At 48.1% G+C, this 265,401-nt stretch overlaps 3 protein-coding genes across 3 annotated transcripts; 2 read left to right on the forward strand and 1 right to left on the reverse strand.

Moving 5' to 3' along the window:
* Positions 1–18,562: 18,562 nt before the first annotated feature.
* On the forward strand, positions 18,563–19,067 carry LOC149349903 (homeobox protein HMX3-like). The gene has a single exon (XM_089576834.1). The coding sequence runs from the start codon at positions 18,588–18,590 to the stop codon at positions 19,065–19,067; it is 480 nt and encodes a 159-aa protein (XP_089432960.1). The 5' UTR covers positions 18,563–18,587.
* A 101,934-nt stretch (positions 19,068–121,001) lies between these two features.
* Positions 121,002–139,768, forward strand: Roe1 (grpE protein homolog, mitochondrial Roe1). The gene is made up of 3 exons (XM_089578908.1): positions 121,002–121,139; positions 122,453–122,594; positions 138,778–139,768. The coding sequence occupies exons 1-3, from the start codon at positions 121,042–121,044 to the stop codon at positions 139,204–139,206; spliced, it is 669 nt and encodes a 222-aa protein (XP_089435034.1). The 5' UTR covers positions 121,002–121,041; the 3' UTR covers positions 139,207–139,768.
* Positions 139,769–163,579: 23,811 nt separating this feature from the next.
* Positions 163,580–239,379, reverse strand: LOC149349905 (uncharacterized). The gene is made up of 2 exons (XM_089576835.1): positions 239,170–239,379; positions 163,580–164,091 (listed from the first exon to the last, which is right to left on the reverse strand). Exons 1-2 carry the CDS (start codon positions 239,327–239,329, stop codon positions 163,580–163,582), a joined length of 672 nt encoding a protein of 223 aa, XP_089432961.1. The 5' UTR covers positions 239,330–239,379.
* Between the last annotated feature and the right edge of the window lie 26,022 nt (positions 239,380–265,401).

Genomic DNA, 265,401 nt, shown 5'->3' on the forward strand with positions numbered 1-265,401 from the left:
CTAAACACGTACGGCGTGTGTTTGTCGCTTCGCACCAATGCAGGCGCGCACGTACACATCAACAGTACAGCCGCTCTCACTCTTCCGCACAGGCACGCGTCGCCATTGGTAAGACGCGTAGATAGGTTCCAGAATATTCGAGACGCTTTTTTCCGACCCAGCGCCGTCTCTTCCGAGCGAAGTGGAGAGGGCGTCATTCAACACACACGAGGTTACGCGCTCTCCATGGGTAACCAGGGGCTGTCGATCTTCCGATGGCGCACGCAGGCAGATTCCTTTGCGTCGCGCTTACTTTCCAAACGTGCGCCGATTTTTTGTGACACTCAGTATCTGTTAAACAGCGTAACATCACCGAAATAAGTAAGATGACTGTTATTAGTGTCTTATAAACGATGTGACATCAATACAATAGGTTAGGTGACTGCGGGCTAAAGTTCTGCCTCTCCCGACTCTGTGCCGTTAGTACAGCGAAAAAGGTTGCCAAATCATTATTTAATTTTTATGCGAAGCATATTGCTAGAGCTATGCCCCACGCCGTCACCGTGGCTGTACGCGTCCAACCACGTGACACGATGAGGTCACACCACGTGACACGATGGCGTCATGACAGATGAGAAACAGGTCCCCCACCTCGCGCCGTCGCTCGGAGCTGTACGCGACCAACCACGTGACACGATGACGTCACGACAGATCGCCGTCACGCGCTGGGAGAGGGAGAACGATGCCATCGCACAGACGCCGGAATGTCCTCGAGCGGCATTCCCGCGCATTTCGAACGCGCGTTCACACTCGGTGTAGGTGAAACGCTCGCTCCACCGGGCAGGCGGACGCGGCTTCCGTGGCAATCCAGGCGCTCACCCAACGCGCGTCTCGGGGTTAGTCGGCGTTCCGCTGTAGCCATGCCGTTGTCTTCCCCCACGACGAAGGCTTCTAGTGGTTGTATTAAAATGATCAAGTATTCAACCAAGGAAAGCCATGTATTAACAAGCCTAGCCATCAATATGCTTCGCATCTGACAAGGCTTAACCTTAGCTAAGCCTCAGCCATTTTTTGTCTTAAGTTTAAGGGCATTCTTCATGGCTCCATTGCACAAGTCGCAACGAAATGTTTGGGCTGGCTTGTCGACAACTTTTCGTCCATGGTGCCCATGTACTCGCTACCTGCCGCGAGCACTAAGGATAATAAACACAGAGGGCTTTGCGTGCGTACCGTAATGAAGGTTAAAATGTGCAAAAAGAAACCGCTAGGATTTGCTGCCAGCCTGCAAGCAGAAGCAAAAGGTAGAAAATATTTTTTCTTTTCTTTTTCCATAACACGGGTGCGTAACTTGCGCGATACTCTACGTAGATTAAAAACCTGACCGATCCCTTTTCAAGGTTTAAAGGAACTGAGGAAAAACGGCTCGAGAAGGCAGCGCTGCAGCATGAAAGCTTCGTATGTGGAACGGACACTGAGTGAAGTACCAGGAGAGGAAAGGAGACGCCAAGAAAAGGCGGAATAGGCACAGTCAGCCGTAATCACGTCTACGGTGGCAGTCCCGTCCGTCCCTTTGTGCTTCCAAAACTGGCACAGGTCACCGCATTTTAAACCAGGGGCTTACAAAAGCGTCCCTAACAAATCGGTCGCGCATCTATGCGCAGCTTGTGAGGAGGCAGTGTGACGGGGCGCGCGAGGCGCCCACGCGTACTGCCGTCTCTCATTAGCACGGCGTCAGATAAACGACCGCGCCGACAAGACGGAGGATATGGCTGCGGGCGACGCGTTCGTGTTGCCATCTGCAGCGGCCGGCAGAATCTGGCCCGAGAAAACCTCCTCAAAATCCCACGATCCGGGCTGCTACATGCCCTCAGGGCCATAATTGAACAGCTCATAGTTTTCACTGGCCGCGCCACCTAACGAGCGGCGGCGGCGGTAGAAACGGGTCCCTAAAAGCCGCCATAAAAGCGGGCCGCATGCGGCGCGTCTTGGGCGCATTGTGCGGACGCGGCTGGGACACTTGGGAGACGTACTCGCGATGGGGACGAAGGTCGTCGTTAGGGGGCGCTCCTTTGTCGGGGCCATAACGACGCCGCCACCACGTCAAAGGGCCGAAGAAGCCGACGCCGAAGACGGCCGCAAAGTGCTCGCGGCGACGGACGCGTCTGTCTTCTGGTCGCTGCTGCTGCCATTGTCTGACCGCTCGGGCCGAGAGCTGAGTGCTCGCCGAGAGGAGCTGCGGAGGCGCTCATGAGGGGCATTCGAGGGCGCCCTAATGGGGAGAAGCGCGCGCAGAGCAGGCGCGCATAGGGAAAAACAGGCAATGACCGTGTCGATTGGGAGTCGCGAAGCGGCGCACTCAGTCAACGAGCCGCCCCATCGCGCGCGATGTGCACGGCGGCGTTCGCCGCCGAGTCTTTTTTGTGTGCGAGTAGCCGGCAGCAGGTTTTGCATCGGGACGAGAGGACGGCGCCTAAGAAGCAGAATGCACTGCGGTTACTTCGCTTAGCGCCCGCGCTAAGCAACCTGTGGACGAGCAGCGACAAGGTGTTGGAAAGGAAATGCGAATTGGGCGCTTTCGTGCTCTAGACTCGCGGCGTACAGAATGCTCTGGTGTAGTGCCTTTCTCGGGTTTTGACTGAGCGCTACCCCCGTGGGCTACGGGGCGAAACAAACGGAGTATGTACTACAGCATTGAAAAAAAAAAAAAAGCGCGAACAACGCGTCACCTACGCGCTGCGCTGTTCGAATTTCTTTTCTTCGCGCTTTTACCTGGGTAGTACGAAAAATACGTTAGAGTTGTCCTAGAATGCACCACGGACAACTCTAGCGTCTTTTTGCTACCCCCGTAGTAAAATCGTGATGAAAATAAATGCGAACAACGGAGCACCTATAGGCTCCGCTCTGTTCGCGTTTGTTTCCACGGCCCCTGTACAAGTGGGGTACAAATGGAGTGCAGTAGAAACGAGGGGTGCGGCATGTCTATATGGTACACAGTTACATTATCTTGTCTATAGCACATAAAATGCCACGCACAGAACTGGTGCGAAAGCAATTTCTTTTAATTTGTGCAGTTTTGTCGTCTTAACAATGTGCCCCAGAATCCACTCGAAAAGTGTTCGCAATGAGGAGATATTCAGTGCGGTCCGCAATTCTGCGAACGTAATTTTCCACGATATTGCCACGTATCATTGCAGTGTTTGTTCGTTCACGCTCAAGGCAGCAGGAAAGGGTCGTTATCACTTTTGTTCGTGGCGCGAGAAGCGACCAGACTAATCTCGATTGTTCGCAGCCATGAAAGGCTGCATCTAGGTTTTTCCAGATTACCGTAGATGATCTTGACCTGTTATCTGGAAAGTTCCTTGCCGGCTTTAAATTGAGCGATGCCGCGAGCGGCGGACATTCGTAGTTCGACGATTGACGAGCACGCTTGTTGCTTACGCCGCCGCCGAGTGATCCAGTTCTTTTGCGGGCGCAAGTCAGCCCAAATAAAGAGCTTCGTTTTCAAGTCTTTCTGGTGTCTTCCTGACCACTGGACTGCCGTCACTACAACGTGACATCTGGTGGAGGTGCGGGGTAGCCTTTCATGTTCCGGACACCCCCAACAAGTCGTGACGCCAGCCCTCTGAGTCATCTACCGCAGGACCTGAGTCCAGTCCACCGCGCAAGCCGACGCCTGCAAGGGGACGCACCTGAGTTCGGGACCCTGCCGGACCCTACCCGGAAGCGAAAGCAAGTACCAACGTCCATCATGACCTTGCCCCAGACGACCACTCCAATCATTCTGCAGCAGCCCCGGGTGCCACCAACCTTCGACGCTTCGCCTGGCGCCGACCCCGAAGAATGGCTGGAGCAGTTCGACCGAGTGGCTGTCTTTAACAACTGGGACGATGCCATGAAATTTAGGTACGTCTTCTTTGCCCTGGAGGGACCAGCAAGAGTCTGGTTTGAGAATGAGGAAGCCAGCCTCGCGAATTGGGCAACCTTCAAAGAGCAGCTTCTCAAGACTTTCACAAACGTCGTGAGAAAGGAGAGAGCCCAGCAGCTGCTACAGTCTCGCATACAACACCCAAACGAGACCGTTGCAGTGTACACTGAGGAGATGAAGCGTCTCTTCCGGCGTGCCGACTCGAACATGAAGGAAGAAGAAAAGGTCAAGCTGCTTATGCGAGGAGTTAAAGAACAACTCTTTGCCGGTCTCGTACGGAACCCACCGAAAACCGTGGCGGAATTCATAGAAGAGGCCTCCACGATGGAAAAAACACTTGACGCCCGAGCCCGCCAATATGAGCGCCAGCAGCGCGTTTTTTCAGCAAACTGCCTGGACGCCGCTAACAACGATAACCTGCGGGAGGTTATACGCCAAGTAGTACGAGAAGAGCTCCGACGATTGCTGCCAAATGGGACGCAGCCGCAGGTTTCACCACTTACTGACGTAATCCGGGACGAAGTTCAACAGGCCTTGGGTGTGACGCCGACACCCACGCAGCCTCTGCAGCCCCCAGCCATGACTTACGCCGCAGCTGTGCGCCGTCCTGCACCTCGACGACGGGACCCAAGCCCCTATCGCCCTCAGCCAGCTGCGTTGGACCGCCGCCCACTCGCCCCAACCCGCCCATCCTACGAGCGACGCGCGCAGCCGAGGAAATGCGACGAGTGGAGAACTCCCGACCAGCGCCGCCCACTATGCTTCCACTGTGGCGAAGCCGGTCACGTCCTCCGGCACTGCCCATACAGGAGACTGGGCATCCGAGGGTTCTCTTACGACGCTCCACGACCCCGACCCGGCCAGCGACCAGCCGAAATCGAGGAGTTTTTGCGTCGGGAAGAATACTCATCGCCGAGCCGCCTATCACGTTCCCCGTCGCCATCGTCCCCGCGCTTTGTTTCTCCTAGCCGAGGCTACGCCGTGCGTGGACGCTCCCCCAGCCCCCGAAGGTTAAACTAAATAAAGCAGCCTCTGGAGGTGAGGTTGCTTCTAAGCGCAATGACAAAGATCCTCCATCGACGAGTACTCAAGACCATGCCGCCACTACGACGACAACACCGACGACGACAACACCGACGACGACAACACCGACGACGACGACACCGACGACGACGACACCGACGACGACGCGGCCAGACTTGAAACTTTTACCGCTGCCCAGTGAAGTAACGTCGGAGTACGCCCACCGCAGCCTTACTACTCGACGAAGCCGAGATCGGACACCGAAGACAACGTACAATACGAGAACGCGAACAAGTGACCTTGAAGTTACGGTCGACGGTCACGCGGTTACTGCCTTGGTCGACACTGGAGCTGACTACTCTGTCATGAGTGGCCCACTCGCTGTCCGACTCAGGAAGGTAACAACAACTTGGGATGGCCCGCTGATCCGCACCGCAGGTGGCAACCTGATTACGCCGTCTGGACGCTGCACCGCGAGAGTTAGTGTAAACGGGAGAACCTATGCGACAACCTTCCTGATCCTACAGCAATGCTCGCGAGACGTGATTTTGGGAATGGACTTCCTGAATGAACATCGAGCGATCATCGACCTTCGATCTAAGTCGATCAAGCTTTCCACGGACAAAGCCATATCTGCAGCGACGACAGCGACTCATCCCGTTGCCTTGAACGTCCTCGACGAAGCATTGAGCGTGCCGCCCCGATCAAGTGTCGTCGCCTGCATAGGTACTGGAGACATCGAAACTGCCGAAGGCGTCATCGAGGGGAACACCCAGCTACTCCTGGATCGAGGACTGGCCGTCGCAAGGGGAGTCGCCCAAATCCGAAATGGCCAAGCCCAGGTCTTGCTAACCAACTTCACCGAAGAATACCGGCATCTAAACAAAGGTACGACGATCGCTTTCCTCGACGAGCTGGCAGACATCAGAGACATATTTGCCCTACCCGACCAACCCGTAGAACCATCTGACAAACGCCATCAACCAACGTTTGATATCAACCCAGCATTACCACGGAGCAGACAAGACCAAATACGCAGTCTTCTTCAAGAGTACAGCGATTGCTTCTCATCAGCATCGAATGTGCGACGAACGAGGCTTGCCAAGCACCGAATTGTCACAGACGAACACGCCCGACCACTGCGACAGAGCCCCTACCGCGTATCGCCGCTAGAACGCCAAGCTATCCGTAAGCAAGTTGAGGAAATGCTTCGTGACGACGTTATCCAGCCATCAAGGAGCCCCTGGGCAGCACCAGTCGTCCTAGTGAAAAAGAAAGACGGCACCCTTCGCTTTTGCGTCGATTACCGCCGCTTGAACAGAATTACGAAGAAGGATGTCTACCCCCTCCCCCGCATCGACGATACATTGGACCGGCTGTGCAACGCTAAGTACTTCTCATCGATGGACCTGAAGAGCGGCTACTGGCAAATTGAAGTCGACGAAAGAGATCGCGAAAAGACTGCGTTCATCACGCCAGACGGACTCTTCGAGTTCAAGGTGATGCCATTCGGCCTCTGCTCTGCCCCAGCGACGTTCCAGCGAGTAATGGATACGGTGCTCGCAGGCTTGAAGTGGCAGATTTGCCTAGTCTACTTAGATGACGTTGTTGTCTTCTCCTCAAGCTTTGAAGACCACCTCAGAAGGCTTCGGATAGTGCTGGAAACGATCAAGTCTTCAGGCCTGACACTGAAACCAGAGAAGTGCCACTTCGCCTACGAGGAGCTGCTGTTCCTTGGTCACGTCGTAAGCAAGGATGGAGTTCGCCCCGACCCCCAGAAGACGGCTGCGATCGCAGAGTTTCCACAGCCTAATGACAAGAAGGCTATACGCAGATTCCTTGGATTGTGCGCTTACTACCGACGATTCGTCAAGAACTTTTCGCGCATCGCTGAACCTTTGACTCAACTTACCAAGGCTGACGTGCCTTTTAAATGGGAAAGGCCACAAGAGGAAGCTTTCAACGAGCTGAAGCGCCGCTTACAGTCCCCTCCTGTGCTCGGGCACTTTGATGAAAACGCCGAAACCGAAGTTCATACCGATGCAAGCGGGGTGGGCTTAGGAGCGGTCCTCGTTCAGAAAAATGGCAGACAGGAGAAAGTTATCGCGTACGCTAGCCGTTCACTGTCGAGAGCCGAAGCCAACTATTCGACGACAGAGAAAGAATGTCTCGCCATTATTTGGGCCACGTCCAAATTTCGCCCCTACCTATACGGACGACCATTCAAGGTTGTGAGCGATCACCATGCTCTGTGCTGGCTGGCCAATTTGAAAGATCCCTCCGGCCGCCTTGCTCGTTGGAGCCTGCGTCTTCAAGAATTCGACATAACTGTAGTCTACAAATCTGGCCGCAAACATTCCGATGCTGACTGCCTATCGCGAGCCCCCGTAGACGCAGCACCGGAAGAGGAAGACGACGATGCTTTCCTAGGACCGGTAAGCGCCAGCAGTTTCGCGCAGCAGCAGCGCTCGGATCCTGAGTTGCAAAGCCTAGTTGATTATTTGAAAGGCAAGACCGCCTCGCCTCCCCGGGGGTTCAAGCGCCAACTGTCGTCCTTCGTCCTTAACAATAATGTCCTCCTGAAGAAGAACTTCGCTCCCAACAGGACAGTACATCTTCTTGTCGTGCCCAAGAATCTTAGGCAAGAAATTATGCAGGCATGTCATGATGAGCCGACTGCAGGGCATCTCGGGATTGCTCGCACGTTGCACCGCATCCAGGAGAAGTACTATTGGCCACGGCTAGCTACCGACGTTTCCCACTACGTGAAAACGTGCCGTGAGTGTCAGCGACGCAAAACGCCTCCGACCAGACCAGCCGGACTCCTGAACCCCATACCACCGCCAACTAAGCCCTTTCAGCAAATAGGGATGGACCTCCTCGGCCCCTTTCCGACCTCTTCATCAGGAAACAAGTGGATCATCGTGGCCACCGACTACATGACCCGCTACGCCGAAGCAAAAGCGTTGCCTAGTGGTACCGCAACAGAAGTCGCAAAATTTTTTGTCGAACAAATTCTGCTGCGACACGGCGCCCCGGAAGTGCTCATCACAGACAGAGGAACGGCGTTTACAGCGGAGCTGACGCAAGCCATTTTGAACTACAGCCAGACAAGCCATCGGAGGACCACTGCCTATCATCCACAAACCAACGGACTCACAGAGCGTCTGAACAAGACCATCGCAGACATGCTCTCCATGTACATCGACGCCGAACACAAGACGTGGGACTCCATTCTGCCCTACGTGATCTTCGCTTATAATACTGCCGTCCAGGAGACAACCAGGTTTACCCCATTCCAGCTGGTATACGGCAGGAAGCCCACGACAACACTCGACGCAATGCTCCCGCACGTGTCCGACGAAGACAACCACGACGTCACCGCCTACCTTGATCGCGCCGAGGAAGCCCGAAGACTTGCGCGGCTTCGCATTAAAGACCAGCAGCACGCCGACGCCCGACGCTACAATCTGCGCCGACGAGACACGAATTACAAGCCAGGTGATCGTGTTTGGATATGGACGCCAATTCGCCGCCGTGGATTGAGTGAAAAGTTGCTTCGACGCTACTTTGGCCCCTACAGGATTCTCCGTCGCATCGGTGACCTCGACTACGAAGTCATCCCCGACGGCACGACAGCATCTCAGCGACGCCGCACACGCCCGGAAGTCGTACATGTCGTACGCCTGAAGCCATATTATGAACGCTAAAGGACTGGAAGTTTTCATTGTCCGTGTTTATTTTCATTTTAAAGCATCGAGACGATGCTTCTTTGGAAGGGGGGTAATGCCACGTATCATTGCAGTGTTTGTTCGTTCACGCTCAAGGCAGCAGGAAAGGGTCGTTATCACTTTTGTTCGTGGCGCGAGAAGCGACCAGACTAATCTCGATTGTTCGCAGCCATGAAAGGCTGCATCTAGGTTTTTCCAGATTACCGTAGATGATCTTGACCTGTTATCTGGAAAGTTCCTTGCCGGCTTTAAATTGAGCGATGCCGCGAGCGGCGGACATTCGTAGTTCGACGATTGACGAGCACGCTTGTTGCTTACGCCGCCGCCGAGTGATCCAGTTCTTTTGCGGGCGCAAGTCAGCCCAAATAAAGAGCTTCGTTTTCAAGTCTTTCTGGTGTCTTCCTGACCACTGGACTGCCGTCACTACAACGTGACAATATATATAACGGATCCGTATACGAGGTGTTACATATAATAAATGGTCCTACTCATCTTCGAATGTTTGGAATGTTTAAAATCTAATGGTTTCTTGTCTTCGCAAAAAATTTGCGACTTTAGGCCATTTGTCACACAAGAGAGCGGCGGTAGGTGTAGTATTTGAAACACATAAGCGGGGAGGGGCCCTGCACTCTAAGGATTTTACGTCCTTTAGGGAGTAACGATGATCATTGCTCTTCGGAGACGACGTTTGGGCAGCGAAGACTAACTGTCGCACGAAGTAGTCACTGCATATTTCAAGGAATATTATCGCTCGATACCAATGATACAAACATCATTTTTAGACCCCGTTATTTAGTTACTTGCGGCGCCGTGACTCACGAATTTGGATTGCATGTTTTCTGCTAATTAAATTGTGGGCTTTTGTAATGAAGGTCGACGAGAGTACGCAACAAGTGAAAAAAAAAGAAAGAATCACCGGCGATCTCAGGATGCAGGAGCATGGGATGCTACAGGGACACTCAGTAGGGCATGTGAAAGCGTTCGAGCGCTGCTGTCAGTTTACGACACGTTCGTACACTTACTTACGTGCGGGTGTAATAATGATAGTAAAGTACTGATTACTGCGAGAATGTAACGTGGTGACTGCGCGCACGCAAGAGGAGGTTATCCAGGATTGACGGTGCTCGACTGCGTCCAAGTGAAAGAATATGAGTGACGAGTTGAAGACAACGTTGAACAACTCAAACAGCTAACGGTTGGGTGTCGCGACCCTCTCGCCGCCATTTCTAAGAGGCAGTTAACGGAAGCGCCGCCATATATTTTACCTACGCCAGAGCATTGATGGCGTATTTTCCCGAAAAGGGCCACCGCACGAGGAACGGCTTCGGTTACTGCCGAGCCCCGGTACGCTCTCCCGCTTAATTACGCCAGCATAAACGGCGAAGGGAAATAGAGAGAGAGAAAGAGAGAGAGAGAGAGAGGGAGGGAGCTGAAAAAAAAAATGAAAACGCGAGCAGAAGCGGCGAGAGCAGAAACCGGTGTCTCGGTCGCGCCGGGGCATGGTGCGCGGCGCAAACACGTTTGCGCACCGCTCAATAAGAGGAGGCGCGCCAAATGAGACGAACGACGCGCTGATCAGCTCGCGTGCAGGGAATCGATGCCACCGAGGCGCGGCGGCGGGGAGGAGAGGCCGCTGGAGAGTGGGACGCGCCCCCCAGTGCTAATGAGCAGACGCGGCGCAGTGGACCGTCGGCTCACTTGACGCGATCGATGCCAATTAACCGGCGGCGCACTGACGGACGGCCAATAGCTGTCGCCCGGCGAGGGCCAGCCGCTCGGAAGGAGCCGCTCTAACGAGCGCGCACCGGTCCGCGAGGAGGACGAGGCATGGGGCGTCCGCTCCCGAAAGCTGCTTGCGCTGCGTCCGTCGCCAGTCTGCATGGAATATAGGGATACGTCTCCGCGCGTTGCGTGGCGAGCGAGCACGTTTTGCGCAATTCATGGCTGGAGGAAATGAGAGAGCGGTTCGCGGAACGCGTCGGCAGGTGAACTACGTTAACGGATCACGGTGAGCTTGTGACTCGCCGTACCCCCTATGCAACAAAAAAAAAATTAAGAAAAAAAGAAACACCACTCATTTCCGAGGAAATGTCACAAGGGGGGTCAGAGACAATGGTTCAGGATTGATGTAATTCACTTTATAGGTGCTCCGTCCGCTGCACCCCTCATTGCCGCTCAGATGATTAACTACAGCCAACCACCCACAGTGCCGGAGAATATCAAAAACAACCTTACCTGCGTCTTCTGTCGCGGATTCAAATCTAGATATTTTGAGGCGAAACTTGGATATTTTGCGCCGCTGGCATGAACACAGCCTGGTGCTGGTAGCGTCTGCAGTGATGATGATGATAACGTGTTGGCTAGTCCCTTTCCCCGGCTTTAGGCGCGCCCTCTGGGCCACAGACCCCGCCGCGCTCCGACACCGGGGACACCGGCGCGCAGTTACTTGCGACACCCGAAAGCGGGCGCGACCATGCGATCGAGCCGCCGCCGGTGCGTAGATTGGGGGGAGGAGAGAACCGGGGGGAGACGAACTGAAGGAAACGGAGCAGAGAATGAGCGGATTATCACCGGGGGAAGCCCTCTGATCCGTTGTCACGTTCCCAGAAAGCGTGCAGTGCAAATCCTATTATCTCGGTAGTAAATTTATCTGACTCTGGGATTCGACGTACCGGGACTCGTTAGGCAAAATGGGAGCGAGGCTGTAGACAGGATGGATGATGAGCGGCTATTTTACGGCTAGTCGCACAAGCATGCGATGTAGCTACACGAAGCATTGTTTTGCTACGAAAAAATCGTTCTTTTCATGCTACACGGTTCTTTCTATTTTTTGAATATGATTTTTGACGCGGTAGAGTTAAAGCCCCCTTTCCTGAAGGAAATACGGTGTCATCGTGCTGGCGTTGTGAGCAAGAAATTGGCCGGGGTATAGGGCGGCCTAGGTGGCCACCCTACGGCCTAACCGGGGTACAAGGTTCTGTTCAGGCTTGCGCAACTCGCGATGGTCGAAAAATGGGACGGTCACGTCACCCTGTCCCGTCGTCCTAGGTAACGTGACTTTGTGGCGTCACTACAACCTGCCCACCGAATTGTGAGCTAACTGCCCACCAACGGGCAATTTGCAACAACCACAAACCCCGGTGAGATCTGAACCTGGAGGTCGTGGGTTGGGATTCCATCGGCGGCTTGTGGTTGTTTCTTCTTCTGCTTTCTAATCAATTGTCTTTAAATAAAATACCGTATTAATCTCCCATTGATGAAGACCACAAATTAAAAAGAAAAACATTCCATATGCTCCTTGGTTTCGGTGTCTGTTGGCTTCCGTCATATATGTCATAACGAGCTCCTCCTTTCCCTTTCCTATAGTCATGAGTCATGACTTTCATACGTTACGTTTTGTCATTCATGCCTACACATGTTCACTTACACGTGCTGTGACCGCGTACACCGCCTTTCTGACATCATCCGAATTTCGTGCCATGTACAGCGACGGAGGCCGACTTTTGTGCTCGTGCTACATAAAATGTTTTCGCATTGAAAGAACAGACCTGTCGCAGCATATGTAATGTCCCTCGTGCTCCCGGAGTCAGTGGAGACGTTTGCACCGGCACACGTCACTTGGTATTGCATTGTGAAAGAAAGGTGAATGAAAGGGGCGCCATCTTGGAGGGCTCCTGGTTAATATTAAACCATCTGGTGCACTTTAACGAGCTCTGCCAACGCACAGCACTAAGGTTGTTTTTTTTTTCTTAATTTCGCCTACATACAAATGCGGCCGCCGCGGTTGGTGTTCACTTCGGCAACTTCGCGCACAACAGGACCACTGAACCACCGCAGTGGGTTCGGGCGGGACAGGCGGAAGAAAAAAAATATGTCTGTACATGAATGGACTTTTTATGCATGAGCAGGAGCCTATGCTATGTCAGGCTTTAGAATGCCAGGCTGCGTTCAAAAGTGAACACTTCTATGCGCGTGATTCCTTAGACCGGGGACACTAATCACGCTTTAGCTGCGCGCTACAGCTGAGCGAAGGACTAAAGACTGGGCTTTTTTCACAGCCGATGCTTTCGCATTTGATTCCTGCCTGACAGTTCCGCATGCTCGACAACGGCAGGCAGAACTCAGAATTATAATGGAAACGCCCCATTTTGTTCTCGCGCATTCGTATGAAATAATTAAACACACACGCACGGACTCGCGTGTGTGCACGAACGCACACAGGCACGCGCTCTCAAAGATCCTCGAACCGAGATTGAGAAAAGTTCCTCCCCGAAAACCAGTTCGTTTGCTTCAGCTGATAAACAAAATCAGCGAGAATCGGAGACGAGTCGGATTCCAAGGCGCCCCGTATGTAATTTTGTGGCTTATTCAACAACGGGCGAAGGAGATCTGTGTCTGCCTTTACAGACCGTCAGCAGGCAGAGTCAAAGCTCCAAAGACGAGCTCGACCGCGAAACTGTGAGGTCAGCTTGAACACAGGGCGGACAACAATACCACATCTCTCTCTTCTGATTTCCGCGGCGCAGACGCAACCTGAGCTGTGGCACCTAAAAAAAAAGAAAAAAAGGGGTCTTGAAGGTGTTTTGCATGATGACCGTAAAACGCATTCACTGAGGTAGTGTGTCTTGTATGATAAGGGCCGCGCAAGCTGTCTAGCATAGCTTATATTAGGGCACCTCTGGTAAATAAGAGGGTCGTAACATCGAGCCTTTAGTCATATATCTTAATTTATCTTAAGTAGACGATGCAAGACACGATTACTGTCATTAGGGGGTCTGTATTTAGATCGGTGTCTGTCAATGTCCTCCCGTATACGCGCCGTTCCAAACTATGCGAGCTAGCGATTTTGCAGCGGCAAAAACTGTGAAGGCCGAAAGTTTTCCAGTTTACCTTGTCAGCAGCCTCCCTGCCTTTGTCCTTTTCATTTGTGTTGCATAGCCCTCAGTATATCCTCTTGCGCTACAAAAGTTGAGGTGTGGGGTGTTTGTCGGATGCATTAACTTGCCTTGCACAGAACGCGAAAACGGCTTCCCCCTGCACAGCCATGGATCCGCTCGACCGGCTTACGTAATACTACAGCGTAATACTACAGCCGACTGTAACTAGGGGAATGCAATGATGTGACATTTTAAAGGTCAGTTTCGTGATCCGGCCACGATCCGGTGAAGTGATCTCAAATTTTTAAAGGTAGTACATGTTATAAAGCCCTGATATATGCCGCACCGAGAGAGCTCGAATTTTAAGGCGAAAGCCTTTAATGGCTCATTATCCCGTCCATCCGTCCGACGTTACATCCAGCGCCTGGGGTGACTCATCGACGAGCGCAGCTGCCAAATGGTGACGTCATCTTCGTCGACAGGTGGAGCTGTCGGCGCGGCGGCGTCGAGCGCTGCACCGTCGTCAGTCGGTGGGCGGCAGCTAGTGGAGGAGGATGGCTCCCAAGCGGTGCAGCCGTAACAGACAGGGGCAGTCGAAGTAGCGCGACAAAAGGCTTTCGCCTTGCGCACTTTAGGCTGCCAAAGTGCCCCCATAGGTTTTGGGTTCTTGGCATGTTTATATGCAGACGTTTCTGCGGAGCCGAATGACCTACATGATATGTGACTGCAACATGGAAAGAATGAAAGACGAGCTGAACTGCCTTAACGCGAGCACAGACTGAGTCCAGCGTGCAATCCTTTCGCGTGCTGCTTGGCTTACGCAAAAAGCGTATCGCATGTGCTGTGCATGGGCGGGAAACTTTAAAAGGGCAAGGTGTTCTAGCAAAAGCTACAACCAGACTTCGAAAACTGAGCTTCGGATGTAAAGAGAAAGAGCGCTTCGTTCCCACACCGGAGCACTGACAGCGGTGTAGAGCGGTATTAAGAAATCGGAGCACCCTTCAGCTTACGCTTTTTGTAATCGGTAAGGCGGTTCGTCCTATGTGCAAGTTCAAAACGTTATCTGCGTCACCTGACCCATGCATTATACAGCCTTTAAGTCACTTAATGTGAAATTCGCTTCGGGGGAGTGCTCCGATGGCGTCGAAATAACTTGGAGAGATTTCAGCGTACCACAAATGGTTAAGGTTTCTCAAATGCGGTGTCTTAATCGGTGTGGAAACGGGGAAGAGGACTGAATGCGATCGTTTTTTTTTTGTGTTCTCCTCTCCAACCCTGCAATAATGTATGGTTGACATACACTATAAACACAAATACGCCTGTATGAGTGTAAAAAGGGAGTAAGTTGTCCTCTAGTGCATTCCCTTGTATAAAAGGGAGTGCTCTGTAGTGCAGCTCATTCCCTTTTCGCTCCTTTCTTTCTATTTAGAGTGTGGAAAATCAATGGGGGGCGTTTTTGACAACAGTGCAGCAACTGTGGAATAATGTGAGATTCTTTTATTGATATATCGATGGGAATGGTCTAATCTTGCGATGTGCAACGAAATCCTGCTTTTAAAATTTGTCCTGCACTCGCACCGAGTTAAGACTGTCATACAAAACCTATGGGGTGCGTTTTCGAATAGCACAAAACCACAAGCGTCCGAGAAGGGATATGCCATATATTGATTGTTATGGAGCAATCTTACGATATGTGAAAAAATCACCTTCATAAACAACTCCCCGTTGAAAGAATGCGGTTGTCAAGGATTGCCGGGTGTATTTTCTTACCCTTCCCTTCCTCTCCAGAATACAGACTATAGTCTTTATTCCGTATTCTGAGCTAACGCTAGCTTTAGCTCAGAAAGTTAGCTTATGGATATCATGTTTTATTGCAAGCGCGAGAATGTTTCGATTTTTCAATCCTTCGCATACTCTACTTTGCTTTTATACAGAGCCGGATAATGTATTGCATGTATATAAGTCATGGGGTAACACGTACCCTACATATCTCGAACCTGTAATCCGATTACAGAAGAGAGCGGTAAAAATTATTACTTCTTCAAAATTATCTAACTCTAGCAAACCGCTCTTTAAGTCAACCCGTATTCTGCATTTTCCCTCCCTATTCACGTTAAAGGTAGCGCAGACAATTCACCAAATCTTACAAATTAATGACCCACTTCCGCATAGCATATTTATAAGACCTAAAAGGGAAACTAGGGCGGCTAGTGCCAAACATTTCAACTTACCAGTGTGTCGCAATAGTTACGGGCAAAGACTAATAGAGTTCAGTGGATTTTTGATTTGGAATGGTATACCTGACGATATTAAACTGGAAAGAAACTTTGTGCAATCTTTGAAAACGTTCCTGATGAATATGTGAAGTTATGGTGTATTGTTTTTCTTTTTGTGAGGATGTGTGTATTGTGTACGCTTGCTTTTGTTTATCTCTAAATTGTTGAGAATGTGATTTTTACTTGATGAACGCAATGTGTCGTCTTCGCGTGCCGCATTTAAAATGTACAATATTGTGATGGACCAGAAACAAGCCTCTGGCCATGGGTCCTAGTACATTGTGAGTATTGTACCCTTGTAAGTGGATTTTCGTTTGAAAAAAAAATTGCTATCCCCATTACTCGCACTCGTGCAAAGAGGCATACCAGAATCAAACATTGAAACAAGGGCCTCAGGGTGGGGAATGAAATAGGCGCGACAAGTGAAAGGCAGAACGAAAAAAAAAAAAAACCTCCATGGCACACACGTATACGCACGGCACAAACGTGAACGATGCAAATGAGAAATTTCGATCGCGTCGATCAGCGTGAAAACTTAAAGATGCAACGAGGAGAACTCCATCCAATTCTCGTTCTTAGCAAAAACGGATTCTTTGTTTGTGCGGCAGCAAAATAAGCATTCATTGCTGAGAAAATTGGATTTAAAAAATGAACACCGTTCTTATTTTCCCCGCCACTAATTCAAACTCCTGAAGTCAAAACCTAACCTCCGCGTGTAACCTAACCTCCTCGTTCTGGAAGCTGTATTGGCGCCACGGCAGTTTGCTTGCTATCTTATAGTTCCGTTTTTGGGAGAAATGGTTGTCATTAAAACGCGCTTATCTACCGATATAGGGCGACTTTAATTTTTCTCCAGTGTTCCTTTCATATTGCGTTAGGAAGAAAAACAAATCTGCGACAGCGAGGATTTCGCGAAAGCTGAACAGCTCGTATACTGTAAGAAAGGGACGCCTTATCTAAACTTTTTTTGCTTCCTGAAATATTTCGCAGCGCCTTATAAAAGCTACAAACACCCAGGTAGCACCAAACATTAGAATAATGTTTTAAAATTGTTGGATAAGTTGCAGTAATGTTACATGTTTCACTGGAATGTCATGCAAACGTTAAAATTATCAAATTACGTTTATGTCGTATGTTAAGCGCGTTTAACGTTCAAACTAAATATCATGTTCATGTAGTGTTCTAAATGTCATTACAATATTGAAATCGTAACTGTCGGACAAAGTCACAATACATTTCAAACGCTGTCTCTCAGAGCAAGTTCAGCTTTCTTGGACATCACTTTTAATTGTGAATCAACTGTGGAATATTTTAAGATACTGTCCGGAATAGTCTAAACTTCCAATGCGTAACAAAATCTGCATTTTAAAGTTGTCCTGCACTCGCACCGAGTGTTATAAGACTGCCATACAAATGCAGTATGGTGCGTTTTTGAAAATAAATTCCAGAAAACTAGAAGTGTTCCGAAGGGGGATTCGCGGATATATTGATTGTTATGGTGCACTGTTAAGATATGCGCAAAATTTGAGTTCATAAACAACTTCCCTTAAAAAAAAATGCCCCTGTACAAAATTTCTAGATATGGCTTTTGCCACTTTTCGTTCAGTGATGATGTTATCAACTTGCAGAATTTCGCTGTTAAATTACTTGGATTATATGCCTGTTATAGACTGCATACAGAGCATCAAAATTTCATCATAAAATTTTAATTATCGTTCATTCACCATTATAACTTAGGGGGCATCCTTCGTGGCCGGGTGTATGCGTATACGAGCTCGTGGTATTCGCTCGAAGGTGAGTGAATAAGTTGCATGAATTGTTGTGCTGTATTGTAGTCTATAGTGTTGTGCTCATTGCCTCCTGCTCCTTCTAAAATATTCATTGAAGCTGTGTGGCCCTGCAGGGCTGCTCTTCCGTTTTTGGGAAAGTTGCATATATGTTCTTTCAGTGTTCAACTAAGGTTAGGAAAGATTATTGCAACGCTGATTTGCAACTTTCAGAAAGGCTAGAAAAACAAACGACGTTAAGAACAACGTAAATATATTTGTCTAAAGCCAGAAAACAGCATTCCTTTAACGATCTGGCACTCCCTGGGGAGGGCTGAACAGTCGTAACTATTCTTTGACATACTCTTTGGTTCCTTGCTGCGTTCTGCCTACCGCCCAACAGTAGGTCCTGGCCGCCTCGAGCGCTTCGCCACTCCACCGAGTGTTGCCTTTTCCTTCCCTAATGACCCACGGCGGATAAGTGGGGGCACCGGGTCAAGGAACTTCGCCCCTTAGGAGGCAAAGGGGTCGTGGCGTACTCAACGAGAGAATGAAAAAGACGCTTTTCCAAATGACCCGCGCGAGGCGTGCATTCACTCGGCCAACAACAACACAACACTCGGCGGCTTCCTCTTTGCGATCTCGTAATGGAGCCAGCTAATGGGGCTCTCAATTAGCGGCCAGGTAAAGGGGTGCGTTCGACAACGACGCGAAGGTCGCGCGGGGTCGTCGCTCGTCTTTGAACCGCCGCGACTCGGTCAGGTGCGCGCAGCCTCCCTCTCGACAGCGGCGGCGGCGGCGGCTGCTCATTATACCGGGGTGCATGCGGCGGCCGCCATGAGAGGCCCCGCTGGCACCGGCGAGTAGCGGAGGGAGCGCGAGAGCGCCATTGGTCGGGGAAAGCAGGGCCACGTGACCCGCGCGGCGAGGCTCATTGGTTGGCGGCGGAGCCCCGGCGCGGCAGAAAAACGTGCAAGCTGCCAGAGGTGGCCGCAGAGAGAGCAGCAGTAATGCACAGCGAAACACCCGCAACGACCGCCCTACCGCCGGCTCCGTCCGACCAGGGCCCGCTCAGCGCGGGCCTCACTCCCCGCGGGGCGGCCTTCAGCATCGAGGCGCTGCTGGGCCTGGGACCCGCGTCGCCGGACTCCTCCACGCCCGCGCCGTCTTCAAACTCCGAGAGCTGCGGCGGCGCTGAAGGGCGCCGGAGGGCCGACGCCTGCAGCGGCGGCCGCCGACAGGGCTCCTCTGAGCCGAGGCCCAAGCGCGTGCGCACCATCTTCACCGCCGACCAGCTGGAGCGGCTCGAGGCGGAGTTCCAGCAGCAGCAGTACATGGTGGGCCCCGAGCGCCTGTACCTGGCGGCAGCACTGAGGCTCACCGAGGCGCAGGTCAAGGTATGGTTCCAAAACCGGAGGATCAAGTGGAGGAAGCAGCACCTGGACATGCAGCGGCTCGCCCACGCCGCCTCCAAGCTGCCGCCGCTGTGACTTCCCCACGAGAGAGACCTGTACATAAGATGTGCCTATATCTGCAGAGTGCGCGAGAGACGCCAATTTTCTATGAGCGGCCGTCCCCGTCCTTCCCTTCCCGTGTACATACATCCGGCCCAATAAACCACGCTGAGAAAAGCATCCCCCCTCGTGTGCTTGGGGGGTGGTGCTGCGCCCAGCGGGCGGCTGCTGACGGCTCCCTGGGCGCAGCCGCCTCTTCACTCATCCTTCGGCCGGGGCGCCTTCCCTGCAACGCTCGGCTGTGGAGAGGCGCAGAACCCTTCGCGTTGTCTCGAGGAGGCGCCCCGAGCCTGTGCCTGCGTAAGCTGCTTACGCTCTCAGTTCGTGCTTTAATCTGGCCGGTACTGCGCAGACTCACCCGTTTGTCTTATTTCTATGTGTTTATTTTGCTCCGCTCCTTGAAAAATCTCCTCCTTGGTCGTGTACTATCGCGTTGTGTTGGCCGTTTGTTTTTTTTATTAGGTCTTATTTCACTACATTCTCTTTTCAAGTGTCGGCTGCTAAGGATTAACGAAGGTCACTACTATTTTTATTTAAGTTTAGTAGTAGTAGCTGCGGTTTCGGGGCACAGTTGTTATTGAAGACAGCAGCCATAACTGCTGTGGTGCCGCTCCGTGATTAACTATTATGGCCATCGGAGGTGATGTGCGCCGTCTTGGAAAATTTTTGTTTGGAGAAAAATTATGCTCCCTATTGTTATGTCCTAGATATTTTTTTTATCCTCCCTTCCTGTTACATCAGGCGTATGCCTTTTTAGTGTTCACGGCTTATTTTCTAGTTTAAACTCACTATTCATACGACTCTGTGTACTAGTCAATATCGACTTCATTCCCAGAAGTTCTGGGCCAGCGCATTTTTCAAGTGGAATTTGTTTATGAATGCAATTGTTTTTCATACCACGTAAGATTTCACTATAGCAATCAATATATCCGACGATCTTCCCTCGGCAGACCTTTTATTTATTTTTTTTATTTTTGCTATTAACGCTTTTGCTATCGTCAAAAAACTTCCCCATTGGTTTTCTATGACAGTCTGAACTGCTTGATGCGAGCGATGGACAAACTTTAAAAGAAAGATTTTGATACGCACCGGAATATTTCCATAACAATACCTTACAATATTCCTCGTTGCCTCGCAGTTAAAATTCATGTCCAAGAATCCTCGACTTGTTTTTGAACAGAGTAAGTCACAAAGTGTTTGGCGTGCGTACCGGTTCCGCCGTAATTTGTTTGCCCTCCACAGCAATATCCATGAGCGTAGTGGTCGTCAGTGTGTAGGCGCTATCACAATGGAAAGAAACGCGAACAGCGCGGCACCTACGCGCTCCGCTGTTCGAATTTCTTTTGATGGCGCTTTTATCTGGGTGGTAAGAAAAAAGACGTTAGAGTCGTCCTAGAATGCGTCACGGACAACACTAGCATCTTTTTGCTACTACCGAAGTTAAAGCGTGTTTAAAAGAAATGCGAACAGCGGAGCGCCTAGGCTCCGCTCTGTTCGCGTTTCTTTCCATCGTGATAGTACTTCAGTGAGCCTCGGAGATTTTTTGTACTGCCATACGAGAGGCACAAAACTGCTGCTCTTATAGGCTTATCACGAGCCAACAGAAGGCCCTACAGGGAAAAGCCTCTTGTTCCTTGCGTTTAGGTGCGTCTAGTAGGCAGTCTCGTTATTTGCGCGAACTATTGTATTAGTACAGGACTCGGATATTTGCATCAGTTACTCGAAACAACCTAATTTTCTACATTTTTCTGAATAGCTTACATGATCCGCGAAAAAAAAGGTGCCGCGAATTGTTCGCGCCTTGTTAATCACAAATGAAGTCGCATTTCTAAACGCCGTAAGCTTTCTAAATTGTCGGTTTAACTTTGTTAAATTCAGACGTTGTCGCGCTGCGGTAGTGCATTTACCATGGTTATAGTCCGCAAGCAAGAATTGATGGTCATATGCAAGGGTTTATGGCAGAATCATACAATACCCGCCACAGAGAAGCTTGTTGAGTCCTTGATGTCTTCTAGACTTACGTGCATATCAATGAACCACTATTAGGTCATACGTAGGCCTCATCGCATTGTCTGATGATTCCACAAAACAGTTGTAGATGAAATTACCGACGCATGTTCTGCAAGAGTCTATATATATAGTTACAGCAAGCTGCAAAGTCTCATTCTCGTCCGTGAATATTTTTGCTATGCTAATGCAAGATAGATGGAATATGACGTAATAGTAATCGATTACTTTACTCTAATTGTTCATTTACTTTTCATAGACTGCCATTGACCGCTGAAATCGGTTACATTTTACAGGTTACTTTTTTATAGTAACGTATAGGACTGATACCTTCTCCAGGCACATCTTGCGAATATATAGCGTTACAACGGATAAACGGTTCATCAACATCGTCTTCAGTCTGCCGTAATTAATGTTGAGGCGCTTTTTTACAAGAATGGGGAGCTCCTGGTCTGAACGGAGACGTGGTTCCCCTTGGTAGCCACTTCTACACATGTTACGGTTACCTCGCGAGGTTAATTTCAGCCATTCCACAAAATTCAGAGTGCGGAATTATTCCAAAATTTGAGTACGAGATAAGATAATCGAGGTTGGAAAAAATAAATTTCACTTAAATGCGCGAGAACCCCGAGTTGTCTAAAACTGTTCATGATTCTCGCGGTACAAATGGTCCAAGGCAAAAATATGGCACGCACATCGATATACAAGGCGTTTCACCTAAGACTTTGCACTGTTTTTAAAAATAGACTTTTTTGAGTTAGAAAAGCACTTTTTTCGTCGTAGCATTGCCAGTGGTGTAGCACATCAGAATACAGCTAAGACGTGCTAACTACCAGGCTGGTTAACTAATAATGGATAGTTAACTTTATAACTATTACTGTTAGGCTTCTTAATTATCAAGGGATGTGTAGCCCACCGTAAATAATATCTATATCAGTTTTTGGAATTTCGAAAACGCAGTTTCCCTCGGTGCTGGGGCCAAGCAAATTTTACTGGTACACGCACTGGAGGGGTTGCTTTTCCTGCAAGCTTCTCGAAAGCGCATGTATTTTGGCACGATATAGTCAAAATTTGTTGGGCACACAGCGCCGAACGTAGCCGCGCTTTCGAGATTCTAAAACCTGATATGGCTATTACTTAAGTTGGGCTACATGCCTCTCAGTAATTAAGGAGTCTAACAGTCATATAAAAAGCAAACTATTTAATATTACTTAACCAACCTGCTAGTTAGCACGTCGTACGTGTTCTCTAATGTACTACACCGTTGACAATGCTATATGCCAAGAAAAAGCGGTCTTCTGGCTGAAAAAGCCTATTTTTAAAAATTGTGTAGTCTTGGGTGAAACACCCTGTACATAAATAACACACACAAAAAAAAGAGGCGCTTTTTGAAACTGGCTTTGAGCTTGCATTTTTCTTCTTGTTTTTCGAATGATGCCGAACTTAAACACTTCATTTTTGTTCACACCGTCTGGAGCAGCCTTTTCCCACTGGAGCACACTGTGTCGCGGAATGAAGCGATATAAATTGAAAATTGGTGTTTGAGGAAAGGAAATGACGCAGTAACTGTCCCATATATCTCGGTGGACACCCAAACCACGCGACGTAAGAGAAGGGACAAAGGAGGGAGTGAGAGAAGAAAGGAAGAAAGAGGTGCCGTAGTGGAGCTCGTCTCCGGCATAATTTCGACCACCTGGGGATCTTTAACGTGCACTGACATTGCACAGCACATGGGCGCCTTGACATGTGTTGGATTTCGTGACGCAGTGGCTACGAGCGGCAAATTTCTGCGAGGAGGTATATGGAAACGGCTTGCTCTGACCGAATGGTTGTAGTTGCCGCCTTGTTCTGTGTTTTGTGGAAGTACTCTTACTGGCTGAGTGCCAAAATTAGGAGGATTCCGGTTATCCTGCAAACTTGTCGCTGGCATTTGTCTCGCGCTTTTGCGTAAATTTTTGATGCAGTTGTTTTTGTTAAGTGGTTTCGGAAGGGATTGAAAACAGCCAGCGGACAAAAGTCTTGGAAGTTGTCCGGATTCAGCGGAAGTAGGAAATATCCGACTCCCATTTGTCGCCAGTTTGGAGCTTGTCACTTTTTCAGGCTTGTAGCTTTTCACTGGAGCGGACCCTTAAGCTCCGTCTTAGCGGTGCGACGCGATAGCCTTAACGGGTTAACGCCCATCTATGTGCAATTGGTCATTGTCTACTTTACATTCATAGATCCCTGGGAGTATTCATACCACACCTGTCGCAGCGAGCGATTGCGGAAATGCGCCACTGCCCTGCGATGGCAGGTGCTGCTACCAGTGGGGCTTGGGAGACCCACGTTACTCTTCCCGAGCAACCTCTCGTGGCCAGTTATTAATTGAACTGCCACAATGCGTAGTTTGCTCACAATCCGATGGGCAGATTGTGATGACGTCATAAGGTCACGTGACCTATAGGTGGCCCGCCTGCCCCATAGGTTGATTCTCAGGGCATTTTTTGTGGATTTTTCGCTCACTGCCAACGACGTCGGTGCCGGCTTTTCAGGGTCCCTTAGCAGAAAGAAAACTGAAGTGGTGGTATCAGCCAGTTCGCTCACAAAATAGGACGGTTTCAAGTATACGTGTCCGAGGCAGGGACTGCGTGAGGTTGGCTTGAATGTTTGGACAGTCCAGAATGTATGAATATTATCAGCCTGTCCCGCGCCGTATTTGGAGAAGAGGCGACCACGCAGTGGTCGTGAGGAGGGAGAGAGTTGGAGCTCCCGCAAGCACGCGCTGTTCTGGCGCGAGAGGCAAGGGTGAGGTGCGGGTCAGGTGCATCGATCGGGTCGCATCATTAAGCGCTAACCGCATGCGGCGATAATTCGCGGCAGCACTCCGCGCGATGAGCTGGGGGCCGTGGAACCACTATCACTTGTCGCTCTGTTTGTGGGTTTTCAGAAAATTTCTCCCATCGCCAGGAAGCAGCTGGCGAGACTAGCCAATAGCAGAGATAGCAGAGGGCTTTGGGAGTGTATACGTTACTTCCGATCTGGCTATTCTGCGAGTAAAGTTTGTTTTTCTAGCCCGGTTTCAGCGAAGAAGCCGCCGACGCTCGCGACATCAGAGTATTGCCGTAGGCACGCATCGAAGCAGAAAGGCTGTTGTGGCATAGGTGTCATTAATTGTTAATATAAAGGCGTGGGAGAGTAACGCCACTTTTTTTTTTTTCGCAAGTACCAGCACCGCATGATGTAGTTGACACCGCTGCGCTCTGTCCCTTAGAAAGGCATATGTGTATTACCAGAAGAATTTTCATCGGTGCTTTTATCGTACTTTATGTTGTTTAGTCTTAAAAACGTGCTACTGGCACAATTATACCACCCTGGTGACGCGAGGTGAGTGAACAGTGAGGCGGAGAAAACAGAGCAATACTGAAAATCGCCGATCTATCGTCAAGTCCCGTCGCTTCGTGCGGGTGAACCTGCGGCAGCAGTAGGCGACAGCCATCGTTATCATATACGTCGCGTCTCCAGGCACATCGCTTCATGCAGTTATCGCTTTAAGAACACACTTGTGTTGATCCCTATGTAAGAATTTTTCGGTGTGTTTGAGGATCATATTTGGTAGGAAGCGGGAAACGAACCTGGTGTAGCGCCGCAAGTCAAGACATGGTGCAGTTTACTCCTTGAAACTTGACTGCAGGAGGACCACTGATATGTCGATGATTTCGGAAGTGCTCTGTCATGGATATCTCTAGGTGGGAGGAAAGAATGGTGTCAGGTGTGGCTCTGCGGTTAGCTCAGATGTCCGTTCAGTCGAACGAGTAAAATTGGTTTTTGAGGGAAGGAAATGGCGCAGTATCTGGCTCACACATCTCTGTGGACACCTGAACCGCGCCGTAAGGAAAGGGAGGAAGGTGGGAGTGACAGAAGGAAGAGAGAAAGCGAGTACAATGTTGGTTTTGAGCGCAGCAAGGTATACATATTCCAAAATAGGATTGTCAGCAGTTCCGTTTCCAGAGGCGCGGACATGTCTTGCAAACTGCGGAATGAAATGATGCTTTCGCGCACAGCTTCTTTGTTTTGTGTGCGTGTGTGTGTGTGGGAAGGCTGCGTCCGTGTTATATGCAGCACAGCTGAGCCAGGTAAAAGGGCTTTTGAAGTAAGGCGCTTGGCTGTGGCTTACCGGCCTGCTGGCCGTCTTGCCGGGTCGATATACTGAGCGGAGTGGGGAGAACAGGTATCGGCAGAGAGATGTGTCATAATGGAGGCTTTAACGAGGTTTTAGAAACCATGATGGTACTGCAATGAAACATAACGATACACAGCAGGAGGTCCCGAAGACTGTAATGGGACCTCCCGAGAAAGACAGTAGATAGGTAAGCTGTGGAAGATGTCGGGCATTCAGGGAACGCGCTATAACACCTCGCCAGGACGTCTGGAGACTGTGGTTTTTGCACTGCGTGGGCACGTCACAACCTCCCTCCAACGTGTTAAATCGATCCGTGGCCTCCACATTGTACAGACTAAATTTTTGTTGGTGGGTCTTTGCGCAGTGGATGTACAGGAGCAGGTACTATAGGCGGGATAGGATGGGGGCATCTGCGTTACAGCAATGTCGTCGTGTGATTCGGGAGTGCGTTGGTCAGATTTCTCTAATTTTTATTTTTTTGAAGGCTGTGCAGCGCCGTACATCTCGTTTGACACTGTTTGCAACAAAAAAAAAAAGAGAAAATGTTTAAGACAAAGGCACTGAAGAAAAAAAAGTTTCGAGAACGCTGTCAGCATATTGTAGCTTTAAGTAAAAAACAAGCATGCAGCGTCCTCAATTATAACTCACATGATTTGGCACATCCCGGGTCACGCTATAGAGTCACTGACGCGCACTAATGCATGCATCATCTCAACAGCCATGGATTTCTAAAGGATTTTTCTTTCCACAGTGGTACGTACAGTCTGTCGGAAGGGCTCTGTGATGTGAACACACAGAAGAAACGAAAAACAGGGACGCTCATAACTTGATTCATAAAGGTTCATAAAGTGAGGACCGCACACAGCAACGGGGTGGTATACGCTTTCGCTTGGCGAAAACTATGCGTTATTCTGGAGGCCGTGAGTAGCTGAAAGAAAAAAATAAACACAACATGTATTAATAGGGAGTTTTTGCAGTCACCTTGTCTTGTATGCGTTTGCTTCTGCGCATGACCACATCACCGTCGGTGGAAGAGTGGCTGGCTATAAAGAGTTAGTTTATGGGGTTTAACGTCCCAAAGCGATTCATGCTGTGAGGGAAGACGTAGTGAAGGACTCCGGAAATTTCGACCACCTGGGGCTCTTTAACGTGCACTGACATCGCACAGCACACGGGCCTCTAGAATTTGGCCTCCATCGAAATGCGACGCCGCCTCGGACGGGATCGAACCCGCGTCTTTCAGGTCAGCAGCCGAGTGCCAAAACCACTGAGCCACCGCGACGGCGCTGGCTATAGAGAGCGGGGTACAGAGGAGCCTGAGCCTTCTGCGCCCGCAGTCATTACAGCACGCATGCGCAATTCGTAGCAACTTCGTAATTAAACCGCTTTAATAGCAATCCCTGGGCATGCGTACTCGGTAATGCATCTCGCCCTTTTCATTGCGCTATACGAATAGAACTCATGACTCACAATGTGTTTGCGTAAGAAGACGTAATCATTCCTACGGCTTACTCAACGAGAACCTGCGTAAGCGTCTCAGTAGAGGGCGGCCGTATGTTTACTGGGATTAAAGTCCCTATAGCGAACACAAGCCTGAGAGCAATGGGCAGCGCGAAGTTTTGCAACAAAGGAAATGAATTATGTTACGAGGTCTGAAACGGTACAGCTGAATCGACCATACTTAAAGGCAGTGGTGCGTTGGAATTTGGGGCGTAATCGATACGAAATTGGCTGTCGTTGTAACGCAAGCTTCGGTTCCTTTAGATAACAACCGGCTGCCGTTATTCAACACTATAGGCTTCACACTGGAGGGCCTCTCGTAATGTAGGCTTTAGCTGTACTCTTTCGCGCGCCACATTCCTGTCGCATATCTCCATTTCTGCCAAGCATCAAAATACTTATCCCAGCTTTATTGCTGGAGAGCATCAAAATAGGCCATTGTACCGTGGCTTCAAAAGCCGCCAATGAAGGAACAAAGCGAAGGAAATTCCCGGGAGATCCCTATGTGAAACGCTTATTTGTGTATCTGCCTCACCTAAAACGAGCGGAACCTTCAAAGAAGTTAATTTATTCACATAATGACTGCTCGTCATTCACTACAGAAGATGCAAGGCGCGTTATTTCTAGCGCTGGTAGTAAGTTAGGCTGTTTACCTTTTTATGGTTTATGGGGTTTAACGTCCCAAAGCGACTAAGGCTATGAGAGACGCCGTATAGTGGAGGGCTCCGGAAATTTCGACCACCTGGGGTTCTTTAACGTGCACTGACATCGCACAGTACACGGGCCTCTAGAATTTCTCCTCCAAAGAAATTCAACCGCCGCGGCCGTGATCGAACCCGCGTCTTTCGGGTCAGCAGTCGAGCACCTTAACCACTGAGCCACCGCGGCGGCTTGTTTACTTTTTTAATGAAAAAGAAAAAAGCGTAGCAGTTTTCTCACTTTGGATGCACACACACCTGAACCAGGCAACGCAGGAAGGGATAAAGAGGGGAAGAGATAAACAATTAAAGGTACACACCTCGCAAGGCCGGCCGAGGGCAGCATGGATGGGTTTGGGAAGTGCACAGTGGTATACGTACGAGTCAACCGCGTCTCGCTTTACATGATCGGACTCTTAGTGTCTACATTTCGCGTATAGTGAGCTCGCTTCATCGGTCAACTTACTGTAAGACTCAAAGGGGCGTGAGGTCAGAGCAGGAGCGAAGGCTTACTGTACATCGTAGTTGTACTTGGACGTTCTTAGCATACCGGAGACGTATACCGGTTTACCGGAGTCCTCCGCACGCGCTGTGACATGGTGGGGCCAGCCGGGGCCAATGCGCGTGCGCAGCCGGCGTCCGGTAAACCGGTATATGTCCCCGCTAATACGTCTCCGGTAAGCTAAAAGCGTCTATTTATCGACCGATAAGGAAGGGCGACAACGTCGGTCGTCTGAATTTCTGGACGCAGAACCGGAGCGCTTCCTATAGCAGTCTCTCTAAAAACCACCGAGTTAGGAGGGCTGTAGACAAGCCCTAACGGTGCCATCATCTCTTCCGCGTGCACTTGAATGAGAAAAATTACAAAGAAGAAGGAAACAGCAGATTATACGCGTAGAGCAACCACACCGTGGGTGCCGAAGCGAGGACTGCATGCACGCCCGGTACCCGACCCCTCCCTCCAGTGGTGTCATGTATAGAACATGTATATCGATGCACAGTTGTACACACGACGCACAAAAATCATGATCTCATATCTTCAACGATTATGCACGACATCACTTGAGTCTGCCGACAACGAAGGCGCGACCCAGTTTCCGTGCCTTCCGTCCTTTCTTGAGGAAGATGCCTCTGCAGTGACTAAAACGAGCCCACGGCTATTGCGCCATGACATCCTGCGTATAACTTGGGGACGTCCTTTGATTTTTTGCAACCTCACTCTCAACTTTATATCAGTTGGTAAGGCTTGAAACTCTATCCTCCAGAAGCTTCCACCCATCAGGAGTACACGCAGCAGCGCGACAAAAAAGTCTCGGCCAAAATCAAATTCAAAGACGGTACGGGAACGCGACTGACGTAGAGCGAAATGCGAAAGTCCCCTGCTGTCGCAGCCTCGCCGCAGCAGTGCTTGTGATCGTCCGTCAATTCTTTATTTTTTGAAGATATGTGCGTTACACTGAGATCTTCAGTAATTTTACGGGACTTATCTCCACGCATAGAAGCCCATGTATTAGATATGATGCCTGCTAGCTATAATTTAAAATAGCAATAATTTATTAACTAGTGCAAGTAATGAAGTGATGCTTTGCACTGCACCGGGATGCACTGAAAATACTCGTAACCAATTTCGTTAACTTATCCGCTAGAACGTCGTCTAAAAAAAGTTCACTTTGAAAGCACGAGACGGGGGTCACGAAATCGGCTTAAAGAAAGCAGGGCATGAGAGTCGGCTTTCATATTAAATTCGGGAGGACATATCGATTGTTCAAACTAAAAACGCGTGCATGCTGATATTTCTACCTCGCGGAGATTTCTAATTTCGGCACGCTTCAAGAACGGCTCGTGCTCCTGCGTCTCAAGTTGCCGCTTGAAGAGAGCAGATTGACACACAATAGCCTTAGACAATCCGAGAAAATATAGGGCGCGGAGGTTCATGTGCGTCGAGGAGTTGAGAGCACACATGCCACCGACATACATACTGTCTTTTGGGCAGTGATGTAAGGTGTATGCTAAAACACATTTGAGCGCTAGAAAAGCTCCTTCCGCGGTATAGTCGCTTTAGCTGAACGGAACAATTTCCTGAATAGTTTTGCTTTAACAATATTGGCAATGTGCTGGCAAAATTGACCCCACAAAGGACCAGCGTGAGACCATTCCTTTACAAAGTTGGACCAATTACCTGTGCTGCTTGGGTAGCAATAAATAGTGATCTCGAGATAAAAGATCCTGAACATATTGTATTCCTCTGATATATGAACATATGCTTAAAGGCGTTCCCACAGGCAGACGACGAGCGCGAGTATCCTACCTACGTCGACGCATAGCCAGTTCCCCGAACGTGGTTTATGCGCACCTCGCAGCATACCCGGACCATGAGAAGTATTCAGTGGCGGCAGTGGAACACCGCCGTGGCCATTGACATCAGGCATTACGAGTCCCAAGGCCAAAGCGCTCATGTGATACAGACTCACAACACGCGTGTCGAAACTTCCTGAGAGGCCGAGTTCCTAAGGACGTCAGTCGGCTCATGGGAACTACAATCCTGACCACGCACCGCCAAATCACCTGGAACCCAGGCCACAAAGGACTGAAGGGAACCGTGAGGGCACTTGCTCTAGCTCGACGCATCATCATCCGAGCGGGGCCACACCCCGTGCCTGCTTTTACCCCTCTACCTTCCAGGTATAACGAACGCCTCGAGTTTAAGCGTCCTCAAAGAGACACTTCCCCTCACCTCATAGAAAATTAGACACCCCAGATGCCGTCTCTTGGCGGCAGATACACACGAACACACTTCCAAACCTCCATAGACTACATCTCATACAACCAACACTGTACAACGACACATGACCCTGGTGCCAGGCCCTCCCTACACTCTCCCACATTTCGTGGGGATGTGGGGCGAAACCAAACACTCTACTGACGGAAAACGCGTCTTTTGAGCGGTGGGACGCGCTGCTGGCCAGCGACAACCTGGAGGACCAACGGGCCCTCGTCCAATAGGTCCGCAGGGCAGCTCAAGCCAGTGGAGTCCTGGAAAGAGAACCCCACCCATAAGCTCGCACAACTCCCCTTCTCTTTAATAAAGTTTTTCCTCCTCCTTAGAAGGTTTGGTCATGACGAAATCAACGGCACAGTAACTACCTCACTCACGGTTAGGGTGCCTCGATGCGCGCGCGGGCGCATCGAGGCACCCTACTCACGGTGGACACCTCAACTCCACCATGAGGGAAGGGATAAATGAGGGGGTAGAAGAATGAAAGGAGGGTGCGGAAGAAGGAATAACGTGCACTGGCATCGCATGGCACACGAGCAGCCGGGATTTGATTTCCAAAAGGGTGGAAAATTGGGCGAGTTGGTTCTGTTGTGACTCTACCCCCCCCCCCCCCCCCCCCCCCCCAACTCTCTTTGTGTGTTCCCGTCACACCTGTATCCACATAGGCCATTCCCAGAGGCAGTGCGTGGTTCTGCGAAAGTGGTCTTGCTCCGTGCACGCGCTCCCAAGCGACCTCATGAAAAGAAAGGTGGAACCGGACACGAGGGACGGTCCTTGATTCCACGTACTTCCACTTCTGCCTAACTGCCACGACGTGGTTTTCCCGACTTCCCCTTAAACGGCACCCTAGCGCAGCAGTATGGACCCTGCGACCTTGTGTGTACATCCCTCAGGGTGACATGAATCAACGCCTGGTGCCACGTGCGGAGACGAGCGTCCGCCATTTAACCGCGCCTGGCTCTTTTGTCAACTGCGCGGGTGACGCCGCTGCAGGTGTTCGCCTTCGGGCGTTTCCTTGAAGAAGATATGGGATCCCCCTGGCCGGAAAGGACACTTCCAGGAAACTTTATCCAAGTGGTTCAGCCGGGGAAGACGTTGGAGCAGGGAACGCCCTTAAGGTTAAGGAGTACCCGGACCAAGTCCCTACGATTGGTCGAAAAAGGCGGGAAGACCTCCGCTGCAGAAATGAGTGCAGCACTCATTTCTGCAGCGGCTTTAAAAGTAGCTTGCTATACACATATATTTTTGTTTTGGTGCTGTACGCATGGTGTTTCGCTGCGAAAACAGGGGAGTTGCGTAGAGTTAAAGGGTCCCTGAAAGGGGGGTCTGAGGTTGGCAAACAAATACTTGCATTATGTAGAGCGTAGGCCACTGAACGTTCATGCCGCGTACAATACATCAAAGGCGAGTAGATAATTTATAATACATTTTCAAAAACTACCTCTCCCGAGCCTCGCGGCGACCAGCGGCGGTGAACTTCCGCCCGAATCCGTACTCATTACGTCAGTTTGTACTCTTTACGTCACAAGTGCTGGGCTATGATTGGTTCGCGGTGCCAACGTGAAATCACGCATTTAACAAACTAGAAGCTCTAGATACTTCACACTCTTACTCTTTTCGGAAACATTTCGCATTTCAGCAAGCAGAGTTGTCGTTTATATGCATGTTTACGCAGTTATTGTGTGTTCGGTGTCAGAAATTAGTACTGCACTTCCGGTTTACATTGTTGTCGTCTGCTCGTACCGCTTGTGTCACTCCGCCGGCGTCGCCGTCGAATCGAATATCGAGGTGCGGTTCAGTCACCGCGCTACTGATTTCTTTCGTGACCTCCGTCGCATGCTCAATCGAAATGAATCGGCCGTGCTGTGTCATTGATTGCAAAGCCAGGGACCGGCAAGATATTGCCCTTCGGCACTGTCTGCCGAAAGATGGAAGTGAGCGAGCTGTCGTCGTCGTCAGGATTCAGCGCCCGATTTCTGAACGGCGTGTCCTTAAAAACTTGGCCAACGCGCCGCACCGATCGTCGCTTGCGAACTGCCGCCCCACTACAAGCAGGGACACACGGAGCGGTGAGCATCGCTGCGCCACTCTACCCAAGCTTCGCTCACAACCGGTGTCGCAGTCGCACTTCGCCGCCGTGCAGCAATGCCTGAGCGCTGCTTGGGATGGTGTACAAATATCACAAGGCAAGATCACCTTGTTATCAGAACTACTTCTCGAGCAGCGACAAAGCATGCCTGCTTATGTTGCGAGCTTTCGGCAACGGCACCGCTCGCGGGCGCTCCGGGCGACGAGCTCTGCTGCTGCCTGGTTGCCGTGGTCGTCGCTAGGCCTATTGCCTCTTTGGCATCGAAGCTGCAGAGGCCGGCGCTTCGGAAGTCGCCTGAGCTATAATAAAAGGCTTACTCTACACATCGCTTTGCAGTCAACAGCATCATCTCACAATAAAATAATAGTATGGTCACTTTCCGCGACTCCTTCAGCAGCGAAGCGAGCGGGCGCCAGGCGAGCCGGACCCCACGTCGGGCCAGCGGCAGCTGCGAGACGGTTGTGGCAAGAAATTTGCTCGGATCACAGTCGTTACCTTTACCAGCAGCTCAGTATTGGTCAGCGATCCTCAAAAATGACACATTTTTTCACATTTCTTATCCCACGGTTTATTATTTACGTCAAAAACACACTTTAGCTCGTTTTTATGACGCCGGCAGACGGGATCCAGGCTGGCCGGCCGGCCGGCATGCTCGGCGTACATCACGTTCGCACAAGAAAATGCAAAACAGCCATGATACCAGAGAGGATGCTTCCTAGATTCGAGCAACGAAAATATGTCTGTGCAAAAGTGGATCTTTCGGCAACGACACCGCCTGCGGCAACGCCGCGCGACGAACTGCGCGCTGGTCCCAGGCTGCCCTAGTCGTCGCTAGGCCTATCTGGTTTCGCATTGAAACCGCAGCTGACGGCGCTTCGGAAGTCGCCTGCGCTATAATAAAAGGCCTACTATTCACATCGCTTTACTGCGAACTCGTCCCATAATAAAAGATATGTTCGATTTCCACAATGCATTCAGCAACGGAGCTAGCAGACGGTAGGCGAACTGCACCAAGTAGCAGCAGCACCAAAGCGGCTGTGGGGTGAAATTTGCTTGTATCGCAGTCATCACTTTTACCAGCAACTCGGTATTGGCCAACGATTGTCAGAAATTATGCATTTTTGACATGCATCTATCCAAGGGCTTGCTATGGACGAGAACAAACAATACTAGCGCGTTTTTCAGTCGCCGGCGGCCGGCATCAAGGCTGGCAGGCCGGTCCGGCGTGGCTCGGCCCCGAGCGCCCTGAGCAGCGCACTGTACGGCACCATGACGCTGCCGCTCTCCGCGCTCGTATTGGCTCCCGCTTCCCGTCGTTGCGTTTTCAGCGCGCGGCTCGTCGTTGACATCCAGCAGGTTGGACGCAGGAGACGAGCTGCGATCGGTCGTTACGACGTCGTTCACAACGGCGCGCCGCAGCGAATCGCACACACTTTTCGCACATATGTCCCCGCCTTAAGGCTGAAATCCCATTTCGGCACTCATCCGCAAAAGTCGTTCCTTCAGCTCGGGGTCCATTGTAAGAGAGAAGCCGCAGCGACGGTTGCGAGACAGGTGAACACAGCAGACAGCGGGAAAGCGAGCGAGCGAGCGAAAGAGCGCGTCAACCGGAAGTAAACAAACCGATCTCGTCGATGACGTATTTGTGGGCGGAGCATGGTCCCGGCCTGTAATCTTTATTTTTTTATGGTCCGCTCCGGTGTACGAGTTGAGAGGGAAAAGGCTGGTGGTCATTTTTAATAGCCATTATCTCTGGTTCCACACAAGGTAGATCAAAAATTTTTGCGGTAGGATGATGGATCGTTCAATGTCTATCAATACTTCGACTTCTCTTTGCCTGCATGGACCCCGTTTCAGGGACCCTTTAAAGGGACCCTGAAATGGTTTCTTCAATCATATTTTATTGCAACAACTCTGTAGAGGTGGTCTCTGCGAGTATTCTAGTCTGATTCAGAAAGCTGTGCGTGGAACCAATAATTAGGGGTGCGCGAATATCAAATTTATCGAATACGAATCGAATACTTAGATCCGAATATCCAATCGAATATAGAATAATGAAGGAAAGACGCATTTAACCACTACAAAACATTTATTTGAACATCCAAGAACATCATCATCATCAGCCTGACTACGCCCACTGCAGGGAAAAGGCCTCTCCCATGTCTCTCCAATTAACCCTGTCCTTCGCCAGCCGCGGCCACCATATTCCCGCAAATTTCTTAATCTCATCCGCCCACCTAATTTTCTGCCGCCCCTGCTACGCTTGCCTTCTCTTGGAATCCACTCCGTTACCCTTAAGGACCAGCGGTTATCTTGCCTTCGCTTTACATGCCTTGCCCAAGCCCACTTCTTCCTCTTGATTTCAACTAGGATATCATTAACGCGCGTTTGTTCTCTCACCCACTCCGCCCGCTTCCGATCTCTTAACGTTACACCTATCATTTTTCTTTCCATAGCTCGCTGCGTTGTCCTTAACTTAAGGACATCCAATAACATCACAGTTCAACTATGAATGAGTAAAAGTAGACAAAAGGTGTGTGAGGCTGCACACAAAGTATCAAAGTCTAGAACATTATTCTTAGAGAAGTGGAAATATCACAGAAAATGACTAGTACACAGCATTGATTAAGGCTAGCATGCCATAAGCACAAAGCGCGTTGCTGGGATGCAGCAGCTTCGCGGATGGCTTTCCACACCCTTGGTTTGCCATGGCACGAACCAGAGTCGGACCCGCATTGGCAGGTATAGCCACAAAGGAGCTCACCAGCACAGCCAGCTAAAGCATGGCCTAACGTTACGCAAGGCTCTGGGCGCCGCCATGTTTCTATGTCGATAGGACTTGCGGACTGAAATGAACGCCTGTGCTCACAATCGAATATTCGGCCAAATAGGAATATTCGCGGCGGATCGAATATTCGACATAACACGAATACTTCGTTTTCGAATCGAATACGAATACTAAAAATATGTTATTCGAATTATATTCGAAAATTTCGAATAATCGCACACCCCTACCAATAATTTACAAGCAATTTTTCAAACTTGCCGCTCACAGCCGATTAGGGCGACACCTCACCGCGCGTTTTTACCCGCCCCTACCACATGACGTAAACTGGGCAGCCTTGGCCATGGACTGGGCGACCCTTCTCATTGGCTCTGCCATATGACGTCACGCACAATTTTTGCAATATTTCATTTGAAACTGAGCACTGATGCTCCTTGAAATACTATTTTATTGATTGCTTATTATTTTTTAAAACATACGTATACAGAGGTAAGAATCCAGCGCATTTCTTGAAATTAATGGGGTACTTCCGGTAAAGAAGGAAATTCGTCTGCTCACAAAAACATGTGTTCTCGTCAAATCTTGGCGCCCGCCTTTGCGAGTTTCCTAGCTGCGCCGATAAGTCGCTGCTATAGTATACTATAATTATATATATCGCTGCTGTCGTCGTCCTGTGGGTCTCGGTATGGCGTGTACTGAAAGGCTCGAAGCCCATCTCAGCGGTGGCTGCACGCAGCCACCGCTGCGTGCAGCCACCGCTAACCTTGGCAAATAGCTTTTCAGGGTCCTTTTAATAAACTAGCTTCAAACTTTTTCCACTGCTTGCGAGGTCGCATCGTTTTTTTTCTCTCCGATTAGAGCCAAGCGACCCAAACCGCGAGCAGTCGACAGACGACTTTCACCGCTATTTCGGCATGTCCTTCGGATACCGCCGAGCAGCGTTTCTTTTTTCGCGCGGAAGAAAAAAAAAAGGCACGACGTAGAGTCACGTGGGAGCAGCGAGCGCCCGCCCAAACTGGTTTGCGGTGTCCGGCGCCTCTTTCGATTAGAACACAAATCCGTTCCGTTGCGGCCGCGGTTCCCGGCTCCGTCGCCGCCGCGCCGGAGAGGAGACCGGCTGTGAGAATCAGGCCTAATACAGTACGTGCTACGTCCGCCGCTATGGACGAGGGTGGCGCTGGTGAACACTCTCAAGGTTCGGTTGCACGCTTAAATACCCCTGAAAGCAGAAGATTGGGCAGCCTTCGCCGTAGCTCAGTTGGTAGAGCACCCGAAGCGGAATTCGGAAGTCGAAGGTTTTTTTCCACCGGCGGCATATGGTTATTTTTATTCTGCTTTTATTAATCTCCCAATGATGAAAAACCACAATTAAAAAGAAAGACATCCCCTATGATCCTCGGTTTCGGTTACTCTTGGCTTCCGTCATGTAATAGCTAAAAAGGCAGACTAGTGTGGATGTTCAAGTGCAATACATATTCGCCATTTATTGAGATGAAACAATTAAGCTTATAACAAGAAAGGCATTAAAAGAAAGGAGCGCCTTGCCCTATGACTAATATTAACATCTGTTTCGAATATACACGGGACATTCATTAGGAAACTGAAACGTAAGGTCCTCAAAAATGCCAAATTTTAATGTACTAGCGCTTGGATTAATATCTGCGGCGCGAACATTAAATTCGATTGTGCCCAGACCAAATATCCTGGCTTTGAATTAGGTCTCGAAACCTGAACTTTCGATAAGTTGTAGATGCTGACTTTAAATATGGCAAACATTTATTAAAAAATGGGCTTGCATTAATATCACTGCTGCACGCATTACATCAAACTGTTCTCATAGCAAACATTTTGGAGTTTGGATTTTACTGAGGGGGAAGATCGAGGGGAGTAGTCATTCGTCGCTTTTAAGAAACTGGAGGTTTGATTTTGAGGAAAGGAAAGGCACGTCCGTTAACTGTTTTACTCTGGAACCACGACCGGACGAGAACCGGCGTATTCATTTTATGATACATTCTTTCTCTCTCTGTGGAACCAAGAAAAAAAATGGCGGGTGAGAAAGGGAAAGACAAAGAAAAAAAAGGAGGTGCGCAAAAAAAAAAAAAAAACTTCCTCTCACTACCTGTCGCAGTACAGCGCAAGCTGTGAGCGAGTCAGTGCACGTAAAGATCCAAAGGTGGTTGAAATTAATCCGGAGCCCTCAACTGCGGCACCTCTTTCTCTCTTTCTTCTTTCACTCCCTTCCCTTACGACGCGGTTCAGTTGTTCACTAAGAAGTAAGGCAGTAGTACTGTGAGATAAATTTCCTAATAACCAATCAGTCAAGAATCATATGAGCGAGACACACCGTGGTGGCTGAGTAATTAGAGCGTTGCGCTGCTGAGCACGATTACGCGAGATCAAAGCCAAACCCTGGAAACCGCGTTTCGAAGCATGCCCGTATGCTTTCCGATGTCAGTGCGTGCACGCTAAAGAACCCCATGTGGTCGAAATTGTCCCGATCCCCGCCTATGTCTCTGTATTAAGCCTTTAAATTTGTATTAAAGGCGAAAGCCTTTAATGCCTCATACTGTCGTTGGCAGCCGAGTCGGCAGCCGAGTCGGCAGATTTGTCGGCGTTTTGGCGTCACTACTAAAAAAAATTGGCGGGGGCTTAACTTTGGTTAAGCCTGGTAGGTTGCGAAAGCGCACAGCGCCTCCAACTGAAGGAACGCAGTGCGCCGCGTCTACAGGTCACGCGTGGCTACCGGCTTTTTGAGGAAAGGAAATGGCGCAGTAATTCTCTGTCATCTCGGTGGACACCCTAACCGCGCCGTAAAGGAAGGGAGGAACGCCACCACCCGTTCGGCGCGATGCCTTGTTGTTGCGACTGAAAGAAAGAGAACTTGAAGAACGCCGCCGGGCTCGCCATTCTGCGGCATAGGCGCGTTGCTTAGCCAACCGCTCTTGCCTTTCCTCATCTGTCTCCTCTGCACGGCGCCGGCGTTTGCGCGCAGCACGTCGCTCTAGCGACGCCTTGTACAACTCCTCAGACATGACAAGGACATGACTAAGCGGAGCGCGCCTGCGGCGCCCCGTTTATCCTCTCCTAGCGAGCGCCCTCACGAGGCGGGCCGAGGAGGCCGTCACGTGGTAGCCGCCGCGCCGAGCGAAGGAACGACTACGGCCGAAGAGACGAATTGGGGCCCCTGCTCTCCTCTGGACGTGACGTCACGCTGTCACGTGGTCGTGCCACGTGACAGCGAAGGAACGACCTCCGCCGACGACAGAAAAGTGCTAGCAATATTGCTTTCGCAATAAAAAAGAACAGTGGTGAGGCTGGGAATCGAACCAGGGCCTTTGGCATTTGGAGTGGAGGCACGAAGGCTCCGGGTTTGACCATGAATAAAGGCGCATCTAGTGAAAGCATGGTTTTCATAAATAAGATAGAAGGCGCAAAAAAATTAAAAAGAAAAGAAACAAATATAAAAAATAAAAAATGTACGTAACAAACAATAAGAACTGAAATAAAATAAAATATGAAAAAAAATAAATATAACAGTGCGCCAGGAAACTCTTTCGCCTTACAGCACTTTAGAGAGCCAAAGTGCCCCTGAATCTTTTTTAATCGCTTCTTCATGCATCCCTGCCCTCACGGTGCACGTGAGGTGTCCACCGAGAGTGTGACAGTTACTGTGGCCTTCCTTTCCTCCAAACCATTTTCTTTATCTTTTTTCTATTTTTCACAGCGTGTTTCTGGCGTCCACCGAGAAGTGAGGCAGTTGCTGCGCCTTTCCTTTCCTCATAACCAATTATTATCACAAGCGCGAGGCGAGGACTAGCAATCGTGTGCGGTTGGCTCGTGATGCGCGTGAGGATGGAACGGCTGTGAAAGCCGATGTCTCGCGCTATGAATAGAGACAGGGCGTAAGCAAAAAAAAATAAAAACTGGAAAGGCACGCAGTAGTTCTTGCAAACAGCCATGGCCAATTTTTATTTTGTTTCCCTTGCAGGTAGTCTGCCTAAAAGCTAAATTAACAGACTAAGGCGTTGTTGCATTGCGATTCTGTTATGACTGTGAGGTAATACATGTAATTCAACTAAAATGCACAGTTAAGGAGTAGTTACGGTGACAATGTGGTCCACCTTTACGGGTTCTATATCTCGGGATGGAGGAACGGCCACAGCAATAAGCTGAGTTTCGATGGCAGTGGAAATCACAAAGCCCTGGACGTATGCTTTTTGCGCGTTTAAAGCGCCAGTTTTGTACCTGTTAACGCGGAACATGTGCCGCCCTCATTTTTGAAAAAGGAAAAAAAAAGACTCCTGCGATCTTCACACACCTGATTCGGTGGAGACATCTGCTCTGCAGCCGTATTGTGAACTGTGACAGACCACAGTCTCGAGCGGGAGCGGATAGGGTTGTCAGCTATTCCGGATTTGGAGAGAGAGAGAAAACTTTATTACAACAGGAATTCGGGGCACGCCCCAGGGTCCCCGCACGACCCCGCTCCACTCAAGTGTTTATGTTCCTAAGGTCCATAACACTGGCAGCCCGGCCGGTGGCGATGGTTTGCACGGCCGGGTCCTCCGAGCGCAGCAGGGTCTCCCAGTCCTCCCAGGTCTTCAGGTTCTCTAAGTCCCGCGGGGGAGGGTCCGCCGGGCAGAGGGAAAGGATGTGAAGGGAAGAAGCGAAGGGTTCTGGGCATAGGGCGCATGCCGGAGTAGGGAAGGAGGGATGATAGTGGGCTTTTGCTGGGATATCCCGATGTTCAAGCCGTCGGGACGTTATGAATTGGATGCACTTGCACATTGGTTGGTTTCGATGGCGAAAAAAAAATAGAATGTAATTCTCAATCGCGTACTGTAAATATCGATTAATATGTAATTGATAGCACTTGCCTCGGGCCACTCATCGTTCCTGTTCACTAGATAGCGCAGCGCTTTGACGGAGTCGCCGATCGATTCCTTCTCACCCCAGTTTGGCAACTCGCCAGTCGCGAGCACGTTTCCGGACACTCACTCGCAGCGGTGGCCCAGTTGTCGCGGCGTTAGGGTGTTGAGCACGAGGACACAGGCTGGAATGGCGGCCGCGGCGACCGCGTTTCCATGGCGCGCGAAGCGCTTAAAACCCCCGTGTGCTGCGCAGTGTCAGTGCATGCGGTGAAAAACCCCAGTTGCACATGTTCGAAATTAATCCCCAGCCTTCTTCGAAGTTTAAAGTCACTGAGTGAAAACGTGTCCAGTGACTCGAAAGAGAGAGAGAGAGAGAGAGAGAGAGAGAAAAGAAAACTTTATTTACACAGGAATTCGGGGCACGCCCCAGGGTCCCCGCACGACCCCACTGCTGCGCTCGGGTCCACCGAGCGCAGCAGGGTCTCCCAGTCCTCCCAGGTCTTGAGGTTCTCTAGGTCCTGCGGGGGAGGGTCCGCCGGGCAGAGGGAAATGATGTGGAGGGAAGAGGCAAAGGGTTCTGGGCATACAGCGCATGCCGGAGTGGGGAAGGAGGGATGATAGTGTGTGTCTGTAGTCTGCGCCAGAGTGTTGCGTGTTTGTTATCTAGGGAGGGGTGGGGCGGGAGGTAGAGCTGGCGTGAGGCTCTGTATGCCTGGGTCAGCTCACTGAATGAGTGCATGCGCTCCTTCGTGAATCTCCGATCAGAGGCTGCCTGAGCCCGGTTTAAAGAACCTCGGGCTAAAAGGTTGGCGGCCTCGTTTCCGGGATTCCCGGAGTGCGCAGGCACCCATATCAGCTCCACATGGCGGGGCGGGGGTGCATCGGGTGAGTCCATTATGTCAAAAGCAGGGACATGAACTCGGCCTCGAGCAAAATTTTGTATCGCAGTTTTAGTCACTTAAAATATACCGAGCTTCCGTGCGAGTGATAGCAAGTGCAATGGGGGCTTCCTCTGCAGCCTCTGGGGACGTGTCTGGAGGGAGAGGTAGTGTGAGGAGGGTGGATGAAGAGGAGTCCACCACAGCTGCTGTCGCTTCATCACCCATGCAGGCAGCGTCCACCCATACGGCGTCCGGCTCGGAGCCATACGCCCGATGGAGTCCCTTCGCTCGGGCTCTGCGGCGCTGCTCATGGTGGGACGGGTGCATATTCCTCGGGAGCGGCCTGATGAGAAGCTCCCGGTGAAGGGGTCGTGGGATGGCGAGGAGGGTTGGGTCGTTGGCCGGTATTCTGATTCCGAGGGAGTCCAGGATATACCGACCTGTGGAAGTTTGTGTGAGCCTGATGTATTGGACCTGTCGGTGGGCCACCACCAGTTCCCCGATCGTGTTGTGGAGGCCCAGGCCTAGTAATCTGTCTGTGGGTGTGTTGAGGGGAAGATGAAGTGCTACCTTGAATGCCTTGCGAATCAAAGCATCCAAAGCGTTTATGTCATGTTTGGATAGTTGTAAGTATGGGGTAGTTTTCTCTTCGTTCTTTAACTCCCTCCTTTCTATCTTTCCTGACGGCGGGGTTGAGGTGTCCACCAAGAGTCCGACAGTTACTGCTCCTTTCCTTTCCTCATGTGCTGGAAGCCTGAAACAGACGCAAAAAAAGAAAAGAGGACGCGGACTCATAGCTACATGCTTCTACAAAGGCTGGTTCGTAGAAAGGAAACTTCTATTTCGAGTGTCACACGTCTCTCTTATCGAGCTTAGTTTATCCTGGTTCCGTGTAAGAATAGATGGCAAAAATTACTTCTTAAGGGTAGTTAAACTACATTGCCAATTAGAGGAGGGCAGAGCAAAACGTGAGACAAATTTCCGGATCGCCGCCTGCTTTTTATTATTCGCAATTAAAAAAAGCAAACATTACCGGATTATTTCCGACCGCTTTTGCATCATGCTCAGAAAATATATCAGTAGTTCAAAAAGGTGTTTTCTTGGATAAGTCTGTAGATGTCCAAAACAACAGAGGCAACGCTTTATCTGCCTACTTTTTGCGTCCTGTCTCAGTCGCGCTGTGACTTTACTTGATGAATGAGTAGGATAGCTTATGCGACACTGCAACGTTCAAAACGTCGCATTTTGCCGCAGCCAGAGGAGGAAAATGAGACAGTGCACGGAGAAAAATAAAACGCCCTTCCAAAATTAAGACATTAGTCAGTCTAACAACGACTTCTCATAATCCGCATGGTAAACGCTGCCTCCTGATAGCACCCGGCACTGTTTTGCTGTTACGGCTTTTTCAGTAAATACTTACTGAAACTGCGCTGTTTCCTGTTTTTTCCACGGCTTTCGCACGTGCTGCATTCTCACGCGCATCCCGATCCAACTGCTACATGTCTCGCAGCCTTCGCCACGCACCACCAATGTACTGCTTGTTTTTGAAGCAATAGCTTTTGGGACCTGAACAAATTGGCTGTGAGAAAAGTAAGTCAGTCTTTTTATTCAGGCAACAGTAATAGGTGCCTAGGAGGCAGTATTCAAATCAGGGCAGAGAACGTCGACATTGAAATCACCATGAAAACAACCGATGAGCTATATTGTATGCAGCATTCCAACATTTCTTCGAGAAATTCAAGAAACATAGACAGCGTTCGAGATGGGGGTCGGTATACTACCACACATACTGTGCTCTCGCACTTTATTATAACCGTCTCATAATGAGGACTAATTCGGCAATATTTTGAGATAACACTGCAACTCAAATTTTCCTTGACATAAATGGTCACGCCTCCACCTCTTGTATTAGTACGAAAAATTGACGTATGTTTGTACCCGCTAAATTCAATAACATTCATTTCACTGGAAAACCAGGTCTGAGTGAAAGCCAATAAGTCAAACCGATGATTTAAAGAGTCCAGAAGCATATCCCACGCACCCTTTTTTGTTCGTAGGCTTTGAGCGTTTAGGTGGCAGACAGAAAAGGCCTTAGCACAACGTGCCTTATAATCACGGAAAGAAACAGCGTCATGATAGCCGCCTTTAGAAATGCCGTTTGTCATTGGCATAAAGCCTGTAAGCAAGCAACTCTTGGCTCATTGGAATCCTTATCGTATTTTCTCTAGATCATCGATAGAAGCGATCCTGATAATCTTGCTACGAGGAGCCCGACGCACAAACAGCTTTCCGTTCTTAACTCAGGCAAACTCGTATTACTTTTCTTTCGCCTTCGACTTCATTCTCCACAACAAGTCCTTATTTTGTGCTGTAAGGTTCTTGTTTAAGAATATCTTGGACTTTTTGTCCTTCAGTTCATTCTTCTTGCTTAGCCACTTGTCCCTAGTCACACGAGATGAAAAGCGAACTAGCACAGGGGCTATCCTTTCCGAAGCGTCTGTATCACCCCTGAGTGGAAGTCGATGCACTGCTTCAACGTCGGCCTCGGAAAGTCGAGCAATCTGAAGTTCATCGGCCAGAAGGTTAATTTTGTCTAAAACCTTTTCGTCAGCATGCTGAGGCAGTCCATGTATCTCCATATTCTGCTGTCTGCTATACTGCTCGAGATTGTTGATCTCTTGCCTCAGTTTTTTTATTTCTTTGTCATCAACTTTTTCCTCAAGCTTTTTCATGCGTTTTTTTTAAGCCAGTTATGTCTGCACTTTGAGTTTCCATGCGCGTGAGGACTTCATCGTATTTTGTAAGACATTGCTTTTACTGAGCTCTCAATGCAGCCCACGTTGGTCATAATAGCCTCAATGTTGTCTAACTTCGACTTCATTTCCAGTACAGTAGCAAGCTTGCTCTGTATGTCAGCAATTTCTTTTGCCAAGTCTAGGCCGGCCTCTTTCTGCTTTGTTGTGCCCTGAAAACTACTACGGGTTTGTGCAGTTTTGCAAGTAGCGCACTTCCATGTTTTTTTTTTTGCGATCTCCGATTTTTTCTTGTAGTTGGCCTGATTTACTCCTGAGCAGGCGCCTATGTGATAATTATAGTCACACTCCGCGCACGACAAGAACACTTCATCGTCAGAAAGTTTTTCATGACATGCAAGACATTCATCAGACATTTTTAGTCTGATGCACTCAGACTCAGACTTTTTAGACTTATGCACTCAGCACTCAGCAGCAGCGGCGGCCGACACCATACACAACTGACAGAAAACTTAAGCAAGAGCAGTCCAAAAAGGGTCGACCAACCTGCGCAAGTTGTCAAGAGATTAACTTCCAGGCATGAAGGCAATCGGCGTCACCGCTGCCGCTGCTGCTGGATGAGTGTCGCTGTAACTGTCCCACTTCTCTGTTGACACCTGAACCGGTCCCTATGGGAAGGAATGCAGGGGGTAATGAAAAGTAGGGAATGAAAGAGGCGTCGTTGTAGAGGCCCTCAGACAAGTTTTGACAACCTCCTGCACTGGCATCGCATAGCACACGGCCCCTGCGTGCCACATTTACCGTATGCGATTGGATATAGAGATCTAGGTTTGCACAACGGGCGCAGTCAGATGACAGATTTGCGAAGTGAAATTTGTGCAAGGGCTTGCAAATTAAGGACCTATGGATGCCCCGGCAGCTTCAAGTCAGGGAGGTCAGGGCTGTTAAAGCAGCGGGTGGCAGCACTGCCACGCTCTAATACGCTTTTCCACGGCGCGGTGGTATGTATAGCGCTAACCATATGGCTGCACAAGACAGGTGCCTCTGCTCACCCTGCCACGTACAGACTGAGCCCGTAACAGACTTCCTTTTTTTCTTATATATTGATGCCGACAATGTGTGTTTGGCGTTGACAGGTGCGAAACTCACGACTCAGACTGGGCAGAAAAAGCGCCTGTGTGTAGCCAGACCAGTGGCGGTCCCAGAGCGTGGTTTTAGGGGAAGCGGGGGAGGGGGGGGGGGGGGGGGGGGGGGGGGGGCGGGGGAGGGGGGGCAGATTTTCGTATATAAAAAAAATAAAATAATAGAAACAACGATTATTTATTAATTTTTCTTACACAACAAATTTTGTGCCCTTTGTTGTTGAAAAATAACTGGCGAACGATATAGATGTTATACCATTACTCATTCTTTGAATGTTAACGTTTACACGAGGAATATTCATTTCGATACCAGGCGAAACAAGCCGACGGCTGAGATATCCCGCCATGGCATGTCCACGAAGGTCAAAGCACCTGCCCCGACATTTCACCAGTGGGATTAGTGGCCTTCATTACTCAGTTCTGGGAAGTGGCTTTGTTCCGCCCTCAGTACCCTCCTTCAAGGCGGCTGGTCGGCGTTCCTTGTCAAGCCAAAAAGGGGTGATCCCCTCGCTGGCGTCGCTGTGTCCCATGGTGGGATAAAGACATGAATAGGTGGCTCTTTGCCGCCCCGATGAGGTTGCTGGCCACCGCAACCGCAGGTGAATGGCACCGCCGTCGCCGCCGCGCCGGTGGCATGGCAAGACAACGGTGGGGGCGCGGCAGGACCACGATACCTCGACAATCACCACGAATTGTGCTCGTATAACTACCAACGTGTAGAACTTGGAATTGTGTGAAATAAGATAGCCGCTAACGCGGTGAACATACAAAGTAGGGAATTACTTGATGCATCACAGAGGGAAAAGTTTTCTAGTTCTACGTCAAAAATTACATCTCACGCTATGAGAGCCCGAAAACGGACGTCCGAGAAAATATGCAAAGGCTTTTAGCGGAAGGCAACCCCCCCCTAGTGTGACACTCGGAATAGGAGTGTCCTTTCTACGAACCAGCCTTTGTAGCACATGTAGCTATGAGTCCTCGTCCTCTTTTCTTTTTTGCGTCGGTTTCAGGCTTCCAGCACATGAGGAAAGGAAAGGCGCAGCAACTGTCGGACTCTCGGTGGACACCTCAACCCCGCTGTCAGGAAAGCTAGAAAAGAGGGAGTTAAGAACGAAGAGAAATCGAGGCTTCGTCGTGTCACTGGACACGTTTTCACTCAGTGACTTTAAACGTCCAAGAAGGCTCGGGATTAATTTCGAACATGTGCACCTGGGGTTTTTCACCGCATGCACTGACACTGCGCAGCACACGGGGGTTTTAAGCGCTTCGCGCGCCACGGAAACGCGGTCGCCGCTGCCGCCATTCCAACCTGCGTCCTCGTGCTCAACACCCTAACGCTGTGACAACTGGGCCACCGCTGCGAGTGAGTGTCCGGAAACGTGCACGCGACTGGCGAGTTGCCAAACTGGGGTGAGAAGGAATCGATCGGCAGCTCCGTCAGAGCGCTGCGCTATCTAGTGAACAGGAACGATGAGTGGCCCGAGGCAAGTGCTATCAATTACATATTAATCGATATTTACAGTACGCGACTGAGAATTACGATCCATTTTTTTTTTCACCATCAAATGTGCAAGTGCATACAAATCTGGTGCTTCATAACGTCCCAACGGCTTGAACATCGGGATATCCCAGCAAATCCAAATCCGGAATAGCTGGCAACCCTATCCGCTTCCGCTCGAGACTGTGGTGTGTCACAGTTCACAATACGGCTGCAGAGCAGATGTCTCTACCGAATCAGGTGTGTGAAGATCGCAGGAGTCTTTTTTTTTCCTTTTTCAGAAATGAGGGCGGCACATGTTCCGCGTTAACAGGTACAAAACTGGCGCTTTAAACGCGCAAAAAGCATACGTCCAGGGCTTTGTGATTTCCACTGCCATCGAAACTCAGCTTATTGCTGCAGCCGTTCCTCCATCCCGAGATATATAACCCGCAAAGGTGTACCACATTGTCACCGTAACTACTCCTTAACTGTGCATTTTATTTGAATTAGATGTATTACCTCACAGTCATAACACAATCGCAATGCAACAACGCCTTAATCTGTTAATTTAGCTTTTAGGCTGACTACCTACAAAGGAAACAAAATAAAAATTGGCCATGGCTGTTTGCAAGAACTACTGCGTGCCTTTTCACTTTTTATTTTTTTTCTTACGCCCTGTCTCCATTCATAGCGCGAGACATCGGTTTTCACAGCCGTTCCATCCTCACGCGCATCACGAGCCAACCGCACACGATTGCTAGTCCTCGCCTCGCGCTTGTGATAATAATTGGTTATGAGGAAAGGAAAGGCGCAGTAACTGTCTCACTTCTCGGTGGACGCCAGAAACACGCTGTGAAAAATTGAAAAAGATAAAGAAAATGGTTTGGGGGAAAGGAAGGCCACAGTAACTGTCACACTCTCGGTGGACACCTCACGTGCACCGTGAGGGCAGGGATGCATGAAGAAGCGATTAAAAAAGATTCAGGGGCACTTTGGCTCTGTAAAGTGCTGTAAGGCGAAAGAGTTTCCTGGCGCACTGTTATACTTATTTTTTTTATTTTTCGATTTTATATTTTTATTTCAGTTTTTATTTTTGTTTCGTTTTTGATTTCTTCAAATTTTTGTTTCTTTTCTTTTTATTTTTGTTACGTCTTTTATCTTATTTGTGAAACCCATGCATTAAATAGATGCGCCTTTATTCAAGGGCAACCCCGGAGCCTTCGTGGCAGAGTGGTAGCGTCTCCACTTCAAATGCCAAAGCACCTGGTTCGATTCCCAGCCTCGACACAGTTTTTTTCAAGTAATGACGCCGAAACGCGGACACATCTGCCGACACGGCTGCCGACGCGGCTGCTAACGACAGTATGAGGCATTAAAGGCGTTCGCCTTAATACAAAGACATAGGCGCCCTATGTGGAGGGATCAGGAAAATTTCGACCACATGGGGTTCGTTAGCGTGCACTGACATCAGACAGCATACGGGCATATTTTGCATTTCGCCTGCATCTAAACGCGGTTTCCAGGGCTTGGCTTTGGCCTCGCGTAGGATGCATAGAAACAATACCCACACACACACACAAAAAATCTTCCAGGGTGGTCCCCTACTGATCCAGGAGTCCACGGGCTTGGTATTCTTATCACGACCACCTCTCTCGACCGAACGGTTACTCTGTCGTGGGTCCCATGGGCATGCCTGGATCCCCGGTAATGAGCGCGTTCATGCGCTGGCCCGAGAACTCTCCTCCCGGACCCCTGATGATCAGGCACCCAACCCTGCACAAGAAGCCCCATCGGTCCTCTCTACATATCACCAAATCACCACATTTTACAAATTCAGCCGCATGACACTGCCACCACCCCACAGTACCTTGTCGCCCTTATCCAGCGCCACATGGCGACAATTACAGAAAGGCGGCTTTATTTCACCCCACCGTCTCTCATGCTTTCACCCCACCTTTCCTCCTGATTGTAACACGTGTGGCGTGCCCAGACCCACACTTTTTTTACGGACCGCTCAGCCCGCCGGCCAGAAATGGCTGGTGGATCGGGCTTTCCGTGATCTCGCGTAATCGTGCTCAGCTGCGCAACGCTCTAATCACTCAGCCACCACGGTGTGTCTCGCTCATATGATTGGTGACTGATTGGTTACTAGGAAATTTATCTCACAGTACTACTACCTTACTTCTTAGTGGACAACTGAACCGCGTCGTAAGGGAAGGGAATGAAAGAAGAAAGAGAGAAAGAGGTGCCGTAGTGGAGGGCTCCGGATTAATTTCAACCACCTTTGGATCTTTACGTGCACTGACTCGCTCACAGCTTGCGCTGTACTGCGACAGGTAGTGAGAGGAAGTTTTTTTTTTTTTGCGCACCTCCTCTTTTTTCTTTGTCTCTCCCTTTCGATTGCCTTCATGCCTGGAAGTTAATCTCTTGACAACTTGCGCAGGTTGGTCGACCCTTTTTGGACTGCTCTTGCTTAAGTTTTCTGTCAGTTGTGTATGGTGTCGGCCGCCGCTGCTGCTGGGTGAGCGTCGCTGTAACTGTCCCACTTCTCGGTTGACACCTGAACCGGTCCCTATGGGAAGGAATGTAGGAGGTAATGAAAAGTAGGGAATGAAAGAGGCGCCGTTGTAGAGGCCCTCAGACAAGTTTCGACAACCTCCTGCACTGGCATCGCATAGCACACGGCCCCTGCGTGCCACATTTACCGTATGCGATTCGATATAGAAATCTAGGTTTGCACAACGGGCGCAGTCAGATGACAGATTTGTGAAGTGAAATTTGTGCAAGGGCTTGCAAATTAAGGACCTATGGATGCCCCGGCAGCTTCAAGTCAGGGAGGTCAGGGCTGTTACAGCAGCGGGTGGCAGCACTACCACGCTCTAATACGCTTTTGCACGGCGCGGTGGTATGTATAGCGCTAATCATATGGCTGCACAAGCCAGGTGCCTCTGCTCACCTTGCCACGTACAGACTAAGCCCGTAATATATATTGATGCCTTATATATTCTTCTTATATATTGATTTCTTATATATTGATGCCGACAATGTGTTTTCGGCGTTGACAGGTGCGAAACTCACGACTCAGACTGGGCAGAAAAAGCGCCTGTGTGTAGCCAGACCAGTGGCGGTCCCAGAGCGTGGTTTTAGCGGAGGCGGGGGAGGGGGGGGGGCAGATTTTCGTATATAAAAAAAAAAGAAAATAATAGAAACAACGTTTTTTATTTATTTTTCTTACACAACAAATTTTGTGCCCTTTGTTGTTGAAAAATAACTGGCGAACGATATAGATGTTATACCTTTACTCATATTCTTTGAATGTTAACGTTTACACGAGGAATATTCATTTCGATACCAGGGGAAACAAGCCGACGGCTGAGATATCCCGCCACGGCATGTCCACGAAGGTCAAAGCACCTACCCCGACATTTCACCAGTGGGATTAGTGGCCTTCATTACTCAGTTCTGGGAAGTGGCTTTGTTCCGCCCTCAGTACCCTCCTTCAAGGCGGCTGGTCGGCGTTCCTTGTCAAGCCAAAAAGGGGTGATCCCCTCGCTGGCGTCGCTGTGTCCCATGGTGGGATAAAGACATGAATGGGTGGCTCTTTGCCGCCCCGATAAGGTTGCTGGCCACCGCAACCGCAGGTGAATGGCACCGCCGTCGTCGCCGCGCCGGTGGCACGGCAAGACAACGGGGGGGGGGGGGGCACGGCAGGACCACGATACCTCGACAATCACCACGAACTGTGCTCGTATAACTACCAACGTGTAGAACTTTGAATTGTGTGAAATAAGACAGCCTCTAACACGGTGAACATACAAAGTAGGGGATTACTTGATGCATCACGGAGGGAAAAGTTTTCTAGTTCTACGTCAAAAATTACATCTCGCGCTATGAGAGCCCGAAAGCGGACGTCCGGGAAAATATGCAAAGGCTTTTAGGGGAGGAAACACCCCCCCCCCCCCCCCCCCCCCCCTAGTGTGACACTCGAAATAGGAGTGTCCTTTCTACGAACCAGCCTTTGTAGCAGCATGTAGCTATGAGTCCTCGTCCTCTTTTCTTCTTCCAGCACATGAGGAAAGGAAAGGCGCAGTAACTGTCGGACTCTCGGTGGACACCTCAACCCCGCCGCCAGGAAAGCTAGAAAGGAGGGAGTTAAGAACGAAGAGAAATCGAGGCTTCGTCGAGTCACTGGACACGTTTTCACTCAGTGACTTTAAACGTCGAAGAAGGCTCGGGATTGATTTCGAACATGTGCAACTGGGGTTTTTCACCGCATGCACTGACACTGCGCAGCACACGCGGGTTTTAAGCGCTTCGCGCGCCATGGAAACGCGGTCGCCGCTGCCGCCATTCCATCCTGCGTCCTCGTGCTCAACACCCTAACGCCGTCACAACTGGGCCACCGCTGCGAGTGAGTGTCCGGAAACGTGCACGCGACTGGCGAGTTGCCAAACTGGGGTGAGAAGGAATCGATCGGCGACTCCGTCAGAGCGCTGCGCTATCTAGTGAACAGGAACGATGAGTGGCCCGAGGCAAGTGCTATCAATTACATATTAATCGATATTTACAGTACACGATTCATAATTAAAATCTATTTTTTTTCACCATCGAAACCAACCAATGCTCAAGTGCATCCAATTCATAACGTCCCGACAGCTTGAACATCGGGATATCCCAGCAAATCCAAATCCGGAATAGCTGACAACCCTATCCATAGTTCACAATACGGCTGCAGAGCAGATGTCTGTACCGGATCAGGTGTGTAAAGATCGCAAGAGTCTTTTTTTTTCCTTTTTCAGAAATGAGGGCGGCACATGTTCCGCGTTAACAGGTACAAAACTGGCGCTTTAAACGCGCGAAAAGCATACGTCCAGGGCTTTGTGATTTCCACTGCCATCGAAACTCAGCTTATTGCTGCAGCCGTTCCTCCATCCCGAGATATAGAACCCGTAAAGGTGGGCCACATTGTCACCGTAACTACTCCCTAACTGTGCATTTTATTTGAATTACATGTATTACCTCACAGTCATAACACAATCGCAATGCAACAACGCCTTAATCTGTTAATTTAGCTTTTAGGCTGACTACCTACAAAGGAAACAAAATAAAAATTGGCCATGGCTGTTTGCAAGAACTACTGCGTGCCTTTTCAGTTTTTAGTCTTTTGCTTACGCCCTGTCTCCATTCATAGCGCGAGACATCGGCTTTCACAACCGTTCCATCCTCACGCGCATCACGAGCCAACCGCACACGATTGCTAGTCCTCGCCTCGCGCTTGTGATAATAATTGGTTATGAGGAAAGGAAAGGCGCAGTTTGGATTAGATTGGAAAACGTTTATTGTCAGCACTGAGCCCTAGTGGGCATTATGCTAGGTGGCTTCGAGCCCATGGCTCTTGGCGACCTTGTGAGCCCACTCAGTGGCCCGGACTTGCGTCAACGGGTCTGAGCTGGTCAGTATAGCCTCCCACCGCTCTAGAGAAGGGACTGGTAGGAGGTCCGCCGGTGGCGGCGCCTTTTTGCAGCTCCATAAAATGTGGTCATATCCGGCTATCTCGCCGTATTGTTTGCAAGTAGCGTTGTATTGTGTTGGATACATGTGTGCTAGTCTCGACGGGCTAAAGAAGGCTCGCGTCTGGAGCCGACGCCACGTTACCTCCTGGCTTTTGTCGAGCTTTTTGTCTGGTGGCGGATAGATCCTCCTTTCCAGTTTAAACTGATTGGTGTATTCGTGAAATGATATGAATGCATCTCTCGTGAAATTTGGGGACTCAACCCGGCTCACTGCTCGGCTGACATAACCTCGAGGTATACTGTGAGGCAACTCGTTTCCCCTGTTCCCCGAGTGTGCCGGCACCCATATTAGTTCCACCTCTCTTTGGTCCCAGTCTTTATGTCTTAATATTCGTTCTGCCTCCTGGGAGATCATACCCCGCGCAAAATTGTTGATAGCCACCTTGGAGTCGCTAATTATGGTGACTGGTTTGGTGCTGGCCATTGCCATGGCGATAGCCGCCTCCTCCGCTGTCCCTGAGTTTTTTGTTTTGACCGAACCGGCCGTTAATGTTTCACCCGAGTCGTTCACGGCCGCGACCACAAAAGAGTCGCCTCCTTCGTATTCCGCCGCGTCTACATAGGTTGTGTATTCCGAGCCTTCGAGCTTGGCTTCAAGGGCCTTTGCTCTGGCTCTCCTCCTGCCTTCGTGAAAAGCAGGGTGCATGTTTTTTGGAAGTGGTTTAATAGTGAGTAATTTTCTAACTTTGGTCTGTAATTTTGCCTGCGCGTTTCTTTCCGGAATTCTATCATGTAATCCTAGGTTGCTCAGGATCTTTTTCCCCGGGGGTGAGGTCGCAAGCCTCCTTAATTGCGCAAATATATGTGCCTCGCATAGTTCCGTGGTGGTGTTGTAGATCCCCAGTTTAAGAAGTCTTTCCATAGGAGTGCAGTGGGGCAGCCCCAATGCTGCTTTATATGCTAACTGTCTCACTTCTCGGTGGACGCCAGAAAGACGCTGTGAAAAATTGAAAAAAGATAAAGAAAATGGTTTGAAAGAAAGGAAGGCCACAGTAACTGTCACACTCTCGGTGGACACCTCACGTGCACCGAGAGGGCAGGGATGCATGAAGAAGCGATTAAAAAAGATTCAGGGGCACTTTGGCTCTCTATATTGCTGTAAGGCGAAAGAGTTTCCTGGCGCATTGTTATATTTATTTATTTTTTATTTTACATATTCTATATTTATATTTCAGTTTTTATTTTTGTTTCGTTTTTTAATTTTTTTCATTTTGGTTTCTTTTCTTTTTTATTTTTGTTACGGCGTTTAGGGGGGCAACACCCCCACCCCCTAGTTTGACACTCGAAATAGGAGTGTCCTTTCTACGAACCAGCCTTTGTAGCAGCATGTAGCTATGAGTCCTCGTCCTCTTTTCTTCTTCCAGCACATGAGGAAAGGAAAGGCGCAGTAACTGTCGGACTCTCGGTGGACACCTCAACCCCGCCGTCAGGAAAGCTAGAAAGGAGGGAGTTAAGAGCGAAGAGAAATCGAGGCTTCGTCGAGTCACTGGACACGTTTTCACTCAGTGACTTTAAACGTCGAAGAAGGCTCGGGATTGATTTCGAACATGTGCAACTGGGGTTTTTCACCGCATGCACTGACACTGCGCAGCACACGCGGGTTTTAAGCGCTTCGCGCGCCATGGAAACGCGGTCGCCGCTGCCGCCATTCCACCCTGCGTCCTCGTGCTCAACACCCTAACGCCGTGACAACTGGGCCACCGCTGCGAGTGAGTGTCCGGAAACGTGCACGCGACTGGCGAGTTGCCAAACTGGGGTGAGAAGGAATCGATCGGCAGCTCCGTCAGAGCGCTGCGCTATCTAGTGAACAGGAACGATGAGTGGCCCGAGGCAAGTGCTATCAATTACATATTAATCGATATTTACAGTACACGATTCAGAATTGAAATCTATTTTTTTTTCACCATCGAAACCAACCAATGCTCAAGTGCATCCAATTCATAACGTCCCGACGGCTTGAACATCAGGATATCCCAGCAAATCCAAATCCGGAATAGCTTACAACCCTATCCGCTTCCGCTCGAGACTGTGGTGTGTCACAGTTCACAATACGGCTGCAGAGCAGATGTCTGTACCGAATCAGGTGTGTAAAGATCGCAAGAGTCTTTTTTTTTCCTTTTTCAAAAATGAGGGCGGCACATGTTCCGTGTTAACAGGTACAAAACTCGCGCCTTAAACGCGCAAAAAGCATGCGTCCAGGGCTATGTGATTTCCACTGCCAGCAAGACTGCAAAGGCCGCTGGGGCCCTGGAATGAGGGCTCCACCTACTCGTCGATAAAGAACACTTGTTGTACAATAAAGTTTTTCATTCATGTTTAGAAAAAATTTTATTTACATATGTACACATGCCAAGGTTACTAGATACATTCACATTTACAAGAACACATGACACATGTAAGGCGAGCCAATTAAAGAGGTACCATAAACATTTCTAAGTAACTAACAGGAATGGGCGATGTAAAATAGGAATGCATATATACCGATTGTCAGAAGAGCGAAAAGGCAATAACTGGACATTGAAACATTGAAAAGGATACTTTAGCGCCAGTTTGGCCTAAAAACCAAGACAATACGACCGTTATTTACAGAAATAAATGGGCATGACCACTGTCGGAGAAACTCTTCCTCACCCAAGAAAAAGAGTTCCTCGGACAAAAAACTGATCAGCTCCCGTCGGAGACGGCCGAGAATTGGCCACACAGCGCGGCGTCGAAAGCCACTAGCGACCGCGGCGCATCGACTGCGCCATAAACTAAAAAGACCTGCAACTATTAACAGGCGAGCAAAACGGCCGCTGGGGAAGCGGCCGCGGGAGACGAAGCACGAAATGCCCTGCCCACGAAATCCCGCATGAACCGCGCGCCAAAAGACACGCGCTACAACACAGGTGACTGTAGCGTGGCGATTAGATTCCGGGAGCGGGCAATTCGGACAGGTACTGGAGCGTAACACACCCCACCGTTCTAACCGATCACAAGTAGGGAGCACTGCCCAGCCAAGTTTCCAGACAAAGTCACGTAGATGATCTGGGAGAGGTGTCGACGCTAAACGCGCCCACTGAACCCGGCGCATAGGTGAGCGGCGAGGCGCCGGCACAACAGGTAACAATAGCGTGCCCATAATGTCCACCACATGGTCTGCAACGATGTTGACAGCAGGTGCTACTGCTCTAACATGCCTGTAAAAGGCCACTGATGAAGCGTAGAAAGCTGTAGGTTGCTCTGACTGGGGTCCATGATTAACAGGGGCCGCCGGATCCAAAAAGCGTAAAGAAGGGCCCAAAAAGTACCGAGCCAGGATTCGCGCCGGAGACGCGTTTCCTAGCAGGATACGCAAAATACTCTTCAACGCTAACAGCGAGGACGTGACGGACAAATTTGGAAAGGCAAACCCTCCTCTCTCCCGTGGTTGTCCAAGAACAGCACGGGCCACAAGCTCGGTTCCGCCTGACCAAAAGAACGAAAAAACTGTAGTCTGCACTCGCCTTATGACACGGAGGGGTGGTTTAACAGTGTAGCAGAGGTACCAGAAGGCACCGAGCGTGACGGACTGAACCAGGTAGCGCCTCTCAAGCAGAGGCAAATCGAATGTCTGCGCCCTTCGCACACGAGCTGTAATGTCTTCGACGACCGAAGACCACACACCATTCCATATTCCAGCACAGTCGTAGGTCACACCTAAAATGCGCATCTGCGCGCACCACTGCAAAGGTATTGAAGATGTAATACGAGTCTGGGTAGACCCCACAAAAAAGTAACAACTCTTCGAGCAATTAAGAGCAGCCCCAGACAAGGAGGCGTACTCACGGAAAACGTTTAAAGTTTCAAGCAGGCTGCGTTCATCAGCTAAGTACAGAGTGATGTCGTCTGCATAAGCAGTGACGCGTACCGCTTCGCTGCCTGGCAAAGCCAGACCTCTAATAAAGGAGTGGCGATTGACTGCCAAGAGGAAAGGCTCTAATGCTAAGACAAACAAAAGGGGGGAGAGCGGACAACCTTGACGGACGCCGCGGCGAACATCAAATGCGGTACTTTCCCGACCATCGAGGAACAGAGTGCTTGAAATATCTCTGTACATCTCTTCAATGAGAAGCACGAAAGAAGGTGGGAAGCAGAAAGCATCCAGCATCCCGTAAATGTACTCGTGCTCTAAGAAGTCGAACGCCTTTTCCTGATCAAGGGAAACAAGAAGACCCTGTGCGCGCCGTCGTAAAGTATACGCTAGGATGTCTCGCGTTACAGAAGATAAACTGTGTATTTCACGGCCTGGGATGGAGCAAACCTGGTGGCAGGAAATAAGTGACGGGAGGAGAGCTCGTAGACGACGAACGAGTAATTTTGCTAATACTTTGTAATCTGAATTTAGCAGGGTGATAGGGCGCCAATCTGCCGGACATGTCGACATAGGAGACTTTTTAGGAATAAGGACAATGCGGCCTCTTTTGAATGATTCAGGAAATACGTGCTCAGTAAAGCATATTTTTAATACTTCCGAGAAAATAGGGCCCACAATATCCCAAAATTCTAAATAGAACTCCACAGGAAGGCCGTCTGGACCAGGCGCTGAGCCTCGTTTCATGGAGTCCAACGCCTCCTTGATTTCATCTGTTGTTGGCACAGCCGTAAGGCCGTCATGGAGTTCAGTTGAAACCTGCGGCAAGCCTGCTAAAAATGGGGCTGCGGAAACGACATTGCGATCAACTAGAATGACCGACTGAGCAATACCCCTGAAATGGCTAAAAAACGCACTGAAATTCCTGCCACCTGGTTGGGACGTAGCCCCGGCGGAAGATGTAAACGCAGGGGCACCTTGAGTGTACAACAGCTCTTGGCGGGCCAACCGAAGCACCTCAGGATGAGCAGTTGGACTGCGTCGACAACGCCATGCAGCCGCTGTCAAAGAGGAGGCACGTAAAAGACGCTGTAGGCGCTCCGAAAGCTCCTCTTTCCATGCGCACATAAGCGACGAAGGCGACGGGGTGCGTTGAGCAATACGTAGCTTCGCCGTCACCACACGCCCCTCATCTGACACGCGAGCCCTAAGGGCTCGACCAGATGCGGCGCAATGGGGACGCCACTGCTCCTTCAGACGGTCCCAGTCACCAGGCACCGCCCCAACAACCGAAAAACACAAGACCCGTGTGAGCCCCTCTTTAGTGCTGGCGTCGTGAAGTATGCGTACATCCAACCGCCATGGTCTATGGGGTGATACTGCAGGCGCCGGAACCGTGAGTGATAGAAGAAAAGGGCGGTGGTCTGAAATGTGCACCGGCGAGGATGGCAGCTCAGTACATTAGCTACACACACTGACCGCGAAAGGCTCGCCGGAACGTACGCCCTGTCTAGCCTACTCGACGATAACCCGCGACGCCAAGTCCACACAAAGACGTTGCCATAGAGGAGCTCATACGCGTCCGTGAGCATGAAATGGTTCACTAAGCGGCGCAACACACGCGCATTCCAGCCTGGCCTACCCCTACCAGGGCCTTGCACATCGGCGACCGTATCGAGCACGCAGTTGAAATCGCCCAACATCACAACATTGCGCCCTCCAAGAAAATACACATCTAAATCTTTAAAGAATGCGTTTACCAAATTGGAATGCGCAGGCGCATAAATACAAAGAATTCTCAGGTGAAGTGCGTTAAACGTGCAGTCGAACGCCAACACGCGTCCAAGCGCATCGTAGGTAACATGATGATCGCGCAACAGTGAGCGGTTCAAAACAAGAACGCCAACACCGCTAGAACGCGTGCTGGCGTACGAAAAGAAGGCATCGACGCCAAACCTACGCTTGAATTTCAACACGTCACTGAGACGAAAAAAATTAGTTTCTTGCAGGCAGACGATATCGCAACCCGAGGAACGAGCGAATGCGACCACCGTTGCCTGCTTCAAAACACTGCGGAACCCCTGCACGTTAAGAGTAATAATTTGAAGGTTAGTCATTTTGGAAATGAAAAATGAAACCTGAACAGTCGTGATGCTTAGGCAATACAAAGCGCGCCGCGAACGGCGCTAAACCACCTCACTTTTTGCGGAGGGTCGGACCAGAGGAGGCACGAGGCCTCCTTGGCCGACCGGCAGAATTGTCCGAGTCCGTAGTCGACGCATGTGGACGCTTTAAGCTCGAACTTAAAGAGACCATCTCAATATCCGACGACTCTTCGCTAGAAGTGCTAGCGCTGATCCTCGATGTTGAAGAGGACGGCGACTGCACAGGGTCAGCGTCTGGAGATGATCTTGGCTCTCGTACAAGCGATGACGAAGACGACGATGGCGGCGTCGGGTCCTCCTCAGGCGTGATGACAGTCTCGTCAATGACGAGGTTGACTGAAGAGGCCGAGGACGTCAAGCTGCTGTCGTCACCGTCGACCTCAGCTATGTCGGTGTCCCAGCTCAAAACCGCAACGCTGGCCGCGGGCTCTAGCGCGGGCTCCGAGGGTGGCACGTTCTCAGCCTCAGATTTTTCCAGGGACACAGTAGGCTCGGCCCCTGTCTCATCAGGGACGCTCGGAGAGACTGAGGCTGACGCAGCAGGAACCTTTACTGTCTGCTCGCTTGGTGCAGCACTGGACGCATCAACAGCAGACTCCGGCTCTTCCACGCAGCGACGCTGAGACGCAGTGGAAGCACCCGTAACGGCGGCGGTGTTGGATCCGCCAGTCTCCTTGATGGCTTCAACCGCTCCCTGAGCGGCCTGCGGGGGCGCAGGGTGGGCCGCAGCCTCCGAGTACGAGGGCTTGATAGCACACGCCACAGTAGCGTGCGGATCACCACAACGACGACATGGCAGCACGCAACCCTGGCCTTGGTGCCCAAAGACCCCACAGCGGGCGCAGAAAGGAGCCGTGCACTGCGCCCTGAAGTGCGCAGTGGACCCGCAACGCCGGCAAACGCGCTGCATGCCCTTGTAGTCGCACGTCACGCGGTGGCCCGCGACCTTGATGTAGTTGGGTACGGGTGACTCTGGTTTCATTTCAATCCGCACGTAGCGGGTCCCGGTGGTGACAGTGGGACGCGATCCCATGACCCCGCGACTAATGTGCAGCACCTTGCCAAAAGGGGAGAGAGCCTTGGCAAGGGCGTCACTGGGTACACGTGCGGGCAGAAAAAGAACAGTCACCTGGGTCACTTGCGGGCTCAGGGGAACGATGGCGACGCGTTCCTTGCCGATGGTGAGGCAGGAAGCTTCAACGATTTTAGCCATGGCGGCTTCACTTTTCACAGTGACTTGGTAGTTGCGTCCACCGAAGTGCTGGACGCAGTACACTTCCTCCAATCCAACAACGGAGGCTGTCGCATCGACGACATCCTCCGGACTAGCCCCCTCAGGGACGACAACATCAAAGGCCAGAGCCTTTGTAGGTGGCTGGCTCACCATAATGAGGCGCCCGCCAGCCGAAGGACACCTTAACAAAACAGTACGTCGAAAGGTCACACACCGGCCACCGACGCAAGCCGGCGGCCGGAACACACACCGAAGCGTCCACCAGCTACCGATGCAACCGACAAAGATATGCGCGAGCGTCGAGGATTTCAAATGCTCCAATGCCCATTCACCACAGCAATAAACACTAAAAAACCAGAGTGAGATATAGAACCCGCAAAAGTGGACCACATTGTCACCGTAACTACTCCTTAACTGTGCATTTCATTTGAATTACATGTATTACCTCACAGTCATAACACAATCGCAATGCAACAACGCCTTAATCTGTTAATTTAGCTTTTAGGCTGACTACCTAGAAAGGAAACAAAATAAAAATTGGGCATGGCTGTTTGCAAGAACTACTGCGTGCCTTTTCACTTTTTATTTTTTTTCTTACGCCCTGTCTCCATTCATAGCGCGAGACATCGGCTTTCACAGAAGTTCCATCCTCACGCGCATCACGAGCCAACCGCACACGATTGCTAGTCCTCGCCTCGCGTTTGTGATAATTGGTTATGAGGAAAGGAAAGGCGCAGTAACTGTCTCACTTCTCGGTGGACGCCAGAAACACGCTGTGAAAAATTGAAAAAGATAAAGAAAATGGTTTGGGGGAAAGGAAGGCCAGAGTAACTGTCAATTTCTCGGTGGACACCTCACGTGCACCGTGAGGGCAGGGATGCATGAAGAAGCGATTAAAAAAAATTCAGGGGCACTTTGGCTCTGTAAAGTGCTGTAAGGCGAAAGAGTTTCCTGGCGCACTGTTATATTTATTTATTTTTTATTTTTCGTATTTTATATTTTTATTTCACTTTTTATTTTTGTTTCGTTTTTTAATTTCTTCAAATTTTGTTTCTTTTCTTCTTTATTTTTGTTACGTCTTTTGTCTTATTTGTGAAACCCATGCATTCAATAGATACGCCTTTATTCATGGGCAACCCCGGAGCCTTCGTGGCAGAGTGGTAGCGTCTCCACTTCAAATGCCAAAGCACCTGGTTCGATTCCCAGCCTCGACACAGTTTTTTTCAAGTAATGACGCCGAAACGCGGACACATCTGCCGACACGGCTGCCGACGCGGCTGCTAACGACAGTATGAGGCATTAAAGGCGTTCGCCTTAGTACAAAGACATAGGCGCCGTATGTGGAGGGATCAGGAAAATTTCGACCACATGGGGTTCGTTAGCGTGCACTGACATCAGACAGCATACGGGCATATTTTGCATTTTGCCTGCATCTAAACGTGGTTTCCAGGGTTTGGCTTTGGCCTCGCGTAGGATGCATAGAAACAACTTTATTACGCACGCACACAAAAAAAATCTTCCAGGGTGGTCCCCTACTGGTCCAAGAGTCCACGGGCTTGGTATTCTTATCACGGCCACCTCTCACGACCGAACGGTTACTCTGTCGTGGGTACCATGGGCATGCCTGGATCCCCGGTAATGAGCGCGTTCATGCGCTGGCCCGAGAACTCTCCTCCCGGACCCCGGATGATCAGGCACCCAACCCTGCACAAGAATCCCCATCGGTCCTCTCTACATATCACCAAATCACCACATTTTACAAATTCAGCCGCATGACACTGCCACCACCCCACAGTACCTTGTCGCCCTTATCCAGCGCCACATGGCGACAATTACAGACAGGCGGCTTTATTTCACCCCACCGTCTCTCATGCTTTCACCTCACCTTTCCTCCTGATTGTAACACCTGTGGCGTGCCCAGATCCACACTTTTTTTACGGACCGCTCAGCCCGCCGGCCAGAAATGGCTGGTGGATCGGGCTTTCTGTGATCTCGCGTAATCGTGCTCAGCAGCGCAACGCTCTAATCACTCGCTTTACCACGTTACATGGGCCTGTCAGAAAATGCAGGCAGTGCCGATAAACAACACACCAACACCGGAGCAGTGGGAGGCTGCGCTGTCCAGCTCGAAGCCTGAAGAGCAGCTCAAGCTGATCGACAGGGCTTGCAAGACTGCAAAGGCCGCTGGGGCCCTGGACTGAGGGCTCCACCTACTCTTCGATAAAGAACACTTGTTGTACAATAAAGTTTTTCATTCATTCATTCAGCCACCACGGTGTGTCTCGCTCATATGATTGGTGACTGATTGGTTATTAGGAAATTAAACTCACAGTTCTACTGCCTAACTTCTTGGTGACAACTGAACCGCGTCGTAAGGGAATGAAAGAAGAAAGAGAGAAAGAGGTGCCGCAGTGGAGGGCTCCGGATTAATTTCAACCACCTTTGGATCTTTACGTGCACTGACTCGCTCACAGCTTGTGCTGTACTGCGACAGGTAGTGAGAGGAAGTTTTTTTTTTTTTTTGCGCACCTCCTCTTTTTTCTTTGTCTCTCCCTTTCTCACTGCCATTTTTTTCTTGGTTCCACAGGTCTAGATGCCACCTCCACGTTCATAGCCTTATCTCCTAGCTTATCTTCTTGCTTGGGAAGAGCAGGGGAGACCCCACCTGCATCCACTGCGGTGGCACTGCCACCCTCGATCATAGGCTATTGGACTGCCCGGAGGATCCTCCCCCGGAAGCTCTTATAGAAGCTCCCTCACTAGACGCCTGGGAAGAACTGCTGCGCAGCTCGGACCCCGCCGTCCAGGCGGGAGCCATCGAGCGCGCCGAAGAGGTCGCTGCCAGCCATCAGCTAACGGCCACCGGGCCTTGTGCTAAGAATACAGGAACCCTTCTTTTCCGACAATAAAGTTTTCTCTCTCTCTCTCTCTTCTTGGTTCCACAGAGAGAGAAAAATATATCATAAAAGGAATACGCCGGTTCTCGTCCGGTCGTGGTTCCAGAGTAAAACAGTTAACGGACGTGTCTTTCCTTTCCTCAAAATCAGACCTCCAGTTTCTTAAAAGCGAGGAATGACTACGCCCCTCGATCTTCCGCCTCAGTCAAATCCAAACCCCAAAATGTTTGCTATGAGAACAGTTTGATGTAATGCATGCAGCATTGATATTAATGCAAGCCCATTTTTGATAAATGTTCACCATATTGAAAGTCAGCATCTACCACTTATCGAAAGTTCAGGTTTCGAGACCTAATTCAAAACCAGGATATTTGCTCTGGGCGCAATCGAATTTCATGTGCGCTCCGCTTGTTGTCAATCCAAGCGCTACAGCATTAAAGTTCGGAATTTGTGAGGACCTCACGTACCGGTGTCCTAATGAATGTCCCGTGTATATTTGAAACAGATCTTAATATTAGTCATAGGGCAAGGCGCTCCTTTTTTTTTAATGCCTTTCTTGTTCTAAGCTTAATTGTTTCATCTCAATGAATGGCGAATATGTTTGTATTGCGGTTGAACATCCACACTAGTCTGCCTATTTAGCTATTACATGACGGAAGCCAACAGTCACCGAAACCAAGGATCATAAGGGATGGCTTTTTTTCAATTGTGGTTTTTCATCATTGGGAAATTAATAAAAGCGGAATAAAAATAACCATATGCCGCCGGTGGGAACCGAACCTACGACTTCCTAATTCCGCTTCGGGTGCTCTACCAAGTGAGCTACGGTGGAGGCTGCCCAATCTTCTGCTTTCAGGGGTATTTAAGCGTGCAACCGAATCTTGAGAGTGTTCACCAGCGCCACCCTCGTCCATAGCGGCGGACGTCGCACGTAGAGGCGCGGACAAAATAAACGGAGCACGCAGCTGTCTTCGAATATTTTGCACGCGTCAACTAATTGATATTTCCAGCAGTGGTACGCGCATGCTGGTAGAGGAGGCTGGTGGTCTTTCTTGCAGACAAACAACGCTTCTTCATTACCAATGGAGAAAGCGTGATTGCACTTCGCACGCAATAGCGTGCTCCGTTTACTTATGGCCGCGCCTGCACTGTATTACTGCGAGTGCCACGCATTAACGTGATCGAACGGTGAGGGCAGAAGCTGTGAGAAAACCCTCTTATTCTGCTTATAGCATCAAGACTGCCAGATTCGAGGCCCTCGTTAAACTATTCAGCAGACTCAATATGACATGCATGGCGGAAGCCAACAGTCTCCGAAACCAAGGAGTATAGGAGATGTCTTTTTTTTTTAATTGTGGTTTTTCATCAATGGGAGATTAATAAAAGCAGAAGAAAAAACAACCACAAGCCGCTGGTGGGATCCGAACCTACTACCTCCGAATTTTGCGTCTGCAGTTGAAGAGCAAAAAAAAATCATAGCCCATGGTTTCCCTGGTCACCGTGCACTTGATATAAACTGCGGTGTTTGTTCTTCGTTTTACTTTACGCGTGCCCTATCTCCATTCGTTGCGCTATGCACAGAAGTGACATCAATCGTCACGCGCGTCACGAGCCAAACGCACGTGTCTGATAGCCTTCGTATCGCCAGAATCCTTCAATAGTTTCTCTCACTAATACCTTCCACTCTGTTGCACGAAGCAAGTAGATGGAGCATTCTTTTTCATGTGTGCGAAGTCAGTGCACGCTAAAGATCCCCAAGTGGTCGAAATTAATCGGAGCCCTCCACTATACGGCAACTCTTTCTTCTTTCACTCCCTCTTTCTTTCTTTCTTTCTTTCTTTCTTTCTTTCTTTCTTTCTTTCTTTCTTTCTTTCTTTCTTTCTTTCTTTCTTTCTTTCTTTCTTTCTTTCTTTCTTTCTTTCTTTCTTTCTTTCTTCCTTTCTTTCTTTCTTTCTTTCTTTCTTTCTTTCTTTCTTTCTTTCTTTCTTTCTTTCTTTCTTCCTTTCTTTCTTTCTTTCTTTCTTTCTTTCTTTCTTTCTTTCTTTCTTTCTCTCGCGGAGCGATTGAGGTGTCCACTGATACGTGCCAGTTCCTGCGCCTGTCATTTTCTTAAACCAATTTTCTTTTTAGAGCACAGCTCTTTGCCGCCCGTTTCTGCGTTTCGCGGCGTCGCCGTCGCAGTTGTAACCAGCAGTGGACACCTTAGTCGCGCTTTAAGCTGCGAAACCAATGGAGCGGGATCGTGGAAAGCAGAGGATAAAATTGATAAATTGGTTTTTGATTGAAGGAAATCGCAGTATCTGTCTCACACATCTGGGTGGACACCTGAACCAGAGGGAAGGCGCATAACTGCCCTCTTAGAACAGTGGACACCTCAATCGTGCTTTAAGCGACGTGGCGGCAGTGGCAGATGTGCGCTGCATGACAACGTTGTGCCAGAAACGCGGCGCTGAAGCCACAGGACGCTGGAGTTCGTTGTGTTCATTGGCGTTGGCGTTGACAACGTTTTACACTCCGATCATTTTGAGGAAACGAAATGCGCATAACTGGCTCCCTGGGTCAGTGGACGCCTGAATCGCACTTATAGGTACGTGGGGTGATGAGCGAGAGATGTGGGCTGTATGCGTGAGCGCTGATAACGGTGAGCGAACTCTCGCGACCAACCATTAACTGCCACCTGCCAGGGTGGCAAAGTGGGTGGAGTCTTTAATGTAGATATAAAGACAAACAGGAATTTCTTACTACTCATGCGGGAGAACATCCCGTTCCTCTCGCTCGTAAGGCCTCCCACGGCTGTGACAACATCGCGAAATAGACCTCTTCTTTGAGAGCCAGGCATTGGTGCAACAAGTCGAGCATATATTTAACTATTTCTCCGACCACAAAGCTTCCTTCATGACAATCAAGAACTGTTAGCGGAGTGTTTCTTGAAGAAGGAATATGTGTGAAATATAACAAGTTGTCTTTAGTTGTACATATATGTCTTTCTCGAATTCTTTGCCTCAATCTATCGAAAAGCTGAAACAGCTGATAAGCTGCGCTCAAGTTTCGCATTAGGAAGTAACCTAATCGTCGGCAAATTTTTTTGCTTTTTTCTGCAGTGCCGCATGTCTGTCACAACGCTGCCAGCGCTAACGCATGCAGCCCACATCCCTCCCTCACCACCGCCACGTACCTCAAAGCGGGATTGAGGCGTCCACTGACCCAGACAGCCAGTTGTGCGCCTTTGCTTTCCTCAAAATCACCGGAGACTAGAACGTTGTCAACGCCAACGCCAATGAACACATTGAACGTCGATGGCCTATAATAGCTTCAGTGCCGCGTTTCTGCCAGCCATAACGTTGCAAGTGCTAATGCATTCAGAACACAGCTGTCACTACCGCCACTTAGCTTAAAGCGCGACTGAGGTGTCCACTGTCCAAGGGGGCCAGTTATGCTCCCTTCCTTGGTTTTCGAAGCTCCCGCTCTTCATCGGTTTCGGCTGCCCGTTTAGCGCGTTTACACTCCCTATCGATTGTTAAATCACTCGCACGGTTGGCAATGTCGACCGGATGATCAGACTCGGCCCGATATCTGCGAGTATCCACTCTCGAGGACGTCGGCTCCGATTGACTTGTTTCTTCCATAGCGAGACACTGGATAGGCAGCGCGCAGCGGTCCGCGCACTTTCACTTCCACTGCTGTCTAGTACTCCTGAACTTCCCTCCTTAAATCCTTAACTACTCCTTAACTACAAATAAAAAAAAATAATTTATTACCTCATAGACGTAGCAGAATTGCAATTCATCAGCACCATGGTCTGTTAATTCAGCTGTTATGCAGAGCCGCTAAAAGAAAAAACACTGTGAGGGCGCTTATCTAGTCTGCTTACGTGGAGGAATGCGCAAGCATGTCTTCGATCTTGTTTTTTTTTTCTGACTCATAAGGTGGAGTGTGGCATTTCATCATTTCCACTTTGGACACATTACACCACTTCGACATTTTCTTTACGACATGCTACGACACTTCGACGTTTCTAGTTACGACATAGTGCACTTCGTTTCGGTTACGACATACTGCACTACTTTGGCATTTCAGTTACGAGACACTATACCATTTCGTCGTTTCCTTTTACGTCACAATTTTAATGAGAAAATTGGTTTTTGAGGAAAGGAAAGGGCAAAGTAGCTCTCACATCTAATCTCAGTGGACACCTCAACCTCGCCTTAAAGGAAAATGTAAAGTCCCAGGAAGCATGCAGTTGAAGGTGCATATGTCATCGGTCCAAACCCCGGTCGCAAGCTATCCTCTAACTTGACTAAAACCTGTAAGCTATATGCAAAGAGAAATGCTATGACACAACACGGAACGCTGAACGATGAACAGTTGCTCAAAATTTTGGTGAATGTATTTGGGAATACTGCCGCCACATTGAGGTCAACCAGTGATGACATCGCTGGGATTTCGTCTACACTCCCTTGATTAAGAGGGTAAGGACGGGGGTATGTGTTCTTAAACACCGGCGTCGTTGCTTGGACGGATACAGTTTTGCGACGCGCGTCTCTCATCTTTCCTCTCACGTTTCGGTCAACTCTACCCATCGCAGTGGCTCAGTGGTTAAGGCGCTCGTCTACCGAGCCAGAGTACCGGGTTCGAACTCGACCGCGGCGACCGCGTTTCGATGGAGGCGGAACGCAAAAGGCGCCAGAGTGCTGCGCGATGTCAGCGCACGTTAAAAATCTCCAGTCTGTCGAAATTAATCCGGAGACCTCCACTACGGCACCTCTTTCTCTCTTCTTTCACTTCTACCTTCCTCCCTTCCCTTACGGCGCGGTTCGGGTGTCCACCGAGATATGCGGCACAAATACTGCGCCATTTCCTTTCCTCAATAACCAATTTACCAATTTATTTATCTTTGAACTCTCCTTTTTCTCCACGTGGCAGCGATTGTGGCTCAGCTCGAGCCAGCGGGCAGGCCCGTGGAATTTTCTTTCCATTCGAGCTTTCGCACGTGCTGCACACGCGTACTACGCTACACACGCACCCGTCTGGAAGCCTTCACCTCGAGCTCGTAGCTTCAACTCTGTTGCGAGAAATAGTGAAATGGAGCATTCTTTTTCATGTATTTGCTATTCTTTCTCTAAAACTGCGATTCTAAATTTTGCTCGAGGCCGAGTTCATGTCCCTGCTTTTGGCATACTGGACTCGCCCGATGCACCCCCGCCCCGCCAAGTGGAGCTGATATGGGTGCCTGCGCACTCCGGGAATCCCGGAAACGAGGCCGCCAACCTTTTAGCCCGAGGTTCTTTAAACCGGGCTCAGGTGGCCTCGGATCGGGGATTCACGAAGGATCGCATGCACTCATTCAGTGAGCTGACCCAGGCATACAGAGCCTCTCGCCAGCTCTACCCCCCGCCCCACCCCTCCCTAGATAACAGACACGCAACACTCTGGCGCAGATTACAAACACATACTCTCCCCTCGCCCCTTACCCTAACCCACTATCATCCCTCCTTCCCCACTCCTGCTTGCGCCCTATGCCCAGAACCCTTCGCTTCTTCTCTCCACATCCTTTCCCTCTGCCCGGCGGACCCTCCCCCGCGGGACCTAGAGAACCTCAAGACCTGGGAGGACTGGGAGACCCTGCTGCACTCGGAGGACCCGGCCGTGCAGACCATCGCCACCGGCCGTGCTGCCAGTGTTATGGACCTCAGGAACATAAACACTTGAGTGCAGTGGGGTCGTGCGGGGACCCTGGGGCGTGCCCCGAATTCCTTTGTAAATAAAGTTTTCTCTCTCTCTCTCTTCTTTCTCTCTCTTCCCTTTCCACCTACTTCTTTGCTTCCCTATAGGTTGTAGTGTTACCATGCACCCCGTGGTAGCTGAGTGCTAACGGCGTTCGGCTTCGAAAGACACCCGTGTGATGTACTATGTCACTAAACATTCCTCCTAATTTCTCTTCCTCTTTCATCCCTTACGCCCGAAGATAGCTACTGCGCCCTTCCTTCCTCACAAGGAAAGCTCCTGTTTCGCCGAAGCGAGGAAAGCTTGGTCCCTTCTGTTTTTCTTCCAACTCGCCCGCAGCGGCGGCGCTTCGGTGGAGGCGAAACGCAAGAGAGAGAGAGAGAGAAACAACTTTATTGCCATAGAATGTCGGGATTTAGGGCAGATGGTCCTGGTGTGGCCCCCAGGTGGGAGCGACTTCCTGAACCCATGAAATGAGTGCCAGTTGGATGGTCTTGTCCGGTCTTCTGAGGAGTTGGTTCCGTTTAGAGCACTGCACAGGCCTGAATCTGAGGCCCAGGCCCGGCCCGGGCCCGAGACCTGAAGCCCGAGCCCGGTCCAGGCCCGCGGCTTCAAGCCCGGGCCCGGCCCAGGCCCGCTAAATTATCCTTTAGCGAGCCCGGCCCGGCCCGTGAATCCCGGAGTGAAGCCCAGCCCAGGCCCGGCCCGTTTCACAGTAACGCTTGAGGTATACTGCTCACTCTGAGCAAGTAGACTGCTACTAGACCGATAGGAAACTGGCCGACAAAGGTTCTGAAACCACAGTTTGGCTTGCAGAAAGTTGGTTCTTTTTAACCCAGAAGGAAGTGATTAAGAGGAGTGCTCGCCAGGCCCTCTTTTGGACAGTTATCTCGTGTAGGTGCGCAAAGATAAACTGGGAAGTTCCGAAAGCCAAATAAAAAGGGCTGCATACGCGCGTAATAGACTACTTTGCATTCCCCCATGATTTCAATCAGTTATATTTTGCCGCCTGGAAGAATAAACATTAAAGCTGCCCAGCAAGCAGTGGGATGACATTTTTTTAGTGAACGCGATCTCACAGATTGAACTCATAGCCGAACTGGTCTCCTTTCAGCAGAAAAGAAAAGGTAAAGGCTTGAGTATTTCACGGTGTGTGTTTTGAAGACTACAGCGTCCTAAACTAATATGTCCTTCCAGAATGCATTTCTACTAGTGTATAGGTATGTTTGGGATGACAAACGATCAATGGTCAATTATGACCGGTGGAGGAGAAGATAACGTGCGAACCACGTGATACCTTACAGGGCAAAACACTTGTCATGTCAACCAGGCTGAAGAAGCGAGGAGGGATAGATGTGGTTATGAACTGAGATTTACAAACTCTCCCGAGCTTTTGTGGCTATTTCATTTACGAGGCGTTCCGGTATGCTGATCAAAAAGAAAACCAAACACGCATTTGTTTGTGAATTTTGTTTCATGAGAAAAATATAGCTGTAAAATAAAAGCTATGTTTCTGGGGCTTAAGGGCCCAAGGGGAGTCAGGCTGTGAGAGACACCGAAGCTCCGGATAATTTCGACCACCTGAGTTTCTTCAACGAGCAATGATACTACAAAGTACATGGCTGTCATGCTTGCCGCCGAAAAAGGAATGCGGCCGCCGAGGCTAGGAGCATACCCTGGTTCACCGGCTCAGTAATCAAGCGCCTTGACCACTCAGCCCCCGCGGCGTGCAAATAAGGAAATAAATAAGTCAATGAATAAAGCTTAGTTTTTTTCTCAGCGCATACTATAACCCATAGCTCATCCGTGTCGCTGCTCCAATGCCGGAGTTGTGTACTTCACTCTGCAATATTGAATGAATAGTCGGATACCAGCCGTTTCTATATGGACCCAAGCCCAGCTGGGGTCCGCAGCTTCAAGCCCGAGCCCGGCCCGGGCCCGCAACTTCAGGCCCGGGCCCGGCCCAGGCCCGGCATAACAGTTCATTTCCCGGCCCGGCGCGGCCCGCGGGCCGGGCCTGGCCCGGGCTTTCGGGCCGGCCCGAGCCCGTGCAGTGCACTAGTTCCGTTCCTCCTCGGAGGGAGATCGTGGGGCGGGTTTCTCTCGCAACCCCAGAGGACGTGCGCCTGGGTGGCGATTTCTCCCAGGTCACAATTTTGGCACACGGGGTCCTATTCTCCGTCTGTAATGAGTGAAAGTCTAGAGTGGCTAAGGATCGAGTGTGTCTGCAACCTGCTGAGCAAGGTGGCTTGCGCTCGATTCAAGTCGGGGTGTGGAGGCGGGAATTGGCGTCTCGTCTATGTGCGGAGGTTGACGAGTTCGGCAAAGGTCTGGGGAACCTCGGCAAGAGCGTCTGGGTCCGTGGGGCCGGCCGCCCAGATGTTTAGTCCTCGGGCGAGTCGGTCGACCCCTTCGTTTCCAGAGTTTCCCGCGTGGGCGGGTACCCAGACCAGGTTGATCGTATGGTCGGGAGTGCAGCCGCGAAGGATGCTTGCAGCGGGGTGGCAGATGAAACCTGCCGAGTAATTCTGTATCGCTCTTTTGGAGTCGGTTAGGACTATGCACGTACGTGAGTCAGCGATAGCTAGCGCCATGGCGGTTTCTTCCGCCTCTGTGGGAGAGTGGGCTCGTACGGTAGCGGTTGTGACGAGAGTGGGTTGTGGCATGGTTGCACAAGCCACGTATGCGTTTCCATTTGCCGTGCAGCGTTCACGTATATCGCGTGCTCGTCGGCAAGGTATGTTGCATATAGTGATTGGGCTTTCAGCTGGCGGCGCGTATCATGGCGGCCAGGTAGCATGTTTTTGGGGATTGATTTTATGACAAGGCGGCTGTGAACCCCTATCAGAATGAGGCCGTGAGGTGGACGTCGCCTATGGGGTTGATGCAAAATGTGCCCCTGTGCTGTGCGATCTCAGTGCGCATTATATATCTCCAGGTAGTCAAAATTATGCTGGAGCCGTTTACTACGGCATCTATTTTTCTCTTTCTTAATTCAGTTATACCTTCCCTCACAGCGCGGTTAAGGTGTCCACTGATAAGTGGGGCAGTTACTGCTCCATTTCCTTTCCTCAAAAACCACAAATAAAAAAAATATTTTTATACCTCCTCCGTTCCCTCAACGACCGGTTCAGGTGTCTAACGAGAGGTGAGACAATTACTGCGCCTTACTTTCCTCACAGCCAATTTGGTCAAGTTCCAAAAGCTATTGCTTCAAAAACAAACAGTACAATGGTGGTGCGTGGTGAATGCTGTGAGACATGTAGCGGGTGTAAATAAAGTTTTTTTTTTTCTCTCTCTCTCTCTGGACCGGGATGCGCGTGAGGATGCAGCACGTGCGAAAGCCGTGGTCTCGCGCTCTGAATGGCGATCGGGCATGCATAAAAAAAAATAAGTAAAGAAACGGTGCAGCTGAAGTAAGTAGTTATTCAAAAAGTCGTAGCCCGTATTTGTTTTGTTTGCTTTTCAGCTGCTCTGGCCAACAGATAAATTAGCAAACAAAGGTGTAGTTGAACTGCAATTATGTTACGCCTGTCCGCTAAGATACGCCATTTAAGCAGAATGAGTAATTCACCATAAGTTACGTTCACAATGGAGCGCACCAGTGTGCGTTCTCTGGCCTGGCATGAAAGAACGGCTGCGGCAGCAAGATGGATTGCGATTACAGTACGCCGTAGACGCGCCCAGTGATTCATTAAACTGTTATATGCATCGAACACATGTCTAACCATGAGCACTAGATGAACTTATATTCCGCACTGTATAGGATTAGTAAGATAAAACAGGCCTTTAAAATGTCCATAACGCTTTTCTAATCTGTGAAACAGTGCTTGCATATTTCGCACGTGCTATGCCATGTCAAGAAACGTGTTGACCTGTCATCATAGTTTCACAACGTGGCTTATGGTTGCATCTTTCTCTACAAGTTCTCTTTTTTGTACTGCATTCTCGCTTTTTCTGTTAGCATGTGTTCACGGTATCGTATTCCCTATATTTTCAGTATTCAGTGCAATCGTCTCATCTCAAATCTACGAGGGAACTGTTTCTGAACTCACAGATTCATATTGGGCTGTGATATATTCTCATGTTCACAAGTTTGGATGTACATATTGTGCATTACCTTGTCTCTTCACCATTCTGGCTAATCGCCTCTCTTCCAATGTCAATGTCAGTTTTTTTTTTTTTTTGCTAATCAGATTCACTGTGTTCAGTTCACTCACTGCTCGCGTCCAGACTTCCGGACGGGAAACCAGCGCCGAAGTTCGCGTCATCTGCTACATTTCTTGGTTGTGTCGGCTTTGCTTGCATTACGCGTTTTGGTTAGCTAGGGTAGGGTATGGTGCGGTACTGCGGCATGGCACGGTACTATATGGTACCGTGAAATTTATGGTGTGGTACGGTAATGTACTCTCGGTATGATATGGTTTGTTATGGTATAGTACGGTACTGTAAGGTAACGTGTATGGTATGGTGCGGTATTGTAGTGTACTGTATGGTATGGTATATGTGGGGTCCATAACGTCCCAAAGCCGCACAGGCATATGAGACGCATTAGTGAAGGGTTCCGGATTAATTTCGGCTACCTGCTTCTTTAGATAACTGAGCACACGGCCGTTTTTGCACTTTTCTCTCCTCCATCAAAATGCAGCCACCGTGGCCTGGACATAATCCCGCGTCTCTGTGGTCCGGAGCCGGCGCCTGCAGCCACTAAGTCCGTCGTTGAATAGCTATAACTTGTGCATTTGACAGAGAAAGGGTCGCGTAGGCGATAACTCGCCCTATTACATTTTTTTTATTTGTCCAATCGAGGCACAAGCTGTTTCCGTCAGCAGGAATTACCTCTTCTTCATCAAAGATGGCGAGAACTGATGGCGCTTGCAAACGCTGTTAAAGTTCTTTTAAAACTTCGATATGCGGCGCTTCCCGTAGGAACGGAACGCTTGCTTTTGTCAGGTGCGTCAGGGGTTAAGCAATGCGCGAGAAGTCCTTTACAAACAGGCGGTAATATATCAGCACGGTCCCAAAAATCTTTGGCCGGCTTTCTTGTAGCAGGCTGAGGGAAACAGCTGTATTCCCATGGGTCGGATCGCACTCCATCCTTGCTGACAACGTGGCCGAGAAAGAAGAGAGAAGAAGCGAAGCGGCATTTGTAACCATATGGTCCACATCTTTCGAGACCTTTTGTTCCTCCGCGATCGATGTCCGCTTTGAAGCTCACGGTTTGCTTCCGCCATTCTTATCTCTTTTTGTTCCCTTTATTTATTTTGCTTGGTTACTCCTGTCACGTGGGTCCCGGCTGGTCTAGGAATGCTGCTTCTTGCTCGCAATAAATTTGTTGATATAACTTGTGAGTGTACCTGATGGTACTAGTCGTTGATCCATGACAGCTAGGAATACAGTTATACAGTGCAGCTTTAAGACAAGAGCGAAACAAAACTGCGCGAAGACGACGGGACAAAAGAAAGGCACGAATACACACACACAAAGCGCAGACTTCCAACTGACTTTATTTTGTAAAAGCAGGGTGCTTATAAAGGCAATCACAGCAAACTAGGAGACAAGCAGAAGCAACGTGCGAACGGAAATGACAGAGTAAACAAGACCACATGTGAATTACGACGCATGAAAAGTTCGGCTGTGTCCATCTAAGAAATTGATTTCCTGACATGAAAGAGATAAAGTCGCACGTTGCTTCTGCTTGTCTCCTAGTTTGCTGTGATTGCCTTTATAAGCACCCTGCTTTTACAAAATAAAGTCAGTTGGAAGTCTGCGCTTTGTGTGTGTGTATTCGTGCCTTTCTTTTGTCCCGTCGTCTTCGCGCAGTTTTGTTTCGCTCTAACCATGAACCGACTAGCCCAACATCATGTCTTACTTTAAGACAAGGACGTTGATGTTCAGTCTTTTCTTCGTCCTTGCGGGAAAGTTGTGCAGTGTTGTATTTCTAGTTGTTGATGTAGTGTCAGCTCCTCTTCTGTCGGCTCTCTCGTGTTTGTCCCCGTCTATTCGCTCTGCCATTGACCGCTATTCTTGTCTGAATGTTTGCTCGTGTGTGCGAGAACGGCAAATTACACGAGAAGCAACGCACCCTGAACTCAAAGCCAGCGACAATCCGCTAGCGCCAGCTCGCTTTTCGGCGCCATCGTCCGGTGGCGGGGGGCCTGCAGCAAGATCCTCTGAGCGCGTACAGTGCCGTGGGGGAGGGGGGTGCACAAAGCGGCGGCGCGCCGTGACACGTGTCCCCGCAGCACCCTACACGGCCGGGGGGTCGAGTGGGACTTGAACCCGGGTGCTCGCGCAATTACAGCGCAGGAGCCGGGGTTGCCCGCCATGAATCAGGTGGCTCACGCGGCTGGCATGCGCGCGGGAGCCGCATTCCGGCGCGGCCCGTTATTGCAGCCCAGTGCAGGACAGGGACCGCGGACAAAGCGCAGCCCGTCGACATGCGCTAATCCAATAACCGGGGATCATCTGCCGCCGCTGACATCGCCGGGGCCCCTCCCCGCCCCCAACTACCGTTCTGCTCTCTTTTTTTTTTTCTTTTTCTTGCCGTCGTTGATCGTACGGGCTTTCGTGGGGAGCGCGCGACGTGTTTTCGGGTCCCCGCGAGCGGCTCCCTTCCGCCGACAGCACTCGAGTCCGCCTCGTCACGCTCGCCAAGGAGCGGTCGATTATGCGCACGTGCGCTGGTTGTCCGCGCTCGCGTATGCCGACTTTGTGCAAACGGCTAGCCGATCATTCTATGTATAGAGGAAGCGGGATACCGGCCTTTTGTAAACACGAGTTGGTTACGAGGACATGGCCGCTGAAAAATTCAAATTCTACATTGACGGTCCACAGCAGCCATGGCGCTTTCATCAAAAAGGATCGCTATAGTGGAGCAAACCCTGTCCCAGCATCGTAGGCAGTGTTTTTTACACTACTTCGCGAACCGGTCCCGAGCACTGAAGCACACTAAGCAGGAACGTTGGAACCGTGCGAACGTAGAAGTCAAAATGGCATGCACACTGAGTTGTAGACTATACCTTGCACATTGCGTTACTGAAAACATTACGGAGTGCGTTCATTTTCTTCACGCGAAAGTATCACAAAAGAATTCCTATAGGCTTGCTGCCAATAATTTCACTAAAGGCCATAGCAAAAGCCTCGGGCCATTTGCACCGAGTCGCAAAGGCCTCAGCAGCATTTGTCCCGCGTACCTAAAGCCCCGTACCAAAAACCCCGTGACAAAACATCCATGCTATTCCCATTCTCAGTGTGTTCTTTTGATAACCATCCAGTCCTTCAGCTATGATTTTTCCCTAACCTGCTAAAGCCTAACAGCTGAGCGAGACGTGCAGCCACTTGCCACTACTATATTGTATTCTCTAAACCGAAGAACCTCGCAGATGCGTCCAGTGTGCCACTGCCGTCTCTATCCTTTCAGTGCCGGTCACATTACTGGCTTTACAGCGGGGCCACTTTGGGTGGGTTGCCACGGCGTGCAAAACATCCGCCGAAAAAGCGTACTATACGCCCGTTTTCCGTATATTATGAAAAGTGCCACCACGGCAGGTGAAGGTACAACCAGGTTAAAATTTTACCCATCCCAACTCTATGCGGTTGGCATTAGCAACTTGGAATTGACTGCCGCTTCAAATGCTCAGATTCGTGATTTGTGTCCTTAACCTATATTTCAAGCATGTGTGGACCACGCGAAGTGCAAATATTCAAGAATAACCACTGCAGGACCGCGGGGCCCACACAGCTAATCATATAAGACTTAGCACAGACGACCTACTTGAAGCTATTTAATACATCTCATAGAATGCCCATACACACACAAAACAGTTATATGTTTGCTTCCATTTGCAGGAAGAAAATCATATAAGTGGCAGGCACACTCAATTATCTTTGCTCGTGCGGATGAACCACGAGCGGCAGACGGTTAGAAGGAAAGCCAGAGAGAGTCCAAGTCCTGCGAAAAAAAAAAAAACAACAATCTAAAGACCCGGAGGTGAATTTACGTTCACATCGGGGCTTAAGCCGAGCCAGGCAAGTTCATGATAGCTGCGGTCGACAATCAGAAAACGCAGGTTATCAGGGCTTCGATCTACGTCAATGAACCTGTTGAAGCGGAATCACTGGCCATAGCCGTCACCATGAGGACTCAAGACCAACGGGAAAAGTCATCGCTCATAGTGACGGACTCTATCAAGCCTGCAGGGGCTATCTTGCTGGAAAACCTCACGGAAGTACGAACACAGTAGCAAGTGGACTCTCTTATAATGACATAGACACCTGGACACGAAGGCCTAGGAACGGAAACGAGACCTTAGGCTCACCGTCACACAAACTCCTCCTCGGACGCTATAGAGTGGAGGAGAATAAAACTAGCACATTTCCTGAGTAGGGTACAGTAGGGTAGAGAGCTGGGCCAGTTGGTACATAGCTTTAAAGAAAAGACGAGCGGCAGGACGCAGACACCGATAGGGACACAGGGACATTTCCTAATATTCACATTTTAACAAGAGTTTTCTCACATAATACTCAGCTAACCGTCCTTGCTGCAGAGCAAGCCATGTTCTATCGTATCTCTTGAGAATGCAAGGACAAAACCGACCAAAGTTTAGCAGTGCCACACCCGACACACTAGCTGTGGGATGCGGCCCAGACCAGCGACAACGTGGACCAGCAAGCCTGGATCATACAGCTAGTCCACAAGTCAGCTGCCGCCAGCGGATCCCTGGACTATATAGGGCACCGAGCCAGCTACCGCAAAATCCTTCTTTTGGCTTAATGAAAGTTTCCTCTCTCTCTAGAAAGACTGCGCTGCAAATCGGGTGTTGCCTGCTGTGGATTTCAAATGGTGGCCAGGAGCGGGAACGGGCTAAAAGTGCGATAAAAATACAACATGATCTAGGACTCGGCAAACTTGTTGCAGAACGCCCCCTACTTGAATGAATTCATGGAGAAAATACATTTTTTCGGAATATAGCCATACGAGATATCGGTGAGTTGCTTGCTGTAAATAATCAGTTACAATATATATTAAGTTTAATATAGTATTATGGACGAGCCATCGTGGATGAGAAGACCCTACGTTGCAGCGGCATATTGTGTGGCGGGGCGGTTGGCATGGGGCGATCGTGTCGGGGGCTTCTGAATTCGAGGCTTTTGGGGAGGGGGGAAGAAGCAGCGGCGCATTTCACACGCGGGGCTTCTGACATTCGGGTGCTTTCGGGCACCATGCACCCCTTTGGACGCAGTGACATTGGCGAACGAGATGTCAGGATCGAATCCCAGCTGCGGAAGCCGCGTTTAGTTGGAGCCGGAATGCGAAATACGCCGTGTACTGTGCAATGTGAGCGCACGTTAAAGAACCCCAGACGGTCGAAATTAATACGGAGCCATCCGCGTATACTTCTCCTCTCATCACTTGCTCCTTCATGCCTTTCCTTGCGGCGCAGTTCAGGTATCCACCAGGAAATTAGACAGTTCCGGCACCTTTCCTTTCCTTATTCCCAATTTTGATTTTTTGCGGATGAAAAGACCACGGCCTATGCGCCGGCGGCTTGTCGCGTTCGCCTAATCTAAAAAAGCCCGCGCCTATCCGAGGCCTGCGACGCGCATGCGTGATACGAGCGCTGCGTTGCCTGGGCGTTCCCCGGCGGAGCAGCGGCGCTTGGCTAAAAATGGTCATTTGCATGAAGGTGGTACTATTTATAAAACCTAAAAACACCACTGAAGTCAACAACACGCGTTTGCACGCTGTGGCAACGGCAGTTTCACAGCGTGCAAACGCGCGCACGGCAGCTAGTTTTCTTCGCGTGCCACTCCAAATTTTTTTCGGCACATTCCAATTTTCAATCTCAACCTTACCAACTGAACGATGTACCGCGTAGCGGTTATATAATGATTTGACACGGCGAAGACGGCTGAGCCCACTGAATGGCACACACGAGCGTCTCGAGAACGAAACCATTGAGGAGCGGGCGTGAGAAATCACTCGGCGTGGGCGAGCCGGGCGTCTCCTTCGGGGGAAAGAGGCGCTGGGTGCCGAGTGGGCCGCCCGCCGTCGCGCCCGGTGCGGCCGCTGCGGGACTTCAATTTGCCCGCGCCATTGTCTGCCGCCGCTGGACGGCCTTGTTCGACACGACCGACACCCCGCGGCGGTGGTGACTTGGGGGTTGTGCGGTCCCCGCGTCCCGCGCTGCCGCTGCTGGAGTGTCGCCCATAATTGGAGGAAGACGGGCCGTTCGCCCACTAACGCCTCACGATGGCCACACTCCCCTTATTTTTTTTTTCCCTTTCCCTCCCGTTTCCCCGCATGCTGGTTGCGGAGAAAAGCTTGCGAGGAAAAGCGCGCCCAAACGTGGCGTGCTACGAGTGCACGCCAAGTAAACGATCCCCTTCGTCCCCCTGCCCTTCTTCCCGGGTGTCCCATTTTTTTGTCGCAAAGCCCGAGGAGCTGCGTGTGGGACACCGGAGGCCGTGCTCGGAAAGCGGCCCAGCTGAGGACGCGGCCTCCTCTGTTGTGGCCGGCTGCGCGTCCGCGCTGTGATTGCGGGGGCCTGTGCCCGGCGGGAACCCGGCCGCCGCCTTTTTCCGTCGCTTTGTCTGCGTGGGAAAGAGCCTGTAATTGGCGATTGTGGGCTCAGGTCGGAGATAAGCGACACTGAGGCCTTGAGCAGCTCGCTGCTTTTAGGAATCTGTAAAGTTCTCCGTTGCCTCTCTTTCTGCTTTTCCACCCGTATGCCGAAGCTAACGTGGCGTTGATGAGAGGGAACGGGTCTGTGATAATGGCGCTTTCACGAACTTCACTTTTTTTTTTGTTTGCTTCTCTTTCCTTTTTTTTTTCTGTCGCGCATGAGGTGGATGTATTGAGGGGATCACTCAGTTTAACATCGTCGCTGTGGCGTTGAATGCTTTCACATTGTACAAATAAAGGCAGGACAGATCTTGCTCAGACGTGGGAGTGCTGTTTAGGAAATTGACGCGAAGGAGTACTTGCAACAGATTAAGAAAAAATCTTCACTCTTAAACATTCTCTTTAGTGCCACTAGCGATTCCCATGTTGTTTATGAAATAAGGAGCGACGAATGCGGCATTTTATGTCTAGAAGAAAAATAAACTGTTCCAGCAAACTTTCTTGTACTGCAGAAAAAAAAAATGATCCCTAAAAAAACTGAAATAGGGAATTTTTTTTTAATAACACGATTTGCACCCGAATTTGAGCTCGAAAAATATCGCTCGATTTTTACCCCCTTAATTCCGGAAAGAATAAAACCCGAAAACGAAGGGCCCTGCATATATTCCACCGGCCGGGGGCATTTCGTGCCGTTTTACTAGTTTTCTTTTTCTTTTTTGTGCCGCCGCGGTGGCTCAGCGGTTATGGTGTTCGGCTGCTGACCCGAAAGACGCGGGTTCGATCCCGGCCGCGGCGGCTGGAATTTCTTTGGAGGAGAAATTCTAGAGGCCCGTGTACTGTGCGATGTCAGTGCACGTTAAAGAACCCCAGGTGGTCGAAATTTCCGGAGCCCTTCACTACGGCGTCTCTCATAGCCTCAGTCACTTTGGGACGTTAAACCCCATAAACTAAACTAAACTACTTTTCTTTTTTGTTGTGTGTTTGCATGGAGAAGTGCCTGCGGTGGTCCTAGCGCTGTTTCTTAGTAAAAGGTTGCACAGTGCGAGATTACCAAGACAGAAAAGAGGGGCGCAGGTCGACCGCCTTTCTTCAGCTGCGTGCCCTATGGATACATAGCAGAAAAACATCTACCTGTTGGGGTTCGCTGTAGACGCCGTGGACGAAAAAAAAAAAGAAGAAAAACACCTGCAGAGGAGGATGCCCAGCGAACGCGAGCAATGCTGCGAAGAAATTAGAAGCAGGGAAAAAATTTTTACGAGGAAACCATTTCAAATCCCATTTTTTCGATGCAAAAAGTCACTGATAGGCATTACGCATTTCAGACACTTGAAAGCCTTCAGAAGTTTTCATTTTTCTTTTCATTAGACCTTGGCGGTGATAGTGAAGATAATGATGGAGTGGGTTTATTTTTAAAATGCGCGTTCTGTAAAGGAAGCTTTTCACACGCTTATTTATTTATTTATTTATTTATTTATTTATTTATTTATTTATTTATTTATTTCGTGTACCCTCAGGGCCAGAGGCATTATAGAGGAGAGTGGTTACATAAATTTCAAGAAAAAAAATGTACAGTGCAGCAAACTAATTAGTAATACAAAAATGATGGCTCCTAGTTATATATTGTTAGCTGTTGGTCTCTTGGTGCGCTGGTTAATAGTATATAATACACAACATACAGCGCAGCAGTACAGTGAAAAAACAAACAAACAAAATGCTCGTACCAAAAACAAGAACAAAAAAGTAGAAAAATAGATGCTCCTACTTATACAGTGTTTTCTAATGCTGTCTTGAAGCGTTGGTTGTTAAACTCAGCATCTGTGCGCGGAAGGAATGACTGAAACATGGCATTGGTTTTGCAAAATGGAATTCCGACTTTGTTATTGTGATCTAGCCTTGATGAAATGTATTGAGGAGGGGAGATCGGTTCGTCGCGAAGGGAAGGATGGTGAAATATCTTGTGAAAAAGTGAAAGTCTAAGGGCTTTACGGCGAGATGCTAAAGATGGCAGGTTAAGATTTAATTTCATTGGTGAAATGCTGGCAGTTCGGTTATAATTACAAAGAATAAAACGAGCAGAACTGTTCTGGACCATTTCTAATGAGTGAATTAGGTTTTGTTGAAAGGGATCCCAAACTGCTGCAGCATACTCCAGCTTTGAGCGGACCAGTGACTTGTATAACAGTAGTTTTAGGGAAGAAGGTGCCTTAGAGAAATTACGTTTTAGAGGCAAGGGTTCCGCACCTATACTGCCTCCTGCGTTTTTTTTTTGTTCCTGATTGCAGGGGTGCGTTTATTATGTGTCCTCGGAGAGACCGAGCCGCTGTGACTTATCTTGCAGCGCATTCAAGTGTAGCCAGCTCCAAGAGAGCGAGGCGACTTCTTCGTCTTCAGGTAAAGCGTAGTGTCGGCGCATGCCGGTAGCGGAACCCTTGACAGCTGGTACACTACACTGTTTATTGTTTCCTTACAGCTTTTTCAGGTGATAGGCCTTAGGTCCTAGAGACCAGAAAACCAAACATTATTGGTCGAAGGGCTGGAGGATTTAAGTAGAAGATATTGAGGACGAAGCAGCATGTGGAATGTGAGCACAGGTATCCTAGAGGGACCTTTTGGGACACGCAGATTATGGCGCTGGACAAATATGTCCCGGCTGTTATGACGCGATGCTATGATGGCACGTGGCTTTGCGACCTTTTGCATGCGAATTAATCGTTCTGCAACCGGAAGAGGGTCTTCTGTGTCGCGCTGAGTAGCCCACATTCTTTATCGGGCAGCCGTCGTGCTGGCAATATTTATCTGGGCTTAAGGGCGTTTAAACAGTGGTTCAGTATTTTTGGCTAGTCTTGTGCTTCGCGAAATTCCCATCTCACGGCCCTCATATTGGTGAGAGGGCATACAGCATGGAAAATAAGCAGAACTATTGTTTGGAAAAGAAAACCATTTCCCTCTAGCAGCAAAGGTTTACAGACCGAAGGCTTTTAACTATGCTGCCCTTAGACAGTCTTAGAAGCGAATTTCAGTGACGTCGCGATACACTTTGCCTCTTAAACAAGCGCCTTGATGTTTCAAAGTAATGACGTGGTCGTAGTACAGTTGCACGGTCTATGACAAGCGATGCAGACCTTCTTGTTTATTTCACTGCCTTTAATTTTTGCACATTATGAGTAGGATGGCCCAGAGGTTTATTACGCAGTCCACCGAGCTATACGTGGTAAAAAGACCGAATCAGGAGCCGACAAATGGATAGCCTCACTTTTAGAAAACATGAATTTGCCGTTAAACTCGTTCTTTCTCTGTAGTGCAAAAGCACTAACTAAATATTAAGTGTCTGTCCCTATAGACGCCTTTCTTTCGAGCTATGCAAGAGTTTCTCGGAAAGAAAAAAGAAATGGAAAAGGGAATAGGGGGAGTAGCATGCATGTTCAACACGGCGTACTATGTATTCTCGCAGCACAAAATTGCTTTGTGCCGCAGTTGAAAGTTGAATAACGTGCAACGAATCATTGCTACCGCGTATTGTTATTGTTGTGAGGAAGCAAGCTCGTAGAGACGACAACGTAACGGTTGGCGATAATGGCTGGCGGGCCTAGCGCGAGCGTTCTTCTCCGCCCTACACTTCCCGCGATGTCGTCTTCTGTTTTTTTTTTTTAATATTGGTCATCTTTTACACCCCTCTGCTCGTAAAACTTAGTCAAGTACATTACTAACGTCTGTTCTTTACTGCGTGGTGCACAAAACACCCGGTGTCAGAAGCCCCACGTCAGAAGCCCTGTACGCATCAAACAACTCGGAAGTATGAACCAACAAGCCCAAGTTCAAGACGTCACTGTGTCAGAAGCTCCCCACTAAATGCCCCGCTGCATTCGGCCCATTTTCAAAAGCCCCCAATTCAGAAGCCCCCAACACGATTTCCGCCGTCAATTGCCCCGCCATACGACATGTTGTGGCACTGTGCGGCCTTTCATTCATGGTCACCTGTCCATAATAGTATTAGTCGGATAAAACTCAAGAACGCAGCGGCAAAGGCCCTTCAAAGAAGGCTTTCCAGCCAATGGCGGTGGCTGGTTCTCCTAATGTAACGTTTAATCACCTTGCGTAAAATCGCTGATGACTGGTAAGTGCGAATGGGGTTATCTGCGACGTCATGACAGTCGGTCGACTCCAGAGGCTGGACAGCCTTCTTGAAGGAACATTTGCCTCTTCGTTCTTGAGTTGTATCCAACTATAATGCAAATGCTTACATCCATGCAGTATTACGAAACACTCTGATATCACGCATGTCTATATTCCGCAAGAACATCGCATTCTCTCGAATAATTTGTTCAAGAAGAACCGCAGTTGGTTGCACATACCTCACTTTACCTCAGCGCACAAAAACGAACACGGACGGACAGAAAGACACTATGCAAACCTCTTTGTGATGTCATTCTGTCGGCTGGTATTCGCTTTTGGTGCGCTGTGGTGATTTCAATTCGTTCAAGTTGAGGGACCCGTTCTGTATCCGTTCTTCCAGGTCGTGACCATGTCATATTTTTGTTCATTTCTTTATTTACAAATACTGAGGTCTTAAATATAAGACCATGGCTAGTGGGCATACACGCATTTCCACAGTAACGCTATAAGAGAGAGAGAGAAAAAAAAAGAAAGAAACACAGCAGGCAAGGCGTCACCAACAACAAAATTACCACACCATACTACAACGTTGTTAAACCCTTAGAAAACGACAACACAATGGTGTCATCGCGAGCAAGCACAGAATAGAATGTGTTTCAGCAACTGAGTGAACCGGTTCAAATCAACAAGTACATTAACACTCTGGAGAGCACCAGCTATGGCAGACGCGACTCAAACAGTGGCAACGAATGCAGTGTACTGCATGATCGGCAAGGTTTCTCCATTCTTTAATGGTTCTAGGAAAATAGGAATATTTATAGCACTTAGTTCTTGTTGACAGAGGTTTTACTGAAAGAGAATGTCGCATACGTGTAGCATAGCCACTAGAATAACAAATTGTTTGCAACGTGGCAATCTTGTAATGTCCACCATTAATCAAATGTTAAAAGAATTTCAAACGACAGACACGGTTGCTATCAGTGACAGACGGCAGGCCACTTTTTCTGAGAAGGTCAGCACTGGAGATGCGGCCATAGGAATTACAGATAAATCTTACCGCTTTTTTTTTTTCACCTTTTCTAACTTGTTAATATTGGTCTCAGTGTAGTGGTCCCAGATCATTACAGTATATTCTAAGATTGGTAGAAGACATTAGCGTTGTAAGCAAGGAAGCATGTTTCAGGAGTAGAAAACCGCAATGCGCCCCTCAAGAAGCACAGTTTCCAGAGTATTAGCCGAGACAGTATCGACACGTTTTCTCCAGGAAAGCTTATTGGAAATCAAAAGGCCGAGATACTTGAAGCATGTTACCTCAGGAAGCGAAATATTGTTAAAACCATACTCAAAAAAGGAGGGGGTTCTTTTTAAGCGTTCTTCTTATATGCAGTGTCTTATCAAAATTTACCAACATTTCCTACATTACACACCAACATATTTCCTTCTGAAAGTCATTATTTAGCCCGATTTGACCTTCAGTGCAATTAATTTTTTTTTCATGAAGGACATGATCATCAGCGTGTAACTTAACACGCAGAGATATCGCGGATGATATCATTAATAAATATAATAAACAAAAGCGGTCTAAGAACAGATCCTTGGGACACTGCAGACTCAACTGGAATGCTGTGTTGAGCCGGGCATGGTTTATGGCAATAAACTGGCGTCTCTTTGACATGTAAGCCATGATGCAGGCTATTAGCTTACCTTTTCTTATTAGAGAACATAATTATTAAATTTAATTTTTGTGTGAAACCGTGTCGAAAGCCTTGAGAGAATCCAAAAATATCCCCTCAGTTTGTCTCCCCTCGTTGTTTATGAAAAATCATAAATTATCTCTAGTCGCTGTGCATGCATGTCGAATACCCCTTTCAAAAGCCACGTTGAACTTTTGATAATGCGTTATGTTCTTCGAGAAAGGTAGATACATATTTGTGAATAATATGTTCTAAGATCTTGCATGCATGGTGTAGAAGCAAGTGATATGGGGTGATAATTTTGTACAGATTTTTTGCAGTCAGTTTTTTATGAAGATTTAATTGTGGCAGCCCTCCAGTTATCTGATAAAGCGCCTTCCTGTAGAGGTCTTTTAAATATCGCACACAAATACCTGGAACACCATTAATCGTGTTGTTTTTGAAAAACATTTCGTGTGTCATCTGTGCCGGGCGATTTCATGACATCCAGATTTAATAATAAATTAGGCACTCCATTTTCAGACATGGTTCCATTCGAGACAGGGGGTAAGGACCAACTGAATGATTGGAGATGACCATTGTCCGCAGTGCAAACAGTTTTGAAGTGGTTACTAAAGGTAACACAGACTGTATTGCCACGCGCCTAACGCGCCGCGTGGCCTCCGCGCTGAGTCGAAGACGACGACGAAGCGGCGGTGGGCTCTCGTGGCGCGCTGTTCTGTTCTGTGTCGTGGAAGCTGGCTCCATAATTAAAAAAGGGCTCCCAGTCTTGGGTTCTTCTCGACGTCTACCTTCACGGCTCCTCTGGTCGTGACACTGGTGGAGGTGCGGCCGATGCTCCCTACTCCTGAGGACGACTCGACACGCCCGCCTCTTGTGACCACCCCTGTCCATCGTGCCAGCCGGAGGATCCGAGGCTTGTCCCCCGAGGCCCTCCCTTTTGTCGGTGAGCCCTCGACTACCCCTACGCTCATGGCGACGCCAATACCCGCCCTGCCTCCGACTGTTCCTGCAGCCAGCCCTACCTATCTCACTCTTCAGACCCCACGAACGCCTAAGCCCTTTCACGGTGACCTGTTTGAAGATGCAGAAGATTGGTTGGCGCACTACGAACGGGTTGCGACCTTCAACTGCTGGGACGCCGCTACGAAGCTGCGTAACGTGTACTTTAGCCTTGAGGACTCTGCACGTACCTGGTTCGAAAACCGTGAGGCTACTTTCTCGACGTGGCAGGACTTTCGACGTCAGCTCCTGAGTACGTACGCCAACAGCGACCGCCGGGAGAGCGCGGAGCGTACCCTGTCCTCTAGAATTCAGCTTCCGAATGAGGGTGTTGCCATGTACGTCGAGGATGTGACGCGTCTTTGCCATCGCGCCGATCCGGCCATGCCTGAAGAAAAAAAGCTGCGGCACCTCATGCGCGGCGTGAAAGACCAGCTCTTTTCCGGCCTCGTGCGGAACCCGCCCAACACCGTCGCGGAGTTTCTGGCCGAGGCCGTCCACATGGAGAAATTGCTGCAGCAGAGATCGCAACAGTACGCCCGGCAACTGCGTCCGTCGTCGACACTGTCAACGTTGGACCGATTCGACCATGATCCCAGGACGAATCCGGACTCCCTTCGCGAACTCATCCGTTCAGTGGTCCGCGAGGAGCTGCAGCACCTTCAAGGAACCTTTGCCCCTCGCGTCGATTCCGTCACCAGCGTCATCCGCGAGGAAGTCCGGCAGGCCCTCAGAGCACCAGACGCTGCAGTTGTGCCGGCGCCGCAACCGACTCCATACGATCCCGCGCCGTACCCGACTCCGGTCCAGCCAGTCACGTACGCGGACGTCGTGCGCCGCGCGGCCCCATCTCCTGGGCCTTTGCCTTACACCGCACCATTGGTCGCGGTGCACTCTGCTCAGCCTACTCCTTACTGGGCGGATCGGCGCCAGGCACCGCGGAAGACTGACCTCTGGCGCACTCCGGATCAACGCCCGCTCTGCTACCACTGTGGTGAGGCCGGCCATCTCTATCGGCGGTGCCCCTATCGCGCAATGGGACTACGCGGTTTTTCTGTCGACAGCCCCCGTCCACGCCCTGGAGAGCGCCCTCAAGACATCGCCGAGTATGTCACCCGCCAGCGTAGTTCACCATCTCCTCCGCGCCGCGAGTCGCGATCGCCCTCTCCACGCCGGTCTTCGCCCTCTGGGTCACGACCAGAGGAGCCGTGAAGGTAGACGTCGAGAAGAACCCAAGACTGGGAGCCCTTTTTTAGTTATGGAGCCAGCTTCCACGACACAGAACAGAACAGCGCGCCACGAGAGCCCACCGCCGCTTCGTCGTCGTCTTCGACTCAGCGCGGAGGCCACGCGGCGCGTTAGGCGCGTGGCATTATTATCATCCCGTACAGATTTTACATCTATTAAAAACATGTCAGTACAGCGATAATTCGGAGTAATCGTCCTCCAAATACTATGAGGCGACGTTTTAATGAATGATGGAAGTTGTGCAGAAAAATAACTTTTTTTTTTTCGAGTACAATCCGATGTTTTAGTTTTTGCGACACTTCGTCAATAAACTTATATGCGCAAGGGACGGCTGATTTTGCTTGTTTTTTCAGGCGTTTTAGCCTACGTTGCAAATGTAGTGCCTCTTTACTAATCCAAGGATTGCGGCTACACGACTTCTTCGATATATTTGGCTCTAAACGTTGAATACATTCATGGGCAGTGCTCTCGAAGACGAGCCACAAATCATTAATACTGCAAGAATTTTCTTTGAAATCGTCATAACAAAGGTGAAGCATGTCAATAATGGATTCATTATCTGCCCGTGAAAAGTTCGGAAAACATTGGATATCGCCTTGACGGTCCAAGCAAACATCTTCCGATGAGAGCGAGACTGCTTGGTGATCTGAGATCGCACTTCTGGCCCGTTTGCGCACCTGGCCTTCACCTTAAAGCTGCTGCAGGCATACAACCTGCAACTTAACGTTTTTCGGGAGCATCCACGAGAGCAAAAAAATTCGGGTGTACCCGACAATCTTGCGCTTTCCTTCATGCAGACGAAAAAAAAACTTGTTTTTATGTGCAGTTTTTTGAAGCTGTACAAGATGGCCTGCCGCGGCTTGCCTGTGCCGAAGCTTCTTAAGACTGTGAAAACTCGGGCATTACAGTTTTGGCTTTGGTTCGATGGTTGTAAAACCACTTTTCGCTTTATCCGCTCGTGCTTGAAGAAGGATTAGGATGGTAGTTTGTGCCGCTCGCATGCTTGGCCATCCGCCGGGATGGCTCAGTGGCTATAGCTCTATTATATGTGGTATACACTGCATACTGAGCACTAGGTCACGGGATCGAATCCCGGCTGCGGTGACCACCTTTCGATGGAGGAGAAATGCAGAACCTCCCATATACTCAGATTTCAGTGAGTCAAATCGATCCAAAGTTCTCCGCTACGGCCTTCCTCAAAGGGCAAATAGAGCAGTCTCCTTCCCGCAACTTTTTTTTTCCACCCCTCTCATATGCACCACGAGCCGAATCAACTACGCGAGCGAGGATCGGATCGCATACTCGATGGGGGCGCGTAATTCACCAAAGCTGTAACCGTGGAACGCAGGTTATTAGCGTGCGGCGGAAGAGAACGGAAAACGCGATACGGACAGCACGAAAGGCGGTCGTCGTTCACATAAGCGAATAAAAGAAAAAAAAAAAGGGGAGAGAGCCCGCGAATGAAGCACGAATGGAGCTAATCATTATGAACAATGCGCGAAATGGAAGGCAAATAACCTTTACGCGTTTTTTTTTTCGTTCACCGGCGAGGTAGAGTCGAGCTAGAGGTTCTAATAAGTCAGATTCTGCCAGCGCCTCCGGCGAGTCTGGCATCCGCGCTGGGATGCCAGAGTGGCGCGCGCGAGCCCGCGTGTGTTTCTGCGCCAGTGAGCGGCACAACCGCCGGCGCAGTGCATCTCGGGGCGCCTTCATTTCGCATCCTTTCTCGGTCGGTCGAGAATCTGTCCTGGAGGCTGAGGAGCGCGCACGCGGATTGGGCGGACGCCCCCAGCCGCTGCTCGATCGATGCGCGCCGGCGACCGAGGAGGCGGCGGCGGCCATGGCGGCGTGGGAACCACCCGGGCTCCCGGCGGCAGGCAATCAGCGCTGCGGTCGCGGCCTAAACAGCCGGCTTATTGCCCCCCATAAAAAGGGGGACCCTCCCGCGCCAGCTAATTGTCCCGCCGAGGACCCACGTAGGGCCCGCGGCGCACACCGGGGGGCTCGTTACAGACGCGCACCCTGCGGCCGCCCAAGGTGCCGCCTCGCGCCCCGCTGGGGCCCGGCCGAGCATCTCCCTCGTCCTCGCAGACCCCCGCTCGCGCGCTTTGGGAGATGGCTCTCTCTCGTCGCGGCCGGCGCCGGCCCGCCAGCCTCGTTCTCGCGAGCCCCGCTGACCGCGGTCTCCGCATGAGTCCCGGAAAAAGTCCGCGCGCTCACCGCGTTTCGAGAGGCCGAAACGCGATCCTCGGGAATCAATTAACGCGGGTCACTCAATACGCGCGGAAAAATGGGTCTCCGCTGTTTTGTCTCCGAGACTCGATTTTGCCATTTTGCCTCCGCTGAAACGGGCGCCCTGCGTCCGCCGCTGTCAGTCGACTGCGACCCCGCTGCGGTCTTTCTGACGGGCAGCAGCCATCCGGGGAGCAGCGCGCCCCGGCGGCTTGAGTTGCGCTGGGAGCCTGGCTAGCGCTGTCAACCCACCCCGTCGCGGAGGCGGGCAGGAGGGGGTAGAAGTGGGGCTCTGAAAGCGATCGCCAGAGTCGGCCGCGCGGTTAAACCGCCGGCAGTGCGCCGATCCCATTTGTAGCGGGCGTAATTGGCCGTCTAGAGTGCGCACACACAACATCGTGCCGCGGTCAAGTGGCTTTTTAGTCTCGCGGCGGGTGCCTGTCTCCCCGCGCTCAGCAGGCGTCCGCCGAAGCCTGCGGAGGCAGGGTCCGACCTGAGAAAGAGTTGTCGCCGTGCGTCTGCTGGCTGTCATCGCCGTTGTCAGCCGCGCACTTAGCCGCGGCCATTTGGCTCCCTCTAACCTCTCCACTTTGCGTTCTCCCCCTCCAGCACCTTCTACGGACACGTTTAGGCCTCTCGTGCTTGCGACCATTTTTCATTCTTTTTTTTTTCTACCTGCAAGCAAAGGGCTTAAGTGCACTTGAGAATGTTTTGAATGGCGAGGTAAGACGCGTCACGTAGTCTTCTGCTAGTCGGAATGCTAAGCTAGGAAACGCGACCCATGTCAGTACGCATGAAACGGCAACGACGCTTTTTTCAGAGGGTGGTATCACTTGCAGTCTAGGGAGTGCAGACTGCGTCGCAGTGCTTTATTTGTTCCTTGTTTTCATAATCGACTGGTTCTGCCCCTAAGAAACTGCAGCAATATTCGCACTAACTTTTAATTGCCCATGTTGCTGTTCGCCGATTCCTAGTCCGCTGTTCAGCATGCGTAAAGAAGCCCCGAGATTTCGAAGGAAATGCAGGGGAGGGTCATATTATATTCCACCGGGCGCGCCACAGTGGGAGCAGTCAAGGCATGCGAGATGAAGAAGCATGGCTGTATTCACGCACGAAAAACGATGAAAAGCGGGTGCACCTGGAAGCGAAAGAGGGCGAGCGCAGCCCGAAATGAAGCGCTCCCGCAATCGATACAATCCTCCATCGCCGGTGCGTTTGGTAACCGGCGTTACTTCTTTTTTTCCCTCTTCTTTGAGGCATGGCGGATGTATATTGCTAGAAAGCACTGCAGCGTCAGGGTGCAAGCATTTCGTTCGCACTACGTAAGTAAATTATTTAGTAATTATGGTTCTGACAACCAACAAAAAACAAAGCTTTGGTGTAATATCGACGCAGTGAGTAGCATCGACTTTGAAAGAACGACAGCGTTCAGCTTGGTGTAGAGGCAGAGGGTGGAAAGCCGGTCAAGGAAGGTGTCTTTAGCCTGCTACTCCACATTGGAGAAGAGAAGACGTCCTAAAAATTGGAGAGAGGTGATGCAATGTGGCGATGTCGGAAAAGTAAAGAAAACACACTGAATCAAGCCGTTGTTACCCCGCCACAAACACAACAATTGCAGGTACGCTTCGCACTCCCGCAAAAGTATCAAGTAACTATGATGACTGCTTGAAGTAAAGTCTCTTGTAATACGTCTATTCGTAACATAATTGCATTTCAGAACAGGCTTTTCAGGCACATGGAATATGACCTGCAGGGGTCTTGTTATTCGTGAGGAGCGAGCTCCGCTGATGGGGTTGGAAACCCATTTCGGATGTAATACTTTGTGTAATCCAGTATGTGCATAAGAGTGGTGCAATGGAAGCTATCGGATAACAGCACAGCTCTGGAAGCACCGTGTCGTGTAAGTGCTTCTTAAGCAGAGGGAAAGAAATTTGCATAAGCTGCCGTATCGATTGCACGAACGATGGCGAGATGGAAGAGCACGTTAAACAGTGCTACGTAATTTGGAGTGTTGATTTCGTTCCCATTCATTCAGGTCGCACCCTTTAACATGCAGAGCTGATGCTGCATCAAAATGTAGCGGGCTCCAGGCCTTTACTTCGCCCGCAAAAAAGACGAAAAACAAAAACGCCGATTCCATGTAGCTTTACGCATACGCAGGGAATTTCGTCTATCAGCTCATGGTCTGCACTTTTCGAAAAGCGTATTGGTTAAGTTAAAACATCCATCTTTTTAGAGCGCAGCTCTTTGGCGTCCGTTCCTGGGTTTCGCGTCGTCGTCGGCGTCGGCGTTGTCGTCGGCCTCGTAACCAGCTCCGCCCCCCTTTCATCCCCCCAGCGCTATCGGCGTCAGCGGCATCAGTCAGTCGCTGCTATCTCTTCCCTCCTCCCTTTATCGTGTTGTCCGCTTGCTGCGCGCGCTTCTGCCCCCATCGTTTGCCGCTGGGTGTACACGCCGCCCCCTTCCCCCCTCTTCCTGCGAGTCTCCGGTTGTCAAAGCGCCGGCTCTTCGCTCCTCCTCCAATGCAACCCCTGTGCGGTGGCAATCAGAGAGCCAGATCGGTGGCGGCGGATCTGTATATGTGCACCGCCCGAGCCGAAATTGCGAATACGTGTGAAAAATAAAAAAAAAAAAATCTGTGATAGCGCATACATGTGTTGCTCGATTTCTTTGCCTCAATCTATCGAAAAGGTGAAACAGCTTATTTGCTGCGCTCAAATTTCGCATTAGGAAGTAACGTAATCGTCGGTAATTTTTTTTTTTCAATAACTGATTACGCTACCTTTGCGCGTCAGCCGTCTTTTTGTGACATCAGCCGCTAGCCTACATCCGTTGCTTTTACAATGCAGCACTGCGGTTATCTTTTCAATTAATCCATTCTGATAAGGTATCAAAATCGCGTCTGCTGTTGTCTTCGCCTGACGAATACATGTCTACTTTCTGAGATCCCGCACAATTTGAGAGAAAGTGATTGCAGGGCGGGAAACAAAGAAAGAGGAAAATAATTGTGAAAACAAAGACGATAAAGTAGACGTCGGGAAATCTGGAGTTCGCCCATTTCGCACCATTATGAAGGGCCTTGAAGATCCGCAAAATTTTAAAGCTTGGCGCTGCTTTGGACAGCAGTGCAAGGGAGGGCTTTTGTTTTCAAATGTCAGTAGCGCTTGATTATGTATTACCATGTTGACAGGAGATTCTACTCTGAATATTCTAATTAAAATAGGCTGTAATTACTGTTTGGAGCGGTAGAATGGATTGATGACCTGTCTGCCTGTCTTCCTAACGCAGGCATCAAAAGCAGTAATCCCTTGCCGAGGTACTAAGCCCACTTCTTTGGTCACGCTTTGTCATGATTTAGAGACATGAGCAGATTTTGATAGCGTACGGAAGTATACCACACGTCCTAGAGGCAAACTTCCTCGAGGTCACTTTGTTCCTAACCGTACAGAAATCATAAATACTACGGATGCATTTCACCCGGAGGAATCATTATTCCATCTTTTTTATTTGCCCCGAGAAACAACGCTTAAGTGCGTTAGCGTAACAGTGAACGCACCATGTAGGCCTTAGTTGGTTATGAGGAAAGGAAAAACGCAGTCACTGTCTCATTCTGGGTGGATATTTGTTATCGATACTGCGCCAGTAATAAGGCGCGACCGAGCAGTTCGGTGCGTAGGGAACGAAAGCTGCACCATGTCTTCTAGCCACTTATTCAATGTTGTAGGTAACCCTATGTGTTATTACACGATCGCTCTGAGTGCAAAACAACCGTGGTGAATTCCCCGGAAGCATTTGCGCCGTTCCATATAATTCCGCGGGTTCCGAAGGCCACGTACCAGAAACCCCGTACCGAAATCTAAGCGTGCTATTCCTGTTCTCCGTATCTCCTATACCTACTATGCTCCAGCCCTTCAACCAGCATTTTCCAAGTTTCTTAAGGCTTAACACCCGAGGAAGACGCAATAGAAAAAAATACAGAGGAAGAAAGAAAGAAACAGGGGAGTTAACGCTGCCTTCGGCTACCCCGCGCGCAAAACGCGCTCGTTTAATTAAAGCCACTTCATGATAATCACAAATCCCAATGGATATAGCAAAATATAAACAGACCCCGAAGGCATTAAAGTGACCAACCATTAAGGGCTTGCAGGCTGGCCTCAGAGTATTTAAAAGGGATACTAAGAGGGAAAACTAAATCTAGCTATATAGACTGAGAGATTAGTGCCTTGAGACTGTTTAAAAGTGAAAGCGAGCTATCACGCGCAGGTAACCTGGAGTGAAATGGCCTCGCACTGGCGCAGCGCAGCTTGTCGGAGCAATGGACGCGGGGCGATCGTGGCGGAAGCTTCTGAACTCGCTGCTTCTGAAAAGGGGACGGAAGCTACGTGGCATTTTGGCGCTGAGCAATTGACAGAGGGCTTCTGACATCGGGTTCTTTCGTGCAGAACCCACCTTGGTAGGTCTGTGGAGTGTAACATCCCAAAGCGGCATGATGCCACAGCGGAGGGCTCCGGACTAATTTCAACTACCTATACTGTCAGGGGAGTATAGCCAGGGGGTATAGAGGGGAGGCGGGCGGAGTTTCGTTGTAAGAACACCCCCTGAAATTTTCTGCGCACTGCATATCCCCACCTCATTTCGGCCTTTTTTCGCCTTTGCTATTTATACACCGCATCCATATATTAAAATGTAAAAACAAAAATAAGAATAGTGTCGGTTTATTCCCGAGAAGATTGATGTACGTTGTCATGGCTCTATAATAGGAAGCGTTGCAGAAAAGAGTGACTATTCGCCATCGCAAGACGCATAGCACTCCTTTTAACTGCAGGCACAGTTCACGCACCTAAACATACTTTTTCACGTCAACCTTCGCATTATTTATCCTTCGCATTATCCTCTAATGATCATAAACTATCGCGAAAATAAAAAGTGTGTTTTTTGTTTTAAAGACGCATCTGCGGCCGCGTGCAGATTCACATGAATGGGGTAGAAGTTTTGACAAAAGCCGTTCGTTCGCAGTTGCTGACTTCGTTGTAGAGCAGAAGCTCCTGTGTGGCGGTATATTGTGTGAATATATTGCGAATAGGCGCGAGTGTTTTTTGTGAGAAAATAAATGTTCTTTACGAATCATGTCCTCGGAGTCCGGCGTGCGCTCGTATTTTTTTATGTAGATATTACAGTGAGCGGAACAACGGACTCTGTGGCTTTATATTAAAGCAGTAAAATGACTAAGATATTGTTTGGGCGCATGGTCTTTTTAATTTTTTTACCGGTGGCATATAACACCCCCCGAAAAATATTCCTGGCTACGCCACTGCCTACAGTGTTCTTTAAAGCGCGCTGGCATCGTACAGCACAATGGCGCTCTTGCATTTCGCCTACATCAAAATGCGGCCGGTATTCGATCTTGCGTCCTAGACCTCAGCAGCCGAACGCTATAGCCACTAAGCCACCATGGCGTGAAGGTGGCGTAACCTCTTGTATGTATACAAGGTACATTTGGCTTCGTAGAACATTGCACATTGCGCTCCCAATGGCCCATTTCCTGCTCCCGTTCGTTTTTTCGTAGCAGTGTTCCAGCCACTGTCATCGCTGCCAAACGAGGGAGAGCCGCAAACAAAGTTCTGTTCCCGTCATAGTTAAAGCTACTTTTGCAGTTAGCGGGCGCACGTTTCCTGAAGGGGCAAATTGAAGGCACTGCATGACAGTGCATTTAAGTATTCTGCTGTCCTTGTAACTGAAAAGGTGAGAGCTAGGCGCAGGATTATTGATCAGTAAGGATATAGCTGGCAACATCCACGAATTATTTCTCAACAATAATGAAAGGCTGGATGGTATTGTAATTAAACTTCGTACATGTTGAAAGTTATCCATGCCTAGGCACAGGCATCCAGTCACGATAACGAAATGGCGGAAAGGTTCGATGAAAACGTCGAATCGGCAGTGGATCAAGTAAAAACGCAGCACACCGTGCCGAAGTAGGATGCACGGAACTGGTATAACTCTCAGGGTATGAAGAGAAGCTGGCCGATATTCCTCAAGAGAAACGTGTATAATACTTGCACCATGCCAGCAGTATGGAGCAGAAAGGAGGCTAACGAAAAGGCTTCGACTTAAAATGAGGACAAGCAGGGAGGTAGAGAAGGGAAAATGATGAATGCAACGTCAATAGAGGAAAAAAGAGCAGTGTGGTTTAGTTGGTACACTATTAAAAAAAAAAGTTAGAAAAAGGTAGTAAGTGCAGCAGTTACTAACTCTGACTTCGTTTTACTACTTTTTATCAGCTATTTACTACCCTCTTCAAGGTATAGTAAGTAAAAGTAGCCCTTGCAACCTTTATACTAACAATGGTCGCTAGTTACTATCTAGTTAGTAACCGTTCCTTTAACCCTAAAATGAAGTCAAAGAACATAAACTGACACAGATTGTCGAGCTAATAAATTGGTTTTGTAATTAAACATTTCTGCAGGGGCATATAGTTAAGTAGACTAAGCTGTTTCTACAATCTGCACTTCATAATTAACGCTGGTTTCTTAGCTCAACAGGTGAGAGCCACCAGCCCGTAAATGAGAGTCTGATTTACGGAGTATATAGGACTGAGAAAGATTTCCCTACATGTGCACGCGCAGTGCGCGTGTGTGACTCTTTCTGATTTGTGCTTTTCCTGCATTCTGAACCTTTGTGTGCGCTCGGTGAGGTTGTTGATGCCATCAACTCGCATAATTTCTACATGTAATGCGCGATAAGCTTAAACCTAGGAGGGTGATTTCCGCCCAGCACGCTCAGATAGCTCTTGTCTGGATTCCGGAATTAGTCGAATTGGCTGTGAAGATTTTTTTATTTTTCGAGTACGCATAAAAATGATAAGCCACGCTCAGCACACCATATGATGAATCTAGCAACATATGCGAGTTTCTATTCACTTTCATAGTAAATACTACTAGCTTCCCGTTACTAACTGCAGGTAGACGCCGTTACTAACTCACTGGGTTAGTAACTGTTACTAACCTTCCCGTTACTAACTGCAGTTACTAACAGGGTAGTAACATATGTGACAACCAATTACTACCACAAAAGTTAGTAAGTACTACTACCTTTTTGTAAGAGTGTAGAGCTGAACTCACGAAGAGAAAATGAACGTGGACAAATGGGGAGCGCAGATAGATGATGCTCCCTTAGGGTCGCAGATGGTGGTGGTGGAAAACATTTATTTGCTAATACACTGAAGGAGGTGATGCATGATCTGGCCCAGAGGGGGCCAGTCCTTACAAGTAGTACTAGGTGAAGGTCTTTAGTTCGGGACCCCAGTGGTGTCGGCCGCCGTCCTGGCTCGCCCGACCAGGGCCCGTTGGGCCCGTAGGCCAGAACAGCCGAGCAGGGTCGCCTCCCAGTCCTCCCGGGTTGGGTTGGGGTGAGGGGGGATAGCAGCGTTGGTGGGGCAGGCCCACACCATGTGGTACATGTCCGAAGACTTCTCCGCACAGTGCGGACAGCTGCCCGGGAAAGAATGGTCGAAGTGTTTGAGAGCTGCCAGGCACAACAAAGTATTAGTGTACAGGCGAAGCAGAAGCCGCTCTTCCGCCTTTGAGAGACCTTTACACGGGCGGGGATAAACACCGTGACCAGATTGATAAAGTAAAACAATGTCTTTAGAGAAGTAAGCTGGAGAGAAATTGAGTTCCTGATCGTCGGGGTCGGAGGGGAATGTCCGGTGAGAGAGCGCGCGGGCGGCGGCGTCAGCTGCCTAATTTCCATCAAGTCCCATGTGAGCAGGAGCCCAAACGATACGCCGTTGAGCGGGGTCCCCGGTGTAGACGCTGTTTTGGAGAAGGCGGTAGGCTAGGTACGGTACCCAGCCAATTTTTTGTTTATTTTATTTCATTTCTTCAGAGTTTACAATAAAAGGTCCCTCGCAAGTCGGAAGTAATTGTTTTCGAAGTTGGATCAGATGCAGACAACGCAGTGGCGACCTCCTCCGCGTGTGTTATGTCACGGGCTCGGAAAGTAAGGCCGCTCACTGTTTTGGATTGGTGGACGACTGCGGTCGTGTACCATCCCCCATGGTAGGGGCCGGAGGCATCCAAGTAGAGTACGCCAGGTTTCGATCCATAGAGGCTGGCCAGGGCTTCCGCCCGCGCCAGGCGCCGGCCATTATATTCCTCACGGTTCATGTTCGCCGGAAGGGGGCGCACGTGGAGGGCGCATCTCCACTGGAATGGAATACGTACACGCTCTTCCATGAGAGTGGTATGTTGGATGTGTAGTCGGACAAGGAGACGGCGATCCGACGATGTCTTCTAGAGACGTGTGTATTGGTTGGTCAAGTTTGCTTCCCGAAGCTCCCGAAATGTGTTCACCATGCCCAGTCCCAGGAGGAGCTTGTTGGAAGTGTTCACGAGGAGGTCCAGAGCCCGCTTAATAATTTTGCGGAGGATGATTTCGAGTGCATCCTCGTCTTGCTTCCGCAGGTGGAGGCACGGAGTCGAATTTAGAATTCGACTGGTTGCAAATGCATGCGCCAGCCGCAAGGCGTCCTTACATCGTAACCCCCCGCGCTTGTTAGAAACCCGGCGGATCATGCGGTCCACCTGGTCCCCCACCTGACGGAGTTTGGCCAATGTCGTTTCTGACCATCTGTCTTGATGTATAAAGAGCCCCAGTATCCGGGCTTCGATATTTTCAGGGATTAAACCTGTCTCAAGAGACAATGGAATTTTGACTCTGCACTTTGGTGAGGGGCGTATGTGCACAAATTCAGACTATTGGGTGGAGCATTGGAAGCTGCAGCGGCGAGCATAATGGTCCACTATGGTCGCCGCCTCCTGCAGGTTGGCCTCAATGTCTCTGAGGGAATCCTGTGTGGCCCACAGAGTGATGTCACCGGCGACAGCGCTTAGCTGGGCCGGTAGGTACACCATAGCCAGATTGAATAACAGGGGAGAGAGCACCGCGCCCTGTGGTGTACCCCTGGTTCATAAATGAAAAGGGCCATGTTCCTTATTATCCAGGATTCGAATGTAAGATTGTTTGTTGGTCAAAAATTGCCGAATGTATTGAAAGGCGTTTCTGCCGCGGTTAATTTGAGAGAGGTGGGTGAGTATGATCTCGTGGGTAAGGTTGTCGAATGCTCCCTTCAAATCTAAAGCGAGCAACCTTGTCATTAAGGGGGGGGGGGGCATTCGACGGGGTCGTGGACAGCGTGATTTAGTTGTACCAGGACATCTTGTGCAGATCTGTGTGGGCGAAACCCGAACATGGTGTCTGCAAAAAGGTGTTTGGATTCCGTGAACTCGGACAACCTGTCGCGTACTATCGTCTTCACGAGTTTGCCCACACAGGAAGTCAGAGAGATGGGGCGGAGGTTGTCCGTGTTGATGGCCTTGCCAGCTTTAGGAATGAAGGTGACCAGGGTGGTCTTGCAGTCGATGGGGAGTGGCACTTCCCCATGCCAGATTGAGTTAATGTAATCCAGTAAAGACAGGTATGCCGGGTCGGGGAGGTTGGCTAATAATTTGACTAATTTTGTCCCGACCCAGAGCGGTGCCTCGTTTCATTTTTTCCAGGGCCGCCCTCAGGTCCTGGAGCTGGAACGGTTGATTCAGCTAACGTTCTCAGAGCCCGCATAAGAGTACGCCGGCCCACGGAGGTCTTGGGTGGTGCACAAGCACTGGTCCTGGAGCTTGTGCGCCAACTGAGTTGTGTTGGCCTGAAAGCTGTGATTGCTCTCTGGAGGTGTTTTTGAGTTTCCGTGCGTGTTTGCGTAGGGTCAATTAGGGCGCGAAAGGGTCGCCATGTGTTCCGGCTTGACATTTGCAGTGCGGCCGTATTGCATCGGGCCACCCAGTTGGAGTCGGCGAGTTGGTCAGCATCTCAGCCGCTCTTTGAGTGAGGTCGGCGATGCGAGCTTGAAGTTTCCGGTTGTGCTTTTGCCGGCGCCACCGACGGACATGGAAATGCCGCGCCTCCCAGAGGTGGAGCAGGTGGTTGTCTACGTCCGAGACCACCTCTGCGAGCTGAATTTCACTTTCGGAGGAGCGAAGGCCAGAGACCAATTGTTTGGACCAAAACTGATAGCCTTGGTCTGAACAAGAGGGGGTGGGGGGGGGGGGGGGGTTAGTTTTTAAGGCTTCAATTTTTGCGAGTAGCATCTCGTTTTGTGCCCGGAGAAAAGCTACAAGGTTGTGGAGCTCAGCGTCAGCCGCCGAGCGAGGGGGAGGCGAGATGAGGTGTGAGGAGGACGCAACTCTAACCGAACCGCTCACCTGTTTGCCATTTTTGACGGCGTTGGCTCAGTCACCAGCCGCGCCATTCTTGTCTTGGGAGCGGGCTTATTGCGAGAACAGGTGATATACACAAACACTGTTTGGGTAGTATGTCATTTCACATTTCTAATACTCCATTTTATCTTCGCACTTCTCAAGTATATTTTGCAGAACTCCTCGTTTATGCACGTGCTCACTGTTGCGACTGAAATTTCGGTGCAGTTACTCGCAATATATGACCAGTGACAGCTGCTGCTGCGCAGTACACTGGAACAATTAATGGAGAGCATCATTGTGATTTTTCCCTGGTCGTTGCATATGTACAAAAATGTAAAGGTTCTTGAACGACAAATATTCATTAAAATATTTGTCCTCTACTTGCTCATTTCATGGCCTTTACGTTTTTCATATATCAGTGGCATGCACTGCTTTGTTGGTTACGGACTGATATAGTTCTAGACTTCGTGTGATATTTTCTTTACTTACTAAATACGCAAAAAACATGGAAGCATTGGTGTCAGTTATGTCTACAACGATTTTTGAGACATACGAATACATTATTTTAATTAAAATAATGCATATTTCACTTGTCTAGACAGTGCGTAGCGTCATCTAATACACAATGGCATTGTCAATGTCAATGGAGTTATTATTATTGCGTTTGATCCTTCCATAAATTCTATGAAGAGGCCGCGCTGCAACAAGAGCCCCCCCCCCCCCCCCCCCCCCCCCGAACAAAATTTCTGGCTACGCCACTGGTTGCTATGGATGACTTGGGATATGTTGCGCTTAATGCTTCTTGTTTACCACTGCATGCATGTCGTGCATTGTGCCCTGGCATGGTGCGTTTTTGGCTCATTCTTCGCGCTCTATTTAACGGGTGTACTTTCATCTGTACAACATGCAGATATCCTTTTGATTTCATTTGAACAGGTTTCACTACGTCACCTGCGCGTGTTCTTAGCAGTGATTAATGACGCTGGTTTACAACTCAAAAGCAAATGTGCCGAAGCATGAAACTTCATACGTGTATTTTCTTGATACTTTTGGTTGCAGAGGCCTCTTAATGCTCTCAAGAAGTAATAATCTCGTTTTGTTCGTTTTTTGTTCGGTCTTAATTTGTTCAGGTTTAGTAAGTCGGACAGAAGTGGCACGTGAAGTTTAACATCCTGAAGCTGCACATTGGCTGTGAAGGTTGCCATAGTGGAGGGATCTGGATGAAGTTCAACCAACTGTGGTTCTTTACATGCATTGGCATTGCACAGCGCAGGAATATTGTTGAGTTCCGCTCCCGCCGAAGCGAGGTCTTCGCTGTCAGTATTTGAACCCACTACCTTTGGTTCACTACGCAAATGCCAAAGCCATGGCAGGTAATTTTAGCAGGTTGGTTAGGCCCCCTCAGAAACGGTGGCAGTTCTTAAGAGTATAATGAAAAGAGCGAGATCTCCAACTAGCATTTTGCTAATGAGAAGAAACTGATCATAAAGAGCCAACTAAGCACATCGAAAAATTTCAGACCGTGTAGACAAGTGCTCCAAAATTGCAACTGCTTGCAGGTCATAATCAACCTCTCAATGCAGTTGCCACCTTACTTTTAAGCTAAAAAGTGCTAAGTGACAAAGGCTACAGCAAACATTACGCGGACAGTATTACCTGAATTGCAGCAGATGGGAGTTCGAAAAGTTTCATCTAAAACTGTAAATTCTAAAGGTGTGTTCATAACGCGAGTTCGTTTTTTTAACGTTATCGTGTCTTACTGCTACTGCGGCAGTCAGATCAAAACGAACTCTAGCTTATTCGCAAAATGTTGAACAGTGATGCTCTTAGACATCATAGTTTGCTCCGGTGCCACATCGCGGTGCTTCCAAAATAATAATTACAGCGCTGGATTCCTAAATACTGCTTTAAATGTGATCATGGTCTCCTAATCCCCTTTTGTTCAGTCTGCTCAGGCGTCAGTAATAGAGCGAGTTCAGATGATGCCACACAGTATAACTTAATTGAGGCTCCGACCGTTATTTCAAAACTGTTGAGGAACGACGCCCAAAGGTGCGGTTGCTATCAGCAGTGCAGCAGCAGTGCAACATGCGGGTACGCGTATAGCTGGTGTTCCGTGACGCAGGGTTGCTGGACTAGACGGCGGTCAAGTCTTAGACATTGACTTGACATGTTAGGGCTTCGGCACAAGCAGCATACATGCATGCATCGACTCAGCAATGTCGAGAAACAGGTAACTGTAACCAGAGGTGGGCAAACTACCCTAATTTTTTCCTTTCCTCTCTCACCATTAAATTCTTGGCCCTCCCTCATCCTCGCCCTCACAGTCAGCACCTTTATTTTTATTTATTAAACTTATTTATTATTTCATTATTTATTATATTTTATTATTATTATTACTATTCAGTTATTTTTTACGCGACAGCGTATACAGCTCGTTCGGTCGAAAAGCCGTCGGTGTCGTAATAGTAGTAGTTAGTTGTCGGCACAGAGCGCCGGAAAAAATCGTATCATGCCAACCGATTGTCGCAGAATGTTCCGGATGGTGTCATACGATTCAGCGTTTCGTGCGGGATAAACTTAATGGTTATGTTAGAGTCTAGCTTGTGGCAGGAATTCGAACCGGTGACTATATAATCGGGGCTGCGGGTGTCCACCGAGATATGTGAGACAATTACTGCGTCATTTCCTTTCCTCAAAAACCAACTTTTATTTCCTTGATCACGGCACCTCTTTCTCCCTCTCTTTTTTCACTCTCACCTTCCCCCCTTCCCTTACGGTGCGGTTCGGGTGTCCACCGAGATGTGAGAGAATTACTGCGTCGTTCCCTTTCCTCAAAAATGCGTCGCGTTCAAATGTGTTTCCAACGGGCAAGGCGTGATCACGCAAAACGGGCGCTGGCGTTCCATGGACTTCCTGGCAGCGCTGCAACACGCTGTCGCTTTCTACTCCTAAAAGTGAAGCTTAAGAGTTCTCCATTTTTTTTTTCTTATGGTAGACACTTGCCGGTGTTAGAGTGGGACTGGTGAAAACTATTGATCACTGCGTCCGCTTTTGGCTGTGTCGAGCCGCGTAGACTTCGTTTAGCTCTCCGAAGTTTTCAGTTGCCAAGAGTGGCAACAATAAATAACACAGGAACTGCGCTCATGCTGCAGCTGATTACTTCATGGTAAGAGCCTGGTCAGTGTGCTACATACTTATCTCGTCAGCGGCTAAAATTAACTGTGCCGGGAGAGTCGCGGCCGTACAAAGCGCAGAAAAATTCTCACAACGCCCTAAGCTGCCAATTCCTGGAAAATTTCAGCCACGAAATTCTCCCGGCTTCCTGTAGAATAGACACTGCCATAATTAATCGGGCTGACCTACCCACCACTGAACACTCCATAAGTTTGGAGGGGGCGGAGCGCCAAACTACTTACACCTCGTGGACTGCTGATTCAGTCTGCTGACCGGCGACAGGAGCCACGCCCGATTAGCCGCTGAACGAAGGCGTGGAACCTACACGGCAGATTGAAGAACAAAAAAACTCTACTCCGAATCAAGTTGCGCCAAATTACTATCGCGCACGGAGTTTGTAAGTAACACCTTGGTTTTAAAAAGGCAAGGCAATGAAGCGCGCACGACTGAGGAATTACAAAGTTATATTGGTAAGGAAAAATACAGCTAGGTTTGGTGAAATAAATGAAACACGGGTAAGAACGGTGTGATGATAGAAAAAAGACGTGCTCAAACGCACACAGCGTCACACGATTGAGCGAAGAAATACATGAGTACAATATGAGAAATATATAGATACAGCTACACGGACAAAGAAAGAGTTTGAGAGTGCGGGGGGAAGCGGTGGCCTATCTGCTGAGTGGCAAGGTGTGGTCGCAAGGAGCGCCGCCGGGCTGCAGGTGCTCGCTGCGGGTCCGACATGTGCACAGTGTCACAGATGCCGATGAGCTTGGGCCGCTCTTTTTCGAGGCCGCCGTCATCGCACCCGACGCATGAGACCAAGGCCGGAGGCTCGCTTGCCGGCCACATCCCTGGCTGCAGCTTCACAAGCATCGCGCGCTCCCCCAAGCAACCTGTCCGGATCTAGTTTTTGTCGACGCCGCGTCCACGTTGTTAATAAAGGTGATCTAAAATAAAGGTGCGCAAACGCTAAAGCTAGATATCGGAAGGAAAGATGAGAGATCACGGCAGACAGGACAGTGAGAGACACGCTTACGGATGGACGCTGACTTTCAACTGTGCACTTTTTCGTTAAGTTAGGGGCGCAAACAGGTAGGCCGGCAAAGGACATGTCTGCACAGGGAGCGAGAACTAACCGTCGACATCATTCGGTCATCATTTTTTCCAGCCGCTCTCGACTGAAACGCGACTGGACGAGGTTCGATTGTATCGTAAAACTCTTGTTTATCCGCATGCCACCATTCCTTCGCAGAAGCGCTGTGTTCGTTGGAGCCCGCGAGAGTGCTGCATTTTGCGTCTTTGGCTGTGAAGTTTTTCCACGGTGATATGTGGGCATCAGTATTCTTGGCGCAACTTGTGTGGCCTGTCCGTTGTAGCTGGCTTTTTGTTCAGAAACACGGTGTCGCCTGCTAGGTAACCCGGCGGTTTTCTTTGTCGCTTGTTGAAGCTTTTTCTCCGCTTCCTTTTTTCATTATTTATTTGCAATCACCTTCTCTCGTTTCGTGTTTAGTTACTACGCAGCTGACCGCGCGAATCGTGCAGCTCGCCTTTAGACTATAGTTCTTGTTTAGTTGTTTTTCTGTGTACTCCATCTCATAAGTTCCTTGCAGCGCTATGGAAAGTAGACACCTCCTCAGCCAGTCAGTAGAGCGCGTTAAACGTGTCCCCCCGCGACTCGTTGTCTGCTCGCGGCTACGCAGATGTGGTTAGAAAAGAACTTAAATCGGTGCACTACGGCCGCAGTGCACCTTCATCGCGCATTGATCATTGTGCAGTGCGGTCAATGGGATTTCGTGTGCATATCTCCCGATGATGCCTGTCACGACTTAAAGTGAGCTAACTTCATAACGCATGCTACATGCGTATCGTTTTCCGTTTTTTCTGAGGTTTGACGTCCCGTCCCGATAGACGACGGCCTTTTACTATACGTCGTGCCTTTTACCTCCTGAGCTATGCCACATTGGGCTGCTGATTTGCCTCGTCCATCTCGGGGTATTGTATGTGCGCTAGTGGCAGGCAATTTTTCATCTCGTCCTGATCGAAACTAGGTCATCGTGCTAACCACCAGCCGCATAAAGCCTCCCATTTAACGGACGTCAGTGAGAAACGAGCTTTGCGATCGGGCACCGAAGTGCACTCTGTGTTAACGATCACTATAGTGCCGAGGTGTTGTATTTTTTTTAAAGCGAGTTTATTGCGCCCCAGGGCATTAAAGTGTATGTAATGCTGGATTACATATTTACAAAGCTATTGCTACATTCACTGCACGATCTTCCTTATTTATTTCCTCTTTTTGCTGATGGATCACCATACACACATCCGCTGGAAGTCGTCGAATTGGTGGTTAACATAAAGGAGTGGCCAGAAAGTTGCAGTACCCATATTGTGCCCATACTGCTATTACAACGTACAAACCAAGTTCGCATTCGGGGACTTTGCAATCATACCATTTATAACTAGGTCAGATTTAACATAAAAGGGACGTAAATTTACCATTGCTGTTACGGCATGGTCTCAGTAATTTCATGGCAATAAAAAAACTTGCTAAAGAGCGCGAAGCGATAAAAGTAGAAAAATCACTTGCCATGCGCTTGTATCCCTAGGTTCAACATGGGTACCGGATTTTCTTCCATGCTGCTTACATCCGCGAAATGGGTTGAACATATGTCCGAGAGTTCGTAATTGGTGCGAAGATTTCCCGTTTACGCAAGACGTCTATTGGCAGTTCAATTCTAGGTCTGCGGGAATGAGGCGTAGTAGAAACATGTGGCTACTGCATTGGAACTGTCATTGCATACTTCCCCCATGCGCACGAGCTTTCGGTTTCTTTGATTACTTATGCAGACCACGATCACGCAGTGCTGTCCCCACGACCCCAGACAACAGAGATTGCTGGAACGAAGCTTGACAAATCGGCAGTGGCCAAGCTGTCTATCACTGGCACATCATTGGTGACCGGTCTAAGTCTTTGCTTGGGAATGGTGACAAGCCAAGAATTGGCCAAGCAAATGAAGGCAAAGCATGGCCAACGACTGGACCAGCCTTGTACCATGAAAGTGCCAATGATAAAAGCCCTTGCACTGAATTAGTGCCTTTTTGCATTTTGGTCAAGCCCTTTTTCTAATGCCTGTTCTAACACTTTTTCAGTATGCAGCTTAGACAGTTCCTAGGATGCTTTCCTTACAGAGTTTGTTTTGGGTGAATAGTATACGCCTCGAGACAATTTCTTCCCCTGTATACCAGCAATGGCACCTGGCTGAAAACTTGGAAGAAACCCTAAGTGTGAGCAGAGGACAAATGACACATGCAAGAAAGTTTTATTTTTTGCCTCAAATGAAAAGCGAACTGAGGTGCAGAAACATCAAATCAACAAGGACGAAAAGTATGAAGCCTGTTTAGAGCAACGTGTTCCAGGTCCCGGCGATCGTAAGCCTCCTTCTCGCGGGCATCTTCAATGCAGTATTGTGTCGTTTCAAAAAGCCTCCAAGCTCACGATCTAAATTTAGGCTCTAGATGCCAGTTAGAATTGGAAAAATGGACGAGAGAACTGCTTTTAAAAGGGTGGAAATTTGAGCGAGTTTGTAGAGATCTATTATGTTGTAGCATCACAACATAGTGGTTTGCTTGCAGAACAGCTTGCGCTGTCAACAGATATGCGGCAGTAGAATATGCCTGCTAATGGGGCCTGTCATTGAGGGGTGCGTTTGTCATGGTTAAGCCTTTGGCGATTTATTTATTTTAGGGATATTGACAGGGTATACCTAAAAAAATAGCAGCGAACATGTGATTAGAGGAGCACAAGAAAATCGGCACACCAATCTGCGATCCCATCAGCAATCAGTGCATCAAGAAGCATAATAATACCCAATTTGAGCTGCTGAAAGTAAGGCTTCCTCAAAAATATGCTCAGTATTCTTAGACACGCAACAAAGATGCAGATGCTGCGTCGAAAAAAAAAAAATTGGCAGTGATTTAGCTCTGGTTAAACCTGGAGGATTGCGAAACCAACGAGGAAAGAGAGAGAGGCGATGGAGAGCGCGCGGCAGCGGCGGCGGCCCCGACACGCTAGCTATGCGCCGCTACTGCTCATGCGCAACCGGCGAGCGCGGCGGCGGCACCTCTGAGTCACTCGTGCAGCGATGGTGGCGGCGCGCCAGCTGTGCGCCGTGTGACGTCACTGCTACTCGTGCATGCGCAGTATGGCCTTTCGTCAGCTCCGCGAAATGGCTCAGCGACTCGCGTAGTGTTGCTTTCGCAACAAAAATGCAGCAGACGGTAAATAAAGCGGTGAAAGAATATGAAACCCAAGAGTTACCAATACGTTTTTCCTTTCTTTACTTCTCATTGTTTTCTCATCCCAGGCAGTAGAAGGCTGCACTCATAACACAACGCCCATGAAACACTGGACGTGGAGCGAGCCTCTGTATAGCGTTTGACGCAAATAATTGTTTAAATTGCATAGTCGCCTAGTTTTTGGGTGGGTGTTTTCTTCACAATGATACATAAGACATTGACATTGGTATGCGTGGATCTACACGTGGTATTCTCCTACGACCGCTAAGTGATTTATAATCGAATTTATCTTGCACACTGTTTTGGTTTGAGCAGCCGAACGATGGCATTAACATCAAAGGTTCGTATAAGTCACGCGAAGCATGAAAAAACTGCGATATAATCGCTGCTTCGTCGTTTTAGTTCACTACAACGCTAAAGATGGCCTCCCTCAATAGCCGTAATAACAACGAATGAAAAAGCAGTGATTATATATGCACATTTTTCATCCCTCACGTGTCCTTTACGGAACTGTAATGTTATACCCCGTTTGAAACCGAAGCAGCATGAGAGAAAAATTTGCTTATAAAATATTTAGCGGTCGTGGGCGAATACCACGTGCTGATCCATGTTTAGTAACGCCTTATAAATGGATCACCGAAAAAAAGAAAACGTCCAGCCAAAATTAGGTGTCTATATTACTTCAAAAAACTGCAGTTATCAAACTTCGCGCCACAAGTAATTCTCAATATTCTCTAAGGTGGCACATTGGGAAAGCTTCTGACCATCGACGTGTTCAAAACGCTTCGATTTCATCTGGTAGTCCATGCCTGCAGAAAGGTGTGTGTTCAGTTGTAGCACGATCGCGCCGCGTGCAGAGCATCACGTCGCAAAAGTTCCCATACCCAACAAATCGGGAAAAAGCATTTTTGAACCGGAAAGAGTTATGTGCGCAAATTTTTCATATATTGTAAGATTTCATTGTAACAATCAATATGTCTGCAGCTCTCCCTTCGACAGGCTTGCATTTTTGTTGCCATCAACGTTTTTGCTGTCGTCAAAATCGTTCCCCATTGCTTTTCTATGTCAGCCTTAACTTCTCGATGCGAGCGATGGAGACACTATAAAAGAAAGATTTAGCTAAATATCGGAAGAATGGACGATTACCTTCAATATTTCTCTATCAGTACCTTACAGTTTTCTAACATTCAAAATTTTTGCCCATGAATGTTGGACGTGGGCATAGTTGGTCCGTGCAGTAAGTTCCACGTGCTGAATCCCCTGCCGGAATTCTCGTACTGATACCCCCGGTTCTCAGTATCTTGTGAACAGTGCGATGACACCACGTAAGGTGAGGTTACTTCAGGCTAAGATTTTATCCCTTCCAACTTTGTGCGATTAGCATGGAGCAATCTGAAATTGGCCGCTGCTTCACATGGCGAAATTTGCGCCCTAATCCTATATTTGGAGGACGAGTTGATGACGCGAAACTTAAATATTTGAAGAATAGAACCAGTGCCGAAATCGCGGTAACCACTTTGACAAATTTAAGAAGTCTTGGCACGGGCAACCTGCGGCGACCTATTTTAACTAAACCTTCGGAAGCCACGTAGAAAAATAAAGTATTTTCTTGTTTTCATTCGCAGGAAAAAAAACGCATGACTGTCTGGCACACCCGTATATCACTACTTTTGTGAATGCTCGCAAGAAAAACAGATGTTTCAGGTCAAGTGTGCCTGCAGTAGATTTGTAATATTAGCCAGGTGCTGAAACATGCCAGAAGCGCGATAAAAGAGAAAATACAAAAACCTAGGAGAACAACACAAATAGGGAAACTCTAATTGAACGCTTTTTTTTCAGGAAACACGAACTAACATGTTAGTAGGGAATATCCACATGAAATATCAGCGAGTTGCTTATTATACTGTAACTAACCATTTACATTAGTAGTATAAAAAATTGGAGGCTTATCAAGGTTAAGCCCAGTGGATGCGAAACATGTTAAGCAGCTGCCTCAGTGTGGATGGGGCTAAGTAACGGAGACGTGGTTTTAGGTTATTAACGTCCTTAGCGTTTGGAGGCATCTTGACCGCATACACGCCCGGCGCAAAGACGCTGGCGCGGTTGCGGGCACAGAGACTGACGCGACGGCGGGCGCGCGCCGCTTCATCCCTGGCGTGACGTCACATATCACGTGATGCAGCGATGGTGGCGCCGCCGCCGCGTCGCGCGCGACGGCGCGAACCGAAGCGTGGAGGCCTCCGCCGGGCGACGTCCGACGGCGCGATATGAGGCCCCATCTGCAGCCGGTGTGACGTCATCACGTGACGTCACATCATGTGATCTCACTTCAAGGTCAATGGTGGCCACCGCCGGGCGTCGCGCGAAGGCCCGAAACCTACGTTAATATGCTTCGCATAATATATTAGGGGCGGGTCACCGCGAATGAAAGGGCTCCTGATGCGCATGACGTGTGGCGGGGCACTTGACATGGGGTAATCGTGCATGGGGCTTCTGAACTCGAGCTTATTTTAAACCGGCAAAAGCAATAGGGTATTTGGTGCATGGCGTTGACACGGGATTCTGACATTGGGTGCTTTATTCCCGGCTGCATTTGCCCCTATAAAGCCCCAGACACGATTTCCCCGTGTCAGTTGCCCGCCACTCAATACGCATATACTACGGCAGTATGGAGCTTTTCCATTCAGGGTCACCCATCCATAATGAGTGATACTACAGTGTCAATACTTATTCAAAGTAGTAAGCAACACGCTGATATCTCATATGTCTATATTCAGTAGAAACGTTGCACTTTATCGAGACATTCATTCAAGTTGGGGGCCACGTTTTGTAGCGCTTCGTCTGGTTTCGTGACAGTGCACGTTATCTCTTTTATCACATTTTGGGCCATTTGTAGGCCTGCAGCAGCAGACTCACTCCAAATGCGGCTCCCCCACTGCCGCGATTGTGTGGCACTTGGTACAATCGTGTCACGTGCTTCTGCACTCGAGGCTTTTGGAAAATGGCGCGAATGCTGCTAGAATTTTGGTGCGGAGCTTTTGACGCGGGATTTCCGGCAAGGGGTGCATTCGTGCACCACGAGATATATAAGGGCCCTGGTGGGCGATGTAAGCCAAGACAGGCTCAATATATTTCGAATTATATCGCTCAATGCACGGTGAGACGTTTCTGACAGTTAACTAATCATTTTTATTCAAATCGAAGAAGACGTCTCAGTTGCACTACTTACCTTGGGTATATACCGGGTGTTTCAGGGAAGACTAAGTAATTCTCAAAAATAGGTTTTCTGAGGTAACGATATGTCTTTCTCAGCATAGCATTACCAGTGTTGGCAGACTCCAGAAAACTGGTGAATCGTTTTAAGTAATAAGCTGATTACATAATTTTTAATAATTAACTCTTTAACGATTGGAGATAGGCGCCTAGTTGCAATTAGAGATTTGTAGCATGTCGTTAGTAATAGCCATATCAGTTTTTAGAATTTCAAAACGCGATTACCTTTGGAGCTGTGGCTGGCCAAAATTTGGTTTTTCTGACTGGTTACGTGCACTGGAAAGGTTGCTTTGCCTGCATGCTCTTCGAAAGCGCATGTATTTTGTCATGATTTAGCCAGTTTTTGTCTAGCCACAGCGCCGAGGATAATCGCATTTTCTAAATTCTAAAAACTAATATGGCCATTACTAACGACCAGCTGCAAATATCTAATTGCAATCAGGTGCCTATGTCAATATCGGTTTTAGAATTTCGAAGACGTATATAGTTACCCTCGGCGCCTTGGCCAAGCGAATTTTGCCTACACTGCTCCCCAATACATTCGCTTTCGAGAAGCTTGCAGGCAAAGCGACCCCTCCAGTGCACGTAACTCGTCTAAATAGCGAAAATTTGTTGGGCCACAGCGTCGAGGGTAACTGAGTTCTCGAGATTCTAAAGACTGACATGGATATTACTTACGGTGGGCTACACGCCTTTCAATAAATAAGGAGACAAGTTAGACCTTAGTTGAACTCCAGAAGCAACCTCAGAATGGCTGATCCTTCAAATCTTAAATTGCCAGCCTTTATCCTGTATTTCGAAGACATATTGATGTCGGGGAACTTTGACATCTAACAGTGAACTCCAACAGATAAATCGCATGTTTAGAACGGCACATGTACCCGAACATCTATTTACTTGCGGATGCTCTAAAGAAAGGTGAAGAGTCAATTCGAGTGTCCGTGCCGCAGCTTACAAATGATGTCCAGGCGCGCAAACGGGCCAAAAATGGGATGAAAAAGATGGCACCATCAAGGACCAGGAACAATAGCTACAAAACGGTGCTCTAAGTCTGAATGATTTTCTAGAGAATGAAACGTTTCTATGGAATCTATAGCAGTGCAAGGTATCTGCAAGTTGCATACTGCTGTAAATACATCAGTAAATAAATCTGATGGGTTAATAGAAATGACCCTGTTTGCCTAGATCCCGGGACGGCGTGTTCGACCGGGTTGTCCAAGGCGTGATAAGGCCATATGGCATGCGGTTGGCTGCGGTAAGAGCATAGGAAAAAGCGCGGGATTCGGTGCAAGTGGGCGACCGGTGCATGACTACCTGCTCCCACTGGCAAGCAAAATCTTAGTCAGGAGTCACCTCGTTCCTGCTATGACTTCCTACTGTTTACTGTATTAGGAGAGGTATTCTGAACGGGAATCAAAAAGGCCCCACACTGTAGTGGCGGATTTCCCGGAAGAGAGAAATTTTTTCTAAAAAGAAAATCATGCGAAACACCAAAAATGCTGAGCCCCCTTTTTCGAAGAAAAAAGTCGTAGAAATACATTGAAGTACCCTAGCGACACACTAAAACCCACTCACTCCCAACCGCCCCTCCAAGAGTGAGCCCATACTCAACAATTCTGGACGAAAGCATTTTTGAGCAGGAAGGAATTTAGGAGTCATATATTTTAAGATTTCACTATAACAATCACTATATCCGCATATTTCGCGTCGGCAGGCTTCATTTTTTTTTTGCGATTAACATTTTTGCTATCGTCAAAGCGCTCATATAAAACCAATGGGGAGTTCTTTTGACGATAGCAGAAACGTTAATCGCAAAAAAAACGAAGCCTGACGACGCGAAATATGCGGATATATTGATTGCTATAGTGACAGTCTGAACTGCTCGATGTGAGTGGTTGCAATAAAGATTTGGCTACATATCGGAAGAATCTACCATTATCATCAATATTTCTATACCAGTACCTTGCAGTTTTCCAATATTCAAAAATTTTTCTCCAAGAATGTTGGACATGTAGATACGTTTCTGCCACTTTCGCTGTCCCCACTGCCTATACCATGGTGTTTCAGAGAAGGTGATCAATAGTTTTTTAAAATAGGATTTTTTAGTTAAAGAGAAGCTTTTTGTGGCATAGTAATGTCAGTGTTGGAGGACGTCAAAACATGTGAATAATGTTAACTAGTAAATGATTAACTAAATCCTAATCGTTAACTTTTAACTATTACTGATAGTCACCTGATTGCAGTTAGAGAAGTGTAGCCGGCCGCCAGTAAAGCCGTATCAGTTTTTAGAATTTTGAAAACACGATTACCTTCGCCGCTGTGCCTCGACAAAATTCGACTATTTCGACCACTTACGTGGACTGGAGGGGTTGCTTTGCCTGCATATTTACTGAAAGCGTATATATTTTGGCAAAAAAAGGTTAAAATTGGTTTTGGAGGAAAGGAAATGGCGAGTATCTGCCTCACATATCTCGGCGGACACCTGAACCGCGCCGTAAGGGAAGGGAGGAAGGGAGGAGTGAAAGAAGAAAGAGAGAAAGAGGTGCCGTAGTGGAGGTCTCCGGAATAATTTCGACCACCTGCGGATCTTTAACGTGCACTGACATCGCACAGCACACGGGCGCCTTAGCGTTTCGCCTCCATCGAAACGCGGCCGCCGCGGCCGGGTTCGAAGCCAGGAACTCCGGCACATGTAGCCAAATTTTGTCGAGACTTAGCGGCGAGGGTAATGGCGTTTTCAAAATTCTAAAAACTTAAATGGCTATTTCTAAATTCCGGCTACAAATCTATAATTTCAGTCAGGTGCCTATCGGTAATAGCTAAAAAGTTAACTGTTAGAATTTAGTTAATCACGATACCAGTTAACATGATTCGCCTGTTTTAGACGTCCGCCAACACTGGTATTACTATGCCGCAGAAAGCGTCTCTTTACCTCAAAAACCCTCTTTTAAAAATTAGTGATAAACGCCCCTGAAACACCTGGTATATGGGCAATTGACATTGAGTTATCGTGTGGGGGGTTTGAAATCAGGAATTTTGAAAATTAGGCATACGCCGCGAGGCGTTTGGTGCGTTTGATGAAAAAGCATATTTCGCGGGGCATTTGAAACGGGGAATTTGAAACGAATCAATCGCATCAGGGGTTTCTGAAAATGGAGCAAACGCAGGTGGGCATTCGGTCCGAGACATTTAACATGGGGCTTCTGACATCAGGTGGTTTTGTGCACAGCTTTCGTTTTGCAAGCAACACTTCGCACAATCGAAGCTGCCTGCAAGATGGCCTCTGCAACATTATGTGAGCTGTTGACGGCGGTGTTCACAAAAGAGGCACTGCTCACTAGCTTCAATAAATGAGAGAGAGCTAGTCTAAAGTTGCATCGACCCTCCGAACAGCGGCCGTCTCTACACGCTTCTGCAACAATGGCCATCTTGTGTAAGTTACTGCATTTATAGCCTGTTGTGTGATACATTAGTGCCTGCCCTTAAAAACCCCTCACCTTCCTTGATTTCTGCTTGGTTCTAAATAAAGTAAATTTTGCCTTGATAATTTATAATGTACTGAAAAAGACATTTGCATGTTTGCATGCATGAAGTTTTTTATCCCCTCCTCAGTTTGACGATCTAAACATGAATTACGCAACGAGCCATGCGTTGCTATATATGCACGTGTCACGAACAAGAATCTTTTCTTTATCCGAAATGAGCACTTTCAGTGGAATCTATCGTCGTCGAAACATTTCCGACATCTGTACAACCATAGTCGGATAAAGCTCAAGAACGAAGCGGTTGACTGCCCTCGAAGAGGCCCTTCAGCGAATGGCGCCGACAGATTTTCATGGCGTCGTGTAATCTCAGTGTCAACGCCAGGTCCTAGGGATATGTAATCGCAGTGTCTACGCCAGTCACACCCAAGTATCCTAACGTCTTTGAGTACTTGCGAGGCAAGTGCTTGTTTTAGATGTCCTGACACTTTATCAGGTGGGTATCCCGTTCGGGTGATATTACGGGCATTTATGTGAATCACGTCTCATCCCGTTTGCATAATTTTCTGGACAAAGATAGCAGAGTGGCATAATGTTTTTTTTTAATAGAAGATGTCTGCAACGTGTTTCATTCATTTTAATTTCTTGTTTGTGTTATCATAGATACGCAACGGAATGAAATAATATTGCCTAACATGCAAAAGCCACTGACTACAAAAGGACGGTCCTAGATTTGGAGTATACAATCTTGCGGAAATTCTTCGTACTGTGGATCTATGCTGTATGTGTTGGTGCTGCATGACTTCTGCATTGCAGAGCTTCTGTAGCCTAATCCGTGACAGGGTGTGATGCTATGCAGATTTTACCCGTAAAAATGTCAGCACTGGGTTAAGCAGCTACACCACTGTAACCTGCTATAGTCATTTCTTTTTTTAAATCGCAGGAAATGTAAATTAGGATTTCCGAACTTTTTTCACGTAGGCCGAGAAGTTTTTCTCTTGGGCCCATAAAAATCTCCACGAACATTTACCGCTATTTCACCAATAACCAATATGTCCTTGTTAATGCCTATGAAAATCCTCAGGTGTTTCCTACAGACCCCCCTTGGCCACAGAAAGTTCGGCCAAAAGGACATGTCGGGGACGCCCGCAGGAGTTTTCCGCATTTCCTGCGGATATCCGCATGTAATTCAAGATTTCACAGGACATCCTTTGGATTTTAGTGTTGTCACTGGAATCCTGCTAAGTATTGGTTAAGCCCACTCTCCCCAACTCTCTCTCACTCCAAGCGAGAAATTTTACTCTGGAAAACCATGCTGAACCTCATTTTTCAAGGAAAAGCGACCGCTCTCCAACTGCCCCCTCCAAGAGAGACCCATAATAAATAAATAAATCCGCCCCTGTCTATAGCTCGTCTCCTCTTTGCGTCGGTGGCCCATGACACCTTCTTTATCAAGGTCCCGGAAAATCCGTATCAGCAAGATGATACACTTGCCTGCGGCATACGCGAAACCATACCTGGGGAAACCGAACACCCACTTAGGCAGACCGATCACCAGGGAAGAAGTATTCGCTGCCATAAAGGTATGCACGCGCAACACTGCGGCGGGAGCAGACAAGATCCAGAACGCACTCATACGCAACCTCTGCGACGAGGCGGTCGATCAACTGACCACCTTCCTCAACGGGCACTGGGCCGCAGGAACGGTTCCTGAAGAGTGGAAGCATGCAGAGGTCGTAATGATCTCCAAACCGGGTAAGAAACTCCAGATCGAAAATCTCCGACCTATCTCACTCACCTCCTGCCTAGGCAAGCTCTACGAGCGAGTCGTTACTCGGAGGCCCCAAAGCTACATGGAAGACGAAGACCTGTATCCCCACAGTATGTTCGGATTCCGAGCCCACCTCTCCACCCAGGACATCCTCTTACAACTCAGAGAGGAAGTCCTCACCAACGTCCCGAGCTTAGGCGAGAACGCGGTTATGGCCCTCGACATCAAAGGGGCCTTTGACAACGTTAGCCACACGGCTGTAATGGAAGGACTCGACAACCTCCACTGCGGCGAGAAGATTCACAGCTACGTGAAGGCCTTTCTCTCCAACCGAACTGCAACGGTTAGGCTCGGAGACCTTTGCAGCGATAAATTTTCGACCCCCAACAAAGGCACACTTCAAGGGTCCGTCATCTCGCCACTACTTTTCAACGTGGCCATGATCGGACTCGCGGACAACTCGAGAAGATCGAAGGCATACAACACGCAATATACGCTGACGACGTCACGGTCTGGGTTACCACTGGGTCGCTCGGCCAGAAAGAAGAACGACTGCAAGCAGCGGCTACCTGCGTGGAAGAATATGTCAGTGCAGGCAGCTTCTCCAGAGTCGATGCAGGCTGTACGTATGATGTCGAAAGGAATGCTAGCGACACCATGATTAAATATATTTCAATATGAAATCAATGTGGTGTGATGTGAAAACACCTGTTCTTTATGCGTTTTCGAGCACGTGCCGAAAGCTTGCTCTACCACTTGCACCGTTCCTGCGCCAGATACACTTAGGGAATGCCTTTCTGAGAGACATTATTCATAAAATCCATGGCCAGTGTAATACTACAGAGCAAAAAATAAATAATAAATAAAAGGTAACCTGACACGTCCTGATAACCCTTTTACACCCACCATCATCAACCTGGATGCAAATTCGCATTTGTTGTCGAAAGCCGATAACTGGTAGTTTCAATGAAAAATATTTTTGTATGCCGTGTTCCCATCTTAATTCTTTTGGTTCGCGTGTTTGATCATGTACAAATAAACTTCGCAAATGTAGCTTTTGGCAATCACGCGTGTATTCACCATATATGTGTGGATGAGTAATTAGTACTAATTATTGAAGTAAAACAGCGCTAGCAAACTCTCCGAACTGAATGCGTCGTGGTCACGAGCATACTGAGCGAAGAACACGCAGTAAGTATTCATGTAGTTCGTGCCACTGTAAGATTGATTTGAAAACCTCGGTACCTCGGCTACCCCGGTTTGAACCATGCCGCCTATGAGCCATTGACGCCTTCATCAGGAAGACAACAAAGCGAGCACTGGACCTCCCGGTGGCTACCTCCAACGCCAAACTGAAGGCGTTGGGAGTGGTAAACTCCTATCAGGAGTTGCGGGAGGCCCACCTCGTGAACCAATATACGCGGCTATCGCAGACGGTGCCTGGGCGCCGCCTGCTAAACCGCTTACACATCCAACACGCATGCATACCAGAGGGGACGGAGAACATTCCGGTGCTGCGGCGCCACATGCTCTTGGTCGCTCCGCTCCCGCGTAACATGGACATGGCTTCACATGAAGGCAGACGACAAGCGCGGGTTCGCACGCTTGAGAGGCAATGTGGCTATAAAGAGGGCGTCTATTACGTGGACATCACAGGGCCGTCGCCCGCGGGATTCTTCACGGCTGCCGTAGTCCGCCGGGGGATGAATGTCGATGGGCTATCTTTTCGGGCCCCAAATTCAACCCGAGCGGAGGAAGTCGCAATTGCTCTCGCTGCCGCCGATCCAAAATCGAAAACGGTTATCACAGACTCTCGCCGGGCCTGTGAACATTATCTTGCAGGCGAAATATCACCTCTTGCCTCGCAAATTCTAAGACGCGCTCTAGCCGATCCAACTCGCACAAAAGTGATCTGGGCTCCTGGCTACCAGAGTCTACGAGGCAATGAGGCCGCTGATGAGGCCGCCCGAGCGCTCACACACCGGGCTCCTCATCCTAGCTCTCATGGCTCAGAAGCTCATAAACCGCTTCTGCGGTACCGCGAAATCCTAATTTATTATTGCGACAGCCACCGTCTCTACCCTGCACCTGCCGAGGGGCTGAGTAAGGCGGAGGAGCGAACTCTGCGGCGCCTGCAGACAGGAACCCTTCTCTGTCCTGCAATAGCAAAACACTTCGATCCGAATACAGATGGGCGCTGCCCGCACTGTGGAGAGATCTGCGATATCTTTCACATGGTGTGGGCATGTACTCAGAATCCTCACCTTCCCCCCTCCTCCACCCCCACCCGAGAGGCATGGGAGACTGCCCTCCTCAACTGCTCCACACTGGAGTCCCAAAGGGCTCTGGTCAAGCGGGCGCGAGACGGGGCCTCGTCGTGCGGTGTCCCGGACTAAGGATACCGACCATGCAGCAGGGTTTATTTTTACCCTCACGCTCTCTTTGATTAAAGTTTTTCACCACTACCACCAGCGTACTGCAGCGTACCGCCATGGATACGTCTGGATGGATGGATGGATGGATAGGAGCGCCCCCTTTGAAACGGGGTGGTGGCAATTGCCACCATGCTCAGCTTTTCTTTATTTATTATTTTTTTTGTTTACTGTGTTGGCAATTCTCATTAAGATTCTCCATCACCTTTGCCTACGGTTTCCTACTATTCTAACCTTATGCCACATCTCTGCTTTTCAGCCACCAATCCTCCAATCGCTTTTTGCTGACTTCCACTGCAGATTTATTTACATGACCATTGTTATCTTTAAACCCTAGGGCCTCAGAAAGAGTGACTGTGCCTGCATCGACATCCGGATGGATACCATCACATTTGATTATGAGGTGTTCAATTGTTTCCACAGATCTACCACACACTGCACATGTGTCATCTTCTTCGTTAAATTTCTTTTTGTAGCTGCGCGTTCTAAGACACCCTGATCTAGCTTCAAAAAGTAGGGCACTGCCTCTTGAGTTATCATAGAAAAATTCTTTCCTGATCTGCCTTTTCCAGAATCGATATAGTTCTACACTATGTTTCTTTTCCATTGAATTCATCCAATTTTTAACTTCCGCGTTTTTAACCTGTCGTTTAATGCTCTTTCTTTCTCCGTCCTCATGACCGGCATACTTACTGGTTAGTTTTCTAGTTCTTTTCCGCCACTGTGAGTCAACGTTCTTTCTGTATAAATATTTAAATACCTTAGCTGCCCATCTGTTATCGTCCAATTTCCTCAGGCGTTCTTCATATAGTATTTTACTCTTAGCTTCCCGTGCCTCGAACGATGCCCAGCCCATATCCCCTTGTACTGCCTCGTTTGTGGTTTTGCCGTGGGCACCTAGTGCTAATCTTCCAACAGCTCTCTGATTTACGTCTAATCTCGACTGAACTTCTGCCCTTAAGCACAGAACCGCATTGCCGAAAGTAAGTCCCGGCACCATTATTCCTTTCCAAATACCTCTTAGTACTTCATATTTGTTGTACCCCCATAATGCCCTATGTTTCATTATCCCGGCGTCTCTTCGTCCTTTTGCCCTAAGAGCCTGTTCATGCTTTTCCGTGTATATCTGCCCTTCGTTTAGCCATATCCCGAGGTATTTGTATTCGGCCACTTTGGGTATTTCGTGGCCTTGTATTGTAAGCACCTGATCAGTTGTATCGTTAAAAATCATCACACCTGATTTAGTTGCGCTAAAACTGAATCCTAGAGCGTCTCCTTCGTCTCCACAGCAATTAACCAAAGTTTGTAAATCTTCCTGGCTATCTGCTAACAGTACAATATCGTCCGCATACATTAAACCCGGGAGTCGCTGCTCAACTACATTTCCGCCTAATCTGTACGATAGATTATAACCCAGATTACTTTCTTCTAGCCTTCTTTCCATATTTATCACGTAAAGCATGAACAGCAGCGGTGATAGAGGGCAACCTTGCCTTAATCCTTTGTGCACCCCTACAGTTGTGGTACTTTTTTTCCCTTCCCATGTAATTTCAACTTCATTATCTCGGTAGATTTCCTGTAGAAAATCAATTACCTCATCACCAATACCTAAATCTTTCAATATGCTCCACAGGAGTTCCCTGTTCACGTTATCGTATGCACCGCTTATGTCTAGAAAGGCTATAAACAGAGGTCTATTTTCCGCCTTAGCTATTTCTATGCATTGGGTAAGCACGAACAGGCTATCATCTAACCGCCTACCCCTTCTGAACCCATTCTGAAGTTCTCCGAGTATCCTATTCCCTTCTACCCATGACTGCATTTTTAATTTCACCGCCTGCATTGCCAGCCTGTACATAACAGATGTTATCGTAATCGGACGGAAGGATTTTATGTTCATCTTATCTCCTTTCCCTTTATAAATCAAATTCATTTTACTCTGTCTCCAGCTGTGCGGAATTTGCTGATTTGTTATGACTGCCTCCAATGCTTTTATCAGCGCGTCCTTGCTTCTTGGGCCAAGTTCACTAATCAGCTTAATTGGAATTTCGTCTATCCCTGCGGATGTGGTTTTAGGAATATTCGCTTCCGCCTTTTCCCAGTTAAGACTAGTCAGTTCTAAGCTGTTCTCTTTTGTGCTGTCCTGTGTTGCTGCCTCACTTGGGGAGATTACCCCATTGGCGTCGCTAAAAGACGCAGCTATAAATGACGTAATGTAGTCCACAGCATCGTCTCCCTCCAAACATTTTCCCTCAGCATCTATAATCTGTTCCTGCTTTCTTTGATTTGTTTTTCCCAACCAGCTTATATGGTTCCAGAATTTTCTTGGCCCCCCTTTATTTGCCTCGCGAACTTCAGCCAGCCATTTATCAGAGGACTGCTTTATTTTAGCCTGGACTAGGACCTGAACTTGCTGTTTCTTTTGTCGATAAGATTCCCATTTTTTTCCTATTTCCTCTACAGATAACTGCGCCCTCTTTGCTTCTCTGTGTTCCCTTGAAGCCACCCGTCGTTGTTCGATGGCCTCCTTAATTTCCATATTCCACCAGCTTCGTGGCTTCCTCTTTCCTCTCCAGCGGTTAACTCCTTTCACTTGTTTCATTTTTGTAGCGATGAGCAGTTCCAACTGATTATAATCCCAATTTTCCATGTGGCGTTTCTCAATTATTTCTTCTATATCGGCTGATATTAGCGCTATTTGTTCATCATTTAATTTTGCGTTGTCTTTTGGACTTCGTTGCATTTCTCTTTTGACTAGGGCTCCCAACTGTAGACTAATACGTTTATGATCACTTCCTAGGCTGTCCTTCCCCTCTTCGTCTATTTCCATTATTGCGAGCTTGCTATAGATGCCCTGCGACATTAGACAGTAGTCAATGGTTGTTTGCCTGTTACGGGATTCCCACGTGATTTGTCCCTCACATTTAGTTTCTCTATTGACAATAACTAAGTTGTGCCGCTCACACAAGTCTAGCATTAACTTCCCGTTACAATCTGTGTATCCATCCAGATCCTCGATGTGGCCGTTCATGTCTCCAAGCAAAATAATATCGACACCGTCTCCAATCTGCTTTATATCGTCATTGAGGCACTTAACTAGATCCTTGTTTTCTTGCCTGCATTTGTCCCCGGTCCCTAAATAAACTACCCCTAGCCATGTCCTTTTGCCAGCAATTGTACCTGATACCCAGACATGTTCTTTGCAAGTTGATTTTATTCTTTGCCAATTTGTTCCTTGATGTATCAGCATACCTACTCCTCCTCCCTTCTTCTCCGTTGTTGTTCTGTTGCACCCTTCCCAGACATAGCCATCGATGAAAGGTGGATCTTCTAGATCCCTCAGATGTGTCTCGCATAGAGCGTACACACCTACTGCTTCGTCCTTTAACTGCTGTTCTATTTCTAGCCATTTCGCTCTCTTTCTACCCCCTTGCATGTTTATGTAACTGATCCTGGCGTTAAATTTCTTTTTCGTAGTTTTCTTTCTGGGCCTCCTAGTGGCCATTTTGTTGGGATCAGCCGCCATTGTTACATTTACATCGCTTCTACCTACACCTACGTCTGTTCTTTACATGCAGCGCCACCTATGAAGCACTCACAAAGACAACTTTTTAAAGTTTTCTTTTTGTGACGCATGACGTCGCTGTAGTCGTGAGCGATGCTATGCATGGAGGAAGGAAAACTCGAAGGCCTTTCCTTCCTCCATGGTATCCATGCATGGAGGTAAAAAAACTCCATGTATCCATGGCTCTGAGGTTGATACGTGACGTCACTGTCCAGAAAAATGGCGCCTCACGCAGCCATGTGTTCTCCCATGCTTCGACAGATATTTCGATTAAGCTCGTATGTTTCTCCAAAGCAGTACGCTGCCTTCTCGTCAAGGTAAGTGTCGGGGTGGCTGTTCGTACTGCATGCTTTGCGCAGTGTCAGGAAACTGGCAGTTTTGCTTTTCTCAGCATGCGAACACCCGGTGATGCAATGTCTTGTATCACGCCGTTCCAACGCCGGGTCACTTTGTCGAGTGAACGAATATTATCTCTAACTGTGCGATTAGGCTGCGTGTAACAGCATATTATTATATAACACCTAGTGTGCATGGTGGTTTAGCCTGTTCTTGGCGCTGGCCGTCATGTTTGTAAGTTACGTGGATCACGTGTTTCGGATATCGTTCCTGGCTATCTTCGAAAACTTTCCGACCTGCACGCGTTATACTTATTTGCATGTTGTTAAAGAAGAAATACTGAGTTCAACCAGCGACACACGGACGGGAATCAAACTTCGATCAAGTTTTTCCGAACCGAAATGGTTTTCAGGCGTCTCGGGTGCCACTTGATTTGTAATAAAATGATGGAGAGCATAATTTTGCGAGGTCTCTTAATTTTTGCGATCTTAGAAGAAAATGAAACGTTTGTAGTAGAGTATTTTGCAGGTGGTTGTGCTATAAAATTGCACAGGAGTTATTCGTGCTAGCCCGCTCGGGACGTTCTTTTTCGAGGCTTCGGCGTCGACTAAACTTGTGATGCATGAATTGTAGGCGAGCCTGTTTTCAATGCAGAAGAAATGTTTTTCCCTCGTTGCTCATTCCTATTTATGCGTTTTTAACAACATGCATGGGTTTATCGTCATTTGCAGTTTTGCATAGAACGAAACTGGGGAAGAAAGCACAAACGAAGCTCTGAAGTGCGCTGTTTTGTTCATTTGATGGCATGCACTAACTGACCCATATTTACACCTGACTGAAAGGCCTGACGTTTTAAAAAAAAAAAAATTTTTCAATGGACTTCAGCAAAGTACATTTTGTCTTCTATAGCTTTATTGCTGCAGGCAATTAGCATGTTCTATTCGTGATTTTTCGCGGCAACCTGGTCGGCATTCTCGCGGAGAAGTTGCAGGTGCCCACAAAATTTATCAGAACACCGGAACCAACAGAAAGGTGAATTTCTTCTCTGCCTATATAAAAAAAAATATAGAGGCTCGGCCAGGCATTGAGGAGTGCAATGTGCAGGTTGGTCTGGGGAGTCAAAGGAGCAGCTTTTTAGTTGGTGGTCGGATATTTACACTGCTAAGCAGTTAAGCTTTCTTGTGATATCTGTGGTCTCAAAACTTCTGTAGACGTATGAAAATTATTGAACACCACCTTTTCATTTAGCGCCTTTCACACCGGCTACCAACTAAGTCATGATTCTGCATTTCAGACACCTGTTCTCCACGGCCACCACTGCGCCACCAAATGAGCAAGAAGCTGAGCCCAAAGAAGAGAAGCCTGCAGCCGATCCTAGTCTACTTGCTTGCCAAGAAGAAAACCGCAAGTTGCTTGAACAGATTAAGACCGTTGATGTAAGTTTGAGCACAAATTAATCAAAGCAGTTTTTGCTCCTGTGCCGGCAGTTTAAGCAGGACAGTTGCACCAGAGTTAAAAAAAAAATGTGTGGCCACTCATATAACCAGTCTTCCACAGTACTGCTCACTGTGAAACATTGGCTTGTTGTAGGCGTAAATTTTAATCATTCTATGCTTTATGTATTTGCCTTGAGAAACACCAAATTATGTCATACGGAGGAGTGGCTGGATGTTACTCTGTATATGTTGTGAGTATTGGCAGGTATAAGTGTATTATCTGTAGGGGTGTGCGAATATTCGAAATTTTCGAATATATTTCGAATATTATATTTTTAGTATTCGAATTCGATTCGCAATCCAAGTATTCGTGTTGTTTCGAATATTCGACCCGACGCGAATATTCGTATCTAGCCGAATATTCGTATCTAGCCGAATATTCATTGTAAGCACCGGCGTTCATTTCGATCCGCAAGCCCTATCGACAGATACGTAGCAACATGGCGGCGCCTACACGGAAGGAAAATTCTTTCTTACTCCAAGGGCCATGCCGTAGCTGACTGCGCTGGTGAGCTTTTTTTGTGGCTATACCTGCGAAGCTGGTATAGTCAGAGCTGTGCACGAAGTACCTCGCAATACGTGCCAGGTCAGTGCCAAGTGAGAGGGCATTTTCTGAAGCTGGTATAGTCAGAGCTGTGCACGAAGTACCTCGCAATGCGTGCCAGGTCAGTGCCAAGTGAGAGGGCATTTTCTGAAGCTGGTATAGTCAGAGCTGTGCACGAAGTACCTCGCAATACATGCCAGGTCAGTGCCAAGTGAGAGAGCATTTTCTGAAGCTGGTATAGTCAGAGCTGTGCAGGAAGTACCTCGCAATGCGTGCCAGGTCAGTGCCAAGTGAGAGGGCATTTTCTGAAGCTGGTATAGTCAGAGCTGTGCACGAAGTACCTCGCAATACGTGCCAGGTCAGTGCCAAGTGAGAGGGCATTTTCTGAAGCTGGTATAGTCAGAGCTGTGCACGAAGTACCTCCCAATGCGTGCCAGGTCAGTGCCAAGTGAGAGGGCATTTTCTGAAGCTGGTATAGTCAGAGCTGTGCACGAAGTACCTCGCAATACGTGCCAGGTCAGTGCCAAGTGAGAGGGCATTTTCTGAAGCTGGTATAGTCAGAGCTGTGCACGAAGTACCTCGCAATGCGTGCCAGGTCAGTGCCAAGTGAGAGGGCATTTTCTGAAGCTGGTATAGTCAGAGCTGTGCACGAAGTACCTCGCAATACGTGCCAGGTCAGTGCCAAGTGAGAGGGCATTTTCTGAAGCTGGTATAGTCAGAGCTGTGCAGGAAGTACCTCGCAATGCGTGCCAGGTCAGTGCCAAGTGAGAGGGCATTTTCTGAAGCTGGTATAGTCAGAGCTGTGCACTAAGTACCTCGCAATACGTGCCAGGTCAGTGCCAAGTGAGACGGCATTTTCTGTGGCTGGAGGAGTCGTTTCAGTTAGAAGGGAACTACTTCTGCCTGGCCATGTGGTGCAGCTGGTTTTCCTTCACGACAACCTTTTACGTCATCCCAGCAACGCGCTTTTGTGCTGATGGCAAGCTAGCCTTAATCAATGCTGTGTACTAGCCATCTTCTCTGATATTTCCACTCTTCTAAGAATAATGTTCGAGACTTTGATACTTTTTGTGCAGCCACACACACCTTTTGTGTTCATTTAATCATCGATAGTTGAACTGTGATGTCCTTGGGTGCCCAAATAAATGTTTTGTAGTGATTAAATGCGTCTGTCCTTGATTATTCGATATTCGATTCGATATTCGTAACTAAGTATTCATATTCGATTCGTATTCGAAAAATTTGACATTCGCGCACCTCTAATTATCTGGTCTTATTATGAGCAGTTAGAACACTCGTGTTCTTTTTACATGCTCATACTTCCTATGGAGGGACCAAGGGCATCTCTTGAAATTCTTTCATTGAAAAAAATGGATGCCATTGCGGGTTTGTCGTGAATGACTGGGGGCCTCATTTAAGTATGCTCCTGAAATGTGCCAACAACTGACCAAAAAGTTTTAGGGTAGAAGTGGACTGTGAACATGCTATGAGGGACACTGTTGTTTATGGCTGCGGACTAATTTAGACCATCTGGGGTTTTTTTTAACGTCATCGAACAGCACATGGGCGTTTTTGCATTCCGCCTCTCTTAAAACTTGGCTGTTGCAGCCGGGACTCGATCATTTTATTAATAAAATAATTCTTGAGGATATCAGTGAAATGAAGGATTCTAATTTTTGTTTGGGAGTTAAAATTGCATAGGACAAGATGAAGCGACTTTCTGTGATGGCATTTTGTACTTGCGGTTTATGAGGCTTTGTTAGATGTGTTGTGTTCTGTTTTAAAGATGTTTGTCATGTTTTATTACCATTTAAGCTCACTTCAGAGCGTCTAAATTTAGGTGTCTTTGTAAAGCAATGCTGCCTTCGTGTCATCAAGTGAAACAATGGAACAGCAGCAGCCCTTAAGGCATGGTGGGATGCATCAGAGCTTTTGTATGCTTACATGTGTAAAAATGCCCACAAAGGTACATCATTTATTCTGGAAGTAATGCAACAGTCTTGAAGTTATGCTGAAACTAGGGTCGCTGTTGTCAATCTAAAGTTACTTTGTTACGGCTGATGCCACATTTTTCAATTTCTCAGTCGTGCTGACGTCCCATTGCTGTTGTGTTCATTGATCTTTCTTTTCGGCATTGGGACAAACAAAAATACTATGTCCACTAATAAAACAATTTTTTAATTCATTCTATGGCATACCTGATGAAACCATTGCAAGATTTGATACTTTGAACCCTGTGCTATCCTTTGTGCTAAAAAAAAAAAAAGGGAAGTGGGGTCTCTAAAATCATTTGTCAATCCCTCACAGACTTGGTGGCAAATACATTTCTGAACAGGGTCTGTAAGCAGAACAAGCGTTTAAACAGGCAGAATTTTCCTTTCAAGGTGGTGCACCTGTGCACAAGGTGAACACTGCCTCTTAGACAGTGAATTCCAGCAGACTTTATTTGCAAACACCTGTGACCATTGTGTTATCCCAAGTGAGAATACTTGTGTGGCCCTTTGGAGGCTGTGTGTCATCCGCTTCAGATTTAAGACAGGGATGGACAAGGAACCCATTACAGTTGAACCTGGATATATTGAACTCGAAGGTGATTGCGAAATAGTTTGACCTGTCGATAATTTGGTATATAAAAAATGCCAACAGATAAGCGTATCTAGCCTAGAAGCAAGAATACATTGCACCCATGCTGATAACGCTTCTTGCAACGACTTGCCGCCTGCTGATGTGCACAGTTTGCTAACTGTTGCTAGGCTTAACCTGCTTCACATCGAAGCTGCGATGGACAGTTCTTTGGAACTAGCCACCACCTATCATAAGATATCTAAACCTGTTGCCAGTTAACTATAAATAAAATAATCGGTCATTAAAATTAAGATACAGCTGGTTTCCGCAACGCCTTTGGGAGTGAAGCACGCCAGGTGAAAGCCGCTGCCAGTTTTCAGTTAGGCTGGCTTCCTCACATGACAGCGATGTGGTGTGGATGATAATGCGAAGTAGTCGGAGGCCGCCCTCAACCACACTGCATGTTCTCCTCGTCACACGGTTTCATAACGCCAGCAGCTCGCCAAGGGAGCGCAGCTAATCCATTTCTGCTTGCCAAAGTTATCTAACAGCGCCGTTATGAAATGCACTACTTGCTGGGGTGCGGTGCTCAGTTCGAAATATCGAATGGCCAGTGAAATTGTAGTTTGATACACAGCGTGACATTCCTTTCCAAGGGATAATCTGCGTGTTCGATATAGTCATTCATTTGAAATGTCCGAGTTCAATGTAGCCAGGCTTGGTTGTATATTGGTGCAGCCAACAGTTTTTTGTGCTGAATATTAGTACAGGGAAGTACCACTTCAACATATCTTATTGTGATCTCAAAGAGACAATTACAGAGAAAGAAAGACAACTCATATTACAGGAGCATGTGTGCTATCTTTCTCTGTCGTTCTCCTTTAGCGCTCACAGGCATGTGTGGCCTATAGCAGCTCATTACATTCAATGAAAACGTGCTTTAGGGGAAAGAACTTCAGTACCTTGTGACCTTCAACTCAGCAGACATTTATTGAAGCATTAACCTAGTGCTTCCTTATCAAAATGCATAGTTTTGACAAATGTGCAAACGTACGAACACACTAGCAGAAGATTGTGCAGCATGCCACTGGCAGCACAATGTGTGCCCTGCGAAAGGGATGTCCATACCGGCGGCAAGGAGTATGCGGCAAAGCTCCGCTGTGCAAAGCTCTCTTCATGCCAAACCAGTCAAGGTTAGTCAAGGTCTCCGCTTCTGGAGGAGCGCGCGTGGCTCCGCTGCCACCGCTGGAATGTAACTTTGGTAGGAGCCAAGAGGTGGCAACACTGACGCTCCCCACGTGACCAAGTTGGGCACTGCTTAGTGGTCTCCCCGCTCCACAGCACAGCAAGCCGCTGAAAATGGCTCCTCACCCTATTTGTTGGGCAGCAGATCAACCTTTCGCCACAGCAGGTTTCACAGCAGCGCTTGCTGCCGCCGGCACGCCATGCGCAGTTTTTTGCCAATGTATTCATACCTTAACAATTTTCTTCCACAAATCTTTCGGCACTGCGATTCTGAAGCTGTGCACCTTGCAAAATTTCCTTCACTTGCAAAACTTTGGGATCTCATATAGGCTTTAGTTTGTTGTGGCTATGCAACTGCCTAACAGATGAACATATTGGCTTGTGTGTGTCCATGAAGCTGATAGTATGTGGTATCGAGCAGGCATTTGTGTGGCAAAGGTGCATAAAAGCACAGATGAGTTCGTCCAGGTTATGAAGTTGCCAATGGTGAACTCGGAAAGTTACTTTATAGCCTGTGAAGTCATCAAGAGTCAGTGTAAGCAAGAAATACCTTGCAGGGAAGCCATGGCGCATCTATAGTCAGATACAACTCAAGAAGGCAGTGGGAAATGCTGCTCAAAGGAGACCCTCCAGCAAATACCATCGACTGATTGTCGTGATGCCGCGGTGTAATCCCATTTCACGGAGGCATCTGCCAGTCTGCTGCGATTTCATGCTAGAGGATGAATCGCGATGTCACGAGAACCATTCGACCCCATTGTCCAGAGGGCCTTCTTTGAGGCACATTCGCTGCTGCGTTCTTGAGTTGTATCTGCCTATAGGATGGCTCATACATGTTGGCAGCTGCATGTCAATGTAAGCGAGGGCCTCTGATGGCTGAATGTGCTCATTTTTGCCCGCTTATATTCTCCAAGCAGCACAGTGCGCATAGTCCCCTTGACTGCTTTTGTGGCTTCAGGAGTCTCAGGCTTTGGCCATTTGCTTTAGCTGGACATTGCACTCAGCTTCCTTTTGCTGCTTTTGTTGTTTCACATACCACTACAATCAGATGCTTCGGTTGAGCAGCGAACTCAGCATGCCTTGCTGCTTTCACTGTTCGACGTGCCATAGCACTTTGCCTGCTCTTCATCAGCCTCAGAGACGTATTTGGTTCCCTTGTCTGCCTTGTCACTTTTGTGTGCGGCTACATAAAGTTGCTGTTGGCGACATAGGTGAGGCTGATCCGGCTCCATTGCACATTTCCAACTGCAGCGCTACTGGCACGGAGTATTTGGAAGCACTGAAGAAATTAATGAGAGATAAGAGCATTTGAACACATAGTATGAGAAGCTACCATGTAAAACACGCAGGGTTGGCCAAGAGGTCTAAAGCATTGGAACATGAAGCTATTCTGGTTGCATGTTGAATCGAGCTCAGGGCTACAGTGTGGTAAGTTTTTTCTGCTGGCTAACATTCCGACGGAAAAGTTGGGAAGTTTTCGAATATGTTTGGCTTTACACTTGACCTCTGGCTCTCTTCGGTTTCTGGACGGAATTTGCTTGAATTTGCTGAGAACGGAAACTAAAAACATTTGATTGTTAAAGGTGCTGTATTTTATCAGAAGTGCCAAGTGCATAACACATGCATGGAATTTTCAGCATTGTAAAATAAATGCCTTTAGGGACCATTTGAAGTTCTGTTGTGGTTGGGGGATTGGTTTATAATGGCAGGTAGGTAGAAATGGTGACTGAACGACACTGACAAGGTGTTGGTGCGTATTTCAGGTCACTTCAGATCCAGCATTTGACCCTGGTGATGAGTAATTGCATGGTATAGAAAAGGCTTAGTGTGCGCTGACACGTCTAAAGCGGCCATGCGCACAGTGGGACGCATCAGCCTCTTCCTGCTGGCTTCTGTTTAGCTCAAATTCAACATAGTTTTGGTCCCCTATGAATTTGGATTATTGAGATTCAAGTGTATTTCTAGTTGCACCCCTGGCAATGATGGCCATGTTATTTTAAAATATGAGGGTTAGACCTGTGAGAAAGTATGCAAAAATGGGCAGATGGTTACCACACATGTGCAACGCGACATTCTGCGACAGCAGTTTGCGGGATCCTTTCCACTGCATCTCAGCAGTCACTGCACAAATCTGAGGAGCTGTGATCATTGTACAAGCCCCAATTTCTGCTGCTGCGCACAAAGGGAGGTATGGATCTGGACTTGACGCTCGGGCCAACTCTGCCGTGCAATGCCACTCAGCTTTCCTCCTTTCCCTTCCTAGTACTCCTTGGCTTTTCTATGCCACCGCTGCAGAACCAGGAAATATGCCCTTAGGTTCTGTCACACTAAAGTAAGAAAGACTGTGTTTCATCAGACTTGGCGGTCATTTTGGTGAAAGGCTGTTTGCCATTATGATCATGCTGCATTGCTGACGTACTCTCAGCATCAAATGAAATGCGAATAAGACATTTGAAACACGAACTTCAAAATGAGATCATGTTAAAGAAGGAAAGCGCAGAACTAGCGAAAATTAATTGCACATCGAAAACACAATGACTGAGCTCTAGAAATGTTGATCAGCTATGTCTGTATTTTCTCTCTAGCAGCTAATATATTGGTGTTTTTGTGTTGGCATTTCAGTTATCTTGTTCGCATTTTATTTGATGCTGATGGTACATAGGCATGGCTGCTCCTATTAAGCAGCTTTGCTCATTGGTAGTCAAATTTTACACCACGGCAATATCAGACTAAACTGGTGTCATCTCATGGTGGGCTAGCTGCCTGTTGATGCTTCCACTCTTTTCATGCATATGGATGGGCTAATTTATTTCACTTTGTACAAGAACATCAAAATCTAAACTCTGGGGATCTGGCAAGGATAGCTGTCAAACATTGATATAATTAAATATACTTATAACTTCAACATTTTTGTGAAGTTGAGTGGGAATGAACCAGCAGCTTAAGCTTGAAGGATATTTGCAGCTGTTTGTGATAAGAGTACTTGATGTCATCATTTGCATTAAGGGGGACACTGGTCTTGAAAAGAAAATTTTATTAATTTAGTCATAGTTATGAAATTTTCAGGGCACATGTATTTTTGTGCACTCATTCTAGATATGTCATTTAATTTCATGTAAAACAATTCCTTGAGAACGTATGCACCTTTTATGCAAGTATTTTGCAGAGAGTTTTGAAGAAAATTTGCTGCAGGAAACTTGCTGAAATGTATGCCATTGGGTTCTCTTGACACCAAGGAATACAGTAAGGGTAAAATTATCATCCTGGCTATCATAGAACTTGAGTAATATGGTACTGAAGCTGCCACTTCAGAAACAGGAATACACACTTTCCTCATATCTGAAGCAACAACTTCAAAACTCTATAACTTAAGTTCTATGATAGGCAGGAAGACAATTTCACCCTTATTGTATTCCTTGGTGTCAAGAGAACCCAATGGCATACATTTCAGCGAGTTTCCCGAGGCAAATTTTCAAAACTCTCCACAAAATACTAGCATAAAAAGTGCATAAGTGCTCAAGGAATTGTTTTACATGAAATTAAATGACATTTAGAATCAGCACACAAAAATACATATTCCCTGAAGATTTTGTGACTCTGACTTCATTAATAAAAAGTTAAAGGTGTTGTGTGTTGTTCTGAAAATCGGAAGACTTAGTATGCTTGTGCGCTAATGTGGCACTGAAATGAAATTTTTGGCTGGCACACATAGGGGCAGAGTGCCTAAAAAAATTTTGCCAGAGCACTTTGATGTCTGAACTGTCCTGTGCTGCTTGTACAGTCCTGGTCTTGCTTGTTATCTGCTTCCATAGGCTGCAGGGCCTTGAAGGACCCAAGTTGAAATGGAAGCGCATTTGGTCACTATCAAAGTAAGATTATTACATGTAAAGAATGCAGACAAAAAAGTGCTCATAATGTGTACCTCAGATGTCATCTATGCTAAGAACTCCCACACAAGTATCGTGCACGTAAGTAGTGCGCAGCAGAGTCAGAAGAGCTGCGTGTGAGTCTGGCTGAGATTGTGCTTGTGTGCAAGTGCAGCCACATAGACATTAAAGCCACACATGCATGAGCTCCTTGCATTCAACTCAACAGTTCCTCAGTACTTTGAACTGAGTAGCTGCTAAGGTAATAAATTGCAGCGCATATCGGGATGACTTTTGTATATACATGCTCATTCACAGGGGTTTGAAAGCTTCCTGTTGCCTTTAGCTGCTGCGTTTCAAAAAGCACAAAATGAGATGAGTTTGACAGCTGCTGATACATGCAGAGCTTAGTTAAGTATATATGTTGAGTGTAATGTCTGGACTGTTTTTAATTTAGTGGTAAAAGACCTTGAACAGGAAGGGGGAAACAGCATGTCAATAATAAGATCTGAACCCATGGTCTGTGCATATTGCCTATGGTGCGGTCTCAAGAGGCTGACCTCTCTATGTTCACAGTACTAAGTTGATCATGGTTAGTGTGAACATGGGATCATGCAGCCTCATGTACTATCAGCACATTCTTGCAGGGTTGTAAGGAACCAGCATTTATTTGCAGTGTGTATCTGACACGCACTGCACATATAGACTGGTTCCTCACTTCCTGCTAACCTTGATTAAGATGGTATTTGTAGACTGTTTTTGTGAAGACCCAGCTGCCTGTACATGGCCTTACCTATTTAGTTGTCATATTGACAGTCTTGAAACAAATCCTATGCTGTAATTTTTCTTTGTGGATTTTAGCTCATGCCATTCATTGTGTGCATGGTGAGACACCAGGAAGTTAGCAGTTCAAAACATTTCCACATGAAAAGTTTTCAGAGCTCTTGCAGTATTTTAATTTCCACTTCTGTTACAAGTGCATTCATAACTGTGAATAAAATGACATCTGTTGCTGAAATAATTGCAGATTTGATTTATTGCATTTACTGAGGATTGCTGCTGCCACCATCGTCTGTAGCAGGGATAGCATGGTGAAAGTGCTGATTAAATTCTGTTAACTGCAGTATTCAGCTGCAGAACCCAGGGTCACTGAATTGAATCCCAGCTGATGCGGCCACAGTTCGGTCAAGGTGAAGTCTAAAAATGCCGCTGTGCTGTGCGGTCTCAGTGCACGTAAAAGATGCCAGGTGTTCAATATTAACATTAATTACTAACTCTTGAAATGCCCAATAACAAATGACAATGGCTTTTCTCGGTGCTGTTATGATGAGCATCTAACATGTATGAATATTCAACCTATCTTTAAGAGTGATGTCAGGTGTGGAATTATTTAGACTGCAGGTTGAACATGGTGTGAGATTTAAGCTAGCAGCTGGCAATTTGCTGACGCAGCTTGTAATGGATATGTGGTATTTTATTTGACACCTGTCTTCCCATCGACTTGTTTAGATACAGTTTTTCCTGCAGACTATGGAACTGTATAACTCCCTTCCTGGCCATACCCGTGGTCTGCCTTTGAAAAAATTTTTATATTCTCCAATTTGTAGCTGATATAATTTACTCTCCTAATGCAAGGCCTCCTAATGCTCCAATGCAAGTATGTGAGAGTAAGTAAATAAATAAGGACTTGCAGGTACAAACTTTTGGTATGCGATGAAGTGTATGAGGATTTGAGGGAGTGTGCAGTTCACTGAATGTAGGAGTGAAGGTACCAGTGATGATCAACACCATGTAAAGCAGAAAGTGGTAGTGCTATAAATGAAGCAAGAAATCAAGAATTGGTTTTTAATTTGTGTCACTGCACTAAGTAAAGGGGCGCATGGGACTGAGCTTGGTAAGGCTTCTGAGCCACATGGAGTTTGCCAACGTCAAATTTTATCGCCAGCAATCAGTATAGTTGGGTCTGCAAAAAGGCACAGGAGAACAGTGAAGAGGAAACATACAATTAGCCACGAGATCGAGCAGAATTGCCAGCTTTGGGGCGCTGCGGTGAACCCGCCTTATTGGGGATGCATGTGCATATCGTCGCTAGCAAGCAGTGTTTATGTGCATGTGTACAGCACATATTCCTGGCAGTTGTCTGTTTCGCAGTTTGAGTGCGTTCCTCTTTACTTGATTGCCTTTCACGAAAGAAGTGTGAACATGCTATCATCCTAGGCTGCAAAAACAGCAATAATTGTCCATATTGAGTATGTCATGCTGGATCATGATGTCCTCCTTAGGTCTTCGGCACTTCATTATTGTTTGCCGCGCGGTGGCTCAAACGCTGCGACGGTGGCGTTCGGTGCCATGTCAAGGCAATATGAACAGGCCGCTGCCGTCCCTACAGCTGAATGCAGCCGCCCAGTGATTGTATAATCTCGTCAGTTATGTTTTGGGATCTGATAAGTACTGCCACATAAGTCGGCTTGAAGGCTGCTGCCAAACAAAATGCAGTTTGAACGGGCCATTTTGTGGCTTCTAATGCATGATGAAGTTGTTTGAATATTTTCTTCTTGCTACTTTAATCGATTTTGAGAGGTACTATCAGCTGCAAATGAAAAGCGAACAGCAAAATGAGAAGACCTTAGCGGAAGGAAGCTTAGTACTATATAAGCGTGGCAATTTCAACTTTGCTTGTATTTCCTCCCCCCAAGAGCTATTATGTTTGTGCGTCTGTGTTGGCATTTCATTTTTCTTTTTCACGTTTCATTTGTTGCTGATAGTACATGTAGTGCATTTATATTTTTTGCCGTTAAACTTAAACTACTGTGCAACCGCCACACCACAGTAGTGAGAAAATTTTTCCCAACTGCGAAAGCGTTTGACGGTTCACATTATGCCCACCATTAAATGTCTCTGCAAATATTACATGGTCAAACTAGATGAACGTACGATAGGGTTAATAATACAATATTTTCTGGGCTTTGAAAAAATTTTGAGGGTGAAACCGAATTCTCTTCATTCTACTCATCGTGCAATGACATAGAACAATATCAAGTAAATTTAAGAGATCGACCAGCCACCCTTTGAATGATTTTATTTAGAACCACCCAGAATCAATGTGGTAGTATGTAAAAAAGTAACAGACGTAGGCTTCTCCTGGCCTTGTGCCAGCAACAGTATAAAATGCATGCGGCAGGTATCCATTCCTTGTTCTGGGTGTGCCTGACATGAGATGGGATTTTGGGAAAGGGTTTGTTCTTTGTATTTTGCTGGCTTTTCTTTCCCCGAAAACATAAAAGCACTTTACATAGGGCAAACACTTTTGTGCTAAATGTATTTACCCTTCTGAGCAAAAGCTTGTACCTTGGGAGTTGTGTCTTATTGAGGTACAATGTGTTGGTTGCCTATGGCTGTGTGTAGTGCATCTTACATTTCCGTGGTGCTTGCCTAGTTTACGCAAAACAATTTCTTGGTAATACACCTGTGTCTTTGAGTGTTTGACGAGCCCCATGCTACTGAAGATTAGCAGCTGTTCAGAAAGTGATATTAGGACTTTTTATATTTTAAGCCGCTGCGGTGGCTCAGTGGTTTTGGTGCTCAGCTGTTGACCCAAAAGACGCAAGCTCGATCCTGGCTGCGGCGGTCGCATTTTGATGTAGGTAAAATGCTAGAGGTTCGTGTACTGTGCTATGTCAGTTCACATTAAAGAACCCCAAGAACCCCCCTCGAAATTTCCGGAGGCCTTCACTACGGCGTCCCTCATAGCTTTGAGTTGCTTTGAGACGTTAAGCCCCCATAAACCAAACTTTTTAGATTTTAACTTGCTGCTGAGCCGATGCAAATATCTTAGCTTTATGGTTACAGATGAGCTGCGGTTATGTTGTAGGACTTGGGCTGGTATAATATAACGATTCCCAAACCATTTCCATTTCATTTTGGACTTCCCACCATTTTTCATTGTACCATTTTTCATTGTATTTGAAGTAATGCCACATCCTCTGTGCACTCTTCAATATTGGCTCAAGCCCAGTGACAGGAGGAGCATGGTGTTGCCTAAGCCAATGAAAAATAGTGAAAAATACAAAAATGGATTAGCATCTTTATAAATCCCAATTCTCCCCTGGTATTAGCCCTGGCAGAGGGTGATTTGGCAACAGCAGTAGTGGGAAGGCTGCGGCAATTGCGCCAAACTGTGCCATTTCATTAAGCCTGCCACGTGCTGCTATTAATTGGTAATTTTTGATGAAATTGTGACAGCTCTAGCAAAATGTCATTCCAGCAGCCAAGAACCGTGGTGAGTCTGAAGTGACGCAGGTTACTGCTTAATATGCACTTGATGTGTGATGAGAAAGATGACCTACAGAATCTAAATAAAAAAAGTGCTTTTGAAGAACCCTGTATTCCTATGAATTTTAGTCCTGCTAGATTTATAAGGCTTGCACAGCACCATCACTTGTCCCTTGGGATAAAGGTATAACCAGGAGTAAGGTTTCGCACATGTTACAGCTGATAGCTCTATTTCACCGACCTCGTTTGTGCTCACTCCTAACTCTGGACCAGGGCTAATTTTTCTTCAACTTTTCTGTGAAATCTCTTTAGCTTTCCTTCGTAGCCATATGACTGCACTTAGGTGAATGCTAATGAGTAATTATTCCCTTACTGGTGGCGTCAATTCCGAGCTTCCGGTTTGTTTGTGCAGTAGAATTGCGTAATTGGAACTCTCAGGGTATACGGTCTGTATGTATGAATAGGAGTTCAGATTCAAGCACTTGCAGTGTTGGGGGTTGCCATACCATGACTACATTTCACGCGTGATCTTGAGCTTGGGTTCTTGCCGGACATCCTCTGCCACACAAGGTTGTGAATTATAAACCTGCCACAGTGTTTCAGTGGCTAGGGCACTTGGGCTACTGACCCTGGGTACTTGGGTTCAATCCTGGCTGCGGTGGCTGCGTTTCGATGAATGCAAAACGCAAAAGGCGCCTGTGTGGTGTGCAATGTTAGTGCACATTAAGGAACCCGAGGTGATCTAAATTAGTTTGGAGCCCTCCTTTACCGCATCCCTCATAGCATATGTGTCACTTTGAGATGTTAAACCCGACAATTTACGATTTGAATTATAGCCGTAGTGCGAGAAAATCATCCGAACCAAGTTTCTTGGAAACACTTTGACTCGCAGTTGTGATGTCATCAAATGTGCATGTACAGATTCTCATCTCTATTCTCACCACATAGTGTTACGCGTAACTACCCCTTTCTTCTCTTCCTCGCCCCCAGTGCAGAGTAGCAGGCCAGAGGTTCACCTTTCTGGCTTACCTCTTTGCCCTTTCAATCATTAAAGTTTTCTCTTTTGAGACACTGAGGACATGCCCTTGTGATTGTATCCGCGTATTTTTGGCTTGCAATGAAACTCAATTCTCTTTTTGGGTGTGTTGATGCTCATCTGACAGCAGAACACACATTAATTGCTGGAAAAATTGCATTTAAATGTTTTTCTACCACTCCATTCAAACTTGTCACGTCTACACCGAAATAACTTTGTTATCACTGTTTTGAAGGTAATGACAGTGTGGCCTAACCTCTGGGATTCACACCTGAAAAACTGTGTTGACGCATCGTTTACTTGCGAAATGCAGTGGTATGGCTACAACTATTTTTCTTTTTTCTTTTTGGCCTTTTCTAGCTTAGCTTCGTGTTCAAAATGCTAAAGTTAGAGTGTAGAAAATTTAAGTGGGCATTTCTCAACATTCTCTGGAGCTTTTGCAAATGAAATTCTGCACTGAAGAATGATATAAAGGTTTGCTAATTTTGTTTGTTAAACAATTAGCAAATTAAGTGCATTAAAAAATCTTCATACCTGGTCAAGAGCATACAACCCTGCACAAGTAATTCAGATCTGCGCGCAGCCCGTTGTCATTTTTTGAGCACTGGCACCAGTCAGGTGAAACTTCCGATATAATTGCATTTCTACCATATTATTATCAATGTCAGGCTCCTGCTGCAAAACGCGAGGAAGCTGCTCAAAATCTAATTTTCGCCTGCTGCGAAGCGTGCTCCAAAATGCTCGTGACCATTCTCACCACTACAAGAGAGTCATTACTATCGAATTTTTGGTGATGCTTCCATTTCATTTCCTGCAATATGTGCATTACATCATTGTTCATAAAAGCATGCTTAAGTGCATGGTGGCTGATTTGTTGTAATTTAGTTATTTACAACACATCATGACATGCAGACAGGGTTTGTACGGCCTCTTGAGAACCTTGATTACCCTGGATTTCTACAAAACTCTTTCGGGGCCCTTAGACCTCCTTGGAAGTAACAATGCTGTTTGTATTTTTTGAAAACCATGAAATAAATGCCATACTTTTATGAGTCATCATGGTTTGAAAAGCATTGCTCAAGAATGTGCACGGGCCATGGGCGCATGTGTACAACTCGGTAACATTGCAAAAGAATAGATACAGACAGCGATCCATGGAGATGTGCCATTTGCATCACCCTGGCATGCTGCAGACTTCGAGTGAATGGAACTTATTTGGTTGCCAGAGAAAGTGCAGTTTCTTATATTAGCCTGCTGCATGCATGCAAGGCATGAATCACAATTATTGTGGCGCCCACATTGTATCCTAAGGTTTTGATTCTGAATCTGCCTACACCTTTGTCAGTGTGGCCTTCATTAAAACTTCCTGTTGGGAGAGTTGGTAGTTCATCTTGAATTAGAAATGTTATAGCGCAAACAAACACACGGACAAAAGAGAGGAAACACACACACAAGTTGACAGTTAGTGCTTGTGTGTGTGTTTCCTCTCTTTTGTCCGTGTCTTTGTTTGCGCTATAACATTTCTAATTCAAGTGTGGTCTTGTTGCCTTGTGGCCTTTTTTAGACCAAGTGTCGCATGTAGTTGGCATTCTTGTTTTGTGTTAAGCATGTTGCTATTGGTGGCAAGTAATGGCACCATGGGAGCAATATTACTTTGCCAGCCACTGCGGTGGCTCAGTGGTTATGGTGCTCGACTGCTGACCTGAAAGATGTGGGTTCGATCCCGGCCGCGGCGGTCAAATTTCTATGGAGGCAAATTTCTAGAGGCTCGTGTACTGTGTGATGTCAGTGCACGCTAAAGAACCCGAGGTGGTCGAAATTTCCGGAGCCCTTCACTATGGCGTCCCTCATAGCCTGAGTCGCTTTGGGACGTTAAACCCCATAAATCAAACTATTAATTGCCAGCATTAAAGGGCATTTTAAGTGAGCACTTGAATGATAATGGTATCTTTTGGCATTGGCATTTCATCTCTGACAGCTACCAGTGAAAAATTTGGAAGAAAACCATTTAAAATGGAACTTGTGGAAATGCACAAGGAGAAGTTAACTCCAGAAAGTTCTGAAATGGCTCCTTGAGCTGCCAAACTGTTTCCTAGAAGCTGCTTACGTCACTTGATATTTTAGTGGGTACTTTATGCTCAGTAAGCACGGAGAGGAAAGGGACAGCTATAGCTACTACAGTGTGAAAACTTCTTGCCAAAAGGGAGCTCATATTTTTGTCCAAATCTGCCTTAAATTTTGACTTCTGTTGCCTCTGAAATTCTTCAAAAGTCCTTGGCTTTTGCATTAAAAATCATCTGTAAACCCTGGTAGGGTAGGGTTAGTTGGTGATTAGAGGAAGGGGCATTTGTGCTGCAGTGGACATAACTGGGCTGGTCATGATGGTGGTGGTAAACCCTGTTTACAGTACCTGTGGCTATAATAAACTTGTGCAGAATTTTTATTTGACTTTTAAGGTTGGTTTTCCCATAATTGATGGCTGTGTATCTTTTAGGCGCACGAATAAGAATTCATGTTATGGGTTTAAAAGGGCTATTCTTGTTAACAGCTGTTTTATGCTTGCGGTTGATGTGGCTTGCTATTCCTGTGGTGCAGGACAAGTACAAGCGCTCGCTGGCAGAGAATGAGAACTTGCGTGTGCGGATGCAGAAGCAGATTGAAGAGGCTCGAGTATTTGGCATCCAGAAGTTCTGCAAGGACCTGCTGGATGTCGCTGACGTGCTGAGCAGTGCACTGTCAAGTGTTCCTAAGGAAGCTGTTACTGCTGACAACCCTCACCTCCAGAACCTTTACACTGGCCTTGAAATGACACAGGCACAAATGCAGGCAGTGTTTAGGCGCCATGGACTCACACAGCTCAATCCCATTGGAATGAAGTTTGACCCGAATGAGCATCAGGCCGTGTTCGTGCACCATGATGCCACCAAGGAGCCTGGCACTGTAGCTGTGGTGTCCAAAATTGGCTACAAGCTCAAGGATCGTACCATTCGCCCTGCGATGGTTGGTGTGGTTGAGCGAACCTGATGCTCTTGGGCTTCCAGACTTAGTCCCACACCAACAAGTAGCCTGGGTTGCAACCTTCTTGGCCGTTGAGCTCAAGAATATAAAAACAAAAAGCATGAATCACATTCCTAGCAGCTGGGAAAGCTGCTGTGAGGGTGATTTTAGAGCAGTTAGGACTTTTCATCATTCCAAGCACATAAGCTAGCTGTTTGTCTAGTTGCCAACGTAATAAAATAGCTTTCTTAAGTAGTTTATATTCATGGAATTTAGGAGGCTTTTTTTGGAAGACCAACTGGCACGTTGAGCATGCGTTAGTGGAAGATGAATTGTCACTTGTGTAGTTGTATAAAGGGTTGCATTAAAATCCTGCTGTGTCTCACAATGCTATGCCATGGTTTGCAAAAGAGATTGCTGGTTGAGCTTTTTACATGCCTAGAAGTTTGCAACCCTGCTTGTAGCCAGGTGCACGTGCCGGTGTGCCTGTTTTTAGAAATTGGGGTACGATCTTCTGATTGTTGGATGACTGTGGCTGTGAAGTGTGGCTGCAATAAATTTAAGTTTGTTACTACCTTCTCTAATGCAACTTCTCAGAGTTTGTTTGCTCTGCTTCACATTTGTGAATTTTCATTAACAAAGTTTGCACATGCATGCTGCTGTAGAAATGGAGTGCTCATATTTCACATACCTGAACATCTTGCTTTGTTGAAAATTTTCAAGTGTCAGCTATAAGTTTACTGTGCATGCATTGAATGGAGCTTTTTTTTTTCTTTCTAATGGGACACTCAACTTCCTGTCATAATTTCTTGCCTTGTTTAAATCTGTAGAAATACATAGCTATAGTGCCATGGCTTTTAGAGGCTGTAACCATTGTGCGGTGCATAATTTTATGTAGCTTGGATGTAAGCAGGCGTTGGCAGTAGTAAGTGACTTACTGTGAATTATTTTGTTCAGAAAATAATTTTGCAGGCCATGAAAATTCAATATTTTTTTTTGTGTGTCATCGTGTAAGCCTGTGGTCTGTAGCTGTTTTGTAGTGTCTGTAGTGTTGCAGTCGTTTATTCACCATTTTCTTCGACTTAACTATTTTTGGGTGTGTTGCATAATTGTCATTGTTGCTTTCACACAAGATGTATATGTATGCAATGCGCCTAGCATGAATTTTCCGCACGCTAAAACTTGAGCATAGAGCACAATTTCTGCTTTGAAGGTGTGTAGAAATGTTACTGCAGGGCAGTGAACATAAGCTGTTGATGTATCATAGTGCATTATGATTGCCATTTCATCTCGACATGTTGGATCTGTCTGCCCCATTAGAAATAGAAAATGCATATGATGCAAAAACAAGAAAACTGGCCCGTTGCTCTATGGAAAGCTTGCATATTCGCACAGCAGGGTGAGAAGAGTAAAAAAAAATCTAGTCCACGCTTTAAAAAAAACAATTGACAGGCACACACACCACTGGCATCGAGCCACTGTATATGCTTCCTACTGAAGAAGAGTTGTGCAAGGTCTGCCATCTTGCTCTCCAAAGCTCCCAAGTTGTGTGGGGAAACTGCCACTCTTGCAGGCAGGATCTATGCTTCATGTAATGGTTAGTGGAGGGGTTTTGCTCAGTCAGCTTAATTTTGGCTGTCGAACTCGCTTTATTCTGAGAAAAATGCTGTCACAGTGACTTTTTGACAGGTTTATAGTAGTACACCGGGTGGATTGAGACTTGCCTTAACGAATTATCGACAAAATTTGTTGAGTTTCTTAATATAACTAGAGGGAAAGCTTGCAGTGCTACACTTCATCCACCGTGGAGAAGTGCAGGAATGCGGAGATGATGCGGTTTCTTACTTGACTTGGCTATTGTTGGGCACGAAACGTGGATTCAGCCATAAAAATAGGACTCTTCTCGAGGCAAGCCTCGAAGAAATGCTCAGGAAGTTTCCACAGCAGCCTAAAACTGAGCTTTAACTTGCGTTAAATCTATTGAAAAAAATAGCTGGGGTTCAACGTGGTTTTAACCTAGTTGTATAAGCGGAAGCTCTGTTGGGCTTGGTCTCCTCTGTCTCAAATCAAAGGTCAAGGCCAAAGTCAGTTACCCAGTGGCCATATTCATATGATCTCATGGTCATACTACCATAGTTTGAGCCATACCACCACGCAGTAAAGTTCGGTTTGACCTTGCGAGGCATTGAAGGTCATTGTCTCATCCACATCGAAATCGGAAGTTGTGCCCGGAGGAGTAGAGCTCTCGCTATAAAAGTGAATATATATATATATAAGATAAAGCCACCAGAAAATGAAGAACATAAGATTTAATTCACGACGTTTCGGCTGGAGGACCAGCCTTTTTTGAGCCCTCGAAAAAGGCTGGTCCTCCAGCCGAAACGTCGTGAATTAAATCTTATGTTTTTCAAGTTCTGGTGACTATCTTATATTAATCAATCAGCTGCCAAGAAATAATTTGATATATATATATATATATATATATATATATGTGTGTATATTAAAATGACTTAATCTGCGCTCAGAGGATAGCATCGCGGCGCAACTACCTATTTCTAGGTACAATCCACGTTTACAGCCTAACACTAGCCAAGCTAAACACGAAACCTTGTCTTCCCGGTGAAGTGCTCGTTAAGAAACTAGCATAGAGTGGCGCCAGCTTTCCCTCTCGGTATTATTTAAAAACTCTGAACAAAACTCTCATGATATTGATGCCGGTGGTGTGGCTTTTCCTTGGAAACAAGCATAGAGTTAATATAACCAGAAAAAAGCTGGCGCCAGAGCAGTTCCTTCCTAGTGGATCGGTGGTGTCATCTATTGTAAACGCGGAGCGTCGCACGCGCTTCCTTTTCAGTGATACGAGGAAACTTGGGAAATTGTCGTTCTAGATACAGAAGCAAGCAATTCTGTGAAATCTGATCTTGTTCAAAATAAGGTCGCAAACCGCAGAACATGAGCTGAACCAGCGCAGTTCCAGCATGGTGCCAAACGGTGCCGGGGTGTTGGCTTCTCTGCAGTGCATGGATGCTTTAAAGCCACGTGATCGCGTTTGGCTGCAGCCCATGGAGGAAGGAAAGAACCTCCTCCATGGCTGCAGGCGGTGCTTGTAAAGCAAACGCGCAGCAAGCAAAGTGGAGCAACGCCCTCTTCTGTTCCGTTTCTAAAGCTCTGCTGCGTATCGTCTCTCGTCAACATCGCAAGAGGGCAGCACTTGATCTCGGTGGCACTCTAAACCCACTGAAAAAAGCAAGATAAAACTGCGCTAGTAATCCGAAGTGGGCAGGTATGGGCGTGTTTGGTGGCAATTACTGCAGTGAAACAAGCTATTCCGCATGGTCGAAGGAGTTTCTCTGTAGTGGTGTGCTTAATGGATGGGGAGAACTCATTTACGTCCTATACTTGGCTTTTAGCAGCTCGAAATCTTTCTTTTGCCGTCTCCCTCTTCATTTTCACTTCCTCGTTCTTTTCTTTCGTGCTCCTCGATTTCGTGAGCTCTTTCGATCTCGCATTACCATCGTTTTTGTATTTTCAAACCTCCTTTTCATTGCTCGCGCCGTCTATCGCGTGGGGCGTTTGATTTTTCGCACCGCTTTTCGATCAGCGTAATCTGGGCCCTTTGCATGCGCGCGCTCGTGATGGCAAGGGCGACCATCACACGTGCTCTGATGCCCTTTTTCGACGAGCGGCGTGCTCTCTAATGGTACGAATTTTTAATCTCGTTTCTAACCCGAAAGATTGCCATCGGAAGTCGCCTATCGCCGTTGGGGGTATGCTCGCCGGTGCGGAGGGGACGCGAGCCCCGAGGGAACCCGGACGCAACGGCTGGCGGGTGGGCCGTGGGTGTGGGTGCCTTTTCCCTCTTCCTGCGTCGGCGAGGGCTCTCTGCCTGTGAGAGCGGGGCCGTGTTGAGCACTGTAGCCGTGTTTTGCTCGTTGGGCTCGGCGGGGGCTTCTTTTCAGGCCGCCTCCCCCACCGGGCTCTTTCATTCTGCGCTGCCGGGAATATCCCCTCTTGCTTTTGTTTGCTCGGGCCAGGGTCAAGAAAAGTAGGGACGAGACCGCAATATGAGAACGCATTCAGCGGAAAATGGCTCGGTCTGGGGTCCGGTGGGAGCGCGGGCGCCGCTGAATGCGGAGCGAGCGAGGCTCTCCTTTGGCTCGAGATGACTGTATTGACCGCCGCCGATCTCGGAATGGGAGGGGGGTGCGCTGCGCCCGCTTTTAAATGGCCGTAATGGACGTGTAACGCGATGACGAGAGCGTGCCTTGCGCATTTGGGCGGCGCGCTTTAATCACTGCCGTCTTAAATGGATTGGTCGTACTTGGCTCTGCGCAACCCCCCTTTGAAGCTGGCCGGAGTGCGCTTCCGTTCGCCGCCCGGCCAACCGCTTTCTTCGAGGCCGCGGGCGCACTTCGCCCGAGGAAAGCAGCGCTGCCGCTCGCGACTCGGGTGTGCTGCCACCCGCTCTCTTGAGTGCGTTTTTCCTCCCTTTCGCCCTTTTTGCGATTTCGCGCTCAGATCACTCGGATCGCCGAGTGTGGCTTTGTGACCTCGCGTGCGCGCGGTTCGGTGGAAAACGGTATGAACGAGCGAACGACATTATCAGCTCGATTTTTGCTGCGCTGAATCGAGAGGGGCCATTTTCTCTTTTTTTTTTCGTAAATTTAGCCCCGGAAAGTTTCGTAAAATTCTTTTGAAAACGAGAGTGCCTCCTCGGCAGTAGCCACTGCATCTGTCGACAGTGTTCGGGGCGGATATATTCGCGGTTTTCGACTATTGCGTTCTCACTGACTTCGACAAGTCCAATTTCTCGTTATAAGTTATGCGTTGTCAGTGTGCACTAAGTTAGCCTAACCAATTTTCAATGTAATCGATGGGGCATCGCTCGAACCGTCGGGGCTAGCTAGCTGCGCCAAAAAACTGCGGGTCGTGACTTATAAACAGCGTGTAGCACTCTGGTCTAAACTACTAGCATGAAGTGTGAAATGTCCGGATATTTTCTGTCCAACCGCGCAACATTTTTTGTTCGCGTTGAAGTGCATTGATTGTTGGTGTTTATGAGAGCTTTCAAGATATATTATGGCTGCTTCGTTAGATTAAATATTTCGTTATAACAAGGTATACGACAACTCGGGGGCCGGACGCTTTGGGGCGGTGGGAGGTGAGTGAGTAGAGTATGTCCGGCTGCTTGAGATGGTATAGGAAATGGGTGAAGTGCCGCCTACGCGGTGTCGACCGAGCAGGGGCTCACGCCTTGGCCGCTAGCGTGTCCTCATGCGAGGAGGAAGCGTCATCCTCGTCTGCGCACATAACTATAAGTGCTGCGCTGGGCACCGCTTATGGCCGCGCGAGCAAGTTACCCAAGTAACGGGTGCTTGGCGCCCACTGAGCGGCTGAAGCGATGTTGCTTTGCACTCGGGCGTGGATCATTGGTTTAGCCTATCGATGAGAGACGAAAATGCGTACCGACAGAATCCAGTCTTGATGGACCCGTTCGAGTGCATCAAAAAGGGTCATTATGTGATGACTGCCTTGTTGATGCTAATGCCCAGCTGCTGCTTTCGATCAATCCTGCTTTGTCTCGCTTATTTGTTTCTTCTGTTACCTCCCGTTCTATACGTTGTCCCTTTTCCCTAAACTTCCCCTTTCCTTTTCCCCGAAACTTTTCCCCTTTTCCCGACCGCACTATGGCCGTGGGCGCGTTGACCTGGGAGCTTTTGCAGCAGGTGGTTCACGTCGGCTTGTGCTGAGACGGGTTATATAGCTCCTTTTTCAGTGAGACGCTCAGTGTCGTTTTGTTCGCAGCGTCTGAACCAAATTTGGCTCGGAGTGGGATGCCTCGACGTACGCACGCCGCGTAGTGTGCCTCAGTACATCATCGTCGCCGTTCAGGGCGGAGAAACGAACGCCATTTTGGGGGCAATGCCCTGCCGGCGCGGTATTTTGTCGGAAGGCGTCGCTCTTTAGAGCAATATACAGCACAGTATTGCTGGCAGTCGTCGGTGTTATTTAAGCTAGCAATAATCTTCGTGTTCACACCACTGTTCCTGCAGCAAAACCGTTTGACCGAAAATAGCCTCTCTTGAACAAAGATGCGTGTGTTAAGGGGGGGGGGGGGGGGGGGGGGCTGAACAACCGGCGCTGGCGAAACCTAGCATCAAGGCACCCCTGCGCCGCAAACCGCGGTGTCTTTAAAATGTGATATGCTTGGTCCACGATCCCCCGCTTTTTTTTTAGTTCAACCTCCGTGAATGCAGGCACCCTATCGATAAAAAGAAAAGAAATGTGGAGGAGGGCTCCAACGCATGTATAGACACCCTTTGTAGTGACATGCTTGAAGCACGTCGAACATGTTTTTCTTGGGTGGCCCGATAGGATTTCGTTTTGGGACGTGCTGCTAGCTCACATTTTCATTTTCCTGCTTAGATCCACACTGTATCGGGTTAGTTTTAACGCGATAGTGTTAAGGGCCCCGTTCACCAGAAAATCCGGTGCCGGCGTTGTGAGCGAGAAATCCCGGGCATAGCTCAGGAAGGTGGTCCCCGGAGAGAAACCTATATAGGAGGCAGGTGGGCCATCTAGGTCACGTGACCTCGCGGCGTCCTCGCAACCTGCCCACCGGATAGTGAGCAAAGTGCCCACCGTGTCAGGTGGCCGTTAAATTAACGATTGGTCTCTCGGGAAGAGCAACCTGGGTCGCACAAGGTCCACCGCTGTGGGCACCTGCCATCGTAGGGAATGTGGCGGGTCGCATAACCGCTTCGTCATTGCTCCAGGAGGGGCTCCCACGAATATATGAATGTAAAGCAGAGAATGACATTCTGCACATATGGGGATTAAGCTATTACGCTATCACGGCATACCCTTAAGGCAGAGCTTAAGTGTCCCCCGAATTTTCTTGAGAAAGCTGTGTCTCTTTCTGTGTAGCATTTGCAAATAGGTTGGTTTGGTTTGGTTTTATGGGGTTTAAAGTCCCAAAGCGACTAAGGCTATGAGAGACGCCGCAGTGGAGGCCCGCCGGACCAGTTCAGAGCGGCCTTCGAGAATTTAGTCGGCCAGTTGCTCCTCCTATGAAGCAGGTGTAGGAATGGGATTCTGGGAGGATGCCCGGTATATATGCTGGCAAAGCGACATCACGTGGGGCAAGGTGTGGCTGTCGGCACAGAAGGGTTAGTCAGCAACATATTGCTGAGGAGACATACGGTGAGTCATGGCAAAATCAAGGCCTGCACACAGACGTTCCGAGAGAGTTTATTCCCGTACTTTTTTTCATTCATTGAGTCTCGCATGCTAGAAACTGTTCTGGGCTTACAAAATGTCGGGCTGCATCACGTCAGTCAATGATTTGTCTTAAGCGTACAGTGCATACGTATGGGCTGGTCATTCCTTGCGCACACTACTGATTCTCTTTTCTAGTGTATGGGAAAAAAGAAGAAAAACACTGAGTCTGTTTATTAAGCGTTTGTTAAAACATCGAGAGACTACAGTAAGCTGAAATCTGTCTTAGGGGCTCCCATTTTTTTTCTTTTTATTTCCTACGTGTTCTTAAGACCGATCGGTTTTGAGCGATAAACGAGAGGACCTTGGTTTATCGATTGGTGACTGTTATGTGCAGCAACGTGAACGGCGAACGCAGAGTGAAGTACGCCAGGTCGAACTGCATGTGAGCACGCGCGTCGCGGTCGACCGTCAGTGCATCGAGCGTGGAACGTGCTCGCTCATGAGAGGTGGCGTTCGAAAGTAGAACGTTAGAGAAGAATACAGGAAGGCTGGCGTGACATGCGAGCGTGGAGGTAGCGACCGTCGGGTTACGGGTCCGAGTCACCGCGTACTTCCCTCGAACCTGCCATGTCTTGGTGTTCCTCTTGTGGCGTGCCGTCTTCGTGCGCCTGCGAGTGGCGTGCGTTGATTGGGCGCCCATTCCCATCGCAGACTGCTCCTCCCCACGGTGAACTGTTCTCTTTTGTACCTTGTGCTGTGTGAGGTTTTTAACAACTGGCTCGGAGTATAGTTCTATTTGTTTTACTTTCCATAAGGCTTCATCATTGTTTTGTTTTTCTCCTGTGGATTCTCATTCTGAACCTACAGAGGAAAACCATACCGCCCTCTTCTTTCGAAACCATGACCCGGCTTCAAGCGTTGTGTGCTTAGAAGCTTGCTTGGCTGTTTTGGACCCTAAGCACCGATGCGAGTCGAGCACGTCGGCGAGAAGCCGCAGTCAGGTTCATATCGTTGCAGGTTTAGTCAGGGGTCGCCTGCTCTCGGGCAAAATATAAATTGTGCGGTTTTACGTCTAGAAGCGACACATGGGGCGACTTAGGGATCAACAGCCGAATGACAAAGGCACTGAGCGAACGCGACGGGTAGTTTTCCTTTACCGCGCGGCCTAAGATGCGGGTGCTAGCAATCTGCAGCAGCCACATTCCGCGCGATGAGGAGCAGGATGCAAATAGCCCAGTTATTTAAGGGGAGCTGCATGCATGTTTGCGTTTTTTTTTATCTCTAACGTCCATGCACTGTAATCGCATGCCCTGTCCCTTTTTTTTTTTTTCGTGAATCTTGCATGCAAATCTCGATGTCAATACGTTGCGAGTAGCCATCGCTTTCCGAACAAATTGTTTGTTTTGCACCACTGTGGGGAAACAGTGTGAAATAAAAGGAGGCGCGAATGAGCGATTTCCAGCCTGTTTTCAACGACTCCTCGCCTCTCCTTTTGTGTGAACTGTTGCTGGCAGGAAGAAATTTGTTGGGAAAAAATTTGCTCTCCTTGTGCCAGCGACAGCGCGAGTCAAAAAGAGACGCTTGAAATGCTTGTTTTTTTTTGTTTTTTTTTTAGTGTGGTAGCACAACTTAGCGCATTTTTACATACGTACAGTCTTTGCAAAAAATATACATCCCAAGGGGTTCGCTTCCAAGCCGTGTAGCGGGGCTCTTTAGCCCATTTGACAGTCCTAAGCTTTGGAGGGTTGAGGACTGAGTTCCTCTCGCCTTCTTGAGATTAGTTATCCTGAGTATATTCAATAAGAGCCGCGCTGCAGGGCTCAGCAGCAGACTCCTTGGGCTGTATACTTTTGACGAAGACTGCACATACATACGTCCTTGAAGCCTGCTTCGTGGTAGGTGGCCCACCTGCCCACCGGCTTGTGGGCAACCTGCCAGATGTGTATACTCCTGGCAGTCCTACACCTAGGTGAAGGCCTTCAAGGTAAATGACTTCAGGGTAATTGTCTTTAGGTCAAAAGCCTGTAGGGTAAAGGCGTTCATGGTAAGTGCCTTCTGGGTAAAGGGCTTGTCTTCCAAACCAGCATTTGCAGCCACATTTTCTCTTCTGCCAGTTCTCTTCTTTTTGTGTGCGTGTGTGCTTCGGAGCGCGATCGCCTTCTCAACGTTTTCCATTGTCTGGCTGACAGGCCTGCAGTTCCAATCTGTTTCCGTCTCGAAACCCCTCGCCCGATCCTCTGACGACGAGTGGAGCCCCGCTGAGACACACCATTCCGCTCGCCTGAAGCGGCTGTCCGCAGGAGCGCCCTCCTCCACCGCGCTTGTAACGACTTGAGCGCGTCGGCGGTGTGCCCGCGTGCATGCCCCTTCGGCGGTGGACTTGATCCCGCGGCAGCGGCGGAACAGCAGCGCGCTATGGATCGGCCGCTCCGACGCGGCCAAGCGGAACTGTCGGCGCGGCTGCCGGGATTAGAGCGGCGCGCGCGCGGAAGCTCAATTATCGCCCGCGACTGATGAAAGTCCGCGCGGCATTAAGGCGCGCGCTCGTTTATAATGGATCTGCGACGGCTGCGAGCGTGCGCGCTTCTCTAATGGCGGCCGCGCTGCCACAAGTGGGCGCTGATTACGCTAGCCGGGATCGGTGGGTCTCGCCCTAATGGAGCCTAATGCGCCGCTTGGCCGCTGGGCTCCGTCCATGCGTCGGCCGCGTGCAACAGTTCCTTAAAGCGGCCGCCGGATCGAAAGACAACGATCGGGAATAAATAATGGCGGCCGGGATTAGGCGAGCTGGTCCTAATTGGGCGGCTGCCGCCGCCGCCCGAAGACGCGTGCCGCCCGAAATCCCAGAGTAATTTGCACTCCACAAATGGAATTCCGGCGCATTAGCGGCGACAAACGACGTGTCACAACTCGATTTGTCACCGCGCGGCGCAAACAAAGCGGATCGCGCGCGCGGCAAACTCAATTTGCGGTCTGGGCCTCCTCCGGAGCCCGACGGATGGCGGGCGGCATATTTCATCATTTGGCCCCATTTGCATCGTCAGGTGCTCTCTCAGGACCCGCTCGACTTGCCGCCCAAACAAATGGACGCCGCCGCCTGTCTCTCTGAGCGCCCTCCTCCTCTAATGCGCGCGACGCTTTGTCCCGCGCCGCCGCGGCGTCAGCCCCATCCTCCCCGCACGCCCATCTCCGCGCCCGCGCTGACGGCTCGCGTCAATGCCTGGCTGGCGCAAGTGCCGACACCGCCTTCCCGGCGAAGCTGCACGCTCGTAGTACTGCGGGATGACTGCGGAGAGCGCATTTTAGCCGATATTCGATTAAACACGCCCGGTATTAGTGTGTAAACAGGCCGAACGCAGTTTTAGGCAGCAGGGCGGTTTCACGTGTGATTGCGCTGCCATGTTTCGGTACCCGTGAAATTACTTTCGAACAGTGCGTGATGTTTCGCCGCTGTACACGGAGGGAAAACAGCACAACAGCACACATGAACATTTGGTGGGTTCGTGTGTGCGATTGTGGTGCCGCTTCTAAGTGCGTTTTTTTTTTTTTTTTCGAAAGAGGAAGTGGTTAGCGACACGAAAGGCGCAGGTCGCAACCGCCCGACATGATGTGAAACGGACATTTCAACGTTCAAAGTTCATCACGTTGCGACCTCCGAGTTGTGGCACTCGCTTCGGAAGCGACCACTCTGTCATAAAAACCGTCCTGCCTTGTGAACGTCTGCCCTGGGAGCAGGACCAGCTACCTGTTCCTCGTTCAACAAGGGGGCTGCGCCTAACTGCCAAACAAGATTATCCGCGCAAACTAAGTTGTTTTCAAAACCCTGGGCGCCCCTCGCCCCATAAAAGTTTCTCGTTGCTAGCGCGGATCGGGTGTCACCGGACCGCGCACCGCGCCACCCCACGGTCGGGACACAGTTTACGGCTCAGCGGATCGTTTATTCTGTTGAGGTACGTTAGATGAGGCGAAAATGCTTCTTTAAGCGGTCGGGGGGAGGGGGGGGGGGGTTGCTGTAGCTCATGTGCCTTTTCTTAGTCTTCACAGTCGGTCAGCTTTAGAATCCAAAATTGTCAAAATTAAGTTCAATTTCTTGCGCTGTGTCTTTACTCTTTTTTATTTTAAATGGTAACTGTATTATGTCGCACGACTATATATTTAGCCTGTTACAGCAAATTTTGATGTTCTCTATTTTTTTTTTCCAAGATCTCGGTAATGAACGAGTCGATAATAACCGTCGAAAGTTGCGGCTCTCCTCCAGTGCTGGTGCTCGCAGCACCACGGTTACTTGCGCCGGCGTTCGAAGACCGACCACATCGGGCTGGCTTACGCCAGAAAGATTGCGGGTTTGCTCTCGCGCATGTTCCTTTTCGCTCTTTGATGTGGAAACGAATGGTTTGAGGTAATGACCGCTCGTCTTCGTTTGTGGACACTGAATAGGCTTTAGAATTCGACGAGCTTGTGGTATCGTGTGTGTGGAACTAGCAGGTAAAATTTGCGAAGTATTTTGGTCCTAGTATTTGAAATCGTTGAGTAATAGCTTAATAAAGCCGCGGCGGTGTTCAGGCTTCTCCGCAAAGTACGACGTCGGGCGGAGTTTGGGGGGAAGGGGGGGGGGGGGGCAATGATGACGTCTTCCAGGGCGGCGCTTCATTTACAAAAAGGAATTACTTGTTTGGAGGAAGAAAACTAATGCCACCGAAGCAAAGCCCACGAAGCATCGTTTAGGGGCATCAGACGACACACTGCAGGATGTGGGCAAAAGCAGCGCAAATCTGATTTCAGCAATAATAACATCGTCACCGAGCTTTTCCTCACAACGGTGGAGGAGTGCGGAGAAGTCGGAAGATCGACGTGCCTTTAATCGGTGAGTATACGTCGCCAATTTAAGTGTAAAGCACAAAATACTTGGGATGCTCTACCAAGAGCCTTCTTGCACTCGAATCCTTGAATCTCGTTGAATTCTGAAAAAAGAGAAACAAAACATTTCACCTTCCCTTTTTGACTGCACGGGGTCTTTCAGCGAAGCCCGCCGCTTAATTTTTAGAAATTGACTTCTTGAGGTATAAAGATGGTTTCTGCTGCAATGGTGATGGATGTCAGGAAATGAGTGAATCATGTTAGCGGCTCACGTGGTTAACTAAAATCAAACAGTTTACTTTTTAACAATTAGAGTTGGGTGCTTGGTCGAAATTCGAGACTATGAGCTGGCTGTAAGTATAGCAGCCATATCAGTTTCTAGAATGTCAAAAACGCGATTATGTCCGACGCTGTGGTGTAATGGATTCTGGCGATCCCGCGCATTATTCCAAAACCACGAGGCAGTGCAGCGCACGGAGGAACGCCCAGCAGAACAAGTCACCCGGCGGCGCACATGTCACGTGGCCTTCTCTATCCCGCAGCGAGGACGGGCCTGTGCTTCGCCGCAATAGGGCTATGTGTATTTGTATCTATAAGCTGGTGCCAACACACAGGCCACGGTTGGGAAGAAACATAATTTTTTTTTGCTTGTATGTGTGTGTGTGTGTGCGCGCGCGTGCGCACGCGCGCCTGTGTGTATGTGTGCGTGTACAGTCGGGGACAAAAGTCTCCGGACCACGTGTTCCTCAAACGGGGCTTATAGCTCTTCTGTCAGACAGCGGCTGGCGACCGCGCTTCTGGAGATGAAAGAACAAAAATTGAGCTTCTACCTCCACAAGTATGGTCTCCAGCCGCCGACCAATAGCAGAACTATCGGCTTCGTTTGAGGAACACGTGGTCCGGATACTTTTGTCCCCGACTGTACGTGCGTGCGTGTGTGTGTGTGTGCGCGTGCGCACGCGCGCGCGTGTGTGTATGTGTGCGTGTACGTGCGTGCGTGTGTGTGTGCGCGTGCGTGCGTGCGTGTGTGTGTTTGTGTGTGTGTTGGTTGGTTGGTTTATGGGGTTTAACGTCCCAAAGCGACTAAGGCTATGAGAGACGCCGTAGGGGAGGGCTCCGGGAATTTCGACCACCTGGGGTTCTTTAACGTGCACTGACATCGCACAGTACACGGGCTTCTAGTGTGTGTGTGTGTGTGTGTGTGTGTGTGTGTGTGTGTGTGTGTGTGTGTGTGTGTGTGTGTGTGTGTGTGTGTGTGTGTGTGTGTGTGTGTGCGTGCGTGCGTGCGTGCGTGCGTGTGTGTGTGTGTGTGTGTGTGTGTGTGTGTGTGCGTGTGTGTGTGTGTGTGTGTGTTTCATGCCAATCGGTCGACACCATTCCATTCCTCGGTCGAGTGCTTCCTTTTAGGAGCATCTATTTTCTTGAGTTGTATTACTGGTCACTTTCTCCTTACGCGTACCATAATAATAGCGAACTAACTTTCCGTAGGATTTGCATTTGTAATACTGACCCGGTTCTTCGATTGTGGTGGACCTTTGGAGCCGATTATTTTGTGCTTTTGAAAATTATGTATCTCTGCATGCAAAAGCCGGGATTTGTGGCATACTATTGTGGAGGGCTGTGTACCTGTTCTGAACGCCTGTAGTTCTTTAACGTGCGCTAATTCTCAGCACATGCATTCGGACGTATTCCCATTTCGCTTTATCGAAAATCGGCCGCCGTGAACGGCAGTCAAATATGCTCAGAGAATGCACGGTATACTCGCGCATGCTCTCACGGGCGGGGTTAATACTAACTGTATAGCACTTATGGCTTCATATTTAGTGCTTATGAAGTGGCATAAGTAAACATAAAAGGGCAGAATCTAAGCAGCCAGAACTGGTGGAGATATTGCCTGTGACATGAATTCTTAATTGGCGGAGCGGATACTTCGGTTGAAGCAAGGCGTAGAAAAGACTAGTTGGTAGTTTCGGCCAACGTTTTTAGATCCCTTTCAGTTTGAAAGCTGCGGTGCGCGGATTGTCGCCTTTCCGTTTCCTTCCGTGCGGTGGCGCTCGCCACGCTGTTTGCCCGACCAGCGTGGCCCTTCGCGTCTACGCCATGGTCACCGCCGCCTGATTTGTAGCAGCCAGCAGATATCAGCATGGAAGATATCGGCTGTCCTGTGCCAGTTGTTGGCAGTGACGCTTATCTTACAGTATAAAAAAGCTTCAAGCAAGGGTGCTTAAAGCATCCCACCAAAAAGATGCTAGAGTTTACCAACATTGTGAACAAAGCAATCCCGATTTCTTTGAAGGAAGGTCCCGTTTTTGAAAGGGACGTTTTTTGGGAGCTGCTAGATGAGCTTGAATTGCAAAACCTTGTTCGGCTTGGATGTGCAGAGCATATGGCCACTTTTACATGCCAAGTGCTGCATTTTGTCATAGTGACACGCATCCACTTCTAGGCGAGAGACGTGAACCGTCGGCTAGAGAACAGAGAAATATTGTCGTTGCAAATAAAAAAGCTCGCCTTCAAGTAGCCATTCCCTCCGTGCTTCCGACTTAGTGTGCCTGCATTTAATGCTTGTCTGTGTTCAATGAAATTAACATTCTAAAAATGAAAGTGCAGTACGCTGCTCCTGTCTGTGCTATCATTGCAAATAAAAAGCTATTCTATAGTTATTCCCTCCCTGCATCCAGCTAAGTGTGTCTGCATTTATAGTTGTGTTCTCTGAAATTGGAATTCTAAAGAACGTGCAAAATGCTGCTCGCATGTGCGGTGCTTCGTTGATAATATAGCGCAGAATTTCGTGACTGATCTAGAAGCGGAACATCGCTAGTTTTATCCTTTCATTAATGTTTCGTGCATTCTCCCGAAGAAATATTGATAGCTCTACTCCAACATACGCATATCATAAGCGCTAAACGTCGCAAACGTGATGCAATAAAGCGCAATGCAAACGATTGGTTTTTTGCGAACTGGCATCAGCCTGCTCTTTATCTCACCCTTACTAGCCAGGTGAAACATTTCTTTAACCATGAGGCTGAAGTTTCAACGTGACAGCTCCAAAAGTGCAGCAAATTTGAGTTCGACGTGTTCGCTCCCAATGTTATCGCGGATGAGAACAGGCTGTCACAGCAACTGCCAAGCGCGAGCGCTCCGGCGCCTCCGGGCCGACATAGGGTGCCTCGATGGCCAGCGCTGCGCGGCGGCGCTGGTATCGAGGCACCCTAGGCCGACAGCGACAGCAGCGCTGCGTGGTGAGTGGAAGCGGACGGGGGCCGCTTTCTCGGGCGCGGCGCGGGGGAGCTTGCAAACTGAAAGGGATCTAAAAACGTTTGTTTCGGCCGGCGTTTTACTATACTGCCGGCGGGTAGAAGAAATCGTGGTGTGCCACAAGAAAATCGCCGCAGACGCCCTTTGAATTGTAATCACAGGTGTCCACCTTCTACTGCTTTAAAGGAATGCCTGAGCTGTCCTACCTGATGGCGAGAAATATGAGATAAGTGGAGTGGGGCTGATTTAAAGATTGAATTAAAAATCACTGCTGCGTACCTAAGTGCGTTACAATCCAAGAACTCTCTCGCTTGTTGACAGCGGCCGACAGTGAAAGGCATGAGAGCTTTTTATCCCCCAGGCAACAAAGCTCATGAACCTCGTGGAAGACTCTCAGAAATGAAACCTGATGACAAATTTTTGGGGTAAAAAATTAGTCAATCGGAAGTAATAAATCGACGCGTAAATATGTTCTTTATTTACGTCGAATGGCGCTGTTTCTCACCCACGGTATCGCTTACGCATATAATCGGGGAAACTCCGACCTTAAGTTTATAAAATACTGTAGGACTGCCGCACATTCGTCGACTTAGATGGTACCCTCTGGCCACCACAGCTTTCATTTGCCGCTCGCAATAGCGGTGATGGTGGTGGCGTTAATGTACAGGCGGGACTAATCTTACATTCGTGAACACAGCGTACATACATGCATACGTAGGTGCGGGTGGTGGACGGTAACGTGACGTGACGTGAATGTAGTGCCTCGGCCGCGGAATCAGGACAAGTTCTAAAGGCAATTTTAGAAAAAAAAAAGCGATTTTTCTGCATGTAATAAAGGAGAGGTTTCTGTTATACATTTCATATTTTGTTTTGTTCAGTAGGCTGCCTTCTCTGCCATGCATACTTTACGTTTCGGAGTACCGTCCTATCCCGTGCACAATTTTGTGAAGTAGTTACCCGTATGCGTGACCAGAAGTTCTTAGGAAAAACAAGCCTGTTCGTGGCAGTAATTGAATCTGCCGAAGTTAGAGGAACTCTCCTGGCTGTTAACATTCGCTTTTACTCGGAAGCGGACGAAAACTTCGTGTGTTGAATGCCTTGATTGATTAATCTGTGTTATGGATTTCTCTCCGCATGCAAAGGCAACAATCTGTAGCTTGTTGCTTGAGGTAATAAATTGTCGTGGCATTGTGTAGGGCTGGAGCCCACATCATTCAGGCTTCGAGCTCACCCCTTTCATTGTAAAAATTTATGAGGTGCAGCGTGCGGGAATGTGAAAGCTGTGCGCGGTGCGCCGCCTGCCCCATCTGCTGGGCCAGCGCCGTACATTGCAAAGGTTCAGTGGGTACCGCATGATGGCGCCACTACTGCACGCCAAGCACGGAGGAAATTTACCGGAAACAGAGGAAATTTGGTACTCGCTTGACTGCGACATCTGTAATTAGCATGCTCATAATTACTCATGTAGCCCTTAGTACCTATCTCGAAGACACGTTTTTAAGAACTGTTCATTCACTAGACGCGTCTTTATTCAGCTTCAAACATCGAAGTGTCGTGGCGGGGTGGCAGCGTCCCGTCTCACACGCCGGCAGCCCGGATTCGATTCCTACCTAGACCCCAATTTTCTTTTCTTATGATTGACAGTTCGAGCGGACACTTTTGCGAACAGTCTCTGCTGTCTACAACTTCCGTCCACGCCACTCATGAGCCAAGAAAGGCTTTCGCCTCATAAGGCACGTCAGTCTTCCTTTACTTTGTAGCTCATGCCTACTAGACACGCGATAATATTGCAGCTTACTTTATTATTTGTCATGGCTGCTCCAACAAACCGTTATTGAACGTACTTGGTTAATGTTTTTATCTCTGATTTTTGCCGCGCGAATCAGACTGAAAAGTTAAACGGCACTTTTTCTTTCTGCTCGTTGAAAGAAACTATTACACTTTGAAAGGCTTTTTGGAAATGTGGAGGTTTTACCTTACGCTTTTTTTTTTTTAGAAATTATTGATATCTTCTAAGACGCGTTGCCAATTTTGAATGAAAAGATGTACTGAGGTGGAACGTCTAGCTCAGGCTGTACCCCACTTCTGATGCCATGGTTCGAAGAACAAGACGCTGACGCTGTGACCCTAGAAGAACCATCGTTATTGCGTTGCGCTTCCTTTTATACCCCGTGGGCTTGGTCAGTGTAGCCAGACGACCACAGCGTAGCCCGCTACATACCGATACATGGCACAGAAATGCTGACTGCCTTTTTGAGTTTAATATTAACAGCGAAGAAATTGTCTCCTCACGGAACCTATATACTTACTAAAAGTCTTTTGCGGCAACCAGTACGCAGTGAAGCTTTCATCCGAAAACTAGCAGCACAATTTGCTATTGGTTGTTTGCATCTGAGAACAACTTTTATGCGTCCCCAGATGGATTCAACCAGTCAGACAGCGTGTTTTGGAAATGTTTATGGAGGCTGTATCAAGCATCATGTACAACTGCATTTTTTCGTTCTTCGCAACATTCATGGGTCTTTCATTTTGGCCTTTCCTCGCTTGACATGCAGTTCTACAGTTTTTATTGTTGTTATGTGTTCGCTGGTTCTCCGTGGTGAGGGATGGGGTAAAGGGGGTACTGAGGGATGAGTGGGACATTCCCAGGTGCAATGACAAAGGGTTGTGTGTGCGTCAGAAAAAAACTGGAGGGGGCACTTGAGCTCCGCCCTAAGGGTATAACGCGATAGCCAATGGGTTAGTGCCTACATATGCAGTATTGGGCATTCTATATTTAACAATCACAGATCCCTGGGAGTACTCATACCACTCCTGGCGCAGTGGTGCAGTGGTTAAGCGATGCGCCACTGCCCTGCGATGGCAGGTGCTGTCGCCGCCACCGGTGGGACTTTTGCGACCCAGGTTGCTATTCCCAAGCAACCTCTCGCGACCAGTCATTAATTTAACTTCCACCTGCCAGGCTGCGCAGTTCTCTCACAATCCGCTGTGCACTCAGGTTGTGATTATGCCCCAAGGTTATGTGACCTAGGGGGCCCAGCTGCCTCATAGGTTGCTTCTCTGTGGATTTTTCGTGGATTTTTCGCTCACTGTCAATGAAGCAGACGCTGACGTCGACGCCGGATTTTCTGCGACGCGAGCTCCGCGGGGTAGGGTGAGGAGTAAAATGTGTGCCTCAGAGAAAGATGGGGGAAAGTGTTAGCCTTGATTTGGCGCCAGGAGGCCGCCTCCACTCGACGGATATTTTTCTGAGGTGGTGAGTATGTCCTGCGGGAGAGTTGGTAATGTTGGAGTAGGTGCGAATAGGTGAGTGGGGAGGGCTCCGCCTCCACTGGGCTGGGATGGTCTTCCACTGGCACCCGGAGGATAAGTTCTCGGCCGGTCACATGAACGCGCTCGTTGCCTGGGAGAGACGCATGCCCACTCAGGTGTCCAGATAAGGCGGTTTTCGGGATTTTTGTGCGTAGTTGCGTAGTTGCTACTTCCAGTGTGTACTGTGGCTGTGGTGACTGCGTTACCCTTCCAGCCAGCCACCGCCGCTGTCGCAGTCATTGCCGTATAGGGTGTGTTGCGGCGTCCGTGTGTAGAGTTTCTTCATTTTTTTTTCTTTGCGGTACATATGGTACAGGGATCTTACCCTTGCCTTGCGTTTCCCTTGTGGAATTCCGCATGCATATTTCTCGGTAATAGGGAGACGGAGATGCTGACTTTTTATTCCGAGGCGATGCCTTCGGATTCACAGCATCCATGATTGGAGGTCGGCTACCCGAGTTGCTGCAGTACATATCCGCCCGTGGGGGTTCGCTTGAGTCTCTCTATCTGGTTTATTTTATGGGCTTTTATAATCAAGTCAGCTGTATTGCGGATGGCTAATTGTAGCAGTCTGCTGGTTGCGGAGTAGACGCGTATGCCGGCGGCCATTTTCACGACTGTACAGGCGAGAATTATTCAGTTGTTTGGAGTCAGTTTGCGTTAGCCGATGGTGGGGGGCGTGGTATGTAAGACGGCTGATAATAACTACCGGGGACACTTAAGACTGCTTACGTGCTATGAATGCGAAAGCATTGTGCACTACTGCTGTTTCTATTGGTGCATTTGTGGTTTGCATGTCTGTGTAACTTCTGTGTGTAGTTCGCGTTGGTCACCAAACCACACACCATTCGCAGCTCCGTCGGTTAATGCCCACATATGCAGAATTGGTTATTCTCTACTTAACATTCATATATGGCGGCGAGTCCTCATGCCACTACCAGTGCAGTGGCACAGCGGTTAATCGATGCGCCACTGCACCGGCAGATGGCTGTTCCTGTCACAGCCACCCGTAGGGATAGTGCGACCCATCTTGCTCTGCCCGAGCGACTTCGCGCGCAGCTGACGCGATGCTCCTTCGAACGTTCCTCAGCTTCCTCCGCGGTGCTCCTCCGAACTTAGCCGAGCTTACCCGAGTTGCTACCGAGTTACCGAGTTACTCGGCTAAGCTCGGGTAAGTATACACACTTTCTGCTTACACTTTCTGTTCACGCCAGGCATGAGCCTAGTAATGCTTACGCATTAATGAGGGTGTGGATAATTTGATGGACGTCCATTTCTTCAATACCACGGCGGCAGTTAGTTACTCTTCTTATCATGTGAATTATCCGGGTTGTCTGTCGTTTTAGAAGCGATGTGGCGCTCGGGTTCGCCTGCACTTGGGCTCTGAGCAACCGGGGCCTGTTGACGTTGTTAACGGGTTCTCCCTCAATATTGACCTCTATATCTGATGTAGGGCTGGTCCACCTAGTGCACTTTTTCAGGATAAACAATTCAGATTTTTGGACGGCGCATGTTAGGCCTCCACAGTGTGCACAGCTCTCTGCAGTGCGTCTTCAATCTCTCCATCTGAGCCGTGTGCGGCCCAGATAGTGACACCGTCTGCATAAAGTGCATGTCGAATTCCCGGGCTAGCATCTAGCAAAGTGGTACAATTGACGCATGGGGAGGTTCAACAGCGTAGGGGAGAGAACTGTACCTTGTGGTGTTCCCTCCCCTGCGAGGGGAACTGGATCGGATCTGAGGTCTCCTACGCCGATGGTGACTGTTCTCTACTGACGAAGGCTCCAATATAATTGTAGGTTCTTCGGTCGCATTTGGTGATCGCTAGGTTATCTAAAAAAAAAATTCAGGGGGAACTTGGTTGACCTAAAGTGCGGTGAGGCGAAAGCCTTCAGCACGGTGTTGCTGCTTGTGTCACTGATGTGTGGTTAAGATGTTAATTAAGTACACAATTGTTTGTGAATCTTAAATGCCGGAGACACTGGAGAGCGTTTGGGAGGCATCCGTCTGATTCGACGCCCTTCTGCAAACACTCTCCAGCGTCCTAGACAAGGAGAACTACATGTGCGTTGGCAGGAAGTAGCGTAGCCATTAGCACACTCGGCTGCGGAACGGGAGGATGGTGGTTCGAATCCCATCGTGCACAAAGATTCTTTTTCTGGTCTGACTAGAAAAGCATGACACCGCTGCTGACAACCTTCTGCCGACAACGATGAGGCATTAAAGGGTTTCGCCTTAATAAGGTCGTGATTTACCTTATCAAAGGTTCCTTTGAGATCTCAAGCAAGGATTGCCTTTGTGTGCTTCGTGCTAAATATCTCAGTTAATTCTTATTTGATTTGTAGAAGGACGTCGTGTGGCCAGACCTTGCCGGAATCCAAACGTCGTGTGCGGGAACGCTCCCTGCTTCTCTGAGTGAGGTTGCAGTCTGGCTAGGGTGACATCCTCAAACAGCTTCCCTACACACGAGGTGAGGGAGATGGGTCTCAACTGGGTTAACGCTGGTTGTGTGCCCAGTTTTGGTATCAGGGTTATGTCCGTATGTCTCCGCTCTTGTGAGATTGTTCCCTGCAGCCAGAGGTGATTAAATAATGTCCCCAGTTCCTCCAGAGATTTGTCGTCGAGATTTTTAGAGTAGGTGGTATTGGATACCATCTCGTCCCGGTGCAGTGATGCGTTTTATGTTGTGAAGTATTGCGTGGACTGCACCTACTGGGACGTCCTGGTCGACATCCATGTTTTCCTCGTCTTGGTGGTCTTCGTAGGCGGCCGGAGTCCCGTGCCTATATAGTTTTGGCACTTGCTAACTTGGTCTGAACTGGATCAAGGAGTGCCCTAGGCAGCACCCATGTTTTTTACTATACCTAGAGTCCTTGCATACGGTCGCAGAGAGTTTTCGGGTTGTCTCTGGTGAGTTCTGTGGTGTAAGTCTTGGTCTGGGCTATCAAGAGGGTGACACGCTACTGCAGTTTCCTATTTTTTTTATTTATTTTTTTGCTAAGAGGAGGGATCACAGCTTCCGCTCGTTAGAATGCCACAGTTTTCTCGCCAACAGCGAAGGCAAGCGAAGCGATGGACGAGGGGAACGGAGAAATAAGCTTTAGGACGATTTTCTCAGCTTTCACTTTTTCTGCAGTTGCTATCACGCATTCCTTGGGAATATGGTAGCAAATGGCAATAGAATGATTCTCTATCTTTTTTCGAATTAATACTAAGACATTGGGGAAAACAATAAAGCTCTTGGTGTTTGCACGTATATGTGCAATAGGTTTTGAAACTCATTTTTGTAAGAAACGTTTTCATGCAAATATGCATCCTGGAGATTAACTTTTATTTTCATGATTACTGTGCATCTAAAAAAAAAGAAGAAAGAATAGCTTTATTGCCTGTAACCGAACTTGTCAACATACTGACATAAAAAAAAAAAACTTGTTAAATTTCCTTTTAGTTATTTAACGCCCCGGGATAATTTACGAGGGTGTGATTGTAATTACTCAGAAACTCTAACAGCTTACTTGAAATAAAATGCAGTTCCGAAATCTACGCAAACATAGACGCATTCGTGCTGAATTTGCTTACATTTCATGCATAAATAACGAAAATAGTTTGAACTGCCGCTTGCCTCTTTAGGCGAAGAAATGCTCGCTGCGAAACATCTGTTACGTACAATCGCCTTATCTGCCGCTTTTGTGGACACATCTTTTTCCTTCTTTTAAAAATGAGAAGTGCCATGGCAGTTCCAGTGTAGCTGCTTGATGATATTCAGTGCTGATTTACGTGGGAACTATTGTCTTTTAATTAATGCAGCTTTTTGATGTAGTTCCAGTTGAGTTTAGCCCTTTGATTACTCCATATCTCTGCGGGGAAGTTCTGCTGCAGGAGCCGCATCTGTTTTCAACGGACTAGTTCCCTACTCTCTCTAACTTCGTTCAGTGAAGCTAACTGATACGATTCGTTGTTTCACAATCCAATCACCTCGCTCGGAATCCTTTCTGCGTATTAGAGAGAGTTCGCTTTTGTAGCACCGTTTCTCTGTTGGGGGACGTATTCCGATTTCTCTGTTTCTTTCTACGAGATGTATTACGTTTGAGACAGGCTGACTACTTCCCTCTCAGCTGAGCCCTATAGTCACCTGTCGCGAAATATTGATGTAATGCCTAACTTTTACAAGACTTGAGAAGACAAGGGAAGGAAAATGGGGGGCTCGCTATGACATACACATGAAGGAAGCCAACAACCACCGAAACCAAGAAGCATAGTGGAGTGTTTCCGTTCTTTTAATTTGCAGTGCTGATCAGTAGGAAATTAACAATGTAATTATTTTATGGCTGGAACATAATTGATCCGAAAGTAGAATAAAAAGCGACCACATGCCGCTGGTTGGATCCGAACCCACGACCTCCGAATTTCGCGTCCGGTGCTCTACCAATCGAGCTACGGCGACGGCGACGGCTGTCCAATCTTCTGCTTTCGAGGGTATTTATATGTAGAGTAAACGAGCCTTGAGAGTGTTCACCAGCGCCACCCTCGTCCATAGCGGCGGATGTAGAATGTCCTGTATTACCGCGAGTTTCACGTGGAACGTGATTGAATGATGAACACACAAGGTTAGGTAAACCCCCAAAAGTAGAAGATTGGACAGCCGTGCCGTAGCTGAGTTGGTAGAGCATCGTACGCGAAATTTGGAGTTCGCGGGTTAGGACCCCCCGGGTGGCATGTGGTTGCTTTTTCTTCTACTTTCTGATCAATTGTCTTTGAGCCATAAAATAATTGCACTATTCATTTCGTATTGATCGACACCAAAAATTAAAAATAGAGAGAAACATTCTGCCATGCTTTCCTTGGTGTCGGTGACTGCTGACTTCATTCGTATTTTATGACTTGGCAACCCATGCGGCGTGTGTCTACGCAGATTATCCTCCTGAAAATATCCGTGACAGAAACACATTTCTCGTTCGTTTATGGCGCAAAGTAGACATGCATTTCCCGAGCAAATGGTGATGCTAAATGAAGAACCTTTTTATAAATGTTTCTGAATGACGGAAACGCTTGATGAACAGGAAACACTTGGTGATTCACGCCTTTGCCAAAGAATAAACACGTAAACTGTCTTTGAACTCATTACTTACAATATTTTTCTTTAAAGCGGAAGTCGGGATACCTTCACTTTGTGCTAATACAAGTATATGGATGGGGCGAAAAGCATAGTTGCCAGCGGCGCGGGCGGAAGAAGGTCCCGCGCAGAGACGGGACGGGTGTCGCCTTTCGCTGGGCGCAGCATAGCCTCGTGACTCATGTGCGCCGCCGGCCGGCAGGTGGCGAGGCAGCGCCGCCGCCACGGCAGTGCTGCAACATTGATGGCGCTGACTCGTCAAGTGGCCAATGGCTGGCGGGCGCCCAATTTGGAGATGCACGCGGGCCATTTTTATCAATTTGGCGCGCCGTGTCCGTCCGCGCGCCTGTTTACCGGCTGCTCCTCTCAGCCCGAAGCTGCGCCGAGGGGAGGCGAGCGCTAAATAATGCAGCGCGGCTTTAATGCGCGCGGCCCATTAGCGGGGCGCGGGGTAAAATCCGAGGGCGCGCTCGTTAGATGCGGCCGTAATTAAAAGGCGCGCGCGCTCTTGGAGATTGACCGACGCCGGGGCTCAACAAAGAGTCGCGTTTATTCATCGTTCAGGGGGCACGGGAGAGGGAGGGAGGTACAAAAAAGAGGGGCGAGGGTCTATGTACACACTGCGGGGGGGAAGGGCTCTCACAGCGGCGGCGGTGGCGGGCCTCCCGGGTAGTAGAAGGGCCCGAGGGCGGCCGCGGCGGCGGCGTCCTGCGCCGCGGACTCGTAGAGGACCGCTGCGGCCGGAGGAAGCCGCACCATGCGTTGCTGAGCGAGGTTGGCAGCCTCGAGCTCGGCGGCCAGCTGGCGTTTCCACTTGTTGCGCCTGTTCTGGAACCATATCTTCACCTGGGTCTCGGTGAGCTGCAGGGACGCGGCGAGACCCGCCCGCTCCGAGCTCGACAGGTACCGCTTCATGTCGAACGTGGACTCAAGTTGGAAGACCTGGCTTCGCGTGAACACGGTGCGTGTCTTCTTCTTGCGCCGCTGCTGCGCGGCCGCTGCGGCCGCCTGCTGCTGTTGCTGCTTGCTCTTGGGGTCGTCGCCGTCAGCGGAGCCGGACGGCAGGTCCGGGCTGCCCCGGCTGCTGCTGCTGCCTGCGCTCGTGGACGGCTCTGGCCGAGCAGGGGGCGGGGAGCCCGACGCCGGAACAGCTGCGAAGAGCGAGGAACGTTCAGCCACAGCACTACGGAACGCGGTGTTCCTGATCATCACGCGAGTCGACAGAACCCAACGCCTGATTCGGGAAGAGCATGCTCCGTCACACCCGAAACTGCGTCAAAGCGGCGTGGCGCAGAGAAGACGGCGACATACCCGTATTAGCTGTAGCGCCGGGCACATGCATATACCCGCGGAAGTTAATGGTTGTTTCGCGTTTTTTCACCCTTTTATTAAAGCTACCCGCTATACACTTGATGACCAAAACACTGGCAACTGTCACTCTTTCTGGAGTATCATCGAGTAAGGCATTAAGATGGATCGATTTGAACTTCGCAACCCCTGTTCGCGTGAGCACACTTGAGCGGCAGACAAGAAGCAGTTGCTCATTTGCGCCATTGTCTAATTAGAACACTACTTAGGAACACAGTAAAGTTCACGTCACTGAATGAATTCACTGCATATCTGTCTGGCGTTTATCAAACCTTTCCTTAGAGTCCTTCAGCACCCGATCAAAACTGAAGAAAGACGCCTCCACATCTAGGGCTCGGCCGCTCACCGCAAAACAACGTTCTAAGCGTGGTGGACAGAAGGCCCACGCCTCCGTATTCCTTTAATAAGGGGGTAATTACTAATTAATATCCACCCAAGTGCAGCTACACGGCTACAAAGGAATGTTATAAAGCTTTCACAGAAACTGCAGTGTTGAAGAAATTTTTCTTTCACTACGAAGTTTCTGTGAAAGCTTTATAACTTTTCTTGGTAGTCGTGTGGCTGCGCTTGGGTAGATATTAATTAGTAATTACCCTATTATGAACTAGTCCACCTTAGGGGATTTCCCTAAATATTAGACCAACAGCTTTGCTTTCAGTGTTTGCCTCGGAAAAGCTGTTGGTCCTTTATTGCTTGCCATCCTGATTGAAGGTAATACTAAGGACAGTAATAGCGCTTATAGGCGCTATTAGTACGTGGCCGCTAGGCGCGCGGTACTACCCACCACCATGCGCTGCAGCCTCTCGTGCTGTAGCAGAATGAAAAAAAAATGAAAGTGAGCGTGCAGTTATTGCAGCTAAGGCGGAATTGAATTGAAACAAATTGAACTACTATGAATTTTCACCACACGTATGACAGTGATCGTAAATTAAACCAAATGCAGTTATTCGTATAGCTTTAACGTTGTCTACGCTTAATGTAAGTGCTTTAATGCTAAGAAAATAATAATGAAAACGAATAAAGACGCTGCATTGCATTATCTCCGCAGATTAGGTAGGAGGTTCGAATCGTTCAAACCGGAATGGTTGCTGCAACTGTTTTTGAAGAGGTAAGCCCCATGTTGTCTCCGCTGCCTCCTCCTCTCCCATTTCTTTCAAGGGACGCGACAGGAAGGTGGTAGTAATAAGATTCTGTCAGTAAGTAAAATTTTTGAATTATCCTCTCTTTTTTTTTGTATGCGACGCAAACGGAAAGATAGGGGTAACAAAGAAAACAATGCGATTTGCATACCCCCCAAAAAAAAACTGCCAAAAGAGAAGTACCCCTTACACACGCAGAAGCCAGCTGGAAGCTGATGTTATAACCTGGGGAGGGTGGGGGTTTTCCTTATGTAGCTGACAGGTTATCTACGGTCACGCGAAGTTCCGAAAAATTTTGTGCAGTACGACGCAGAGCGTCAACTAACAGCTGTTGTAAAACTGAAACGTCTGCTTGGCTTAATTTTTACTGCTGTCCTTCCTCCAAACTTGAAAAAAAAAATGTTTACAACACGGTTAATCGGTTTAAGGTTGTGGATAAAGCGCAAAATTAGCATTCATACGAATCACCAGTGGCTGGAGAATTCAAAACAGTGCCCCACCCCAGCACGGGACAAAGGTCACGGCGTCGTAAAAACCACCGATGATGCGGGCCGTGTGCGCAGTGAGCTTACGGAGGTCAGCTTACTGCGCAAGCGCTCGCAGACAAAGAGATGCACTCAAGTATTGATAGCCGGGTGCAGCCGCCAATGAAACCGTCGTCAGCCCCTGCGTGCGAGCTCTCGGGAAGCGCATCAAATATGAAAGAACACTTAGGCCGACCATCCGCCAGCACAGGCGGAAAACTGCCCAGCCCCTGCTTTCGAGTGCGCAGCTCGGCAGGCACACGCACGCGAGCGGTTTTCGCCGACTACAGTAAATGCACGTACCGTATGTCCAGCTAAATTATGCCCTGCTGTGAACCGCCTCGGCCTTGTTTTGATAAGCGCTGGCTAACAAGCAAGTTGTGTCCCTGTCACACTCAATGCACTGCACGTTCGGACGCACGCAGCGCGCATCATTCGAACGGGGAGTCAATTATTTGCCTCCTGTCTGTATGTCACGTGGTCACCAGCTGTTATCCCTACCTGGGAGAGAAACGCAGGGAAGAGAAAGTAAAAAAAAAAAAAACTTTTACCAGGCTCGGGTCCTTGTGTTTTTTTTTTAATTGTGCAAATTCGGCCTTCGGTATAGGTTTTTTTTTTATTTCCGTTCGAAGAAAACGTCTGTATCGTTCTGCTAAGGCTTCTCGTACTCGTCACTGTACTCAGCTATGTGTCTGATTAATTAAGGATCTAAAAGGATCTAAAATAATTGCGCGTGGATGCGGACGTGTGCTCTTCCTCTTCGATTTACTCTTTTTTACCTTCTCCTACGCTCCTCCTAGATTACAGGGTCATACGTTACTAATAACGACCGTCTTCCATGCTTTACTGCATTGGGTTTCTTTCACCCGCACAACTGCCATGCAGACAAAGCACGCTTTACAGGGGCATAAGCGAGACAAGTCGCCGCTTCGGGGAGTGCGCCTGGAACACGCCTACGAGCTCTGCAAATTCGCTTCATCTGTGAAGCAACAAGTAAACTAGACGTTCAGTACAGCGCGTAAATTTTCAAGCGGCACTTTAGCAAAAAAAAAAAAAAAACTAGAGTTAAGGGTTTATCTTCTTGAAAGAGCGCATTCGACGAGCGTGCAACGCGTTCACTGCTGCACGCCGATCTGCCGGATGAAATAGCACTGTTGGAATTTATAGCAAACATATACAGAGGGAAAATTAAGGAAGTAAATACCCCTTATCAGTCATCTGAGCTCAGCCGCATAGCTACAACGGAAAGCTCTGCATATTTCTTTTGTATCCATATGACTTAGCTCAGGTGAGCGCTAATGAGTAATTCGTCCTTTAAGTGAAATCTACTGCGCCTTGGGGTATGCCTGTAAATACATGGGAGGTGTAGAGTCAGGTGGCATGGCTCAGTCACGTGATAGACATTCATCGATAACAGGCCTCCTGGAAAGGGCCGAGTTTCTTTTGGTTCGGCAACTGCCCTGCGAGAAGTTCGTTACACTTCTATTTATTATGCAAATATTTTAATATGTGTAAAGAAGTGACCTGAGAGAATTTGATGACCCTAGTTTGTTTTATAAAGTTAAGAAATTATGTTTTCATTGAGCAGCATGAAATACCGGTTATTTGCAGTGAGATTTTCAGGGTGAAATCCAAATATGAAGTCTTTTTGTGGGTTAAATTCGTTTGTTTTTATTGTATTTCAAAAATATAATTAAAGAATAAGCACAAATGTTGTTTGCCTTGTATTTCAGAAATAACATAAAGATTAATCAGAAACGTTGGATGAAATACGGCTATTGTTTCTCATACTTACTGGTGATAAAAATGCCATGTGTGCATCGGGTCTACTCAACACGATGCAAAGAAATTATCAGTAAAGTGGCTTGCAAGGAAATGTCTTTTATTCACATATTAGAATATGCTGAAAATATACAAAGCTAATAATATATACGCTATAGTATCAAAGGTAGCTTCGCGGCCTATCTTATCTTTTATCTATTAGGAGACAGCCTCCGCACACGGCCACTGATAAATGGTTACTCAGATTCATTTAGAAAATCTCTCTCATTTGATAGCTTTTTGTTGCCCGTTTTCACTCTGCTTTTACCTTGAAAAGCTCTCAGCAGCAGGCACGTTTCAATACGCTTCGCTTAAATTTTAGAGCCAAATAAAAAAACAAGAATAATATAACTCCTCGAGTGGAGCGATCGATGGCACGAAGTAATTAATTATGAGCCGCTTGAGCCCAGCGTGAGAACTTTCAATGCTTTTCAGCGCTCACATTTCGGGCCACAGCGAGGGGGTGGAATTATAAAAATTTGGATCAGCGTAAGCGCCCGTCTCTTCTATATGCTTTCCATCCTTCCTACCCGGTTTCTTTCTTTTTTTTTTTTTTGCGAGTATAGTCTACGATGTGCCGAAACTCTCAGAATGAAACTCTGATCAGCCTTGAGTTATTGCATGTTAATTTACTCAAGAACACAATTTCACGGTGATCTGGAGAGAATGCATGACTAAAAGTGCAAAAAAATATAAACATTGCTATGAGCAAAATATTGAACAAATTATTTGTTTTGTCGTTTCCTTGCCGAAGAAGGCTTCCGTTGAAAGTTTGAAGTGTCTTTGTGACGGTGAAGCAGAACTGGATTTGCTAATCGAGTCGCCGGTAGCGACCATTATAGGTGTGCTTGCGAAAGCCGTGGCCATATAGGATTCTTGAGTTCTCATTTCTGTAATGGACGCACAGCTCAGGTCACCGAAGATTAAAAAAAATCTCCCCTGCATTGCAAGGCACACGAATTGGCAAAGCTAATTGGGCTGTGTTTTAAATCCAAATTATTAAAGTCGTTATTTCTTTTGTTATTTGACTTCGCTTTGTGACCACAAAAAATGCAGTTATCTGCTTCGCAGAAAACCAATATTTAATGGCAAGATTCAGCCATCAATCTTATTATTTTGAACCTTTTCTAATCCCCCTCTCCCCCCCTTTCTTTCAATCTTAGTTTCAGAATAAAAATGCGCCTTTTATAAGACATTTTCTATATGACATTTTGGCCTTGTTGCAATCATTGTTGCAATAAAGTATGCCTCCGCGGTTTTGTGAGTACAACGGGCAAAATGTACGGGTGCGCGCAGTCCAAACACCGACTTGATGGTAAAAATAGAATGGATCACGATCGTGTTTTGTTTTTCTAATTCACGCTGGATCTCGGTTGCTTTGCTCAGACTGGACGACCAAAAAACTTACGGTGCTACATTAGCACACTTTCTGAGCGGTCGCCTTACACAACAGCGGCTGTACTTTTTGAAGCAGCTTGTAAGGAAAAAAAATCTGCGTATAAACAGGTCGCGCATATCCTAATGGACAAGTATGGGTTGATGCAGTAAAAAATGTCCTCAACAGCTTCTTTTACGCCGCCAAGAAAAAAAAAAAGCTACCTTGCTTCACATAGCGCCAACTTAATACGCTGCCGGTGTCTCCGCTAACTCAAGTAGCGTGTTCCGTGTACGAATCGTCGCTGAATTGACGGGAGAAAATATAGCCACCTTCTACTTTTGCAAATTAGAGTTGTGTGCTTCCTGCTTTTAAGACGAAAATATGGACGGTGGTTACAGAAGGATGTGTGTAATGAGGGGGCTTCTATAGGGCTACGCAGCATTGTGACATCACTCCTCTCATAGCCGGCTTTCAAAATCTCGCACCTGATTTAGCCGTCGCAAAGTTTCCTCGCCGACACTTCCATGGAGGCGAAAATACCTCTGCATATTCATTAACATTCTCGTAAAAAAAAAAAAAAAACCGGGTGCATAGAAAAAAGAAACCACGACCACGCAGACGATGACGAGGCAGATAGAGTGGATAAAGGAAAGACAAACACCTAAAAAGAAATAGAGCATGCAAACTCACTGGACGACGAAGGGCCATGGGAGGGGGGAGGGGGGGGTGGTATAGCTTGCCGCAGCTTTTAAAAGCGACGCAGTTTTTCCATTCAGGTTAGCATAAAGTGCTGGCTGGTTCCGCGGCGAGCAGTGCGCACCGGGGCGCACTTAGCGAGAGGCGAGTCTGTTGATGCTTCCGCCGGAGCTGCCGCACGTTTTAGAGGCCACCAGGGGTCGTAATTTATAAAGCGTGCGCCCGAGTGTGTGTGTGTGTGTGTGTGTGTGTGTGTGTGTGTGTGTGTGTGTGTATATATATATATATATATATATATATATATATATATATATATATATATATATATATATATATAGCACGTATACGCGTGCACTACTGACTGCACCCGCGTCATCTTCATTCGTGGACGACGAGAACACGCTTATGCTATCCGGACCGGCTCGGCCACTGAAAGGAAGGGAAAAAGTGAAAAAAGGAGCAAGATGGGACATACAGATGACGACGCGGAGGGCTGGCGGGGAGTCGAAGTAACGAGCGGTGCGGCGATGGTTTAGAACGACGTGTTTCCCTTTAGCCCTGGCGGGCGCGTGCGCCCTGCAGCCCGTCTTTCATTTCGCGCGTCCGCACCCGGGCCTCCCCCCCTCTCTTTATGGCCAGCGCGGCGGGGAGGGGGAGGCGTGAAAGAGGCCCGAGGGAGACTGCGCGCCCGTACAGCGCCGCGAAAATTGCGGGCCGCCTGGTGCCCCGATGAGAAGCTTTTTGACAGAGCGGTTTAACGGAAGCCAATCTGCGAGGCGATGTCTCTTAAAGAGGGCCGCTCTGGAGAGAATTAGCTCCCTGTAATTAGCGCGGCTAAGACGACTGCGCGCGCACACTCCTAATTATAGCTGAGCCTCTTTCCTCATCGCGTCCGTTCATTTTTTTTTTCTTTTTGCTTCCTCTTTGCGGTCTTCGGCGCAGCCGACTGTGCCCGTGTGTACGGAACTGGCAGGTTGTTCGGGTGAATGAATGGAGCGCGTCGGCGGCTCGGGCGAGTCGTTCGCTTCTCGCGGTGTGCCGACGCATGCTCGCCTTGTTTGGCGGCGGCTGCTGGGGCAAATATAAGCGAGAGAAAGACGGGATGAGAGAAGGCGGAGAACGCTTTCCGCCGGGCCAATGTGCGGTGACAGCTCGTCTGCCCGCTGCCACGCACACTAATTAAATAGTAATTAGCAGTGACAAGATGCGCTAATAAGTGCTTGTACAACGTGCCAAAGCTCCCAATTAACGCTTACGCGCTGTTTGTGCTTCTGGGTGAGCAACGTTGTCATCGCAGTCGCCGTGTAGCTAAGTCAGTCGATAGACTGAGCGGCCTGACTGCGCACTTTATGCTTTTTTTTTGTGTGGATATTTTGGAACTGCTCACGCAATTCTACCTCTTATCATACTCCGACGCGCACTTAACATCATTTCCACACATCTCTTCCGGGCGGGCCTGCAACCAGCGCCGGGAAAATCTGAACTTCCGCTCATGTGTCTGTTTCATAAGTTCTATTATCATCCATTGCTTAACTCCATTATCAGCCCTGCACATCGCATCTACAATTGCACAATCCACGGTCTACCCTCCCCCTGCCCGCACTTCTGCGCACCTGTCATTATTTTTCGTTCATACAGCAAGAGACTGGAATGACCTGCCAAATGCCATCGTGGATCAGACTGACTCATCGTCATTCAAATCGTCCATCGAAGAAATGCGCTGCTGAATAATCCACCCCCTCATGTAATACCCCTTAAATGGGGCTTTTGAGGTACAAATGAATAAAAATAAATAAATAAAACGCGACGAGGGGCTGCAGTCTCTTTGGTCTTCTCCAACCAAGCTCAAACCCATCGACAGGCCGCGCGTGGTGGCATGATACTGCTTTCCAAGTGGGCACACTTATTTCGCTTGCTCTGATGCTTGTTTTAAGGTCAGTGGAATCGCAAGACAAATAATTACAAAAAAAAAGGAAATATACGAAAATTACCACTGTGTAGCGCGAGATTCAGCGAAAGCCGTTTGTGACGGTAAATATACCAGGTATCCCAGCTAAATCTAACCAAATTTTTTTCAAAAAGATGGAGTGCCCTAAGCGAGTGAAGCCAACTCGGTGCTGTTGGGAGTCGCCTGACCTAGCCTGCGCTATTTCTTTCCCGCAGAGTTGGTTAATAACTAGATAACTTCTTAAATATTGGATCTGTAAAAACAAAAAGGTGTCGATTCGGAAGTTGTAGATTGTGTTGAAAAACAACAGAGTGAAATGTTTACAACGTGATACCATTCATAGAGATTTTTCTACAGGCCTAAAAAGAAAGCGCACCAACGGGTCAGCAGTTGCTGGTGTATATATTGCGGTCGCTGCAAACGCAAAGCCGCATCAGGTATTGATTGATTGAAAGAATCTTTATAGAGAATCGTAGAGCATGTGGGTGGCCGCCTAGTCCGGCTGTCCACTGGTTATCGCTGCCGCTTTGGCCCTCCCCTCCCCACCAGCCAGCGCCTGCAGTCAGGGTCACCGCTGAGCAGAATGGCCTCCCACTGCTCCTTTGAGGGTTTTGGAATGGAGTCAACTAAGGGATTAAATGGGCAGTCCCACACCATGTGGTACAGGCTAGCTGCCTCTCCACAGTGCGGGCACTGCAGGGAGTACAGTGTGGGATACCACTGGTGTAGCCTAGCTGGTTTTGGGTAGGTGTTAGTTTGTAATCTTCTATGTTGGTAATCTCTTCCGAATTATTAAGGAATTTATGCGACGTTGGGTACGCGGAAGTTTTTCACTGGCTTTCTTTTTATGCCTGTGAAAATATCTAAGTAAAAATATCTAAGACATGAAAGCAACAGCAAGAGTGGGACAGAAGTCCGCCTATACTCCACTCCAATTGCCTGCTACGGCGTGGCCCCAGACCTCAGCCATAGGCTGTTGCAGTATCGTCTCTGTTTCGGTTTAACTTCTCTTTATTGTGGAGCTACTGTCTCACTGTATAAGTGCATGTATTTCGTTCTTTGAGTGGGACTACAGGAGCCTGTTGTCTCCTTCATCGAACTATTGGTTCAAGTCTATCAGTCAAATTTCCACTGTTCAGTGTTTCGCTTTCCACGTGCAGTCTAGGAGAAGATGCATGCGGGATGAATATGCGCTGAAAAAAAAAAAAGTGGTATTGCTGCCGCTGTCTTGCTGCCGAGTTAGCTGGTATTTGTTGCAGCGGATGAACCATGCATGTCCTCTCATGCTTCCGGGCTGTTCAATGAACTGGTTTTCTTGCGCTGCAAAGAATTGCTTTCTTGTTCCTCGCACTCCCGTCGCGTAAAATGTCGTTCGGAACCGTACGTTCTGCAAATGCGAATAATCCGGCAAACGTTTACCTGTCATACGCTAGTCACAGACGTTGCTCGAAATTTCTCGCGAATACTTCTGCTCACATCTCAGTATTCATAACTGTACCCTTTCTGACCAAGACAGTGGAAGCACCAGCAGGTCGGTTGCCGATTGTCACGCCAGTCACTTCGCCGATCGTGATAGACCAACGTACGCTAGCCAGAGTGCCAGCCTATCACTCTCAGTGAACAAATTTGGGAATTCGGCCTCCTGATTTACTCAGGTCAGCTGTAGCTGCTGCCTTGCTCATCCCCGCTAAATGTGGGGAAGAGTACAATACATATAGCCGAGATAACAGCTTAAATTCTGCGAAAGGAGGCAGCGGGCCAGGAGACACAATAAGACTATTGCACGAAATACCCCCTTCGACTTGTTCCTTGAGTAACACTTGCTGTTGGGCTAGTTTTTCTTTCCGTGTCTTTCATGAAACAGCGCGAAAGGACAAGGGACAAGTAGAAAAAGGGCGACGTGGACGGAAACGTCGTCCATCTACTTGTTCGTAGGCCTTTTGCGCCAGTTCATGAAATACTTGTTTCTGCTTGAGACGTGAGGTTTAACGTCTTGATGCTTGATGATCAATCGAGCCGGGCACGGAAGTCCGCTTGCACAATTTTGCGCAGTGTCCTTCCGTACATTGAAATAAATGGAAGCCTGCGGCAGGGCTGCAGCGAAACAACACGGAAACTAGCGAGTGAGGGAAACGCGCGCGCAAAATCGTATCTGATTCGCTTGAGCGGCTAGCATAATCGCTATGAGTCGTCGTGCACTTCGAGCTCACGTTTGCTCTGACCCGTTCTATAGCATCTGTCTGAACGGTCCCCTTTTTTCTCGCGTGGAGGTCTTTGCCTGTTCAGCATAGCGTCCCACGGTTAGCGCTAGTGTCATGCTTTGCTCCCTTATAGGTTCGACACGAACTGTAAGAGAGCCAACTGTTTTTGTTCAATAGGCTCGCTACGACGCGCAGACGAAGATGTTTACATCAACGTCTCTTGCTGTCTTAGTCCCTTGCAGTGCGCCAGTACAGGTAAGTAGTCATATCGATCACTCGGTGTTCATCCCATAGAATTATCGCGCCTACCTAAGCAAATGAATTAATGACTTAACAGCCAACAGTTTATGGCCCGAGGTAGCGAGCGCAGAGTGTAGACTCTGTCTACAAAAGGCTGAAGCTTCACGCAAATTCCTCGTTTCTCTCTATCCTTTTTTTGTCCCCAACATTGCGACAGTGATCGCCAGCGTTTGAGCAACGCGAATAAGCCGGCGGGAGAGCTTCAGTTATGCGGGACGAGCCAAGCGCAGCTTAACCTACCGGAACAGCCGGGAGGAGCACACGCGCCCGTTCGACTTTAAGCCTTCCCGAGCAGATGTAATTGTTATCGGATCATCGGTGTGCACGCGGACGGCGCATCGACGCCCAAGTGGCCCCGCCGAGCGGCGCGCGTGGATAGAGCTGTCCGTGCGATACCGGCGGCGGGGGCGAGCCCCCGGGGCAGCAACGGGTTATCTACTCGGCAAAGCGCGCTTTCCCGGCACCGACCGTGAATTATTAACGAGCGTCGTTGGGCGCGCGCTGCTCGTCCCAGTTTCGGACCCATTAAAACGTCGGGAGCTGAACGACGGCCGGTCCCGGCGGCGCGCAACCCGACTCTCCGTTCGCCCTGTCCCTAGTGGCGCCCCCCTCTCTACCAGAACACGCGGCGGGGCCCACTCGAGCGCTTTTGGCGCGCGACAAACTGTTTCCATTGTGCGCGGGATAATAATATCTGCGCGCGGAATCTTCCCCGCCGCGCGCCATGACTCGTTAATGGAAGTGGCGGCGTTCGTACCCCCGCCGCCACCGCATCCTCCGCTTCTGCCGAGGGCCCGCGGCGCGCGCAACTTGGGCGGGGTTCCCTCGCCCCCCAACCCGGCCCGCTTCGGCCGAGAGACGCAGTGGGCCGCTTTTAGGGAAAAGATGGAGCTGGCAAGAGAGAGATAGCACGGCAGCTTTGCCGGACACCACTCTGGCAGAGTGGTGGCGGCGGCGAGCGCTCTGCGGCAGCCCTCACGCGCGTTGCGCACTCACATGGTCGCGATCGCCCCTGGTTTCGGGAAGCATGGGTGTGACCGCGCGGCCCTCATGTATACTTGACGCGGCATCAGCGGGCCGCCCGGCGCGCCTCGTTAGGGAAGTGGCGGCTGCTGCGCCCGCGTCCCTCATGGAGGCGCGCTCACCCGCGAACCCCAATGCGACGACGCCGTCCACAAACAAGCGTAGCCGCGCCAGAAATCACGCGACTTGTCGGCTGTGCATAAAACAGGATAGCTCGTGCGAGGAGAAGGAATATATGGGAGCAGCTTTTCTTTGCTGATTCGCTTTTAGAAGAGGGGTGTTCGTGAAATGCAGCATTTTGCTGCCTGGGGCTGTGCTAGAGGTGTACTGCAGTGACAGCCTATAGCGCAGAAAGCCACAAACCGATGGCTCAGACCAGCGAACTCGCACGGTGCTCGACGATATCCTTGAGCACATCCCTGTTCTGCGCTGCGCGCGTCCAATAAAATAGAGCTATAGCCGACAATAAATGCAGCTATAGCCGCTACGCGCCACAGACTGCACGCAAGGTAATTTTGCATGTATTGCATAATGTACGCATGTTCTACACTGCCTCGCTGAGGCAGCCATAATGGAGATGTTTTGTTCGTACATGTACCGTGGGCTGTGAGTATGAGGCAAAGAAAGAAGAAAGGAAACAACTGGTCTCTTGGAAGATGCCTGCTCTTTAACGCAAATGAGTTGGTACCCCCATTTCAGAAAAAGCAAAATGTCGGGCGTCGGCGACCGTTTGAAGCCTCGCAGTCGGAGCGGCCGGAGCACTCAGATGGAATGTGGCGACTGCCTATTAGGTCACGTGACCTTGTGACCGCCGTGGCAGGTGGCTACCTGCCCACCAGATGATGAGCAAACTGTCCACCGTGGCAGGTGGCAGCTGAATGAATGATTGGTCGCGAGAGGTTGCTCGGGAAGAGCAACCTGGGTGGCACGAGCCCCACCGGTGGCTGTGCTTGAAACAGCCGCCTGCCAGGGCAGTGGGGCATCACTTAACCGCACCACTGCTCCTCCAGGAGTGGTTTGAGAACTCCAAGTGGTCTATGAATGCAAAGAAAATTATGGCCAATTCCGGATATATGGGCATTAACTCGTTAACACTATCACGTCGTACCTTTTAAGGCGGAGCTTAAGCGTCTCCTCTAGTTTTGTTTTTTAACCGCATCTCTTTGAGTTCAGATCTCTGCAAAAATTTTGAGGCCCTCACTTATTGAACATTTGTTCAAATCTCATGTGAATAGTTAACAGAGATCATAGGTCGCATGGCTTCGCCACAAATTCATGTGAAAACTATGAATCAGTTTCATAAGCGTCACGTGCTTTCGGGCGTCGAACACATATCACGGCAATGGAAGCGTGCGTGAACGCCAAATGCTTCTTCGTCAGCGGGTCGCAAGCTATTTCAGGGGTGGTCCGAAACATCGAGAACAGCATTTTAGACTTGAACCTACCGGTTTCGACTGTTGAAAACAAAGCTGGTGGAGAAAAATCCACTCCAAAGTTTTGCTGAAAATCAATAACATGTATACGCTCATTCTGTTACTTCTCAATAAAGAAATATTATTTATTACATTGTTCCTCGCCAGCTGAGAGCTCATAGACACGTTGCGCGGATCTTGGCGTGGTTTTAATTTGGCCTTGCGATATCTTTTTTTTTCAAGGATAATTATGTGTGCATTTTTGTCTAAATAATGTGCAAATCGAAATGATAATAGAGGAAATTATACCTGCATAACAGGTGTACAATTTTTTTAAAAAGAACAAATAAACCATTACGCCAATACAGGTATGACGCTGCGAGGAACTATGTGATGGAAGGAGAAAATCTGAAAGATGTTCACATCAACTACGGCGAAATAACGCACGCATTGTCGCACAGGGATTGATGATCTCAATATAAATGACCACTTAAGAAAAGACGTTGTTTGTTCCCTAGAGCTGCTACCCCCATTTCTGTGAAGGCATTTTTCAGTCGGGAGTTGGAGGAGGGAGGAGCCACTCAATGCGTATTTTTAGCAAGTGGAGGCTTTATCTCCTACAGCAAAGGATTTTGGGGCGGATTTACATAATTCACGATACGTGCAGACCTTGTCAAAAGTTTAGACCACAAGAGGTTTGCTTATGAGCGATGCTGTATGACTCTTTCTGTATCACAAGCTTTCCAAATTTCTTTATTATTAGAGGAAAGACTGCATGTATATAACGTTTGCATCACCATTTGAAAGACTGCATGTCATCGATATGTTTCTTTTTTTTTCACGCGTTTATGAACGTTGTTCATTGCTGCCTATTGATAAAAATGAGAAAAAGAAGAGCAGCTTCGCTGCTGCAAAAAGAGAACTGGTACGCATGCTGAACGCGTCGACCGTGAACCGACCTGCCAAGTCACTTTACTTCGAACCGTACAGAGAAAACGTCATCAATGAGCTTATGCGCGAAGTCGGTTCTCAATCGACAATTATACCTGTTTAATTTATTGCATAATTAACGTCCCTTAGAAGTAAGAATGCATCGGCAAGAAAGAAATAACGTATACTCGGAAGAAATATTGCATAGAAGCGTGCTGGTTCTCGGCTGCTGGCAGTAACAAATGCGCAGGGGGTGAGAGGGTGCGGGCTCCAGCCACGCTCAGTCGTACCTTTCTTGAAGGCCTGTGATTTTCGTGTGCTTTATTTGAATCGAGCGGAGGAGAAGGAAGTTTAGAAGCCAGTATCTTCAACCTGGGCGCAGGTACAGCGTTGAGAGTCAGGGCCCGGGAAAAGGGAGCCCGGGTTCCGGCGCCGCGCGCACCACTGCGCTGCGAGCGGCAGGCGCAAGCAACGTTCGGGCACCATACGGCGGCGCGGAGTCTGCCCTCTCGGGCTGATCACTCCGAAGAGGAGAGCTTTGAGAGATGGTATCTGGCTGCTGCGCGAGCAAGCGGAAATCTGGTCCGATTAAAGGGCCAATCGACGCCGAACGGCGGGCCCCGGTAAACGGGCCCTGCTGTCGGGAGACCGGGTGTCCCTCGGCATATGGGGGTGCGCGGCGCTGTAATCGGCTTACTCTCCTTCCCCGGCGAGCCCCCACGCGCACCAGCCCGCGGCCTGTTGCGCGGGCTTAGCGCGCGGCCCCGCGGCACGCGCTTCTCTGCGGCCGCCGAGTGGACCTGCTGCTGCGCGCACAAATGCAGCGAGCTCTCGCCCAACCCCTCAAAAGTGTCGCTCCATTGTGCGTCGATTGAGCGCGCAGCCGATGTTGTCCCGCTCGGTCTGAGCCGCGTGCCACCGAGTCCTTTCTTTTTTTTTCGCCGCTTGTTCGGCTTCGTGGCTTCATCCTTCGCTTCCCTTTCCTCCTCTAGCCCCGCGCCTCGTTTTCCCCCTTGCCTCTCTACGTCATCTGCTGGCTCCTCTCAGCGGGTCCAGTCGGTCGTTCGAACTGTACACGCGCCCAGGGCGCGGAGTCCAAAGTGCTAATGTGTTTGTGATTAGCGCGCTGCTCTTGAGAGTGCTCAATGGGATTTTAGAGCGCGCACTAGATTACGGATGGGATTACCGTTGCCGCCGGCGGCCCTCCGTTGACTCCTGGTCCGGAGCGAGGCGCATGTGGTGCAGGTGCCTGCGTTGCTGCCTCCCGCCGGTCGCCTAATGCGCCGGGAGAAGAGGCTCGGTGGGCGGGGCCCTCATTACTACACGGCACACCTTGAGGGCTCTTAGTCATGTCCATCGCCAACTGTGTCGCGCGAGCCAACACTTTGCAATCCCGTTTGCCTCCGACACGCGTCTGCGCTAGACAGAAGCGTACTCACCTAGCCTAATGTCGCTCCTACAGCGTTCGCTGAACGCGCAGACAGCCGAGAAAAGCGAGGCATCGCGCGATATTCGGCCTTAAACTAGTACCCGCAGAGATCATCCAATTGGGCAGCGCCGTTCGTTTTCTTTCGTCTTTGCTTTGCACATGGAGTCCAAAGCGGTAAGTGTCACTATATCTTGCGCTTATTCCTCGAGTATACGTGAACTTATATATGGCATATCGGTTCAGTGATTTATGTTTTCTCTGAGCGCGCTGCAGTTGCGCGTGTTGTACAAAAACCGGCACAAAGGCTTGGTGCCTATGGGGTTCAGCTGCTGAGCACGAATTCGCGAGTGCAAACCCGCGGCCGCGATGGCCACACATCGATGGGCACACATGGATGGAGATAAAATATAAAAATATATGTGTATCCTGAGAGTTCGGTGTTCCAGAAAAAACATTGTGTGGTTGACAATCTGGAGTCCACTATGACATGTCTCAAAGCCAACAGTGTCAATTTTCCAGATAAGAATCTACTAATTTGTTTTACAAAAAACAGTCTTGTAATTAACAAGGAAGATAAAATGTTCTGTGCTCACCAAGGCTTGTGTAGAGAGCCCCCAGTTTCGTGTTACAGTGATTGGATCTTCCGTGGTAGACGGCAGCTTCTGCGTTATGCTACTACTGGGGCAGATCTGAGCACAGGTGCTGCAGCTTACATTGTTATCCATGTCGTCATAACATATGTAATATCGCGGAAATCCGTTATTGGTTGTCAGAAGACTACGGTAATGTGCTATGTTTCTGCCTACCTGCATAAAGGACACATATTGTCGTAACTTGGCAGAGTTGTAAGTATTCGGCTTTTTCGACCACTTCCATCGATGACCTGCCTATGACGAACTTTGGATGCGGCAACAATTGACTTCTTTTGTGGCAATACATAAAATAAGCAATAGCGTTTAGGCATTCATGACCGAAAATTCATTGTTACTGCCTTCGGTATCATAGGGCACATGCTTGACACAGCGTACTGTTATCAGCTTCGAGAGCTGTTGTTTTATGAAGCAAGCGTTTTGGTAGCTGCCTAATGCTTCTGCAAACTCCTTCGCGTTATCGTGGCGTTGACCAAACTTCTAATTTTAATTGACTTCATGCTGTACTATGAATGAGTTATTCCGCGTATTTGTAGACAATTTTCCAGCTCCTCTTAAGCTTCGAGTCTAAACCGTGTTTCAGACCTGCGACCATATTTTTATGGCGGCTGCTAAGAGCGTTTTTAAACCGTGAGAATAGGCTAACAACAGAATGCACTGCTTTCTTCTGTCCCAGTTGATCTCACTTTAAGCACCCTCTAGCAAAATACCACAGTTGCGACAGCGAGGCGTTTTTTTATTGAGATGAATTGATAATAATATGGGCCAATCTCAATTAATGCGCTTTTTTATTACACATCTCATAGCGAGCACCACATGTACTTACATTCGTTTTGCTGCTGGTCGAGAAACTTGCTAAACTAACGCTGGCCTCATTAATTTCATTGAAAGATTGCCGACCACCGGGTGGCTCTGTTAGTCACGAACCATCTTCCTTTCTCTTTTTTTTTTCAGGGGAAGTGCTACGCCTGTGACAACCCTACTACCGGAGGATTAAGAGCTGTCAGCGTACGTGTTATTAGTTTCAGAACCAGCAAAAAAAAATGCGCTATATCTTCAGAGATGACAGGTAAACACTGCAAGCATGCTACATCTGAAACTGCATTGAAGTACTCAACCACACAAAGCGAGCGAAAGCTTTTAGTTCTCGTTCGCTTCTTGCGACTCTAAGCCCTGGAGCTTCCTACTCGCGCTCCGTGCGAAGGTCAGACGTAATAAAAACCCAGGAGAGCCCCAGATGGAAGGGCCGTCGTCTCTCAGGGGCTGGAGAAGGGCGCTTTATGTCGACCCCCGGCGCTCTATCGCATCAAAGCTCGGTCAAAAAATAGCGACCGTCTCACGAAGGATTGCGGCAAACGCGGCTCAGCGCAAGAAAATAAAGAAAACAAGGCAAGGAAGAGAAGGGCGCGTTGAGAGAGAGGTGACAAAATGTGATTCGACATCGTTTTGCTCTGTACAGCCCCCAAGCAAGAATGACCGCAAGGTGCTGGACAAAATGCCATCTAAGTGATCTTTGCTTTTTCGCGAAACCTGGCACTATCACCGAGAGCAACCGTGGGGACAGTGGAAAGGAAATAATGATAAAGAGAAGTGTAGCTACGAGATTTGGGGAGGACAAAGAAAACAAAAGAGAGAACGCAAGTAGGGGCGTCAGGGCGAAAGACAGAGCGCGTCATCAACGCATTCGGACAGAGATTGGGGGCGGAGGATGTTCGGAGGCAGCGGTGGATCGCAGCCTGGGGTCGTGCACCGAGCGGTGTTCGGCCGGGGCTCGGTATTAGGTTGCCTGATTAGAGGCGACCGCCGGCTCATTCTTTTGTGCTGGCCCCGGGCTGAGCCCCGGCGGTTTTCAAATCCCCGGGATCAAAGAACCGCTCTCTGCTTCGGCCCGAAGAAGTTGGAGAGAGGCTAGGGAGCGGTGAGCTCAGGAGGGGGGAGGGAAGCGGAAAACTGCGGGCGCGACGAGTTTCCATTCGCTGCTGGCGGCCCATGCCCTCCTTCTCTCTCGATCGCGTATACGGAAATCGCGCCGCATTTCGATTTACTGCGAGCGGGCTTTTCTGTGAGGTCGGTGTCTATGTGGCGGAGTGAGCTTCAAAGCGCGCTCGACTTTTGTGACGTGTTGTGAGCGCAGGCCGCTTCTCTCATCTTTTTCTTACATGCACCCGTGGTTATCTGTCGTTAATATGCGCATATGCTGTTACTAATACTTATACTATCACGAGATAACGTTGTTGTCTTCTCTGTGTTAAAGAAAATGACCCGGAAGGAATCATTTCCTTGACGGAAGGAAAATTAACCTTTCACTCGCTTCTTATGGTTCTCAAATCCGCATATTTTTTTGCAGCCGCACGAATCAAGGTCACCATCCTTTGACCCTGAAGAATAAGTTCCTATTATTTTCAGTGAAATTATTGCTGCAATATGCATACCATTTGGATGACAAAGCTTGCGTGAGTATACATTCACTCCGTGAATGAGTTTAGAAGACAAATAATAGGTTGGGGCAACCGAAAAGGAAATGAAAATAAGCCCCTGCCTGTGGCAAAACGTAACGTTCCGTTGCAAGATGATGAAAATTACCGCGAGAAAGAAATTTTGCACAAAAACAAAAAGAAATAATTCCGCGCTCATTCTCGACTATGAGGCTAAAGTATTGAGTTCGAAGTACTTAAGCATGAGGCATAGTCCTGCCAAAATATCAAAATCATTTTTACACATTTATGTACCTTGTTAAACGAATCGCAATACACACTTTCTCCTCGTTTAGTCATGCACGACTTATGTCCCTGTCGCAATCTTTATCGTGGACTTCATTCTTTTGGTCTTCGTTCCTGGATAATTATCGGCATTGCTAGCGTCTGGCTCTGTCGAGTAGCCAAGGTTGACGCTCTGACTGACTCGAGTGTGTGTGCGTGTGGCTTGCCTAGCACGTGGCTTCTTGTCTAGCCTTTCTAGCTCTCGCCAGCGTACTCGGCATGTGATATGCACAGCGTGCCTCTTTTCCTGTTCACCGCTAGTTCCTCCTATAGCACATCCAAGTGCAGTACACCTCATATCGCAGTCGGTCAAGTGCTGTATGTAGTTATTCGAAAGAATTCACATTCAACCACTCCTCAGAGGTCACTTGTGTTCCTCTTTTGTTTTTTATGGCATCCCTAAATTTCAAAGAAGTGCAGTATTAAGCGGGGCGCACAGCAACTGTCAACCGTGCTGCAAACGCTGGTGTTCTACGTTATGGGTTTCTTGGGCATAGACTGCAAGAATGAATCCTGGAAGCCGCGTGTAAAAAACGATAAACAAAGCTTGTTCGCGAGACATTCAATGCTTGCGAGGTTTCACACCGCAGAGAGACACGTGTTTACAGTCACCAGGTGCAACTTCAGGTCCAGAGGCAGGCACAACGCGTATGCGCTTAAGCCGCATTATTATAGATGGGGAATCAATACCACGCATTCCATTGAACACGGGCAGTGGTGATGCTTTCATTAGCCTGAGAAGATAACCTGGACTTCAAAAAAAGTAAGTAATTCGCAAAATCCTCTTGAGCTATATATATATATATATATATATATATATATATATATATATATATATATATATATAGCTCACGTTACTATATATATATATATATATATATATATATATATATATATATATATATATATATATATATATATATATATATATATACATATATATATATATATATATAGCTCGCAACTCACGTTACAACGGTCCAAAACGCCTGCACCGCTGGGGAGCGGTCCGTTCTGTGATGTAATGTACTGTACACATGCATGCGAGCGCTTGTTTATTCTTTTTTCTTTTTGTATTTCTTTTTTTTTGTTTTCTTTGTGGTTTTGCTTTGTACTTTCCTTGATAGAATATTGTTTTTGTTAATTCTGCTGGGTTCACCACCCACACCGAAGGGAGCTTCTCTCGAAACATTCTTGCTGGCGCCTTCTGAGAAGCAACTAGTTCCCTCGCTATCTATTTCTATAGCTTTGTTACCCAAGCCTCTGCCGTTGCCTTCCTATATTTATTTTTATTTTTCAATGTTACTTTTGCTTCCTTTATTTTTATATTTTTGTGTATATATGTTTTTTCCCCTTCCCTGTCCTTCGCAACCCTCACCCTCTTCCCACTAAATGGACTGGAGCACTTGCGTCTTATACTGACTTTGCGTCCCTTTCCTCTAACGGGAGAGAGAGTGGTTTCACCTCACCCTTTGTGCACGGTGCGTAGAAAATGAGAAATTGTGGTCATTCGTGTGTATACCCTGAGGAAGGACGGTCCTCCGTCCGAAACTGTCGGTATTAAATGAAGATAACTGCAATGTTGTTACCCCTTCCTTCTATATATATATATATATATATAATGCGGCAGACTGAGGTTAGTTCGCCTGTCAGTCTCTCTCTCAGCAGGTAGTTTGTTGACTTTTTGTACGGCACGCAAGCTGACTACTGCGCCCCTCTGTACATGTTTCGTACTTAGCGCCTGTGAATAAGAGGGACTTATTTGTTTGCACAACGGCGTGAGTAATGTATATTCATGACAGTCTAAACAGTCTCTCGTCTGCAACGTTCTGCGTTCGTCGACGATGCGGTCACACGTTATTACCAAAAAACCAGCGTGGCCGTGTACGTCTGCGCCACACCTGGTGCCCAGAACAGTGCTGACTCTCTCGAAGAAATGATTTCCGCTAGCGGTTGTTATGATGCGCACACCAGTCACGATATCAAGTACGTAGAAGTCACCTGATATCGCTTGTTGTTTAATGCGAGCTCTCCGTCCCCTTGCTCAAGAACGCCAAGTGATATTCACCATATTTGTACACTCCCCTTGTCATGACAAGTTTTAGGCAAAACAGCCCAGTGTGCCAGAACTGAGTCCCAAAGTCCCCCTGTCACGGCCGCCGGAGACTGCGAAGCTCCTTCTCTTACTTGAAAGAAAAGCCTCGCGCACTTCCATATGAGGCCAGCTTTTCACAGCCGACAAACGCCTTTGTACAAAACTTGGTTCGCGGGCCTTAAGTCTTGTTCCCAAGGCTGTGCCGAAGCAATTTCTTGTTTCTCCCCGTGGAAGAGGAAACCATTGGTGCTTTTCTCGTGAATAAGAAAGAGAAGGCTGATTGAACGGCGGGGAAACTGGAGATAGAGGGCCCGAAAAATAGAAGCTTGGCTAGGCATCCCTGCAGACACAGTTTTAGCGAATCGAAATCTCTTTCTATAGCTGCGCCGCGGAAACGCCGAGGCAGTCTCTTCTTGCAGAAATGACTTTGTCTGCCCATGCACTCACAACGGCATTTCGGAGCAGCGCATTTCGCTGCGTGGACTTCCGCGCGCGCTTCGAAGACTGCGTATATGGACCCGTTCACGGACGCACGCACGAAGGCACTAACGGGGACCAGGGAAAGAATGCGGTATCGAGTTACGCGCACTTAAGGCTGCCGGCCCCCATTTTGCGCTGCCGGAGAAGGACAGGGCACAAAGAGAAGCGCTGCTCCTTTTTCGCCGCCAAACAAAAGGGGGCGCGCTTTCTCCTTGGGAGACGCGCACACACCACGGCGAGCGGACGAAGACGCGTCCGCTTATCCGAATTGCTCATTTTCCGGAAGCAAGCCGGATTCGCGTGCTCCGGAAAGGGACGCGCGCACCTTCCCTTTCATCCCTTCCTTTTTCTCTCTCGGTACTCGAAGGAGGCGTCCCGACATGGGCGCGATTGTGTGCACCCGAAACGCGCCACGCTCTGGAAATAGCGGACTGCATGTATTCGGTTCTGCCTAGAGAACCGGTGAAAAGGCACTTTTGCCCCCCCCCCCCCCCCCCCCCCCCCCCCCCTCCCTTTTCTGCCGAAGAAGGCTTCTCGGGTGTCCCGTGCGGGTCGCGTTCGTTGCCTCGGACGCTGTATGCGAGGGAAAGTGGCACGACCCTTTCTTTTTTGTGCCGTCCGTTTCGTTCGGCGCGCCGCTCGCGTTTTGAACAATGACAGCCGAGGCAGAAGCCGAATGTTCATCCAAAATACACGCCCTGCTCTGCCCCCCCAACTTCATCCCATCTAGTCGTCTCGTGCCGAGGGAGTACGCGAGACCGACAATGCGTGCTCATGACTTCCCTTTCTTTCTTTCCCTCTCCACGTCCTTGCAGCACGCCATCAAAGTGGACTAGAAAGTTGGTGCGTTCAGGTTTGTAGCTAGCTACTTTTTATGTGCTTTATTGACGCACTGATTAGCAGACTTTGACTTTGAAGTGTCTGACACTGGATATCACCTGTTACCCTTCTGTGAAATAGTCTTCACCGCCTTCGTCTCTTCCCTCACGGCGATGTCCAAGCGTCCACTCAGCTGTGAGACAATTACCGTATCTTTCCTTTGCATCTCTGCGTTGAAATTTGGACATCTGCATGCAATACTTGTTCTTTGAAGGTTAAAATTCTTTCTAGTAATCACTCTGTATATAACTCAAAGCTATCTGTAGTCGAAGCTAGGACAGATTAGTAGAATCCAAAGTAATCCGAAGGGGTCCAATAAAAGAGTAGCCAGCAGTCATTGAAATGGGTTCTATGAAAAACTGGAAATACAGAGTCAGTGGAACCAATGGAAACTTACGAGCAAAATGGTTTCTTGAAAATGCCACCAGTCTTTCATAGACAGAATACTTTATGAATAAGAACCCACATGACAGTTTTTTAGGAGGACTGCCCGTGAGCACACAGGAAAAATAGCACGAATTTAGCGGCTTTCTTCTTTTTTGAGTGGGTAAAGGTGATACAACCAAAGTTAGTAGCTCCGTTAAAAATTTAAAGAGCATATGATGCCAACATACGCGTGCGCTGGATGACATATTTCTTTCTTTCCAAACCATTTGCGCAATAAAAGCTAGCAAATATTTCTACCATCTATGTGCATGGAGGAAGTGAGTTGGTCTGTTGTCCCGTGGCAACCACGTGCACAACGTGCGGGACTCACTATGGCCTTGACCAGTTGGACGTGAGGTGCGAGCACATAGTGGCTATCTTTCGGCAAGTTTTACTGATTGCAGAGAAAAGGGAAAGCATTTAACGGTTCAGCCCTGCCCTCACTAGCAATATATAGGTATTCTGGCTGTTCTTCAGTTATGTCAGAAGTGCTTTTCATAGGGCCTGTACGTCACATGTTCTAGCGGAACCAATCTTGCGATCGCACGTAAGAGCTGGCGTGTTGATGACGATAAAGAGCACGTATGCTCTTTGCACACGGCCACGTGCAGTGGAAACACTGCTTGCATGGCTGCGCTAGCTTTCCCATTCTTTCCAGGTGCGTTTCCAATGAGAGGAAGGCGAAGAAGAGAGAGGAGGCGCATAGCCTGGATAGAAAAAGCGAGGGAGCTCCCTCAAGAAGACGATAAAAGGAAATGAGCGGTAATCGCTCGCCAATATCAATCGGTGGTAATACATTTGGGTGGTATGCCCGCAATAAAACTGTTTTTCGGTGCGTGTTTTCTCCTGATATGATCGCCTGAACTTGAGTTCAGCTTGGTTGCACGGATGTAAAGTTAGGCGTCGTGGCGCTCATGCCTTGAGAACAGTTAACTACGGGACGGCGCATGACCTGTTGTGATACATACTCTTGATGCATATTACGAGGTTTTCATGACCGCAGGCATGCGCGCGCGGTCAGACTCGTTCTTCGAACATACTAAAGTCCCAAACCCCATTGCTGCACCGCATTGTTGACGTTCCATGCACTTTGGATTTAAGCTGAAGACACACACGGATACCACTTGAAGTGGAGGTTGGGGGACAGGCAAATGTAAACAAATATTGATATCAGAATCAGATCCCAATTAACATTATAGATTGCGTAGAAGGAAAATGCTGATAATGCGAATGTCATGGAAAACACAGTCGTATAATACAAAAACTTCAGAGTAAAAAAAAAAATTAATGACAACGGAGGAGGAAGTAAAAAAGTACAGTGCGTATGAATAGACCTCTCCTAGGCCTACGTCATCAGAATAAGCCCGACGGACGTGGTAGTCGAAACCATTCGACAAGACGGGAAGGGGGGGGGGGGGGGGGGGGTCCAGCTACTCTACTAGCGTTCGCCGATCGAGGCTGCCTAGGTCTCTGCGCCTACAAAAGCGCGTTTTCCCTTTTCCTCCTTCCTCAGGCGTTGCCAGCAGAGTGCCCTGTATATATACCTACTTAAGGGCGCCATATCGGCGTGCCGGCCCACGCTAAGAACCCTGAATTGAAACGTTAATGATTAATTTCGCCAAACGGCTCGGGGCAGGGGCGCGTTGCACGCAGGTTCGCGATGGAGAGCGCCGAGAGGAAGGGAGGGAGTGAGGGCGACTTCCTCATTAGCTTAAACACCCCGCATTTTCTCGGAGACGGCCGCGAGATGTTTCGCGGAATCGATTTCTCCGCCGCACAAAAAGGAAAAGAAAAGAGAGGAGAGAGTGGAAGAGTAGGCAAGGGAGCGCCGGAAAGGAAGCGGCCGAGGGAAAGGCGGTAAAAAGAAATTATCCTCTTTGTCTCGAATCGAAAGAAATCCACGGCTCGATTGCCGCGCGCGCAATGCGTGCCGGCGCTCGCTTCGGCCGAGCCTAATGGCATGCATAATGACGGCCGGTTAATGCTGGGACCGGGGAAGGCCCTCTTTTGTCCCCATCTTGAGTTTCCCTCTCGGCGCGCGCCGCACGCCATCCGCGAAAACCGCCGCGTTCCCTCCGCCCCACCCCTCCCGTGTTTTTTTTCCCCGTGCGGCGGCTGTCTAGGAAAGCGCTCCTTTGAGTGCCGGCTCTCAATGTAATTAGGGCGCACTGCTCGGAGCGCGGTTTTATGCGCGCACTTATGCTCGCGGTATCTCCTCTATGAACACGCGAAGCGCGGGCGGGAGTCGGCGAATAAAAACGATAGCTCTGGCGTGACTTTGTACGAGCGCCACGTTTGCCGTGCTTTATAGAGTCGCTGGACTTCGGTTCGAGAGTAAAGGGTAGAAGATCATGCGGCACTCTATAGCCTGCCGCAGGGAGCGAGAGCTAAAACAACAATAATCAGTGGTGATGAAAGCAAGCGTGCAGTAACCGAAAATGCAAACTGGTTATGGGAAAAGGAAAGGCGCAGTAACTGCCTTACTAGACGTTTTTAGCATACCGGAGACGTATTAGCGTACCGGACGCCTACTGCACTCGCACAGTGGCTCCGCCTGGCCCCATCCATGCCACTGCGCATGCGCAGGAGGCGTCCGGTAAACCAGTATACGTCTCCGCTAGTACGTCTCCGGTATGCTAAAAAACGTCTACTCTCCGCGGTCTACTCTACTAGAAAACGTCTACTCTCCCCGACCGAGGCCGTGTGGGAAAAGGTGGAGTGAATGAAAGAAGGAAAAGAGAAAGGAGCCGTAGTAAAGGGCTTCCAGGCACACTGTCTGATTCAGCGACACCACGCCGCGAGGGAGAGGGTGAAAGGAGAAGAGTCGTTGTAGTGGAGGGCTTCATATGAATTTCGACCAACTGGGGTTCTTTAGGAACACTAGTGTTCCTCAGTGTACACTGACACCGCCCGGCACACCGGTGCAGGGGCGTAGCCAGGGGGGGGTCTTATGGGGCTTTAGCCCCCCCCCCCCTCCCCCCCCCTACCCCTCCCGAAATTTTTTCGAACTGTCATCTACCGCAGAATGGCCCAATTACATATTGCGACTTGTGTTTTATTCTTTCCTGGATCGTCTGCCTTTCCGTGTGTAAAGTTTACTATCTGTGATTGCGCAAGTTGTTTATTTGCCTTGTTCGACGCATTATATAGAGTGACTTTTGCTTAGGTACGTGGATTTAATGGACGCATACGTATTTAAATATCTTGTTGTGAGGTTTTGTGTACACATGCAGTGACTTTGTTTCCAGTGACACTTTTTTGTCCTTTATCAAGTTGTATCTTCGCATCTCTAATGCTCCATACTTCGGGAGGGGTAGGGGGGGGAGGGGGGGGCTTTAGCCCCCCCCTCCCCCCCCTACCCCTCCCGAAATTTTTTCGAACTGTCATCTACCGCAGAATGGCCCAATTACATATTGCGACTTGTGTTTTATTCTTTCCTGGATCGTCTGCCTTTCCGTGTGTAAAGTTTACTATCTGTGATTGCGCAAGTTGTTTATTTGCCTTGTTCGACGCATTATATAGAGTGACTTTTGCTTAGGTACGTGGATTTAATGGACGCATACGTATTTAAATATCTTGTTGTGAGGTTTTGTGTACACATGCAGTGACTTTGTTTCCAGTGACACTTTTTTGTCCTTTATCAAGTTGTATCTTCGCATCTCTAATGCTCCATTTTATCTTCGCATTTCTAATGTATATTTTGCAGAACTTCTCGTTTGTACATGTGCTCGCTGTTGCGACTAAAATTTCGGTGCAATTACTCGCAATGCATGACCGGCGACAGCAGCTGCTGCGCAGTACACTGAAATGAAGGACAGCGTCATTGAGTCTTTTTCCTGGCCGTTGCATATGTACAAAAATGTATGGGTTCTTGAACGACAAAGATTCATTAAAATATTTGTCCTCTACTTGCTCATTTCATGGCCTTTACGTTTTTCATATCAGCGGCATGCACTGCTTTGCTTGTTTCGGACTGATATAGTTCTAGACTTTGTGTGATATTTTCTTTACTTACTGAATACGCAATAACATGGAAGTATTGGTGTCAGTTATGTCTGCAACGATTTTTGAGACATACGAATACATTTTTATTTAAAAAAAAATACATATTTCGCTTGTTTAGGCAGTGCGTAGCGTTATCTAATACAAAGTGGCATTGTCAATGGCAATGCAGTTATTATTCTTGCGTTTGATCCCTCCACAAATTCTATGAGGAGGCCGCGCCGCAACATGAGCCCCCCCCCACCCCCCCCCCCCCCCCCCCCCCCGAACAAAATTTCTGGCTACGCCACTGCACCGGTGTGTTGCGTTAGTACTTCGCCTCTACCTAAAATGCAGCCGTCGCGTCTGGGATTCGACCAAGCGCCCTGCTGAACAGCAAAACGCCATGAATACTGAGCCACCGCCGCGATTAGCAACACTAGCAAGAAATGAAACTTTGTGATCTATTTTGTTCAGCCAGTCGGGGAGGATTCATGGGGGGGGGGGGGGGGGGGGGGGGGGGGGGGGGGGGGTCGCTTTCCGTCTACCAAGCGAGAAATTTCACACAGGAAAGCCGTGCTGAGCCCCATTTTTTTTTCGACAAAACTATTCAAGATATACAGCGTTCATATGGGGTACAAAAAGAGTGCCCCATGAATTCGCCGGTTCCACCAATGAAGCGTGTTTCCTTGGCGTTGTTCACGAAGGGTCACGTGTTGCCCGTCAGCAATACATACATTCTAAACACGAAAAGAGTAAAAAGGGACTAAGCTGTCCTGTAGTGCACTCCCTTGGAAATCTACTATTGTATTAAAATATATCTGGGCTCGAACTTCTGAACTGTGTTCGAAACTGTGCATAACCTTCTACGTGACCGCTCTGTATTGCTTCGTGTCCGCACTTGTTACGAAAAACGTGCTCGATGTTTTTAAGTGCCAGTGGTATACACATTAGCCAATACCAGGCTATATATTTTCTTTAACTATACATCCCCGGAACGCGGTTAAAAATTCTGTGCGATCGTTTTTTCATGGAAGTTTCTCTCCCTATTCGGTTATACTGAAATTATAACTACTGTATAATGACCCAGCAGTAGTATACCCGTTTGCCGGCTGCACTGCACTTGTTTGTGAACAAGCCGTTGTTTAGACATGCCAGGTCCGTACATGTACTGTACTGTAGTTTTTTTATGATTAAAAGTCAAAATCAAACACCAACTACCACTTGGAATCAAAACAAGTGCGTGACCTGTGGCTAGCAGAGTGCTGCGCCACCTATAAAATGGACACTCACTTACTGGTGTCGCTCTGCAAAGTTTCGTTCTTCACCATATCCTCGTATTGAACATCGCCGAACAGTTCATCTGAATGCCGCCGCTGGCGTAACAGTCGGCTTACCTTCCATTTTTAGGGCCAGTCACAGGGCTGGGTTCCCATACACTGCCCCCTTGGGCAGTTTCGCAACATGGTATGATCGAATAACTTTTACCGTTATTTATTTTAAATAAACTAAATGAATAAAGTACCCTACAGGTTTCTGTGACTTAGTTCCAAGCTAGCAGTACACTTTGCAGCGAGCAGTTGGTGTACGACCATTATGGTTCTGCATCGCGAGCCCTTACATTAGAGAGGCAGACCAGAATTTGTGATCGAAGCGTCTCTGGGCTTCAACGAAAGGCTCCCTATGCAGACTTCCTCAACAGCATTATGCATTTTCGGAGCTAAAAATTAATTGAAAACATGCACAGCTAACTGGTTCCTTGTACAGTCATCTCGTTTAGTTGCGTATCATCCAATTTTGGAAAATAGTATTAAGTGCTCCTGATACACATGACGGTGCAGACAAAACGACTGTGAGTTTTTATCAGACACACACGGATTAGGACAGATATGTACCACTGCTATAGGGCAGTATCCTATACATATATATGTTCTGATCGCAGCGATGGATTGAGCATCCGCCTCACATGAGAGAGGTGCAGGGTTCGATCCCTGCACTACCGCAGGGTACCCAGCGGTGACACAGTGGGTGCAAGTTTTCTGCTGGCCTGCTACTCAGCTTATTTGGAGTGAAATGCTTGGGAAATGGGTATTTTATCCCACCTTGTGAAAATAACGATACCTTGTGCCATGGCGCTCTATGGCCAAAGCTGCCCTTGCGCCATAGTGTTTCCTCATCATCATCTACCCTGTATCTGCTCGGCCGATAATGGGCGCTGTGTGATGATAAACAAAGGCGCCTCAGCGGATCATAACCTCATAAGAACAAGAGGTGACATATATGGAAGTGACCCACTGGCGCTGGGTAAGTTTTGTATTAGCCTCCGCACCGAATACTGAACGACTGATGCGGACCAGTAGCTTGAACTATGCATTTAGAAAGGTATAGCGCATGGCTCACGGTGCAGGAAGGCTCCTAGCAAAATCTGCAATGAGCGTGAAACTTGTACAAGCACAACGTGCTGCACGTGGAATGTAATTTCCTATGAAGGGGTGCCTAAAAGTTCTGCCACGCTCTCTTTCTGTCACAGGCACACGCGCACAAACTAAATGTATTTGCAAATCGTGTTGCGGCACGAGTTTTGTGAGGTTTAATGTCCCAAAGTGACTCAGGCTATGAGGGACGCCGCAGTGGAGGGCGCCGGAAAATTGCAACCACCTGGGGTTCTTGCACTGACAACACACATTACAAAAGCCCCTAGCATTTCGCCTCCATGCGATGGTTGTTGGTGGTGGTATGAGTGCAAAATTCTAGGCCGTAGTGGTTTTTTTTTTATTAGTGCAAGATTCTAGGCCGTAGTGTTTTTTTTTATTTTTATTAGTGCATGATTCTATATAGCTTTGCGCTAGTACCTCAGCACGGCAAGTGGAAACTTCTGAGGAGAGTTCTAGCATACCGGAGACCGACTAGCGCACGTTTATACCGGATTACCGGATCGCTGCATTTCCCGCTGAGTGGCAGGTAATTCGGTGTACGTCCAAGCTAATACGTCACTGATACGCTAAATTTATCAAATTAGTGCCTCTTTCTTCACTCGGCAGTTGTTACACAACCGGTCAACGTCACAAGTCCAGGAAGCCTGGAGAAGTGCTTCAGTTTGCACGGCTGCCACCATGTTCCACGTAACGGTGAACACTCAGAATCACCACGGAAATTTCGAATGTTCGGCTCATTCCTTGATTTTTTATGGCCGTCGGAAATAATTTGATTTTTATTTCAGATTTTACAGCGGGGATGAAGAGTTGGCCATGTTAATCACTATGTCCAAGCAAAATCTGATTCTCTAACTTTCTCAATGTGCTGACTTATTAGCTCGAGGCCTGCTAACCAGGATAGGTCAGACGCAGAGGAACCAGCGTATTCCTTAACGATCTGCGGCGACATACTTGAACAACATGAACTGGTGGGCGAGTTGGTCTGACATATCTAATGAAGCAGCGCAACGGCACAGGGCCAAAGGGAAGAAAGGGACGAACACAGCGCTGTGTTCGTCCCTTTCTTCCCTTTGGCCCTGTGCCGTTGCGCTGCTTAACTAGATACTTGAACACCTGAGGGGCATAGGGGAAGTACCCACCCCCATATAATAACCTGAACGGGAAGCAGTCAGTAACCTGGCACTGCAAACATCTTCCCGCGCCTCTTTATTTTAAATAAGATACACCCAACCGCATACAGAGGCACATGCCACTGGTACAGGAACACACCCTCACCTTACACACAGCATGGGGCTGCAACCAGACCCCAGCAGCACTCATCATGCACAACGCTGCACCGGAGCACTGCCCACCCGCCATCCGCGAAGCACTGCCCAGCGGTCATCTGGAAGATGATCTTTGGCTGGTTGACAGGGCGCGGAAGACGACACTAACCGCTGGTGCCCTGGGTTGAGGACTTCAACCCCAAGGAAACTCCGCAAGATCAAGCTTTTCCAGCGATAAAGTTTATTCTCCCTCTCTCGCTCAAAATTATAGGTTTAAAACATCCCCATTGAGTTATACCTGGTGTTCGCTACTGGGGGCCGAGCAGATGACGCTGTAGTACTGAATGTACAGAAAAGGTGGGCATGGGGTTACAAAATCTCTGCCTTAGTTCCTAGATGTGATTTGAGCGCTCTAATATGCTTGAAAATACGGCTACAGCCGGTCGTGTCAAAAACATAACACGCCGCTTTGCGCACACGCATAAGTAGTGAAATTCTGGGTTTAAGAACTGAATTGATAAGTATATGACCATTGTAAGATAACCATTGGTACTTAAGGGTAACGGAGTGGATTCCAAGAGACGGCAAGCTTAGCAGGGGGCGGCAGAAAGTTAGGTGGCCGGACGAGGTTATGAAGTTTGAGGGGATACGGTGGCCGCAAATGGCGAAGGACAGGATTAATTGGAGAGACATGGGAGAGGCCTTTGCCCTGCAGTGGGCGTAGTCAGGCTGATGATGATGATGACTGCATGAGTTGTAGCTCTCTTGCTTGTCCTTTGTCGCTTCGCGCTATTGCCCATGTATTGTTTAACCAAGCAGCCCATCACCATGCGTTAAAAACTCGTTAGATATTTTTCTCTTCATTCTGCTTTCAATCCAATCGTGCTCATTCGGTGCTTTGCGAGAAAGCAAACATACTACGCCAAGTGGCCGGCGGACTGATGTTGAAAGCGCACTGCAACTTTTCTACGCGTGCGATAGGAAATTACAATATGCACCATCTAGCCCAACAAAAAGTTCTTCTAGATAGGAAATTAAGCGGTGTTGTCGTCACATCCAAATCCATTTAACAAATCTCGGCTCTAAATAAGCACAGAATCATCACCAGTTATACTCTATAAGCAGGCGCGTTGCGCTGCGTGTAAAGCGCTGTCTTAAAGCGCTGTGTAAAGCTAGTTGGCTTCAAGTATGTAAGCTATACATAAATCGTTGGCGATCGCTTTCGGCTGCGCGGAGTACCGTGCTTTACGCTATTGCTACATCCAGTGTTGATTTCCATCACCTTTCGCGCATCTTTTTTTTCTATTTTCTCTTTTCGCTCTGCTTGTCTGTATGGAACGCCAGCTAGCCCACTCCCAGTGTTTGCTGCTACGATATTGGTGCGTAGAGATTCCCTCCTATTGGTTTTCCGTACGTTTATTCTATTATTCTTGATCTTCTTGGGAAAACAAAACTATACTTCTGTGTCGAATCAAATCTAGGACTGCCGCTCGGCTGCCTATACCCAAAGCTAGCGGTTCGCCAGCCGCCATACTGCGTCCCCGTGCTCCGGCCATACTCACGCCGGTTTCTCCCCGCTCTTGCCGACAGGCGACACCGATTGTCGGTCTGCTGACAACAAAACGTGTACCGTTTTCTTTCCGGCCTCCCTTTTCACCGCCTCGCGCCCCCCGCAGCGGCCGCACTCACTCCGTGTTCGCTCGGGGGCACGCTCCGCAACGACGTTAGACGGGAGGGGGCCTTTAGACGCGCCGAGCCGGCGGCGGCGTCGCTCTGCGGGTCCCTCGCTGGTGTGCAACTCAATTTGCGGGGCGGGGATGGATCCGCGATCATGTGCTGCCGCTTCCGCGCAGCGTGGAGGAGCCAGCGGAGAGGAGGGCGGCCGGATCGATGGCGCCTTGGGCCGTCTTGGGCCCCTCCCCCCGCCGCCGACCCGCGCCGATCCAATGGGCGCGGCCGGTCAGCTCGCCTCCCCGCCGCGCGGCCAGGCGGAAGTGTCCCTTTTTCTTGGCGCGCGCCCGGACCGGATTGCACGCCCGTTGCGCTGCTGGGACACCACCTCCGCGATTATCGACCATCGCGATCTTTCCACATTTCAAAAGGGGGGAGGCTGTAACGCGCGTCGCTCGCCGAGATAACGCTTGCGCTCTCGCGCGCGCCGACCCGCTTTCTCTTTCAACTGCTACGCATTCTCGAGTCTCTCTCCCCTCCCTTGAGCGTCGCGTCTCTGTTCAACTCACGTCGCTCGCGCGACGCCCTGCCGCCTCTTGCTGCGCTTTAACAAGCTGCCGGCGAGAATCTGGTCGCCTTCTCGTTTCACCGCCTCCGAGCGCGACTCTCTCGCGCTCCCCGTTCGGCTCTTCGTTTCACTTTTCTCCGAGCGAGCTTGGATAGCGCCGATGTAATGGAGAAGGGATCACAGCCGAAGGGGTCGGCGGCTCAGAGCTCGTTTCTCGCCCGCCACGACGAAAGAGGTCGCTCGAATCGCGGTTGACCTGCCGGGAAATCCTCGCGTATCCGCCTCTTGTGCCCGAACGCACGCTCGCGCGTAAGAATACGAACACATCTATTGCGAAACGAGCAAATTGAACTCAGCGCTATCTTCAGGATCACCGGTGCATTAATAATAAAATGCGATCAAATATGCACATTTCCGATCGGACGGCAGTTCAAATCTCTCGCAGCTTTGTCCTATAGTATCGTTTCGTGCGCAATTACCCCAAACAAAATCACTTGCGAGTTACACTGTCAACGCGGGGACACCGTGCGGTGAGTGCTGCGAATCGCACCGACGCGCCGCGTGCGTCGACTTACCACCTGCAGTGTCGGCGATCGCCGCATGGCGGTGCACCGGCAGGCGGCAGTAGCCAATGCGAGCGCGCAGAGCGCGAAGATCACGATGACGTAAGAGCGCGCTTTCCGGGTCGACCGACCATCGGCACATGCAAAATGAGCTAATATTTGTTCTTGGTATAATTAATAAACCGTGGGATGGAGAAATGTGAAAAATATATCATTTTTGAGGATCATTGGCTAATACCCATTTGCCAGGAGCAGTAACAACTGTGATACAAGCAAATTTCTTACGACTGCAGCTGGCTCTCCGTGCCAGTGGGGCTCGCTATGGCGTCCGCTAGCTCCGCTCAGTTCGTCGCCCGGCGCGCCCGCGGGTGACGGCGTTGACGCAAGCTAGGTACTTGTGCAGACATGTTGTCATTTTATATATATATATATATATATATATATATATATATATATATATATATATATATATATATATATATATATATATATATATATATATCTAGCAGGTAGCAGGTAGCCTTTCTGATAACATGACTGTCTTGTCTTTTCTGGTTTAGCAGCTTTACCAAAGCCACGCAGAACCTTACAGCGTCACACAGCTTTCACCAAACGCTATCATTAATCGGTGACCAGATCAGAAAGCAAAGGTAATCACGCAGGCGTACACGGTCAACAAGCGATACACCGATTAGCGTTCGCAGAAACTTCTGACGCTCAAAGCTCAGAATACTCGGCGAGAAAGTCGGCGCGGACAGGAACAAGACCGCGCAATGATAGAGTTGATGCCAATCCAGGAGGTCATTTCACGCTTGGTTCTATCCTTGCGGGTGCGGAACGTATCTGTAATTTCGCGCGTTCATGTATAACGAGGAGTGTACGTTGTATATATATATGCGAGAACTTCACGAAGTCGTGGGGTTAGGAATTCCGCCAACTGTCGTTCAGTGCGCTCGACGCAGGTGAGAAAACATGAAAAAAGTGCGCGTAGTCAAGAAAGAAAGAAAAAAAAATACGGGGCTCTCCCTTTTTCCCTTCGACACGCCCAGTGGTACTCCGTCCTCCGGCGCTCATCCGTTCAATCCGTGGTTCAAAGGCGCTCGCGCGCGCTTATGGCTGCCCGTGCCCTTCGAGCGAGAACGTTATTAAACCCATCGCTGTCTCGCTCAGCTCGCCTCTGACGGTGCAGGCCTCTCCTTTCCACCTCGCCCTCTGTCTCCACTGCCACTCTCATCGGAAAATTGCTCGGCGCTGGCTCTTTATGCTTCGCAAGATCGCGGCAAAAACGAATACGTGCGCGCGCGCGCGGTGTCGCAGATTTTGATTGTCGCGCGAAGCGGCGGAGGCCCGCGTTATCGCCAAAAAGAAGTCTCATTTTCTTCGCGACATCAGCTCTCCCTCTTCTTCAACCCTTATCTCTCTCCCATGCTTTTTTTTTTCTTTTCCGGGTAAGACGACGGGCAGGCGGGAGAAAATCTGTAAGGCAGGGCCTGTATAGCTCCTCTTCATTTTTTCTTTTTTTTTCCCCTGCGCTCCTCCGCAGTTACCGATGGAAGAAGTGCGGCAAATTCCCGCTATTGCGACTCTCTCTTTTTAACCCGTACCCGTGACGTGTGGAGAAAATGAAAGCGGCTCACCGCTTGCCAGAAAACTGATTTTTGCCGTCGCGCGCGCAGGCTAGGCACGCAGTTCGAGAGACGTCCTCACAGATGACGGAAGTAAAGAAAATAAAAAAAAGAAATGTGTGCCTCTGCCGGCGAGCGTCGCGATTCCACAAAGCATGAAATGAGGACGCAACCGTGGCCCTGTCGTGCGCATCGCTTGCGCGTCGCAGCGTCGACGTGCATGGGCGGCATCGTCGCCGGGCCCACTCTCCCCCGCCCCTGATGCGCAGGCCGAATAAATAACTTCTATCTGCCCAGAACGATGGCATGATTATTCTGGATTAGAAAGGAACTCTATTTCGTAAACGAGTCTGCAATCTCGATGCATATAGCAGTCTGCTTTATTTTTTTTCGTCTATCATTCTTTCTCGATTTGTGCATGGGGCACGGGCGTTCTCGAATGCAATGATTATTTCGATTGAACTGTGTGTGTCTGTATTTGTACGGTGTAGGCTGAAGGCGGACTGAGGAAATGCTACAGCATTGGAGGTGAGTGCAGACGTGTGCGCAGTTCTTTGTGGCGCTCGTTCATTTCGGGCGTCGAGGGGCTCAATACCCCCCACGCTGCGTGAGGAGTTACAAATATTGGTCAGCAAACAATGATAACAGAACGAATGTTCACAGAGGCAACTCTGTCCATGTGCAGAACGCCGCCTGCAGTTCGGGGCATGCAGCCTGTGTCCCGCATATTTGTGAAGCCTGTACGGAAGAGTCATACGTGGAATGCGCCTCAACGTAATTAAACGAGCCGACGATGCTACGACAACGTGGGCGAACGCAATGATTATCGATGTTTTCGAAGGATTCGGCTAGTCCAGCGGTATAAAAAACAGCGTTTTTCCGGCCAAACGTGCGGCATTGTGACTTGATGGCCTGTCTTTAGCTCCCACAGATGCGAGAAACAGGTTAGTTTTTGCATATTATTTAAGGATTCTTCGTCAGCCACATGCCGGCAGCTCGATCGCGTTAAGACGTAAGCCACCTTTCCCCGTTTGTGGCGCCACTTACTAGGTGTTTCGCGTAACTTGAGGTAAGGATTTAAGAGAAGTGTTGCACTGTAGGTGGGTGAAACCAACTAGGTGTTTTTCCCGCCGTGTGGCACTCCTCAGACCATTTTATAATTGTTTTTAATTAGTTTATTAACTAATATTAGTTACGCATAGTCTGTAATATTCACATTAGAGTCAAGTGCGTTGTGTTAAGTTGTAGAGGGAAGGAACAACCGATCCAGTTTCATGTATAGCAAGGGATCTCCTACGTGGTTCTTTTTTCTGGCATCTAAAAAAGCCCGCATCTAAAAAATTCGCACGTGATTGCGCACTTGCGTTGCCATAATGTAGAGCTGCCAAACATGTCTATAATGAAGGAAACATGCGCGCGCTCACCATCTCGAGGTGAGCTGCCGACGCCGCTGTCAGCACAACCTTGAAAGTGCGTCAGTAGATTTTTCCGTAATATGGAAAGCCGTGCGCAGTGGTATGCGGTAAGTGATAGGCAGGCCATCGAGAGCCAACTCGGAAGGAGCTTTTACTCAGCCATCACATAGACAAAGCAAAAAAAAAAAAGAAGAAGGAAACTAAAGCTGTGAAGTCGCGTACTTTAAGGCAGCTAGCCTTCGTTTTCTTTATCATGTCCAACATTTTTGGAGAAAAATTTTGAATATTGGAACATTTTATGATACTGCTATGAAAATATTGAAGGTAATGATCCATTTTTTGCTAAGCAACCAATTCGCCTAAAACTCGTTTTACTGAAGCATATTTCTTTTATAGTGGGTCCTTCTTTCTGTCTTAAGTATTTCCTTCTGTTGATGCCTTGCAGCGTTTGTCCTTGTCTTGAGTGTTTGCTTCCCTGTGTGCTTGCTTATTTTTTTTATGATATGGTTACTTGAATTAATGCAAGATTGCACCACATCTCAAAGCTCTAGCACTGTGCAAACGACAGACGTCGCGCGTTGTATTCTTAGCTATAATTTAGCGTGGATAACATCAAGAAGTGGTTGGCCTCGAAATCTTGAAATGCCACCGGAAAGATGGCATCTAAGGTTTTACTGAAGGCAAAATGAAAAGAATGGGCACGCAAAGGGGACACTGGAGACCATTCGGAAGGTGCTTGTATGACGAAACAGAAAGTCACGGCAAGCGGCGTATGCAGGAATGTAGCATCGAAGACGGAATTTTTGTTTCGGCTTTAGGGTACTTTCTTGCAACACAACACGGGACAAGCGAAAATCCTGGCATGCATTTACTGTTGTAAGGATATCCATTTGATGCTACTCTCTAGTCCCAGAGGTGTACACCGTCGTGATGAAACTCACTGGTCACCTCACTGTGCTTGGCGTATTGAAATTACTGGAACAAAAAAGCTCCAGAAACTTCGGGACCGCTGCTACCCACGCAAACAATACCAGCGTTACGACGGACATGTTCGATCTTATAAAAATAAAGCAAACAGGGGCTTCCATGTTCACGGTGTGCCTTACAAAAGGTCGTATGACTTAAAAATGTTTATTCTTTGTTCTGAAGAGATAAAAAGAAAAGCAGTGGTTACCGTGAAAAAAAAAATGCAAATGAGCTCATATACTGTCAGAATTTATAATGAACAAAACCATTGAGAAAAGTAGTGAAAATGACATCTCACCTACGGGAACCGGTGAAATGTACATGTCACGCAATGCGCTGTGCCAATTTAACAACTACGGCATGGTGTCCCAACAGTTCAACACCCAGTGTCGTGAAGTCTCGACATACGTGTCGTTTGCGCGCCGTGAACTCATTACGACATGGAACTTGGATGCAAAGTTTGCTCTCTACATGTTCTCACTAGTCGAAGCTTTCCGATCACAGTGTTCGGTATCACTTTAAGGGAAGCTGCATGAGGAAAAATGGCACGCGAATGCACGACTTCCAGCCTGCGTTCAACAATACTTCGCCTCCCATGCACTGACAACTTTTACGGTAAAAATAAGAGACATTTGTTGGATAAAAAAATTGACTACCGTCTTTGGGCCTTCGAGTTGTTCCTTCGGGACTCGGACTAGCTGCAAAAAATGGACCAAATTTCCATTGCAGCGAATTCGCGACGCCCGAATTCCTCAAATTTTATTGGCGCTAGCAAATTTTCGTCATTGGCTTTTGAATATGGGTACGTAGCCAATATAATGTGAACGCGATGATTTTTTTTCTTAGATTCCTTCCATGTTTGGACATTAACGGGTAGAAGTACACATTACGCGGCCGAAATAGATGCGTGCATGGACGCTATTGATGCCAAACGTTTATCTGAACTGATTATCACTGCCAACACCGTGATAGTTGGCAGTGCAGGTCCATCATGACGTATGTGAAGCAGCGTCTAACAGAACGGCATACTGAAGCATTATTTCGCCTGTTAAAGAGAAATGTACACGACGAGCGTATAAGGCCCATACGCATGTATTACTGATACGTAATACACGTGCATTAAGGTAGAGTCTGAAATGCCTGCAGGTAAAATGAACGGCCAACACAGCGTACACCTCGTGACTCGAAGCAGCGTTTTAACATTGATGGGGAACCATGCAATCATTTTAAAGCACAAATCACCCCGCATTAGTGGGAGCAGAAATGTGAAATAGCCTGTTTTCTAGCACGTAGTTTCTTGGCGTTTAAATTTATGCCGGCGGCAAGTGCGCCAGTGGCGTGGTGTGCATCTCCGTGTGCCCTCGGCATGCTAATTTCACCTGTGCCATCTGCACCTCGCGTCAACAAAAAAGGACAGAGTTCTCGGCAGTGCGCGAGGAGTCAGAGCTCTCGGCAGGCGGAAGTTATGGCAGCGCAATCTGGCGCCAGCGATCATCGGGCTGTGCGCGCGGAGGCGCATCAGCCGCGCAGAGGCGGGAGGAAATGGGTCCTCGGCCGGCGGCCGTGCCATTAAGAAGGGGCTGCCGGTGGCCAAGCGGTCCTAATTGCGCGAGCCGCGGCGGCCGGGAGCCGCGAAACCGAGACGGGGCCTCGCGGGCGCGCCGGTGTCCCGGGGGCGCGGCGGCCGCAGATTTATGGCGGCCCCGGGCCGCATAATGCGCTTGGGCCTCCTCCCCGCCGCGGCGTCTATAAGTATAAATGGAGCGACCGCGGCCGGGGCGCCTAAGAGGCTCTGAAAGATGTCTTGTTCCCGTGAAGCGGTTAATGGACTTTTATGCGGCCCAACAAGGTCTCGGGTTGCTTTTTCAACGCGGGCGCCCCCGTCTGTCTGTCCGGGGACCAAGATGGAGAGCGCCTCCTTTGTGCCACGCCGCCTGCTGGCTGCGATTCGGGGCCCGGTCACGGGAGCACTCCACTTCCGCCGGGCGCTGCGCTGACGCAGGTTCGGGGTTTCGCTTTCGGCGGTGTTTGGGCGGGCGAATCCTTCTTGATTCTGCGCGTTTGATGGCGCCCAATTTTGCGCCCGTGACGTTTGAATGCCTCGTGCGGTCGGTTGTGTTCAGCCGAACGCGTTTGAAAACATCTTTTTTTTTTTGTGTGCCCGTGTGCGTGTGGTGCTCTCCTCACATTTACGCTGCCCCCCTCCTCTTGTTAAGGTTTTGGCGCTCTTGAGCGAAAAATATATCCGTGTTGTCTACGCGAAGAGTCTTTGTCAAAGAAGCAAAATCAATTTGCGCGCTGCGCTACAAAAGAACAAAAAACAAAAAAGAAGATACAGCATCGCAGGCTTGCATTGGCAACGTTATGGGGTTCAGTTTGGAGCGTACTGCATTAATAAAAAAAAATTAAATTACGGTTGCACGAGCATAAACTGTCGGTTGCGCTAGCCAATGGGCTCTGTCGAGGTTATTTGCGTCAGTGCGCCAGGAAGATTAACGCTGAACTTAAACGCGCGTGCCCGTGTATTTGAAGAAATCTGCCTCCATTTTCAGTATGTGTATCATTGTGCATCCCGTCGAACCGAGCGGTGACCCCTCACTTGGGCACGGTCAGCGAGCACGTTTCGTTCGTTCAAAGCACGGTTGGGAGAGCTGCAGTATGGTAGCGCATGAGCACTGTCACGCATTTTTTGTCTTCTTATTTCGTGAAATTTTTTTAAATACCTGAAGAAAGGACCACGCAGTAGAGGGTCCCAGAATAAATTGGATCGGTTCTTTTTGAACCTCTCGACAACTTAACAAAACGCACTTATTCTAGGCCTAAACGGAACCGTTAAAGATATGCATAGTTCATCATGGTTAATACACATTTTATATATAAAAAAAAAACTCTCTGAGGAGCCCCACACGGCGACAAACATTATTTCTTTGGTTTCACTTAGCTGCGGCTTACCGTTTTTTTTTTTTAAATATTTGGTTCAAGTTGAGTGAAACACGTCCGGTGTTCTTGAACGCACAAATAAAGATCGGTCATTAGCCAGCTTCGCGGCGTGCGCTGTTCTCTGCGTGTTGCTTTCTTGTTGGCTGTTACTCTCCCTTCGCTATGCACCAACTAGCTCAAAAACAGGTTCTTCGGTTGCAGCGGATGTCTCAATAAAATGGAAAGCTAACTATAAGTGGTATGATTTTTCTTTTTTCCAGGGGTTATTACTATAGAAGCCCGTGCTCTCGAGCAGAGAAGAAAATTAAACAAAAGAGATAAAGCAGTTTAGCTGTCTTCAAGCAAAAGAACGCCATCTCGCAACGGTTGCGCTCGTGACAATTAGGCTTCGCTTTTGAAGAATGCAATCGTTACGTCTCAAACTCGCTAAAGTTATTTCGTGCCCAACGACTTTTGGCCGATGTCGCGAATAATCTATAGTTAGAAGTGAACGAGGTATACAGGGTCGTACAGGTTTATAAATAATAATAGTGATTTGGTATCCTTCCAGACTGCTTTAGACACTTCTCTTTTGGTGGGTACGCTCAGGAAAGGCGCTGAATGCTGAGAAGTCTGCATGCGCCGTTTACCTAAAAAAACCTGCCTAATACATGGTAAATAACGTTGCTCTAGATAAAGGCACGGAGATTCAATGCTTGTATCTATTTTTTCACCACAGACTTGCGATTGTCAAGACACGTAAACTGTACTCGAAATAAGCCAGCATCTGTGTTTTCTATGACGAAATTTCAAATATTTTCCAGGTTACCTGGAGCGGAAATCATGTATTTTACGTCCGCGCGATCAGTTCTCGATTATGCCTGTTCTTGCTGGGACGCGTACTCAAACAGACATATTAATGTGCTGGAAAAACTTAAAAAATAAGGCAGTTTGGTTGATTACTGGTAATTTCGACAGGTACTTCAGTATGACTAGTGGAAAACGTTTGCTTGCATGGCCCGATTTAGTGGATCGTCGAAGGCATCTTGCCTGAAGAGTCACTGTATCGTATTTGGTGCAGTGATGGCCTCGCGTCGGCGGCACGTGTGACGTGTACGATATCTGTATCATATAGGTATAACGTTGTGTTGGGAGAACACACCCTTTCACACTAAGTTACTGCAAGGGTGTTCTATAACCCTTACTTAGGCCTGCGGTCACGTCTCGTCTGCGGCGCACAACGATACAGACACTTTCGCAGCGGTGGCTTGGTGGCTATGGTGCTCGGCTGCTGACACGAAAGACGCGGGTTCGATCCCGGCCGCCGCGGTCGCATTTTGAAGGAGGCGAAATTCTAGAGGCCCGTTTACTGTGCGATGTCAGTGCACGTTAAAGAACCTCGGGTGGTCGTAATTATCCGGAGCCCACCTCTATGGTGTCCTTCATAGCATGAGTCGCTTTGAGAAGTTAAACCAAAACGGTGACTTGTCGTCAATCGTTTTTTTTTTTTGCTCAATCAATGAACTAGTGCAAGGCTGTGCCGCCTGAAACGGTTTAAATTACACCAAACAATGCAATTTTCCACGCATTGATTCCTTAATTTAGCAATATTAGCGCAGTTACTTTTTCTATTTTGAGTTACGATGTTCATTTCTACATGCATTCAAGCGTTTGTGCATTGCTTACTCTTAGCTGCAATCACATCTAGGAAATGTAGCTATTAAATAAATAAATAAATAAATAAATAAATAAATAAATAAATAAATAAATAAATAAATAAATAAATAAATAAATAAATAAATAAATAAATAAATAAATAAATAAATAAATAAATGTTCTGGCGTTGGTAACATAACGTTTGCAGTCAACTTATGTTGATTTGGGAAGCTGTGGCATCAATGCAGTCACGAACACGCGGAAACGGCGTTCGACCGTAGGCAGAACATCACGAAAAAATTATTACTTTTTCTTTTACAGTGCTAACTCTATGAAGGAAGGTGAACCGGTTTAACGATGTTCGGCGTCCGATTTGGGTCACAACGTGCGTGACCAAAACTTCAACGACGACAAGGTCCTGTCGTGGGAGCTCGTGGCAGCGAGAAAATAAATCACAGGCCGGTTCGTAACGCTGATGTTTAGCGTTAGCTGACGCGAGAGAAGGGATGAATTTCAGAAAACAGGCTTTAGTTTGGGGAGTGGGGAGAGGGGGAGTGGCAGTGGGAGTGGGACGTGGTGTTATGTGTGGGAGTGAGGAGGCTGCAGTCACATGGACTACCTCCGCTATTGGAAGTCGCTCCTGACCAGTCCCTTGCACCTGTCTCGAGCTGCTCTAAACATCTGAGCTACCATCGGGCTGATTTTACGTAGGTAAGTTTTGGAAGCCATATATGACAGGGATGTTTTTTGAACCTTCCTGAAGGTTTCGGAGGGCGGGGGTTCTGTTTATCCGCAAATAACAGATAGCTTACAACAGCTAACGCTGTAAACATAAGGGCAAAAGAGGCGCGTACCAGATGTCACTGCTCACTCGCATCAATTAGAGCTAGCGTCGAAAACCACGGCGTCTGAGATGCATCGCAATGTAGGAACAATGCATTGCGTCCCGGAATGACCACATTTGACGTGCCTTCTCAAAGACTAAGATTTGGCAGCAAGCTCAGGTTTTCTCAGAGCTTATTATAATCCGAACGAATACCACCTCCACTTCTGCGCCGAGCAGCCTATTGTAATACCCCTAGCATGTACAAAGAGAAACATTCCTGTGCCTGGCCGGTCGCGCTTGTCTTGTTTTCTCCGTATTTTACGTATTTCCCTATTGTTTGCTGTATGCATCGCCGCACGCGCACTCCTGTACCTTCGTCGCTCTATATATGCGCTGCGCCCTGTGAGCACTTCACTAAGCACGTAGCAAGAAGGTGGACCATCGCTGCCAAGTTTTTCTCAAAGGTACCCTGGCAGACTGATGCGCTTAGTGGTCCGGAGCGTTTACACTTCGTGCGCTTTTGACGTCTTTATTTTTATTACCGCCGCCTCAGGGCATACTTTTAAATTACCAACGCCTTGCTCTGGTTTACGCGACTTATTTGGGGTGATAATGTAAAGGTAAAACACTGCTCGCTGATGTTTGTTCTTCGAATACAGTTGGAGGTGGCTTCGACAAAGCCCGCTGTGGCTTCGCCAGAAACATTTTTTCATTCTTACCCAAGTCTTGGATAAGAATCTATCCAGGACTTGGGAGAGAGGTCGAGAAGAGGTACTGTCTGCCGACGGCATTTTAGGAAAAGCTGGAGTGCCTTTATTTCATCCCAATCAGCCCGCTCCTCCCTAACTCGCCAAGCGACGCTGCGGCAACATGCGTGAGTCGATGAAGCACACTTCACCGCGGGCAAAACGGAATCGAAACACGAGGGGTAAAAAATGAAAAAAAAAAAAAAAAATTCTCGTCACATCCCGGGTGCATTAAAATGCGCATTTGTCTTTTACGGAATTCTTAAAAAACTCATCACTTCCGCAACCTTGATTTGTCTGAACCAGACAGCTATATACTCCCAATGGCCGAACAGCTCCGAAGTCTGTCGTGCTTTTCCAAAAGATGTATTTTGATTTCAACACGCATTCTGTCGCGCATGTATTTAACTAAATATACGCCGTAAAACCTTCTTTCATGTTTATAGGCACAGAAACTCGTACCAGAGGGCATGGAGATAACTCATAAGGGAGAACTGTTGGACTTACGGCTGCCGGATTTTGTGTGTACATTCACGGGACCGCGGAGGCTTGAGATATGTATTTTGATTAACGCTTAACGCTGAGAGGCACAACTTTTGCTTTGGTCTGACAAGGATATAGCTTTGTGCCAGCATTTCGAGCACCTTTCTCAAGCACCGAAGTCGCTCTCTCGGTGTTGTCTGTGTTCATACCCTCCGTGCTTTCCCTTCTCGTCCCCACGCGACATAGGCAGTCGTAGGTCGAAACGACGATAGTAAAAACGTTAGAGATCACTACGGCGACCCACATTGGGGCAATGTGAAAGCATTGACGCCTGTTCTACACTTGTCGCCTTTCTTTGATTCACTTGAGACTCGGGCGAATCAGGTGACTGGGGTTCTCTTGGCGTCCGTTGTGGAGCACGTTTCAAACGCCTTGCTTCGGCATGTTTTCGGAGGCGGGTGTTCGGTGACTGGGGTTTCTTTCGCTTGTATTGCGAAACACGTTTCAAACGCTTCGCTTCGGTACTACGTTCCCGACATTCCCTCACACGTTTCCGTTTTGCGGACTTTTTGGTGGAATTTGAAGACGCGCCGTCCGACGACGTAAACACCCCGTCCATGACCGCAAACGCGTCATCGCGCACGCAATGACACTATGAGATATCTCACGATTCGACTCATACCAAAGGAACACGCGCATTCGACGGCGGCAAGGCAACGACTGACGCAAGCCGTAAGCGCCCGAGGCGGAGGCGACGCGCACGAACTTTCTAGAAGGTTCTTCCATCGCGCCTCCGCCCTCTCCTCTGACATCACGGTGACCCCCATTTCAATGAGACGGCATACCGTCACGCGTCACTAAGAGAACTGCGTCGGTTCGCTTTACCGCATTTAAAGACATTGTATTACTTTTTTTCAGCACATTTCATTAATTAATGGTATGTAATGAATTTTATATAAATTAATTAACAGACATGTTTCAATGCCTTGTCTGATTAATTAGCGTTAATTAATCACATTTTAATATACTTCAAACCTTCATCTGGCTTGGTTGCGTATTTTCTCACAATTTCGACGTCCAAGGCTGTTTTGACATCCACCCACTATATCGACGTCTGTGGCTATTTCGACGGCTAATCGACTTTTGCGCCTCTAGTTAATTAACTAACTTCTCCCCAGGAATCAAATCTGACGTGCATGGACATTTTATCATTCTCTATCACATTCAATCGTTCTTCCCAACTCTTCCTCGAACGACGTAAGAGCTGCCGAGACGTTTTGCTTCCACTTTCTGCGGACACGAAACCGCGAACATAGCCAAGTAATGCTTTCGCATTGATAATGACGATAACGGTGGCAAGGGTTTGGAAGAAAGGTCTGTGAACTTAGTACGCGGGGCGCGCTGGGCGATGCAGTTTGCGCGTACGCCCTCGCCTTGTGCGAAAATAATTTTCTCTTGCGCTTCATGCACACAGAAGAGGAGGAGCGAAAGGGTATTCTGCAGTGCTTATTCAGCTCCTGCACAGTCGCGCAATGTACGCACCCTTTGTTGTTAAGAGGGCGCTTCCGGCGTAATCCCTTGTGCTCGGAGGCCAGCAAGGCAGACGGCGGGGCCGTGAAATTAGCATGGGCAAGTTTGCGGAAGCTATGGAGACCCGTTCGCGGCACAATGAAGCCCCATCTGCCTCTGGGTGCTTAGAGGTGTGAAGGGCGCTGACTCTGACATGTTTCCGCTGTATGCGCCTCCACGAGAAGTTAATTTACACATCGACCCCATATTTGACAAGAGTAATAAGCGGGGATATGCAGCACCCGAAACCCTATAACTCGCTTGTGCGACATGGATATCTTCCTTTCTTTTGTCTGCTATTTCTATTGTAGACTTTGTTATTATCTTCCGAGTTGACACTCAACCAACATAATTCTTCCTGTTGGAGCGGATTTCTGCATTATAGAACAGAACGACAACGGGAAAACGAAACAGATTACGATATCATATTTCCCGACAATTCTTTCTTTCTATACAATTATCATTAAATTTAACTAGCGTCTGCCAAGACTGAGTTAGCGTCAGTTATATTCGCACTCTCGCAGCCGTTCAGTCCAGGACACGGCTGCTTAAGCTGTGCGTGAAATACCCCAGGGGGTCCACCATTATAAGAACGGAGAACGGGATTTAATTCAACATCACCAAATAATAAGAACGGCTACTCCGTGAATTATCCGATTGCTGTACAGCGTTTTAGAGTCTAAAACCGGAACTGATTGTTTGCTGGCGTTGCTATCGGTAGTGCAGAAGTTTCGCTCAGCATATCTGGTCAGCAGAATATCCATTGCCGGAAGCTTAGTACGTGCATAGTAGGAGAAAAATATTTGGTCTATTCGCACCTAAACTAAAGCCTAGGGGCCCACGCTTTGCATTAAGAATACCCGATTCTGCCAGTGATGACTGTTCATAACAGATCTGTGACGACCCCACATACTGCGGAGGTCCACACGAGATGGAGAGGCAAAGAGATACCGTTAGGCTAAGATGGAACAAAAGAGATATGTTGCACAATTACATATTGTCGAGTACATGATGCACGAGCTGGGGTGCCTAAGCTTACATGCAACTGCGTTGGCGCCGGTGTCTTCGTCAGGAGGATCGGAGGGACTGCGGAGTGACCGTCGTCGTTCGCTCAGGCCCGGCTTCTCCCCGATGGCTTGGGTGGTTGGTGTGCCGGAGGACCGACTGCCAAGCGGTGTCGTCTCGGGCCTTGCTCGCCTCTCTACTGCCCCGTTTCTCTTTTTTTCCCCGTCCATTCAGACGATCCCTCTTTCCAGCCTGCATCAGCGCCTGCGGCATACCCGGCCTCACCCGGACCTCCCGCCGGCTTGGGTCTTCTCCCCTCCGGCCGGCACCCATGTCACTCTTGCGTGTGTGCTTGACCAGCTGAATGCTTGCCAGCGTGCGAATGAAGATGTCGGCATTCGGACCCCTAAGGAGCACTGGCCCCCGACACCCGAGGATTCTTGGTGCCATACAGTCTCTTGCTCAAGCGCCTCCGGGGTACCACACAGGGAAGGTATGCCGCCGGAGATAGCGTACATACCTCCGGAGACGCGCAGCGCACTGCCAAAGACCTTTAAAAACAACACATAACGCAGCTTGGAAAATATAAAGATTTTGTAGCCCCGTATTCTTGCTGGAAGTAAGCGGACCAGTTATTTACCATTGCAACGACGTCTTTGTTCTACAATCCTCGCCTAGTCGTTTTGCATTAGGGTAGCATACAGGGCGATCTTTTCAACCGTTTACAGATTTAAAAAAAAAGTCTGTAATATACGTCGGTGCGGTCTGTGCAGATGGATTGTACAGCAAGATGGACATCGTATACATGTACGTGGTAGAGCTCGGTATTTAGACGATTAATTAACGAAAATTACCTAATCAACTTTTTTACTTTAGATTTTAGGAGGCAAGGTTGTACTGCGAAATTTAAGGCCGTCAACATCGCAGATGAATCTTGTTTTTAAATTTTGTCACTCGGCCAAGTAGTTTCAGATGTTGCACGTTAGAAAATACGGATTGCAAAGACTGTTGAGTTGGCTTTCTCACAATGCATATTTATAAAATTGCGTCGTTGCGCACGGTATGAACGCCTAAATTGAAGTACATTTTCCTATGTCATCAAATACATGAATGGCGTCAGTTTTTGATGCATTACAAATGCGGGGGACTCCATTTTATAAATATGAAATGCGGGAAAGCCAACTTAATGAGCTCTCAAGTGGAAGTGGTTCAGGTTGAGTGGTCCAGCGGAGCTAGTCGGTATTTATTGTGGACATGACTTTTGTCACGCCACTGCATTTGTTTCTTGTGAAGCATTTATAGGTCATACATACGCACGCGGTCATTAGTGCGAAGGGTACCCCTTGCTCGCGCACACTCCCTCCCTACCCATCCCCTGGTTTCACGAAAGTGAGGAGAGACTGGTTCTGCATCATACAGGGGCGACCGCACTCTGACTGTCGTCCCTTCGAGACGCCATTATCGGCGCTGGCGTCAGTGAATCGAGTAAGCGCTCGTTTCGCTTTCGGGGCAGAGTAGTTTGCTTTTTATTTTCTATGACGCCCGTTGTGCCACCACTGCAATAGCGATGGCCGGGATTCGTCGCATAGATCAAGTAAACGCTGCAGCAAAATCTGCTCGGGGCGTAATTCTACCCGGTTCCAGTCCCTGGCGTTCTTTTTGTCGTGCCGGCGAGCGACCGCACAAAGGCTCCCGCTCAATGGGCTGGGACAGCGGAAGCTTTTAACGACTTTCAAAACACGCACAAAGAGAAGAGTAATTTGCTCGTGCTGCCCCCTCTCTCCTCGGCGAACACGCACTTCGGCTACGCGGACGAGCGATTGATCGCTGATAACGTGCAGAGTTCACCAGGCAGCATTAACGGGGAGCTGCAACCACCATCTCTCGCGCCAGCAGAGCTGTCATGTACTGTCTAAAACGTCCCTCCCTCCGAACCTACTAAAAAAAAAAAGAAGCGGAGAGAACATAAATCTAAGGGGGAGAGAAAGAAAGGGCAGCCACGCGAGATCATTCTCGCAGATAGCAGGTGTACCGCATCCCTCCGGGAAGCCGCCCCGCAAGCACTGTCAGCCGCCGATCAATGCAAGCGGTGTATCCCGAACTTTTCGCAAATGTCGGGGGATTCCCTTGGTTCTTCTTTCTTTTTAACTCTCTCTCCCTCTCTGCTTTCGCCTGTTCCGTCCTTCCGCTCCGCAACCTTCGCGGATCTCGTAACGACGCACCGTCGTCGTCTCTCGAGGAGAGCGCTTCAGGGTGACACGCCGGCGCTGGCAGCGTAGAAGAAGAAGAAAAAAAAAATTGAAGCGGAATCAGCATATCGCGCGGCTTTAAACAGCAAAAACCACTTTTGAAGGCCTCCTTCCCCTCCACCGCCCTCGGTGTCGTCTGTTTATGCGGGTAGAGCGCCCCTGGGGAGCGCCACCGGCAGCGGGATGGCTTTCCCTCTCTCCCGGGCGCGAGACGCGTTAACGAGGCGGGGACGAGGGAGGAGGAGGAGGGGGTGGCGTCCGGTGTCGGCGCCCATCCAGGGCCCATCTGTGAAGGAGGCAGCCATGCATGCCGATGAGCGACCAGGCGTTGCGGACTGGCGCTTGTAGTCGTGTAGGGTGCAGCACCCTCTCTCCTCCTCCTTCCTCCGGGGAGCCACTCGAGTGCGGCCGCCGCAAAACGGAGTCGGCGATGCGTCCACCGAGTGCGGGTGGGGGGCGACCAGATTGCAGACGGGTGCGATGACAACGACGCCTCGAAGCGCGAGGTATCCACTGCTCGAGGGCACTGTATTCTACGCGGGCCGCACGCCATTGCGCGTGTTGCTCGAGCACCCACACGCCGCGACGATGTAGTAGTACGTCGAGAGCCCCCTCTGCGCGCACTGGGAAGCAACGTGCTCCTTCTCCCCGACGAGTGCTCCTGAGCGTTCGCTGTAGTGCTTCAATCTTCGCGTGACTCTCGAGTCCAAACTGCGCATTTCTCAAGTTTTGAAAGAATTTCACTGTGCTCGAAACGCTTGGCCATTTTGAGAAGTATGTCCCTTTCGGGCCTTTCGCTCTGTCTTTTCTCTGGTCGCGTATTTGCCTAAAAATGAATAATTAGAATCCCAGAAACGTGGTTAGGCATGATATTTAGTAGAGTGTGTATATAGTATGTTTATAATTATTACGAAAAAAATGTCATGCCCAGAAGAGCTCAATGCTGGCGACAAATGATTTAAAGTATATCACTGAAACGTACTGCAAAAATCACCATTTGCATAACAACTTATATACTATTGATCTATCTGTAACGCAACACGTAGCACCATCTACAGGGCCAATGCTGTCTAATATTATAACTCTGAGTGCGACAGATTTCCGACTGGAAACCCGTTCGATGCTCTTGACGAATACTTGTTTTCCCACATGCAGGTATGAAATATACATGTTATTTGGCTATGTCCTACGTGGGGCCCAGTTGTCGGGAGCTTTGTTTGGGCCTCGAACAAGAGGAGCGTAGGACTGCGAGGTCGGTATGAGTGTGGCGGTGCTGCAAAACCTTGAGCCCTTGCGGTACATTGGTTGAAAAAACTCATACTTTCTACAGGCCTGCGAACCGAAAAATTGGTAGCTTTAACAGCATTTTATCACATACCCCCTCTCCCCTTTTCCTCCCCTTAAGTACACCTCCGCCTACACCCGCCTTGACAATGCGACAACATTGAGGGAGCGGGTGAACGCTGCGAAATATTTCAGCTAATAGTGCGACGCCGACGCTTCTATCTCAGAAAACGTATGCCCCATATGTTTGCAAACATATGGGGCGCTCGCGGACGTCGGAGGCGGCTGGGTGTATCGTCTGCGTCGTCGTCTGCTATAGTGCGCGGGTCGCTGTAGTTCGCCTATCACGCTGTTTGAGAACTGCTTTTCATAGGCTGTCTAGTTTGAAATAATACTCTAGTGACCAAGTTTAGCGGACGTGGCAGCATGTCGGACTCCACGAGAAGCCTGTGCTATTCGGAAATCACTCACAGCTGATAAAGCGCCTGTTGGAGACACGTTCTGCATCATAGCGCACATGCATTGTGACGTTTTGAAGAGATGTCAGCTTTGAAATATCTTTCCACACGTCGCAATGCTTTTATTCAAAACACTCGCCGATTGTTTACGAGCGCCCGCCTCCATGATGAGAGGAAAACATTTCGGATATCTTTGTTCAGAAGTGTTTCTATGGGCTGAGGTTCCGCCCAGGACACCCAGCGGAGGGTGTCCCCTTACGCGCGTATCACGGTGTTTTAAAAAATACATCACCTTTGAAATTACGTTTCATACTTTAACGTTTTGCTCTCGGACGTAGTCATCTTTTCTTCACAAATGGACGACATCATAGTTGTAACGTGAAACTAGTACTACTGTTTTGAAAAATAAAAAAAAATAATAAAAATTACGCGTGTTCCTATTGGGCGTAACCCTAATTGTTGCCCCCAGCCTATAGTGAACTAGAATACCCCAGCCCTACTCAGCCGGCCACAGCAGCGCCGCCGCATGTTGTTTACGTCACGGATCGATGTTGGTCTTAGGTATCGATATAATAATTAAATTAGATGACGGAGAAATTGAGTCGAAGTAAGTATATATAAGATGAGACTAGAGCACTGAAGGCAGCTCCTCAAAACGGAAAAGAAAAAGAGCGCAATGCGCGGGAAAAAAAAGACGGAAAAATACTGCTGAAGCAAGTTTATCTGGCGGTCTTCGTAGTGGCTGAATAAATACAACTGTGGGTAAAAGTGCACAGAAAAAAAAAACGGCCGGACTAGGCAACGGCTTTGTTGAAACATTCGGCGAGAGCCGTGATGTCCCTCAATTTTCGCCCCCTTGTTCTTCTTCTCTCCCTTCTTCTTCTCTTCTTTTTTATTTTCCTCTTCTCTCTCTTCGCTTCTGTCTTCTTCTTCACTCTTGTTGTCTCCTGTACCTTCTGCTTTCTCTTCCTCTTTTTATTTCGTCTCTTCTTCTTTTCTCTCTTGCCTTGGCTTCGCTTGATTGCCTTGCGGATTTTTACGACAACAAATGCTACGCAACCGGCTTGAGTAACATGACTATCTACTCAGAGTGGGATCCCAATAACGGGTCTCACCGAAAAACCACAACAAGGCTAATATGCAAATGATCACAGCCATATATGAATGCAGTTGTAGAGCTGCGAATTGTCAACAGGGACATGGTGATGCAATGGCGCACTATTTTCGAGAAAAATGCGTGCTTTTATTCGTTTACAGGACGGGTTGGTCAAATTTACATGTTAATATAAAATGAGGCGCTGCTTTAAGATGAAACGACACCTTCATATGTGAAGGCTCAGTATCAACAGCAAACAGAAGTTGAAGGCGCAAACATGATTGGCTGCTTGGGTGCTTTCAGTGAGATGAGCTTTCTCGCGAGGGTCCATTCGTGAGCAGGAACTTGCTGCCTTGTGTGCCTTTCGTCATGTCTAGCATGCACAAGCTCTGCCGTGCCCTGGTTGTGTGCGGTTTCATTTATGGGGGGATTCAAGAAACGATGGAGGAGCAGTAATCAGAGACCGAACATGCCTGGATGCACGGGATCCGTTTGCTATCACAGAATACCATTTCGTTCATTTGCTCGCTAGTCGCACTTAAATCCTCCATTCTCGCGATCGCGATGATATTAAGAACTAGAAAGTTTAATTAAAAGGCAACAGTTTCAAATCGCTGCCGTATTTGTTTTTTGGCAAAAAAAGGCTGGCTCAATTAGTTTGGTAGAAATTCGGGGTATGTAATTTTGTTTTAGGCCTGAACGACATATTACAAGAGAGACGGTTAAGTGGAAATTAAGTGCCCCCCCTCCCCCCCCCCCACCTGCCCCGCAAAAAAAAAAAAAAAAGAATGCAGACAATGGCTAAGGGAGTTGATAGAGTATAGACCATTTAGACGAGTAGAAGATAAAGACCTTATAACGCGTTTCGCAAGCTCAGCATGAGCAATGCCAACATCATATAATATGAAGTGCTGGTGGCTTGTGCCCCATAGACGAAGGGACCTCGAAAACGACCGACGTGAACACGTTGTCGGTGAGCGAACGTCGCTGTATTGCTTGTAAACGATTCCAGCGGGAAGTGAAAGTGCGTCTTAGTGTATACACCGAAGAATTCCAAGCTCAGTGCTAACCCCGGAAATGGTTTAATTTTTTTTTTTTCAGACATGCTCAAGCTTGTTCGAGGCTTAAAGAACAGCAGTCATGTGCATTAACGATTCCTGCAACCTTTCTGAGTGCGCGGAAAGAATTGCAAGTGTGACGTGTCAGCGTGAAGAAAGAAAGGTCCTGAAGACGGAAAAGCTACTCCCTTTGTGTCAGTCTGAGTGGACACCTGAACCCCATAGTCAGAGTGCTCTTTTCTGGTATCGAGTTGCACGCTTGGTGGTGCCAGCATTTCAGATGCGAGAAAGATATGAAAGTCTCAGAAGAATGAGTTGTTATACACTGCACCTTCAAAGCTGTATACTGCACATTTGATGCCTCCTGAAGCTCTCTACTGCGGTTTATGAATGGTGACCGAAGATGCGCGCGTGGAGTTGTCTAACAGAGTAGCGCTATACAGGTTACATGTAACGGGCTAGCAACATAGTAAAGCTTATGTATATCGCGTCGCGTACATTGTTGACAGTGAAAGTTTCTTGCTTGCATTTGTGTGCGTGCACGCGTGCTCGTGTATATATGTTAGCGGCCGTTGATGTCAGTGGTGATTATTCATTTCTCTGATATATGCTGCTCCTCTGGATTTCCTTGAGGCAAACTGCAAGGCCCAAAAAGCACTCGGATGCAGCTTATGCCACTGAAATGCCTTCATGGATTTCAATAACAGTTGATCCTCGTTATAACGCAGTAGAAGGGGCCAGGCGATTACTTCGTTATTGCCGTAGTTTCGTTATATCCCATGTTAACCGATCTTTCAATGGGAATAGTCCTTCCTTCGTTATAACCATTATTTTGTTATATACCGTTTCGCTATAACGAGGTTCGACCGTATATTCATGGCGCCAGCAGAACTGCTCTGCCGAGTTCGCTGTGCCGACGAAAGAGCAGTCCCCATCTAGATACAAAAGCGGGATCGCGATAATGAAAACGTGCAGCGCTGTCCAGTACAGGGTCGTATAACCCTGTCCCCACACGCGGACACACACGCACAGATGCGCGCAAGCAGCTACAACCTTCGCGTCGCATTGTCCTGAAGGGCGACTGCGCGGCATTAACTCTTGCGGGCGCCCCAAAGGAGTGACGCGATCCGCGGGCTTAGGCAGGTGATCAAAGTGCCCGGTTGCATCACGCGCAGCGCGCTGAGTCACAAAACCGCGCTTTCTTCCAGGCGGTCGCGGCGGCAATCAGGGCACGGGGGCCTCCCTCTTCCGTCAGGCCAATGGCGCAGCAGGGCCCTCTTAAGTACCTGTTAACACTCTCCGGCCGTGCCTGCTTCGCTTTGGGCCGGCCTCACCGAAAGAGGGCGCGGGGGGAAGAAGAAGAGGCCGGCCGGGCGCCCGCCGGAGTGCCGCCCTAAGCACACGCGAACTCACGCGGTAACGATCCGCTCGTCCGGGGAGCGGGAATCAATGTGAGACGGCAAGGGGTAACAGTCCCTGAAATGGACTCGGAATGGATCTGCAGGGCGTCGCGGCGCCTCCCGCGCAAGGGGCTCAAAACAGCGCCCTGGGGACGGACGCGGGGCCCTTCGAGCAGGGCCCACCTATATAGAGACAGAACGCCGCTTCCTCACCGCGCAGCCTTCCCGGCCCCGGGCTCGCAATCTTTGCCGCTCTAGACGCGTTCAGGAGGCCTACAGTTGCCGAGCTCTTAGCTAAAGAGGGCTCCCAATGAGACGCAAATCGCTTCTCTATACACGGCAAACGACGCGGTGTCTGCAGGCGCCGCTTCGCCAGCGCAACAGTCTCCTCTTTGTCGGTGCGAGACGAGAAGCGAGCGCGCATTTGTGAATGCGTGTTTTCCATTAGAGTTCGCTGAACACCCCGACGTCAGCGGTAGAGCCTTCACACGCTGAGCCACTCTGCTCTGAGGCGACATTGTAAGTCGATACATCGTCGCTTCCACATGACCGCTGATTCACATACTCGTTCAAATAAAACTTACCCGAGTTGCGAGCCTGCTGTAAGTGATGGCGGATTGTTTATTGCCGTCTCTCGTCGCCCTAGGGAAGTAACAATTTCGATCCAGATAAGAGTCTAGATACAATAGCAGAATTTGAATAAGGTGCTAATTTCGACTGGTACGCTGTGTAGTATATGATAGACAAAAAAAAGCGAAGACGGCTTCCACACTGAGCGCAGATTCAGAGTGCTGCAGTCGCCCACAGGCTCTGCTCCTCTCGGGCTGACGTAAACGCTAACAGGTGGTGCCTAGTTGCACCTGTCAGCTATAACTGGGTTGGCTGAACTCCACGAACTCGCCAAAGGCCATTTGGTTGCATTTGGACCACGGAGTCGGATTGCAGGTACTTGAGAGTGTAGAAAAAAATAAGGGACTGGTTGTGTCGCGCTTTCGGGATAGTGGAAGCACGCTGAGGTCTTGAACCCAGTTTGCACCTCACGCAGCCCTTTTAACTGGACGCTGGGCACTGCTGCTATCGGGACTGGCTTGGTTCGCTATATGGAGTTAACATGCAAACAGAAAAAATCGTGGTTAGTTTTATACATGCGAACTTATAAGGCGTCTTTTTAGTCCAACTACCGACGGCAGTATAGCTCAACTTAGCCCAAATCCCCAGCATTTACCTTTTGCAGCCAATGTATAAAGTACTAAGTGACAAAAAGTGTGCATCTAGCTCTACGTCTCCCGATGAGCTTGCAATAACAAGCCTGTAAATAAAGGAAGGAAATTTTGCCCTCACTGTAAGCCATTCAAATCGTGACCACAAATCATGTGGTAGCGGGATCAGAACGCATCAACGCGCAATTTCCTTCCACTGCGAGAGCCGACTGCAGTCCACCGACAACGACTCTCTCTAACTGCAGAGAGAGAGAGAGATAAAAGAGAAACGAGCCCCGCTGAGAAAGAAGAGCTGCGCGGAGTAACAGATCAGCGCGCGGCCAGCGGCACAACGGAGGAGGAGAACAGGTTGTAAAACGCGCGTTAAACAAGACAGCTGCCCTGCCGCGAGCGCAGCGGGGAGTCCATCTGCGCGAGCTGGTTGGTGCAGGGAGCCACGCAGAAGAGGTCCTCCTCGGCAGCCGCCCCGCCGTATGGATAGCGGTCGGCCCGCGGTGTGTGCCGAGCGCGTTCTCAGGTAAATGATCGCCATTACCGGGAGAGGGGGAGTGCTGCCGCCACTCTGCGCGTCTCAGGTTCCAGTGGCTCCCGCGCTGATCGACTCCGCGCAGCCGTCTCCGCCGCGATGCTCTGCAGGCACGCAGCTAATTGGGATAAGTGACTCGCCGGAAAAAAAGGGTGCCCGGCGGAAAAGAGCTTGCACCATTTACTCCTCGTTGACGTCGCCTGTGCTGGAGGCGGTAATTCGAGCTACGCGCTGCGCGCGCGCGCGCAGCTCAATGGAGCTGCCTCTCCGCGCCGCATACTGGCTCTGCGCGAGCCTCCCGTCTTAGCCGCGCGCACTCATTTTCACTCGCCGCCGACCGCTGATTTTTTTTTTTTTTTTGCCTTTCAGCGAGTCCTTTCCGTTTCTCGTCTCCTCCTCTGCCAGAAGACCGGCGAGGTGCTTCGCGAGAGGGAGGAGGCTCGCATATAAATAACCTTTATTGGGGCGCGTTTGTGCTGCTCCCCCCCCCCCCCCCCCCCCTCCCAAACCTCCTGCCGGTGGAAACGCATTTGCCGGCCAAATAGCTCCGCTAAAGGCGTTTCCCGCGATAGCGTGTGGGGCTCATGCACGCTTCCGCACACACTGGAGATTTATTTTCTCTTTTTTTTTTTCGTGTGCTTGGCGAGTCCACGCCTTTTGCGCGTAAGCGTCAGCCACATAGAAATTTCGTGCCAGCCTAATTTGCGCCGTTGAGAAGCACCGCTGTCGTCGGCAGGAGATTCCCTCGCTTGTTGCTTTGCTTACGTTTCCACCCGACAGCGTTATCGATTATGTTCGTTTGTGGTGCGTTCTCGCTGAGGTCAGCACAGAACCGCCCCGTCAGTGGAGCCATTATTTTGTGTTAAGGAAAATTGCATGCATTATGCACCTTACCGAATCTGCCAAACATGCGCCCACGAATGTGCCTCCTTCCAAGCCCCTCTCCCCCCCCCCCCCCCCCCCCCCCCCCAAACACACACACATCTTTCCAGCCTAGGTAAACAGTCTCTTTTGCAGCATTTGGCGTTGTCAGCTCTGCAAGAAAGCGTCTGAAATATTTTGAATCTCCGAGGCTTCTTCAATGTCATTAAAAATTATTTCCCCATTTCGGTCCGCACCTGGCAAGGACTCTAAAAGGTGTTTCGCCTGAGACTTTAAATAGGATTAGAAGAGCGCTTTTTCCGCATAGCATTGTCAGCGATGTAGTACATGCGAGTACACCTAAATTGTGCTAACTAGCAGGCTGGTTAACTAATATTGAATAATTAACTGTTTAACTCTTACTGCCCGCCGCGGTGGCTCAGTGGTTACGGCGCTCGGCTGCTGATCCGAAAGACGCGGGTTCGATCCCGACCGCGGCGGCTGAATTTCGATGAAGGCGAAATTCTAGAGGCCTGTGTACTGTGCGATGTCAGTGCACGTAAGAACCCCAGGTGGTCGAAATTTCCGGAGCCCTTCACTACGGCGTCTCTCATAGCCTGAGTTGCTTCGGGGCGTTAAACCGCAATAAACCAATAAACCAAACCTAAACTCTTACTGTTAGGCTCTTTAATTATTGAAAGGCGTGTAGCCTCCCGTAATTAATACCCATATCACTTCGTAGAATTTCGAAAACGCGGTTATCCTCGGAGCTGTGGCTACACAAATTTTGGCTATATCGTGCCAAAATACATGCGCATTCGAGAACCTTGCAGGCAAAGCAACCTCTCCAGTGTAAGTAACGCGTCGAAAGGGTCGAAATTTGTTGGGCCACAGCGCCAAGGGTAACCATGTTTTCCAAATTCAAAAACTGATATGGATATTAATTACGGTGGGCTACATGCCTTTAAATAATTAAGGAGCCTAAAAGTAATAGTTATAAAGTTAACTGTTCAATATTATTTAACCAGCCTGCTAGTTAGTACGTCTTAGCTGCATTCTGATGTCCTACACCGCTTACAATGCTATGTCGAAAAAAAGCACGCTTCTAACTCAAAAAGCCTATTTTTAAAAACTGTGTAAAGTCTTAGGTGAAACACCCTGTATAGCTTCCGACCGAAGCCTTTTCCCCGAAGCTCTGGTACCCGGACGTTGGCCGTCGTAAATATTATGTTTCATTCATTTATTCTGCGACCATTTACGACGATTTATTCTAGGAGCTCACAAGCGGGCAGCAAAGTAAGCTCTCCTTGCATTTTGGGGCACCTTTTCCGTCTCATTTATGTTGTCAGAGAGCAGCAGTCGTTTGACGCCAGCACCCGGGCTGCTCCTCGCTGCAGCTGGCGATATGCAAGGTTTTTTTTAAGACGAAAGCTTTTAATTGCTCATACTGTCGTCCGTTAGCAGAGGGTGTCACACCTTTGGCAGCGTTTACCGTATTTTCCGGTGTATAAGACGCGGCTTTTTTTCAAAAATCTTGCTGGTGCGTCCTATACAAGGGTGCGTCTCATATGCGAATTTTTCGTTTTTTTTTGCGAGTTCAGAAATTACTCAGGTTCATGTTCAAGCTTTTTTCACCGAAAAAATATTACTACCAATAACGCGGTTGTAACATGGTTAATACTTCAATACGGGGACCGCCGTGCGCAACTTTTTTAGGTGAACTTTATCATGAAACGGCGGGGTTGACTACTTCCGGGATCTTAAATACGCGGCCGATTCGGAGGCCCCAAGCAAAGGTAATGTGAAATGCCAAAAGATGGCGACAGTCGCGCTTCTCGCCATTGTCAAGACAAGCCAAGAGAAGCCGACGTTTTTTTTTTTAGTCATCCTTTGCAAGTACGTAGTGCGAAGAGAATGCTTCAGCCGCGTTGCCTTTTCGATAGCGCATCCGAAGATGAAGACTTTGAAGGTTTTATGCAAAAATAAATTGTTATGGACATAAAGAGAGTTCTTTCGCTTTTTTTTTTTGTGCTAAAACGTGGACGGGTATGGCGTGAGTGTTGCCTTTTTCGATCCCATAGCGTTGCTTAAGAACTTCTCACACGTACGGTGAATTTTGCGATGGTCGCATAAGCATGTTTAATTAAGCCTCACTTGCCTAACTGGGTAAATTGGGGTGCGTCTTATACACGGGTGCGTCTTATATACCAATTTGTTCAATGACAGCCTGCATATAGGGCGGGTGCGTCTTATACAAGGGTGCGTCTTGTACACCGGAAAATACGGTAACTCGTGTTAACTCGGGAACTAAAAATGATAGGAGAAAACGAATGGTTGCTTCAGATATAGGAGGAAAACATGAATCTAGAAGCCACGTTTCATGACTGAAGAGTAATTACTTAATTAATTATAGTCAAAATTGTCAAAATTGTGTCGAAATAATGCAGACGTCGATATAGCCACGGGAACGGTGTGACGTCACATCCACCTGAAGTAGTCACGGCATAGTAATAATTGTCACAGAATGATCGGGAAAACGCCGGATTTGTGTCAACTCAGATGGAAAAATGTGTAATTAAGCGTAATTAACACTTAAGAACCCCGAGAAATGTATAATTTGGGTATCGATATAGCCACGGGAATGGTGTGACGTCACATCCACCGGAAGTCGTCACGGCATAGTGTCCTCGGCTTTCGCCTCTCGACACTTTAGTTGCCAAAGTGTCCTCGCAATTAATTGCATTTTTTCAAGGTTTTGGCGATTCTGAATTTTGGACTCTGCAAACTCCTAACAATTTTGGCGAGATCTAGGTTACCGTGGTGTGCGGGGCATGTCGCTTCACGATCTATAGTGGAGAGGGGCGAAAACGAAGCGGAATACTAGCTCAGAAAAACCGCAAAAGCCGCTGATTGCGCCTTTAATTAAACCTCCCTTGCAGCTCGTTTAGGAAGAACTGTTTTGGGACGACGTCACTTGTCAGGCGTGTCACCGATTCCAGCGCATTTCTGGTGGTCGATGAACAGGTGCTTCAGGGCCCCCTCAAAGTCTCAGAATAAGGGGCCGTGTATACGTGCACACTGTATGCGGTGTGGTATCCACACAACGTTAAAACAAAAAGTGCATGATGTTTGAAAACGGTTTGCAGTCCTGTGAAGGAAATGATCCTCAGTAATTAACTCATTCAAGACGCTGCTAGTTCGCAACAAGGCTGGCTGTTGCAGGCAGTAAGACTTTCTGACGGACTAGATTTTTTTTAAAAGGTTTGCGCTAAATAGACGTTTACAGGAAAAAAAAAATAGAGAGATGCTGTCCTGTCGTCTCTGCTTTTTTCCTGTGAACGTCTATTTTCCGCACAGCTTTTCAAAAAAGATCTTGTAGGCAGGGCACCGCAAATAAACGGTGATATTCAGTAACCCAAGCATTTTAATTAAAAAACGTTTTGAACTGTACTATAGGAAGGGACAAGTTCTGTGCTTTCTTGGAAGCATTCTTCGTGTGGCGAGTGTGTTGAAACTGTATTAAGGTACGTTGCTGGGCAAGTTGGTGACAGAACATTATGGAGGAACACAGCCCTAAGGGAAGGAGTCAGAAGAGTATAAGCACACACTAGCGTTGACTAGCAACTGAATGCATTTAGCGGATAAATGCATGTGAACAAGGCTTGGGCAAACGGGGCGATGTATAGGTGATCGCCTGAGAGAGCACGCTTCATCCCTATAGATGCCGCCGCCCCCAACAGCAACCCGGCTCTCTGTACAAAAGCTGCGAAGGATGTTTACCACTTTTTGATCGGTGCGTCATTCTTAGGCATTACTCCGACGCATGGACAAGGGAACTCTTTGAAGCCTGTGCTATAGCGCGCAAGGGAACATCATGCAGTGGCAAACCTTCAGTCTTCCTGTCCCGCCACGAGTTGGTGTATCTTGATTCCTGAATGACGAGCCCTAGTGCCTTTGAATTTGGTGTTATTTTTTTGTCGGCTTCTGTACAAGCCTTCTTCACATGCATTCATGCGCTCGACCAATAAATGCATTCAGTTGCTAGTCAGCGCTCGTGTGTGTCTGTTCTCTTCTGTACCCTTCCTTTAGTTCTGTGTTCCTTCATAATGGTGAAACTGTGGTGGTGTAGTTTGGGTATATGATGAATGAAATCCTGTGGAAAGATGTCTCACGAAAGTATACGATGATTTGTTGACATATTGCGGGAAAAAAATTAAGGAACACACTTCAATCGGGGAGTCAACGGGGAAGAATTTTTGCTAAGCCACTGCAAAGGGCAAAAGAATCATCACTTGACGCTAATTAATAATTCGTTATTGAGGCATATATTTTCGAGCCATAATGTACAAGGTGATTTTTGTATCTAAATTATTTTATGTTTCTTTAAGTTATTGATATTTTAAAAAGTTTGAGAGATAAGCCGGTACGGTCTGCTAAGCTGGACTGTACAGCAAGGTGGACGTTATGTACCTCGTGTGGGTCAATAATTAGGCGATTATTTAATTTCAATTAACGAATAAACTTTTTACATTTGATTTTAAAGGGTAAGGTCAGATTTCGAAACTGATGGCCGACAACATCGAACGTGAGCTGTGTTTTTAAATTTTATTCATCGGTAATGTGTTTCGAAATATCGAAGGTCAAAAATGCGCATTTGAAAGCTCGTTGAGTTGGCTTTTTCGCCTCGCATATTTATAAAATGGCGTCTCTTGCACTTCTTATGCATCAGATACAGGCGTAGTTGATATAGCTTATGATGTAGAAGAAGTTAACTTGATTTCGGCGACGATACCACCCCCAGCGGCGCCATTTTATAGTTAGGTTATTCGGGAAAGCCAACTAAAGAAGCTTTCGAATGTGTATTTTTGGCGTTCAATATTTCGAAGCACTTGGGCGATTAAAAAAATTTAGTAAGAGGGCTTACCTTCGATTTTGACCACCATCAATTTCGCAATAGAACTCTGTCTTCTAAATTTAAAAATAAAAATTTTATGGTCAATTTTAGCTCATTAACTGTCTAATTATTGATACATGCGAGCGGCGTAATCTCCGCCATGCTGCACAGTTCAGTTCAACAGACCGCGCCGACGTATCTCTGACAGTTTTTGGAATAAAAATCTGTAAATGTTAAACAAAAAATCACCTTGGAAATGCCCATGGTTCAAGCAAGTCGCCACATGTCTGGGCATCAAATTTTAAGGCGAAAGCCTTTAATGGCTCATACTGTCGTCCGTTAGCAGAGGGTGTCACACGCGTTTAACTCGAGAACTAAAACAGATAGAAGAAAACCAATGGTTGCTTCAGATAGAGGAGAAAGCGAGGCTTGCAGGGCCAGAATACACTGCAAATAGGGCGGTTGCGACAACTGGTGACGTCACGTTGAGTCGCTCGCGTGCAACGCAAATTTTGCCGAAACCATCCTAGGTCGAGCCTTTCGGTGAGATCGAGCCATCGCTATTATTCCTTGACCACAGGCAGTGTTTGGTTTACTGCTTATGTAACGGAAACTCGCTTGCTGTCTGTGCAGTTCAGGTGCTCGCCTTTTTTTTTTTGCTTTTCTCTTTCTATTTTCCCCGATGAATCCCGCGAAAAGTTAAAAATGGCCGCCCCAAGTGCTCTGACGCTATTATGCTATCTCCAGGTCACGTCCCAGTGACACACAAAACGCGCTTTCGTTGCGGAGCATTATCTGGTGAAATATAATACCGCTAGCTAAAATTTCGTCACATGGACCACACAACGGACGTCATCGGTGTTCTGTATTCCGCAGATGGGCTGCCTTCAGGTCACGCTACTTCCACAATGCGTGGTTAAAAAAAGATAAAGTTTAACTCAGTTCTAAGTATTTCGAAGAGCATACTTATGCAAACTCGCACGAGGGTTTTTTTGCGCAATTGGAACCACTGTTTGTGAGCGGAGGCTTATATATATTTTGCCAGTATAAAAGTGAAACAGTACTGTTGCCCGGTCGTCCAGCGCACTTACGAAGATTTTCATATTTGATACAACTCTTCAATTACATAGAATCGATTATGTTTTTGCCGCATTTAGAACGCAAAGTGTTTCATCTATGAAGTTTTAAAGCGTCTCAAGGTATTCAGTGTGGTAGCGGTCTTGTTGCAGCTTGGCCCATAGACGAAAAAAAAAACCCTCAGAAGAAAACACTCGGACATCAGCATACTTCTTGGGTATGAGCACTAGCTTTAAAAGGTCGCGCCTGGAGACAGATTTACTGGTCGCTGCCCTGGACCACACTTCAGTTGGTGCAGCTGCAGTAGCCATTATTACCAAGTGCGAGCGGCTGCATCGAAGGCGCCTCAGGAATTTCGCCCGTTTGGCAAAACTGCTTTGTTGAAAGAGACGCACCTTAATTCTCGTCGCTGCAGCTAACTTTATAATTAAAAGGACTCCCTTATCTACTGGGGTTCCAAACTTAGTCACTATCACCTAAATAAATAGTAAATAGACGAATCACAAAGAATTGATTCTGCTTAAAAGATTGTTTGCTTTTGTTACGCATTTATAGTCTTCCCCAAACATGCGTTGGTGGAACATTGGCTGCATTTTATCGCAGCTTCTTCTTCCCTCTTTTCTTCTTGTTCTTTTTGTCACCTCACAATCCTTTCCCCTTATATTGAAACATTGTTGCGACAAAGATGTATTGTGCTTCATCGAACCGCCATCGCTTTCATTCATTTTTTCTCACTTTATGATATTTATTGTTATCAACATTATGTATGTGTGTGTGGCAATTATGATGTTCGTATATCTAACATGACTAGATAAGGAAATGAAATGTTAAATGTGTAATTTTAGATATGCAGTGAAAGCGCCGAATATGTACCGGATAGTTTGGTAGCTTTAATATTTTGGTTCAGTTGACAAAAAGACTGTATTGCTTGTATGATACGTTCGTAGTGAATATGTGTTATTCCTCGAGGGGCTGGAATTGTGATGTGATTGATAAGCTTCTTTCGTGAAGCACATGGTGCTTCTAATTTCCATTTACTTTTAAGTGGCGGATTCTCAGTATTATCTACAGTGCGCTTCTAGAGCTTCTGGGCTTTTAGAGCCTCAGAGCAATGCTGTTTACTCAGCCTGTGAGATGTATTAAATAAGCAAATTCAACACTGAAAATCTTTCTTCTATTTCGATGGTTTTTTGAGTTGTTTCATTTCGAAGGTGCTGAATGATTTCCACTTCTTTTCTTTTCTCTGAAAGCTATAAACTAAGGTGAATAATCAACTAATTTTGAGAGAAAGAGTGGATCCAAAGCAAATAATATTGTCTTGGGAATAAAAACGGCGTGTAGACCTCCAGATTTCTCCAGAAACTTTTTAAATGCTGAATTGAAATCCAGAACTTTAACTATAGCCCCTGCCTAAGTTTTCTTGAACTTGATCTGTAATCACCACTGCTCGAACCAATTCGCCCACCAATACGTGCTTAGCGATCTGCGTAGTTAGTCCAAGTGCGAATTAGCTACGCTAGCACTTCGGTTTTCACTTCGGCTCCGGTGTTCGGATCCATTGTTCACGTTTGTTCACAATCCATTGTTCACGTTCATGTTTGGATAGCGATAATGGGTTAATGTCTACCTATGCAGAATTTGTCATTCTCTACTTCACCTTCATGGATCCCTGTCATCCTCGTACCACTCCTGGCGCAGTGGTGCAGCGGTTAAGCGATGCGCCACTGCCCTGCGATGGCAGGTGCTCTCAGCGGTGGGGCTTGTAAGGCCTAGGTTGCTCTTCCCGAGTAACCTCAAGGGACAAATCCTTGATTGAACTGCCACCTGCCAAGGTGGGCACTTTGCTACACACACACACACACACACGCATACATGCATGCACGCACACATACAGACACGCACACACACACGCACGCACGCGCATACACACGCCCACACACACACACATGGCAGGTTGCCCACGACTCCCGGTGGGCATATGTGCAGCCTAACACAAAGCAGCCTTCAGACAAACGAACAAACAACAGACAGACAGACAAAGACACACCAATACACAATAGCGAAATGCGGGGAATGCCCACTATAAGTACTATTGCACTGAAAGGATAAGCTAAACTCTATGGCTTTTGATATAGTACAGGAATGTATGGCACGCATCTCCGAAAAAGAGAAGAACTGACAATTCTTTCATAGAAATAATGTACGCAAAAAACCTCACAGGTGGGTGTAGCGCGTATATTGGAGCGTTTGCTGCTGTGTGTAAGTGCACGTCGCTTTATGCGCCATGCCACCTGCCACGCCGTCTCGCCGGTGTTTTAAACATTCGTACATCGCACTCAGTATGAGCTGAAGCACTTGAATTGTGGCAGGATGTCAGTTCTTGAAGCAGTTTGACCCCAGTGCTGCTAGAAATGTGTACACGCAGCTGTAGATGCAAAACAAAAAGTATACTGAATGTTTGCGCAGTTCGAGGGTTGTTTGTAAGGGCGCATTATTTTGATATAAAGCGAAACCGTCAGCTGGTTCACTGCGAACGCATTGCGACTCGTTTTGAGCGCGATGCACTGCGCAGTTGAACGCAGCAGCGTCTTGACAAGCTTCCATGTTCGGCGGGCGAGCCACCGCCTCCGGCGTTCTCGTCAAAACATAAACAGGCCGCGACGTTACGGACGCGCAGCATTATGGTGCGCTGTCAATGTCTCTGCGGCGGTCGGCGCTGACTCCGACGCCGTGAAACTGAGAAACGAGCCAAAAAGAGTTAACACTATAAAACCGGAAATTGCGTTCATAAATAAACACCGAATAAAGCCGGCCATATTTTCAAACGCCAGAAATCGAAACATCAAACCGTTGATTGTAACATAGTTTAAAATATTTATAACAATTCAGAAAGTTCGCGACACTCTCAGCATTTATTAGCCCACTATCAGACGCAAAACTCTTTGACATAAAGAACCCATATCCGCCGCCTAAAACCGCCTCTAAATGGTGAAACTGAGATTTTCTTTTCTCGAAAGTTCCTTATATAAATGCCCAAAGATTAGTGTTAAGAACGACACTAACATCATCGCCATATGCTACTTTACGCAACGAACAGACAAAACTCATGGGCTGAGTTTGTGTATAATCATGCTCACAAACTAAAATATTTTTTATGGTTCTTGAAAAAAAAAATTCCCGTAAATATCTTCGTATCACGAGATTAACGACGTGATCTTGCTTATTGTTGCCAATTAGCCTTTTCATTAGAGTGCATCGGAGCGTTTTAGCCTGCCGCTAGGAGTCAACTGCGCATGCGTGAATTTAAATTTCGGTTTATTCCCATGTGTCTTACATGAGGACATGGGAGAAAAAGCTGTTTTTATACAACTTGACCAGCTCCCTACCCCATAACAAGAGCATAGCATCGGTACATATTTTATTCAGAAAAGCGATAAGCACCTCTTCCACAGTAATTAAACAGAAATAAAAAGCCCACAATAACTGAGACGCGCATTCAGTAACACGCACACCAGTACAATATCAACGGAGCACGAACAAATAGAGAATACATACAGTCACCATTAGGCATGTGAGTATTTCTACAAATTATGAGAAAAAATAGGTTTAGAAAAAAACAGCCTAAGTAAGAAAAAATTCATCGTTGTAGTGACTATTGTACACATTTCTGCAGTGTAATTAGTAAACAAGGCACAAACCAGAATTCTGGATACCTTGTTTGATAATAATGAATATTGGTCCTTAAACACGCAAGGTGTGATAGTAAGCTTGTTTCTTGTTTTTATTGGCTCATGAACATTGTGCACAGGCGATATTTGTATAGACTGGGTAACGCTACCAAAGCAAACCTTTTCACCAAAAGGTCAGAAACGTACGTTGAAGGACTATTAAAATTATTTTAATCAGACTATTTTGAAGTTTCGCTAAGCTTGGACATATTCTTTTCGTTGTTGTTCCCCACACCAGAAAAAAAAAAAGACAGTATTGTATATGGGAAAGAAAAAGTGAATGATAGATAATAAGTCAAGTATAAGTAGTAATTGCCGGTTGCAGTACGTTAGACCAATTACACGTACGGACTTGGCTACGACGTGATCAATATGCTTGCCCCATAGCATCTTTTGCTGTAAAAAAATACGCATAGAGGTTTGATAGTATTTCCCATCTCATTGGCTGTGGTATTAAATATTGAGGGGCAACTGAAATCCAGTTGGTTCCCTTTCGCTTGAAAAATTACAGCCATAGCTTTTTCAGTATTAATGAATAATGCGTTGCTAGAAGCCCGGTCATGTAGTTTCTCTAATATGTCGTTTCCTTGCCGGAAGAGGTTCTTGCTGTTACCATCTGCAATAAAAAGACTTGTATCATCTGCGTAGACGACAAATTTTAAGGAGGAGTCCAGGCTGACGATATCGTTTATGAATATATTATAGAGATAAGGGCCTAAAATGCTTAGCGGTACTCCCAAGAAATTTCGTATTACAGAGGACGACTAGGCATTTAAAATCGCATACTGTTTTCTGTGACTAAGATATGAGTGAATAAAATTAAAAGCATTGCCACGTATGCCTAAACGCTTAGCTTTTGTAGAAGTAAACTTCTGTCGAGAGAGTCAAATGCTTTGCTGAAGTCGTCGAGAATTCCTGGTAGATAATGTTTTTATTCGATAGCGTTTGAGTTGAATTCATTCTGGTCGAGCAGAGCAAGTTCAGTGGAGCGTTATTTCCGGAAACTTTACTGCGAGTTTTGTTATCAACTTGGACTTATCTGTAACCGCACTAGTTGTGAAAGAACCACTTTCTCTAGGATTTTAGAAAAAAATTGGCAAGACCGATATTGGCCTCCAAATATTTAAGTTATCTATATAACCTTTCCTATATAAAACACACTTTTGTTATTTTCAATACCTCAGGGAAGAAACCGTTCACAAGACAAAGATTAACAGCGGCTGTTGATGACGTCTGCAACAGATTTTTCCGGGCGCACCTCGATGCCAGAAAAATTGCAGTATGTAGTGTTCTTAAAATGCATAACTGTCAAAACAACTTCTGCGTCGGTAAGTTGGTGCAAACATATCGTATGTTCACATTCCTTACTCACGTACGCGGAATGGCCTTGTAATACTAGGGGACAAATTAAATTCAAAAGGCGATCATTAAACGCTTCTGCCAATTTCTCTTCTCTTTCTCTTCTCATCTCTTAAAAACTTGGCTTTCAAGGAAGCACGGATCGATGAAGAGGATTGCGGCACGGTGCAAACCGGGGTCGCTTCATTGTGCCGAACCTGATACCATTACGATATGCCAGGAGGGATTGTTTCTGGCTTACCTGCTTACTGACAACTGGAAGGCCTTTTGCAGGAGTTTTCTGCACGACTCCACAACAATCTAACCAACCAAACAGCGATATAATGAAAGAGGAAACACAACGCCTTTATGAGCGGAAGAAATGCTGTGAAATAATTCTGAGCTATATGCATGCATGGAACAATGAATCTAATATAGCGTAGCTATGAAACAGAGCACCTAATAGATGAGAGAGTAGTTTGAGGGGTACGCGAATAGCACTTTTTCAAGACTGAATTGACTTGGAATAGTCTAGCTTTGCTACCGAATAGAATACGAAAGCGCGGTTAAAAAATGAAACGATTACGGATGGAATATTTGTGGGATTATTCGCTACTTCTGGAATATTTACACTAGAATATGCATGCGAAACAGTGAATCTCTATAGTGGGGACGAAACAAGTAAGTAATTAAAGCTTTAGCTGCCAAAAGACGCAATTGCAATCTCCACTAGGCGACACGCAACATGAACTCATGAACTCAGTGTATTAAACCTCTGACTGATGTCAAACGCATTGGAAAATTACCTTGTGCTACTGATAACGATAGAGAACAAACAATAGCGCCAAATGCCAAATATCAGTTGATGAGGGGTTTGAGGCATCACCTCCGATGTCGAGCTTACTGAATCTACCTGCCAATGGACTGCGTCGCGGCGCCTGACCCTCCTGCCCACACAGACCCACCGAGGCAGCATGCTGTGCAGCATCAGAGTGGGACCTGTTTCTGAAATCGCCGTCGAAATATCTACGGCGCGCCATATTCGAATTTTGTACTAATTAGTCAAGAACTATTCGAAAAGTTGAGAACATATTTGATTCGATTCGGATAATTTTGAACATGCACTATTTGATTTGTTCACCGAACATTCGATCCGCTATTCGAAAACTTCGAGCATTCACACACCTCTCGAGAAAACTCGTGGCATCACGCTGAGACTTTTTGCAGTGCTCACCGCAAAGAATGCAGGAGTTAGTATTAAAGCCCCTGGGCACATAAACATGCCATCTTAGTGTCCATTGCCATCAAAGGAAATAGAGGTCATTCTTGCTGACAAACGTTGTGCAGCGAACACTCGCTTTTGAATACGCCAAGCTTGCCATTATTTATGCTCAGCAAAATCTTGCAGTGGGACATGAGTAAAAAATCTTGTCAAGCAGAAGTGTTTCGCTTGTTGTTACCATTTATGGCAGTCACATATCATATTGTGACTTACTTATAGAGCTCGCTAATTAGACAAGCAAGGCGGCATAAGAAACCTTGTAAAAGAATGGCCTCACTGGAAGCAAGAAAAACTTCCGTGTCGCATATGCCTAACCTGCGTTCTCGAACGCAGTCCTGTTTACATCAACTAAGTGTTGCACACGCGATCTTTGGATCCTAAGAGATACCGGCTCCAGCATTGCTGTTTCACTTAAAACCGTGCACTAAGTCTTTCTGATGCGATAATAATGCCACAGATATCCAGAAACAACTCCAAGATGCCCGTCCACGCACTGAGTTCACCTCTACGTTGCCTCGCAGCAGTCTCTTAGCAAGCCTACGCACTTTAAAGAAAGGATGCTTCGCGAAGGTACTCGCTACCTTCGGAAATGGCGCCTACGTCGCAATCTTTGCGCACAGTTTGCAGAAAAAATACCGAAAACAGATTCAAGTATCACTGATCCTGTTGCTGTATTTGCGTAGTTTTTCATTCTTAATGCGGTAACAAGCACAACGCGAGGAAGAACATAAACACGTGCATAAAATAGCCGCGCATAGAAGCGTAACAAGTACGCCCAAGTGTGTAACGTTTTCATTAACAATATGGAAACCATGCGCAGGCTACACTGAAGCAGCAGTATATAGCACCACAGGGTGTCCGGATAGTAGTGCCTACTGTACTGCATTATCATGCGGCAATTAACGACATCAGGAACTACCGGTTTGAACTGGCACTTTCAGAGTGAAAGTCAAGAGGAAGAGGTTTAAAAAACTGCAAATTATGTTTTGTTGCAGCATCTTTGGAAAAGTCATGCCTATGGTATATCTAATCATACTGCTTACTCCCTGTAGGTGCGAAAATTCCCGAAAGCTATTTAATTTAATCTCCCAGGTTAACTTAAGAATATTAGTCATATCTCACTGCAAATATCTCGTTTTTGTGTCAGGCTTGCACGCATTACTAAATGCAATAACGAAAAAAAGTGCCCAGTGTCTACTTTTAGCTGCTCGGTTTTAGTATGAACAACAAAAAAGCGCGCACGACACCTTATCAGCAGTAGCGTATAATCCAGTTATCACGGGACCCGCTCATTTTACAACGTGTAGGTACTCCAGCATGTCGTGTATGATGAGTTCAAGCTCATTGCGCGAGGCAGCTGCGCGAATGTCTGATTTCAAGCAGACGTAAGTACTTGCACAAGAATATTGCACCAGAAACTGCATGATTCACTGTATACTGCGGAAGGTTTCCTTCAAGTTGTGCGTGCTTGTATGGTAAAGCTGCGCGCCTGACTGCACACAGCTAAACTGCAGCTGTGCGTCTAACTGCGATTGTACCCGTATGCTACTATGTATGCACTCTGCAAGTATATGCATGCCTACGTGCACACGCTTAACACTAGCACGTGAAACAATTGGCTCCCGAAAATACATGAAACTTGTAATATCTTGATTAGCAGTTTGTTATATTCTTCTATGAGCTATTTTTGTATAGTTTCAAATACGCATTATTTCTTTTCATTTTGCAAATAACCTATAAACTGGTAAAAAAAACAGCAACTTCCCTCTTTGTTCTGTGAGAAAAACTGCCTCGTAAAGCTGATATTGACCCCTGTCCTTTCTTACTGTCCTTTCCCCTCTTTTCATTCTCTTCCCAGCCACTTTATTTCCGCTAGCCGTAGCTCAGGTGCTTCAGGCTTCGATAGCAGATGCCGGTGTTAGTGCAAATCTTTTCCTTCCTTTTTATACTTCGTTTTAAAAAAAATCACTAAATCGAACGAATTTATCCTGTAGCGATCCAAAGTCAGGACTCAATTGCACTATAGTCGGGTACAGCTTAAGTCTACAGTGAAGTTCCGCCCACATTCAGGACCGCTGGACAGAGTTCTTCCACGAAAATAAGTAGTCCGTTGTTAAAACTCTTCTTTTTACGTAAACAAGAAGCTAATCACAAGAAAAAAATTATAAGGTCTAGAATTTTCATTCCCGCTTGTTTAATGAAGTGAAACATTAAAAAGCTGATTTTTTTTACTGCTGTGATTGGCCAGCGGAGTAATGCAGGACGCCGCGGACCATGGTCAAGTATTAACAAATGCTGTTTTCCTTAATTGCATCCTATTATAGTTAGCATCTGGCAGTACGTCCACTAGGAAAGCCGCCACAAACAACGCCACAGCCTGAGTGGCAAGGAAGTTGCTACGATAAAGTCTCAAAAAGCAGCACGGCTATCGCTTCCTAATCTATTAATTAATGCGGCCAGTAGGCGTATCAATTTTCTAGTCGCTAATAAAATGGCGGACTCATAGAAAAAAGAGAGGCATTGCAAACAAAATAAACTAAACATTACGGCAGAAATGTACTTGCTGACTGCATTTCAGTTCGACAGAGGTAAATGAAGGAAGAGGGAAGGGGAAATAAAGTTAGGTTCGAATATTATGGAGAAGGCTACTCGCGTCGTTTTGTAGAATAAATCCTTGAGCATACCAGAACCTTATTTTCTGGATGTAAATTAAAGTGCCGCAGGACAAAATGCTGCAGCAATGCTTCAAATTTTGTTTCCTTGAGCAGAAAATAGTTAACATGATTACATGTGCTGACGACCCATGGCGAGGGTTGTGCACTATATGTACACTTCAAAGAGAAAATAGTAAAAAGAAGGGAGTAACCTGTCCTCTAGCGCATTCCCTTTTATAAAAGGAAGTGCTCTAGAGGACAGGTTACTCCCTTTTTACACCCATATAGGCGTATCCTTGTTTAGAGTGTATGCACACGACCATCCAGTGCTTTTATATCACGAGTTTTGTTTACAAACAGTTTTTTAGAAATCGACTCTACGGAACGAAAGAGCATTGCATTTAAGTGTTTTTTTTATATAGGATGAAGTATTTATTTGCTGCCATCTTAATCGCGTATGTCTTTCTCAAAAAGAGTCGTTTTTCAAACAAACTTCATGGTACGAAGGATCATGACTCGTACTATGAGAGAGCTCTCATAGCTCGTACTATGAGAGAACATATTTATTTGACACTATTTGTTATTAGTGACATGCTTCTATTCGGAGGAAACTGCCAATTTGCCAGCTTAAAAAGATGATTTGCAACTTTCGCATTTAAATTAGTCTCCTATAGCACTGATGAGTTGGACCCTTTTCCTTATCCCCTTTTTTATTTTGATGCTGGCGTTTGAAAGAAAAAAAAAGAGACATCAGTTCCTAATTAGAGGCAAAAATTCTCACTCCTGGAAAAAAAAAAAAAGGTTTCGCGCATTAATACACAGAGACAGTTTTTATCGAGAATGCAAACAGGTTTCGCCACATGCGTATATATTTGTAATGTGTACGCGCACGCCAGCCCTAGGTTCATTACGTCGGTCAATAATATAACTAAAGCTGGATGTAATAAAAAACGACAACACTATAAATCGAGCAAAGAAAGAGTAATTTAAGGACAAACGGTACACCGCGCGATGTGCAGAGGAGAGACTAGACGCACGCAATCAGAAAAACATAGGAAATTTACATTCAAGCATTTCCATCCAGTTTGCCATCGGTGAATTTATATTCGAAAGCAATCCTGCATAAACAACGCTCACTTATATGAGCACAGACCTGTGTACAGGTGCTATAGAAGGCAATGAGGAAGGTACGCCGTGAAATATAATTTTTTTTTTGCGTTTAGTCTGTAGCTGCTTATTTTTTTAATAAGCCATATTTATGTTGTATAGGAGTGCACTAAATCAATACAAGCAACAACGGTAAATCTGGTAGACGAAACAAAGCAAGTAGTTGTAAACAATGTGGTTGGAAGCATCACCCGACCAAAAGTGCAGTGGGTGATTTAAAGAAACCACATGGAGCTTCATAAAGTAGTCTATTGACTGAGAATGCTCGTTGACACGAGCTCACGATGCGTGCTGCTGCTATAGAAGCGCTTGCATCGAACTGTATGCCTGGTACTTAATTTTAATATTCTATTCGCACTAGAAACAAACACGAAGGGTTTGGTTTGGTTTGGTTTATGGGGTTTAACGTCCCAAAGCGACTAAGGCTATGAGAGACGCCGTAGTGGAGGAACACGAAGGAGCGCCAGTATACTGTATTAGCCTATATAGGATCACGCCTCAGCCAATGTGCAATAAAAGACTCTCCAAAACAATTCTCGAAATGGGAATCACGGAGCTCAAAACACTCGCATACTTCGCTTTTCATTTCCTCTGTTACGAAACAAGTGTATAAAAAAAACGGTGTTGTAAACATCATTGCAGCTTAAGTGCGGTATAGCTCGTACATTTAATATCTGCATAAAATGCTGCTCATTCACAAAGTAGTAATAAGGCGGCTGGCAGTGGTTAACGCCGGATGAATTCTGTCTGTATACGTGGCAGGAAACAGTATTCAGGTCCAACGCAGCAACCTATACGCCAAGTACAATGTCATCTTGTGAACAGTCAGCTAAGAGCAAACGCTATGGCTGATATGAGCAATAGGAAGCTACAGGCTTCAGCTTTGAAGTCGTGTCAACAGTAAATAGGTACGCAGTTTCGTCGCATGGACGAAATTTTTTTTATATCAGCGTGTATACATGAATCGCTTGAACGCATAGAGTGAACCCGTTGTCATCACTACGATCGAAAAACGAGTCTCTTGCGGTATTATCTAAAAGTCGTTCGGACACTATGGAAATTTCATAGTTCACTAAATAATGATAGACTGCCAGCAAGATCGGTACTTATTCTTAAATATTCATCCGTGCCGGTGCAAACGCTGCAGCGCGCATGAAGTCGTTTCCTTTAGATGCGTGCGCTTTCCGGCCAAGTACAAACTACAACTGTGAACTGGAAACACGTCGCGGAATAAGAGCTGCCATCGGTTGTCTCCCATAACGCGATTGTTGTCCGAGGACGGTCTACCGTGTGGCGTCAAAGGCGTGTAAAATTTCTGGGGCCCTTTTCTTGGAAGATCTTATTTGGGCGGCGTAACTGGTTTTAAGCTTCAGCCAACTACTGTCGGTTCGCTTTGCCAGCAATGCTCCGCGGTATTGGGGAGCTGTATACAACGCGTCAGAAAGCCGATAAACTTTCCACACTTTCCAAGGTTGAAACGGACTTGAAAGAGAAGAGTGGCAGGGGGTAAAAAAAAAAAAAGAAAGCCACGCAAAACTCAGTGTCAGGAACGTTCAGCAAGTGCGGATGCTGGGTGGTAAGACAATCACGACCGCTTGAAAAGGCAATTGTCTTGTCACCGCTCGCAACGAACCTTGTGAAGCCGGAGTGTAAGTGGTGTAAATGCGCAAGGAAAACGCGCAAAGTCTTCACTAGTGCATTTTCTTCAACGCATATCGCGAAAAAAACCGCAATGAATATTTGCAGTCCCTCCAGACATGGATATCGATACTTGTCTAGCCTAAGGTTATGAAATGGTGAAATATTCCTCCGGTACCATGCCTTACAGGCTTCCGCCTTTCGTGACAACTGGTACAATCTCATCGGATTCTAACACTTGTTATGCGCTGCTCAAAGTATGGGAGTCGAGGGAAGAAATGTCAAAGCTGTGCAAGCCGCGCTCGTATCACTCCGTTTGTGCACAGCTTCACTTTACTTTCGTGCAGATTCACCAAAAGCCGCACAAAGGTTCTCGCCATAAGAAGCCGTTTCTTAGCCATATCCGAGGTTTTGCTTGCTTCTCGAACTGTATAGTCTTTTGAGCAAGTTCAAAAGGGAGGCGCGGGCATATCTCTTGACTACCAAGACACTGGTGCGATAATAGCTAGTTTCTTGTAAGTGGTGCTCTGAATCTAAGCCTTTAAATGAGAAACAGTCGAATGTTCTCAGTGAATGTATGCACCAATAAAGGAAGATGCAGAAAAACTGTAGCACAGTTTTTCTGCACAGTGTGCGCTGAGCTATCCTATATAGGAACAGCCGCGCATGGTTCTCGTTGGAGAAAGCCGACGGTCTTGCGACATCCGCTTCCTCCAGCGATATCTACGTGATCGGCCCGATAATAGAGATACGCAAGTTTATATAATTAACTACGTAGCGGAAACAATATTTGAAACTCGTAAACACATTGTACTCATCGATAATGCACGCTCGCGAGTAATGAACCGGCCTTCGTCACTGGACATTGACGCGCTTACATCTTCCGCGGGAAGCGCCTCATGCGCACATGCTTGAAACCGCACTAGAGAAATCGCGTTCAAACAGATCAGGATAAGGATTGAAACAGGAGCACGATTACCGTTACCGCCAGAGTGGTTCAGCGTCCTGAGAAGTAATGTATGGTTATTTCCGATGCGCATATGTTACTCCTCAGGCGGGCTGAACACTTCCGGCGGCAGTCTGCGTGCACCTGCTTCAGCAGCGGCGGGATAAGCCGAGGGCAGCGTGGCGGCCACGCGTGCACGTACCGGGCCTGACCCAGGGGTACCAGGGCGTGGGCTTGGCGAGCAGGCCTGGCTCCCAGCAGAGCAGCGGCGGCTGGCGTTTGGGCTCGCTGCGGCTCAGGATGCTCGAGATGGAAAACGGGTTGGCCGACTTGGCCGCTTTGGACTCCGTGGTGAGCGCCATGCCGCCGGCGGCTTCCTGGTTTCGAGCGGCCCGCAGCTGTGCCGGCGCCCTCGGGGCCTCGGGTCTCGGCGGCGGCGGCAGCGAGTAGCGCGCGCGCGGTGCGTTGGCCTGGCGTGGGCGATGTCGAGAGAGGCTCCGCCCAGCAGCTCCGCCCTCGTGGGAGGAGCTTCCCCTCTTCCGCGCTCTCACCGAGGAAAGCGGCTATTAATATTGATACAAATTGTGGGCACTACGGGCGAGGGTGGCATGTTTTGGAGGCGGCAGCCATTTGTCTCCGGCGGACGAGGCGCGCTTAATTGGCGACAAATTAACCTGGACTGTTCCGGGACCGGCGCGCGCGGCCGCAGATTCCTGCCGGGGATATTACTCGAAGAGGGGGAGTGGAGATGCCGTTGCAGCCAAATCCGATTAGCCCGGATTAGAGGCGGGGAAACGGCAGAAAATTGGATCGGAGGCTCACGAGCGCGCGCGCAGCCTTCATGCAAGCCAAATGAGCTGCGCCGCCACCGTGGCACGCAGCTGCGCCGCAACACGCTGCTGCGTCGACCCCGCGCAGCTGCCGCTTCGGGGCTGCGCGGCAAGCGGCGACGAGTTGGGCGGCAATTCTCGGGACAGCAGCGAGCCGCGTTGTCGACCGGTGTGAACGCGCGGCGCAGGTTATCGCTCGGCTGATTGGACGCCGGCAGAGCGCCGCCGCCCGGCTGATAGCGCTGCGGCGCCGCGTGTATCGTGCCCAGTTTCTCTTACGCTCCATTAGAAACCCGAGTGCGGAAGCGCAAAAGGGGGGCGGGGGCGCCCTAATTTGTCGTCGCACCGGAGAGCGCAGACAGGGGAAAATGCAGCCCCCCCCCCCCGCGAGCCAGCCGCTTTTTTTCGCCCCAACAAAAAGGGAGGAAAGCGACGAGAAAAGAGAGCGCGGTCGTCTCGCGCGGAAAAGCGCGCCGCTAACTGCGCGTGAGACGAGTAGCGAGCCCCGGTGAACGTTGCTCGCGGTGCGCGCGTGTTCGTTTTAAGCATGACGTGCAACTGTGAAAAACACCAGGCGCGCAATGGTTTTGGTGCGTGGTTGTGGAGGAGTGCTAACTTGGAGTAATCGGCCACGCTAGTTCACATTTGCTGTGAGCTGGGCCTGTGGCAGCGGCTACGACGATGATGGTAATTATATTGCCAACATCATAATAATATTGGTATTATAAATAATGAATAAATCAATGAATAAATGCTAATTAGAGTTTTCAGAAATAACCGGTCGTTATTGGTGCCAGAGCACCAATAACAAAACAGCTAAATGAAACAAATATACAACGACTATATTATAGAATACATGAAAATATCGACATCAACGGATAATAACAGTTTAAATTTCAGCGCAGGAGTGTAATCATATCGTCGTGAGCATGCATACAATTATGATATTTTCGGGAAGCGGTAACAAATTGGATCGGAATGGAAAAGTAACGGTGACGAAGAGTATGCATAGCACATTCGAACCAACGCTCTTAAATATGCTTAAGTATATTTAAAAACGTTGATCTCAACAGGTAGCGTATAATACAAGATAAGCATATAACAATACAAGATAGCATATAAGGTATTTTAAGCACAAAGGGCGTAGTAGCAGTTTAAGGCAGTTTACACACCCACAATACACCCACGCAAAAAAAGTACAATAATTTTCACACACAGAAAAATAATTAGGACAAGCAGTGCAACAGTCATAGCGATAGAAAAAAAAAACATGTCTATCAACAAAGCCTCTGCTTCAGACAAAGGCGTGACAGCGAATAGAAACATGAAAACAGCGAAAACAATACAAAATTAAAACTCATAAAAGAGACACAATAAACATATAAATAAATAAACAAACAAACATACAAACAAGCAAAAAGAAAGAAAGAAGGAAGGAAAGAAAGAAAGACAGGAAGAAAGAGAGACAGAAAGAAAGAACGAAAGAAAGAAAGAAAGAAAGAAAGAAAGAAAGAAAGAAAGAAAGAAAGAAAGAAAGACAGCGATAAAGTACACACTTTCATTTATTTCATTTATTTTTCCCTTAAAGGGCCACTGACCAGGGTCCGGACATTTTTGAAAAACAAGCCCACTGCATAGATGAGGCATCGAAGATAACCTCTGCAAAATACTAGAGCCATGCGCGCCCCGAAAAGCTGCGAAAATTCAAATCAAAGCCCGTTCGTTCTTTCCTTCCTTCAAAAACGGGCCCCGCCCACTACTCTGCACCCCGCTGACGTCAAGGGTGGCTACTTTCGCTAAAGGCACTCCATTGGTGCATCGTTCTGACTGACGGGAGAAGGTTGGGCGTAGCCTTGGCGTCGCGTCGTCTGCACAAGGCTTTCCGCAGCGCCTTCTGTTCTGGCTCATGCCTCCAAACCCGCATGAAGGAAAAAAAAAAAAAAACTGCGGAGGGAGCGTGCGGCGACAGCCTTGAACCCTTGCCATAAAAAGTAAAAAATAGTAAAACTGAGGGAGTTGGTTCGCCCCCCCCTCCCCCCCCGCCGTGATCACGTCACGAGAAGCTCTGCGTGCGCGCTCCCTTCTCAGTTTCTTTTCTTCTATGCGAGCCCCCCAAAACAAGGTTTTAATTAGTAGTGCAGCAGAGCCTTTCCCTCGCTCGTCCACTTGAGCGCTCCGCATAGACACCGCTTATCCTCCATGCATCTTGCGTACGCCCTGACTCCAATGAACGACATGGGCTTCGGAGCGGAGAAAAGACACAAACACACAGAACACAAACACACATGAAGAAAAGCAAACGGGCGGTTGCCGGGTCCGCACTTCGCCGTGTGTTTCGAACAGAAACGACTTCCGCCCATCCGCTCGTGAAACGGTGGGGAGGCCTAAAAAAAAAAAAATGAAAAGGTGGCTCGCTAACTGGGAATGACAAACAGATGTATGAAAGGGTGCGCTCGCTAACAAGTCTAGGTGGTCGAGCCGATCGCGCCTCTCGATCGTTCAGTGTGCGGAGAAAATGCGACGACGCTGTTTCAGCCCCAGCAGCAAAAACCAAGAAAAGAATTCTATTGAAGGCGGGGCCATGACGTAGCCCCGTGACGCACTCCACAGACACCACGCCTCCGGCTTACGTCGGAGAAGGAAGGGGTGATTTTGCCTTGCCGAGCCTACTCGACGAGGAGCGGGAGAGAAGAATTTCGAGGAGGGAATGGAAGGAGAGGAGGCTCGCTGAAAGAGAGGTAGAGAGTGTCTGCTGAGCTGGGGTGGTCCGTGGCCCTTTAAAGGCCCGAGGACATTACATAAGGGGGGAGAAAACTCAAGATTTGTACTAACAAGACAAGAACACTACAAAGAAGGAAAAAAAATTAACAGTGAAAAGGAATAAAAATGTACAGCAGGTAAGGGGCGTCGAAAAGGTTATACAATATGTAAGAAGTAAAAAATAATTGAACACATGAGTAAACAAAGGCTAAGGAATGAAAAAAAGCAAGGACACTTGTCTGTATCAAGCACAACATATAATTGAAAAGATTGCTCTCACGAAAAATGGTCCTTTAGTATTTCACGGAATGATTTGCGATTAGTGCATGATGCAATGGTGTTTGGCAGGGCATTCCATAGAGCTATTGCGTGCGGAAAAAAAGAAGAACTGAGTGCTAACGTGCGACACATGAAAGGCAGCTAAAGAATTGCACTTCTTCGTTTGAAAACAAGAATAAAAAGCCGTGGAAAATGTTAAGACGTTCAGAGCATGCATTGTACGAGGACTGTAGTCTGCCAATGGAAAAATTTCGACTGTGCAAGGCATCAATCGTGGAGTGGCAATTTGACCGGACAGTTTTGTTCGGTACGCGAATGGTGACAGGCCTCAGTAGGTCATCGTATACGAAATATCACCATGCACAAGTTTGGAAAAGAAGAGGAGGTCTACCCGGAACCGCCGACACCACCAAGTGGGAATAGTTGCCAGAAAATACATGTGAATGCTCGTGCCAGCCTTCAGGTTACGGACACGTTGCGTGCAGATAGACGGGAACTTATTCTGATCCCTTTCAATATGGTCACTGTTCGACTTGCGCGTTCCACTCCAAACAGTTGACCCGTGTTCGAGAAGAGGCAGGCAGAGAGATGTGTACAACTTTAAAAGGGATAGACACCTAGGAAATCGCTGGAAAGGCAGCAAATTTCTCCAAGGCACCGAAGAGCATGCCGAGTAATCTGCTAGACGTGGGTCGAGAACGTCAGAGAAGAATCGAAAAGCACTCTCAAATCGCGCGTTTTGGCACTCTCTACAAAATTGTGCTTCCGATCTTGTAAGGATACAAGATTTGCTGAGTTTTGCGCTATAGGAGACCACTTTCGGTTTCACCGCATTCAAAATTAGGCTGTTAATGAGGCACCACCGAATGAGTGAAAAATGTAAGCCTGGAGAGCGTTGCAGTCGCCAACTTTTCGCACCTTCTTAAATATTTTTATGTGATCCGCATGCAGCAACGACGAAGAGTTGTGTATCAGAGTAGCAACATCATTCATAAAAAGAGAAATAGGAGAGGACCCAAAACAGAACCTCGAGGCACACCACTGTTTTGTACGTGAAAGATGTCGGTCCATTAGCGCTGACATAGCAGTATCGGTTTTGGAGGTAGCTATGTATAAGCGCCGCAGTGGAAGCGTCGATATCAGAGCTTCGAAATTAACAACGCTTGGTTCACTACATCGAAGGCCTTACTCATGATACAATAAACAGCATCAAGCTGGCTCCTACCGAGGACGGCAGGGACAGCTAGCGTCATGGAACATAAGAGGTTGGTTGCATTCCAGCTGTCACTAATAAACCCATGTTGATTCGGAATGAGGACATTCACAGCTGAGAAAGACCTTATGAGGCATTAGCCCAAGGATTTTTCTGGTGGAACTAAGGAGGAACAAAGTTACCAACCTCAGTCTTTGCGCCTGACTTGAATGCAGGAAAAGCACGATGGATTTTTCATGCACGAGGAAACGTGCACGACTGCATACGGTTATTAAATATGGATGTAAGAACAGTAGTGAATATATTTCCTTAAGTTTTCAGTATGCAAGCAGGAATTCCATCTGGTCCACAGGAAAGCGAGAACTTCAGCCGCTTAGTGTTCGCCTGAACGATGCCCTCGTCTAGTAGCATCCGGCTGATGTTTACATCTGCGCCATGAGGAACTTCGCCCTCATCGCTGCCACCGTTAGCCCATACACAGAATAAAACTTGCGAGCAAAGCAGTCAACCAGGATTGAAACCTCCTCTGCTCAATAATCCAAAAGCGAGATAGACTCTGTGGATACATGTTTGATCGGGAGTGGCTGTGCTTCTAGGAGGCCTGAGGTTGACGGGTGACCTTCGACTCAACTGAAACTAGGTAATGATCAATGTCTCTCTTATGTATTACCTTGCATAGTTAACGAAAGTGGTTGAATTCCTGCGCAAGCTAGTACACATCAGATCGCTTCATCCTTTTGAGAGCTCATTCAGTTTCAAAGCATTTCGTAGTTTGGAAGAAAATCAGAGAGGATACTTGAAATGTTTAGGCTTATGTGTGGAATGTATTTCTGCATACAAGCAATGATAACTTCAGTAAAGCGGTCGTCACTTAATCGTTAAAATAATAATAATAATAATAATAATAATAATAATAATAATAATAATAATAATAATAATAATAATAATAATAATAATAATAATAATAATAATATGTAATTGCCACAACATATTGTGATACATACAAACTCAGGCCTGTCAAAGCCAACAGGAGGCTTGCAAGACTAGGCCTGGCAACATCGGCAAGCAAAAAGTAAGGGCAAAAAATGTCTCAGGATAAGTTCACACGCTGAAATACAAATTCTAAAGATAATACTCTGTAGAATTCTCATGTTCCCTACACCATTTCGAATTAAAGCTTTACAGATTTTAACATTCATTTTAGCGTCGTTTTAGAAGTAGCGGACTGCACATGATTAGGAAGACTATTTAGTATTGTAGGGGCATATACACATCGTCTTGCTTTGCCGTATCTGGATGAGTATCTAGAATGTACTTAATTATGCTTGTATATTCGGCATGAGTACACCTGACGGGATATGCAGTCTTGGTGAGGAAGAAACACTGGAACGACCGTGGGTCTTTTCTTCGGGGGTTTTAAAAGCGTATAATTTGTGCTTTATTTTGATTGACGGTTAAAGTTATTTTTTGAGAACCAAATGATAGCTTTGTGCACTGATTGCTGCAGATATTCAACTGCCAGTTTATAAGAAACGTGCTTGTAAGAAGGACAATATCATCCACATACTGGAACACTTTACCTTTCGAGATTACTGATACGAAGCACTTGACAAATATACTGATGAGAAGAGGGGATAAAATTGACCCTTGAGAGATACTGGCACCAAGGTATAATATGATGCTATAGTTTATTTAGTGCCTATTACAACAATTTATGCCCTGTTTTGATATAGTTCTGAAGCACAGCGTTGAATGGGCCCCTAAAACCGATAAGGTGCAATTTGCAAAGCAATACGTCGTGGCAAACTGTATTAAAGGCACTGGACACGTAGAGCAACAATGCACAGCTAGAGAGATTGGTCAAATGTTTAGGGAAATACCCCAAGGTGGAGTAGATTTGCAATAAGGGAGTAATTACTCATTGACATCAACCTAAGCGCAGCCGTACACTTACAAAGGAAAGCTATAAAGCTTTCTCAGAAGCTTCGCTGTTAAAGTAAAGTTCGTCCGGGTCCGCTTGAGATGTGTTTAAAAGCAGAACACAAATCATCTGCCAGTTCTTTCAGGAGTGTAGTGGTGCCCCGGCTTTGCACGAAATAAAATTCTTTGTCAGGCAGAATGAAAACTTCTGAATGAAAGAAGTCATAACTTCCAATAAAAAAATAATAGTAATAAACGCGCCGTGTCAGGTTTCACAAGCCCCTTCTTGTGCAGGTTGCATCTTCCGTGGTTTATGTTCTATCAAAACGCCAATTCTGTGTCGTTGCAACAAACTGGCACCACTGACTAAATTCAATCCTCGCGCCAGATGAAAAGAGCGAGTTTACAGCCGCAATTTTTGAAATGGAAAATACAAACACACCGAAGGATGCCGCACTTTTTTGGTTGGCCATTGGGAGCGTCACAGTTTCTGCGCGGGGCGGAACTCTATGCGCGAAAGCGCTGCAGGAAAGAGGTGGGAAGCCTCTGGAAAAGTAAAAGTGTACAGGTTTGGCGTAGGGGGGCTTGGTTCGACTTTCATGGCGTCTCAAAACTTCAGCAGACTTCCCCTTTTTCGATCTCAGTTCACTGCCTAGGAAGCCGATCGCTGTTTGCAGTTTTTTTTTGTGTGTGTGAACCTGTTTGCCATACACGTCCGCTCGAAGTTTCATGCGTCCCACGCACGAGGCGTGAAAAGGGCATTTTCTTGTACCCGACGGGCTCGAACTCTTCCATACTGCGGCTGTAACCTCGGATATATGACCGACATGCTACTATCGCACATATATAATCGCAGCACACAACATAATTCTAAATCGTAAAAAGCAAACCTCATTCAGCATTTATGCATGTCAAGGCTACTCGTGGGCATGTCGCAATGCGGAAACTTCGGGTCGATTTTGACTCCTTGGGATTCTTTAACGTGCCTCAAAATCTCGCTTCGGTGACGCTTTCGAGCCTCAGTACATCGGTTTGGTGTACGTATAGCTACATATACCTAAGCGGCGTTCCGCCTGTACAGTTTTTACAATTCCGCTCTGAGATGGTGTCATGATTCAGGAGGAAAACGGCGCAAAAAAAAAAACGTGGGCAAAGGAGACAAACACGACAGGACCAGCGCCTTTTTGTCTCTTTTGTCCACGTTTTTTTGCGCCGTTTTCCTCCTGAATCATGAACCAACTAGCCCAAACTAGAGTTCTTCCTGAGATGGTGTGTTTGAAGAAGCATGAATCGTTTCGTTGCACAGCTCCCCTTTTGCATTGGCAGATGTCAGAAAGGAACCTTTTTTTTTTTGTCCACGAAAAACATTGGAGCCGTTCAGTGAGAACAAATCTTAATCTCGGCTTTCTATAAAAATACTAAAGTAGGGCTATCAGATACTGGGGTACTTTTTCAGACTGATTTGCATGCGAATAGCACATAGTTTTGCTACCGAACTGAAAATGAATAGTTCAGTTAAAAACAGAATCGAATACGATTCGAGTAGTGAAAGAACCGAATCAAATACGAATTTATTTATTTATTTTTTTATTTGAACATACTGTTAGTCCCTTCTTGGGACTGTTACAGGAGTGGATTTATAAATAACAAGATGCAAGTTAACAACACAATAAAACAAAAGCCAGCAATCAGGTTTAAAATACAAGAAATCAGCATTCATATGCGGAATCACATCAAATGAAAAACAGAAAACGGAAGAAAGCCAACTCTGGCCTTCAAAACATGTGTTCAAACACGTATCAAAGTATTCATTTATACAATCATACATTTGGTACATAATCGAGTGAGCAAAAAAAAAAAAGCAACATAAAACCAATACAGACTATGGATGGTCATCAATTCTGGCTTGATGACAAAACTGATGAGACTGCAAGCTCCATGAATTTTTCTAAGGAATGCTGCGCAGTTATAGATTTATCTAGGGCGTTCCATTCCCTTACTGCTCGGGGAAAGAAAGAAAAATAATATGTGTTGTTAGCACAGAAGTATTCATTAATCGTAAAATCATGCTTGTGACGTGTGCCTCTAGAACGGTTAAAACTAATGTAAGTAGCAGGATCCATGTTGAATGAATTATGAGTTAATTGATATAAAAACTTGAGTCTATGAAGTGTTACGCGACTTGATAATGTGTCGACACATTATCATGTATGATTATTTCGCTACTTGGTGAATACTCTTATAAAACGAATTTTCGTGCGATGGGCAGGAGGCGGCGCTATAACTCGCGGAGTCATTAAAGCTGCAGCTATCTAAAGAAACAAAACTTACCTCTATACTAGGGGGCACGAAAGACGAAGTCGGTATGTTGACTCTGTGAACATTATGTTATGCGAGTATAAAAATGACATTTTGCTGCTGTAGTTGGCGGCGAACAAACTAACGCCTCATTTCACTTGATGAGAGGGACAAGAGTTAGGAGAGCTTGTCTCCGATATCGGTCATGAAGGCAGGGTTTGCTGGACCTGGCAGAACAGTGGCACGCGGCCCAGCCTTGGTGGCCATATGAGCATTATGAACGCCGCCGCAGGAATTTATCGCGTCGCGGCGCTGAACAGTCCTTTCCGCACAGAGCGATCGCGACGACTTGCTGTGTGGCTTCGGAGCGGGTCATGCTTTTCTAACAGTCGTCAAAAAAAAAAAAAAAGACTACGGCGCCACCTATTCGAACTTCCTGCCTATCATTTCAAAAGCATTCTAAAACTGGAGGTCGTACTCGATTGGTTTCGAATCGCTCGATGAATTGAATCAGAGGATACTATTTGATTCGCTATTCGAAAATTTCGAATATTCGCGCACCCCTAACATTTCCGTGTTTTTTTTTTTTTACTAACAGCACTTGAGACGCTGCAGAAGCCCTGACGACTGATTCGACAGTGGTCATGACGTGCAGGCCATTAGCGATAAAGCCAACAATAACGGATATTATTAAATGCGCTACCAGGAAACTGCACACCCCCACAATCTGACACCATGCGCTCAGTTGATTCGTTTTGCCTGTTACCCGTGGGGCAACATTCGGCCGCACAAGCTCCATTCGCGAGGGTACGTATATGCTAGAATCACGCTCATTGAAAACAAATCACTACGCCTTTGCGCTCTTCATTTTTCCTGCGTGCTCCCGCGGTGTCGGCTTTCAGCCCCGCGCTCTCCACACCCACCGGGATGAGCCCGCCGAGGCCTATAAGCGCTCGCGCCGTTGCGCCAACCCTTTTGTGGCGGTGCGCCCGTTATTGCGGGTAATCAACGAAGTGCAATCAACGTTATAAGCCCGCTTTTTGTTACCGCCGGGAGGTCGTTTCTTCCGCCGCACCCACCGCAACCAACGGCCGCGCTGGAAGTGGTGCAGCCCGGAGTCGACCGAAAGCGCTCGGCGAAGGGGGTGAGCCATCCCGCATTAGCCGCGCCGGCTAGAAAGGAGCCAGCGGCAGGGTCACTGAGGCTCGTCTTCCGTCTGGCGCAGCTGGCGACTCTGTTGAGCACCGCGAATTAAAAGCGCGCAGCGTTGCTTCCCCCCCCCCCTCCCCCGCAATCTTTTTTGCGTTTTACGCTGCCTGCTTTTTAGTCTCCTACCTGTGACTCCGTGCATTTAGAATATTAGCCCAGCGTGCGGGAAACTCGAAGACGCAGGTTATTTAGGTCTTGCGTGAGAATGTTCGTAAACATATTTTTGTTTGTCTGGCGAAAGCAGATCTTAAAGAGGAGAACCCGCTACCCCATCCTATCCATTGCCCCAATGTCAGAATAATGAAAGCGGTAAAGAACGCTTTGATCTCGCGAAATGGATATTGCAAGATGAGGAATAGTATCTGATTGGTCATTATTATAGTTATCAGTAACTTTCGTTTTGTCCTCTAAGCGAAATCAGAAAGAAGGTATTGAACAACATGCGCCTGCGAGTGCAACGAAAGTCAGTATTCCTTGTGGAATTCGCCTTGAAGCAAAAAAAAAAAAAGCTAAAGGACATTAAGATATTCCAGTCTCGCGGCGGCCTTCTAAACTTGACGCCCTTAACATTGTTTTTGTGGCTTGCGCCTAGTTTGTTGCCGTTTGGAGCTAAAATAACATGTCGGTACATCTTGTCTGTGAAAATATGGTCATTTTTCTACACTTATTTATACTGATCATTTCAACTAGCTGAATATGCATAAGTGTTAAACTGGCTTCACTTTATTATCTCGCGCTCGTCTAACGTTGGAACAGTTAAATTTTTGAAAACAGGATAAATAGACGCACTTTGCGTGAAACGGAACACGTCAAGGTGGTTCCCATGGCAGGGTAGGTGCGAAGCGCTACCATGCGTGCTCAGCACTTTAAACTTTAAACTAGTGACACCGTTATAAGGGGGAAACACAACTTGGTCTAACCAATTTAATGAATTATGGAAGGGAGTCACTCGCTAAGAACATCCCGCTTAAAAATTGCACTACCTGTGGAAACCAAAGCAAGAATTATTTGGACTCATAATAGCTAAAAGCTTTCTTTTTTCAAGCAATGCAGAAAGTTGGGCGAGTTGGTAATACATTTTGAACTTAGAAAAGCGCAATAAAAAGACAGGGACAAGAAGAAGAAGAAGCACGCAGGACAAACGCTTGACATCAACTAGTTCTTTACTCGGGAAAAAATAGGTTGAGGGAACACAGTCGTGCTGTGCAAGCTGTAGCAACGGATGGGCACCTAGCAGAACACTGCAAGTCTTGTAAAAAAAATGCAAAGCAAATGAGCCGCAGTTCAATGCCACACGCACGTGCGGTAAATGAAAACAAAGGCTTCACAGAGAAATTATAGAGGCCTATCGTATTGTAAAGAAAGCTGAAAATTGTATCAGCACTCCTTCCCTGACCTTATCACGCAAGGAAATTGCTTACCTTGATACCTGTTCACGCTAAACACACTTGTGGTAAAGCCGATTCATTGTTTGGTTAATAATTTGTTTCCGCCCTCTATGTATCTGTATATATGTGTTTTTTCCCGAGTAAAGAACTAGTTGATGTCAAGCGTTTGTCCTGCGTGCTTCTTCTTCTTCTTGTCCCTGTCTTTTTATTGCGCTTTTCTAAGTTCAACTTTCTTTTTTCGCTCGCGAATAGCCTACAAAGCCTCGAGTTGGCAGTTGGCTAGGCTCAAAGTATTTCTTTTTCACCTTGTTTAGCGTTAACAGGGAAACGACAGCGTCACTGTGCAGTAAACTCTACTAGCAGTGTGGAACGTCATCAACATCTCAGCCCTCAACCTGGTATGAATTCGGGTAGAGAAGAGCTCGACGAAATTTTGCCTGCTGAGATTTCATACCTAAAACATGGAAACAGGTCACCACTAAGAAGCGTCAAAGGTCGTCTACTTCGTCCCTCATGATATATATATATATATATATATATATATATATATATATATATATATATATATATATATATATATATATATATACGCGTGCACTACCGACTGCACGCGCGCCATCTTCATTCGTGGACGACGAGAACACGCTTATGCTATCCGGACCGGCTAACAAGCCTTCTAGTTAGCACGTCTTAGCTGCATTACGATGTACTACACCACTGACAATGCAATGCCAGAAAAAGCGGGCATCTAATTCAAATAGCTTATTTTTAAAAATTGCAGAAAGTCTTAGGTGAAACACCCTTTATATATATATATATATATATATATATATATATATATATATATATATATATATATATATATATACCTGTTTCCATGTTTTTCGGCATGATATCTCAGCAGGCAAAATTTCGTATAGCTCTTCTCTACCCGAATATATATATATATATATATATATATATATATATATATATATATATATATATATATATATATATATATATATATATATATACTAATAAGAGCGAGCAGGTGTTGTGATGGAATAATGAATCCTTTTGCGATAATTAGGCCTGTTTTGCAGCACCAGCATATACTCGTTCGTCGCTTTTCTTTTGGCTTCAACGGGATGCGTGTCAGTAGTGGCTTATGAAACACGTCAAGCGGATGAAGTCAGTCTAAACGACTCACATCAAGTGACTGCACAGCAGGTGCCACGTGCCTTCAGCGCTCCGCAAGCTCACTTCGCTGTGCGCTCATGGTGACACAGCTATTAGGAAGAGCAAAAAGAAAAGTGCTGTTGCGGCGGCAAACAATTGTCGCGGGGCCAAGATTAATGCTCGTTCTTCAATTTGCCAGGTGGTGAGTAGCGCGACAGTGCCGGCAAATTGGAAGACCAGTGTAAGGAAGGCCGCTGCAAGGAGCGGGGGAGGACGAAGAAGCAGGGACCCACCCTCCGCGGAGCAAGGAGAGAGAGCGAGCACTTGAGGAGGGAGGCCATCCGCGGAGTACGGCGACTGGAAACAGGGCGCGCGACAGGCGTTCGCTGATGGACGACGTGCACTCTTGTCGGCCGCGGGCACGCGGGGAGGGATTCGCGGTGAGTGGGCCGCCGGCGCTGGTTGTGTCGCTTCGGCGCGGACGACGTGTCCGACAGCGACAAACGAGATTGATCGTCGAAGGTTCCACCCGATGCATCACCTTCGGTGGCGGCTGCCAGGCACGCGGTGCCTCCGGCCGCCGCATGCGCGGTGGAGGCAGGGCACTGGGACGCGCGCGGAGGAAGCTCTACCGATGGGAAGCGCGGCGAGGATAACTGTGTGCTTTTGGCAGCCGTGACACGCAAGCACTCCTCGGAATGTCGGTATTCTCTCTTATTTCCCAGGTGCGACTCTTTCATCTGCATCATTTCAACGCCTGTCCGGAGCAGACAGAACTTTATCATCATCGCCTTCTACATATTATCTCTATTACTATTGGCATATTTTTCTCGAAAAATGTACTGCCTTCAGTATGGCTGCAGGGACTAGTTCAGCTTGTTCAGTAAAAGCGCAACCTCCTCCCCTCCTTAGCAACCGGCGCGCCAGTGGGGGGCGCATCTGTGCATAGCAACCGTGACGTCACATAGCAGCGGTAGAACGAGTGCGCGCGCGTCGGCGGTGGCAGCCACACCGCCGCTCCTTCGCCAGACGTGTCGTCGCAGTCGAGTGAGTGAGACGCATGACTCCGAAGCGGCCCAGTGGTTCCGCGCCAATTGGTTCGGGGAAGCGGCAGTGGGTTGACCACAAGGCTTTCACCAAACACACTCTAGAATTTCCAAAGTGTCTTCGGTATTTTTTTGTTTTGAGGAAAGGAAATGCGCAGTATCTGCCTCCCACAGCTGCGAAGCCAATAGAGCAGGGGCTCGGTAAGCAGAAGATAAAATTCGTAAATTGGTTTTTGAGGAAAGGAAATGCGCAGCATCTGTTTCACACATCTCGGTGGACACCTGAACCAGAGGGAAGGCGCATAACTGCCCTCTTGGAACAGTGGACACCTCAACCGTGCTTTAAGCTATGTGGCGGTAGTGACAGATGTGCCCTGCATGCTTTGGCATTGAAAACATTGTGCCAGAAACGCTGCCACCTGCCAGGGTAGCAGGGTAGGTGGGGAGTTTAATGTAGATATTAAGACAAGCGGGAATTTCTTACCACTTATGCGGGAGAACAACCCGTTCCTCTAGCTCGTAACGGTTCCCAAAGCTGTGACAACCTCGCGAAATACTTGCGCAGACCTCGTCTTTCAGAACCAGGCATTGGTGTAGCAAGTCGAGCATATATCCATGTATTTCTCCGTTCACAAAGCTTCCTTCATGACAATCAAGAGCTGTTATTGGAGTGTTTCTTGAAGAAAGAATATGCGTGAAAAATAACAAGTTGTCTGTAATCTTACATACATGTATTGCTCGAATTCTTTGCCTCAATCTATCGAAGAGCTGAAACAGCTGATGAGCTGCGCTCAAATTTCGCATTAGGAAGTAACGTAATCGTCGGCAATTTTTTTCTCTAACCTAAAAAGAATGTTAATCTTAGTTTGCGTGGTTGTGCCCCAAATAACCGTAGCTCAGCGTGGAAATGAACAATGAATTATAGAGTAGCAATGTAATGTTTTGTGGCAAAAGAAACCGCAGTCGCGACAACAAGCCGATTGTGCGAGCGAGTTTGGAACGAATGTGGGTGATATACGAGTTCCAGCGCATATTCTCGTGGAAAATGACTCCCAGGCTTTTTATATGTAATTTAATCTCTGTGTTATTAAAGCTAATATATAGGCTGGTATCAGTACCTATTTTCTCTTTGCGAGGACGAAAAAAATGCTGCAGAAATATAGGAGCCAATATAATATCTTTCATTTTTTTTTCCTGTTCAACACTCCCGCGAGTCCCTCTGTTTATAAATAAACGCTTGATTTTCTTGTGTTGTTGTTGCACGGAGGAGGTTACTTAAACTGATGGTTGCACTTGACATCTCCGTACCAGCGCAAACACGTTTCAAAACTCATTCCTGCAGTGACATAAGTTTTAATGTTCGCATTGTTATGAACGTCCACGCACTGGATTCGTTCAGTTGCATGCGTCCGGGGACATCAGGCAGGATTATTACACTCAAGGAGGGGCAATCTAGCAATCTTCTGTCACTACGCGGGTCGTTGCAGTCCTCGTTGCGCTTGTTTTCTGCGCAGAGTGTCGTCGAGAAAAATTTAAAAAGCAGCGAGCAAGGCTATTGGCGGCTGCTGCTGGTTGCGCCATTTCTGTGCACTAGGGGTGTTGCCAAAATGTTATCAGTTTATGCGTAGGTGGATTTGAAAGGAGGTGCGAGGGGCGACAGCCTGTTTTCCTTATTAGAAATCGTTTGCAATAAAACCGCAGTGTTCCAGTTTTTTCCAACAAAAAATGTTGGAAAATTCATTCTGCTATCAAGACCGCAAAGAAGTCGCATAAGTGCAAGCTTTGAAAGCAAGGAGGAATTCGGAAATCTGGAACGACAGAATGAGCTAGCGCGAAGAAAGGGCTTAACTTAATCATGGGCAGTCTGCAACAGGTCTCCAACTTAAAATATGAGAAAAGAGTTCTAAAGAGGATCTAGGATGTAGCTTAATTTTTTCAGAGTAATATGGAGAAAATTGAGACTGCTGCGCAAGCACATAACGTAAAATATTCAAGAACTTATTTTCTGGAGGGCTACATTCTATTCGTAGACTTTCAAAGCTAAGAGCATATTAAAAAAAAAAAAAAAGCCCTTCGGTGCATGTTAGTAAGGGTAAGCTTTTTTTGCAGTCCTCACTGATTTTAAGTACGCAGTCCGCTTCAGACAACTAGATGAAACTGCACACCAGCTGTCCGAAAGGGGTGAAATAACAAGAACTGGCACACTGCACAGTAGCTCTCTCCAGGTTAGACCAGGTATCATGCCGATTGCAGCTGAGAACCCCCTCTCGAACCAAGTTGCGCCCACGTCCTGCGCTCCGTGGCGACGGCACCGCAGCCCGCCACGCGACGCGTAAGCATCCACTATGCGACGGTCGCAAGAGAGACGCTCTGTTCCCCGCAGTTGGTGCAACCACGGTTCTCTTTGGCAGAGAAGGCGCTCACTGCTGGAGCGGCCCGCGGAGGGGGCAAGCCCCAAAACGTCGATCGATTCTAATCTAGGCCGATCCCGCTGTCGTCCTCTCCATTGGATAGAGCGGCGTGCCCCGTGCACACAAATGCGTCCCGCGGAAACGGCGTCGTGGCGGGCTCTTCGGTCGCTTCGCGATGCCGCTCGGCTTTCCTGACAAGACAAATTGGGGGACACGTGTCACCGGGAGAAGCCGAAGGAGCGCCATAGATTCTGCGGCCTAGTCGCACGTCGCCTCGCTTTTTCTCACCGCGGCTGCGGGGCGGTGGCGGCGGCGCAGGCCCCTTGTTTTTGTTCGGTTAATGTCCCGAGTTCCGAGTGCCTTCTGGCAGCCGTTGTGCTGCGAGATCAGCGGCACGCTATCGTCCTCTTACCCCTTTTCCCAAACTATTTGTAAGCTGGAGAGAGCACCTGTTGGGCTGACATAGATTTTTCCTGTGCAATCGGCAAGCCGATCTTTGCTTGCTGCTTATAGTTTCCAGGATTATTTTCCTGCAGCACAGCGTTTTATTTTATTTTTGTAAGAGAGTTTTAACCGTTTCTAGCTTTTTATGTTTGGTACGATGGCACGACCGTTTTATTTTGCTATTAATACCGATCAAGGAGGCTATATCAGCTGATTTGACGAAAGCTACGAGCAATGCTGTTGGCGCCAACTACCCGTAGAGCGCAAATGCATCGCCTGAGCAGTTAACACCGCTGTGAAACTACGAATCCCACAGCTCACTTCCTTTTGTGTGTATCAATGCCTCTGTATTTTTTTGTGTTGGAGTGTACACGTGTGCTTCACTAAGGATTTTTGCTACAATGTTTCGCTTTTGAGGTTCCTGCTTTTCTTCGCTCACCAGCTTGCGTTCCATGGTATTTGTTTTTCTCAAGTAGTCGCTTATTTTAGCCTCACGATCATCACTGCCAACAACTTTCATTCCCTATGGAGTCATGCTTCGTTATTACGAACACTTTGGTTCCCGAGCAATAGTGTCCTTAAAGCAAGTCATCCGTAAGAACGAATCATAAAGAAAAACAACAAAATCTGTGCCTCCCCCGTAACCGAGAGTAGGGTAAGCATGAAATGCAGAACGATGCAGAAGCGTACGCGGACACGACGAGACGCAGGCCTGAGAAGAATTTATATGCAGCACGTTCGAAACTGTCTAAAGTGCGCAGAGGCGAAAGCGTTTTCCGCACCACTTTGCCTATGTGACACTGGTGACGTCACCACTGGATTACGTCACATATAATTGATGAAGTAATGACACATTACTAATTAGTGACTAACTACTGATTAATGATTAAATACTAATTAACTGCTAATTAATGACGCTTAAGCTTCGCCTTTAGGAGTGAAACGCGACAGCGTGTTGTAGCGCTGCCAGGCAGTCCACGGAACGCCACCACCCGTTCGGCGCGATGCCTTGCCCTTCGAACGCGACTCTTTTTGAGGAAAGGAAATATGCAGTAATTCTCTGTCATCTCGGTGGACACCCGAACCGTACCGTACAGGAAGGGAGGAACGCCGCCACCCGTTCGGCGCGAAGCTACCGGCGCTTGTATGCCGGTCCTGTAGGAGGGCTTAAAGAGTCTCGTTAAATCTCGTTAAATCTCGTACGGTGCCCGGATGTTCTCGTTTCAGTGCCCGGATGAGTCGAATTCAGTGACCGGATGTTGGCTCTCGGTCTCGGCGGGACGTCACCCCACTGCCGACAACGGGAGCTAAAAGCATTTCCTGCTTAAAAAATGTTCTAAACAAACGATTTGTGACTATGGACTGCTTCTCTATATATTGCCGGGCATTGAAGTGCAAATGGGACAATAATAGAAGCTAAATGCGATTTTTTGGCCTTGATTACCTTAAAAATATTGCGGTGCAGGTTCTAGCCTGTTTGGAGCACCGAGTAATCCATGAGCGCGTTATGGCACCTCTTGGTGTGATGGAGGATCTTCTACTGTGACTGTTCACATCCCAAGGACTATGCACTCATTCATCTGTGAGCTGTTGAATGTGGTTTTCAACGTAGCGCACACGCACGCACTTACGCACGCATGCATGCACGCACGCACGCACGCATGCACGTACGTACGCACGTACGCTCGCACGCACGCACGCATGCAGACGCACATGCTCTTGCTACGGAATTTGCAATTTCTTACTGTCTTTCGCTGGTGTTCTCACCGCTGTCAGTATTAACGGGACAAAAATGCATTGCTCCCAATGGGGTACATTTTCACTCTGTCCATTGTCCAGAGAGCAAGTTTCTATATTAACAAGATGTAAACACATTGAAAAAGTTTTGTCTCCAAAAAAATTGTCCATAATTCTAGTCTTGTAAAGGATACTTCACGCCTAGCAAGCCAGCGTCAGGAGAAACCAACACACATTAATGCAGGCTTGGTATTTTTATTTTGAAAACTTTCTGCGGATTTTCAGATTTTATTTTTCTTTTCAGAGGGAGGATGAAAAAAGAAACAACTGCAATGTAAATTGAGAAAAGAAAAAGCTTTTTCTATGTGATGTACCTTATGCGACGTTCCGCAAGCAAGCTTTTCTACGCCTTTATTGACCAACAGGACGGCCGACCACGTGCTTCGGGTGATACAAACATCACAGAGTGCATTTCTTTTTTGTCGCTGCTTCCGACATATGTGTTATACTGCCTGCAAAAGACCTTTGACTCTTGTCACTCAGCTTTCACAACCAATCTATCTATTGCGCCGCCATGTTAATCACTTGTAACGTGTCGGAAAGCCCGATTACGGAACCTCGCATAAGGTGAAATCGCGGGGCGGTGGAGTTTTTAAATAATCTCTATTTTCTCCGTCACGTAATGTTATACTCCTGAACCATTAAGATCCACTATCATCATCGTCTTTAACATCCTCAAAATGTTTCCCAGACTGGAGAACTAGGCTGACTTCTAACGCTGGGGAGGAGCTGGAGTATTTACCGAACTTAATTATCAACTTCACGACTTTCTCATGGTGCTTCCTTTTTTCGCAATAATGCTGTAATGATGAAAAGAACATACATGCGGTGTGATGTGCATGAATGACACCAATTGGGCAATGAAAAGTGAGGCACAATATGATTGGAAAAGAAAAAGGAAGCTCAGAGAGAGAGAGAGAAAAAAAAGAGCGAGGCGCGAAACGATAAATCACATAAGTAACACGCGTTTGTATTTTGTACGCGATGCAGTGAGTTGGCCATAGGGCTTCTGCTAATCTATTGGCGCCAGTACAATTACGTACGCAACGTTGCGATGCTCATTTTGATTTCCCAGAAAAGATACAAACTTCGCAAACAAAGAATACAGTGGCACACACTTGCATAATATTTAGTTGCTTTCTTTCCTTCGTGGGCTTCAAATCAATAAGAATCCGAAGTGATTTGAGGGTGACACGCACGCGCCCACGCGCACACACACGCGCACACACACGCGCACACACACGCACACACACACACACACACACACGCACACACGCACACACGCACACACGCACACACGCACGCACGCACGCACACACACACGCACGCACACACGCACGCACACACGCACGCACACACGCACGCGCGCGCGTGCACACACACACACGCACACACACACACGCACACACACACAAACACACACACGCGCACACGCACACACACACGCACACACACGCGCACACACACGCGCACACACACGCCCACACACACGCGCACACACACGCGCACGCACGCACACACACACACGCACACACGCACGCACGCACACACAGACGCAAGCACGTTTTTTGCCTTTGGACTGAACTAAACTACGCTCACTCCGTTCAGCCCTCTGATATTCTTATTTGCCAGGTTCTAAGGGAAAGCTTAAAAAAAAATTAGAAGGCAATTTTCCCCTGCGAATAGGCACCACTGCCCTGGTTATGTCCTCGGGATTTCCAAGGAGCGCAAGGAGATCGCTGTCCGAAATCAAATTTAAATGCGAACGCAGTCAGCCAGCCAGCTTACGAATACCAGCGCAGGGACGGTTGGCGAGTTAAACCACCGTTCCCCGTATCGTGGGTTCAAATTCGGAATGAATGAAATGGGGAACGGGCCCGATCACTATGCGGCCTTTGGTGTATACCGGCGCTCGGAGGCCGACCAAGATTAATCCCAGCCGCCCGACCTCGGCTTTGCGTTCCCCCGCTTGATTCGTGCGGGTACGGTGCGTCTCCTGTCTGCGCTGGTTTTATGGTGATGAGCTCAAGGAGCACATTTCTTGGCTTGCTAGTATTTTTCTCCGCCAATGACTTTTTTACATTTTCTTTCACAAAATATCTCGCGAAAGAAAAATGTTTACGGGACGTTGTGCAACTTTTTGACCTTTTGTTGCGCTTAACATTTTTGTTCTCAATTTTTTTTTCCACCTGCTGACGTGTATCTCTTTGCTGTGAAGGAAAACTAGTGAGCCGATTACCTTTTATCCGAATGCTTTCTGGTTTGTAAAAGCAGACAAAACTTATTTGCGTCTCAAAACAAAGCCTTTCTGATACACTCTGATAACACTGGTAGAAACGCAGCCTTTATCTGTTTATCAACTCTTATCAAATTTATCAACTCTTATGGAACATGTACTTATTGCTGCCCTCCAGCAAAGACCTCTGCCGTTGGTGCAGATTTTATGAAATAAAAAAATATTTAAGTGTACACATTTAATAAACTGATATATTGAAATTGTGCAGATCTGGAGAGCACATATTTTACTTGACATGAATACCAATATAAAAATAAAAATGAGATAGAAACACCGAATTCGGTACTGCATATTGATCATTCCATATGGGGCATCAAAACTTAGGTTCGAAGTATAATATACCATTTTTAAACGTTTTATTTGAAACTACAGCCACGTTTAGAATAAAGACGTCGTTTAGCAAATCCGCGCATTACAAAACACCGGGGCTGGTAAAACTTTCAACAGACTAACAAGTAAACTTGTTCAGCTTTATTGCCGTATTCAGTACTCAGGTAGAGCGCTGAAATCTCTGCAGATTGGAAACGTCAGCTTAATTGTTCTTCGTTGAGGAACACAGAATTCTTTGCTATCCGCACAGCTTTCTTTGACTTCACGTAGCTGTGGGCTTTGGGCTTGCTTTCACCTGATGCCACATGCGATTTAGCCAAAGTATGCGCCCTTTTCGTTTAACTGGCGGCGTTGTTGCGGACTTGATCCGTGAATTCCTTAATTTTTTCTTTTTTTTTTGTATACCGTATGGTTAAGATGGCTTGCTTACTGCGCAGTAATGAATTGCAGGCAAAGCACGCTTTACAGGCAACTGTGAACAGGGAGGTTTGAATCATCTGTATTTTCTAGTCCGTATAACTTGTCAAACATGGACTGCTTGCGTTGTTGTCGCCTATTTTTGTTATTCCTTGCCGTTATACGTACAGTCGGCTTTACACCACCAGACATTTTCTCTATTTTAAAGAATACTTCCGTTTTTGTGCTTTTTGCACTGTATTCGACATTCCACCTTCGAAAAAGATATTTTGAACTGAGGTGATGTGCCTCGTTTCATTCACGGTAATGAAACGAGAAAACATGTTAGATGATATATATCTATTAATTACACCACGATTTTGTGTGTGCGCAGCCATGTGGCGAAGTGGTGTGTAGCGGAATGGCATACATTCTTCGTGACTTCTTTTTAATCCAGGAATAGAGCTCACGTATGTTTCTATATAAAATCCGTAGCTTTTTTGGCTCAATATATAGCGCTTATTTTTGCAGATTTCGTATCTAATATAAAGTTGTAAGCGCCCACGTATTCGGCCTAATACTGCCGTGTAAACGCTTTATTCAGAGTTACTTTACAAGCGTGCTTTGCCCGCATACCACTGTTGTACAGTAAGCAAGGAAGCTCAACGCACATAGGTAATCGCTTCAACGGTAAAATGCGACACATCGAAAGCATTGCGGTCATGTTCCGATATCACGTTATTTGTTCAATGTGGTGGTTTACCGCAGCCGTCTGTTCGCAATTCCGGAGAAATTTTAGAAATAAATAGATTTCAAAAAACAGTAAATAAAAGGCAAAGAACGGCAAAATGGCAATTTGAGCAAGGATTTTCTAGTGGGAGGAGAGATGAATAACGGCTCCGGAATGGTTGCTTTCGAGCTCCTTATCGACGCTTTTGGGGCTTTTCATATTCCCATAGTGCTTACCGGGTACTAGACACGAATGCAAGCCATAGCGCCAGCTGTAAGCAGTGACTCCGTAACGTGAAAATGGTAAGGCGCGAATCAGCACCGCCACAGTGTCTGCTGGCGTGGTGCCTTGTAGACTGTGCTCACTCTCGCGTGTCTGCAGTTTTCGGCGTTTCTAGGGATCATTTCCAGGCCAGGCTAGGTTTTAACACGAATGCTTTCCATCAGATCGGGGAAGCTGGAACAACTTTCTTTTAGCGCCGGCTCCCCGTGGCTCATGCATGCTACATGTGGCTGCTCTTGCGTAAAGTTTTTCAAAAAATCCTCTTTCAAAACGCTATGGTTGTTAAAGGGCCACTGAGAGGCTAATCCCGCATATCCTTGCACACCACCAACACCACCATCAAAGAGGTACAGATACAATGTTTTGAGTGTTTGTTTTTTTTGCCTTGAAAGAGGCCTACGGGCCTAGTAATCGGAAAAATGCGCTCAAAACACCAGTTCACAGTGTGAATAATAATTGAAGGTAGTGAACAAAAAGAAACAGTGAAACGAGGCTGAAAGGGGCCTGGAACGGCAGAAAAGGGGGGGGGGGGGATGCATTTCAACTATCCACTTTGGTTACGAACCGTAAGTGTCGTACGAATGAGGTTCGCTTTTGAAAGTCTCTTGCGTTCCATATGTAAACTACTATACCGGTTCCGCGGAGTGGTATAGAGGTGTGAAAACGATGTCAGTGTTGTCTCTCGCACCAAGCGGTAAACTCTTTCTTTAAAATTCCATGTATTTCTTCAGAGAGCACTTTCTTGATACAAGCTGCACCCCCCCCCCCCCCCCCCTCCTTTCCGCACAATGTTAAAATACGCTGCGCTAGTTAGTAAATTATCAGCCACTCGTTACCCTAAATAACTAGTAATTTTGGGGGAGCTGAGCAATACGCAGGAGTGGCACCAGAGTAAAAGTACTTATGCTTAACTGTATACACCGGCCAGCGGTGCTCTATTGGGCATTTCTGTCGCAGTGGAAGATCCAGCCGTGATGTTTGAAAAGCTTGTTCGCTTGGCAGCGCCGACCGCGCCAGTTTGCTGACGGGAAGCGTCGAGGCGGAAAACAAAGGGAGCAAGAGAACGGTCGTTCCAGCGCCGCGGGGAGCCTCCCGGCCGCAGTCGAGAGCGGCCCCGACAGTGGCACAGGTCAGGAGTCTCTGCGGCGCTCTTCTGTCGGGGCGCCTAACGAAGCTGCGACCGCGGATGCCGCGTGGACAGGTTTGCGGCGCGGTCTGTTCGCCCCCTGAAAGCCCGGGGGAAGTAAGACAAAAGGCTCCGAGCGCGGGGTTCGCCAGCTGGCTGGGCGGCCTAATTGCGTGGGACGTCAAAGGGAGGCCGACAGCGAGACGGGAGTTTTTGAAAGCGGCTGCTTTTCAAGCTCCCTCCCCCGATCCGGGTAATGGAAGCGGCTCCTGTTTTGTCCGCATTGTGCGCGCCGATACAATCGGCCCACGAGCGGTCCGCTAATTGCGGTGAGGACGGCGCCGGGGCGTCGGGCCCGGGCCCCGCAGTGTCAAGCGCCGGGCCCCTTTAACCCGATTTAAAGGTGGGCGCGATTGTGCGCGTTGACACGCCGTCGCCGGCGGCGGGCCCCATTAGGCGGCGCCATTAGGGGCGGTTGCCAGGTCGACGGGCCGCTAATGGGTGGCGCGGGCCGCGACACGGGCCGACACGACAGGCTGTCACTGCGCGCTCCGCAATGAAGACAAATCGGCTGACAGCTCTGTGCGCGATTTATTGGACGGGCCGCCATTTGACCCGATTACCTGGAATTATGCGACGGCGCCGTTTGTCAGGCGGCCGGACGCGCCGCCGAGAGGGAGGCCCTCGGGGAGCGCTCGCTGACGGCGCGTTTATCTCGCCGATTCGGTTACGGCCGCCGGCTGCAGCCCTAATTGCGGCATCGATCGGCTGCCCGGGCCTGGGGCACCGCCCCCTCCGGCCCCAGAGATTAGGGCTCCCAAATCCGGGGATTCGATTACTCCCGCGGATTACGCGCCATCAGCGCCGGATGGCGGCTCGTCTACCTGTCCCCGCGCCCACTCGGCCCGGCAGCTCATTTTCCGCCCGCGCGCCCCCGGAGATGCGCTTCCGCGGCTGAATCCCGGCGCCTCCCGCTCCCAGAGCATCCCGCAAATGCCCCGATAAAGCCGGAGACGCAGCCTGCGCCGCCATCTTGTTGACGCCGCGGTTCCTTGTTCTCCATCCCGCTGCCGTTTCCGCTTATCCCGGCCCATCTTCTGGGCGCCAAGCGCAGCCGAGCGCATTTCGCTGTCGGAGGATGAAAAGAGAGATGCGAGATACGTGTTGCTCTCGAGCGCGTCTTCCCTCCGTCCTTTTTTTCTCCCGCGCGCCAAAAGCTTTCCGCGACGCAGGAAGCGCGCTTTCCCGCGGGCCTGCTTCTTCGACCGCACACCTTTTTGCCTAACGCTCTTACGCGCGTCGAGCCACGTCTCTGTAAATAACCGCCCCTGCGCCGGCCGGAACCGCCCGCGGGCCCGGCGTGCGCCGCCGTCGGCCAGCCGGGGAGCGCGCGGCCAGTGGCGGAGGAGCTGCTTTATGTGCCGTGTACTTGATTCGATTCCCCGTTACGCGCTTTAAAAGGGCGCTCCTTTGTGCGGCGCAGAGAAAGCCATCAACGTCGCCCCTCCGGCAAACATTAAATCAAGGGCTCCCATTGTGCGTCCGCCGTGTACGAGCTGTCAGCAATAACGCGCCTCTCTCGCTCTCTCTAAACAGCGCGCTGTCTCTTCATCTCGCCAGGCCGCAATCGATAGCCGGGACAGGGGGGAGCGCGCTCCGCTTCGCTTGACATCGCCTCCCGAGAGGCGACGCTTCTGGCGGCAGGCACGCCTTCGCTCATTGCTTCCCCATTGAGGGCCCGGTGAAACTGGCCGGCCGCCTTGCGCCTCCGTGCACATCTCTCTCTCCCTTTCCTTCTGTTCGCGAGCATGCCGGGGTTTCTCTCTCGCGCGACGCTTTGCTTGGCGAGCTTCAATTCGCGGAAGGCCGCTTTTAACTGTTCGTAATTATCCGTGTTTGGTCCGCGGGGACGAGTGAGGCGCCTGTTGTGTTTACGTATCTCGCCGTTCGCCGGGCTGAATCGAAGCAGCTTACGAACCCGTACGCGGCCTCGACGGCGCAGACCGCAGTGCGGCGAGATTTCCCGCCTCGGGTAAACGCGGAGAGCCGACTATTGACTGTGCGCGCGACTGGACGCCGCCTCAAGTACGACACGGTTCAGCAAACAGTGGCACATACTTCAAGTGTAATCAGGCTGGCGCTCCTCACTCGGTGCCTTCACTGTTTCGGTCTAGCGTTTTTCTCGCCACTTGCAAGACCTTCCTGTTGACAGGGCATCCTTCCCTGGAAACAAGCAAACAAAAAGTAATCTGCAGCGACATCTGCAAAGCCACTTTTGAACAAACTGCACGTGTCGAACATGTCTTCTGGCCGTATCATATAAAGGCAGAAAAAGCAGTTACGACTGAGCAGTAGTGTTAAATATTTCATGTTATATAACACAACCCTTCGTTCGTGAACATTAGCTCCTGGTGAAATGCAGATAATTTGCGCGCTAGAGCTCCTTTAGGTATGAAAATAGGACATGAACGCCAGCCACAGTTACACTGGGACTAAATAGAAAGGAAAAAATAGTCAC

Source organism: Amblyomma mixtum, chromosome 3 (genome assembly GCF_055824585.1).
Source record: "Amblyomma mixtum isolate Tamu chromosome 3, ASM5582458v1, whole genome shotgun sequence".
Taxonomy (NCBI): Eukaryota; Metazoa; Arthropoda; class Arachnida; order Ixodida; family Ixodidae; genus Amblyomma; species Amblyomma mixtum.

Coding starts and splice junctions, on each gene's coding strand:
- LOC149349903 (XM_089576834.1), top strand. CDS start 18,588: ATGCACAGCGAAACACCCGCAACGACCGCCCTACCGCCGGCTCCGTCC.
- Roe1 (XM_089578908.1), top strand. CDS start 121,042: ATGGCGCCTCACGCAGCCATGTGTTCTCCCATGCTTCGACAGATATTT. Junction 121,140..122,452: donor TACGCTGCCTTCTCGTCAAG/GTAAGTGTCGGG, acceptor TCTGCATTTCAG/ACACCTGTTCTCCACGGCCA. Junction 122,595..138,777: donor AACAGATTAAGACCGTTGAT/GTAAGTTTGAGC, acceptor CCTGTGGTGCAG/GACAAGTACAAGCGCTCGCT.
- LOC149349905 (XM_089576835.1), bottom strand. CDS start 239,329: ATGGCGCTCACCACGGAGTCCAAAGCGGCCAAGTCGGCCAACCCGTTT. Junction 164,092..239,169: donor GTACCCCTGGGTCAGGCCCG/GTACGTGCACGC, acceptor CGCTCTTCGCAG/CTGTTCCGGCGTCGGGCTCC.